This window comes from Pagrus major, chromosome 24 (assembly GCF_040436345.1).
Source record: "Pagrus major chromosome 24, Pma_NU_1.0".
In the NCBI taxonomy this organism is placed as follows: Eukaryota; Metazoa; Chordata; class Actinopteri; order Spariformes; family Sparidae; genus Pagrus; species Pagrus major.
In genome coordinates, this window is record NC_133238.1 from 11,790,384 (window position 1) to 12,017,241 (window position 226,858).

The following is a 226,858-nucleotide window of genomic DNA, read 5'->3' on the forward strand; positions in this document are numbered from 1 at the left end:
AATCTATGCATGAGATCCAATGATATTGTATTCATTCCCATGGGTCGCTTAAATATTTATTTAATTAAAAAAATCTGAGATTCTGACACTTTCTACAGAGAAAGAAACATCTTAATGTATTGTACTAAAAGCCGAATTTACAAGAAGGCACCAATGATTTAAAATTTGCTGTACCCGTTTCACAAAGTTGATAAAGTTTCTCCTCATTATGCAACAACTCTTAAAATCACGCGATTTGTAAGGGAGTCTGGGATATTGCCGTTGCCGGTGACTTCACTTCATTACTTGGTCTATATCCATGACTATTTCTGAGTGAGTGAGTGAACCACCAGATTTTCATCAACCACTGCAGCCGCAACACACTCCAGGATGTCTGGGAGTCCAGAAGATGCAGTGTAGATACACTTCAGGGAGTGTTTCACTGCAGGACAAAAGAGGTTTATACATTATATACAGTATAAATACACACACATCATCATCATCATCATCATCATCATCACACTCATCATAAATATGACGTAATGGTAACACTTTTTGTTATGGCCTGCAGTCTACAGTATGAATCCTCCCAGTCCCCTGTCCTCTATGATTTAACCCATACTTACAACATACAGCCTCCAGTAATACAGCACAGTAATACAGGCTTTAGGTTATGTTCCTGACAATAGACTTGGATCTGTGCTTGTTGTTAAGTTATTTGGGAACTATAGAGGCACATCCTTATTCATTTTCATACTATCTGAACCCTGAGCTGGGCAGACTCATTGATCGGAAATATAAAGATAGGTAGCCTACCATCTTCAGGTCACTTAGTGAACTGTTTTGTGTTTCATAAACTGCTTTCAGGAAGTAATTCAAGGAAAGTTAACTTACCTGAGAATGCAAAGTGGCACGAGAGAGGCAAGAGAATGAAGATCTTCATGGTGTGATTAAAGGGAACAGGTGTTTTCTATTTGGATGACACGCCTCCTTCCTTCCCTCACTGTGTCTTTAGCTCCCCCCAGTGGAGATGAGAGGTTTAGACAGGGGAAAAGTTCTTCAAAAAGTTGTCTGTGGTCTTGGTGCAGAGTAGGTCGTGTACAGTGGTTTTTCTGTTATTTCTCTGTGAGTTTGTCTCTACAACGGACACATTTCACATGATTTGATCCATCATTAATATAAAGTACTGAGTGGTTCAGTTTCATATACTAAACCTGAAACCAACACTGAGGAAATACTTAATACTAGTTGTTTATTGACCGAATGAGTGTGGGAACCGGAGCACCCGGGGAAAATCCACACAAAAACACAGGGAGAATGAGCAGCAGCATCTACATGAAAACATGAAGAGGGCCAAGCAACTGGAATTAGATCTGCCCTGAGAGCTGCATATTTTTTAAGTTTGGGAAAAAGTACCTTCTGCTGTGAAGTCACAGTGTTAACCCCTGAGCAACCGTGCTGCCCTCGGAAGATCGTGCTAAAAAAAACCCTACACAAAACTTCACTTTACACATCCCTAATCCTCATCAGCGCAGACAACATGGCAGCTGAAGGTCTTCATCCATGGGAAGACACGTCGGAAGCAGTTCTTCTTCTTCTTCTTCTGCCTCTTCATTTCCGTCCTGATGTCTTCTGTAAATCAAAGGACATTAAATACTTCAGCCGTGCTGCAAAATACACAACAATTCAGACACAAGTGGAGGTGACTGTTACTTACCACATTTGGCTGAGTCCTTGGTGTGACTTTCAGTCTTGCTCACTGAGGACTCTGATGTCTCGTTCATCCCAGACTGAAAACTAAACACACACAAAAAGTCAGTGTTATTGCTGGTATTGTCGTCACATCTTAAAGCTCAACTAGCTCTAGTTAGCATGTGGCTCTGATCTGATTTTCCCCTGATCTTCCGGCAGCAGTGTGTTCTCGGCTGAGGCAGGCCGAACCATGATCACACCTGATGGTAGAATTTTTGGAGATGGAGTGCAGTCGTCTGGTTGGATGTTAATGCCTTCTTCATCCTTCAGAGGAGTGGCAGGAGGCTCACATTGAAAGTCCTCATTTGAAGAAGTGAATCCTAGACCTCTTGATGTCTTGACCACATCAGTCCGGATACTAAACATGCACACAGACACAGACACACACACACAGACACAGACACAGACACACACACACACTTCAGGTAGTCTTTAGTGATGAATGGATGAGTGAGGACTTCACAAGAGTGATCCTCTCATCTCCATCAGTTTTCAGCATTGCCTTCAGGATATATTACATTGTTGGATTACTATTATCGGTGCATTAAAGTATACGCACCATTATAATGTTGTAGTTGGTTGAGGTGTTAACTACGTTATATTACAGCTGAGTAGTTTAACTCTTAATAAGGCATCAAATACTATACAGTGATTATATGTTTTGTTATATTTGATAAAAAGTAGAACATGTTGGGGTAAAATAGTTAAGATAATGTCTTATGGTTTAATTAAAGTTCTGTAAACACATACAGAGTCCTCTAGGTTTCAGTCAGAGCATGCAGATAACAACTGTGGACATTTTTCCACTTTTTCTGGAGACATAGGACGCTCTCCTCAGCCAGACAGGGGCCGAATATGAACAACAAATGTCAGGGGTGCAGCGGGAAACTTTCCTCCCCTTGACATGGGACATTGTGTACAAACTGGATATTAGGACACTATGACGCCTAAACCATGAACTACCATGAAGATGTACATTACTAAGAGACTTACTGAAATGATAACTAAATGATACAGTATGTAACCTTTTCTGTGGACTGTCATTCAGCTGTCACATGTGCTGTCAAACAGGTCTGCTCTGGAGGGCAGAATGTCAGCTGGATGCACTTAACATCTACGCATGCGCAGTCTACGTAGCGCGCATGCGCAGTCGGCCTCAGCGGTCATTCATTATAAAGCCCCAAGTTCCTCCGTCTCTTTCCACCTTCAGCCATTTTGACGATGTTGGGAGCTGTGGGACGCTGCTGCACCGGGGCTCTGCAGGCTCTCAAGCCTGGGGTCCAGCCCCTGAAGGCTCTCGTTGGATCCCCAGCCGTCCTCTCACGTAAGTCCCGCATGCCGCTGGACCGAAATCGTGGAAAGAAACGACGCATTCACGCGTCTGTCAGAGAAGGGCAGAGGCTATGCTAACGCTAGCTGCCGCTAGCAACACGCTGACTGTCCTGCCGGTGCCGGAACAGGCCTTAAAACTGAAATGTCAAAATTAAATCAGACTTGAGCCACTCCAGATTGTTAAACTGTTACACATGTGCATGTGTGCGTCTATTGACAGGTGTCGTGCAGCAGAAAGTCAGCTGGCTGTGTTGTTCTTGTGCTAGCAGCAATGACCTTTGTGTAATGACATGAGGCTGTGCAGAGGCTGCTAAGTTAGCATTACAAGTTGGGTTTTAGCAAGGTCTGGCTAGCAGATTAGCAAGGTTAAACGGTGTGCAGCGTTTATTTCAAGACGCAGTGAATTCTTACAGCATCAGAAACTGCTTTAAGATTATTATAACAAACAGTAAATATGTACTTTGAGTGTCCTGCGTCAGTCTTTTACAGCACAGCGTTAGCAATGTTAGCTTAAAGTGCATTTCATTCATCTGACAGTCTTGACACGTAACGTTGTCTAGTCGGGAAATGGCTTGTTGGAGTGTTTACTAATCAAAATCTACTTATATTTCACACACGTATGCTACTGTTTTGTAAGAGGGGGTTACTCGATCATTTCAGTTGTGTTTTGTAGCTAAGTCGTAGTGTGGCCGACGGCTGTGACTTGACATTGAGCCGGAGCCTCCAGACACGCAGTTGTCTGACCGCCCTGCACGCCAGCAGACGGGCTGTTCCACTGGAGACAAACGAGCACCAACATAACAAGGTCATGACTGCAGCGCACATGTGTGACGCTGGACTAAATGCACACACTGTCTGCGTTACTTTACAGGCAGAGATTATGTCGCACCTGCCGCCGCCGCTGCCACCGCCAATGGGCGTATTGTGGCCGTCATCGGTGCCGTCGTCGACGTCCAGTTCGATGAGGGCCTCCCTCCCATCCTGAACGCCCTGGAAGTAGCCGGCCGCGAATCCAGGCTAGTCCTGGAGGTGGCACAGCATCTTGGTGAGCATCTGGGATGACAACTTTAAGTCATGTACCCATATGAGCAAACAGAAAACATGCAGACAATAACACAAAACCATGTTTGTGTTTAGGGGAGAACACAGTGCGTACCATTGCCATGGATGGTACAGAGGGTCTGGTGCGTGGACAGAAGGTTCTGGACACTGGAGCCCCCATCAGAATCCCAGTGGGACCCGAGACCCTGGGCAGGATCATGAATGTCATCGGTGAGCCCATCGACGAGAGGGGTCCCATCTCCACCAAGCAGTGAGTTCACTTTGAAAATGACAATTGTGTTTGTCGTGACCTTCAAAATGTCAGGCAGAATGACGATAGTGACGTGACTTTGGTGTAAAAAGTAGCAATGTAGCAGGTACTGAAGAGGTAGCATATTCAAAATGTTGAGCTTAAAAATTGTAGTGGGCTGTGATAAGTCTCAATATTTTTGTTTTCTTATTTTCTACAGGACTGCACCCATCCACGCTGAAGCCCCTGAATTCACCGACATGAGTGTGGAGCAGGAGATTCTGGTGACTGGCATCAAGGTTGTGGACCTGCTGGCCCCCTACGCCAAGGGAGGAAAGATCGGTAAGTGTTAAGATGGAGGTTTGCTCAGTGTTTGTTTTACAGGCAGGATGTTTTCTTCGAAGCCCCTTGGTTATATCACAAAACTGACCTTGTGTTTCTTGTGTTCACAGGTCTGTTCGGTGGTGCTGGTGTCGGCAAGACTGTATTGATCATGGAGCTCATCAACAACGTGGCCAAGGCCCATGGTGGTTACTCCGTGTTCGCCGGTGTGGGAGAGCGTACCCGTGAGGGAAACGACTTGTACCATGAAATGATTGAGTCAGGTGTCATCAACCTGAAGGACACCACCTCCAAGGTGAGAAGTTTGGCAAAAGAAATTAAAGAAACCTGCATATTTACTTCGACATGACGACAACAACAACAACTCACCTCACCTCTTGTCCCTGCTAGGTGGCGCTGGTGTACGGACAGATGAACGAGCCCCCAGGTGCCCGTGCCAGAGTGGCTCTGACTGGTCTCACCGTAGCCGAGTACTTCCGTGACCAGGAGGGTCAGGATGTGCTGCTCTTCATTGACAACATCTTCCGCTTCACACAGGCTGGCTCTGAGGTGTGTAAAACATCATCATGTCCGTCAGTGACAAAGTCACAGGAGCAGGAAATGTGACGGGATTAATTTATTTAAAGAAAAGCTAATAGAGTTGTAATTTTCAATTCAGATGCAGTGTGTCAAAATGAATCTTGTGCTCCTCAGGTGTCTGCCCTGCTGGGTCGTATCCCCTCCGCTGTGGGTTACCAGCCCACTCTGGCCACTGACATGGGTACCATGCAGGAGAGAATCACCACCACCAAGAAGGGTTCAATCACATCTGTGCAGGTAAAAAGGACAACAGACTCGCACTGCATTTAATTTGCTAAAAGGAAGTATAAAAGATGGTTGATAAAGACTATTGATGTATAATTGGATCATTCTCTCAATCAGGCCATCTATGTGCCAGCTGATGATTTGACTGACCCTGCCCCCGCCACCACCTTCGCTCACTTGGACGCCACAACTGTGTTGTCCCGCGCCATCGCTGAGCTGGGTATCTACCCCGCTGTCGACCCCCTGGACTCCACCTCCCGTATCATGGACCCCAACATTGTCGGAGCTGAGCACTACGATGTTGCCCGTGGTGTGCAGAAAATCCTTCAGGTTTGTACTTAATCAAAATGTGTATTTTTTTTATGCAATTAACAAAACATTCATTAGGTTATAAACAGTTTATCTTCCTCTTCCTTGTAGGACTACAAATCCCTGCAGGATATCATTGCCATTCTGGGTATGGATGAGTTGTCTGAGGAGGACAGACTGACTGTGGCCCGCGCCCGTAAGATCCAGCGTTTCTTGTCCCAGCCCTTCCAGGTGGCCGAGGTCTTCACTGGCCACATGGGCAAGCTGGTGCCCCTCAAGGAGACCATCAAGGGCTTCCAGAGCATCCTTGGAGGTAGGTTCAGCAGCACTCATGAACTTTTTAAATTATGTTTCTATATTGTGCCCCTCAACTTCTTCGGCTCCATTTTTCAGTACTGATGTTGCCTTTTTGTCCCCGTTTCCCCACAGGTGAGTACGACGCTCTGCCCGAGCAGGCTTTCTACATGGTCGGCCCCATCGAGGAAGTCGTTCAGAAGGCCGAGAAGCTGGCTGAGGAGCACTCATAAACATCCAAACAATCTAAACTGTTGTGGGGAGAAGAAGAGAGGAGAGGGGTCCTGTTGGTTAAGGAGCACTTGGTTTGTAAAACATGTCAAAATACAAATGTACCTGTCTCGTCATCCTGAAAGAAAGTTCTATTTAATGTTTTCAATGGAAGATGGAATAAAACACTGTCTTTACACAAAACAGCTCGTCAACTGTATATTTCCTGAAGGCTTTAAAAGTTGTAGTTGATAAACTTGTTCCTAATAGGGGGGTTTCATGAAATTGCTGTCCTTCTCCACTTTGACCACAGGATAGCAGTCTTGAGCCATGTTAAGCTTTCTGAACTGTGTTGCAGCTTTGTCTCTTACTGAAATAAAACGGTGGACAAACAATTGGATGAGTGTTTGTTTCAACACATGGTAAGGGAAGAACTATTACAGCTGGTTTGGTACATTTCGAACATTTTTCATAACTCATATCTATATTTGCATCAAATTGATTGCCAATTTGAGGGGATTCCAGATGTTTTTTACTCAGATGGACACTTTTTAAAGGGACAGTATGTAAAATATTTGCAAACATTCAAAAATGAGGTGCAGAGGTATCTGCTGAAGTTGGCATGTCCATAATCAGCTGTCCTGTGCTGATGGTGTAAACATCAATCCTCTGGTCCCCGAGCTCCCAGACTGAACTGCTAACTAGCTACGGGCTGTGTTTACTACGAATTTGATAGGTGACTGATTCTTAGACATTGCACCTTTTTTTTTTTTTTTTTTTTTTTTTTTTTTTAATGGGTCATAAGAGAAATGAGACAAAACAATAATAAAGAAGTCTGACAGCAGGGTTTGAGTTATATTTAAGCCAATTTTAGGCCATTTTTATGGTCATACTGGGCAGATATATGAATACCTTTACCACATTTCAGTGCTTCCCAGCAATAATGATTTGACCTTGACCCATAGACTGGGATCTTGAAGCACCGAGGGAGCGTTGGTGCTCTTTATTATCGTACTATCACTTCTTGAGGTGCAATGTGGCTAGGTGCTAGCTATTTAGCATGCTTTAGTACTTGGGTCAATGTCTCTGCAACACAATATGTTGACTTAAGTCCAAACAGTTTGTTTCTTGGCATTCTTGTAATTTCAGCTATATTTGTAATGTTTTACTGACCTTTAAGGCCTACAGCAACCACGAGAAAAAATAAGACACTCGAAGAAACTGAATCCACTGGTTTTTAATAGTTTTCAAGACATGTTTCAAGCCTGTACACACCGCCACGAAATATCACTCATGTACATACAGGAAGAAGCACTTTACTTTTCAGCTCCATATGTACTTTGTAGGTGAGTCCAAACCAGGCTGTTTTTTTTTATTTTTTACTGCTCTGGGCTAAGATCAGATCATTGGCCTGAGCGAAGCCCTATCTGCCACTAGATAAGGTGGCCTTGAAAATGCCCACAGTTACACTGCATGTCAGAAAAGCCAGTCTATAGAAAATAAAGACAATGTGCTTTTTTAAATTGAATGGTTAATGTCACAGAGGTAAGGCCTTCCAGCGACAAAGATTAGACTGAAAGACTTATATTGGATAACACATGGACTTTAAAAAAGCACACTTTATTGCATCTGCCTGGCAATAGGAATGGCCTCTCTGCTCATGAGATAGTCACTGAAGCAGGTTGGCATGTAGGACAGCGGCAGCCAGAAGAGCTTGGCGTCCCAGCCTGGTGAGTAGCGGGTGCGTGGCCGGACGGCGGCTACAGCGTGCTCCATACAGTTGACCACCTTCATCAGATCTCCATCACTTATCTTGGCAACTTTGTCTGATATCATCACTTCCACTGGGAGGGGAAAAAGAAGCGGAGTAAATACATTTGTGAATTGAAACACGAATGACAGAAAAGATGAGGCAAACTTACCCTTCTTCAGAAATTCTGTTCCATAGTCATCTTTGACCTCCTGGGGCAGTCTGTCCCACAGCGTGTGGACGTTTTTGGTCAGGATAGCAGCGTCAGTCACGTTTGTTTTGAAGAAGCCTGGCTCAATGCAGAGGACTTTGACGCCAAAAGGTGCCATGTTTAACCTAAATCAAAGAGTTAATTCATTAATAATATTGTTAATCTGTACAATCAGTACTTGTGAGCAAAGTAAGTAATCTCTCTGTTGACATTCTGACAAATAATTGACTGTCTGAGTTAATGTTTCACCTGAGACTGTCATTGAAAGCCTCCACACCATACTTGGAGACACAGTACGGGCCTCCTGTAACACTGATCCTCCCAAACACACTGGCTACATTGACCACCCTCCCCTTGGCCTTCTTGATAAGCTGCAGGACGCTTAGGGTCACCGCAATCACCCCGTTCAGGTTCACGTCCAGCATGTTTTTGTAGTCATCGATGGTCAGCCAATCACACGCAGCACTGGGGACGGACACGCCTGCATTGTTCACTACAGCCCACAAACCTAGAGGAATCACACAGAGGACGTCTGGTCAATAAAGCTGTTTTTAACACTTTTAATCTAAATGTTAAAACTTCAAAACCAGCAGACAGAGTCTACTGAAGAGATGAGTCCAATACTGCAGGAGAGAGAATTCAAAGCATGCCAACAAGGTTTCAGGTGAGGGTAGTGGGTTGGGTGATGACTGGCATCAGTGTGTGCTGGTTAAATGTTTGACAGTGCAATGGTGGAACGCATGTTAACTAGCATACTACTGTTGACAGAAACTTAAAATCTCACCTCCACTTCTCACTGAAGAATAGAAAACCTGTGTTGCCCGCTCCCCCCCCACTTTTTCAGACTTGTTTTAACCATCTGCTTTTGTTTTTTTCTCACTGCAATGCATTTCTACAGCAAGTTGTTGCACTACGCTAATCTCCATTTTGTTTATGTCTGCTTCCCCAGAGCCATGAAGCCACACCATGGCTGCTGCACAGAGCGCTGTTCGCTGTTTATTCAAGATGTATTAATGTTGAATGTGTCATGTGTCCAAATTGCATAAAACTTGACACTGCACTTCCTTGGGTCCTCAGTCACGAACCTGGCAAGTGCGAAGTAGATCGGATGAACGGTTCTCGAGATATGTGAGTAACAGACAGACAGAGAGTCCTTGCTTTGTAGTTAGATGACTTCTAAGAGAGTTAATCACTCTGCCGTCCTCAGATTATGAACTAATAACTAATGATTGATGATCTACATAATCAAAGAGCACTTTTACCTTACAAAGAATTAAATCATATAATTGTATAATATATAACTTAATTGGAACCTTCTTTTGCCGCAGGCCAGACTTTGGCCATCTTGGATCTCCAGCTATGCATTGAACTATGTGGGGCTGTACTTAGGCACAGTAGTATTTATTTAGCTAAATGCTAATGTCAACATGCTCATAATGACACTCCTAACATGCTGATGCTATGCAGGTATTTTGTTTACCATGTTCACCATCTTGTTTTAGCTTGTTAGCACGCTAACATTAGCCTATAAGCACAAAAAATCATGTATTTGGTCATAAACTAAAGTACTGGACACATTTAACTTTCGCTCTGATAGTGGCACTAGATGAAAAGTCAGAGGTTCATCAAAGTTATTACAATTAGCATTCGCTAGTTAGCATGAAACACAAAGTATAATTGAGGCTGATTGGAAATGTCATTGGTTTTCCATGTATTTTGGCCTGAAGAGGGCCCAGTTGAAAGGTCAGAGGATCACCAAGGTTACTATAATTCATCCCAACGGGAACATGTAGTTTCATGCTTATCAAGCCAACAGTTGTTCACATATCTCCGCTAACAGTCAACACTCACCGTGCTCCCCCACTTTGTCCTTGATCATCGCTGCAACTTTGGCAACGCTGTCCTTGGACCGGACATCCAGGTGTGTTGTGATCAGGTTGCCTGAGCACGCCTTCCTCAGCTCCTCTTCTCCCTTCTCGCTGAAACAAGAAGCGATCACTCTGAACCCCTTCTTGTCCAGGTGGCGGGCCAGGAGGTTTCCAAAGCCAGAGTCGCAGCCTGTGATGTACACATACTTGTTGCCTTTGTCAGGGACTCTTGGAAGCTCCCTGACCCAGCGGTACAGGTAGTAGAAAACCAGCAGCCCCAGGAGGTACAGGAACATGACTGTATGGACAAAGAACAGGAAATGTGATTTCTCAGAAGAGACTTTTAGTCACACTGAGCCCATATGCTGTAATATAATGTTGTGCAAGTCAAAGTTACCTGCTGTGGCTCTTGTTTAAACTAGACCAGCATGAGCCAGTTCTGGCATGTAGATGTACATAATCTCAGTAGTGCTTGAGATACTTGCTTGCACTTGCTCCTCTGTTCTCCTACTTTACTACATTTGGGAGGAAATAATGTACTTCGTCCCTTTTACCTCTTAACATATGATTGGTTTATAAAAGTCAATGCTGTACATAAAACCAATCAGGTTAAAATTAACTCCACTTTATCCAATTACCACAGTAAAATGCTACTCATACATTATGTTGATGAAGGTTCTCAGCCATCCAGGTCATGGCAAATCTAGGTGCTGTATCGCACGCAACTGGACTTGTTTCAGTTTCTTGAAGATGTTTCACCTCTCATCATCCAAGAGGCTCAGTTCTGACCAACTGGAGGGGAGTTGCAGGCTATTAAACTGTGTGGGAGTGTCCTTACAGAGTCGTTACGGACACATGAGCTCTGAGTTTCAGAGTCGTTAGGGCTACAGAAGTGGAACAGTGAAGGAAATAAATCCGAGCACTGACCATCACAACCAGTAGTTACCACAAAACATACGCACAAAATAATCACAATCTCAGAGAGACAAAGGAAGAGAGCCACGACTTACTTAAGTGTGTAATCAGGATAATGACGTTGACACTGATCATTAGATTATAACTGCCACATTCATGTGAAACACAATTTCACTGTTGGTTTTGTAGTCCTATTTGTATAGGACTACAACTAATAATTATTTTTTTGCTATGGGCTGATTTCTAATGATTTCCTCCATTAATCACATGTTTTTAAGCTGGAACCTTCAGATCTAACTAATAAAACAGTCAAACAATTGTAATGAAGTTAAAAAGAGCATCTGTGACATTTAACAGAGATTTAAACATCTCTGTCACTACACATGGATAGTAAGCATAAACTGTCTGTCAGATGACTTTAATATTACATTTCTGGTGATTTAATGTAACTACAAAGTAAAGTCCTTCAGTGACTTCCTTAAGTTATTGATGCTAAATTGCTCAACAACAACAAGAAGGTTGAACTGATTTCAAAGTTCACTTACTCAACGTTTATCTTCCTGATGAACAGATAAAAATGTTGCTATGCTTTTCTTTCTGGGCTGGTGTGCACAACATGTAACCTCACATACAAACACAGTCGTCCCTCTGTATAACAGTCTGTGGACAGGCTGGAATAAACACTCTCCCTGCAGTTTTCTGTCTAAATGTGTAAACTACAGAACATTAGGTCTTACTTGCGGCGCAGAGGTCTCCCTTGGCTGTCTGACCACCAGTGGAGGAATGTGAAGCTCTCCGCCCTCCAGAGATTATGACGTCCCCTTCCACCAATAGGAGAGCTGCAGAGTCATAAACAGGGACAAGACAACTGGCGCCACCTGTCGGCAAGACTGGGAACAGCTGCAGCTATCTGCACATCTGTTGGGGCCCAAAGATGAAAAATAAAATAAAATAAAATAAAATAAACATACATGATTTATACACTCATTCTATATATTATATATGATATAGCCTTCTGTTCATTACATTGTGTGGCCAGTTCGTTACATTGTGTGACCAGTGATGTAATGTAAAAAAAGTACGTATACTCAAGTCCTGTACTTAAGTAAAATCTTTACTTGAGTATTTCCGTATTTCTGCTACTGTATTCTGCCACTGCACTGCATTAAGGAGGCAAATATCAGATTTATAATAAAAAAAAACAAAAAAACAAAACAAACATTGTTTCTGATATCTAGAAAAATGCTGAATATCGGCTCTAATAATCGTTCTACCCATACTAAATAGTATATAAGTACATTTCTTCTTCTTTAAGTGTTTTGTATGGTTGACTTTCACTTTTACCAAAGTAATATCTTTAATATGACTTTGGGTACTTTGTACAACACTGCCTACTACAGGCCAATCAACTGACTTTTACATTCCCTGTTTTTGACCTGAAAAGTGCAGAAATATAATGTGTTAAAACATTATTAGTTTTCACAATAGAAATATAAACATAATTAATTAATTGCTCTTGTATTTATTTATTATTTTACTTGAATTGTATTAAGTAGAGTACAGCTGTCAGTGGTCAGTCTCATAAAACCTATAAAATAATCATTATAAAAAAGTGTGACGTGTCTAAATGTTTCCATTATTTAATTACCTCTCATTATTTATTTATACTTTCTATATTTATCTGTTCTTATTTCTGTAATGTCTCCTCTGGGGATCAATAAAGGCTCATCCTATCTTATTTCAGCACTTATTTACTTATTTCCTCATTTAGTTTCCATGTTTATTTATGTATTCATCAATGTGGAGACACTCCTCTGCTTACATAGTATCATTAATATCTATAAATACATATAAATGTTTTTCTCCAACATTACATTTACATGCAGTGTATATTAAACAGCTGAAATACAAGTTAATGGCAAAGGCCTCATATTTCATCTCGTTATCTCAGTGACATCTAATCAGCTCTAACAGGGGGATACCATTAAAATCCTATTTATCTGGTGGCGATTGCTGTTTTTTCTGCTTAGTTGAACAGATTTCTAAAATACTGCAGTCTTGGTTTGTTTCGTATTGTAGGGTTTTCTGTCTCGCTGTTGTTTATATAAGAGGGCACTATGAAACAACATACAACATATTCAAAACCTCAAGGTTAAAATGTTGCTAATGTTGATGTCTTATCATCCAGAAAAAAATGCTGCTCAATAGATTTTCTGTTTCCTTTCTATGCTCGTGCACATGATTACACTTCCTGCCTCTGTCCAACAAAACAGGATGTCCTAATGATATCCTCATTATAACCACAGACGGCGAAGGCCTATATTCTCTATGCTGGTTATGGGTTAGCCTACATTTCTTGATATGAGTGAACTTCACATAAACAGCTTATTTCTTCACATTAAATAAAGTGTTCCCTCTTTCTCTTTTACAGTGTCGACCAAGGGTCATGGGAAGCTTTTTACATTTCTACCACAAGGTGGCAGCAGTGTTGTTTGGAGATTCATTTCCTGTTGTCCAGATGCTGCCTTCATGCACTCCTCGAAGATATCTTTACAGTAATTAAGCTGTGATTACAAGTGTTTGCACATGTGAATGCTCCAGGCCTGTGTTTGAAATAGAAAATAGAAATACAAAACATGCTCATACACAGCGCTGTTAAACAAAGTTGAGTAGTAAAATATCTTCTTCTAAAATACGTCTTCCAACCTCTAAATGTCAAATCAAAACTCAATCTAAAAGAATAAAAAACATGATTCAATTCTTCAGTTGTTGACCTATAATAATATCCTCTTCTCTGACACATGTTCGTAGGCTTTGTCTCTGAAGTTTCCTGACAGCATTTGAAGGCAGCGGTGAATGACCGCAGGCACACGACCCCCAGTGAGCAATCAATTGTTCTCATTTGTAAACATGAAGGAATCCAATCAGTCAAAATGACACACAAGTAGTAGGTTATCGTACGTAATTGAATCGCCTGATGAATAGATGGAAATTAAACTTTTTTTGAGACTTAAAAAAATCTAGAATCAGACCTGTTGCACCTCTGTTTATTCAAGCGTTAATGATTTAACCAAACCTACAACAAAACATTGGTTAACATTGGGTTTAATTGTCCATTACATTTTACCCTTGGCTAACAAAAGAGGATAACTCAGGACTTACTGCTGTCCAAACAAACCAGATACAGGCCGACAATGTCTCACCAAATTTTGTTATTCCCTTTGAGAATTCAGAAAAGGTTTCTCAGAACAGAAATGTATCCTACAGTTAATAAAATGCAAGAAAAGGTGAGCTGACAATTCATTTATTAGCAAGTTAAATAAATAAACCTTCACTCTACCTATTTTTATATGTCTGAAACGTATTATTTATATCACATTAGTATGTTGGTCAGCAGTATGAGGACATTGATTCCCTAGTTATTGCAGTCAAGGAAAAAAACGACAAACGTCTCCAAACGTGAAGCGGACCAGGAATTGGAGTGGAAGAGGGCAATAACCTCCGGTGCACAATGTTTGAATGTCAACACACTGCTGGTGCTCGGATGAAAAGTAAAACTGTGTTGTAGCTTTAGTGCCTGTGTGACTTTTGAGAAACAGTGTGGATATTATGGGATAATGTTAAACGCATAACCACAATTTAACAGTAGCAACAGTATGGAAGAGTGTTAGAGTGAGCAATGTCTGTTATTGTAGATATACTAGCTAATTTTGCTAATATTAGCTGACATTAGCCTCCGTAAGCTACTGGTCACACCAGACTAAGTATCAAAACTATGGAGTGTATTGAATTGAGTAAAATGTGTTGAATAACAGTTATACTTATCGTTCATAAGAAGAAGAATGTTTTATTTCTTTTTTAAAAAGTTAATAACTGCTTAAAAAGTAGCATAATTAGCTAACGTGGTGTGTTTGTAGATGCAATCCCAGCCTTTTGACACACAGTAATTCTGATGCTTAAGTGGGGAAGAGTTTTAAGAGTCTTTAACTCTTACTCTTTTAAAAAGTAAAACTTATAATGCACAAAATAAGCTACGATCACACTACATGATGTAGCACAAACGGTTGTATCTGAAAATGTCCTGAGGCCACAGCACTGGACACAAAATGGCCCTCCACTGTCAGCAATGCTGATACACTGACAGAGCACATTAGGTTAATACTGGGGCTGTCAACCATTAAAAATTAATCTAATTAATTACGAGCTTATTTGCTATAAGCATTTGAAGACATTTCAGTGCAAATTGATTTTGGTAGATGAGCGAATCAATGAATAAATGCACTTTCTGAACTTTAAAAGGAGGTTATGTTAATATTTTAATGTATAATACATGAAGCTAAATTGGGGTTTACGTCTATTAGACACATCGTCTACTTTTAGATTTCCTTGATTATTCACACTTCATTTTTTTCTTTTCTTACATTCCTTTAAGGCTTTGGACACCGTCAGGGAATAACGTTGTTAATTCTCATTAACTCGGGATGTTTGGCTTTGAAGATTTCTTTTGTAATGCAAAGGAAACACTGTATAGTAATCCCAATTGTAAGTCTTTTCAATAAATCGAGTGATCGGTCCACTGAAGCTGTTTTTAAAGGCCGGCTCTCAGAACGCTCTAAAGCCATCAGAGTAATTGAAGAATTGTCCACTAAAGCCTCTCGTCTTTGCTTAAACCCTATTAATCCCTGCACTAATCAGGACCTTTCAGTTTCAGGGTCCATCAAATCGTGTCAAGTCTTGGAGAAAGAAATCCAAACACTCCAAACACAACAGTTTGCTTCACGCTTCTTCTTGGTTATTAGTATTAGGCGCCCGACTGACAGGCAGGCTGGCGTTATAATCCAGTGTACCATGTTAGCAAACAACTGGACAAGATTTACATGTTTTAAAAACTTAAACAAACAGGTGTCTGCTCTGTAGGAGCACATTAGTATATGATTCACAAAGAATATTGTGAGAAGGATTACACAACACTCATTTAAAAGCTATTACCTGTGAGAATTCATCAGTAAGGATGCAGTAACAGGGAAATGTTTGCCCGCCGGGGTCAGTGGCCTAAACCGACAGGACACTTACCCTCAAACAAAACACTCTGACCCTGAGTGCCAACCAAGCCCAAATCTGCTCAATAAGAGCACGTGACTCGCTACCAAGGTGCACAGTGTGTCCTCCTACACACCAGTGACAAGGCACCACTACTACAACTAACTGGAGGACAAAACAGCTGCATGTCTGGATACCGTACGGCCTTTTCTCTCTGAGCCCAGGATTAGTTTCAATCGCAGATACGATTGTTTTGTTCTTAAAAAGGAAACGTGCAGGTAAGTTTCTCATTTTTAAACGGGCTCGTAATGTCTAATTTTATTTTTCCTTTAAAGTGGATGACAGCTAAATAAAATAAAAAAAAACCTACTTTCAAGTGGGATTTAAATTCTGACATGACAGTCACACAGTAATTATTCTAGTTTTGGACACCTGAAAAGCGCTTTAATTCTTGCTTTTCCCAGATGAGTCAACATGCCGACTGGATCAGTGAGACTGCAGAGCATTAAAAAACTGGGACAGGAGAACCAAAGCTATGACTTCTCAGATGAAGGTAACACACTTTCATGTTAACTTTTCGAGGCAGAAATGCTTCAAAATGATCAAATCTTATTGAGAATAAGAAATTATGTTTCAGCTAGAGATGCAAAGTGCAAAAAAGTTGAATGCTTTTTATTTTATTGTGTTGCAGAACCAGCTGGCTCCTATATGTAAGTATTCTGTGGAGTATTTTATGTATATCTTATTGTTTTAAAGGTGCACTATGTAGTTTTTATGCCTTAACTTACTAAATTATCAAACTCTCTTTGTTTTCACGACTGAATAAACTGAATAAACAAACTGACCTTAAAGGACAACACAATTTATACTGTTTTACTTTGTTTATATGTGGCGGACCCTGCCACATTTCTAGCTTCAAACAGTATTTCCTCTGAGAACAGCTTGTTTATTCAGTTATGGAAAAAATAAACACTTCTGAGTTTGTATTATTACCTCATTAATATTGTAAATATTGAGTTCAAATGTACTCACAACTTCATAGTGCCCCTTTAAGATCTAAAAAACGGAGTATTACTTACTGTTTTTGTAGAAGAGGACTGCTTTTTCTCTGGGCTTTGGTGTCAGTGTGGATGTACAGTCAGTCTGCTGGAATGTATTTTAATATTTAAGCATGATTTCACAATGTAAGTGCAAAGTGCAGCGATCAAACAGAAGCAAAAAAGAAAAAGAACAAAAGAAGCAAACAGAATGGGCAGTCTCAAATGTGCTATCAACCTGAACGGGAACAACTCGGCTACAATGTGTGGCCGTCAGCCCTTTCACAAGAAATCTAGTAGCTAGAAAGAGAGTTGTTTATGAGGAGTTCAATGACCTTGACCGTGTGTATGTATTTATGTATGAAGGCAGGGGTTTATTCAGCCTTTATATTTAGTCTTTAACAGCTTCACAAAGGAGCACAAATCCTGTTTACTGATGCATTTATATATCATACATTCTTGTTGGTTGCTATCAACAAGTCCCTTTGAGTTTACTAATGCTGGCCCTGAGCTAAACACAATGCAGCTTCAGAAAACAGAGACTGAAAACTAAAGACTGTTTAATTGTCAATTAACCTGTTGATTATTCTCAATGAATCGATAAGTTGCTTGGTTTATAATATGTCCTATCAGTGTTCAACAAATCCCAAGATGACATCACAACAACACAATTATATCCAATTTACTGTCACTGAGGAGTAAAGAAAGCAGAAAATATTCACATTTTAGAAACTGAAATCAGAGAATTTTACTTTAATTTTAAAAATTACTCAAACTAATGAATTGATTATCAAAATAGTTGACTAACTAATCGTCTAGTTGATTAATCGTTGCAGCTCTAATCTGAACTAATGTCTTTTTTATAACCAGTAAGTTTGCATTGTTTTCTTTTCTTTTCTAAATGCTGTGCATGTGTTGAGCTCTCAGGGCATCCCTACGTTAATGGTTGATTTATCAACATTTAAAGTTAACGTGATGAAGTTGTGTTATTGAGTGACGTAGTATGTTTAGTAGGTCACAGTATCCTCTGTTTTCTTCCATTCAGGTCCATGACAGCTTCAAAGGACAATGAGAAGTGAGTAAAATATTGAGGCTTTGGATAGTTTGCATATTGGGTAGGTTGCCACATTGGATAGTTTGCCACATTGGGTAGTTTGCCACATTGGGTAGTTTGCCACATTGGGTAGGTTGCCACATTGGGTAGGTTGCCACATTGGGTAGGTTGCCACATTTGGTAGGTTGCCACATTGGGTAAGTTGCCACATTGGATAGGTTGCCACATTGGGTAGGTCGCCACCTCAATAAAAAACTGATTTTGTTTTCCAAACAGAGATCAAGGAAAAGAGCAGCAACCAGCGATCAGGGTCGGCTTCTTTCAGCTGGTAAAATACCCTCCGGTTTTTCATTCTTCACTCTGAAACATTTCCCCTTTTTCTTCATCTCTTCTTGTGTATTTGTGCATTTTCTTCCCAGTTCCGGTTTGCCACGTGCCACGACGTGCTGATGATGGTGATAGGTAGCGTATGCGCCGTGCTGCACGGCTCGGCCCAGCCGCTCATGCTGCTGGTGTTCGGCATGCTCACCGACACCTTCATCGAGTACGACGTGGAGCTGAACGAGCTGATGGACGACAGGAAGGAGTGCGTGAACAACACTATCCAGTGGAAGAGGAACTACACTGCAGCGAACAGCCAGAACCAGTCAGACTGGTTCATGCACAATTCAACATGGGAGATGCTCGGACCGCTGAAAGCCAGGCCATGTGGGTAAGTGGGTTGTGTGTAATGCATGAGGTTGGCTTTTTCCAACATCGAATATAGTGTAGGATGTGACATTAAAAGTTTGAGATCTGTGTTTAAGTGTGTATGTGGTTTTGTAGTCCTCATGTGTATGATTTATTTATCTTTCAGGCTTCTCGACATTGAATATGAAATGACATTATTTGCCTTCTATTATGTTGGAATTGGAGCAGCTGTCTTCTTGCTGGGATACTTTCAGGTTGGTCTTAAAATGTCACTTTTTTCACACAAAGAGAGACATCTAAAATTAGATTAGTCTCTGACATCCTTTGCTTTCACTTAAATCCAATCAGCACGACACAATTTGATCCTATCTAGCTATGAAGTCTTGAGGAAAATTGAGCAACATCCGAAATCTTCCTCTGAAATGTTGTTAACTGCGTGGCAACAGATCAGACAGTCATCAAACTCCAAATTCATGAGTAAAATCACCGAAAAGGCTTTTTTTTTTCCTCCCAACAACCCTCTGAGCCATGAACAATAGTTTGGATGCTTTCCAGTCAAGACTTTGTCCACAACACCAACGGAGGCAGCTCTTATTAAGGTTACATGAAATTATATCCAGACGGTAGTAAAATGTCTTGGATCTCAGTGCGTTAGAGATTTAGAAGTAAACTTTCAGGAAAGAATGATCCAACTCAAATCGCGAAGAGTTGGAGATATCCTGACTTTGAGTGCCTATGGATCAAACTGCTTGATCCTACATATCCCATAAAGCACCTCGATAGCATTCCCTCGGCTGCCCTGTGTGCTTTTATATCCAGCAACAGCAACAACATTGAAGAAATCTGACTATAACCTCTGTTTTTACAACTGACAGATCTCCCTGTGGGTGACAGCCGCTGCCAGGCAGATTAAGCTCATCAGAAACATGTATTTCAGCAAAGTGATGAGGATGGAGATCGGCTGGTTTGACTGCACCTCCGTAGGGGAGCTCAACACTCGCATGTCAGAGTGAGTGGCACGATGATCGCGCGATCTCTGCTTCGTAGAGTATTTCTGGAGTTGTGGTGTGTATGTAATAAACTGGTTGTATCTGTATTACAGCGATATCAACAAGATCAACGATGCCATGGCGGATCAAGTCGCCATTTTTCTGCAGCGCTTCACCACATTTGTGTGTGGTTTCAGCATCGGCTTTGTGAAAGGATGGAAGTTAACTCTTGTCATTGTCGCAGCGAGTCCACTGATCGGTGTTGGAGCTGGTCTTATGGCTCTGGTGAGACCCAGAGTCTTGAATGTCCTGACTTGAATTGACTTTATTTGATTTCTCTTGATCTGACTTTATTTTACTTGACCTGGCCCGACTTAAACTCTCTATATCTCTATAAGTTCTCTTGACATGATTTCTCTTGACTTGACCTTGCTTGATCTCTCTTGACTTAGTACGTCTTGAAAATCTGTTCTCAGAGGAAAATAAGGTTCCCTACCCCTACTTTCTCTTGTCTTCTCAATCAACTTTGCCTCTTTCTGTTTTTCCTCCAGTTTGTGGCAAAGCTAACAGGGATGGAGCTGCAGGCCTACGCCAAGGCTGGAGCTGTAGCCGACGAGGTCCTTTCATCCATCAGGACTGTGGCTGCTTTTGGTGGAGAGTTAAAAGAAGTTCAGAGGTAATATCTGCCAGATTACTTTTTTAAATTTTCCTATATAAATGCAGCTGAGGTGAGCTCCATCCTTCTCCTGTACAGGTACGACAAGAACTTGGTCTCAGCGCAGCGCTGGGGCATCAGAAAAGGTCTGATCATGGGCTTTTTCACCGGATACATGTGGCTGATCATCTTTCTGTGCTATGGACTGGCCTTCTGGTATGGCTCCAGTCTGGTGGTGGACACTGCCGAGTACACACCAGGAACACTAATGCAGGTAAACCACTGACCACAGTGATAGAATCCATTTCCTGTCTCTTTTAACCGTTTTTTAAAGCGTTTTCTTGCTGGATCTAAACTTCTGGTTACGTTTTTTGATTGGATGTTTCTTGTAACAGGCTAAGAGTGTTTCTGCGGCCCTAATATACTGACCTCTTCATTCCAGGTGTTCTTCGGTGTTTTGGTAGCGGCCATGAATCTGGGGCAGGCCTCCCCATGTCTGGAGGCGTTCGCTGCAGGTCGCGGAGCTGCTACCATCATCTTTGAGACTATCGACAGAGTGAGAACGCTTGATGTTATAATTATTTTGCATGATTTTGATCCTTACAAGGTCAGTTATTTTCAAAGTTAACCTCTGCTTCTTGTTGACAAGTCTCATTTTTCATGTCACTGCCAGGAGCCTGAGATCGATTGTTTATCTGAGGCTGGATATAAGCTCGACAGGGTCAAAGGAGATATTGAGTTTCACAATGTGACCTTCTACTACCCCTCCAGACCTGAAGTCAAGGTACTCGCAGGCTTTACATTTGTTATCATATATAACTAGAAACTCTCTTCATCAGTGTGACTTGTAACAGGGAGTCATGTGATCTCTCCTCAGATCCTGGACCAGCTCAGTGTTGCAGTGAAGTCAGGCGAGACCACAGCCTTTGTGGGCCCGAGCGGAGCTGGGAAGAGTACCGCTATACAGCTCATCCAGCGCTTCTACGACCCGAAAGAGGGAATGGTAGGTTTGACTTTTGTCAGCATCTGACATGAAGGATTCCCTCGACACACTGAAGCTGCTGCCTTCCTTTGTCTAAGCTTTATTCCAGTGGTTTCAAAAATAACCATCCCCTCGGGTGATAGAAGTACATGATAATCTGTTTCATTATTCAGCCAATGGGTCCTAACAGCCTCATTTTTCACTTTTACTAGAATTAGAGGTCTTTGCACACCTTCTTTTCTTCCTTTCAACATCTAAAGAAGGAAATAGCCTCTTCTCCCCACTACACTAACAACCCCACCATTTGAAAGTAACATAGCAGGGGGGGGGAAATGCCACAAATCACAGCAGCACAGTACTTTAATAGCACCATCCATCAATGTGAGCAAAACCAGTTTCTCTCTGTGCCCTCCATTTCAGGTGACATTGGACGGTCATGACATCAGAGGGCTCAACATCCAATGGCTGCGCTCGCTGATTGGCATTGTGGAGCAGGAGCCTGTGCTGTTCGCCACCACCATCGCTGAGAATATACGCTACGGCCGACCCGGCGTCTCCATGGAGGACATCATCACTGCCACGAAGGAGGCCAATGCCTACAACTTCATCTTGGACCTGCCACAGGTGAAGTTGCTTATGCTCATGGGCAAAATAGTACAGATTCAAAGTAGTTTTGACAACCAACAGGCCCGATAACTTCCCCTGTCATTTTAAATCTGACAGAAATTCGACACCTTGGTCGGGGAGGGCGGAGGTCAGATGAGCGGCGGTCAGAAGCAGCGTATTGCCATCGCTCGAGCACTCGTCAGGAATCCTCGTATCCTGCTGCTGGACATGGCGACCTCTGCCCTTGACAACGAGAGCGAGGCGGTAGTTCAAGAAGCTTTAGACAAAGTAAGTCCGACTGATCTGCGTGATGAATTCGCTCCTGTTTTTTATCTCTAAATCCTCCAGTCAGGGTCCTTTCAAAATGTATTCAGCGCTCTGTTGTATTCAATGTAATTTGCTTGTTCTGCAATAAAAAAATTAATGATACAAAAAGAAGAAAATCGATGCAGCAGAGAGAGATGAACGAAAGGGTTGCACATATTAAATTTCCGAGTCAAGGAAGACAAAATATTCACATTTCACTTGTTTATTTGGCTCGCAGCACAACAGTTAAAAACTCTGGAGAAGGTTCTGTGTCGAGCCGAATGAACAAGTAAAGAGTATTTTTTCTCTTTTTTTGGAATATGCTCCCTGGCTTTTTTTTGGGTCTAGCGCTCCGCTGAGAATCCCAATTGTTGTAACTTCCTTTTCGCAATATTGACTTTTTTATTCCTTGGCAAAACCGGGGGCATTACTCATAATTCAACTCAAATGTGTGTCAAAGACTCTCGTGTGTTATCCTAGTAGCTGCTAATGTAGCCTGGAGCTGCTAGCATCTAGACTTTGAAGTGCAGAATCGGTTTTGTTTCCCTTTAAAGAAGGAAATCTCAAAGTGAGAGCTTTAAAGGAATAAAGAAATGGACACGTATTTATTACAAATACAGTTTTCGACATGAGATTAAAGCTGCTGTAAGCGTTGTTGTTGTTTCGGCTCACTTCTTGTCCATTTCGCAGTTAGAAATCTCGTCCTTCCTCTCTACATCACCACACTTGCATGACTCCTTTTCTTTCTTTGAGGCAGCTCTCTTTGCCTCTTTCTTTTCTTCTAGCGTTTTTCTTCACTTGGCTGCAAAATATTGACAAAATGTGAGGCTAAACTTAATATTTTTGGCCCAGATTTTGGGTTGGGTGGATGTGAGGTTTATTCACAATCAGATAACCACCCTCCAAAAAAGAAATCAGGATTTTTACAGATGCATTAATTAAGAATTTTGGTTTAAAACATTCAAAAATTAAATCAAATTATTAACAGAATATGAAAGAAAGTTTTCATGTTATGTCAATGCTAACTAGCTAGCCTCATGCCTGAAAACCTCTTTCTCCTAGGGGTCCAGAACTCCTGTGCTAGCAGTGTTAACACCAACACTCCCTCAGTAGCCCAGTTAGCCTAGCAGCTAGCAGGGCTAACTAGGCTAACAACTGAGAGAAACAGCAGTCATGTAAACACAATCCACTGAGCAGCAGTTAGCAGCACCTTTTAAACTACCGAGAGTGTTTTTTTTACAACATTTGATTTCATCGTAGGTACGCATGGGTCGCACCACCATCTCCATTGCCCACCGGCTGTCCACCATAAAGAACGCCGATGTGATCGTTGGCTTTGAGCACGGCCGAGCTGTGGAGAAGGGCAAACACAACGAGCTGCTGGAGAGGAAGGGAGTCTACTTCACTCTCGTCACCCTGCAGAGCCAAGGAGACAAGGCTCTGAACGAGAAGGCCCGGGAAAGTAGGTCCAGCAGCGTAAAGTTCAAATATTTGACCCAGGATCCACTGATTGTGTGCTAATTCAATCGATCTCTTGCACTAGTGGCTAATAAAGAAGAAGAGACGGAGAAGCTATCCAGGGCGGGAAGCTACCGCAGCAGTTTGAGGTATCACACGGACACATTCCCAATCACCCCCTGCCCTTTATCACTTGCTCATTTGCTTCCTTGTGTATAATATCCATCTACGTGGTCCTGGCTGTGCATCTAAATTGGATTTTACAGTCTGAAATTGAGTTGTGTCACAGCCGAAACTGATACCTTCATTTACTTAATTACCCTTTTACATTTAGCTGACACTATCATCCAGAGCCACTCGCAAACGGTACGGCAGCAGAGGAGGCTTGAGGTCCTCTATCAAAACCATTACAAGAGCCCAGTAATGAGTGCAACAAGAAGAACAGCAGCAGTCAAGGAGCGACAATATATTGTCCTTAGACCACTCGTGCATGAAGTGATGGATAAAAACAGTTGGGAAACCTTTTTTTTCTTCGACCTGGTAAATTTTCTATGTTTTGCAGGGCCTCGATCCGCCAGCGTTCCCGATCTCAGCTGTCCAAGCTGATGCCGGACTCTGTTTCCATGACGGGAGAGCTCGGCCCCAGAGCTTACTCTGTGTCACAGGCAGACAAATCTAAGGTGTGCATACATTTTTATGTGTGGGAGTGTAAGACCACTAGTGAGAAACGCTCCTGGCGTTGTATTTGTTTTTTTCTATATCAACAGCATACACAGATAATCGCTTTTACTGCCTGCTGATGTCTACGTGTCTGTGTTAACTCAGAATGCCATCCCAGAGGAGGATGAGGAAGAGGTCGTGGAGCCGGCTCCAGTCGCCAGGATCCTCAAGTACAACGTACCTGAGTGGCCCTATATGCTTTTTGGATCCTTTGGGGCCGCCATAAACGGAGGAGTCAACCCGGTCTACGCTCTGCTGTTCAGTCAGATCTTGGCGGTGAGGTTCACGTTCATTTTAAATGCCTTAAAGCCACTATATGTAGATTTTGACATGTAAGATAGTGGAAGGATGTAGCTAATTTTAAAGGAGTTGTACACTATTTCTTAGAAGGCTAACTGGTTTCACTTGTAGCCTATCACAATCAATGTATGACATAGCATAAATTGCCTGTTTAAGCTAGCTGTGTTGGTAATCCTATAAAGTTTGAGAACACATCAAAGTCAGTATAACGTTTTGTTGACATTGTGCAGCATAACATGCTAACTAGCTGGGAACCGGCTTGCACTAGGCAGTCATATACCCCTCTGAGCTGGCTAGCTTGCTAGTTGTTAGCTAGCAAGATAGTTAGCAAGTAATCTTGGTGTCATTGCGTAATTGTTGGAGGACGATGCTTCTTTGGGGCAGTTTATATGAAAACAGGGTTAAAAAAAAATTGGATGGTGCGACTGAGCTAACAAGCTACGATAGCTTCCTCCATTTTGGACTCTAACGTTCCTGTTTTAAATGCTAGTGTTTAAACTGAGCCATTTTTCCCCCTTATTTTGCAGGTATGTATACCTGTCTCGAAAAAACTAATTCTATATTTACATAAAAATCTACATATGGTGGCTTTAAACCGTCGTCGTGATCTATAAATAATCTGAATAACTGGATCAAGCTTGATGTTCTGTGTCATCAGTAAAACCTTATGTAAAAATTATAATTACCTCTATGTAAATATATATGCTAATGATTTATTATCATATATTATCACATTGATTAAGTAATAAATGCTCAAGGCCTGATTAACATTGTGTTTTGTATGTGTATGTGTGTGTGTGTGTGTGTGTGTGTAGACATTCTCAATAACAGATCCCGAGGTTCAGAGGAGGGAGATTGATAGTGTCTGCGTGTTCTTCGTCATGGTCGGCGTGGTCTCTTTCTTCACCCAGATGCTGCAGGTAGAGTAGCAGAAAGACTGATTGTGCTCCTGCCTTCACCCCCTGCTTGTGTTCAAGGTTGTGGGAAAGTCACAAGAGACCTCCTTTACTTTAACAAATTAATACCTCCCTCGGATGAAACGGATCGTCCTACGTCCTGCTGAGACGCTGCTCCAGAACTGCGTCATCAGTCCTGACCCCCTGGTGGAGGGGAAGACAAAGACATGTTAATATATTATATTAAATTATGTTGAAGATCCCGGTGGAGGTATTTTGAATTTAATAAGCACTTCCCGTGTTTGTCTCACCAGGGTTACGCCTTCTCCAAGTCTGGAGAGCTGCTGACCCGCAGGTTAAGGCGGCTCGGCTTCCATGCCATGCTGGGTCAAGAGATCGGCTGGTTTGACGATCACAGAAACAGCCCTGGAGCTCTGACCACGCGTCTGGCGACCGATGCCTCGCAAGTCCAAGGAGTGAGCTGCAGCCTTCATATAAAACGATAATGATTTTTAAAAGTGATTCAGTCCAACATTCAGCGATAAAACTGAATTTATTTAAAAAGCTGATGAGGTGAGATTTATCCAATGCAGCAGGCCATTCGTCTGGTGATAAAACATAATTTGATTTAAAACGATTTTATAATACATCGTGCTCACATCCTGCAGAGTCACACACAGTGAGAGGGCAGAGCGCTACAGAGGCAATGAAGTCAACAACAAAAGTTTTGGGGGGTTTTCGGGCTGTCTGGAAGCTTGTAATGTCTCTACTTTATGACTTTTAGGTGGATTATTTTAGCCCTCGCAAAAACATCGACATGACCTACATAACACATAAAATATGCTCTCTGTTGTTGGGTATTCATCAGGAAATGTAGAGAAACATGGAAACTTCCAACGAAATGTCTTACATGCCCATTTTTAATAGAAATAAAGTATTTAACAACATTTATAGCCTCCTTTTTGGAATTAAATGTGCCTGCAGGGCATCTGTCAGCCCATTTACTATTTATATTGAAATTAACAGAGTAAATTAATGTATAATTTCCCAGATAGCACACATATGTCTTACAGATGTCGGCCCAATGAATAAAAGTTATTGACATCTTGAGTAAAGTGACTTATTTCTTCTGTTCCTCAGGCCACAGGCTCGCAGATCGGCATGATCGTCAACTCTCTGACCAACATCGGCGTGGCCGTCCTCATGTCCTTCTACTTCAGCTGGAAGCTCACGCTGCTCATCCTGTGCTTCCTGCCGTTCATCGCCCTGTCGGGTGGCTTCCAGGCTAAGATGCTGACAGGGTTTGCGAAGGAGGACAAGGCGGCCATGGAGGCAGCCGGACAGGTCGGATATCTACTCAACTCCTTTATTTATCAGCCCCCTGTTTGAAAATACCACAGTTCTGATGATGAACGCAAAAAGCATCATCTCGATAATCCTGCTAAACTTTAAGGTAGAAGGTGACATCAGCTGACATATCTACTGACAGCAGATACAGACAGCTTAACAACAGTGTCTATTTTAGGCTCCAGGTTTCAGCTTTTTCTCTCCATCACCGAAGAAAAGCTCCACGGCCCTGCAGCTGAACTCAGATCTCGGTACAAAAGCAGTTTATTAGGCGCTCCTGTAATTTTGGCAAGTTCGGAACGGAGCTCGCGCTGTCAGGCTCGACTCCCGCCGAGGCCACCCATGCTTAAAATGCAGTGAAACACACAGTGGATAAAACCTCAGGCCAGGAAGAGCAGGAAAGTTCACAATCAAAGAAAAAGTAGTCAATTTACCATGAACTTTCTTTTACGCTATCTTAATCATCCCCATGCAGTAAACCTTACCCATCCAAATAAAGTGGATTAGATGAAAGTTTAATGATCCCTATGGGGGGAAATTGGCTTACTGCAGCAGCATAAAATAGGATATAGATAAGAGGGGAGCAAATGCTTTATCTATATCTTACCCCCCTTCACACATTAAAAACACATAGGAGTTATGTGCAGCTTCTGTTCAGCTATCAGCCTTTTTTCCCTGTTTTTAATCTGGTATTGGAATTTCAACCTGAGTCGTCTATTTACAGATCTCTGGTGAGGCACTAAACAACATCCGCACCATCGCAGGCCTGGGGAAAGAGAGGCGCTTCGTGGACACATACGCGGCCCAGCTTGAAGCTCCGTACGAAGCGGCCCTGAAGAAGGCGAATGTGTACGGAGCCTGCTACGGCTTCGCCCAGTGCATCATCTTCTTTACCAACTCCGCCTCCTACAGGTTTGGAGGCTACCTGGTGCGTCAGGAGGGGCTTCACTTCAGCCTGGTGTTCAGGTGAGAGGACGAGGCTGTCGAGTGTGGCGTTGTCCTGTGTGCTCGTTTTGTATTTTTGACTTCTCATGGCTGAAAATCACTTTCAATTCTATCTAACTACATTACAAATCAGGATATTTTCTTTGTAGGCAAGAGGGTTTGCACCAAATGCATGGGTTTAGCATTGGGTTGGCATTAGCGCTCACTCAATACAGCTCTGATACAGCTGTGAGTGAACAGTGAGGTAAAATTAAAGTAACACATGTTTGTAAAGGTAATTTGAATCCCACGTGAGAATGGCTTAAAGGACAACGTTTTTATGTGGCGGACCCCGCCACCTTTCTAGCTTTCAAACAGTGTTCTGGGGACAGAAGCAGGTTGTTTATTCAGTTAAGAAAAAATAATAATTCTGTATTGTATTATTGCCTCAATAATATTGTAAATATTAAAATTCGGAGTTTGAACAGTGCCCCTTTAAAATAAAATTAATCAGTTGCATCAGGAGAGAGTGAGAACCCGACCCTGTGGCGAGCCAGCGGAGGTAGAAAGGGATTGATAGACATGTCACATTACACTGTTTTCCCTGTCAGGGTCATCTCAGCCATCGTCACCAGCGGCACAGCCCTCGGCAGAGCCTCCTCGTACACACCAGACTACGCCAAGGCCAAGATTTCTGCAGCGCGTTTCTTCCAGCTGCTGGACCGTGTGCCTCAGATCAGCGTGTACAGCGACAAGGGAGATAAATGGGTATGAGCGCCTCTGTGATGCTACATGTTACGTGCGGTGTATAAAAAGGATCGATCCAGGAGGGAATCCAGATCTTGATTTCTTATTCCTTTATTGTTGGGCTTATTAATTTTACATCAGTCATGAAAGGAAGGGAAGGAAGGAGGAGGAAAGGAAGGAGAACATCCAAAAGACAGAAATTCCTGATAACACAAGTACACATAGTCCTTTAAGAGATGTAAATCCTTTTGAATAATGAAAGAAGTCGATTCTCAGCGTTAAATAAAACTCTTTACTATCATTGGAGAGTTTTACCTTCCTTCTGTGGACAGGAGGTGGCACCCTAACACACCACGGAAACCAACACTAACCTTTGTACTCTTCATTCTCCCTCCCTCCTCTGCTGTGTTGTCAGGATAACTTCCAAGGGAACATTGACTTCATTGACTGTAAGTTCACCTACCCCACCAGGCCAGACATCCAGGTCCTGAATGGGCTGAATGTGTCGGTGAAGCCCGGTCAGACGCTGGCCTTTGTGGGCAGCAGCGGCTGCGGGAAGAGCACCAGCGTCCAGCTGCTGGAGAGGTTTTATGATCCGGACCAGGGCAGAGTGGTGAGGAGGACTTAAAGCTGAATACTACTTGCAGCAATGTTGTGGTTTTTCCAAATGCCGACTTAAAAAAAATCAAAAGAACAACTCTATTAAAATGTCTCTGAACCATGTAGCCAGAAATACGTATAGGCGTGCTTTTATGTTGGGCTTTAGGCCTGTCTGTCAGCTGCTTATCTGGCCCTGCAGTCTCAGAGTACAGGTGGTTGGATTCAGGTGCATTCTTTGGATATTTCCACCAGGACAGCAGCAAATGAGAGGTCTGACTTTAAAAACAGCCGACCTTATATTGTCCCAGCAGTTGCTGACCTTTATCCAAATGTCAGATATCTCACTCTGACATGAATAAGTCATTTATATCGTCTGCTTTCAGCTTACACTCCCCGTAAGGATCAGCTGTACCTTGAGCGTCATTGTCCAAAGTAAAATCCGTCATTTGTCAAAGTCAAAGAATAATTGCCGGACATTTAGCGTGCTCGGTGATTGAAGCATTTCCGACTCTTCTATGACTTCACTGCATTTATCAATCGGACGTTTATGCTGACTTTGTGCTTTATTTAAAAAAAAAAGAAAAAAAGTGGGCACTCTACGCAGGATGGAGGTTTGTCTTCGTGCCAGTGATGAATCCCTGCCAAGATTCAAACGGCCTTAATTGAGTTGGAAGTGGTTTGGAAACGCGTGGTCCTGATTCTCTGTCTGAGATTTAAAAAGGACAGCATCACCTCTGCGTAGTTAGGAGAGAAATTACATGGAGATGGTGTTATGATAGCTCATTAAGTGGATTGTATTTCCAGTCTTTGATTATTATATCGCTTTCTTCTAATGGTAAAATCGATTGCTTCCCGCAGCTGATTGATGGCCATGACTCAACTCGTGTCAACGTGCCCTTCCTGCGCTCCAAGATCGGCATCGTGTCCCAGGAGCCCATCCTGTTCGACTGCAGCATCGCCGAGAACATCAAGTACGGCGACAACCTGCGGGAGATCAGCATGAACGACGTCATCTCCGCCGCCAAGAAGGCCCAGCTCCACGACTTTGTCATGGGGCTGCCTGAGGTACTGCGGACATGTTGTGTGTGGTGAGGTCACGGCGAGGTTTAGTTCGTCTGGGTTCAGAAAACAGGCAGCGATCATGAACAGAACAAGGTTGCAGGAGAGAGGCTGGTACACACACACACACACACACACACACACACACTGGGCTGGATGTGTGGATGACAGCCAGGTGTGCAAGGTGAGTGTGAGGCTTCAAAATGTATCTCATCTCACAGCTCGGGTCCAGCTAAGACGTTCCTCTTAAGAGCTTTTCCCAAATCTGCTGAGGGCGACTCTGTGGACCGTGATTGGTTCAGACAGGGGACAGGTCTGTGTCAGTGGATGTGAACTAAATAAAATATTCATCATTATAGACTAATCTGCCATCTGATGTATGTGTGTGAGCTCCGAATGCATTCACTGGTTTGACATCGGTTGTGACGGCTTTGGATGAAATACCATTTTAGTTTTTGACCAATCTACGCTCGATAGATCGTATCAGAGTTACGTTTAGTTAACAAACCCAGTGGATATTACTTCAGATTAAAGACACACTCGATTTCTTCTTCTTTCTTCTCTCTCGTGCAGAGACAGCCGGATCGCTTTCTGTTTTCCTGTATTACTGCGTAGTAAATCGACTTGTCAGCGCTCGCTTGGTATTTCTGTAGAATCTTCTTAATACCAGTCAGCCGATGTACACTGAAACTGATACATCTTGCAATAAGCTAATATCGGCTGATGTATCAGCCTGGCAGTGTGTCAGCTCCACATGTCTTCTCTCAGACAGGTCTGACACGCCTCTTATTTTTAAGACTTTCTCTTAAATTGGCCTGTTAGAAGCTACGTTTAGCCTTCAGGAGGATGTGTTGGGAGAAGTGATCGAGGCAAAGAAAGTGGCCTCATGACATTTTGTTCCTGCTGCTTATTGTTTTCTCAAAGGAAAAGGGGGAAGGATTTTTAAACATCACAACAAATAAGATGTGAATGTCCAAAATGGGGAGATTTAGGACATTTAACATAAATCTCCTTTGTTCCTGCTTCAGAAATACGACACGAACGTCGGCGCCCAGGGTTCTCAGTTGTCTCGCGGTCAGAAGCAGCGCATCGCCATCGCCAGGGCGATCATACGCGACCCCAAGATCCTGCTCCTGGACGAGGCCACCTCGGCCCTGGACACCGAGAGCGAGAAGGTAACGCTTCATTAAACTCTGAACAGCAGCGTCATCGTTTGCTGAATCCACAAACCTCACATGACAGCGCCGTGCAGCTGCTTGATATTCTCCGGGCACGGAGAGCGAGGAGAGCATGCAGTTAATTATTATTATCATTAACATCATTATCATTCATCATCTCTATTATTATCACCAGCGGCTCACAGTTCACGCCAACCCTCCAGTAGAGCCTCTTAAAGATGAATGTAGTCTGTTGGCCTGTGCTGTAGCTTTTCCAGCTCAAAAAAGGCTGAACCACGCTGAGGACAAAGAGGCCTCTGCAGCGCACTGAAGCATTCTAATGACAGTAATCAACGAATGATTGTGAAATTGCTATAATTGTGTCTGCGCCATGGGAGAACTGATGATGGCTCCCGCCTGCGCCTGTCCATGAACGCCGCTTCATGTGTGTGTTATTCGACAGACGGTGCAGGAGGCCCTGGACAAAGCCAGAGAGGGACGGACCTGCATCGTTATCGCACATCGCCTGTCCACCATCCAGAACTCCGACATTATCGCCGTCATGTCCAGGGGCTTCCTGATGGAGAAGGGATCGCACGACCAGCTCATGGCCCTGAAGGGAGCGTACTACAAGCTGGTTACCACAGGAGCACCAATCAGCTAAGCGCTCGGGGAAACAGCACAATAAGCAAGGCAGCGGAGAGAAACGAATGTATGGCAGTGTTACTGCCGTACGTCGAGAGAGGCCTGGAAGTATGCCATACTTGAACAATACTTGTTTTTTGGGTAGGCTCCTGTCATGAAGAGAGTCACACAGCCTGTTTATGGGGTATTTTAAAGTCTGTTATGATGACAGTTGTTTACATCTTGGATAGTGGGTCCGTCTCAGTATCCCAAGAGCATGTTCACACGCCACCAGGTAGCAGGAAAGTGTGTCCCAACAATCTGAAAAAGTGCTCAAAGCTAAGTGTGTCCCACTATTCACCAGAGTCTACTGCACCAAACCAGTGCTTTGGTTAGTGGTAATGTGCCTATAAGCTGGTTTTACAAGCAACAATAATCAATAGACAGAAAGGATTTCAACAAAGTTATGGCAGAACATCCACAGATGTACTGTACTCGTATTGTAACATAGGAAATCTCAGAGTGAATTATATATTAAATAATTACATTTTTTATATCATATAATTGTATCAATGGTTTTGACAAAATACTTGAGAAGATTGATACCGCTCTCACGTTTACACGCTAAATATCAAGCTAGAGCTAGCTAGCAGGTGATTAGCTTAGCATAAAGACTGCAAGCAGGGAGAAGCAGCTAGCTCTGGCTCAGTCCAGCACCTCTCAAAAACACAGTTTAACATGTTGTAGCACAAAATTTAGCCAATGAACATTTATGGAGGATGAAACATGTTAATTAGTTGAATTTAGAGGTGCTAACTTGGACAGCGCCGGGCTAGCTGTTGAAGGCTAGTTTCTGTTAAAGCTAGCTTTGGCTAACTTCTGGTTTAGCCCTCTGCTAACTTAAAATTCATCGTGCTGCGTTTCTAGACTTTCCAAATGTTATCTGAAGGAATGGCTCAAATTCTGATAGTGAAACAAGTCATTTTGTGTCTGGTCTTTATGCTAAGCTAAGCTAATCACCTTCCGGCTGTAGCTTCACATTTAGCACACGAACAGGAGCGTGGTATCAATCTTCTCATCTGTCAACAATAAAGTTAATGTCAAACGTTTCTTTTTAACATTTTATTATACAGAAGCCATTCAAAATAATCTCACATTGTGTTTTTTGTACATACTTGTTTCTGGATAATTCACTGTAATCGCTTCATGCATTGTATTCCTTGCCCCAGCTCCTGAGTGTGTGTTTGTCTATCACTGTCATTGGATTGAAACTGTAATGCTGTATGGATGGTCCTATTTTTTATGCTTTATGTGGAAGTAAAATAAAACTATCAAACTGAGTCATGTGGAGTATTTATGCGAATGCGAGGAATGAGATGAGCTCTGCCACGTAGGCTGCTACATGCTTAGAGTCCCAACGGGCACCTGGGTACTGAAATACATCACACGAACAGGCAACTTTAAAATACTGCAAGTGTGGGCGTTGATATCTGTGTTTCACCTTACTACAGTTAAGTTATTCCTGGTGATGAAAGAGTTGCATTTTTGAGATACCTATAATGAAGGTTAGATCACATATTAAGCCTACCTGTGTGGTGTTATCACAGCTCTGTCAGTCATCTACCAGCAGGCCTCCGTCAGGTGTTTTCAGTTAAGCTAATTAGACCTCTGCTCAGGTTGAAGATGGCGTCCCTCCTGAAAACACACTAATCAGCCAATTAGGGGCGACACTGAAACGCTAACTTGGCCAGTGGTGCCTTCACGGACACTTCGACAGCTGATACTTGACAGTCGACTTCCAAATCGCAGTTTGGAAAACAAAAAGCAGACACGACGGAAGTAAACGTGAGACAGCAAGTGAGCTTAAAGGATGCTCCTCGGTTTATTCATATTCATTGGAGTTTAGGGGAATGTATAAAGCATATGCCTTTTTCTATAAAGTATGATATTTATATGACTGTTTATTGATTTTTGTAGATGTATATAACCTTTACTGCCTTCTCTCAGTCTTGAGACATGATGATAAAATAACTTTGACAGAAAAACAAGGGCAAGAAAATGGTCAGTGTGATGGATTACATATATCAGGCGAGTTTCTTTCTCAGCACCCAGCAGAAATGAATACAAATCACATGCTGCCTGCGAGGTACTGTAGAAAATCCAACCTAGAAATGAAGCTCCCTGTTAAGTACGTGCGATTTGTATTTAATAGCCTATTACATGCAAAATCACTGGTGTAGCCATACAATAGTAAACCAGGCATTTGTTTTTCTAGCTGTCAATCAGCTGTTCAAATGACAACATGATATGCTTGTAATAAACACAGAGGAGTGCTGCCAGTACCAGCATAGTATAGCAGGACCGCATTAAAACCTGCTGCTCTGAAATGCCTTCTGCTGAGACACATGTTGGGATAATGCATGGCAGGGCTTCCTGCTACGTGAAGATAATACCAGATGGCAGCGTTTCAGGACTTAGTCGTTTATAGCTGAGAGCTGCTGTAGGTCTCTCCCTCTGCTTTTTCACTTACATAAACTAAACCACCAATAAGCAGTTTGATAGCGTAACACAGCTACTTAAGAACTCCGTGACTGAATGAATTCCCGACTCTGACGGGGAATATTTAATCTGACGCGGCCGCCCGATTCCCTATTCCGCGTTTAATGTGTGTTGACGTTGCGGCTCGTGACAGCCGTGGCGTCAGAGTGCAGATGTCGCAGACTCTCCATCAGTTAGTGGTAATATGTGATCACACCACACTGACCTCTGGGAAATTGAGTCTTTAATCACGGCATCTCCAGACGCAGACTCCAGGTAGATTAGCATTCCTCAGATGCAATCTAATCTCACGGCTCCTCCTGCCAATTCATTCAGCGAGAGGACACTGTTTGACTTTGTGCCATGTAATGTCAATGCAATTCTGACTGATGAAAGCAGCCGCCGGGGGCCGGCCGATGTGTCTCTGCTGGGTGTGAGTGATAAGCAGCCTCCTCTGTGTGTTTCGTATGATCTCAGTATATGGTCACATAAACACATCACAGGCAAAACATAGTGAATTATTTAATATCGCTTCTTTTCTCATCTCAAATTTCGACCGGTGTTAATTGTAAATAATAATTTCCCTGGAGTTTCCTTGCATTGTAATTCCTTCTAAAATTTTAAAAACTATGCTAATAATTAATTGGACTCAACTCAGAAAACTCAAATTAGCTTTATCTGGTGCGTTCACGCGCATTATTGTGCGCACCTTTTCATAATTACATCTCCCCTTAATTTCCCATAAGGATAATTTGTTTTACTGTCTTCCTGCCCTGCGTGTCGGACGGTGGCCCTCCAAAGGATTTAAAGTGCTGACAGTCAAGAAGCCATTACAGCTCACTGAAGGGATGGCCAGCAAATTGGTTGGCCCGCAGGAGTAGTAAATAAGATGGAGAGGAGACCCTTGTTTTTTCACCTTGTCAATAGCTGGCCTTAGGGCAGTGGTGTTTGGAGTCAGAATTCAAATGTGGTAGAGACTCAGGAGGAGAGAGGAGATTAAAATGAGACTAGGCTTCAGGTTAGAGGGAGCATAAAGAGAAAGCTCCATGTTTGATCTGAGAGAGCAGCTGCAGGTTTTACTGCAACTATGAGTGACTGAAGTGTGTTTGAATCTTTATTCAAAAGCCTGTTTGTGCAAAAAGGTTTTCATTTGTTCAGCAGGTATGTTGAAGTTAACTCAGGGTGTTAATTATATTCTGAAAATACATGCTTGATGTTAAATACATGCAAAACATCCACATCGGTGACGGTAAACAGATTTTAAAGGGGCTCTGTGAAGCATCGTGTTAGCAGACTCCATTGCTCCATGCTGGATAATGTGCGTAAAGTCACATTTTTTGGTTGGTCGTGGAAAAAAGTCCTTCACAAAGAGATCCACAGTCCAGCAGCTTTAAACAAATTGTCCACAGGCTTGTATAAGCAACCGAGAGAGACGAAGAAGGTTTAATTTTTCACGTAAACTTACAATCTGTTCACATATGGCCAATAAAAAAGTGATTAACATGTAGATTAGTTAAAATTGCTGCACATCCTGATACCTAGACTGTTGCAGCGACCAGCACGAGCGTACTGGATAGGTTAGGTTAGGTTTAGGAAAACATTGTTGCAACTGTTGGGTTAAAGTAATTACATTACTTATGAAGCTTCACCTACGTTATGTACGTACGTGACGTAACAGTGACTCAACTATTCAACCATCCATCCAAGACCCCATCCTTATGTTGCTCTTTATACTACTTCACCTGACTTCCTCCTTCACTGCTGTAATATTAACTATGGCCACTAGAGGTCGCTGCCTCACAAGAAGCTGCTTTCAAAGATGATCTATGGTCGTTTTTCTGGTGAGGACGGCCTGGTGTTTAACATAGCTGCAAAAGCAAATATTATCCTTTCGGTCTGAGATTTGTTTTCTGCATAATTCCACCATGATTGTGACATCACGTTATGTAAATGTGTCTGGGTTTGACATGATTCCTCCATCTTCCAAGAAGGCAGCAAGAGCAATAAAAAAAGCTGAGGTTTCATCTCTTTTTTTCTGGCGGGCTCAAACATGGACAATCTCATAAAACTCAAATTACGACGGTCATTGTAAAATAAATCCATACTTGAAGATGTATCATTAACCCAAGGGGAAGTGAGAAGGAGCTACAATATAACATGAGGCTAATTTCATCGTTACTGATGACAGTCATTACCATTAAAGCTTTTCATTATCATAATCATTATTACAGTACCAATAACAGAGTAACTGTGACCACAGAGAGAGCTGGGGTCCGGATTAGAAGAGGATCCTGTAATAAATGTGTTGTTATTCATTATTACGAGTGTGGGATTCAGATTTAGCGCAAACTATCAGGGACTGAACATAGATCATAGATTTCCAAAAAGAAAAAGAAATGCGGATGTGCAGCAGGAGGGTAGAAAACACACTGCCACGATGTCATTATAGCATTTATATGGACATTTTCAGCATTAAGAAATGAAGAAACTCACTGAAAGGCAATAAAATTCATTTCTCGAGGTGGATTTTAAATGTGGCAGTCTTTGCATTTCCAAAACTTTCTTCAGCTGCCTCGTGGTCATAGCAATCTGTCAGCGCTCGCTCAAGACACATAAAATCCCAATTAGAAAAATGGCAACTAAGAGTGGTAATAAGACTCTAAGTTAACAGTGCTGATGCTATCTCACACCAGCATAAAGAAGTAACACTAGCGTATATGAAATTCCTGCTGTACCAGTTAAGAGCACAGAAACTCAAACATTCTGGATATTAGCCACATTAGCAAGACCGAGCTGCAGTTTACCATCAAAAAATACATGATATACGCCATCATGTATCATCTGTAGGGAATCATGAAAAGAAACTTGCTTTATTTTCTCTCATGCTAGCCAGAAACAGTGGCTCCCCAAGCTTCTTTCTATTTCCTCTCTTTCTAAGCTAAGCTGACCATCTCATGGCTCTAGCTCCATATTTAAGAGATTAAACGAGATTAAAGATAAGAATAAATAAGAGACTTGTAAGGTAACTTATCTTTGTCTTATCTCCTGTGGTTGAGCAATAACTACAGTAATGCAATCAATTTTTAAATGAGCACCATGTGATAAGTTATTGATTTTTTTCAGCTCGCCCAGCGCTCTAACCATTTACGCTGGCTGAGAAAATCCAGCCCAGACAAAACCTCCCAGTAACACTTATTTTACATGATAATACACCTTTGAGGTCTTTGAGGTGTCACGTGGACACCAGCAGCACTTTGCTCCTCCAAGGTGACCTTTCAGACGTTCTGTATTGTGACAGACGGCATCCATTACTCTGCACGTTGCACATGTGAGAACATATGAATGAACCACATTACGCCTCTATTAAAAGCTGAATTCAATTTCCTCCTTATCCTGATTGTTACGGTTTTTCTTAACGGTGAATACGGCTGATAAAAATCACAATTATGAGGCAAGAATTAAAATATAAATTATAACCCCTGAGTTTTGTTAGGTTCTGAGCACTGTGGCGCGCCTCGGGTAATCCTATCTATTACTGAAGCATTCAAGTGGTAATTTAAGTTTCTCGCAGGCGAGTTGTGGCGGCTTTTCAAGAGGCTGTGTAAGCAGCTCAGCTTTTATTAAACACAGACCTTTGTCACCCTAAAGTCACTATTTCTAAACAACAGGGATGTGACTGTTGAAATCAAGGTGATTATTTTGGATAATGGGTTTGTGTTCTTTCATTTCAGGGCAAAGAAGTAAACCTTGCTTTCATGCCATTCAGCATCTGTGAATAAAATCTGCATTGCCTGGCTGACTCACTCACATTTGTTTGTTTAAATCAAACATATCTCAGTGGGAATGAATCGGACATCAGGCTGAGGATGAAAGCCCGGCTTTCTGTAAACATGCCGGCCAATCTGGACACCACATCATATCTGATCCACATCTCACGCTGAGCCACATCCTGCAGCTTTTTGACCTTGGATGCCGCTCAGTGGGTGAGCACACATGAAGTCGGCCATTAATCTCTGAATTCATTAGAAAAGTAGGGTGATGCTGGGTCATCTTTAAACCAGATACGGCAGGTTACGAGCTCTTTGGAGCCTTTGCTCTGCTGACCCCGCTGATAAGAAAATGTCCCCAGTGGGATGAATAAAACTGGTGTGTGGGCAGCCATATTAAACTATATCATGGCTTGCCGTTCATTGTTGATGCAGCTGTTGCTCCTGGGAACCAGAAACCACCTTCCTGTAACCTCGTGTGATTTGTTGCTGCACCCAGCCGATATTTCTCATTTCAGCATCCCTGAGAAATCCCCTTGTTCAATCCCCTTGAAATAACCCAAGATAACATTAATGTGCTGCTGTCTAAATAGGATGCTGTCTGAGTACAAATTCTCAGCCAGATACAGTCTCCGAACAGACCCATTAGCCGGATTAGCAAATAGCTTTTCGGTAAACGAGGCAATGATTGACCTTGCAGTGATACTCGGCTGAACGACCGGTGAGCTTGGCTGATGCTCACCCAGCTCACTGAGTCCTGTTGCACTACACGGCTCTGATATCGCACTGAGTGAGCCGTGAGAGCCTCATTTTAATAGTATGACTAAACTAAGACATCAGTCTGAGGCCAGGCCTTCGATAATGAAACAAGCAATTTGCACAAATACCAGCTAACAGTTGTGGTCTCCTGCAGAGCGACGACTGCACTTTTACCACCTACTAGTAAACAAGACAGCTACTTTCTTAAGAGTTAGGCATAAAAACTACTCAGTTAGGTTAAGGAACTAAGATAACTTGGTTTGGCTTAAGGTACAAACAAGGGTTTAAAAAACAAAATGTTAGAGTTCATAAGTCCCAGCCACCTGTCCCCGGCCTCCTCCCTATGCAGACTTTGCAGCTCTTAATATACTTTGCCTGACTTCCTCCTTTGCTACCTTAATAATTACTACAGCCACTGGAGGTCGCTGCCTAAATCTTGGTCGTAATAAGTTGCTTTCACAGACGACATAAATATTTTTCTGATGAGGTCAGCCTGCAAAATTCATGTATCTTATTAAAATAAGAAACGTACACCGTTATAAACTGATACGCTGACGATACGTTAGTGTGTTGTGTATACTGTACATGTTGTTGATGATTGTATACAAGAACATTTTCTGGTTATAATGAGAAACTAATTAAAATATGTCATAGCAGCTATTTGCCTCCCTACAAACGCACACGTAACATGGACTACTGATGTTGTCCTTTTAGATCTACTTTGCGTGTTGCAGGATTGTTCTTCATTTAAAACAAAACAACATGATATTTCCTGAGGAAAACAAAACCCAGTAACATTTAATTCAAACACTGACAAAGATAAACATCCGTCCCACTGCGAGATCTCTTTCGACGCTCCATTTTGCTCCGACGATCACCAATCCCACAGGGAGAGATCCATCATAGCAGAGGCAGAAATACCAATTTCTCATCCGACAGTGGTCTCAGCGGACCAGAATGCAATGCAGCTGCAATACTTATTGTGTTTTTGACTAACGGTCGATTTGCTTTCCACCTACATGTTTAAACCTGCAGCTGAAAGGAACAGAAGCACACCTGCTTTCCCCCTCCTGGGACAGATGGCTTCAACAAAGTTTCTGGAGTCATGAAAGAAAGTGTAGACTCAAGAAATGCGAAATGAAATACTGCATATACACAAGTATAACCACAGCCACGGGTATCTTTCTCATGTCTGGATTTAAATTTTAAATACTGTTACTAGACCTGTGGTTCCTAACCTTTTTGGCTTGTGAACCCTCAAAATGAAACAATATATACTTTGACCTCAGCACAGATTCTGGACTTGTGTAGGAGTTTTATTTATGGAGGCCTGGAGAGGTGGTGGAAGAAAAACCATAGAACAGTCTAAGAAATAAACATCATTTTGAATAGAAACAGAAATGTTTCTTTAATAGCAGCACAAATCAACACTTTAAAAAAATTGTTGTGGCTAACGTGTTAGCAAACAGTTGCTATTTACACAAGCAGCAGCGATAACCTGCTGTGGTCTGGACACATTGAAAATAGTGGTGTGAATGAACCAAACTCAAAGGTTTGGTGCCATAAAACTAAAAACAATGAGCTGAAAAACTCTCTGTAGCACTGAGTTGGGTCATAATTCTCTGTGGGCGACTTCTTCCACATTACACAGTCACATCATTGTTTTTATTAAATATTCAGTCGCGTTAAATGATGAATGGTCGGTCAGGTGGTTCCACTGAGCCATAATTACCTTCATTTCTTCGAGACTAAGCACTGTTATTATGTGTGAAACAGAGCTGTGGTGTTGTGTTTTAACCTTTTTATTCTGAACAATTATAGTTTATAAACAGATGACGCCGTTTTATTTTGGAAGGGTGGGCTTCACACTGGCAACATGGTGTGTGCATGTGTTTATACTGTCGGCAGGGTGTAATTACGGTGCTGTGCCTATTTGCATAAGTAATCAGTACTGACAGACACTGGTCTTCTACCGTGTTTAGTCAGCCAGCTGAATGCTAACAAGAGGAAGGACTTGTGAAAACGCTAGAAGTGAGTGTCGGCTGTTATCCCAATTTGCTTGTCGTGTCAAAACAGTAGAAATTCAATGTCAAGAGATTAAACTGCATCATATGACCGGCTCTTCCTCACCCAGAATGACACCCAACAAGCCAGAAAAGAAGAAAAGGAAAAAGATCAACCAGCCAGATTAAAGTCGTTCCTGACAAACTTTGCTCTGCTGCAGCCGCTGCGACAAAACCTCAAAGAGCGTAATGAAATAAAGCAGCCTGGTAGCATGAAAGTAAAAGCCGACGCCGGGTTCAATGATTCCATGTCGGTGAGGTGCCTCTTTCCTCATCTGAGCTGACACTGTTGTAACAACCCCCTAAGGTGGGACAGCCAGTGGAAAGTGTGATTTGTCATGATTGGGTGAGTGTACGCTCCTTACAAGCGTGTGTGTGATGGGGGGGCGGGGGACTTTGAGCTGACAGTGACATAATTCACATGTGTGAGCTCATGTCTAGTGTGAGCGAGAGGGGTGTTAGTGAGCTGATGTGTTTGCAAGTGTGTGCACACCATTAGCTTTTGTGTGCTTGTGTGTGTCCAAACAAAATGTTTGCGCCCGTGTATTTGACTTACCTTACCGCGCCAGACAAGGTTACGGTTATTATGACCATAAAGACGGCCCGGAGCGATTCTCTTGGTAACGGTTATTGTGTCCTGCGATTATCTCCCATCAGCCCTGAGCCATCACATCCTCCACAATCCCCCGTGGACACGGGCCCACCGCCACTTAATTTCATTGTCGATTATCTTGCAGGGCGCAGGGAGGAAGAACATCTCTCCTGTATTAAGTAAATTGGAAGTGATAGGAGCGAGGGAGAAGCCTCCGATGTAATGTTAAGAGTTGACCTTGCGTTTCCTCCCTTCAGCCTGCTGAGATTTTTCCCCCACTTTTCAGAGTGTTTGATTATCACTAAAAACTTTGTCTCTGTAGATGCAACATAATCTACTTCTTCACCCACACAGACACATTCATACACCGGCATAAACAACAGACGCACCACCTTGAGTCAAGTATGAATAATGGCAGCGATTAATCTCCCGGACACTTGAGGTTTGATTGAATTTTCCGTAAAGCTAGCCCCGACACCGCTCAGGATTTTTCATCTTTTCAGGCTTCATGTTGTCAGTCGCTTCCCCGCCGTAAACCCGCGTTCGGCCCGGATTTGTGTGATAAATGGGAAGGACTGCATAGAGAGCAAGGTTATCAGTCGAGGGATGGCAGAGAGAGAAACTGACAAGGGAAATGAGATGATTACAGGAGGCCAGGCAGAGCGAGGGTGACGCAACATCATGTAAGGAAAAACAAGTCGCATCATGTGGAGATTCAGTGGCAGTTAATGATTACAATAAAAAATGATCTCGGAATATATAACACTGCTAAAAAAAAGTGGTCGAACAGAGCAAGAAATACGATCAGACATGTTTAATTCAAGTCCAGGTCAGCTGAACTTGCTGGCTAATGGTAAAAATTGCTCCCAAATTGTGAGTTTACAGACGTTTGACGGCTTTTATTATGAAGTAGTCACAGGAAATGCTAATGCAATGTGTTTGTGAATGAGTTTAGCTCTTATGTCATGAATAATGCGTCCACCAGACATGACAACTTGTTCTGCAGGGAGTAATGGAAAAAGACGGAGCAGCTACACTGAGCTGTTAGATGAAGACCTGCAGGCAACTTCTCAGTGAAGTAACCAACTCCTTCCACTGTGCTCTGCCGTCCACAGACTTGTGCAGTAGGTCCACAGAACCATTGAGAGAGAACCAATTATTGCCTGAATTCTTCAATAAAATAATAATAGTTTGTTTTGCTGCCAGCAGGAACCACATTTGCTTTTACAACCAGTAACTACAGGTGTCTCCAAATCAACCAGGACTGAAATCTTTTGAGATTGTTACTTGAAGGCACAGTCAGGTTTCATAAAACATGTTCAACTAAAGTTAATCTAGAGTAAAAATGTGTCTTTTGAAGTTAACAATTGCTGTTTTGTTTATTCTTTTTCAATGTGGAAGAGTAACAAGCACAAACATCTTGGCTGTTGTCTTCCTCAGTGTGGAGGCTCATTGATTGTCACAGTCCAGCCTCTATTTAACAGGTAAGCAGCGGCAGGTGCACACAATCAGACCAAATCAAGCACTGGCATGAAAATGGAACAGATTTTACATCTTAAGGAAACAAAACACAGAAGTACACTGACTTGAGGATATTAGATTAAAGAAAACCACATTAATGAATGTAAAAAATAAATAAAAAGATGTTAGGCAACTAAAAAAGTTGGTACATGACCTGAAACGTGACTTGGGTTTTGCTCCGTCTGATTTCTTAGAAGCATCCTTGATGCATCCCAAAAGTACAATTAATGTCCAAAGATAATAACATTCTGCCTTTTTGACAGCAAAGGGGTAAAAAATGACTTTGTCTCAGTTTGTCAAGGAGTAATTGTTGTCAAGAAGTGACATTTTATGTAGCTAACACAAATTTTAAGCATAAAAGTAAGTTGGCAGGTCGTGTCTTTGACAACCTGGGAACAAGACTCAACTACCGACTATCTTTATCCAGAAAGTTACATTTTGTCGCTTTAACAACTTGTAGCAAAAGCTGAGAGCTACAACCAATTAGTAAATGTAAGACGGTAGCTGCAAGTCTCAGATCAATCAGGAACTTGTTTACTGATGCGTATCCATGTGCAGTATATGTAACGTCTCAAGACAAAAGCCCTCACCATGACAGGCACAAAATGCTCGCATTTTCCTCCATGCTGTTCTCACAAAGCATTTTGTGTTGACAAGTTCGGAGAAAAATGTCAAACAAGTCAAACAAGGAAACGTCTGTGGGATTTTTTTTCCCCCTCTCACGCTGTCTGTCTATAAATTCATGCATTCCTTCTCTGCAAAAGGCTGCTCGAAATAGCGTTGTTTTTCACATTTAAAGCTGTGTTGTCTGTCAACAGCACGGAGCCAGCCAAACAGGCTCTCAGGCATCTGCTGAGGATTTCTCGGGCATCGCAGCGAGGACGGAATCAGACGGGGAAACTGCGAGAGAGGGAGGCAGATAGAGTTGATGGAGGCTTAAGCCTGGCTTAGATTATCAGAGACACAAAGAGATGGGAAAGACGATGGGAGATAAAGAAATGGGGCCATGAAGTGAAATGCAAAAAACAATTGGAGAAAAAGAGAAAAGGCGGACTAGTGTGGAGTTAAAGAGAAATAAAATAGCCTGCCATTATTCTTCTGAGTACGATTATAAGTCTTTTTCAGCCATCGATCTCTGCTTCGTCTTTAAATTCTCCTCCTTCTCCCCATCGTCTCTTCAGCCGTGTTCCCAGTGGTTTTTGTTTTTGAAGGGCAATATTGCAAGTGAGGTGTGGGTCAGGTATGGAAAGAGATGGATGTGGTTTTAACAGAGATTAATTACAACCCAACCGAGCCAATGAACTCCCCATAGGCCCTCGTCAAAGTGTCCTGGACCGCGGTTAATGAGTGAAAAAGTCCATGTTTAGTCCACAGGCACACAACAATGGCATCTTAGACTCAATGTGTGGACAAAGGGAACTCAATTCTCTCTTGCAGATGTCATGCAAGAGTTGAAAGTGACCAAACCTGATAAATCAATGTTTAAAGTCTGAGTGCAGTGAGCTGTATGAGCTTAATCAAAGTCAGTGACACAGTAAAATAGACTAGGAGGCGTTTACAGTGGGCACTGAGGAAGTCTGGAAGTAGAAAACTTAAAATGTAGCTGTCAAATATCACATAAGAATATTTCTATATTGGAGAAACATATCGCCTCTAAAGCTCAATAATTATAGTATGGCCTTTCAAATGTTCTCATGGAAACAGAGCAATAAAACTGTTAAACTCTCCTTTTCATGTTTACAGAAAACATAACAACCTACTTAAAGTAATACTCAGAACCTTCTCTAAATATGTTATAATAAGGCTTAATATCCTGAGATTAACAGATAGTTTTGCTATCATGAGACCAATTCAGACATAGTCATAAAAATAGATCTGTTGATCTCACAGTGGAGAATTGGCTAAAAAAGAATAAACATAGATGTGAGTTAAAGTAGCTCTCTGTCCTGGGATGAAGTTAAGGATACTAAATTTGAGCTGTAAAAAACAGTATGTGTTATGAAGAGAGTTTGATTCGGTTTGAGCACATGCAACAATAACTAATTAATTTTTTTCCCAACAGTATCCTATGATGTAGCTTCAGGCCTTGACAGCTTCATTTGCTCTGCTCTAATTAAGACAACAAGGATTTAGTATCCTCGTATCACATTGGCTGAAAGATGAATGCAAAGTGGCCAAATTATGTATCTCTAGAGTTTGAGAATGAATATAAAAAGATTGCAATCACTAGTTTTTATTTTTTAACGAGGTTATGTTGCTTATGCATATTGAAGTGTAATATCTTGTTGTTGATCCAAAGATTTTCAATCACAAACCTCAGTCCGAGCCGCAGTGTAATGAGCGCAGGAGCTATATTTGTACGCCAGTCTGTTAACATACATGATTCATAATGTGACACAATTATTATTTGATTAGAAAAAATATAAATATTAGTGTTCAGAAGGGCAGCTAAAAGTAATGGTTAAACAGCCAAAGTAGTTAGCTGAAGATAAATTAACAATTTGATAAAGCGTCCAGCCTCTGGCACTTTAGTGCTAGTAGTACGAATGCGGACTTTAAGATAAATTGAAATGAACATATCTAGAAAATATTGGATGATGTGGATGAAGGGGACTTGAGCTCATAGGTCAGATGAAATGGTTAGGAGCTTGATCACTATACAACGCTGTAAACAGCTGAGCCTCAGTAGCCTTTGGACAGGCTGAGTGAGCACTGCTGCATCCCTGAATCCCATTTACATGAAACAAACCAGAGACTTTGCATAATGCCGAGGTGTCAAGACATATATGAGTCACAGACTTTCCCCAGGTATGCTAAGTGATAGAAAATAATGACATCAAATAAACATTAAGCCTGTGACGGGTACCTTGTTCCTTTACCTGCTCTCTGAATCCTATGATTTTTCTTTTTTGATTCACAAGCCCATCAGGTATTTATGAGAATCCACTCTCATGCAAATATGCATATTCCTCTGAAGCTCGCAGCTGGTCATAAATATGAGCCTGCTGCTTTCAGTAGAAGGTGACGGTGAGCCCCACGCCTCCATCAGTTCCAAGGGATCGGCATCCGTCCCAGAGCATTAAGAGTTAATTTATCGCTCGCGCAAATTCAAATTCATCGTTGCTGTCACACTTATCTCTGTCAAGCCCCTACCTCACACCCTGATGTATGCTTCCTATTTAAATCCCATCTATCTGTTATGGATGACAGAAAATAATTCATGCTGCTGAAATGCTGTCATTGACAAGGACGGATATCAATATTAATGCCGGATATCAATATTAAAGTTTTGTTTTACACATCGGAGTCGGCGCTGCAGCAGGGGTTAAATTCCTGCTGCCCGGACACACTCGGAGTGATCGCAAGACGGGAGCCATGCAGGATTTGATTGCCTATAAAGCACCAAGTGACAAGTACGTCATTTATGCAGCCATGCAAAGGCGAATGCACAAGTGCGGAGCTTATTCTGCCCCGCTGCCATTGATTTGTTTTGCCGAGAAGTAATTTCAAAACAAATTTGAATGTTCAGTCTCGGAGGCAGCCGGCGGTCCAAAAATCGACTTTTGTTTGATGTATATTTATCAAATCTTTAAAACGTGGCAGACAGGACGAAGATTAATAGCTTCTGTGCTTTTGATTGCTGAACTGCATCAAGTTTGGCCCTTTGAGTCGTGGTGAGGCGCGAGGAAATCTCAGATTCAACGACATGCTTCCTCCAGGTGGAAAAACTGCCCTGGATTTCAGCGTAGACATGCAGGGACGTGAAACTCAACGTGAACATGTTTAACCTCGTGGTGAATCAATTTTTAAGATGCAACATCTAATATTGATCCCGGTGCTGGACATGCGACATTATATATTGACTAATGCTTTTTGAATTAATCAGCTATACGAAGATTGGCAGAGTTTTATCATGGTCCTGGCTGTGTCTCCACTCCCGACATTAAGAAACACAAAGAAAAATGATATATATTAATGCTTACAGACAAAGACAATCAGTTACCAGTAAGCAGCTGCTTTGGCTGCATTCAACATGTTACAACAGTTCAACGATCAGTGACACCAATGGCTGCTACATGTAGTCCAATAAAGTAAAAATGGCCCCATTTGAAATGATTAACATCTCTGACCGTCTGTAAACGGGAGCCTCTGGAACGACTACAACCAGCGCGTGACAAGCTAATCTTGTCTGGCTGATGACTGTTATTACAGTGTTACCAGTGTGTTTGACAGCACTGTTTGAGTTTTATTAAAATAATTCGAAGGGACACATTTCAGTAGCTTCCTCCTCAGATATTTGTCTGAAAAGACGTTCTACAACTACATTGGTAAAGAGGATTTTGTGTGGTAGGGATCCTTTAATGTGGTTTTATACTTCCGTAAAAGTTGTGTTTACATAACTGAATATTAAGATCTGGATTACTGTCACATTTTGGCAAACAGTTTGCAAGTCTTTAGCACAGTCTTTGCTGTGTTTTTCCTTTGTCTGTTTTTGACAATGAACACACCATTGCAGACTACATTTAATGTACAAAAAGGCAACGCAGCGGCTCTCTCCCCTCAGGAAATTGAGGAGCTTCAGTGCCAGCAAACACCCCTTGGCCACGGTGCACAGGTTGCTCACCTATAACATCGCCTCCTGACCCAGGAAGTCAACCAGGCCAGCAGGAAAACTGGAAAATAAACAATAACAACTGAGAACGGGTCCGTAGCCATGGAGGCAAAAAAAGGTCTGTAACAATCCCACCCACCCACTTCACTCATCATTTCAGCTGGCAGGAGATTCAAGGCCCAGCTAGACAGGAAAATGTTGGTACAAGTTATTTGAAAAACTCCCCATGAGCACTGCTGAAAGTGCATTTCATGTCTTTTAGCTTTTTTTTTTTTTAACTCTCTGTTTTACTCTGTGTTGCCAGAATGCTCAGGGAAAATTACCATTTCATGTAATGTAAAAAAGTTTTCTTATCTTAGTTTTACTAACTTTTTAAGAGCAGTTGGGTCACGCTCTTCTTTGCTTTCCATCCTCTTCTACAGTTTAAGTAGAGAAGCTAACGAGGCTACAGAAGGTTCAGTATATAACTTGAGCTGGAAGGAACCAAGTGCCATCTCTAGAGAGGGGTGGTTACCAAGGAGAGTTACAGCGACCTTCCTGCCTACGTTCTCCGGCTGCAATGATCAGTCGATGGAAATTAAATTAGTCGCCAATGTCACGACTATACAGTCACCGCTCCCCAGCATGGCCAAGGTTATAAAGGCAAGGCAGAGCTGATGAGAAACACAATGGGTGGTGTCTGTTCAGGCCTGTGACAGCTGACCAATAAGAGCAGACTGGGCTTTTTCGGGTGGGGGGATCTTAAAGAGACAGGCAGAGGGTGAATGGAGGTGCTGCAGCAATGGACAGCATGAGAAGATGATGTGTTTTTTGAACATTAAAGCATGTAAACGTATGAACCTATAAGAAGCCATCTGAAGACGTCTCTTTGGGCTTTGAGAGATTGTGATGAGCAATTTTCAAATTCTTTTTGACATATTAGAAACTGAATGATTAATTGTGAAAGTAGCAGATTAATCGATGATGCTTGCACACAGAACTGCACATCCAACCATCACAGCCAGTAATCAAGCATCACTTCTGGCCACGTTCAAAGCCAAGCCACTCGCACATCGAGTGGTTATTGTCATTTCAGGGAAGCTGCGAAGCATCCCAGCATCGCTCTGATGGCACTGTTTCCTGGAGGAAGAAGGGGATTGTGCGGCGGCTCCCCAGCTGCTCTCAATGAGCCTCTTTCTCTCACCTTGGTGTAACTGTGTCTGCACAGATGGCAGATTGCACACCGCCAATTTATTCCACGGCTATTTTCCTCGTAAACATCCTCTCCGTGCCTCAAAGGACAGGTCACGAGGAGGTCACGCTCACTGAAAGGCTGAGGAGGAATGAATTTAGGGCAGGAGAATCTGCATAAGAAATGAATATGTACATGAGGATTAAAAGAATTCTGCTTTTTCCTGAGATGTTCTCTGAAGCGGATTATGCTGCTTTAGAAATTAGCCTCCAGCTTTTGCAGCATCTAACCAGACAACAATGCCAAACCAAGGTCTGCTCTGTGCCCCTAATAGTTTTTTATTCCTACCCAATGCTCCACGGGGCTGCCTTCCCATGCTTTGTTTTGAAATCTGAGTGTTCCCAATTGTCTAGCACTCCGCCTCGCTCGTTATGAGGTTCATTTACCACAAGCCCCGGAATAATCACTCGCTTTTCATTTTCCCCAAGCTTTAGCCTTTTAAATGCTCCACCACTGGGCTGTTTGGCCAATTACAAAGCAGACTTTCTATTACTCAGCATATTGTATCAAATTGCACACGCCATAGGGGGTGATCAGAGGAATGCAAAACACAGCAACGATAAGAAGCAGCGAATAACAATTATTTCACATGTACACCACTGGGCAGGCTGTGCTTGTACGTTTTAGTCATAAGAAAATAAAGTCATTAAGTGATAACATACTGTGGCTGTTCGGGGGCTGGGTTGGTTCATGCACGATAAACCTACAGAACAAACACAGTCTAAACTGATACACTGGAATAAAACTGTTTCAATTATATTTTAGTTTGCAAAACTGTTCTAGAAACTGATCAAAAAGACGTATTTGACGTAAAGCCGCCGACTGGGAATAGCTTTGTTATGAGGGAATCATAACAGCGACGGCGTGTGTTTTTTTTCTCCTGCCTACAAGCTCCCACAAGATTTTTTCCGAGCAAAACTGTTTGAGGAGAGAGCCTCGCCACAAGTGCTTCCCACATTTTTATGTTTATCTTTGCAAGTACAGAACAGAAGACATTTTTCATTTCTCCGCCAACGAATCCCGCCGGAGTGCTGCTGCTGCTGCTGCTGCTGCTCCCTCGGATGATGATGACGCCCCGGAACAAAGAGTTCACAGATCCAAACGCACACACTCGCACACCTGTGGGCATCAAGAGGCTACAGCAACCTAATTACTGTGATGTTGTTTGCTGCGGATTTGTCCGTACAGCGAGCGCACACATTTCTACACCTAAAGAAATAAACAATCATTATTGGATTTCTTTTGGAGGCATCAAAATGAGAAATGAGTGTGTGTTTGACTGTTTTTATCAGGCCAGGAAAGATTTCCGAGCAGAATTACTGTCTGGTGTGGCCGACAAACACGACAGGAGCAGACTACAACGAACAGTCAGGACTGCAGACAAAATCTCTGGTTCCTGTACCTGATGAGAGATGATCTATATGTATATAGCCTGTGTGTGATGTCTGTATGTGACATGGTGATGTTCAGTATAATCACCAGCTCACTCAGTATCCCCCACAGGCTACATTTTTGGAAATTCAGGGTTGGTCGCTTACTGTAACTCCCTCACTGCACAATAAGTCATGCAATAACGATCTTACAGTTATTAAACTACTAATGAAGCTGCTTTGACGACCACTAAATGTCCCTGTAGAGGACAAACTTGTTTTATTAATGCCAGAGGCAGCATTTCTGCCAAATTTTAATAATGCGCCTGTTTGATATTATGTTTATAAAGTAGGCTTCCGACTGTCTGTTATCACTGATCACCCAGACGGTGAAGGTTAGCATCTGTTATTAACTGTACTGCTCTGAAACCTCTCCCCACCTTAGTTTCTGTCTTGAATTGCTTCAAATTAAAAAAAAAAACCCAAACAAAAACCACAAACACTCCAAATTGAATAACCATGATCTGAAAGGGCTCTTCTCCTTCTCCCTTTGCTGAGAGATCCAGACATGTAATCATGCCATTGTTCAGTTCAAGTGGATCATCACTGAAGACTTAAAGCAACATTCATCTTTCTTTCTTCAAGGTAGTTACATTGTGCTGCTCTAAGTCTTGTTGCTTGTCCTTTGGAGGTTTGAAGTTTCCATGTCACATAATGGACCGTGATTGGCTCTGAAACAAGTTGTGATGTCAAGACGTCCTGCTGGTATATTCACGTGTGGGACAGAGATGTGAGGTGAGAAAATGAATGTAGAAAAAACTGCTTTCTGGTGTCAAACTGCACAGTGAAGCTCCAACACCTGAGTGAGGGAACAACGAGCAGAACACATTTTTTTCAGTTAATACGTTCTCTAATGGGGCTTTTCGCCACGCTGGGCTGATTTGCATTTCCATCACCAGTTTTATGGCACCAAGTTGAGCCAAATGCGCCAAAGATGGACCTTCTCTTGAGCGGGGGCGAAGCGAGCCCACACCACCTCCGAGTGGGCTACTGTGATGTCTTTTGCTGCTTCATGATAAAAGCTTTTAAATAACTGAATAATGGTGGACTTTTATAATGAAAAATACAGGAAATTAAGTTTATTTATAACCGAATTAGCAAAGCTTTGTTAGCGTCTGTTCTTCAAGAGTACAGCCAGGAGGAAGAGTGTTTACAGCCGCTCCTTTGACCACTACTCGAAACAAGTGCTGCATCAGTTATTGAATAATACTGAATGTACAGATGATACATGAAGCTATAAGGCACGCTGAAAACAAAATAAGCTTCTGCACTGTATTTCAACATAAAAATCCACCTGCCTCAGCGTTTCCTCTTGTTAAGACATTATGATGGAGAACGGCCATTCTGCTGCCAATTACACAGATGCTACATTTGATTTAATCACAGGCTGCTCGCCACTTACACACACCAACAACTGCATTGAAAAGAACTGGGCCGTGTTGTTTCCAGAAACAGATTTCAGCGGCACTCAGTGTTTGGCCGTCGCTGGGACCTGCTTCAACCTGAGCGCAGCTGCTGCTGAACGAACGTCAGTCCTAATGAGACGCTTTCATTTCTACCGCTCATGTTTTCCAACAGTCGCGCCGGAGCACCTCGGAGCCTAATCTAGTTTCTCTGGTGAGATTATGTGCATTAAATTGAGCAGAATAAAAACTCTTACATGGTTTTCTCTAACAAATACAATATCAAGTCTTATAAAAGCGCTTTATTTAATCTCAAGTAAATGAAAAGAAGAAAGCACTCAAAAATGTAATATTTGTCCTGCTCTTACAGTACATCTGTTCTCCTTCGTGTTCAAGTAATAGAAAATATAATAGTCTGCAGCCTGCTCGCAGCACTGCCTGAGACAAATAACTGCACATTACACATTAACAGAAGTGACATTCACTTGGGAATGCAAGCAGCCGATATCTTCACACTCTCCCCGATACTTCATGAAGAAATGTTTTATCATTGCACGATACAAAGACCTGTGGATCTATTGTAAGAAAATATGCTTCTGAAAAGAAAATAACACGTCCGCTCATTAATACTCTGTACTAATTCTGCTGCTTCCTGCGGTGACGTTCCAGCCTATTTAAATGAGCCATTACACTGTAAACTCACCATGGTCCTCACGATGACGACAGCTGCCGCGGTGCCAGACACTACATCCAACATTAACACCTTGTTCAGAGAGTACAACAACTGAAAATACATGAGGAACATTCATAATTAGAGCTTGTGATCAACCCAAGAGGCGAACGTCTGTGTTGGCATTTATGTAATCTGCAGTTGAGTAATTGGGGACAGTTTGTGTCTTGTATAAATGAGCATCCTAACTTCCTGTGTTGTATTTTCCTATAAAAAGCATAGTGCTGCTGGCGATGACAACCAACCGGCTGAACATTTTGCACATTTTTGGAAAACACATTTCCAGCGTGTCAATTTTGTGAGTCTGAGCTGAGGAGCTCGCATAAACTGGATGCTGAATACAGAAGAGTCTGCTTTGGCCTTGCACTATCGATACTCCGGGCAAAGCGATCAGTCATAGGTGCTTCGTCGATACGTTCCTTCCGCTCGGTGCTACGTGCTGTACAGTATTTGCCACTGATGGAGAAGCAGGACATTCACTTCCTCCCTGACTTTTTCCGATAGTCCTGCTAACATTTCAGGTGTTTCTTGCTGGTCATGTCGTTCCAGATGCGGTGCATCTCCTCGGGGGAGATCTGGTGCACGGTGACCACCCGGCGGTAGCGACAAAGACTGTAAGCCATCTTCCAGTGGTTGAAGCCGCTGTTCTGGAAGGGGTGGATGCCCAGCTTACGCAGGCACACGCCGACGTACACGTCCTCCAGGTGCAGCAGCCTGGTGTGTAAGGAGGTCTTGTATATGAGCTCGGCCACGTCTGCTGAGAAGATGTAGCCGGTGCCGGAGCAGAAGGGCGGGTACTTGCTCTCTGGGTACAGATCCCTGGGCATGTACCACTTGCTGCGCATGTCTCTGATTGGCCCACCGTTGATGACGTAGCCGGTGAAGTACCTCCTCCTGGGCTTGGTGGTGGGCTTCAGGAGGTTGTAGATGAGGTTCTCCATGTTGACAAAGATGTCACTGTCTGTCTTGAGGACATATTGAGCCTTTGCGCAAAATGTGGCCACCCAGCGCATGCCCATCAGCGTCTTGAGCGTCAGGTTGTGGTAAGAGTCGATAAAATCCTCCACTACGATGTCATGGAAGATCTGACTCTCCTGCTCCACCATCTGGTTGAGGACAGTGTCCGTGCTGCGGCCCAACAAGAAGAGCGTGACCACACGCACATCTGGAAACGTGCTCTCGTCACCCCATGTCTCTCTGATGGCCTGACGGGCGTCGAATTCCTTGTGGGTGGTGCTGATGAGGATGACGAGGAAGGGAGGCTCCGCCTCGCACTTCTTGGCCTCGTTGATGAGGTAGCCGAAGTCGTGCGGGTTGAGCGAGCGTGTGCGGATGTTACTGAAGGTGGAGTTCTTGTTCACCTTGGGTGTTTTGCGTATGGGGATATTCAGCTGGCCCACGTAGGAAGTGGAGGGGCGGGACACACTCAGGTACCACAGAGCGCTGGCCCAGCAAACCACTGTCAGCAAGTATAAGCAGGAGACCTTAGAAGGCATCGCTGGTCACTTGGCTGTCGTTACCAGTGGCAGCAGCATTGGAAACATCAAGGCCACGCCTCCATGAGTTGTCTCAGATCTGGCGGCGCAGCTTGAGGCTGCCTCCGCAACGCAGCTGACATTAATTTCAGATAATGGATGCCTCCACTGCCTACTGTTGGTGTTGTGATTGAAAAGGAGCGCAGCAGAGAGTTCTTATCATGTCCACGGCCTTACTGTGTCCCATCGCAGCTCGCAGGATGCATTCAGCTCTCTGTGACAGCATCTGAAAAACAGATGAGAAAACAGACCGTCAGTGAGGACATGAATCATAACTCCATAATGAAACCGCTGCAGTGAGATAAGCATGTTGACTGGAGGTGTAACTTCTAACATCTTTTATTTTCATGATAAAGCGTGTGACATATTTAACAATACTTTTTATTCCCCATTCATTACAGCCCATAACATCAGTCCACTGCGCCACAGCCAGTTACCCTATCGTTCTATCACTGCGTCTGATAAGAGCTCTGTGGTGTGAAGAAAGTGAATATCCCAGCAAACTCCCTCCATTTATTGGGCCTGCTCCGGCTCAGCTCTGACTACTTTCTGTTTGCAAACGCTGTTTATCTCCCTCTTATCCCCCCTGGACCAGACACAGGCTGGCAAATCAGAGCCACTCCGGCAGTCTGAGAAGAGGAGGAGGAGGAGGAGGAGGAAGAGGAGGAGGAGGGAGAAGGATCAAGGCAGAGAAGGTGAAAGCGAAAACGTTCTCATGGGGAACGATTAATATCCGTTTCCTCTCGTTCTCCCCAGCTGCTCCTTCCCTCCTCATCCTCTCCATACCTCAATGTCAAACTGAACTTGGCATGTGGATTTTACATATTTTACGCTGTAATGAGCTACTCCTTCGTTAGCTGGATAGGCACTACTGTGGAACTACGAGAGCCGCGGCTCTAATTGGACGCACTGACGGACCATCAGGGGATGAATTCAAAATCTAAATATGGGGAAAAACATATAACTACTGCCTGTATTTAAACATCGCTGTGCATTCAGAGGCATTGATGGATGACCGATTCACAGGATGCTTTTGGTGTCTGACAGCCAAACTGAACCTAATCCTTCTTCACAAACAGCCTTTTATTTGCTTCAGACGTAATCTCCTTTGATGTGGCAGCATGTCTGTTCTTCTTCTCAGGAAGTATATTTTTCCCATCATGCATAACTGATCAAAACTGAACAAAAAAAAAAAAAAGAAGTGGTATAGATCCTATTAGAGATACTGAAATGTGCAGGGATGCAGCCTGTGCTCCGTTTTAAAGATAAACCCGGCTCTTCTTTTTTATCACACTCCAGATTTTGTCTTGCGGGGCGCAACGCTTCTTTTCATCAGGACTTTTCTGTTATTTCTCACCCCCTCCCTCCTTATTTCTACTATCTCTTCCCCTCCTCGCCCTCCCTTTCTCTCTGAAGCAGAGTCATCAATCTCATGGTCCAGTAGAATCCATCTAATCATGGCTGCTTTTCCACACCTCCTCCCTCTCAATCACTCTCTCCATCTCTACTTCAGTGGGCGCTTGATCCATCTTTATATGTCTCACTACCTCCCTCGCCGTCTGCCTTCTTTGTCTCACTCTCTATCCTCATGGCTTTTTTATTGTTTTTGTCTGTGCGACTCCTCGTTTCAAGTTTCCCCACACTCCTTTGTTATATCATCCAGAGCTACCTTTACCTGTGTAATTTTTTCTTCCTGATGGGGCGTATGATTCCTCTCTTTACAGCTCGCCTTGAACTTATTGACATCTATCGCATTCAGCCTCCCTTAAGCCACTCAATCTCCTCCACTTCTCCTCCCTCTCACTCCATCAAAACCACTAAATCATCATATTCATCCTTTTTCCTTGACCTGGATTGCTCCTCGCTCTACAGATCGGCTTGTTTTCACCTCTGTCGGGGGTCTATTGGTTTCATAATCCTCCAAAAACGACTGTACGTTCGTTTTGCGCGAGCGCCGATATCCTCATTTGGAGATGCACCTCACGAAATTCCTGACTTCCCCTTGGAGCAAATTGAAAGACGGCTGTATCGTTTCATGCCGTCGTGTCACTTTGAATTACATTAGCACCCAGTAGAGGTCCTCTGCTGAATATATGTTCCACCTCCAACAGAATATCAGGCGATGAGGTCTTAGTTTGTAACTTGTGGTGATGCAGTCAGGAGTAACAGTGTTTATTTGTGGTAAGCACAAACTAATTAAGCACGGCCCAAACAGGCCTCACAGTGTAGTGATTCAACAGTCTAGTGAGAGATTCAAGTACCATTTGTTGCAGATGAAAGACCTGAGATTATTGAAGACAGTGTTAAATTCACCAAAACATATTAAGAATAGATCTATTTCTGTGTTGTTTCCTGAGTATAATTTACCTCATTATTATTGTAAATATTCAAATTCTTAAATATCTATACTAACATATTATGATGATTGACAGCAAGTAATGCCGCACTTTGTGTTTGTTTATGCTCTGTGGTGTCACAAAGAGCTCACACACACAAGAAATAAACTGGCAACCATCTAGAAACAAGACGGAGAAGAGACGTCTATGCTGTAACATTACAGGGTCAGAGGGTTACTATTTGTGTTTTAATGAAGAACTGCTCAAGTATGAGGAGCATACATGTTACCATGGCGACCAAAAGGCCCGCATTTGCATAAATATATACATCGCTTCTGGGTCGCTTATGAGATCGCACATGAGGTCGTTTCCTTGACAGCTCGCAACTGTGAGGATTTAACAGCGGTTCAGCTTTTGAATTGATGTTAAAATCACACATTAACTATCAAGTGTTCAGTCTGCTTCGACTCCGTGATCAAACATGAGAATATTACTGGGAAATAAAACAGGCAGAAATATCTCACTGGTCCCATTTGTTTGATGTGGGGTTGCGACAGTTTGAGATCAATTACAATGGGCATATTTTATTACTTTATTTGATCGAACAGCTGAAGAGTGACAGGAAACGGGATGAGTTAGAAGGAGGATGACATGCAACAAAGGTTGGACTCGAACCTTAGGCTGCTGCAGGAGGACACAGCCTCTGTATATGGGGCACACGCTCTACCAAATGAGCTACTGCCATATTTTCATTTAGCTACTTTTGATGCTGTCCACATTCATTCGGCACCCAAAATGGCTTGAATGCTGTGCCTGAGCCTTAAAACCACACAATTATGGTAGAATTCAATATTGTGACAGCAAATGTACACAGTCATTTTTCATCAATTGTCATACCAGGGTACACCCTGAAAATGAAAATGGCTGCTGCAACTCTAGTTTGAAATGTCTACAACGAAGAAAGGCTTCAATATGACCATATCATGAGGCAAAAATAACATCTGTGCAACATCTGCACTGGCTATTCAATCCCATTTGTTTAAATCCTGGCATATCTGCACCAAACTAGCAGCCCCTGTTCTCACTGCACGGACAACAATAACCTGGTTTACCTTTGATACTGAAGAGAAAAATCACAATCTGGTAACTAATTTGTTTGTTGCATCTTTAGCTGCTTGTGATGTCAATGTACAGTAACGTCTAAGAATAGGATTTAAGTGCCACATCTACATTGCCGGTAGATCACAACAATGACTACCCTGCTGACAAAAGGGCAGCAAATCATGTCAACAAAGGAATAACTGCAAAATACCACATTGCAGTAAAAACAGGCATTAAGGTGTGAAAAGCAAGGAGAAAGAAGAAAAAAAAACATGCGAGCATTATAATTACAGTCATTATTAACATTCATTCACAGGGCTTATTGCTAATGATCTGCTAATCTCAACTGGTTGTCGTGACAGCGCAGTGACAGGAGGAGAGAGACGCAGAGTGTGAGAGACTTAGAAGACAGAAATACAGTCAGTCTGCAGCATTAAGTGCTAAAGAGTTTTGAACGTAACCCCCCACAGGAAGTCAATTTAGCAACCTCATACTGAGCTCTGCTGCACTGGTTGCTGCTCCATTAGGCCTCACGCTGATCCAAGACAGTATGATCACCTTTGTGTGGAGAAGGAGGAGGAGGAGGTGACGGCTCTTAAAGTACTTCTGCACAGTGATCAAACATTCATCCAGTGCTTGAAAGGAGGCTTTTTTTCCCCATTCTACACCTCACTACTACTCTACTGTCAAGTGCTGAGACAACTCATCGATTCATTGACAGAGAATGAATAGAAAATTAAACAGTTATGATAAATGGTTCATCACATCAGTCATTTTTCAAGTCAAATGCTAAAAACTGCGTCTTTTCTTCATTTTATAACATTAGCAAGCTGCTATCTCCCTAGAACAGTGTAAACCGGGATTCATCCCTGAAGAGAGCGCTCCTCCAAAGCGCCAGATGCCATCAAAGGTGAGCATTTGCCCCAAAAAGGTTGGTTGCGACCATGAACTGTAGGCGGGTCAACACCCTGGTGAGGAAGACGAGCACGCACATGAGCTTCCCTGAGACAGAAAGTAAAGGAGCTGGATGTGGAGGTCAGGTTCATTGTATTGCCAAATTCTCAGAAACAACACTGGAGACAGCTTATAGTAGTGAAACAAGCATTCAGTTCAGGAGTAATAGGTCTGGTGGACATTCATGCCGTCAGCATGCCGCCTGCACGCTCCCTGTTGTTGATAATACTGCTCATTTTCAAGTGGCCTTTAATTGTGACCAGTCCAAAGCACACCTGTGCACTAATCATGCTGTTTAATCAGCATCCTGAATTGCCACACCTGTCAGGTGTCTTTTAATTAGATTTCTTGACATTTTGAAAACAATTATAAACAGGAATAAAGGTGCAGGTAAATGTTTTTCTCTATTTAAATCACAGCACACGCAACAAGAAATTGCAATAACCTCGGTTGTTTAATAAACTGTATGAATGTGGAAGAAATGGTTTTGTCTCTGTCGGGTTTGGAGGAAGAAGTGTTTGTTAAAAAATACATTTTTCAATCTGACCTGCTGAATATCAGGCCAACCAATGAAAATGTTAAATCGCACTTGATAGATTTTGTGTGAGCAAAACAGTCGCACCCTGGAGCATTGTTTAATCCATAGTACTCCAGAAATGCTAGATCCTACAATTCCCACAATGCAACTTGCCCCTCATGCCTGCCTTGCAAATGCCAATGTCCTTGAAGCGCTTTACTCCTGTTTGTAATGCAGGTTTTCTGTTAAAAACCTAAAAAAAAGTCTCCAAGCCCAAGCTGTGATAACACTGATGACATCACTATGACATCATCAGGGTTTCGTCAATGAAATAATAATGAGCTGCAGGCCTAGTATTGTCTAAACAGTTTATATTCATTATTCTGTCTAAAAATAATCGATTCTGTACTTTGCTTCAGGAGCTGGAGTTACAGCAGCGCCTACATTATCACACATTAAAGAAATCAATCACAGATTTTACTATTATACAGTATTCCTGCGTAAGGGTCGCAGAAACTTTGAATCATCTGCTCTGTTGTCTTTACAATCATGTGACCTCTACAAGTCAGAGCAAAATGCTGCAAGGCTACAGAGATGTGGGAGTTTCAGTCTCGTTTATTGTTGCACCAGATAATTGATTGCAGTCATTAGTGCAGCCGAGAGTGACCTTGCTCGGGGGGGTGAGGAGGGAGGAGGATGACTGTGCGTGTGTGAGTCAGAGAGGGAAAAAGGCTACACAGATCTGGTTTATTACTCTGTAATGTCTGCTGTCTTTGTTGCATTAGAGGTACATGTATGTGGGAAATGGAGGTAAATAAATCAGGGCCGACATCTAACCTTCACGCTGCCTGCTTCCATATTACAGATTTTTTAATGATTGGCGGAGGAAAACAAGAAGGCAGCCTGCATCTCTTGCGGTTTTCACGACTGCTGATTTAAGCAAAGCTGTCAGAACGTTTTGCGTTTTGGAGGTTCTTTACATTGCAGCGTGATGATAGCATTTGAAAGCGAGGCATGACCTGTAAATACCATTCAACAACAACAACAACAACAACAAAAAGAATCAAGTGGATGATGGAAGCAAAAAATAATGCCTGGTGGAAAACTGGTCCACAGGAACAAATTATATTCATCAAACACACCTGCCACTTAGACTCTCGGGTGTGTGACATTGTCTTGGAGTGGCTGCGTATGCTTTATGATTACAGAGCAAACAACAGCCTCTGCGAAGGGAGAGATGCAGATACTCTTTGCCCTCAGCCACCAAAACAAAAATAGACTTGAAGGCCAATGAGAGCTGCCCATGAATATTTCAAGAATTTTAACTACATTTCGGCTTTTCCTTGTGAGCAATAAATTTAAAGTTATATAAAACACTCGTCAGATGCTGACACGCGCCGCCCAAAGCCCATAACTCAACACCTTATCTCGAGCTCCTGCTGTTGCATGTGTGATAAGCTCAACAGGAGGTTTATAATTGTCAGTCACAAAAAGAGGCAAAAAAAACACAAACTGTCTTCTGTCTGATGTTTGATCCTCTTTTCCTCCAATCTTCTGCCAAGTCTAAAACCCATTATGTCGCCTTCTAAACATTCAAAAGAGGAATTAATGCGTGAGGAATTTAACGGCAATGGCCAAATTGGTTCGTATCCCACCTAATATGACAGAAGCACAATTAAAATGTCAGGGCTGGAAGGCTCCCAGTGTGGTGCTCGCTTTGCTTTTGTTTCCTGGATAATAAAAGACTCAATGATTGTTGTGCAGCGGCACAGCCGGCCGTATAGTCAGTATTACAGGCCACAGGCTGGACACTCTGGGCTTAGTGCAAAGCCTCTGAATGCAAAGCAGCTTAGGAGTGACAGAGGAAATGGGATATCAATAGCGGCCAACAGATTTGGCCGCTGTACAGAAGCCTGATGCTCCGTCCCCACTTCAGTGCAGACTTGAGCCCAAACTGTGCTGGGGCATATCAGTCAGCGGCCAAGCAAATTCTCAGTGTTTTTGTTTTACCGCTCGCCTCAAAGGACACTAGAATGATTGCTGAAAGTTAAAACTTGCTTAAAGTCAACTTGAGAACTTATTGAGCAATTCTTCAATTTCTGGCGAGCTGTGACTCCGACCTATTCGGTGCTTCACGCAGGTTAAAGAAAAGCTGAGAATTATAAGCAAAGGCTACTGTGCTGTGCTGGTGGATGAGTAAGCAGGAGGAAAAGGCATGGGGGTTTGGTGCAGCTGCATTTCACGGTCAATGTTTTGTCTAAAAAAATGAGTAACCAGATGAGCACAGGTGCATTCGATTTGTTTTGCGGTGTCAAGGAGGGCATTGCTGAGGGGATCCGAGGAGCTCCGGCACCCCCAAGCCGGCCAGGCCTGTGCTCTGAATGCTAAGCGCCCTCATAAATTGAAAATGACAACTTGATTCATGCAGGTAATACATTTCACTGTCTGACTGGGTGACATTGGCGTTATATAATATTCAAGCTGGGTGCTGCGTCGAGATGAGCGGGGACGACGCTCCGAGAAGACATTACGTGATAAGAGCCGGTGAGGACATTATATGACAAACAAGGAGACTGGGAGGGTTAAGGTGCTGCTATGTGAGAGTAAGGTGGTAATAACCTTCATAGATCTGGCTATAGAAGTCAGAGTTTTACTGTATTGATGAAATGTATCAGCGGAAGTCACCAGAGAGCACAGCCGCCCGGAGCAAGGAACTGCTCGCTTTTTTAAACTTCTACATTATCCAGGGCGCAGTTTTGCTGAGCACACACTCTCAGCACCTCAGCAGTGGCCTGCCTCACAGTTGTACACTCACACCTAAGAGCTGCTCTGCTGCTCAGTACAAGCACCGTTTTTCCTCTGTCAAGCCTCTACAATGGAACAATTCAGTCACACGAGCCTTGCGTAAGGGAATAGTGACAAAATGTCCTGTGGAAAGTTATGTTATGTTGCAGGATGCGAGCACTCTGTAAACATTCTTCTGTCATGCCTTTCCAACTTGCTTCTTCTGCAAAACAATGACTGAAATACATATGCATCCCCGCATTTAGGCATTTTCCCCAAGGTAAGGAAACATTAAGCCCCTCTTAAAATGAGTGGGTGGATCCATATGTGACTTAACTAAACAGTCAATAATTTGAGCGTGACACACCATGAAAAACATAAACAAACAAACCAAAAAAAAACAGAAAGGCATTTAAATAACATGTGCATAAGCTAAGCTAATAAGCAAATTTCAGTGTAAAAATGGTGAAGGTGTCAATCCAACTACCAAGCCCTCAAACAAACATCATCTGGCTGCTTTGATAAATTAAATCAACCACAAAATGGTGTCAACAAAGCAAGAACAATATTATCATGGTTCAGAAGCTGACATCTTCTCTTGGGGCTGCTGTTCACAGCAAGTCATTTTCCAAATGCAATAAAGCACATCCATCAGCCCCACCGGACTTGATCAACACAAATCAACTAGAGCCGACATGAAATGGTATTAACAGGATAATGAAGTTTAAAGCTGAACAGGCAGCATCACAAGTTAGCCCTGTAAATTGGTAGATGGTTTTATACCACAGAGACAAGAGAGCCAGAAGATCTGTAGAGCTCACTCTCTACTGTTCAGTATTAATTCTCACTTCTAAGACTCGAGTCTTGCTTTCTGTACTCGACAGCAGGATTCAATTTCTTTATCTCAATCCACTTTTGTGATTTAAGGTGATAAGTTCATTGTCAATCTCACAATCCTTCCTTGTAAAGATTTCACGCTCAGTCAGATAATCTGTAAATCAGCCGTCTCAACACTCGAGTCCCACAGATGCAGAGGAACCTTTGTGTAAGGCTGAAAAACAAACCCGAGAGGGCGATCGATACAGCGGCAGCCTGCAGCGGACGTGTAGACACATCATGTAGCGCCGGCTCCTCATACACTTCTCTACCATCTACTGTTCTCATTCAAGCACTTTCCCCCTCATTTTGCCCTTTTGTGTTCAATCCCTTCACTCGAGCATTGACCTTAAACCTATGAAAGTGTCTACAAGCACCTTCATCACTAAAAGCAGTAGCAGCGGTCTCTGATGAGCTTGTAAATTCTCTGCTATTGATCGGGCCTCTCAGGGTGGTTCTCTAATGCTATTTCCTTTTTGTTACAACCGTCAGCAAAGCAATGAATCAGACTTTCATATTATTGTGAGCATAACATCCTGAGGACAATGACTTCCATCAACAGCACCGAATCTAAACACAGGAAGTAAAGAAGAGGTAATAATAACATTACAGAAGCCTGAATTCAAAGAAAGCTGAAAATATTCAAATCTCCACTAACATTATCATTCTGAGTGATCGCATTTCTCCCATCATGCTCCTCTCTCTCCATATGGCAGCAGTTTCTATGGGGACAAAAAACGCCCCGATCCACCAGACACTTGGCGATGTGGATTGCATGCATATAACGTTATTCATATGAAGTGTTTCTCTCCAAAAGTGAGGCAACCAGCAATCGAAAAAAGTGGCACTTCAGATCACGACGGACAGGACAAAAATTTAGATAAGTGATGTTCTGTTCTCTACACAAATGGGTACTCTCAGCACTTAGTTGATAAAATTAGATCACTTTAAAGTACACTGTCCTCTCTGCTTTGAGGATAATGAAGCATGATTTGCAGCTTTTTTTCCTCCCTGTAATGAGCCAAAACTGTATTGTAGTGTTTTGGATTTTTTTTAACAAATTCCAAATCATACCTTCCCTTAGAGGTGTGGAGCCATTCAGTTTTTCTCTGCATAGCAAAATTGTACCAGACATGTTCATCCAGCCTCCATACTGCGTGGAATGATGGCACTTGAGCGATCCACTCCTGATTGCCAGATTGGCGCCACAAGCAGGCCATAGCATGGCCACGTGTCAGCCATGAGCAAACCGAATAATCCAGAACAGAAAGCCAGTTCTGGTTTATTCGGCTCGCTCTTGGCTGACGGCTCAGATCTGGCAAACAGACCGCCCAAGTGCCTTGTGGGCAGCATGTGGGCTAGATGAACATGTCTGGTGTGTGCCAGATCTGGGCTACAACAATTTTGCTATCTTGATTGACAGCGAGGACTATGAACCAGAACAAAAAAATCTCATCCCCCAGGTTGATAGCTATACCTCTTATTTAATTATTAACAAAACATCATCCGAAAACAGCCACGTGAAATAATTCATCCAGTCAGCACAGTCATCTGGTTGGCGACATCACTCTATTGGTTTGTCCACATACTGTAGCACGGATCTGCTAATCAATGAGATCAGGTGAAGTTTGGAACAGACGTACAGTAAAAGGAGATTAAAACACATTTCATTCATGAAGTCAGATTTTTTCTTGTATATGTATAAATATATTTATTTTATTTTTCCTTGTATTCATTCTTTATGGATTTCTATTTTTTTTATTAGATATTGTCTATTGATTGGTTATTTTTTCTGATTATTGTGTGTGTTTTTTGTAGTTATTCTTGTATTTTATGCACACACACAAAACACTAACACCAGAAGTAAAACATGTCTACAGGTCATCAAATACTATAGGCGCACAAGTCTCCCGTGACTTCATGATGTGACGCCCCCTGGCACCTCAGCACCCTGTTCCCAGCAGATCACAGTGAGGCTCTGCAACATTAAACAGCCATATGCTCACCAGAGGGACTGATGCACTTCAGGCATCAATTAGCACCACACACACACACACACACACACACACACAATCTACCAACACAATTTTCAGTGGAAAACCTCCCAAGTCAAGCTCTAATATAAGACAGCTAATTAACTCATGCACTTCTGAACAGACAAATGCATTTCTAAGCACAGACACATTATTCACATTAACTAATTTACTTATGAAAACACCTGGAGGGAGCTGATGGAGACAGAAGACCAGCACCACTCCAAACATATGTGCACTGCTCCACCGTGCTTCACCCTGCTGCAGAGCTCCAGCCTCTATCGAGGGGGCGAAGGAGTTTATCGGGAACACCATCTCAGTGCTGGCAGACGGCTGGAGCGTGGAACAGGCTGAACACATCCCATTATATCGCAGGGCGCAGACAACTGCACCTGTCGAGATAACACGGGGCGATGCTGGGGGGAGAACGCACATGATGCAGAGGCGGACACACTCGCAGCTTTTTTATCTCACATGCTCACGGGCAGATGTCCTCCACTGTCTCTCCAGGTTTAAAGAATAAAATGCAAGGCCGACGTGCACACACAGGTGCTCACACGGACACACACTCACACACACCTGCTTAGTGTCGTCGCTCTGAGCTTTTAGTTGCTATGTTGAACCTGAGAGCTGAGAGGATGCCAGATGAAGGGTCCTGTGGTAATTACCTTGTCCCCTGGCCTGTCCACGCACACACACTGGAACACACACACACACACACACACATATACACAAACCTCCTCACACACACATCTCTGCCACTGCTGATGGCAGCAGAGGCCGAGGACATGCAGCTTCAGCACTCCTTCCGGTAAATAACACTCCTCCTACTGAGGGGCAGTACACCCACACACACACACACACACACCCACACACACACACCCACACATACCCACCCACACACACCCACACATCTACAGTGCAGTATCTCCAGAGCTTCTTCACTCTGTCCAGGTATGACTATCATACGTGCAAACACAGGTAAGAGTTCATGTTGTTTTACGTGTAGACATTTACTTATATGAGTGTGTTTAGTGTGTAAAAATGGACTGATTTAAATGCAGTGCCAATCAAAACTGACACCATACAAAATTTCTTATACTCCCTTATCCCATATGGAAATAAAACTAACATCATGAAAAAATAGCTGAATTCTACACACGATTAGGCACAACAGACGATAGAAAATATGAAAACACTCCCCTGTTCTGTATCTGGTTATGACTCATATTGTTGGAATTTGATTACATTCTATCAAATCTGAATCCTTGTCAAATCCCATATGGCATCTTAATTATGTTCAGTTTTCAGCATTTAAATAGCTCAAGTTATAAACAGCTAAATCCGAGATCTGTAATCAGCCTTATTTGTGCGATAAGAAAGGTTTTAGCTGCAGCCTGATGAATGTTGACAACCTGCAGACACATTTAAGTAGCAGCTGTACACCTGATTTTTTGGTGACCTTGTTGATTCAGAATTTTCAAGTTGATGAGCTTAAAATATTTATGAAACTTTAACTTCTATTCTTCTGAAATTGACAAGACACAGTTCACTCGAGTTTGATTTGATTATGAATTCATTGGCATTTTTCATGCAAAGATGCCAAACATTCTCGAGATCAAGCTTCTCAACTATGAGGGTATAAAAAACTTTTATATGCTGATACTGATATATCTGCGATGAGCCAATATTGGCCAATAATATCAGCCAGACGATTTATTGGTCGGGCTCTAATTGTGACGTTCAGCACCAGTGCATTCTTAAACCTTCTGTTGCTCTTCACTAATAAAGCTAAGAAAACATAAAACGCTTGCCAACAGGGAAAGTTTCCAAAAAGCTTTTCGGCTTTTTAAGTTCGTGTGTCCTCTTTTTAGTTATATATGTGATCTTTTGTTAAGGAGTGATGGACTTGTTGGATTATAATGATTTTGTGGTTGTGAATGTACTCCTCACATCTCCAGAAAATCACGTTGAAGTCTTTTATTTTTCATGACAGACTTGTTAAGTGTATGTGAGTCTTAATATACTCTTGTATTTATCTTTTGGCAGACATAAATTGTGGCTGAAAAACCTTTTGGAGTCGGTCCCGCACATTATCTTGCTCACATAACTGATTGCATCTCCTTTCACATTACTGCCACTGTGAATATAGCCAGACTTGATGTGATTTTCACCTTTCTGTGCAGAGATGAGGGCCTCGTTGGTGTTGGTGACATATATTGTGTGAGACAATGAAAACTAAATGATATACTGCTATTTTGACAACAAACTGCGATTTTCTTGTCATGTTGGCATCTGTTATTACCCTTGACAGACTTGTTAAAATGTATGAATCTAAATATCTTTTAGATTTTGGCAGGCATGAATAGTAGCTGAAAGGTGGGTTATTATATTTTCATTAGAGAATCACTTCTCTTGTTTTCAGTCAATTTCTGCTACTTTAATATAATTTATGTTCCTTATTTAAATGTTTGGCTCATAAATCCTTGGCAACCAGTTGAATTGACTATAAAGTAAACCCTGCTGGTATCAAATATAACAAGTATTTACATTGAAATGGTACATTTGCATAAATGTGAGCTCCACGCAAATGGCAGCCAGTGGATGTCAAGGGAGGCGGATAAAACATTAATGGACATTCTCCTCTCTCCACACAGTGGCACACACATGCACCAACTCCACTATCCTGCAGAAATCACAGCAGGCACTTCAGACTTCATGATGTGTGTGTTTGTTTGTGTGTGTGTGTGTGTGTGTGTGTGTGTGGATGGCGTGATAACCTGCGGTGTGGCTGCCCACAGTTGCCTCGGGGCCCTCGGAGGTGAGGCGGCTATCTCCAGCCAGCATGAGGTCCGGTCAGAAGCCATGCTGCTCAGTATGCCCTCGGTAAATAAATGATTCCCACCTGTCAGACCCGCTAAGCTTCAGCTTCACAGAGGTGAGACGCTGCAGAGAGCATGTCTTTGAGTCAATTTTTCTATTTATGTGCCATATATATGTGTGTGTGTATGTGTGTGTGTGTGAGGAAAGTGTGGAGCGGCGTTTGCCTTCGACCTAAACCCTGATGGAAAATACACACTCTAGTTTTCATTGTTCTGTCAGCCTGTCAGATGCAGTTTAGCTTAAAAAACACACACATACCCTATCAGCATACACACACACACACACACACACTTACACGTAAACAGAGCAGAATGCAATTCTATGAACTTTTTACCTCTGGCAAACACATCAGTATTGGGTGGAAGAGTATTCAAAGGAGTGGTATTAACCTTAAACTTTGCTTTGTTTGTGTCGTAGCAGCCCCGAGGACACACTATGAGATCAGAGGGAATGTGTATGTATGTAATGTGTGTGTGTGCGTGCGTGTGTGTGTGTGTGGGTGTGTGCGTGTGTGGGTAAGTGTGTGAAGTGAGTCAAGGAATGAGGAGGGGAAACACTAGAGCGTGGGCGAGATATGGGCAAGCTGCATATGTTTATTTATGTGCATTTTTTACAATATGTTAGAGCCGTTTACTTAGCTGTGATGCCATGCTGCAGCTATGATGCCACACTGCAGCTGTGATGCCATGCTGCGGCTATGATGCCATGCTGCAGCTACGATACTACACTGCAGCTATGATGCCATGCTGCAGCTACGATGCTACACTGCAGCAATGATGCCATGCTGCAGCTATGATACCATGCTGCAGCAATGATGCCAGGCTGCAGCAATGATGCCAGGCTGCAGCTATGATACCATGCTGCAGCTATGATGCTACACTGCAGCTATGATGCCATACTGCAGCTACGATGCTACACTTCAGCTATGATGCCACACTGCAGCTATGGTGCCACACTGAAGCTAAGATGCCACACTGCAGCTATGATGTCATGCTGCAGATATGATGCCACACTGCAGCTACGATGCCACACTGAAGCTAAGATGCCACACTGCAGCTATCGTGCCACACTGCAGCTACGATGCCACGCTGCACCCTGTGACAGTGTTACCACGGTGACTGTACCATGGAAAGTGGAAGTTCAAATGTGCCTTTTTGAAAGAATGGAAACTGGAAGAATAAATGATATTCATCTCCTCCAGCAGCAGGGAGATGAATATTTAAATCTTCCGAGGACTGGACAAGGTTAACTGGTGTGGATACTAGCTGACTGTACCTCCAGCTGAATGTCTGCATCTCTGAGCGCCACATTAATGAGAGCTATTTAAACATTTTCACCTTCAGGCCGAGCTTTGACAGAGGAGCCATTGTTACAGAGAGGAAGGGAAAGAAAGATAAAGAGAGAAAAGGAGGGAGGAGAGTGAAGAGGTGAATGGGAGACGTGGGCCAGAGTAATGCTTCAACCCCAAACCTCATAAGTATAATTCTAACTGTCCCAGTGCACCGAATGACCATAATATATCTGCAGAGGGTTTAATAGGGTTGTTGATCAATACCAGTGACTCAACGATTATCCTGCCAAGTGCTGAGGCTTCAAGTTTCAAACCTTGTAAATAAAACACCCATTAGATGACTTAACACCACTTTAAAGTGTTTCTCTAATTAGGATTAAGGAGACATGCAGTGAAGAGGTTTAAAGTGAGGCTTTGGGGGAAAGTGAATCTAGGAGGTTAGAGGCAAGCTGCACAGAAATGATTGGGGTGGAGAGGGGGACTGAGTCTTACATTTCATTTGATAAAAAAAAGCATGACCCTCCCTGGCAATAACTCTGAATTATATATCAGTGACAAGCATAATGAAATGGTTTTTAAAAAATCCAGCTGCTTCCTAATTTTAAATAGCTAAATGAACGGTCATTACTGTCACTAAATGAATAAGCGGGTTGTCTTTTGATGGCATCATCTGGTATGAAACTAGCCATTACATTTCGTGAATCCAATGAAAAACAGACTCAATGGGTATCACACAGATACAAATCCTTGGTGTTAACACAGAACAAATATCTGCCTATGAAATACAAGCACGGAATATCTTGGATGTTCAGGACAAATTTAAATTGTTGAGGCTTAAACTACACATACCAAGAATCACAGAAATGATGAAATTTGACTCTGAGGGCCAAACTTCAGAAATCCACAACAGGTATTTGTTAAAAACATCTTAAAAGCATTTGTTAACAGTGATGCTTGAAGTTTATTCCATTTTACATGAAAAAACGTTAAAATGTTATATAATCTGATGAAGTTGAGGTGTATAACCTAAGCTCCATGTGTCTTGGTGACAGTTTGGTTTGGGTGATGTAAGGTGGGAGCTGCTGTGGGCGGACAGAAAGTGAATTGAAATTGAACGAATTAATAACTACAATGATCTGTGGCACATTGGTCGGGTTTGAATTGATTCTGCTGGAAAATAGAGCACACGGCTATCTTTTTAATGTCGCCTACTGTAACTATTCAGTCAGCTGACAGTCACTGTCTTTCTAAATTTCAAATGTTCAGTGTCAACACAATATATTTGGGAAGTAAAGTTTTCAATTTGTTTTTTCTTGTAAAAAATCCAACCAAAAATGAAAGAACCAATATATAAATCCGAGATAAGACACCACACTAACCTTCAGCAAACGAACAAAATAAACAGTCACACAGTCCTTAACAGAAATGTGTGTGTGTCTTTCCGTTAGAGTGTGTCGGTGATGACAGGAAGTGATCCAGCAGCCGTCTCACTGCTTATGACGGCTGTCAGATGGGAGATCCATCTCTGTGATTAGCTGCTGGACCAGCTTTCTTTCCTCTGGGACGGATCGATTTGAGCTGGACGCTGAGATGACGCCTTCCCTCCCCCCCGTCAAAGATGACTGTGCATATGTGTCAGTGTATATAAGTGTGTGTAGTGATATACAATAGGTTCAATTCTAGTATCTTCTTCCTACAATATAAGCTCAGACTGCACTTATTTTGATATTAAGATGTACTAAAATCAAAGCACATTTGAGAACAAATGAACAAAAAATCCTTCACTGACGGAGCCTTCAGTGCATACAAAATGCAGAAAATGAAAAAAGTCTGATCCCCCTGACACCTTCCTCTCATCTGCCAGCCTGCCCTTGACCAACTACAAAATGGCCTCCATCAAAGCAGGAGCATTCAGCTTCTTCAAGAAGTGGCTGGGATTCAGTCTAAAAAAGTGTTTTAAAAAAAAACACCCAGTGGACGTGGCTTCACTGGAGGGGCATCTTGAGATGAAACCAAAGTTACTTCTCACAGCATCTCTGATTAGACCTTCTCTTTCTGTAGTCTATTCAGCACAGCTAATGTCTAATCCTTTCTGATCAATGGGAGAGCACGGCTGGAAACACTACTTGCACTGATTTGACTAAATATCCCAAAAAGAGATAATCAACAACTCATCTCTCAGTTTCTTTATCTGATGTGACTCAGACTCATTCCTAACGCTTGCCGCCTCTCTGTGGGGACTCTGAGCTTCTGATGAGAAACACCAACACCTCTTTCGAACTGAGAGAGTCCCTGCAGTGGCGGCCATCTTGACCTCGACAGGAGTCAGATCTTATGATTTACTCATGAGCCAAAAAGGCGTGATAAGCCTCTAGCTTCAATCCTGTGATACTGTACATCAAGAGAAAAATGGCAAACATCATTAACCCTTTAATGGTCATCTCTACTGTTTGGTAGCACACATAACATGTCATATAAGTGTAGCTACATGCGGCTTGGGAGGCTTTTTTCTCTGACCAACCTTTTTTTTCTTTGGTTGTTGTTTTTGTTAAATACTCAGTGTTCTAGTGCATGTAAGAAAAGAGGATCTTATGGTGGCGTTACACCAACTAACAGATGACCAAGTCTGATCGGTTTCTACAAAGTTGTGCTGTCACGATACTCGAATTTCTAACTTTGAAACAATAGATTATTCGCAGTTTTTTTTCTCGTTCGTGGCCCAAGGGAACCAAGAGGTGCCAAAACATTTTTGCAGTGTGTTTTTCTCAGTCGGACCTAAGCCAATTGTGGTGAACACATTCTGTCTAACAAAGACAAACCTTTCTGGAGTCCACAGCCAATTCTTTCAAACCATTCTGTTTCCCAGCATCCCCAAGTCCTACAACTGTGTCGCTGTCCGGTCAGTGTGCTTCTCCCTGTGGCACCTTTATCTTGTTCCGATAAACCAATGAGAAAGGCAGGAGTCAGGATGTGCACAGAGGGAGAGGGCAAAGACTTTCCTCGCTGCACTGACAATCACACTTCCATTTCAGTGAAGCTTCTCTTTCAATTTTTTTCTCAAAACATTTTCTGCAATTCAAAAATGTTTTTAGTAAAACAGTTACCCTGACAACAAACTCTTCACCCACTTGACAGTGTGAATAAGAATAGTTTAGTGTGTACTTGGAAAAGAAAGTGTCAGTAGTGAAAGTGAATGTGCTATCACCTTTTCACTCATTCTTAAGTATATCTTTATGTCTGTCCTTGGCAGGAGGCGGGGGGGCAGGAGAAGATTGTGTGCAGCACCTGAAATGGCTGCAACGCTTCCCTCCCGAAAAAGTCTCCACCTGCTCACAGCGTAAACACAGTTGTTCACTGACTCCCCTCTCTTGCCGCAAATTCATTTTTCTGTCTCCGCCCTTGAAAGGAGGATGTCTGAGAGCTGTCAGGATCAGAACTTCAGGGTTGCATAACAGCAGCCGTACTGAGGGGCCCGAATGTTGAAACTCGGCAGGTCCACCTCAATGAGGTACTTTGTCTGATTGATTTTTTTCTGCTCTGTTTTTGATGGAATAACTGGCCGAAAAGCGCAAAAAGCACAAGTTAGACGGACAAGTCAATGCTTAGTCTGAATATGTAGTGGGACTCACACAAAAATACAAAAACTGTCCAAAAACAGTTCTTGTGATGCAATAAAATCAATAAAGCACAAACACTGACATGAAATGAAGAAGTAAAGAGGTGGACTCTCAATGAATACATCATGAAAACAGGTCGATGTTTCTGTCTTTTGGGGCTCGACTGATATTAAATGACAATACGACTGGTTTTGTTCGTTCTGTCTGATAAATCCAATGTGCTTACAAGAGATCTGCACTGGTTTATGTCAGTTATTCAATTTTAGACTTTAAACAGTGCTGGAGTGATCTGTGAATCCTTCATTAGGGTGCTTTCAAGTGCTTAAGGGAAGGTTTGATTACGGAGCCTTGAGCACTGCATTCATAAGCTGTGATGTTTGGAAACTCACCTGGGAAAACAAGTAATTATCAGATATGGAGGCAGTTGTTGCTACACAACAGCACATAAAGGCACCATTCCCCTACGCCCGAAGTGAACAAACATGGCATGATCAGGGTTGGAAAACCCCATTAGGAATAGCACATTCATGTGGTGGTGGGAGAATTTACATGAATGCCCCCTCAAGTCTGAAGAACAACCTCAGAAACTTAGCGAAATAATTTTTAGTACACAGCTTGCCGACTTCGATGTCATATACACAGAAATGGACGGACAAAAGTACATTTTTGGTCAATGGTTAGGGAGTTTTTAGTAATTCATGTATTGCATATGAGGGCTCCAGCTGCCACTATTTAGTCTCATTTTGCAACCATTTTTTGAGATTTTTTGAGTATGAATTGCAGATTGTTGCATGATGATATAACAGGTACTCCAAAATCTTGAGCTGGTTTTCAGTACTCCAGTGGAAAAGTCAGTCTGGAGCCCTGTGTGTGCTGAATATTACATCGTTACAGCATCGAAATCACAATGTCAAGAGGCAAATTAGTTGACTCAAAAATGTCATGCTACAAATGAAAATCTCACAAAATTCTTATTCTCATGACTAATCTGAGTGCTCTGTCTAATATTACATGATTTAGTCCCATTAAAGGGTTCTTGGATAGATGAGAGTTTGCTGCCTGTGAATGATACGCATTCCCTGCATGCACAGCAAATATTCATTGATCATCATCTCAGACAGGGCAGATGGCTTTGGTTGTTTGATAATATGCACTCCTACAAAACACTACAATTGTACTAATTATTAATTATACTGATTATACGAGAATTATTTATTTTGTTCCAAACAGAGGTATTCAAGTTATTTGCGGAAAATTCCTGTATTTTTTCATATCACAATTAAGCAGAAAAACAAAAAATATCGCAAAGTCAGTTTTTTTTTTTACAACATTTTTTGCTAACGTGTCATTTATAATTTTGGCATTGGGTTGTTACCGTTACTTGCTGTTCATGTAGATTGATGTTATATTTCCCAGCGTTGACATAGATTAAAAGTCAGGTAGAGCAATATTTTAGTGGTTTTAGGGACAAAATTCTCAAGACAATTCCACATTGTACAGCATCAGTTTGATCATAATTCATGTGATTTATAAATGTGAATTAGGACCAACAGAACTTTGAGGTGGTTGAATCACTTGCACATTTCATTTTGAAAATGTAAACAATTCAACAAGACTTTAAAAAAGCTAAAAATGTGGCTGCATGCTTTGGGAAATGACTGAAGGTTTAAGCAGCTAATAGTTAATGTCTTAAACACTCCATCAAATCAAAAGCCTTTACTAGAGACAGTTTACCTGAATACAAGGAAGCCTGGAGTACAAGGTTACACATAGTGTTGACACAGTGGATAACGCAGGAGCTGCTGCATACACATTATGCAAACTTAAAGTCTATATACATAACACAGATGAACTCATCTGTTACAGTCATGAAATATGTAAGATTTAATTATCTTGTGCTATCTAATTGTGTGCTTTAATTATGTCCCTTCTGAGTGCCGCACTCCAGCCATAAAGACAACAGTGACGAACACTTCATACAGTGGGCTTCACTTGTCACCATTCAATAACCAGAACTTCATTGTGGCTTTTATTAAATCACTAATTAAAACACCCATAGTCAATGCTAAGAGTTTACAGATCATCTTTCTATCTGTTTAATTAGGCTAATTGTTATTTGCTACAGTGCTCGTCGTAATGTTATTTAATTAAGTGCTGAATTAATAGATGAGCTCGTGGTGAGAATCTCAAAGGTTGTGAAAAGTGAATTTGTGCTCTGTATTCAAGCGGGATGGATTCTTGATTAAAAGGGAGCAGAATGTGACTGAGGTTTTATTTCATTTCAGCCATAGTGAGAGTGAATATGAAATGACTGCTTATATATTTAATGAGCTGAGACTACAATGAAAATATAAGAGGGCTAGTTCTGATCATGTTAATTATCGTATTTGCATTCTTGCCAAGGGTTAGAAAAGTAAATCGATACAACTTTAATGACTGTATGCTAAATGTGAAGCAAAAGCTAGCAGCTGCTTAGCTTAGCTTAGCATAACATAACTCTTGCAAAACCACAACTTCTCGATTTTACATTTAGTTAGCAGCCCAGCCACCAGGATAAAATGTTGGCAGTTAACGTTTCCGCAAACCACTGACACATTTACATGTGTACGCGTCATAGGCCGCGTAACATATTGGCAATTCTACAAAACATGTCATTTAACATTCACATTACATGTTTATGACCTCACTTTCATATCAGTAGGTGGATTGGACGGTGGTGAAGTTACAGGTGAGAAGGCTGCCTCAGTTCGACACTGCATTTCAACATTTGTAAGTGTGACGCCACTGGGTATTTTCAATTTCCAGCCGTATTTATAGCTGCACTACTGTATATCCTCCTCTAGATAAATCTGCAATACATCTGTCATTTAACTTTGGACAACATAAGACTAAATGTAAATCATGAAGGTGTAAATGTGACTGCAGAGTGAAATCTCCACCAGCTGAATGTGGCTGCAAGCACTTTACCGTATCACTCTCATGATTCATGAGAGCGGCGGTGTTGGAGGACGAGGCGGACTGTTTGCATGTGTTCACTGTCAGCTTTTACAGCTGGGAGTTAAGGACCTGCTATCTGTTTAAAGCCACGGCGATGTACATTTGTATCACGCCCCCTCTTGTTGTTTTAGTGCCTTCGAAAGAGTTTATGGGCCGTACATCAGCTGTATCAGGTGATGCATCTGAAACAGCTTCCTGGAGTTATACGTCTTCCAACTGCTGGGAGGAAAGGTTAAGCTTGAGTAACACTACGACTGAGAAACAGAGAGAAAGACGCACTGCTGTTCTGTTAATTATTCAGAAACATCTGACTTTACAGAATAATGTTATCCAAGTGTATTACAGTATAAACTGCAGGGTGGAATCTCAAAGCTCATTCTTCTCAATCTGATGAGTAAGTGAGCAACAGCAGCAGACACTCAATATCTCCCAGCGCATGTAATCCAATAACTTCTTGTACGGACAGGATCAGCTCTCACAAGGGAGGGAGCTGCTGTGGGTGTCTCTGATTGCTTAGCTACACCATACACTGTATGAGAACACACACACACACACACACACACACACACATATATCTAAGGCTTAGGAAGGATTGGGATTCGTTTGAATGCAAAATAACCATAAAAACAACAAATAATGTGATTAAAAACACGGACGAGGTGACTTATAGTTTTGGATCTGCACTTCAGCCTGTAAATTAAGTTTTTGTTTCCTCTTAAGAGAGCTGTGGAGTTGTTTTATAGTGTGTGTGCACAAAATTTATTTACATCTCGCGCTTGATTCTTGCCACAAAACATTATGTTCATTTGTTCAGATTGGGCTTCTGAAATAAATCAAGAAATAATTGCATCTTTAAATAGCTCATCAGGATTATTTGCATTATAAATTTGATAACATTAAGTTAAATTATGTTTTGGACAGTCATTACATGCAAGTAAATAAACTTTTTAATCCAAAATGTAGCAAAATGAGATTGTTTTATTCAAGCCTGCTTACATAATGCTGCTGACATTTGGTTTAAAAACACTCGACATGACATTATATTTCATCTCTGACTCTCGTTCTCAATTACCTCTTGTGGGCAGCACAATATAAACAGAGATATTAGCATAGATTAAGTGCTGGAAGTGGATTCTCTGGACTAATGGCATTAAATAAAATGGAAAATAAAGTGCTGGAAAGCAAAAAAAAAAAAAAGGATCCATTAAGGCGAAGTATTGACCCAAGTTAGTGAAAATGATTTTTTTATTACATGAGTTCTTTTTTCCTGTGACTTTTCAATCAGCTCTTCAAAATATGTGTTTTTAATAGAGTCAGGGCCCCAGTGTGCCTGAGATTTAGAGGTTTATTTTTTAAACAATTGAGATTATCACGAATTCTTGTTGCATGTGATTTAAATGAAGAAAAACATCTTTTTTTTACATAATATTTTAAGAAATTAAGTGGTGCATCTAAATTATGTGCACCTAAATGAAATCATTAGGTGCACCAGCACAACCAGTGTGTAAGATGAATCTGGAGCCCTGAGATTGGAGATTTATTCCCCTAAAGGTCTGCATTTCGATCATGGTGGCCTCATTTTACTCTCCACAAAGTGTCCACATGCTTAAGTTTCACTCGACATGAAGTGCTTAAGTTGGCCCGTCGTGTCAGATGGCTCACGCAGGGACAACAGGATGAGATGTAGGGTGCGATTAACACCTTTGATATCCGCCACCAGTTCTCTCTTCTGTTGTCTTTGGTTTCTCTTTCTCTCCTTCTTGGCTTTGAGATTTAAGATAAGATGAAACTTTAATGATCGCCATGTGGAAATTGGGTCGATGGAGCCGCGAAGAGTAACAAGGCACAGCGAAGGAACAGAGCAAAAGCAGGTCTCATAAACATATGCAAACAATATGTTAAATATTGGTACTGGATATGGGTGCGTGGAAGAAACTTCAGTCGAGAATATCCAGCCTACAGCAGGTAGCTACTTTGAATGTACTGAAATCAAAACAAGCAGAAAAATAGCTGCTTCACTGAATTAAACACTCAAACTAAACAGCAGCTCTTGAAATGTTATTCCATGAAATGTTTTAAGTCTGTGTTAGTTTGAAGTATTCATGAGCTGACAGAGCCTTAGTGCCCCAGGCAGGATGTTTCCATTGAATGCTAACACCTTTATTTTTCATCCAAGTGTCATCACCAGGGGGTTGGACTGCAGACCCCAAGGTTTGAGTTTGAAAAAATAGTCAAAATATAGCTCTGTTTAGCTGCTGCTTGGAAAGAAGTAAAAAAAAAAAACACATTAACCACAGAGATGGAGACAGACTAGGTTAATTTCATGACATTTTAAAGATATAATATGTAAAAATTCTGCATTAAAATGTTTTATATTTGGTTGAGTTGTGTACTTGTTTCCTAAAATGTTTCCGACAATGTTAAAACCAGAGGAAATCCACAACCCTGAAAATATTACATTGTCAATGAACATTTCTGCCTGATTCTCTTCATATAGATTTAATCAGCAAGTGTTTTTGCCCCAAACAGCTGGATTACCTTTGCGAATATTAGGCATAACCTAGAAAACAAGGACACAGCAGCGGGTGTGTGCCTGTGTGTTTGCGTTCAGGTCAACCACTAAACTCATCACTCACCAGAGCCTCAGGGTCTGTCTGGTATTTTTAAGGTTATACTCATGAAGTAAAGTATATTTAACCTCCTGCTCCAGTCGGCAGTCAACACGATAGAACATAAACAATAGAAATAACCTCTGTGGATTGCTGCAGCAGTCCGGTTGATAAACAGGAGCTAAGATAATTCCACTTTTAAATCCCAAAACTTTCAAAGTAATCTCTGAGCTCAACTTCTGTCGATAAATGGCAACAGATAAAAGCAGAATCCAATGTGACAAGGGGTGTTTCTTCCTCCCGAAGGTCTGGCTCTGTGCCAGAACTAGCAGAAATTACATATTGGGTATTTAACTGTGGTGTGCATACATAGGGTTTGGGTATTAATCTTTATTACAGCCTTATTCAGCACAAACCTAATGAGCCCCTTTGTTGTTGTGAACCAGCTCTTTCTTGTAAATCATATGCCTCAGGTGAGTGGCCAAGTTTATTTTCCATCTTAGTCATCAGACACTTTATAATAACTCCAATAAATCTGGGAAAAAAATCTGATGAGTTGTTTTCCAGTCCCACAGCAGTGTTTAGCAGGAGGTCAAACTGGGTATTGTGCCAACAGCAGAGGCTAATCAATGTGTCAGAGGTAGGATTTTAGCAGCGAATGTTTTGGTAGGAACCAGAGGAGAGCTAAATGAACTTCAGTTTGGCCTTTGGTGTTCAACTCGGTGGTGACACCGGAGAAACCTTACATGGAGCTGAACGATGCGTTAGACCTTTGAACTACGAATTATATTGATTGCCAGATTCTGCAGCATGACCAAGTTGCTCGGCATTCAAAATTTTCCGAACTTTAAGAAATTGAATCGAATGAGCTTTAACAAAAGGCCACCGAGGTCTGCTTTAAAAGATGTTCGGGGCCTGTATTTATAAATCATCTCAGAGGAGCAAATCAGTCCGAGGTGACACAAAATTCTCTTACAGCTAAAGGACAAATGCAGCTTTGACACAGCTGATTTCATCTGTCACAACCAACATTTTTAGCAGTAACAGAGCAAACTTTGATTAGTTGTATGGCTCCTCGGATAATGTGCACATTCATTCATTTCTACATGCTGCTTCATGCAAATCATGAGTTAATTATTTACTCATTTAAATAAGAGCTGGAATCATCACTTGATTATTGGAGTAGTAAATCATAGCATAAAATAATCTGCAACTTTTGTAGAATTGACCTCTCATTTTGGTTATTTTTCATTAGTTCCACCTTTTAAGATGCTTTTCTTTGTCATACATTTTGCAAAAGTGAATATTTTTGGGTTCTAAAGTTGCCATTCAATCAACATCCAAATCAGTATTTGAAGAAAGGGGACGTTATGTTGGCTACACTGAAAAAGAGGCCAGAGACTGATAAGGAGCGAGCAATGGAGCTCCACAGGGGCTCATATCTCCCCTTCTGTCCTCGTCGCGCATTAGACCCGTCACGTTTTTTGTCATGTGCCATGTTTTGCTCTGCACTTCCTGTCTTTGTCTTTTTCCTGCCTTTTACCTGACTGTGTTCACCCATGTTCCATTAGTTAATTCATCCTTGTGTCCATGTGTGTTCCCTCTTTCAGTCGTCAGGTCGTCCACGTCTGTTCCCCAGTCCTGCATTTGCTCCTTGTGTTTCATCAGTATTCCTGCTTTTGTTCCCCCTTTGTTCTCAGTTAAGTTTTCGTGTTTCTCTTTGTTTTTTCTTTGGATTTGCCCCAGACAACCTGCTTTTGTGTATGCATTTGGGTCCTTTTTGCTAAACCAAACACATAATTAAGAATAATAGCTTTTAATAGCTGTGCCTAATTCTCAATGAAGCTTCAAAGCTCCAAAAACAGCACTATTTGAATATATTACCATTTATTTACATTTCATGGGCAAAATAAAGAGCTGATTGATAATAATCGTTATTGCAGCCCTGATTTAAAACAGTGGTGTTATAATATTTAAGAAATATGTTCATATTGTCATATAGTTCCTCCTCCTCTAAAGACATCTAGGGGATAACGTGTTTTACTGAAGGGGGGTTTTGGTTTCCAGTATTTACTTACCATCTATGCAAAAGTCTAGTTGGTAAATAGCAATGTAAAATTTTGTGCTGCGTTTTAATTTTTACATAATATTTGTTCCGTGTATTACCTCGACAGCTTATTCACCAATATTTACCTTTATAAATAAATCAAAACCAAAATAGTCAACTGTCGAATTCATACTCAAAACAAATAGGGTGCAGAATCACCAGAGTTACTGCTAACGGCTGCTAACTTTAGTTGCCATTAGCTAGTTAGCCCAGTTAGCCATGCAACTAGCAGTCTGAATGGTGAACTTGGAGCACCGGGGGAGTGTTGGTGCTTACACTGCTAGCATGGGAGCTTTGGATCAGCCGGGCTAGCTGGTTAGCATGCTAACTTCAGTAAATATCTCTTCAACATCCTACATAAACTACTTTCACAACGTCAGCACTGTTGTTTCTTCACACTCTATTGATAATATATATATATTGTTTTATGTTTTCAACAAGAATTCGTATATATTGCACCTTTAAGTTTCAGTAACTGTCCAAAAACAACAATATGTCATCATACTTTCAACACCCACTTGCAGAAAGTCAGTGTAAGAAGTCCTGCTCTGCTTTTCGTCACGGTTAAACTTTAAGCTCCTGTCTGTGAGGGATTTCAGGATGCTTAGTAAATACAGGCCCTGAAGTGCTGTTTGTTTTCAGGTCTCCCTATACAGTTCACTTAAACTTTAACAAATTGAAGCCGTTGTACTGCCTACACCAGTGCATTTACTCCTTAACTGTGACAAGAGCAATGAGGAAGAAAGTAGCAGCCAAAACAGTCGCTGTGTAACTCCTGATTTGCTTCGTGTTGAGTTTTAAGTTGAACAACTTCTTTTATTTTGTAGGTTTTATCCTCATGTGTCATGCTTTGTTTCCTGTCTTTGTCTCCTTTCCTCCCTCTTGATTTGATCCTCTGTCCCTGATTATCGTCCCTCAGTACGTTTCCCTCATGTCTCTTTTTTGGTTGCTTCCTGTGTTCGGTTCATAGTTTAGTTTTTTGTATTTTTGTATTTCCTTAGCTCTTGGATGCGCTTCTGTCTGTTTTCTTAGTTTTTCTCACCTGCCAGTTTTTGTTTGGATACAGATTTATTAAAGCTCGCTTCATGCTTCTCTCTGCCTGCATTGACTCTTGCTTTTGTGTCCTTTTGAGAAAAACCTGACAGCATGTAAATATAAACAATTTCTTTATCTCCAACTCATGAATACATCTAGAGTACTTGTAGAAAGTGTCCATGTGCGTTGAACTGTACACATCCACTTATCAGCTTCCTACTGTTGATAACAAGGCCAGTGTGTGCAGACGTGGATATGTGCTTTACTGTTCACCTTATCACAAACTCCAGGCGGAGAGAGTCTTCACACTGTGACAAAGTGCTGGATGCCTGAGCTTTGTGGCGTCTCCTTGTTATCACTTTCATCGTCCGGATGTCATTTATGGGTTGAAGTAGAGTACATTCAAGACAACATGTTCAGAGATACAAAGTGATTCATTCAGTCACTGATTCATTCATTCATGAAAGATATCACTGTGAAAGATTTTCCCCTTATAAACCCAGATCTCCTCCTCTTCTTGTAGAAAATGAAAGGAGACCTATTATACTTATTCAATCTTTTCCTTTCCTTCAGTGTGTTCTATAGGTTATTGTGCATGTAAAAGGTCTTGAAAGTTAAAAAGTCTACGCCAACAGGAGCTCCTCTCTCCCACAGAGAACACTGCTTCTGAAATGCCTCGTCAGTAATTCCACCTTTAATTCAGTGACTTTGTGACATCACTACGTCACCGTGTCACACGTTTGCATAATTCGTAACACGTTTGGGGGGAACAGGAAACAGGAGGTAAAACAGAGCGTTTCAGAGGGGAAATACATGCTGCTATCATATAACTGATGTATTTTTTGAGCGCTGATGCATGTAAACCTATTATAGCAGACTATAACCTGAATTAAAATTATGAACCTGACAATAATAATATGTCTCCTTTAATGCTGCATATGGTTGGATTCGCGCAGTAGACCACAGTAGGTGTTGATGATGGACACTTTCGTTGCCCAGAATGCCTGACAATGACGATGCAAAACACATTATCCTTCGGCCGGAGTGGTAATTATAGTTTCTAATGCGGGACCAATTACTAAGTGCCATCAAGCTGCACTGCTCCGAATGTGCAATTAGATTTAATTACATGATAGAAGTATGGCTGATAGCAAGAGAGAATGATGAGGAAGAAAAATAGATGCTCTCATCTCTCCCATCTCTCAAAACCTGTCTTGTCTTTCAAATGCTCCATATTGGCACGCTGGTAAATGTGGGCAATGTATTCCAGAAGGCACACTGTCAGGCCAGCACTCCAAATTTAGCTACATGTGGTGCTTTTTCAGAGGTAAAATGCATGGGGGGGATTGTGACCAAAATGGAAAGTGTCATTTGGCTCAGAGTGCTGCAGTGTGTGTAGGCTGGCCAGCCAGACTTGTTAAATTTTTGGACAACAGTTCTTTTCTCCATCTACTGCCTCTACTCAATATGACTCCCGAGTGCCTTCCTCTGAAACAGGCATCATTAAATAAAAAGGCACAGTCAATAGCAGTTCACCAGCCTTTAAGAAAAAGTCAAATTTAAAAACAAAATTTAAACATATTGTCCACATGTGACAGGAACCGAACCTTTTACACTGTTTTTTAGCAGTAGGATATGTGTGATCCATTAAAAACACAACCTGTCTTCCTTGTCACCGGCAATGGTAGCTGAAAAAATACAGTCTAAAACCTCAAGGGAGGATATTTTTTACAGCTGATCCACGTGAGACACACCCTGAGGTCAGAGCTCACTTTTGGTTTGACGGGCCAGTTAGTGAAAGCTGTCAGCTCTGCTTTATTGTTGCTACTGCAGCAGCCGTGATGTAGTGGGGAATAAAACAGTTGCTCTACCTCAACTCACTCAACAATACTATTTACTTTCTTCAGCTGTCTTTAAATGTATTTTATCCTCTTGACTGACAGTACTGAACAACAATGTTTCACAAAGCTTTGAATATTTTTTATAGTAAACTAAAAAGCCAAAAACCATAACTAGGCTCAGCAATCCTATCAGGCTTTGGGTTTCAATTCAAATCAAATTTCAACATACCTTTAGTTACATTTTTCTCATTAGTAGTGTGGTGTCATAATACTAGGGTTTGGTAATTCAACACAACATTTTTTTTTCTTTATTTCCATGTCTTACAACATGAATCATCAACTTGTGAGAATGATGCATTTCTTATCCAGAACTAGTTGGCTTTAGCCGTCTGTTAGCACGATATCATGTATGCAGCTGTATATTTGAGACCCTTAGCATTTGCCGTTTTAGACAGCTTAGCTGGCAACATTAGAGAGAATTTTCAACCAACTCATGGAGTTAGCTTCAATTAGCCAGCTGGCTGTTTTGACATAGCAACACTAACTGAGGGAGGTGTGGCTTAGTGAAGGGTCAGTTCATCCCCAAAAGGCTTTGGGGAATTTGGGAACATACAGTATTATTATTGTTATATAGTTACCTAGTAGACAAAAAGATGATTAATCCAAACTATGTCTTTACCACAATTTTACCATCCACATATTGATGGGTTTTATCTGCACTCAGATTATACAGAACAGTAAAACAGTGCAGCCCTTCTGAGCAGTGTTCAGCATTGATGCAGTAAGTCAAATCTAAATGTACAAGAACAAAGACAAACTGCTGGTCACAAAGAAACGTATCAGCAGTGCTGTGTTTGACCTGCCTTTCTTTGTCAATATTTACCACTTTTAGTTTGATCTCAGCTCCTATTTTAAGTTCGTCTTTCCCTTTAATGAGATTTGTTCTGCCTATTCTTCGTCCGCTGCACTCGATGATAACCAAGAGCCATGCAAAGGCGAGCCAATCAGGCCTGGATCTGAAGTGAAACGCCATAATGAGCACAATTTCGCAGGCCCCACTCCAGGAGAGCCTAATGCCCTGCCAGTAACCTGCTGTGTAGTAATGACTGTGCACGTCACTCTCCAATGCTACTCCCTCAAACATACACGCAAACACAGACATAAAGAGATGTACACCCATGTGCAGACAAACACAACACTGTTGTTTAAAAAAAGGTTTCATTATTTTCTTTTACCCTGAATACACTAATGGCCAATTATTTCTGATATTTTTCCAGCAGTAAAGCTAGCAAGTGTTTTAGCTGCAAATACCCAGCTGACTTTGTCCTGTGAACTATGTTGCTTTACGCTTTATGACGGCTTTGTGTATGGAAGTGAATTCACCCTCAGCCAGTGACAGGGGAGATGGGGTTCAGCCAAAAACAGGCCAGGCTTCTCTGCAGCACTGGAGTTTGTAGGACCTAATAAAGTATAAAGCTGTATTTCTTTTCCTCTCTAAATAAGAGTTAGCCTTAACTCTGGTTCTTAGCTGATAGCTTTTTAGTAGCTGCAGTGCATTGTTTCCCCCAGAGATTTATTATGGCACTGAACAGACAAGGGAAACTGTAGTTAGACCTCATACCATTAAGACTCTCCACTAAATCCAACACTAGTGAGATTGTTCAGTGTTCAGTGCAGGTCAGCTCCAGAGCAGGTTGAACTCCTTTGACTATTCAGACAACATACTGGATACTAGATATGAGATATAATACAGAGAACAGAAACAGCACTGAGCTGGAACTATTTTACTATTAAAGCTACAAACACTCCATGACATAGCCTTGGAACCTGCCACGCTTTTAAAGTGCACAGACTACCACTAGATTAAAGGAGCATTTCTTTACAGGTGCAAGTAAGCGAATCTAGAGAAAGAAAGATGATTGTTGAGTCTCATTCCCAGGTCGTCAAATACTGGTTACTACTACTACTGGTTAATACTAGCTCTGGCCGGTCACCAACCCAATGCGTCAGCATTTGACAACCTGGGAATGACACTCAACAATTTACTATCTTACAAACTTACGATAATATTGTACAGAAGAGGGCGACACTCTAACAGGGTAAGAAACTCTTGGTGACCACAACTACAGCCAGTAAAACACATCATACTTAAAACAGGGACATGAACCAGATTTGTCTTAAACCAAATGGTCCAATCAGAGCTTCAAAGCCACCCAGTGATCATTAAAATTGCTCATGTTTTATTCCACATGTTGGATCAGGGTTTTTGTTCATTTGACCTATTTGCTGGGGCAGAATACAAGTCGAAAGACAAATGAATGAAGGATTTGAAAGACTTTTAGTATAACCTTTGGTGCATCTCCAAGCCTTATTGATAATGTAACATTCATTGTTATGTAGACAGATTGAACAGCTTTTCCAAGGATTTTATCACAGTTTATTTGCCCAGTTGTTGCCAAAAACTGAAAAGAAATGTCATTCGGTTTTGTTGATCATATGTTATCAGTCATTACGTGTCAAGCCTACAGAACTCAGTGACATCAACCTCCATCATGATTTTAGAGGTGGAAACAACCCAAATGATCCCAAATGCTGCCCAAGCTGCCCAAATCCTTTTGTCCTGCCCAATCAGATAAAGAAGAAGCCCAATCGGCCAGAAAACAAGCTAACCTGGCAACACTGAAGATGGTCTATAAACTGTGATGGTGTTTAAACAAGACAGTTGGGTAATAATTGCAACATTCACATGTTTTCTCTTGCAATTAAGTTTGAATAACCAGAAGGTTTGTTTACTACCTGTCTGATCGTGTCAACTTTAAGCCCACTTTTGAGACGTACATTCATACATCTCAGCAATAACGTTGGTTGTTATTATAATGCTCTTACTAACTGTAAGCACAGTTGTAATTTATACTGGGGACGCTGGGGAGATGTTCCCGCCACTTTTTGAAATGGCCACTTTTGTCCACATCTTTTTAAAACAAATGACGTTGCTATCCATCAGCACCTAACCTCCAGTTCAATTCATGTTCTTAAAAATAGATATTCAAACCTTTAGTCATGCTTGGTTGAACTGGACTAAAGAACTCTTGTGAACTTTGTTTCTCTGACATTAAAAAAAGTATAAAGCATTGAACCAACAAGGCAGTTAAACTGGAAATTAGTAGCGCCAGACTGATGCACTGGTGCTTTCTAAAGTACATGTGATATTGGCTTTGGTTGATGTTTTTCCCATTTTAATTATCTACTTTAATCTCATACAATAACCCCATTACATTGACAAAAATTGCACATATTGAAGACCATTTAAAAATCATCAGAGCCCTCATGGCCCCACCACTTTTCAACACAAAGTGATGCCCTTGTCTGTGAAATCAAAATGAAACCCAAGCTGTAAAAAGGCCAGAATTATTCTTTCAGTTTTTATTTCACTCACATATTTCTCCAAATGTGTTTTTGTCAGCGCTCTTCTAAATAGTTTAGCAATAGTTGTAGTCATTATGTTGTTGACATTAGAAGTGGTTTAGGGTTACTGAAGCTGTTTTTTAAAGGGGCACATGAAGGTTTAGAAATTGGACATAAAAGGGGCACTATTTAGTTTTGGAGAAGAAATTCAAACACAGAATTTTAATATTTACAATATTAATGAGAACTCAAATATCAATTTTTTCCATAATTGAATAAACAAGCTGTTCTCAGAGGAAAACGAGGTCCTCAAAACACTGTTTGAAGCTAGAAAGGTGGCAGGGTCTGCCACATATAAACAAAGTAAAACAGTATGAAATTGTGTAGTCCTTTAAGGTCAGTTTGTTTGTTCAGCCACATAGGAATAATTACAATAAGCTAAACTGGATGAAACTGTGCACATTATGCAATCGACTGGGCTCATTAGCTGCTGGGGTGTCGCGCAGGATGTTAGGCTGCTCTTTGAACATGTGGCTTCATCGAGGTTGGGACTAACGTCGACATATTGGTGACATCAAAGAGAATATGTGAGAGGCTGAGAGGTACGGTGCCACATACTGGGCTGACACACGCGCACACACACACACACACACACACACACACACACACACACACACACACACACACACACACACACACACACACACACACACACACACACACACACACATTGCCATCAAAGTGTTTGTGTGTGTCAGGGAAAGAAATTAATGAAATAAGAAGAGAGATAAAAGAGGATTTCTGACATTTTGCATATGTTGTGTTTGTTTTTTCCGTATTTTTACTCTTATGATATGGATGCTCCCTTGTGTAAAATGGTTTAAATGTTACTGCTTAAACAAGGAATTTCAACAAGTTTCGACTTTACTCTCAAGCTTTAAAACACACATTCATGCACCAGTAATAATTTCCCACTTTCATGCAGCAAAAACCACAACATTACAGTTGATTGCAGCTGCTGCTCTGCAACTAGTTTCCACTTTTTCTTGCTTTTTAATAGCGGGGATGAACATTTTTAGAACATACACAATGCACTACAATTGCCACGCTGCCAAAGCTGTTATCCCGATATGAAAAGACAACGAAGCAGCAGTTCCAACTTTATCAGAGCGACGGCAACAGTCACTGATTCATGGGAGATGTATCATTTGCATAATGGAAATTATATGTTGAACTATAACGTGAACGGCAAGGAAACAAGAGAGAGAAAAGTTGTGCAGAAATGACAGAGGAGGAGACAAAAGTGGAGACGAAAATATCACACTGGTGGAACAAGCTTTGCAGGAACATCAAGTACAGGATTTCTTTATGCCGGTGTCACAGGGGATTGGGAGCAGTGGGAACTAAAAATACACGAGTTTGTGACCTAAGCCAATAAAAATGTCTTTTGTAAACCTAAAAGTCCCCTGTGTCACCCATCCTGGGGTTTTATGATCTCCTGGTGCAGCGTGCCAGCCTCTGTATTCCCCGTGTGGATGTCACTGCTATCTGTTTACCCGCGCATAAAGACGGAAACAAAATCATGTAGAGGAGGAGGCCTCCCGTTGAGACGCAGCACTGGGTTAGAGTGACGGCTGCACTATTGAACTCGGCTTCTGATTCACCATCTTACTCAGACAACAGGCATTATCTCACGCTTGCTCTTGTGCATTACAGGCACGTGGGCACATCTGCTTTTTTTTGTTTTTACTGTCTGTTTATGTGCATATATGTAAATAAGATGCAAAAACGATTGCTCCTTGTAGCCATAGATGTGAGTATATTTTTACAGCCAACTTGCAGCACAGTCTGGGAGAACAAAGAGGTGGTGCGTAGGTGTGCGCGCGTGGGTGTAGTTGCACTCGTTGCGTCCAACTGTTCCTAACAATGCATCAGTGTGCGTGAGAGAGTGTCTCAGCAATTAGTGGGCCACTACTCGACTCCAATACTCTTGTGTTCTGTTCAGCTCAGAACAATTTGCACCACTGATGGATTCAACATTGTTCCTTCTAACTTATAAATTAGTTAAATATTTAAAGCTAGCGAGCGTGACCTACAGTGCCTCGTTACAGCACTTGAATGACAATGTCGACCCTGTGCTTTGAGTGAAATGAAACGGAAAATGAACAAAGCTCTCACGGAAAACGTCTTAATGACTCTTAATTATCTTTGCCATGGTGCCAAGTGATACAACAGTCATGTTGGACACGTTAATCCACTTTACGCTAACGACATACATTAAGTGAATGTCTTACATCCACAGTTGGGTGCAGACAATTAGAATTCTTCTGCAGGTATGTCAAAAAAGAGTTAAAGACAATAACTCCCACACACTGATCTGCTGATTTTAAAAGGCCCTTAATCCGTTGTCTTTTCGTGAAGCTGTTGTTTTGCATTCCTAAAGTATTATAGTGTATTTGCATGTGGATATTCAAAATCTGACCTTTGTATTTTTCAGTCAGTAGTTTCAGTGGTATGCACAAAATTCCATTCTTTGGGGCGATAAACACTCCCATAGCATAAATTATGAAATTCTATCACTGGTTATAACACTTGCGGCACTAGCCTGGGTCATACATGGATTTTTATTCAGATTTAAGTATCTCTAATCAGCAGCCGCTGTCTCTGAATCTAAAAGCGCAAACATATATCTCCGCTTTTTCCTCTTCCAACTCAACCTCCAGTGTCTATTTTCTATCCTCTGTCCTGTCAGCGTTTGAAGTTAGAAACCAATTTCCTCCAGATGATAATTCATGCCTGACCGATCTGCTCAACTATAACCACAGTTTAAAAGGCCCTGAATATTGATTTTCTCAATCTGCTTCTTACTCAGAGCGTGTACACACATTTACTGCCAAGCTGTTTCGGTTATTACACATTTGTGCTTTTTATCTGTGCTCTTTGATTGTTGTATGTTGTCATGTTTAAAGCTATATCAAGATCAGCTCTGTATAACACATGTCCTGCTTTCTCCTTTCAGATATAAATCTTTAATAAAAACAGAGATTTGACAAGGGGCACTATGTAGTTCTGGAGAAGAAATTCAAACACGTAATTTTAATATTTATAATATTAATGAGGTAATAATACAAACTCACATATAATTTATTACCATAACTGTGAAACAAGCTGTTCTCAGAGGAAAACAAGGTCCTCAAAACACTGTTTGAAGCTAGAAAGGTGGCAGGGTCCGCCACATATAAACAAAGTAAAACAGTATGAAACAGTGTTGTCCTTAAAGATCAGTTTGTTTGTCATGAAAACAAAGAGAGTTTATTTATTTTGTTTGTTTAGGCATAAAACAAGTAAATGAATCTTTCTCTTCTGATTAAAATGACTTCACCAAAACTACATAGTGCCCCTTTAACTGGTAAATGGACTTTTTCTTTATCCAGTCTACTGACCACTCAAAGCGCTTTACACTTCACTTCCATGCAATCAGACACTCACATTCTCACACTGATGGCTGAGGCTGCAATGCATCAGGAGCAATTTCGGGTCCAGTATCTTGCCCAAGGATGCTTTGAAATGCAGCCAGGGAATCCAGGGATCAAACCACCTTCTGATTAGTGGACGACCCATCATGGGTGCCATCATTGGCATCCGTTATTCATCTATTAATTTATCAGAATAATGTTACTTTCCATACAGCCAATCAAATGGCTTCATTTTAAACCAACACCCCAGTATAGAATGTGGAATTAGCTTTATAGAGACCAAAACCATTTTTCTACCAGGCTGTGAATATGTTTACTTCTGTTGTAATGTTGCATTACACTGAAGTTTTGGCTTCATTTTTCAGCCCCGGAGGTTGTAGCTTGGTTCTATTGTAAACAGATGGTTTCTATCCACAGTTTCACTGACCAGAGAGCAGCCTGCTACACAACACAAGAGCCACAGAGTGCTACCAACCCACATTAGCTTTCCTGCTAAAGTATCATTATGTAACTTACAAGCACTTCTTGTTTTGCACCACGTTGAATGAGCCATTCAATTGTGGAAAAGTGCACTGCTAACTCAAGTTTTTAGGCAAGATAGCTAATTAGCTGCTCCTGATAATTAGCTGCTAATTAGCTGGCCACTTGGTTGAGGTAAGATGCTGGTGTGGCTTACTATTCAATACTACTGCTAATAAAACACTGACAACGATGGTTTGAAAGCTGCAGCTTGTTCCCCTGCTGGAGCTCAGCCTGCAACATGCTGGCTCACTGTCACGGCTTACTGGGACACTTGAATACAACAGAGACATTATTAATGTGATAAGTAATATCTGTGCTTTTCCTACAATGAACAGTCAAAAGTGTCTGCTGTGAAAAAGGTACACACCCACACAGTACAGAGGAGAGGACTAATCAGACCGAACAAGTGATATCACCTATCTGGATCCACTTTCTAAACTAATTCGTATGTGGGAGTTAATCATCCGACCCAAAGAGGTGAAAGAAAAGTCATGCAATCACGCACGCATCAGCATCAAAGATGGCCATGTTCCTCTGACAGCGAATGCTCCTTCTAAGGAAAATTAATTACTTTTCAAATCCTCATCAGTGCTTCTCTCATGACCCAACATGTAAAGCAATATACGTTACACGACCACAGAGTGTGTCCTGCAGAGCCAGCGGTAAATTACACAGGCGTAGGAGGGCAGGTCTTTACACTGTATGGCAGATAATTTTCTGTGCTATTCACCCAGGCTTGTTTTACTCACTCCTCTCATTTCATGCACAATAACCTTCTTAGATGAAGGGCTTATAGTTGCAGCGATACAACGCATGAACTATTACTGAATATCTTATAACATTTCTATATTAAATTTTTAATTACATTCTAAATGGGCTGATATTCAAAGAATCCTTTTAACCACTTACATCAGAAGACTCTAGTATGATCACTAGGTTGATTGTTTTTGTGCAAATATCTTAAATGTCTTAAATATACCAAAAGCCTTTCGGCAGATTTGTTCATAACGCTGGATTTAAACCCGTTTGCACTGCTGTGGGCTTTTGTTTGAGTTCAAAGATGTGTCAGAGGATTTTAGAATTATGGAGAAATAATAATTGAGTGTGTGTTAATTATGCTTTAGTAGCTAATGGCTTTCTTAGCATGACTTTGATGAGTGTATAGCTTTAAAATAAGCTAATTTCTACCAATTGTACCATCAAGACCCATCATGAAACATTTATAGTGTTTGAGGTGAAAGTTTGTCTTTATCACCCTCCTTCCCACACTTGCCTGTGTCTTCTGATTGCTATCAGGTCCTCTGCAAACATTTCATGTCCAGACCACTGCTGGCAGTATCAGCATCCCTCCCAGACGTTTTCTGTCCAGATACACATCACACATGCGCAGCCACAGTCTACAAGAGAATCTATTTATTTTCCCAGTGTGCCGTGTACTTTTTCATTACAAGTGTTATCATTTTAGTCATGGCATTAAGTTGCCTTGGAACGAAGCGGCCGCTTGTTTGGAGACCATCTATTTTCTCATGAAATAGTGTGTCATTACATTCGCTTCGTCCAATTAACGGGAGGATAGAGGAGAGGGAGTGAGCAAATATATGCAGAGAAGGAGGGGGGAAGAAAATGAATGAATGTATAGGTTTATTTTCATGTCTGTTCATTTACATGAACCATTAATCAACAACAAAGCATACAAACACTATGATACTGTACGTCCACCAGCATCTAATGACACAATATATTAACCTATGAGTATGAACAGCCTACATATTAACTTCCCAGGAGATGTTTAGAAAGAAATATATGCACACAGTGCCACAAATGCAGACATAAAAGGGATGTCACATTCGGTTCAATTTGCTTTCTTCAAAAAACACAAACAAAAACAGAAGAAACAACCAAATACAGAAAACACAAGCAGTTGTGTCAGCTGCAAACTTCTGTTGTCCTGTAACTCATTTCCACTGTGTTCTGTGAAACTTTCTGCACTGTATGTGTTTTCTGCTTTTGGTTGTTTCTTCTGTTTTTGCAGCTTGTTTCTGCATCTGGCTACGGCAGGTGGTAGACAGAGTTGGCTGACTGTCACGCATGCACACATTGATCACACCAGGAAAAGCGCGCGGGTGTTACTTGTCTTGATATCCTGGCGATGTCGGCCCCTGTTGAACCAAACCGGCAACGCTCTTTGAGTTGAACTGAGCGGTGTGTGAGTCAGAACAAAAATCAAGAAGAGAAGAAAGGGCGGAGAGAGGTAGGGGATCGCGCGCACCTCTCCTGTTTGCTTTGACGACGAGCTCTGTCCTTGAGCGTGCCGCTAGCGGAGGGTCCCATGGTCCCCACCTGGCGCGGGGAACGAGGAGGCTAGATCACTGAAGCATCCGTCAGCCATGGGGTAGTAGAGCAAGCAGCATCACAAAAGGGGAAAACTAGCCATATCCTTGAATTGACTCAACTGTTACTGTACTGCACACGCCCACCTACTGCAAGACATGCTGCTGGCACACATCACAACCACCCACGCACACGCACACACACTGATATGCACCATCTTTTGGCGATTCAGTCTCTCTGATCTCTCTAATCTCTGTATGTACAACATCACTCTTCTCCTGGTGGATTTAAATCAAATCTGATGCGGGGATAGCGAAAATAATATAAAGGATAACATTTGTGAACACACAGTGAAAAAGTTTTGACATGTCTTGTTGGTTCACAGTTATCTGTCACAACTATCTGTCCACCTGCTGCTTTGAGACATGGCACAAAATTAATTGCACACAACCCTTTATGGAATATGTCGCCTATGAGGATGCAAATGGCAGCAAATCTCAGTTCACACCCGCCTGCATTACCAACAGCGAGCATTTGACACCATGCTGATGAGTGGTGTATTGTTTTAACACATTGTGCGTGTGTGCGCAGTGAAAAAGCTGTTAAACCGAACAGGCTCCTAAAAGAAAATCTGCCAACGCATACAAGGCCGTTCTCTTTTGTGCACCCTGTCAGGTGGAAATTTCTAAAATGTCAACTATTTCACAGAGGCAGCCTTGTTTCCAGCCTTGAGCTCCATGTACTTTTCACTCAGCCAGTGGGTTTTTGAAAGAGGTTTTGAAAAGACCAAAGTTACATACATTGTCAAGCAAGAACACTGTGTAGTCATTAAGTTAAGGTTACAGCTTTACGTCCCATCTTGATATGGAAATCATGATATAGCGGGCTCACCTCTCCCTCAGGTTCATCCTTATGCTTTTGCTATATTGTGCTGAGGTGAATGAGCGCGGCAAGGTGAGAAAAACTCAGCTGCATCATAGTCCTTCCTCCTCCTCTCGTCTAACTTCTCTCCAGGCTCTCAGTCCTTTCTGGCAGCTCGGACTCCAGAGTCCCTTTTGTCATTTCCACTTCAATTACAACCGCCTTTGCGACAGGAGGCCCCCACAGCACTGCGCATTTCCAGGTGTCCCTTGAAAGACGAACCTCTTCGCCCGGCGAGAGCGTATACGTTTGGTTTACAAAGTGATCAAACAGTCCAACACGTCTCTCTCGCTCCCTGCCTGAGTCCTCCCCTATCTTCCTGGACTAGCAGTGAGTAATGAGAGAGGGGTCTGAGCCAAGCTGTTTGGCTGTGTAATCTCTTTCATAATGCCCTTCATTGGAGGGCCAGGGGTCATAAATAAACAACGCAGCGGACGGCGGCGTGGCGTCACAGGCAGGCAGATTGTAAATTGGTCTTGCCTGGGATTGAGGGGTGGGGGTTACACCTCTGATGACTGAAAGGGTCGCACAGTGCCGTGGTGTAACTGCTGCAGACACTTATTATGCTGAAGGTGTGATGGGCGGGGAGCAGGAGGAGGAGGAGGAGGAGGAGGTGGAGGAGGAGAGGAAGCGCTGAATGGCAGAGCTGTCTAGGGGTTATGTTGACTGCTGGACCTTGTGATGATAGGGAGCTCCCATCGGGAGATAGGGGACCTAGAAACAGAGTCCCTCTGCAGATGTACTCTTTGTTTGTGTGTGTGTGTTCGTGTGAGTGAATGTGCACGTGAGGCTGTGTCCGTGCATGTCCCGGTGTTGGTTCGTCAGCTGCAGGCGTTTCTCCTCCGCTACCTGGGTGCGCATTTGCAAGTCGCTCCAAGGTCAAAGCGGGCCTCGTTGCTCAGTGTCAAAATGGAGGGCAGGAAGGAGGCAGGTAGGTGGGTGTGTGTGTGAGGGGGTGTGGGGGTGGGAGGAGAGTCATCATTGTCTCTGTGGGGGGGCCCCCGGGGACCTGAGTCCTTGCTGAGTCCTTGAACTCCTCTCTTTCCTGGCTGCTCACAAACACAAAATAAATTCTATGTGAAACGCAGTCGCACACAAGAGAGCAGAGGAGGAGGACACAGTGTTTTTATGAATGATATGTTATGTGCTATAACAGGTTGAGCTATTGTGCAGGGGCCGGCTATAACTGTGACAAGTGAATTTCACTGCCGGGTGAATTAAGCACCTATCCATCTATCAAGTGCTGGTTATACTCTCCCAGACAGCCACAGTGACTCAGCCCAGCAGCATGCCTGGTTACTAGACTCTCCAGAATCAGATTTAACAAACACACACAGTTTATAGACCAAGTTGTGCAAACAAACATGTACAACTTGTAGTAGATTTAAATCCAGTCAGCATGTTTATTTGTATCTTCATATACTCAACATAATCCACTGTTTGCACATAGTTATTACATTACCTTTACCATTGTATAGTAGCAGTACCTAATATTGGATTTTTATTTAAAGTGTTGATATGGGACGTAAAAGAAAGGAAGAGTAATGGGGGTTTTGCAGCATCACCCAATGTTCTTGATGTTGTGTGGCAGTTGGTTTACAAAGTTGGACTGAGTTCTAACTGGCAAAAAATTAACACAGGTTCACATCCAAAAAGCTCGGCCAAACCTCTCAGCTACACATGGGCCGGAGCCGGCTCCTATTTGGTCCTCAGTTGCCAGAACACAACTAAGTGTGCCGACACTCTGCGCCACTTGACTGGCTTCTTGTTTCTTACTTACCCAGTTATTATTAAATACTTTTTTTGTAATGATGTAACCAGAGCTAAAACGATTAACTGATGGACACAAAATTACTAGGGTTTGACTATTGGTTGATCAAAACAAGCCTTCTGTGATTTTTCACAATTTTCTTAGATGTTATAGCCAGGCTTGGGGAGTAACGGAATACACATAACAGGATTACGTAATTAGGATCCAAAAAAAGGTTATTGTTTTCCGGTAAAGTTGCAGGAAAAAAAATTAATTAGACTACAAATACATTCAGTAAAAAGGGGATTAACTAAGCACATGCGCATCTCACACATCACTGTTCTTGAGCGATATTGAATACACATTATTAAGGCTAAGACTATTAAGACGGTCTCAGTGGCTGTGTACAATGAGCGCAGCACATCGTTGTCATTGTTAACCGTATCCAACTAGCTCACATCTCACTCACATGTAAATTGTACATTGCTAATATTGGCTAATCTATCATCTGTTTTTTCCTTCGTTCTTGTGTCAATCTATTTCCAGTTTCATTGAACTCATGGCATGAAAAGTGACACTTCAACTAAAAGCTACCACAGCCCACAGCCATGCCACAGCATTGCCCCTTTTAACTGGAATTAGCCCTGGAAATACTTTTACATAACATCCCACCGACACACAGTACTTAGCATGCTATGCAACCCACTTTGAGCCAACAGAGACAGCTACAAAGCATGTACTCCCACAGATAGGAGTGGAGTGCAGAGTGCTTACGTCCAGAGAAATAGTTTTGGGCAGAACTTTGAAAGTTTAGGCCGTCTTTTCCAGTTCAGTTAAAGCAGCAGAAGAGAAGCGTTCCGAAATTTGAAAAGTGAATGTCAACATGTTTACCGAGACGCAGCGCTGAGTGTGAAACTCTTAGATGAGCATCGTGGGGAGGTGTTGACGAGGAGACAAACACGCACACTAAATCGACTAAATCCTTCAATTTTCCTTTTATTTGTCATTCTCTTTATCCTTTACCGCACCTTCTTTCTCACTCCGTTCTATTCTCTTGCTTCGTTTTGACTTTCTCGCTTCTCCTCTCCCTCAAAAAAACGAGGAAAAAAATGAAAAATGACCTAGTTGATCAAGTTGGAAGTGATAAATGGCCAAAGAGAATTCTGCCTTTTGAGCCTACTTCTAATTTTATGCGGCATCAAAACACCATTGTGCCAAAGTCCGAGCCCCCTCGTCGGAGTAAAGGCATTGCAGTGCATAAAAGCCCCCTTATGAAGTGTGCTGCCAGTGTGCGGAGGGAGGGCCTATTCATCTACACAGAGTTTAGCTTTATCAAAGTCATGCATGGTTAAGAGTATGCAATCGCTCACTGAATATACAAAAGACTACAGGATTTGGGCAAGGAGAAAGCAGCCTCACAGTGCACACATCCTGGCTCATTTCTAACATCAAACACAACTGTTCAAAGAGAGAGTGTGTGTGTGTGTGTGTGCAAGTGTGTGTGTTAGTGTGAGTGTGTGGAAACACCTCGAAGAAATAGTAGGGAGTGTGAGAGAGAAGCAGGGGGTAAATGGTCAAAGCAGGAGTGGGCAAGGGAGATTTACCATGGAAGAGGAGCAGAGAATGAAAAATGTACTGAAGGCAGCGGCGCCTGCATGTCTCTCTTTGGAACAACATTCTCATTTTCAAGCACTTTCACCTTGATACCATCGATTGCCATCAACAGTGGACCTCAAAAATCATCCTCCAATCCGCATAAATCACTTTATTTCATGCTCAACAAGTAGTAGAAAGCTGAACGAGTGGCCCCTTGATGTGTCAAGGTTCGTTTAAACCCACAATACGACAGCCCTCAACATAACAAACACCATGCTAGAGCCACAACAGGCCTGGTAAGCACTCAAAGAGAGGCCATGAGGTCTTTCAAATCAACATGGTTTATTTCTTTCGGAGATCAGATTATTAAAAGCGTTAGAAAATACACCAAAAATATGAGGGTTGATCGACCAGCGAGTATCGTGAACATCTGCCCGTTAGTAGAGGATTTTAACTCTGGAACAAAGTGATTGTTAAGGGGATAATTTGACTTGACAGGCGAGTTAGAGGAAAGGTCAAGTGATCAACAAAATCATTAGGAATGATCCTCTAGGGACCGAAGCAACCAGTAACCAATTTAATGGCAATTTGTCAAGTCGTTGTTGAGGGACTGGACCAAACCAGTGGAGCTTTGGACCTGCAATGTTGCGTAACGCTTTAAACAAAGTAGTTTGCATGGCCACGTCTAAAGGGCCACCACTCCCAAAGGCTGTGCATTTGCATGTACAATGGATGTGTTTTTCAGAGTCTGAAATTGACATCCGCAAATCGCCAAATGCAGGTAGATTTTTCCGTTTAGCGAGTAAGCTTTCCACCACGCATGCAATAAAAAGCTATACTGAGAGCCTTCTGCTTTTTGAGTGTGTTATTAAAGGACACATCGCTCCCCCTCCTCTGTCTGTGTTGGCGATTCACACACGGCGCAGAAGGACACAGACAAGGACTTTGTGGTTCATTCAAGTGCACCTTCTAAACTAATAAATCTATCCTATCCTAAAATCTTCCTTCAGTGAAATACACAGGCCTTCATCCGTCATTCTTTGACCACAGCATTTTTAATAATTATATTCTAAAATCACAACAATATCCCATTAAATTCTACATAGGAACATTTTAACCACAAATCTCTGAAAACCTTGTAATGAAATTATTTTTGTCGATCCTTGTATAACTCCTTGTATAATTCACAGCATACACCAGAACCTCTTTCATATCCAAGCAAACTCGGTGTCACAATTTACACAAAACACACAAAAAGGATTCAAAAACCTCCTGCAGAAGAATCTATTACAGCAACTGCACTTTGTAAAGGCTTATAGGTGAGTAACACCTTCCGACAGCCCACAATCACAAACAAAATTTTATATTTTCATTTTTTATTTTATAACCAACATTACCGCCTATTGCAAGCAAGAGAAAATACTGAAGACTTTAGTAAACTAAATGTACGATTTTGTAATCCCTTTGAGGAAACTGATTGACTCTTTTTTAAGACTTCTCAAGGCCTGCAGATACCCTGTCAAAAAAAGGATAAAACCCTGCTGTCTTCGAAAGAGGCAGGACGCTATTATCCTTGAAATGGTGTCGGACTGTCAGACAATCTTTCCTTGAAGGCAACTATTGTGTTGAATTGAATTGTATATTTGAACGGTACCAGAATATGTTGTGTAAAGAATAAACAAAGAGAGCTTGAGAGATCAGTTCAAATCCTTCCGTCTTCATCATCTCCTCACACCAGGTCAATTGCTGCATGAAGTTAGTTAAGAGGAACTGTTGGATAAAAGTGTGAGGAGGGTGGAGGGGGGGTTCACAAGCTGTTCAACCATCCAAGAGCACTTCTGCTAAAGGGAGGATTTCGAGGGAGAAAACAAACAAACAAAACCTCCACTCGACTTTATTCCAGAGCTGTTATGTTCCAACAAAGACTGACTGCTTATGGACTCCTCACAAGGATGTGTCAGCCGAAAACTTTAAATTAGCTGCAAAGTGAAATACGACTCAGAGGGGGGGGGGGGGGATTCGCTCGGGCGATTTCAAAACAAAAGCGGCTCGCGACCTTCACTTTAAATGAAACCTTCATTTGTCAGGAGATGCTCTGACTGGCAAGGACCGGTGGAGCTCTCTGCTCAAGTGGATATGTGTTACCACTAGATGAAAAACAAAGCAGCGCTCTTACTCTACACTGCTCTATACAATTTCAAAGGCTGCTGTAAACACCAGTCTGTGTGCTTCTCTCACAGTCCTCTTTAACCTTGCAAACAGGAAGTGACCATTGTTTGACATCTAGGGGCATCAGAAGGCTCATCAGGCCCACTTCACAGTCCTGACTTTGTTGTAAAAGGTTAAAGGCTGCAGCAACACGACCTGTGAGCTGAGGTAGATAACGCCTCCGTCAGTGCAGACTTATTGATTGATCTCATTGATATCTGTAAGGACTGCTGTTGATTTGTTTAACCTGCTCAGTGAGAGATGAGTGGAAAAAGAAAAGATACTGTCACGCTGGCATGTGCAAAACTCGCCAGTCCTGCCAGAAAGGAGAACACAATCCTCCTCTTTACATGAGTAAATATTTCATGGTATCCAAAGAGAATTGTTGAAATTAAAAGACTAAGAAATTAAGATTTGAAAGCGCATGTGCATTATAGCCAGAGGCTGAGGTCTGTTTTTATGTTCTGTATTTTTGCTCTTGTATGCACCTCTTCAAAATCATGAAAAAATGTGTTTGACATTCAACCAAAAATACCAGCTTCGCCTCCACCTCCACAGAACACAACGAGCTGGACCAATGTGCAGCGTCACCACTAAAAGAAGAAAGCAGAATAGTACACACCGAAGAGAAATTACAAATAGATCAATGAAATTATGGGAGTGTTCTATGTTTTTTTCTTTCTGGAAAGAGATAATGGCTTTAAAACCTGTAACAGAATCTCCCCAACTTTGTCTATTGGGACACAGATCAGATTTACCGCCAGGAATATCTAAAACATCAGACCTTACCATAATTTACTGAAATTAAGATGATGAGTGATAGTGCTTCCTTTGAACTGATGATAGCGAGGTTAAATGGGAACAACAATTTTGGCAGGGCTGGGATCATTTTTTCATCATCTTTTGATTTATAGAAGAGATGGAACTAGATGCCAATAACATGCGAGGAGACTATTCATAGTTGAGGAAACCGGGAATACAGTATTTAGAATCAAATGATGTGCTGAATTATTTTCCATTTATGTGCTGATATAAATATTTTGGTAACACTTTGTACGAAGCCCATGTTTACGATGCATCATAACGCATTCTGAAGACACCTATAATGCCATAGTTATAAGAAATATAAGAGTATTCATAATGCTTTATAACAATAATCATAAGTCATTATCACAACAATATCTCTTATAATGCATTATAATCATTACTATAATAAATGTTAGTGCCTGTGAAAAAAACGAGCTAGAAAAGAGTGAACAGACAGGTATTCACTGAATGGAGAGCGCTCCAGCGTTGTCAAAGTCTGCTCCCTTGCTGATATGTGTTTCCCCTCACCCGCATGACTCCAAAACCTGCCTTCTTATCAATACAACCAGGTGTTTTATTCTGCCCTGTCATAGCACTGAGATCTGAGTTACGAGGTCAAATTGGGATTTTAACAGTTGTTTTTTTGCTTTGGACAGTAGCCAGCGGTAGCTAACGCTATTTTTGCAAAATTGGCAAAACAACAGGAAAACACTAGGAGGGGGGAAAGTTGAAATGTTGTCTTTTTAGCTGGATATACAGCCTTGGTGTTGTTTGGACTTATTTGTTTGGAGTTTTTTTGGTCCACTTATAATTACCAAAGAAACACACAACAGCTTCAGTATCATTATATTCCTGACACAAAAAGTCAGTTCCATTTTTCCTGATAGGGCATAGCTGCATATAATCTGGCTACAAAGTTTACGTGGGTCCTGACCTGTTTCCCCTAATGACATCAGGCTATTGATGGAAATGTATGTATGTATGCAGTGACCCTACACTGAGGTCACACTGGGTGACTGGCAGTTCAGCCGATGCTATCAGAGCTGTCCTGACGCAGCAGCGGCCTCCACCCTTCAACAGGCTAAACAAAACCCTAATCTGCATTTAGTACTCGACCCTGGCGCGATCTCCAGTCTGCTTAATCCCAGATATGATTTGAAATCTTGTATCAGCAGAGAGAGAGAGTGCAGCAGGTCCTGTGGGGAGGCCGCTGTGTTCAAGTGTCAGCCAAAACAAATAACCTTTCATCCCACGGAGCACTCATTTGAACCCAGCCACACATTACAAATCAGCTCACACACGGCCGAGGAGAACCTGCGAGGTGCATCCACACTCCTCTGGCTTCTGTTTTCAAAGTGCTGAGATGTTATTCTTCTCGTGCCGCTCGCCAATTGAAACACCACCACAGTTTCATTTAATCTGACAAGTATAATCTTCTGAGATTGCCCTTTCCCGCTGTGATGTTTGGAAAGCTTATAAAAGACTCACTTCATTGATCTGAAGACACTTTAAGAGGCCTTACTGTTGTTCCCATGCCATAATCACAAATAGAGCCTTTCAAATGGAATAACGCCAAACAAAGCCAGTCAGTGAGGGAGTCAACCGTGCAATAAAGGCTTAATAGTTTTATCGTTGCTTTGAAATTGACCGTCTGTGTGTCTGTAAATCTGCCAGCACTTCAAGCCCATCCCCTTTAATGTAACCACAGAAACTTGTTGAGGTCGTATAGGAAGAAATAACGGATGTTTCATATGTTAAATACGATAAACTCCTCTCTAAATTACTATTTTCATTGACAATCAAAGTCATTACGAAGAGTTCAGACAGTCTGAAGGATGCACACACACACTCTTTCCCACTCATCAAGCCCTTCGCCTCCCGCTGCGCCAAAACAGATTCCCCCCGGGGCCAGCATTCAAGGTTTACGTTCCTAATGACCAGCAATAATTCACCCGTGATTGATCAGCAAAATCGACTAATGGGATACAACCGCCATGCCAGGACAGAGGCTTTAATCTCTGAGCCTTCTTCACCACTGTATTAAGCATTGTGTTGCCTGATATCTCACAGTGCAGTCGAATAACTCAATGCCACTGGCCGGGGCCCAGGCCGATATCTCACTGTGGTTGGCTGCCGTTTAGCGCGGGAGGGAGGGGGGGCAGGATTGGTGCGTGACAAACAGCGCCCTGCGTTCGCACTTCACCCGCGAAGGGGGGTGACCGCTCGCCGCAAGGACAGCCGGGGGAAGATGTATGAGTCGTTGGCGTAATGTATTCATAGGGAAAAAGATGGAGAAATTGGTCTTGAGACATGATGAAGCGCCCGCTGAGGTGTCTTTGATAAATTATGATGAAGCTATGCAAATAAGGCCTGCAGCTGGATCTCTACCGTTCAATTAGCCCGTCGCTGTGGTGGTAGACTAATACTTGGACTGGGTGAGCAATGAATCCATCTAATACTGAAATTCATACGAGTTTGATATCCAGCGTAATGATGAAACCTAACGCAATATCATGAGTTTGGTATGAAGAAGAATAAATTCAGACGCTAACATTGGCTGTAATCTAAAATCAACACTTTATGCATGGGAGTCTTGTTAAGAGGCCAGTTAACAAGCCAAGCAGTGGGACAGAGACACTCAAAAATAAAGGAATGTTGTTGGCACATCTGTGTCAAAGAACTGCTTCTACATCTGCTACAATGTTTTTACTATAATTCATCATTGTGCCTTTCTACTTCTCTGACCAAATAACAGAGAAAGAAATGAAGTACTCCCGACTCGTCTGAGAAACATTATCTCAAGGGTTGATTGAATATTTAAAGGAAGTGGGTTTAATAATGAAAAGGCGAGATAAAGTGCAGCAGAATGGACGTCCTCCTTCAACTGTTTGTATATATGCATATAGAATTCATGGCAACTAATCTGGGCAGCAGTTCAAAGAAGCCTGAACTGCCTTTAAGATACTGGCTGTTCCGCCCCAGGGCCCATCAACATCACTAAAAGGTTATGCATGAATCATCCATGTATTCAGTTTTTACATTCATGTAACACAGAGGTTACATCCGCCCGTTTGTAGTGAGTGATGAGACGCAGCTTTGAAGTCAAAATTGTTTTTTTCCCATTGCAAAAGATTACTATCATCCACTGAAACCAGATGGGTTTTCATCCTCGCTGAACATCTCTTGTATTTCAATTAGGCTTCTGCTACTCAATGAAGCTCTCCTCTTTGATGAGTTTAGAAATTTCTGCGTGATTGGTGCTTTGAATATCATAATACAGCTGGAAAACACAATGTGCCCGGCTGCAATTAACAATGACATCATGTTAAAATACTCTTCAAGGCTGCAAAATGCAAATTGTATGCAGATTAGTAACATGATTCATGTATTAATTTGGCATGCTGAGTGGTGATTAGATGAGTGGGAGTAAGCAGCAGTCACTAATGCTCAGCAATGGCTAAAAACAGTATGGTGAGAGGAAGCGAAAGGCGGCGATTTCCTTATTTTACTCAGTGTGAGAGATGACCTTTCCACACAGTCCCTGCCTGTGGCGCCAAGGAAGCGCACATGAAGGGGATTTGAACTTTAGCTTGCATGGAGTGAGACATATGTATGCTAACTGTTTGTGTCTCTGCAGGCAAGGGAAGACACTGACAGGGCAGTGAGACGGAAAGACGCAGAGGGAAGAAAGAGCGGACAAAATGTCGACTTTTCTAAATGTCTTATTTAAAGAAACATCATCCTGATGGTACTACAGTGCCCAATATCGACCTCAAAGTGCGAGATATCCTCCCACCTTTGTGGGCGAACTGAAGCTGAAACTATGTTCCACCAAACGTATACATAATTACTCCTCCTCAGCCTGTGGAAACAGTTTCTGTCTGCCTCATGTGGCTCTGGAGGAGCTTTGGCAGAAGTGAAAAAACAGCCCTGATGATGTCACAGTGACATCATCAGGTTTGTCTCAGCTTTGGCTGCAATTTTTTCACACAAATTGAGGACAAGGGGTTTGAAAGAAGTTTTAACAGGCAGAGGACTAAAGATGCTTGATGGGAAATGTAGGATCCAGTGTTTTTGGAGCTTTGCCCAAACTAGGGACTAAAATGTCAGAATATTTCAGTCTCTGGTGCATTAATCTAGAACATTAGCATCTCTTGTGAGCCTCTTTGGTGTGCCAACAGCTGTTGTACCATGTCTTTTCTATATATATATGCACAGAGCTTAACAATATGGATTGCCTCTTCAGGCTACATGTAGATTCATTGTTGAGAGTTGCACATCATCCATCAGCACTCGCAAGAAAATTGTCAAGGGTAAAGACGTTTATGAAGTGAAGCACAAGTTCGAATATCTTGGAAACAGGAGTTTAGTTGGGTAGAGTTCGAGGATGTGGGCGAAACTCCAAGTATTTGTGTACAACAGGGTTAAGTAAAAATTGACTTCAGGCAAGTATTTCTGACACAAGGACAAGTGACAAACTGGAATTAATGTAATGTAATGTAAACGTGAAACGATTGTACACAATACTATCACAAAAAACACAAAATTGTGTAGCTGCCTCAGTATCAAGCATTAGTACACTGTATCCCTCTGATCATGTTCACATTAGAGGTTATGAAGACCTCTGACACAAGCTGTGGAAAACTGACCCGTAATCGATGTGGATATTTTGAGGCCTGATCTGAAAGCGACCTGAGGACAGTCAGACCTGACACAAACAGACCCAAGCACCAAGACTAACTGCAGCATAATGCACCATCAATCACCGAGCAGCCACGGTCGTAAAGAGCAACAGCACGTTGCATCTCCCTGTACTTTACACTTCATATCATATTCTCCGTCGTGCCTCGAAAAACACAGTTTTCTCCTCTGATGATTATGATGCTCAACGCTATCATAGCTCATAGTGAGTCTGCTCACGTATTTGAAATGTTGACACACAGACTAAAACCCACAGCAAAACAACACGACTCTACTTGACTGAATTCGACTGAATGTCATTTTTCTTCTCAACCTGACTTAAAGTCCAAATTTGGGTCAAACATCAAGACCCTTAGCTTAAATCTCAGCTATGTTATTAACATGTATAACAGGAGCAACCTGTGACGACTACATGAAAGCATTGGAGAATAAACAATTAAAATTATTTTGAGTAAATAGGCTTAATTAAGGTTGTGAGTACAAAAAAAGTTCAACCCCGAACCGTATTAAACTCTTGCGAACCACCGAGTGACCACCAGAGACAAAATGGTAAAAAACCTGCGATTACGAATGCTCTTTCATGCCTTACCTGTAAAAAAAACACTTATTTTACAGTAGATGCCATTAACCTTCTGCACCGGAGATCCTGAGATGGCAGCCGTTTAATTGACAGCTCATTTTAAGCCGATATGAGCTTCTATGCCTGCCCTAGAGCCTAAAACAGCCAACGAGTGAAACTTAACCTTTGAGATTCAGGATTGAAAGCAAATGCAAAAAGACATCCTTTATCAAGACAAGACATAGACTACAAAACCACATCTTTAATAACCTCCACCTCTCATTGAAGTCGCATATACAACTGTATGTATAATACACTGACTGTGATTACTGTTTCGCTCAGACAGGAAGCACTCCAGAAAGGAACTGACATGAAGCACTGGTTCCCCAAACACCATATTTCCTCTTCAATTATTAATTTAGTAAATCCCTTTGACGACAAAGGGAACCCAGACGACCTAAATGCATGCAGGGGTGATAAAGCCTCTGCTTCATTAAACAGCAAGATTGAAGCAGTGAACCTCAGAGGCAACAATAACTTTTTATTCTTCTGTTTCACTTCCCAATCTCCTCTGGAAAGAGAAAGCTCCGTGAAATACAGGACCGCTGTGTCTGCCTATTATGAAAGGCCTCTTAAAACCAGAAATAGGCTACATCCCTGACTGAGCAGCTATTTGACAAACGGACAGGAAGCTGTGGTCAGTGTAGCATACCGCACCTGACACAGCTGGCTCTCGTCCAAGGCAATATGGGCTCCGTCTCTTCACACCATGTCTGTAAAGAAAAAAAAAAGAGAGAGGCAGGTCAGGAGAACTGATATGAGACTTCAAGAAAAAGAGGATATTAGAAAAGAAGAAAGGGAGATGCTGTGAAGATTTCATTTTGAAACCTACAAGATGATTTTCCACAAAAGCACATATTTTGACTGAGGCTAAAACATCACTGTGAGTCTGTAAAAAAAGCATCTTTTTAACATGAATACATTCTAATTCATTTCAGTTAAAAGTTGAGCCCATTCTGTCAGAAAATTAAACAATGAATCAGCATTGTACATCATCAAGCAGCAGCTACACATGTGCTTTGCTTCATACAAACTGCATGAAGGCTCAGCTCGACTCAAATCGATCTTGACACGAACCATGAGGTAAGTTTTAAGTGTAATCAGCCGATGGTTCATCAGTATGCTGCGCCCGCCGCCGCTGTTTCCTAACTATGGCAACAAAACAAGCGGAGACGGTGCAGGGATCTATTGATGTATGCTCTTTTATGAGAACTTATCATTCAAGGCCCGCTTACGCCCAGAAAAGGTCAAATGAAATTCTCTCATATCAAATTGAGTTTTTCGCTTGATTAATAAGTGTCTATGGCAGATGCTGCACCCACACACGTCGAATTTCTAAACATTTTTCAGGTTTTCATTTACCTGGGAGGGTGGCACTGAGCCTCTGTAAATAACACAAGTTTAATTAAAATATTCCATAAGAATATATTTCAGTATGGCACTTGGGATTTGATAGACGTGAGGTCTCACTGTTGCTCAGGTAAGAGTGCTGTCTGAAATCACTACCTTATTTACTCATTTACTCCTCCATAGAAAACTCAGCGGTCTTCTGAGTTTCTTTTGAGTTTCACATCATTGTAAACAGAATATCTTTTAATTTTAGTTTGTGAGTCCAAGAATACCGCCTTCAGCTCAAGGAAAGAGACAATAAATCAATCATCAGTTGCATCCCTAATTATGAGATGGATTACCAAGAAAGTTTGTTCAGACATTCATGTTCCCTGGAGGATGAAGCCTTGAAATGATAATAATAACAGCTGTCTTTAGTGATTCCATGCACCACATTTCATGGTAATCCTTTAGCAGTTATTTCAATCTGAGCCACAGATGGGAATATGCTGGTGACACCAGATGAAAAGCCAGGGATCACTACCTTCACTAGGATTCACATAAGTCTGTACAAAATCTGTCCCAATCAATATTGCAGATGTTGAGATATTCCACTGGATCTGCGAGAAATTACTAGAGGAAGAGTCAGGGACTCACCAAAGTCAGTAGGCTTCATCCTCTGGAGAACATGAATGTCCAAACAAAATGTGGTCGTGAAAACTGGCTCCTTTCTTGAACACAAGTTGGCCTTTTTGAAAGTCTTGTGTTGCCAGACTTACAACCCAAAACCCAAAAATATTCTATTTACAAAGATTTGAAACTCAAAAGATTTATCAATTAGCAAAAGACGAAGAAGAATCTTTCTTGGTCGCATACTGATACCCTGCACTTAACCCATGCCTGAGCAGCTGCGGGCAGCACTGTACTGCACCTGGGGATATGCCAGTGCCTTGTTCAAGGGCACTGACAGGATAATTAACCTAAAATACATGTTTTGATGGTAGGGGAAACTGGAGCACCCGGAAGAAAGCCACACAAGCACGAGCCTTAAAACTCGAATGGAAAGAGAGAAGGCAAATAAAACCATCGTGGTGTGGCTATCTAACTGCCATCAAGGTCATGAGAAAGAGGCAGGAAACACCCCATCAGGTCAGGATGGAGCCCTGTCACCGCTCCCGCTAACAGGCAAACAGCAATGCACTCTTGGTAATTGGGAAAAACTTCCTGGCCTCGGACTTGAGCGGCTTGTCTCCCGCGTTGGCGTTGAGTCAGTTACCTGATCTGCGCTTAAGATACACGGAGCTGTCAGGAGTAATCACAGCCCTCCATTAACATGCCGCTCACGCGCTAAAATGGCTCTCAGAGAGGGGACCAAAAACATGACCACATATGTGAGCCCACACACAAACACACGGAGGAGAAAGCTTATGAGCAATCATCCAGCAAATTGGCTTACTATACAGATGTAGAGAAATACTTATTAGTGCATTACGAACATGCTTTGGTGGCCTTGGCACCATTCTGCCTCACCATGGAAGCTAATTCAGACATTTTTCTCATACGTTTACCCCGTTGTGGAAACATGCCTCTGTTTTCCATTAACATAATTTTTCTGACGCTGGAAAAAACTGTGCCATTTGGAAAGCATTACGCCCCCCCTGTCACCCTGCTAATCAGCATAATATGAATTATTGCCATCATTACAGTGGGTGGCCGAGAAATAACAATAGGTCTTAATTATTCAACAACGAGGAATAATAAAGGGAAAGCAAATGCACCTTTAGTTTCTACTGCCAACAATCATTACAGTGTGTATCTCTCTCTACCCTTTGGGAACAGAACCAGGTTTCGTTCCTCTGTTGTGGAAATCATTTCTAAGATCATGATGAGTGATGAGACTGCTTTCCCCCCCGAATATACTCTTTGTGTTGTTGTGTGCGAGTGCTCAGTGCGGAAATTACCATAAGAGCCCAATAAAAATGTGCTTTGGAATAGTTTTTTCGTGTTATAATTTCTAGTGTGTAATTGTTATTGTTTTCTGTGTGCTATTAAAGTGATGATTGGGAGGGTAGTTTTGCTGAAGCTCCTTTTCAAGCCGAGATTTGGTCCCAGATTTGAAGTTTATGTAGGTTGCATCATTAAAAAACGATTATTTTATTTGGATAAACTAGCATAATGAAAATATTACTTCTCAGTGAAGCTAGTATGTGTATGTATTGCACTGTGCATTGTTGATGTTCTTCAAATATGGTTATCCCCCACTGATGAATCAACAGAAGAAATTATGTCCTGAATTTAATGTTCGGCTCATAATATCTTGTCTCATTATGCACTTAGAAGGTACAGGAACCTTGGCCTAGAAAGAGTTTCTTTCATATCCAGAAAAAGAATAGAAGCATTTGAAGTTAAAGCTAACGAGAGGAGGCTGTACTGCTAATGTAGGTCTAATGTTTACCATGTCCACCATCTTAGTTTAGCTTGTTAGCATGCTAATTAGGACAAAACACAAAGTACAGTGGAGGCTGATGGGACTTTCATTAGTGTTGCAGGTATTTGGTCATAAATCAAAGGACTAACAAATTGAGATTGTGACCTGACTACAAAGCCATCCCCAGAGACATGCTGCTAGCATAACGATGATCTCACCTGTTGCTAACTTCACAAAATTCAAATAACAGAGCCACTATGTTGCCTCCTGCGCTACATTGTTAAATACACAGTATGTAATTTCTGCAGTTAGGGGTCCCTCAATCAAACAGTAAAGCAAAAGGTATGGTTTGATGATGTTGCGCTGTCGTGAGGGATCATGGGAGTTGTTGTCTAAAGCCCTTAACTGGAAATTGACAACTTTTTGGTTCTCACTTATTATATTGAAGGAAATACTGATTGCACAGTGTAATGGCTGTAGAAAATTGACTATAAACCTCGCTTTCAGTATGTTATTAAGTCTGCCACCAAGTTTAATTTTTCCCAGAAGAACTAAGGTCAAATTACAGCAAAAAAAAGGAAGCACATTTGTCATTGTGCAACCAAAACAGGAAGAGACATTGTTTTCCCTGGTCGCAATCCCCAGGTAACGGTATAACAAGCGGAATAAATGTGGGAACTCTACACTCAAAGTGAGTGGACTGGAGAGCGTTGGTATTGTTCCAGCTGTATCAACTGTTCTCGCTGACATGTGTTTCCTCTTACCGCTGGGACTTGAGATGGTTCAAAGCTGGTAATCCTTCTACCAGATCACTAAGTAACAAAACCTGTCTACTTATCATACAATCTGGTGCTTTACTCTGCGGTTTCATACAACAGATACCAGGATTTCTAGGTCAAATTGGGATTCTAAGGGTTGTTTTTTTGCTTTGGACGGTAGCCAGCCTGCTAGCGGTAGCCGTGTTGCAAAGGGGGTAAAGTTGAAAAGTGCTCTATTTCAGCTTTAACTGGTTATGAAACAATCTCAAAGACCATCAGCGAGAAGATTAGCTATTTCTTCATAGTCATTATAGTTATTCTTAATGCCTGTCACTGGGTCAGATTCCTACTTATCTCAATTGGATAAGCCATAAAATTAAAACTTCTTTTCATGGCAGAGTGCTAACAATGAATTTAGGGGTGTCACAGCCTGAGGAAAGAAGTTGCTCTGTAGTCTGGTTTTATGGCACTAAAACAGTTTACTTTGTAAGTTTAGTCGCGTTTGCCGACATCCTTCCTCACTCTTTGATGCAACATCTTCTGTTTTTGCTGAAGTTATATCGATAGGCAACCAAATAACATGCGCCGTTATCTAAAATTACTAATATCTCTGGTTTAAACATTGTTGGAAACATTTGGGATAATGTTAGTAGATAACTCAACAAAATATTTCACAAAGGTGTATTCATTCTTTTACCATTCCAGTTTCTCCTGTACCAAGTTGTGCTGAAATTCCTACCGCACACAAATACTTTTTTCTTTGTCACACAGAGCTACGTGAGATATATATGGCATCAGCTGAATATGTTTCATCTGTAAGACTAATTAGGCTGATGCGTGACGATCACACATAAGAGGGGACGCCAAGGTGTTGTTCCCTATTTGCACCACTGCGCCACAAAACCTTGCTTAACTCTTTTCAAACCCTGCGTCAAAGGAAGACAAAAACAACATAGGGACAGTAAGCAACTGGTGACCTTTCCAGAGCTGATGGCAAGATCACAAACATAATTAACACCTATTTATTATTTATTTTCACAAGCCCTGTACTTTTAATATCACTGTGGGCGGCTGGGTTTGATCACATGTAGCGAACTCTGATCCGTCCTGTAAGCCAGCTTCGATTTGTCTGTCTATCTCTTATTTCAAAAGGATTGAAAAATATCTAATATACATTTTTTGTTAACTTGAAACACCTGGGTATCATTATTCCAGGTTGGCGAGGTCAAACTCATTACAGTAGACTTTCCTTGAGGGATAAAGGCTTTAGCTGAATCCACAAATCCGCCAGTACTGCAGGGTGCCTGTGACCTTTCAGAATGAGTTGCCAATCAAATTTCAGTCTGTCTTAATGGAGACACGGTGATTACAGCCGACATGATTCAGAGCTATAAACTGCTGCCCTTCAAAAGGATACGAAGTAACTAAATGAGTGAATATGGCTGAAAAGAGATGACTTTCACATAATAGAGAAAATACTGTAGTGATTTCATTGAGGTTTTCATGGATCACTGTCTCTCTCTAGTAATGATCTCATGGTTAATTGACACATCTGTCACCATTGGCATTCGTCACAACATCCTATTGACAATCCAACAATCCTGATTGTCGATCAGTGCTGCTAACTTGAGGAGGGGGGAGGTTGTAACAAATCATAGCGTGTCTCTGTGTGGTCTGAAAGTTGAAACAGATATCGTCAGATCCTAAGATACCCGCCGGGCAGAAAGAGATAATTAACTTTCAGCTTGAAGGCCTCCTGAAGACTTCCTGTCAACTGCTGTTAGCGTTGTTGACAAAGTCCCCGACGACATGTAACGGATATGGAAATGACGTTCGATTTCTCTTTTTTTCTTCTTTTGTTTTTGTGGCTTATTTCAATCATGTTGCAATTGATTCAGACTCCTCAACACTGCTGCTCAGTGTAGATATGAAACTCAAGGTCACATTTCACTCCCCCTGTCCACTGAATTGAGTCTGAATTGAAATTCTCCCACGTATCCCGATCACATGGGTCTCTGCCGAACAGAGGCACAACTCTTGCTTTTTAAAAACTACAGCCAGCTTTACATTAATGCCTGCTTTCTTCCTTGCAGGAAAAAAATATTGGCTTTTAGGTTGAGCACGCTTGAGTTCCTCTGTCTCTATGGCTGTCTAACCAATGTATTATAGCCATTTTCAGACATTCTGATGACTACAGATTACATCAATAACTCATAGAACCGCAGTAACGTATGTATTTTTTCTTTTTCTGGCCAGTAACTGCTTGCATGACCCTAAACATCTTTCCTACTGGCCAGTGACAGTTCAGCTTTACAGCAGTACTGAAGGTTCTGTTTAAAAAGTCTAGTGACCTTAACTGATGGCTAAGACAGTGGTCAGAGCTGTCTGAACTGCTAATGTTGGTTTAACAAGGCTTCAGCAGGTAGATGGTTTGTATGTGGAGGTGGAGAGTTAAAGAGAGAGATAAAATATGGGATGTGAATGAGTGGTAGTGAAAATGGATCGACTGATGTGTTTCTTTCCAGGCCGATACGAGGAGACTGATACCGATATACATTTAGTGTTACCAGTGATGGAATGTAACTAACTTTAATTTACTCAAATACTTAATTTAGTTCTAGTTCTACTTACTTCTGATTATTTAGCGTCCATGGGCTATTACTTGTTACGTGTAACCAATCAGATAGTGTAGTCGGGAACTGAGGGGGACCACAGGGCGGTGACTACAGACAGAGAAATAATTTATTTTATCTGCAATCAGACACAAAAAATGCCAATACCGATAATCAGAAAATTGGCCCCCTATGATCGGCAGCTAGTACTAACAGCTAACACCACTGTACATGTGATTTACTAACTCAAAGAAGTGGACTTTGTATTAAGTTGCTCTTTAAACTGATTTAGTCTGAGCAACATTTCATGTTAAGAGACTGTGCCTGGCTGAGCATCGCATTATGAATGGTGCTTTAAGAGATGCCTGTGACTTTTTACTTTAATGGAAATGACCCAGATCTAATTGGATATGGCCTAGATCTTGATTACTCTAATTATGCACCTGGAGCAGACAACACACGATATACTTGTCTCATAGCGAGGCCCGCCTAGGTGTTTTTAACATAACTATAGGCTTAATTGGTTGACCTTTTCGACGCAAACGGCGTTATTATTAAAGCCCTAATTGAGGCTCCCATTAGAATCTGAGATCCCGTCAATTAAGTCCTTAAACACAAGGATTTCGGCAGTTATCATCGAAGGCAAATGTCAGCTTGAGACGGTAAAAGTCTACCTGTCAGTGCTCTAAGGAATGAAAGAACGTCTCACAGAGAAAGTGGTCGAAACGGCCTCACTTGTGTTAAATTCTAAGGCAATTACATTTCTAGAAATTGAATTAAAATGCTAAAACACAGGTTTCTACAATCTTTTGACTGACAGAGTACATTCATTCTTCAGGACTCCTTGGAGTCATGTCACTTAGTGACTCACGTTAAGATGTTAAAAACATCCCTGTACTGTAGCACCTGGAGAGAGAAGTGAAAACAGCAAAGGAACATTTTCTCTCTTCCTTATATTCCCCACTGAATATAGTCATGGAACGGAGATTTACACAAGAGACAAGCCAACATCCATAAAACATCCACTTTATGCTCACATTTACATCTTATATCCAGTGGACAGTAAAGACAACCCTCTTTAGTCTCTGCCTATTTTTCAAGCTGCTGATGCATGGTAAATCAAGTAAATTACACATCCTGTGTATCAAACTACAGCACATCCTCCTCTTCCTCTCCTTCCTCCTTCTGCCTTCAGTGCTGAGAGAGCAGCTGCACTCAGGAGGGAGAAATGGGTCATATCTCCATAGATCGCCTCTGTAACCTCTCAGTTCATTATGATCATGCTTAATGAGTGGGACGCTCTCCAGGCATTCTTCGGCATGGAAGTGTGTCACCGTCATTGTGCTGCACGCAATGTCTTTCAGCAGGTAAGTGATGCCCCTCTCCCTCTCCCCATGCAACAGGATGATTAACTAATATTTCCAGTCTGTGTCGAAAAAAATAACAAATAGGACACATTGATTTGTACCTGGGGCCAATCAGTGTAATTTTGACGGCTCGGTGCAGCTGTGAGAAGCATCTTTACCTCGGGTTTAGTCAAAACAAGATCGCTGGAGTCTGACATATTGCATGTGACACATGAGCGAGCAAACAAATTATGTACCCCCCTTCAAACCTAGGCTGATTGGTGGAGGAATTTAGAGAAAGCTGCATGGTAATGAAGAGGTGAGACACTCCTTCAAGTTTCAGACAAACTAAAAGGCAAATTAGAACAATTAGTGATTTTTTTTAGAAATAGAAGATGAAGTGATTCTTGGTATTTGCGTCAGCTAAAAAAGTAATTAACTTTGGAAAAAAAGAGAGCCATGGTAAAGAGAGTAATGGAAAGAGCTGTTGTGAATAAATTGGTGGTATGGTGTTACCTTGGCTACCTAAAGCCACGTTTGGCCACAGATTGGAAGTGACAGTCCCAAATGAATAAGAACGAATGGACAGGCACGGAACAGATTAGTGATTTATCTTTTCAGCACTGCCAACAGAGACGTAATTCAACATAAAAAGGGTCATAGTTTGGGTTTCCGCTTTTATCGTTGCCTTTTTATTTTGGTATTTATCCTCGTGTTTTACTTTACACTTCCTGTCTTTGTGTTTTTCCCACCTTTTGTGATTGCCCTATTAGTTTCACCTGTCCCTTATTATTCTTCCCTTCCTTGTGTATTCAAGTCTGTGTCTTTACCTCTCTCTTCGTTCCTCTGTTTTTGTCCTTCGTCAGTCCTGTGTTTCTGGTCTGTTCCCTGATCCTGTTCTCTCCTCTTGTATTTCCTGCATTTGCTGCCTGTGTTCTGGTGTTATCCTTGTCAGTACTTTGTTTAGTTTTTTGTGCTCTTGAATTCCTGCTTTTGTTGCCTACCTTGCTTGCTTTTTGTTACGTCTTCCTTCCGTGGTGTTTTACATTTGGGTTCTTTATTGATACAGATAACAAAACGTAACATTAGATTAATTTAGCTGATACTAAAGGGACTTGCAATAAGTGCATTCAACCAAGAAGAGGCAACTGAAAAACTGCAAGAATCATGCAAGTGCATAAAATTGATTTAATTTAAAGAAGCAAACAGGCTACATTTTAGCAACAAGAGAAAGAGAAACTTTCTCTTCTTTTTTCATCCCCTCACTATATAAGATACAGTCCGATCAGCTGAGTTTTCAGCCTACAACGGAAGATATGTAGGTCTAATACAGCCTCAAACACCAGCAATTAGACCAATCCCGTGGGACGAGCAGCCAGGCACTCAAGAAAAACATCTTTGCAACAAATTTTAACTGCTTACTATTGCACGGTCAAAAATGAAGGATTTTAACTGATTAATGTGAAATGACATTAAGCTCTAAGCACTAAGCTCCTTGGCTGAAAATTTTTGTGTAGTTCATTCATTTTAATTGTGTTTCCCACACATACACTTTACTTGGGTTGGCCATCGAGGTATATAAACACCACCCAAGTGGAGCTGACAACCCCTTTTTGTGTTTTATTTCTTTAATCTTTTTTTCAACGTAAAGAGTAAAAATGCTCTTATGCTATTTAAATAAATACTTTTCATAATATGAGCACGGCAGGCAGGGTTAGACTTTGCGCAGGAAAATCAGTAAAGGGAATTTGAGATCCTTGTACCATTTTGCATCTTAAAAATAAAATATAATATAAAAATATTGAGTTTCAGCTTTGGCCCTCGAAGAGAAAAAGTCTGGGCACCCCTGGGCTATATGATTAACTACAAGCCTCCTCCACAAAGGGTGCATCTGCTGATATGAAAACGGAATTGAGCATGAAAAGATCAGTGTTGATGAGGAGACTTTCTAAAGTCAACACAGCGGCAGGTAATTTACAGAGAGAGAAACAGAAAGAGCGAGGCATGCCAGTGTGTGTGTGCGGATCTATTTTTGTCTTCTGTTTTCATTGTGGTTTAACAAGCTGAAAATTAAGAAAATGTCAATATCGAACTTCTGTATAGAATGCATGGAAAAACATTTCTTGCACTACCTTTCAGCCAAGGGCTCAATGTGTGTGTACTTTACATATTCCTGTTACATTACAAATGCATGAAGCTTTCAGTGAGAGTGCATTCAAAATAAATGATATGGAGAATGTTGTAGCTACGACAAGCTTACTGTCGAGAGGAATATACAGAGAGCTACAGGTAAAAGGATTACTCTCCTCTTCAGACTTGGCCTATAGTTGGCATCGCCATCGAGTTTTCATTGAAGCCCCCCCCCCTCCCCACCTCTTTGCCCCTGTCAAAGGAAAGAAGAGACAAGCCCTTGATGAGAGCACCTTTGATCTCACTGAGGCGCCTCTGCTTCTCCTCCTTTCTTTCACCCATCATCCTCCCTCTCCTCTCGGCCGGGGAGCTGTCAAGAGTTCTGAGACCTCGCTCCCTGATCGTGCCCGACCACGTCTCCGGGCTCTTTCATCCTCACGCCCGATGCTTCTCGAAGGCGGCTAGAGCCCCAGGAGGACATCGCCGCCACCCAAAGTCTAGCCTCAACCAAGTAGCCGCCACCTCCTCTCCTCTCAGCCCCTCTGGTTAATCAGAGTTGGCTTTTTCTTTCAGTCACAGCGCAGCCATTAGTCAGCACTGAGGGCTCATTTCTCACTGTTAACAGCTAATTGTTGCAGCACAGACATTGGGGCATATGAATGCTAAGAACAACAAGGTGCCATGCCTGCATTGATCAGGTTCACACATTAAATGTGCATAGCAAATAGGTCAACACTTAATTTCTCTCCTTTATTCTGTTTATTTATCAAACTGGGCGCTGAAATAGCCAATCAATTCGAGCCCAGAGGGAGGTGTTTCACACATAGTTCGCCTCTGATTTAATCTTGTTATTTACACTATGTGCTCCGACCTCCTTGTTTATCATCACTGCACAGATCTCCGAGCAATAATTCACTTTAGAAGAACAGTTGGACTTGTGGATCCCGTTGTGGGATTTGTGTGTGTCATCTCTGCAGCCCGGCATTTGTTATCTTCCCATGAAGAGATCCAGAGACTGGCCCATGCTTCAACAACGCAATGAGCCGAGCCCGACTTCAATCCCTCGTGCTATTACATATTCAATTAAATTCGTAGTCTCCTCGCTGGTAATAGTGATGAATATGCAGGGCGTTAATTTCTTTGTGTCACAGTCTCAGACGATGGAGAAGACATCGGGGGTTGACAAAGCGTGCGATTTGATTGGATTCCTCGTTGCCGCAGGGCAAACTGGTGGAGGTTAATGTTGCAAGCAAGGACGAAAGTGTTCCGAATGAGACGTGTAACTGACACACTATGTGTCACTGATATGGGTCATGGAGAAATCACACATACGAAGGGGAGATACCTTCCAAGAAAGATGCCTTTATGCAACAGTTTGGGCATGCCATAACATATGTGAGAGTGAGTCTGAAGCATCAGTACAGTCATTTCTAAAGAAGCAAAACAACTTTTTCTTTTTCATTTTGGTATGTTTCCACTATTTGCAGTTTGAAAAGAAAACTAAATATTCGCCGAGATGAAGTGAGCCTCATTAATAACATTTTTCTTTTCTTTTAATAAATCTCCTCCTTTTTTCTGTGAGTTTTGCTAATATGAGTCAGATTAATCAAAGTCTCTTAAATGCACAACCTTGCCATAAAACTGCTTATTTCATTTTGATAAATGCCACCAGTTTATGAGGTGCGCATTCAAAAGGTTTAATTAATGCTGCCTATTTCTATCCATTTGTGGGCAAGTTCCATTTTCAAAAATGTCACCAGAAGACATACATTTAACACCAAGGAGCTTGAAGTCCTGTTTCTGAACATCAGCGGGTGAAAACTTGAGATGTGGCAGTGTGAGTAGTCGTATGAGGGGAGCAGAAATACTGTGACAGAAATAATGAAGAAATTATTTTTAAGATGCTATTCTTCAGTCAAACAGGTGAATAAAAAAGCGAATTTTGTTCAAATCTAAGAGAACATTTTAAATCTGCAACAAATTGGTGGTGAAAAGACAACCCAGGTGGGAAGGAGAAAAAGACTTTGACACAACACCAGAGCGCTCTACATTGAGTGAATGCAATACCGACGCCCTCCATTGAGTGAATGCCCGTCCGTTCACTCTTGTTTAACTTGGTTTCTATCACTCCCCCTCCTCATCTTCTTTGCCTCCTCCCTCAGCCGGATTCTTGGGCATAGTGACCATGGAAAACTCTTATTTGATAGTACACTAAATATATTTGGGTTTCGTATTTTGCATTTGCAAGGATGACCCTGTTTGTTAACAAGTTTCAATGGCAGCACATATATATTTGAGCGCCCCTTTCAAATGGACAAAGAAAAATGAAAAATTCAAACTAAGGAGTTATGTGCAGAAAGATGCCATCAAAATTGAGTAATCCCATCTCGTAATGTGAAATGAGTTCAAAGATGTCTAATTTGTTCAGTAGTTGCTTGAAATAGCTGGCCGACCATGACTCACACCTTGCCAAACAAAAGAATGCAACAGTTGCCTTAGGAACCCTCAGAGCGGTGACAACAGCTTGCACTACACATGAAAGGGATTTGTTCAGTCCTATTCCAAAGTTATCGCTTCTCTTCCAGCAAAGCCATTAAAAGTTCTGAGGAATCGATGATTCAAATATGTGTTAAAACTCAAGTTGCGAGCAACTAACAAACTCCAGCGAGCCTAAATTGCTTTTCTCTAAAATAGTGAAAGATAAAGCGCTGACCTGATAATAGATTGTTTTTAATGTTGTAGCTTTAGTAAGAATGTGCTATGCCATTGATAAGTTGGTATATTTGCTCAGCTTGAATAGATAATATGTTCACAGAATCATCATCCTGACATCTGTGAAAAGGCACTTCAGACCAACACCGGCTGTGAAAGAAATCAGCGGATGACACCGGTTCTCTATTGATTCATAGTGTGATTCCAGGTGTAGAAGGTGCAGCTGAGGTCAGGCTTCATTACTGTAGTCATTTCAGTGACAAAAGCTACAGTTATATATATATATATATATTAAGATTCTTTTAAGTAATGTTGCTTACAAATCCTTGTATTTAATCTATTAATCTGTGGTGTAGGGTTATATGAGGCTGATATATATATTGAGGTTAGGCCATTTTTGCCGATACCCCAGAAAATCTTTCTCTTTCACAGCCCAATGTTGCCAAAAATCGAGTATTGGTCACGCTCTGCTGCAAGTCATTCTGTAAACAAACTCAGTGTTGGGGTGACAGCTGAAACAGCAGTAAGCACACTTCCAAGACAGTTTTTCTCCTCAGACATTTCTTCCTTCCTTCTTTCATGCCTACTTTGACTGCACTGCAGGCATAACCAGTTTATCTCCCAAATTTCTTAATCCTCCATCTCCCTCTCTCTGTCTTGCAGCATACACTGTGAAAATCGATAATAGTGACAGAGCGTGGGAGGCAGAGGCTGCCAGAGCGGTGTCATCCAGAGTCGCTGATGTCACCTCCACTGTAACCCCACGTCGGGAGCGCTGCCAAAGTGCGACGTTCTACCGCTGATTCAGCCAGCACTCAGCCTGGCAACCATGGTGATGTGCACCGTGGGATGCTTCGAAGTGTCATTAACTGGCATGGAGGAGTGTTGGTCATGGCAGGGCTCTGTTGCATGCTTTTTGCCATCACACACACACACACACAGCTGTACCTGGCACAGGTCTCCAGGGAGAGACAGGAGGAAGAGGCACAGATAGAGATACAAAGAGGAGGGATGGAGATATTATGGTGGGTTTTAAAGGAGGAATAAGTGCGAGGGCATACCAGGAGCAGAACTCGAGAGAGTCGGAGAGTAAGAACCAACAATGCAAGGTGAGAAAGTGAGAAGCAGAGTGGGAAGCAGAAAGAAAGGCAATCGAGTGAAGTCAGGCTGACTCATTCCCCGAGGCTCATCTGAAAATGCTCTTTCGTCTTCTGTTCTCTGTCTGCCGAGTCCACATGAACAGCAGCGTTGAAAAGACGTGCCATCCTCCACAGGAGAAACAAATAATGGATGCATAAAGAACTGCCTCGTCTTAGTCGAGGTACAGTCCGGGACTGTCTCTGAAGCAGCTTTGACGGCGGGCTCATGTTGTTGGATAGAAATTTATAAAGCCGCGCTACCGGCGCTGTACTGTACTGTGCTGCACATCACAATGCCCAACTTTCATGTTACAGGATTAGGAGGGATCAGTTTTTCTGGATCAATAGGATTATAGCTGTCGTTAACCCCTCTGAGATGAAAGAATCACAACCTACAAGGAAAACAAGGGGATGTACAAATAAAAAGTCTGTCGCGGGGTGGAAGGAGGACAGCTCTCCTTCTACTTTGCACACCAAAACAAACAGTTATTCCAAGCAGGAATAATCCGTACTTGGAAGCAGACAGAACGCCAAACTGCCCACGGCGCACAACATTACCAAAAGCACTCTGGAAAAGAAAGAAAAGAAAGCTCTGACTGTGTCGAAGAGCCCAAATAGAAAAATCACTCACTGTAATTGGCCTGCCTTTCTTCCCTTTCTACCTCTAGAGAGGAAGAGAAACATAGAGAGCTGCGTCTTCAGGACTCGCACAATAATTGGCTTGCTTTGCAGTTCACATACAGGAGTCAATACCTACCATCAAATCCACTTTGAGCTGCTTTCAGCCCATTTCGTCCACTGAGGCTGAGGCTGCTTAAAACTTACAGCTTGCAGGTAAATTACAGAGAAGGCTGCAGCCCGCAACAACCTTCATTGGTTCTCTGCTTACAGAAGAAGAGAGCAAAGAGGAATGTGGCTTATGTGTGGTTTGTATGCAAAGGCACATGCTTTTTACTTATTGATTTAGTGTTGGAGGAGTGCGTTGGCTATTATTTTCCTACATATGATTATTTAATGCTTCCTGCTTCAACACAGCATCATTGGCTCACGTGGGAGGTAAATGTAACCCACGATTACAGTTTGCACAAACTTTCCTAGGAGCACTTGACCAGGTGTGTTTGCAAGTATGATTTGTGTGTGTGTGTGAGAGTATGTGTGTGTGCATCTGACTGGCTGAGCACTGCTCCCACATCAGGCCCTCACTCTCAGCAGCGCCAGATGGATCCCGGGAAATAGCCAGGGAGAAAATTAAGAACAACAGCTGTCAAACCAGTGAGGGAAGTGAGTGCGAGGAAGACGAACAAGACGAAGAAGAAGAAAAGGGAGAAAGGGGGGAAAAAAAGAAGAAGAGAAATCCCTGTGAATTCATACAGTCGCACCTCGCCAAGGTAAAGCCGGATTGGCATTCAGTGAATGGCTTATTAGGAAATTTCATGGGAGTCGTGAAGTGATTATCCCGAACCTGTCAGCTGCAAACAGCATGTCAAAATGCCACCCAGGCATTTCCCCCTCCAGGTGGCTGATGCGCTCCTGCAATGAAAACTAACCATGTGTTCATGAGACTGATGGCTGATGAGGGAGTGTGGGGTTGGGGGATGTATGTGGAGAGCAGATGGGGGCCAAATACTACGCACATAAACACATATCAAACATTGACTCTTACTCTAATGCAAAAATGAGCGCACGAGAACACACTGCAGCACTCGAGTGTGAGCGATTCCTCTCTTTCTCCTCATGTTTATCTGTCTGTAAACTGATTTGATGCGTACGGAGCAGATAATGAGGGGTGTGAATGAATGAAAGTGTGCCACTCCGTCTCCTCCTCCCCCCTTTATACTGTCACTCTGAGCTGTTTGATCAACACAAATCATCTATTATGTATTTCTATCTACATGCGTAAGGGAAGGCAGAGCAGGTTTTTTTACATCTGTCAAACACAGAAGCCATTTATAATGCTTTACATACGTGGTCATTTGTCCTACTGATTGGTTGGTCACACAAAAGGTAGATTTCAGTCGCCCCTTCTACACAGCCTACTGGTACTTTCAAGGCTTTAGAAGTGTTAGCTAAATGGGCTAAGCAGTAATAATAGTGTAAGTAGTACTAACTCTATAAAGTCGCTAACCTAGATATTCATAAATGAGTGACACACCGTATCAAATGCTCTCACAGAGATGATTAGCATCCTGTTGCCATGGAAAAAGCCAGTTCGAGTATCACTGGCGCTAAGAATAAGGTGGATAAAAAGTTTAAACATGAAATGCTATGTTCTGACCAAAGATCTGTGATGAGACAAGTTAAATGCATCTACTCCACCCAGCACCAAGCTCCGAGCACTCCGCCTTTTTTGTGCACCCCGCTCTGAATCTTTTGTCTCCTATGGATAAAAAAAGAAACCAAAAACTGAGCTATATGGACACGGACCCGTATGCCACCCTTGTTTAGTTCAGTGTAAAAAAAGCAAAGGGTATTTATTGCAGCAGAATTGCACGACCTCTAAAGAGCTTGTAAGTAACTGGTATAGTAAACCCACAAGACTTATTGGTAATTACTTATCCTCATTCTAACAACAAACCATTTATCCAGTGTAACTGCTACTGTGACACGTGTAAAATGATTTTTGAAACAGTTTCTCTCTCGCACATAAATGCGCCTCCAGCGTCTGTCAAACCTCCAGCACACATTCTCAAACACTAGCAATTAGACCGATCCCTGGAACGAGCAGACACCCAGAGAAACACTTCTTTTTTACCTTTTGTTATAGACAGATGTCACATGCTCTTGACTTTAAATAGACAAACACTCATGGATGCAAGCGACTGAAGATTTTTGTTTATTTTGGGTCAGTTTATTGATTAAAGTAGATTTTCTGCCTGTAGAATCTACAACCATGAAATAGCAATAGAAAATGTAAGCTCAACAGAAACAGTGACGTTAGGAATTAATAACAATTCATTTATATTTTCATTTTCACCCATCCTAATCTACACGATATGGCCACCCCTGGCTCTCCACATACTTTGAGTCATTTTAGTTTTACCTTTCAAGTTGTTTTTCATCTTTTAGACCAGGCCCCTTATTTTAAATTAATGGAAATTTTGATGCTACAGCGTACAGTGTTATGATCAGGCTTTGAAGCTTTGAGAATAAGCTTATTAGACATAGGCGCTGATTGTGGTATGCATTTTTTCTTGTAAGTCTGACTCACTGACAGAATTGCATCTGGAACAATACAGAGAGCTAATAAAAACTGGGTAAACATTTGTTTGAGTTGGCATGTGCATAATGACTACACAGTTATTTGATGCAAGCAGCAGAGAAAGTTGAGCTACAGAAGGATGCGGAGGTAATGAAGTATCTTCAGGCTGTTGTTTTGAACTTTGCTATTCAAAACTAGCAACTTTAACGACATTATTCCATATTCATAACACAATACTTCAAAAGTAGCCTTCACCTTCTCTTCTATTCACTTTTGAGCTTGCGTGAGAAGAATTACTCTCTCGCTGCAAGCTAATTTGGAAATGCAACGCAGTCCAAAATACATAAATCAAACCCGAGTTCTGAGGTAAGTCTACTGCCCAGAACAGAACAGGCTGGAGTTGAAGATCATTAATAAAAACATGCTTTGTTGTGCTTTGTGTCTGACATCATTGATAAAACAGACAAGCTCTTATTTATGCAAGGCCTTTCACAGCTTTTCTGAATGAACAACTCCATGTTGCTATGATCATATATGCCACAACCTCAAATTTGTATTTGGTATGTGATTAGGTATTCTGTTAGGGTGCTGTTTATTTCTGTAAGCAAGATAACCTTGAAGTTTCCGTTGGGATTACTTGTGCAAACTTTTAAAGACACTAAGTGAAGTCATTAAGATTGCCGATCAAACTCTGTGTATGTATTTCTGGTTACAAATTCTATTTCAAGATTATTCACCTCATCAGCTAATTCAGATAGGTCGTCCAAGGATGGGATATTTGATTTTCTCCTATCACACTGGATTCCAGCATATTTTTTCTGGTATTTTTAATTCAGCAGCGTCAGAATTAAAGAGTGACTTCACAGGAGGCTGAAAAGGAGCATTTCATTGCCATCTCTGAATGACAGTTTCAGGGCCATAAGATAAATCTGAGGGGTCGAGAAATGAATCATTTGTCATCATCACATGTTTATTTTGTTGTGAGTATTAGATTATTGAACAGTTAGTAAAATTAAACCATGTGAAATGTTTATTTGACATGTGTCTTTGGTGGAACTGCTAAAATCTAATCAAGATCTGTCATATAGATAAATGGCAATGCCAATGCTGATGTTTGGTAGATATAATGGTTACCATGTTGCCATACCATTTCTAATGTGTTAGCATGCTACCATTTGGCGTCTAACATTGGGTGTCAATAGTTAATTACAAAGTATTGGACAAATTATTATTGTTGGTCACAAAGGTCAATACAATTAATTTTAACGTCAGTGCCCACACCAATTTCATGGAAATCCAAAAAATAGTGTTGTCAAAAGTCAGTAGATCACCATTCACCGTCAGGAGACAATGAATGCCTCTACCGTCATGGCAATCCATCCAATGGTTGTTGCAATTTCAATCTGAATCAAAGCGGTGGAACAATCCAATGACTGTCATTTCCATAACTAGAGCCACACCAACAGCATGGCTTAAAACTGGTATTAAGTTGGTCAAACCATAGTCCTTCTAGGCAAGTCTTGCCACTCTCCAGCCATCAACACCAACTGGTAGTTATTTCTGGCTAACAAGACCAGGCCTCTATCTATATGAAAGGGGAAGGAGCCATAACTTCACTTTTGATGGTCAATTGGACTTAAAAAATGCACGTATAGAATCAGCAGTCAGATCTGATTAAAAAAATGCCTAAAAAGTTTGGTGACTTTGCCTCAAAATAAGCTTTAAAATGCTTTTTTCCCCACTGGTTATACTTCTTCTATGCATGTGCACGTTTTAATAACACCAGCTTCTTTTATGGCTCAATAGGGTGCCATAATCCCATCAGAGCACTTATACAAATTACCGTTTAATGTCTAATGTTTGAATAACCTCACCTACCATGGTGATCATGTGTATTATTATCTGTTGAAACTGTCAGTGCAACAACACAATTGGTTGCTACGTTTCCCGGACCGACTGTTATAAAGCAGACGATTGGCTTTTGGGAGGAAGGGGGCGGAAAATGTGTCACACAAAAACCATTATCAGGCATTACGACTTTTCTATTCAAAAGGCTTTAAGTGTTTGTCTCCTCTCTCATAACATCTCTGGTTAAATGTAGGAGTGAAAGGTTAACGGTGCTGGCATTTTTGTTGCACATACAGTATAATGACAGATTTAAAGGCCTACAGTTCAGTACAGAAGAGGGCAGAACAGAGTACAGATGAGGCCAATCAATTTATGAAACAACTAAAAAGAAAAAGCTTGAACTCCATTAATCTGAAAAGGCGTATTTGTCATCCACGCCTGATTTAAAGTGGATTTTAAAGAGTGTGTGGGATTTTAGTTCATGTTTGCATTTGTTGCGGTCCTCGACTCTGTAGGGCACCTTTGTTGTTGACTTTTTAAATCACTCTTTGTCAAAACTACTTTTACTTGAGTGGAAACACAAACATACACTTTATTCTGTCTTTGGTATGCAAAGCCAGATGTGCAGCGCTGCTCAAAAACGACAACCACAGAGGTCTTTTCCCCCTCTGCGTAGTTTGAAATGCAGGTTTTTTTGCGTGTCATCACGCTTAACGGTGAGTCGAGCTCCGCTCAACCATTGACAACACGCAGCAAGTGACAGGACAGACTTGGGGAAAAAGTGAATGGGAAGTATTTCTTCATAGATCAAGTCTGAGGTCTGTGTGTCAGCACTTTGGATTTCCAATTAAGGACGAAAATGACAAGATGGCTGACAAAGTGGATTGTTTTTACATTTTAAACATCAGCCTGGAATAGATTTTTCATAGAGAATGTCTCCTTGTATTCAAAGGAGCACTAAAATGGCTTTAAAAAGTTTGTTTAGTCCATATATCTGCATTTATGATGTTACAAAGCCTTTTTTATGCACCAATACATTCCTAATCCTGCTTCTTTCGATGGTAGCATTATAATTTATGAACTAGAAAATACAGCGTTATCCTCGGGAAAATCCTCCTGGGTGCTCTCCGTCACCTTTATTATCCTCCCTAATGTATTCTCTCAGGAGCCACCACACATTTCTCATTTTGACGTAATGACAGGTTCAACTCTTTTCTTATCGTTTCCACCTTTCTAACACTTAAAAGATTCAGGAAAAAATACCTGAAATACAGCACTGAGCGCGTTAAATCTGGAAGTAGGTGATTGAATGACGACACATGCCATGAAAGAATAATACCAAGCGAACATTGTCAATATGCAAAACAACATTCAGTATCTGTGTAATAAGCTGCAGAGCACATTCTACTGGAAATGTATGGGCGATGAATAGAAGGAGAAATGTGAAAGGAAATATCAGGCAAAGTGATTGTTTAGCTGGTGTGTGTGAGTGTGTGAGGTGGTGGTTTTTTGTATGCACGGTCGTACGGCTGCTGAGGGGACTGATTAGCGGCAACATCTTGTGCCAAGCTACTTCTTAGCTGTACTGATTTCACCAAGCTATCTGTATTCATTTATGCATGGAGCGACCGTGGAGGATGAGTGGTGTGCAAAACAGAATATTTTTCTTCATAGGCTCTCTCTCAGTATTCACTCCTGCTATCTCATCTGTCTCCTAAGTCCTATTCTCTTTGCCGTTTCGCTTCAATATTGGCAGAAATTACGTTTCATGACTCTCGTTTTGTCGTTCTTTTGTGTAGGATTCTGAACTAAAGGGGTACATTGTTGTTTTTGGATTCTTAATGCCACTATGCAGCCACCCTGCTGTTCAGGAACAGTCTTACTGTGACTAACAGCTAAATGACTGAGAGGGAGCAAAGCAAACGGCTGTGTGTATTACACATGATCATCAGGCTTTCAGTCCAATTCGCTCAATTATGGGTCTCCTCTTTGAGGCTGGTTTGAAAAAAGAAAAAAAGAAAACAAGGAAATGTGTGAACATGGCTTCAGAGCTGCTTTGTTGGATTAACAGATCAGTTATTTTGATTTCACAATATTAATATTTGAATTGTGATTATTTTCTATAAATCAAACTAGCTTTTCTTCTTCTCCCTCTACTTCTTTTTCTTCATGAAAGAAAGAAAGAAAAAAAATGCAGTTGCTTGATGTAGAGATCATGCCGGGGTGTTCACCAGTGGTCCAGACAAAAGTTAACTTCCAAGCAGACTTGCCTGCTGCTCTCCAAAAAAGTTCACCAGTATATCTGGGAATTCTTATAATAAAGTGTAGTATACTATGAAACTATTAGTATACAATATTAATATATTGTTAAACCCTATGAAAATGGACCTCCAGCGGACGGCGCCCTGCTGGCAGCAGAAGATTGTCGTTTACATGATCTTGTTGTAATCGATCTAAAACCAAAAAGGTAATAGCTAGAGCAGTCGATCTTTTTGGAGCAGGAAGCTTAGACTTTTGTCTTCCACCTAATCACGTTGTACATTCATTTCATTTCAAGAAATATAATGTAGGATTATTATTATTATTAGGAGGTTATTTCTACTGCAGAATTGAAATGAAGAGAGATGAAAACATATAATATATTTAAAGTATAAGAACTGTTAGTAAGTTGTGTCTAACAATGATTGACAACCCTTAATAATACTGTTGACAGCTGTGTAGCTGCTTAAGCTAATATTAATGTTAGCTTCACAAACTGACAGGACTGAATCCTGGACATCTCAGTTTAAAGCTCTTAATGATTATATGATGCGCTAACAAGTTAAACTTGGAGTTTCTCACAACACCATCTGCCAGTTGTCTGTCCTTACGCTCGACAAATAACAAGCTACCTGCTAGCTAATTGCCTGAAGTCAATGTGTAAATGGAATTCAGCCATTGTTCATTTATTTATCTACACCTGTGCTTTTCCCTGTTCAGGCTTGTCAAGACGTGCTCTGTGAAAAAGGCCTGTGAGTATATTAACAAGACAATGGTTGAATTTCTTTTGTGTTGTCTCTGCCAACTCACAGAGTTTAAGAAGTTAATAAGCTACAGCTGAGTTAATTTGTTGGAGACGGTGTTAGTATAGCGGGTGAAATCCACACTCACTAGCTCAAACTCTCTCTGTTGATTCTTGAATCTGAAAATTGATATTAGTAGAATACTAATCATTTATCATCCAATGTGCAGCTGTGAGACATTTTCTTTTCATTTTTTCTTTTTCTGAGGAGAGCTTTGTGTCTCCAATTAGAGATGACCGGGCTTAGCGTGCTGCGGAGCTCACAAATGGAAAACCCCATGAAGTCAGTCAAGAAGATTAGTGATTACTGCAGAGCTGTTGTGCTGCTGCCCATATATCCTGCACTAACACAGTAATAACGGCCATAGCACAAACCTTAATGCTTGCTCACTGCCACATTTGTTAACACAGGAACCTTAGCTGCTGAATCTGTCACTGGTTTGAAAAATGAACCAGCAAAGTTATGCATACTCAGCGAAACAGAAGAGAAAAGCAGCAGTCGCTGTAGGCACAGTGGCAACACCTTGGTGGCTTTTCAAACTCCCAGCGACAAATATATTGCAAAGATATTAACATGATAATTAGCATTTCACCTCTGGTGGTTCCAATATTTAATAAAATAAGATTTGATCAAAACACCTGCAGGCGAGAAAAAGACTCACGCATAATAAGAATTTACCTGATCAATATTCATCATACTGTGGACGCTGGTTATCTGGCACTCAAATTAACACACATTTGTCTCTCAAAAGGAAAATCAAAATCCTTCCAGTCCACACCAACATATAACACGCAGTTCACAGTGCACTCCTGGCTCCACAATGCTAATGCTGCAGTAGTTAATTCACTATCCTGCCTCAGCGGAGCAGCAGCAGCTTAGAAAAATGTGTCTAGTTCAGAGAGGTAAGCCAAGTGTCCCATTGCTCTCATTAACCAACTAAATAATGATGACAGTAATGACAGTAACTGTAAAACCAAACCAAATGGACACACAGGTGACCAATTAAAGGAAACACCTGGATAAATGAGCAGAGAAACAACTCATGCAGATGCTTCTATTAAATTAATCAAGTGCCTTCACATTTTATGGACTGAATTCATGAATTAACTAGAATAGTACTCAGTATTTGTAATACTTAAAAATTTTTGTTTCAAACATTCAAAAGTGACTTCAATTATTAACAGAATATGAATAAATATCAAGTTTGACATTATGTTATGGAGCCACTCCCTGCCAGCACTTCCCGCCAGGTCCCCCTAGTTCTGGGCCTGAAAACCTCCTCCAAGAAGTTCGTATCTCCTGTGCGAGCTTTGTAAACAGCAACAACACTCCCGTGGTGGTCAGAGCTCCCAGTTCGGACCGCTAGCTGCACCGCTAACTGAGCTAACTAGCTAACTGTGGCTATAGTTAGAGTTAACTCTCAATTCTTATCTATTGCACCTGCCCCAGAAGTTAATGGTGTCTATTCTGAGCCCATGGTGACGTCTTAACATGTGTTGTTTTGTCCGACAAACAGTCTGAAACCAAAGAGATTCAGTTTGCTGTCATAGAGGACAGAAAACCATTTGATAAGCACTTAATTCTTGCCATTTTTTGCTTTGAAAATTGAATTCAACTACTGATAGATTATAAAAACAGTTGCCAATCAATGTTATGCTGATCAACTAAATTAATAAATCACTTACGGCTTCAACTGAAAATTGGTCCCTTGCAGCCTGCTATCTGATTAATAACCCTGAAATGCAACATTAATACTAACTACAGATGGAGATGGAGGCGATTTACACTAAAAAGCCAATTTACTCGACACAACTCCCCTCGCTGACATGGTGCATCAGTTAAAGGTGTGTGCAGTATGGATGACAGTGGATGTCACACATGCATGGTCTGAGTGTGCACTAGTGGGTCCATCAGCAGAAAAATCATTAAATTGTATTACAGCTTGTCCTCAGGCTTAACAAAAGGCTCATGTAGCATAATGGAAGCTGGAATCCACATAATTGTGCTGTATTGATAACTTTCTGTTATTGACGAGCATCAAGCAGTATGCCTATACTGTTGTAAAGTCCCAGGCTTTGCTGTTGTTTTGTTCATCTGGAAAATGTGATGTTTAGAATACAATAGCTAAATGATGCACTGCTGGATCTCTGCACACCCAGAGGGAGGTATCAGAAGCAACAGTGTTAACAGCCGCCAGCTTTGTATTCATAACTGAATACAAAAAGACGCTGGCTTCAAACTCTGCATCCAAATGGAGCTACAAACGGCACATGGGCCATTAAGGAGCGAGCTGTAATACAACCCCTCCCTGGCACACCAGCATCTTTTGATTTATTATTGGGCTAAACTCCTCACTGTACGATGTCGCAGCCATGCTGATGTATCCCTGGAGACGCATTGCAATAAAATGAACTGCCATTGTTTTCTTGCAGAACTGTACAAATTGCCTCATCAAAGCCACAACATGGGTCCTCCACCTCTAGCCATTAATCAGTGAAAGAGACGTAGGCGCCACAAACTGCCTTTGCATTTTCCTGAGCTGAGAAGCGCATCGGGCTGACAAGTGTTGTTGTTTCCATGTTGTACTCGGGGAGTCAGAAAATGAAGACCAAGTAGCGCTGTCAAGGCCAGATGTTTTAAAGCCGGGATATCTGAATTTAGTCTTCACACTATGTTTTATTCAAATGATATGGATTCAGTTTCAGGTTCTGAGTGACAGCGATGGGCTCTGCCAGTGTTAAGCCCTGACCTGCGAGTCAAAGACAAAGACACCGAGCTAAGTGTCTCCTATTAGACACGCCGTTGTTTCAAATGACATTCTACGATGGAAATCTCGCCACCGCCTTCACCCTAAATATGGAACGGATCCATAACTGAACGACACCACTTTGGGAATAAATTATATGTGCTGCGGGCTGAATCCTAATGACTGTGTTAACCTTTGCTAACAAAGTTCCGTTGACATTCACTTTTCAAAGAGGAGCAAGGGAACGGGCCTTCTGTAATTTCCACTTCCACCCCAACTGTTCTTTTAATAATTTCCCATCCTTGTGATCACAGTTTTTCATTTTCTAATTGGGATGAGAGTTGTGAGGACGAGACACTTGAATTTCATTAAATTACCAAAGATGGATTTAATTCCACACGCTCATGTGCAGCATGATTGTGCTATTTTTTGCCCAGGCATGTGTGAGATCTTGAACTCTAATTGTGTGTGTGTGCATGAGGAGGGGGAGGGGGAACCTTTCTATGATTGGATCATACAGTTCTTCAGTGCGCTGAGGAGCTTTTGGTAACATGTATGCAGCAAAAGCTACCTCGGATAACCAGGCTTGTGTTTCCACTGCAGCACAGAGGGTTTATATGAAGTGTGAGTTATGCAAAAAGCCTGTGACACAACAGGATTTGAGCTCCACTGCTCTTATACAACAAGAGAAAAACAAACAAGCTATCCCCCTGAGTCCCAGCCTGCGTGGCCAGTTAACCTGAAAACACAACGTTCAGACGGGCAACAAATGAAACTTTCTGTATGGCTGAGTCCTCGCACACACTGCAGAGTTTGTCTTTTAGCTTCACACTGATAGAAGTATCATTATATCTGATAATGAGGCATTTGAGATTTGTCTAATTTCTGTGGTTAATGTTGTGCTGTACTATTGTAGTGGCAAAGGATGCACACACTGTTAGGGACTGGAAATGCAGATCGGTCTTGAACCGGCCCACTATTCCTATTGTCAATACGTCACTCATTTTTTTGTTTAACATTCTGCATTTTCAGTTTGCCTACTCTTGAATTATTGTATCCCAATGTGTAGCTGTCCATTATGACTATTTGTGCAAACAGGTTAAAAAGCTCTGAAGAGTGGGCTTCCTGTGGCAAAGCAAAAAAAAAAAACACAGCTGACCCTAATTGGTGACCAAATGGGATGATACACCTTATATTTGCAGGTTACACGGTGGTTTGGATTGTTTACCACCTGCACCGCCAGTGGCTCGAGTTGGCAATAGGTTCAGATGTCTGAATAGCCCAGACCTTATAGGCTGACTGTGAAAGCAGCTTATTAGGACTGATATTTTCGTTTGGCCGTAGTAACTGCTATGGCAGAAAAGGAGAAAGTCAGGTGTAGTAGTATGAAGAATGACAAAGCTCACTTAAGGAGGTGAACGGGGATGGATAGTCGGGTGAAAGAAGCACAAGGCTTTCACCAAGGAGAGTGCTGCTCATGTCCAGTGTGAAACCAAAAGTCAAAGGGATTACAACCAAGCATGACAAGATCTACTGATGTGTCAAGCCTCACTTAATCCAACTCTCTGGTCTTAAATGTTTACCATTCATGTGCTTACTTATCTGATGTGTTACCCATTTTTGAAGCTACCACTAAGTCACTGATCTTAACAAAGTAAAATGTGGATAAATATATGAAATTCAAAAGGGAATGAAATGATGTGGATCAGTTTTATTTTGGGACATTTTCTCCCCATCAGTATGCTCTGGCAGAAGAGTAAGAGTTTATTTTAGAATCCTCAAACGCTCCCTTTGATTAAACCAAGGAGGGCACAGCTGAGTCAAACTATGTTTTCAAACTGGCTTCATCCATTTCCCAAAAATCCCTAAAAGATTCTTTCTGTGAACCTCAGCCTCTAAATCCTGGCTGCCAATCCAGCTACAATCCCTCTCACACTGAGAGCTTTTCACATAAAAGAGCCGCTTCCCACAAATTCACTAAATATAAACTGTGATGTCACAGTGTGGGCTTTGAAGAGTTATGTCCGGGCTTGATTGCCGTCCGTTTCTCATAATTACCGTGTCGCACTTGTTGCCCACAGAGTGCGGCTCGTCTTCCATTGGGGCTGTCGGTGGCTCACCTCTATCAGCCGAGCTGGCTGGAAAATCAGCCAGGGAGAGGGAGAAAAATGCGCTTGCATGCAAGTGTCTCACCTCAATAAACACGAAGAAATGTAAATGGAGAGGGCACTGCTCTGGTGTGCGTACCACAGATGGTGACATCTGCCTTGCAAAACTTGTGGTGAGATTGAGGCGAGGCATTGCATTATACAGGTCTTGAAGAAAAGGAGTTAAACTGACATTTGAATTTACTTTCCTTGAGCCTCAAGTTTCCCATAGCGACACAGCTTTGCCAGTTATTTGAGAACTCGGCTGTCAAATAATCCTTTTTATCAATTTGATCAAAATGTCATGTTCGTCCAAAAATGTCACTTCAATAGTAACCTCTAATGAAACCTTCAAAGAAAGCAATTCTGACAGCGAGGGGTTGAAAATGATCTCAACAATGCCGTTCGATGGAAACCAATATAGTGACAAACATTAGCCACAGCTGCATTAATCTAGGGCTTTTTAAGGCTTCTGATAGATACAGTGTAAAGAGTATTATGAAGGAATATACACTGGAGATTATGCCACTAATCTGTTCTGACAACCACACTGTCATTGATTTTTAAAGGCCCAATCTATAATCCAAAAGCTCACAGAGGGGATGCCTCGCTGCTGAGAGGCTTCTGTAAGCATTCATTCATTCATTGTCAGGAGTCTTAATACAAATAATGACAGCTGGGATTGTTGATAACAAGTTTCTGATGTATAATAGAATACAAACGTGCACACTAGGAGAATATAGCTCAGACTTTTGTATTAATAAAGAGCAAAAAGCAAATTCTTCTGCCTCTAATCCATCTTTGAATAAAGGCAATATCTACAGTGTAAGTGACATTTTAAAACATGCTCTGGGGCTTATGGGATCTTCAGATGGAGAGGACTGTTATGGTTGAACTTTGGCCTTCACAATCTGTATTGATTAGAATGAAAAATAATATCTGTATATGGTCAATAAATAGAATCAAATGTCAACCCTGTGACAATTAAGTTTAATTTGGTATCGATCCCATGAAAGCTGACTCTACCAGAGCCCGAGAAATACATCAGCTGGCCAGTATTATTGGCCGTTATTGGTCTATCACAGATATATCGTGTTTGGCAACATGCGAGATATGTAATTTTAATTTTTAAATTCCCAAGAAAGATTATTGTTATTGTTATTTTGGACAACAGAGTTTATGTAAAAAAAAAAAAAATGTGCTTGCAAGAATTTGCTGCTTTTCTTTGCCATTGAAGATAGTAAATGGTGAAATTGTCGCGAGCATTTTCAAAAAATTTTTCCACAGAATGGCTGTGTGGGAAGAGCGAGGGCAGACTGTCCACTCGTTAACAGAATTTGGATGGCGTTGTTCTCGCGGATGGATTAATAAAAATAAAAGTAGCTGATAAAATGCTTAAATGGGTCGCAAAATATACTTGGCCGGCCATTAATAAACCAGTAAACTGTACGTGTGGGAAACACTGTTTTATAGACTAAATGGTTCATCGCTTCATCATGAAAATAATGGGCCGATTAAGTGAAAATAAAAATAATCGTAACATGCAGCCCTAGTCTCAAGTGTTTGATAACTACATTTGAGGGACCATTACATAAAAATTGTTGTGTTCATTGGCCAATTGCTCCCTTATATCGGTATCAGCCCTAGAAATCCAGTATCGGTCAGGCTCTACTTTTCACTGGCCTGATTGGAAACTAAAAGGCCAAAGAAGTAAGCAATTTAATTATATCTTTGGGTTAATACAGTAAAATGAAGTTAATAAAGCTAAAAAAAGATGATTCAATAGCAGCCAATCACTCTCTGTCTTCTGTCGGAAAAAGCACAATGCTTCTCTTTTCTAGCTTTAGCAGATACAGTATGTATTCATGCGACAATGACAGCAAAACTCTTTTTGGAATGATTCTCTTTGTTAGGAAGACATGCTTTCACTGGTTGCAGATGAAGGAGGAGGAGATGCCTGTCGCAATTAATATCACGCTACTTTTCAGCAGCCTGTTTTATTATGACACAGGCCTATCATTTGCTGGAACACGAGGAACCTCTGGGTGCCAAAGACTGAAGCCTGGCATCCGTCTTTGCTCCCGAGACACCTGTAACACTGGCGTCTCCGTAAGGTCCAATCCATCCGTTTTCATTTTTCTCCATTAATCTCCAGGCCTAGTAATTCAGTTTTCATTTGTTCCTCATCTTGCAGGCTGCTGAATGCCAAGCCGACGTAGCGAGGCTCGTGCCAGATGACTGCTTAGCTCTCTGCAGGTTTTCTTTTTTTTTTTCCACAGACAGGAAGCCGGGGGACAGATTAGGCTAACCGCAATTACAGGAGAACAGTGAAGGGGAGGATTCTCTTCGTTTGTTGTGGACCTCGACTGACCCTGACTAGTATCTGTGCACCTGGCCTGTCCCTCCTGGGCTCCTGTACTTCACTCAATTAGTGAAGATCCTTTATTGCACCTGTGCCTCCCATTCACCACTCTGTGCCTGCCCTTTCTCTTACTCAAGATGGCAAACATCCAAAAGCCCCTTTATCATTGTCTCTCTTTTTATCTCTCTCTTTCTCCTTATGTCGCTGATATTTAGACTGCAAACGGTTATCAAAAATAGATACTTTGAATTATTCCTGCAGCACCTGGGAAAACACGAGATCTCTGTGCGCTGCTGACGACAGGTGGGTTGAAAGCTGTGGAGACGATAAGGAGAAAACCGACTTCAATCGAGTGCGACTGCCAATCTTATTTTTCAAGAAGTTCCATCCTAAAAATAATCCCAGTTGACCTCTGAAATCAGTTTATGAGAGGCAGCCTCTTTTGCATTACAGATGACTGCCGGGAGCTGAGAAACGAGCCAGTCTCCACTATGATTCACACATTATAACCACACCGTGCTTTGGCCTATCACGTTTAGTTGGCCGTGAGGAAGTGACTCCCACCGACTCTTTATCATGAAACACAAGCCCCCGTGAAATTGAAGAAAACACAAACTACAGATAACACGAGCAGAGCACGTAAATTCACAGCACGCCCTGCAGCAGAGAGCTGGAGGGGATTTATGGACTTGCAGTTACACTATAGGGTGTTTTAGTCCCTTTGTGTCCGCCGTAAAAAGAAAATACACCCCCCTAGTTTGTTTTGTGCTGAGTTTGTGTTTGTGCAGTGTTTTGTTGGAGGCTTGATAACAGAAGCAGGTATAATAAAGTAACGGAGAAGCTGGGATAGCTGGGGCTGTGGAGCTTAAGATAACCACACCACTGTTTACATATTATATGACTCTTGCTCACAAAATCGCCACCTTTTTCTGCATAAAAGATAAAGATAAAAAAAACTGCAGAGATTGTGTAAGTAAGGGGTTAACATGGCCCTTATTTTCTCTATTTCAAGTTCAAGACGGGTTATTTTCAAAATCACATTGAAGACACTTCTACAAGTGTTCTTACAGTACACCCATGGGCTATTAAAATGAACAACAAAACAACACAATAAAAAATGTTGCCCAGCGCCATAAAACCGCAGGTGACAGTTAACTACTGAGCCGTAGAGTGAGTTACAAAAGCATAAGCAAGACACAATGAACTAAGCATAAAAGAATATAAAAGTTCAACCAATAAAGCATAAGTCAATAAAAGGAAAAACAGAGTGTAAATGGGCTCATAAAAAGACTTTGCATAAAATTTGATTTGCAGCTAGGTTTAAAGGAGAAGACAAACTTAACTCATCCCAGGGGTTCGGTAGGGAGTTCTAAAGCTGAGCTAAAGGTTACTGCAAATAGCAGTGTGAGGTTAAAGGCACTGGTTTTATTGGGTTTTAGACGGATGTACAGATGGGTATCACCACGTCATCAGAATATTGTGGTGGAAAATAATTTGATCAGGAGTATCTTGTAGATGAGAAATGTACTGGGCCAAGAACTGACCCTTGAGGAACACCACAAGAAAATAAAGCATGAGGAGAAGGTATTTAGCCTGACCAACGACAATCGACAAAACAACTATGGGTGTAAATCACCAGTTTCATCACGTTAAAATATTGATTGATTCTTTGGACAACTGCACATGATATCACAAAGTCTGCCACGATACAGTTTCGATTTCATTCAATTTAGGGGCCTGTGATTGATGATTGATGATCAAAGCCAACATCATATGTCTGTTTAATGCAATCAGTTACACAAGAACCTGCCTCCCTCTATTTTGTGCTTTTGGCAAAAAAAAAAACCCAACAACACATAAATAAATATAATCCATTTAAAATCCAATTCATTCAATCCATTCATTTTTTTTAAGCCTGCATGCATGTTTTTTCAGCCTACCATTGTTGAAACAGAACAGCTTATATTGCCATAGTGATAGCAACAAGTTAGCAGACTGCTGAGTCAGATGCCCAGGTTTGTCATGTTTTATGAATATTTTATCTCAAAATGACCCATCTGTTCTATTTTCTCTGAAGTATTTCCAAACTGCTGATTTATTCCTGAAAGCAAAGTAAATATCCTCATCACCTTGTTCTTCACTGCTTGCCATTGTCACACTGTCTAGTGTTGGCACTATTTGAATGACTTGGAAGGAGCGGCACTCAGACCAAACAGTGACACAGGAAATTTCAAAATAAAGATGGCAATATGGATCTATGTTTTCACTTTACATCGTTTATAATTGAGCATTGATTACCAAATCTATATATCATATATATTTATAGATAGTTAGATATAGATATACATATATATATCCACACTGATGGATTGTTACATCCACTGACAACATTTCAGATCTAGATCGACCCAAAGTGAAAGGTGCAGTCTTTGTTGATTTTGTGTGTATCAGTCCATTCACAGCCTTTTTGCTTTAAATTCAAATGTAGGAATCAATCTTAATATCAGAGAAAACATCTTTGATGAGAGCCTGGTTTGCATCATATAAGCAGTCAGAGGATTTCCCATGTGAGAAAAAGCTTTGATTATCCCACAGGCTGGGTGTCATTGGTCTTACATTTAATTTGTTTGATTGTCACTAATTCACATCATAATGGAAGTGCGTGTTAATCGGTAATTATCAAGCAATTACTTTACTGACATAATGTGCATTCAAATCCCAACTGAAAGATTTAACCACAGCAAAAATTCCAACCTAGTTAAATTATTTCACTATCTAAATGGAAAACATTTCACTACATTTTTCTTCAGCATGTTAAAAATACTTGTTAGCTATTTTAATTGGGTTCACCAATGGGACACAACACACACAATTTCAACAAAGAGATAGAAAAACATGGAGAATGACACTGAAACCTGCTGTAACTTAACAACAAGTTAGGATTACCAGCAGGTCGAGGCTTCTGGGAGACCGCTCGCTGTTAGCAAATACTGCCTGGCCTGTTATTATAGAGTCCTGGCTGTTCTCATCAGCATTCACTCTGGGGAGCACCTGCTGCTGAGGTGGATGCTCCACGAGTTATTGGATTGCTAATCTCTTCCTGGGAGGCCTTTTCAGCCAGGCGGACAGATGAGGGTGGAAAAGGCAATAAGCCATCTACGGGGAGCAGCTGATGATAAACTTGAGTGAGACGGCGGCAACAGAGGGCGGCTGAGGCGGGGGGGCGGGGATGAGGAACGTATGTCCATATACATGGCTGAGTTGGGGAGGGTGACTGTCTGGCTAGCTAGGACACGCCTGCCTACTGATTTCCTTCTGCACCGCCACAGAGTTATTGCTTTTATTTGACAAGGCCTCCGCTTTCTCCTTCAATAGATCATAGCACTCGATAAAGTGATGGGGGGGGGGGGGGGGGGGGGGGTTTCGGGCGATTGGGGAGGAGGAGGGGGCTTGAATCTGGATCTGCCATCTACATTGCATGCTTCCTATAGCCCGAGATGATCTCCTGCAGCACTGATTGCTCTCTTAATGGTGATGAATGCACAGGAAATGGCAGGCCTACTGCCACAGATTCAGTGATGGAAAGGAGTAATAACGCTACATCATGGGACCCAGAAAGCACACTGTCATCATGGAAACACTAAAATAAGTAATAACAGTCAGATGAAAGGGGATGCGCTCACAGTTAAACCAGATAAGACGAAAGGTGGAGCATACACATAAACTTTACGGCTTCTTTCTTTTAGCCTGGGTGTTTGTCAAGTCAAACTTCTAGATGCCAACCATGCTTGATATTAACCGCTGTCCCAGATAACAAAGATGCCCAAAAGGCTTCGACTCAACTGATTCGGAGCTGTCCCAGATGAAAGTTGACAAAAACATGATGAAATCTTGGGTCGTCAATCAGAAACAATGCCTCTGCGCAGTGAGACACTGACGGCCGATTTAGAGCTTTGGCAGCCACAGACAGGCTGAGTCAGAGTCGCTCTCCTCCTCATCCCTTGTTGCATAGAAGTGCCAGTTCTGCGGCCAAAGCTTGTTTACTGTGTCGCCACATTTTCACCACAGTGCTGCAGTCACCAGACACTCATCACACAGTCTGACATACCTCTAGACTTTATTAGAGCAATCTCATTCCCCGTACAATGGACCTACTGCTGAGATGAGGTAGTTTCTTCTTTATTTTGGTTAGCTTATGAACATGGGAACATGGCATGACTGGCACAATAACAATGAAACAGAAACCCCAGAAGACAAGTGCTAGCAGCATAGCTCCAGGAACAGCAATGTCAGTCTGTCAGCCTGTCATTCGGTCGGTCCATCACTTTGGTTGGGACTGAAAATGTCTTGAATAGGGCTGGGCAATATGGGCAAAATCAAATATCACAATATTTTTGACCAAATACCTCAATATTGATATTGTGACAATATTGTGCACTATTGGTACTTTCACAAAACATTAACACAATGAGATTTTTTTGATAAGGAATCATCAGGAATGTGGAAATAATGACTGAGTGGGTATGTATTATTATTATTATATCATTTAGACGGCAGCTGTAGTTGACGTATCTTTATTGAACATGATGGATTAACAGCCAAGCTTTTCATCATCAGCGCTGGACAAAATGGCCAGTAAACTGTAGCTCACTGCCATACATTTCTACTATGTGTCCTATTTGGCATGCATGGGGACAGCTGCGTGCTCTGCTTTGAACCTGCAGGACTATTGTGGCATCTTTAGGCGTCACAGCACATCAAACACATCTCGGAGGCTGTAGGGAGTCCGAGCTGCAATCCTACAAACTGCAAAGCAGGACTATCATCCCCTGGTTCATTACACAGGGGCTGTTTATATTCAATGTGAATAGGAGAGCTGTCAGGGCAGCAGCAAACAGATGATGGTGAGCCAGGCTGTCCTGGTTTCGCTCTGTATAATAACAGGTGAATGTGTCCGTCATTATGAGTTTTGTGTTGTTGCTCTCTATGACATGATAGAGCAGGGATGACACAGCAACAACGCAACAGCGATGACTCTGCTGAATGAAACGACTCTGCGACAACGTTTTCCCCACGGCAGAGTCTTGCCAGAAAGGTCACCAGGTGTCCGCGATCGAGCCAGCGCTGCTTTTCCCTTCAGGCAAGACGGATGATGACAGTGATGAATGAATGAAAAATGATCCGAGTAGCAAGATCACCTGCTGAGCTGTGGAGCGGGACAACATCCAATCAGTATGAATCAACATGAAGGAAATGGAGTTTATTCCGAATTATTGCAGTATCATTGTTTTTTTGCTTTCATGTGCAATTATGATCCTCGTTGTTGTTGCAGTATTCACTGTTTTTCTGGGAATTTTCTTTATAAAGTGTTATCTGAAGATGAAACCCAAAGAAGATAAGAGAAGGAAATGATCAACGCAATTATTGTCAATATCAGTGACAAAAAAACTACTGTATCTTCTCACAAGCAAACAAAGTACATGCATGTCTGTAATGTAGATTCACTGCATATTAATGGCCACTCTTGTGCAACTAAAAACCCATGGCGCCTGAAGCTGATTAAATATGAAGAATCATCCAGAGAATGTAATCAACCGCATTGTGAAAAATGCATGGGGTTCACATATTAGAGAGGACGCAGTGTGCAGAACACACATCAGCGTGGCCCTGTCCCATTATTTTTTCCTGTGAAGGCGACCAGATAAGACAGAGATTCCTGAAGTAATCTGAGCAGATAAAAGGATCTTTAGGGCTCCAGCTCCACACAAGTCATTTATCATTTTTCTCAACCTCGCATTCATGTTGCAAAGCATGTCTGCAGTCAAAACTCAGCGGCTAATGGAGCGCTACATATGGTATTCAAATCTTTCCGCAACATATTTACAGGCTTTTCTGGGAGAGATAAGTGTGTGCATCGCTTGCCTAGAGTACAAAAATAACAAAGCATTGCCCTGAATGCCTGAGAATAAACACGCTCCAAGAAATGATTACACCAAACAAACCTCGAATGTGTTTTGCCTCTATCCCCATGTCTTCCTTGGTGCTCAGGGGGAAGAATTGTTTTTATTTTCTCTGCGCCACTTTGAGAGTACAGTCAAACAACAAATAAACTACGCCTGGTGCAATAAATAAGAAAAGAGAAATTGACTGTGCACACTTGTTCAGATATACTCCCAATACTGCTTTTCATTTGTCAGGGTTTCAGCCACATGGGCTTTTGTGGTGATCATAACACACATCTACTCGCTGCTGTTTTGTTGTTTCATGTGCCAAAAGGGCTGCAGATTAATTTTCAATTAATCTTTTTGTCTAGAAAATGTCAGAAGATGGTGAAAATTGGCTGTCACAATATCCCAGGGCCCAAGCTGATGACTTCAAATGTCTTCTTTCATATTTATATATTTGATTTGTTATCAAAGAGCTGCAAGAAAACCAGCAAACATTAAAATTTTGAGAACAGGAGGAAGGGATTTTTTTAGCGTTTTTGCTTGAAAAATTACTTCAATGTAGGGCTGACCCGAATGTTTTGAAGCTTCAACCGTTGCCATGGTAATCTACATCCAAATCTATATTGGAGTGCTTCTTCATTCTTTTTCTTTTTTGAAAAGGAAGTGGCCATTGTGTTTGCTGCATTGAGAATGAAGAAAAAAGTGATAATCTATAAACTCAGACAATGAATGATCCTATATCAAAATCTTTACCTTATTGTTTCACCTTTATTTCCCACGCATATTTACTTTCTTCACAAAGTCCAAACTGGTCAAATATACACACAAATGTATAAATATAAGATGATTGGTTGCATCTGAACAAGTGCATGTACTCCACTTTTCTTCAACTCCAAGGTAGGGATAATAAAAGTTAGAAAATGGAACAAGAGCAAGACTGTGCGGAATAAAAGTCTTCTCTTATTATCATTTCAGACAGCTTAACTCATTGTTATTTGACCTCTGAAGGCCTCCCTCACAGCTGTTCCCGGGAAAGAAAAGAATAAATAAGACAAACCACTTTGAAAACACAGTACGGACATTACAGACACTATTACACATTACACACTCCACTCCTGTATGTGTTGTATCTTTCCGCATGAACACTTTAAGAGCATACAGGGGTCCAAAAATGACAAATATAATAGATTTTATTCTTGCAGTTTATTGTTAAGATTATACTGTGAACATAACTTTGTTTATATTAACCAGACCCTGGTTATTTTCCTCTGAGAACAGCTTGTTTATTCAGTTATGGAAAAAACAAACATTTCTGAGTTTGTATTATTACCTCATTATTAATACTGTAATTATTGAAAATTCTGAGTTTGAATTTCTTCTCCAAAATTACAGAGTGCCCCTTTAAGATATCAGACCAAGATTATTTTAATTGTTATGGCTAAAAGAACTTTGAATCTTTCATGTACAATCTGTTTTAGACAGCCCGCCAGTGATTCATCGCTCTGACACTACAGGCATCTGCAATAAAAATGTTAGCTGGTGACGCGCTAACTCAGCAACTCAGCAACACAGCAGCTAACAAAACTGAACATGGCTGACCACTTTAAAATGAAATGTTCCATTGTGTGGATAGACTTCACCAAAGTTAAACAAACAACTGCCACATGCACTATTTGTGGAAGGGTACTTGCAACGGAGAGCGAATAACAAGGATGTTGCTTGAAACAGTATTTCACAGCTGAAATGGTGGTCCAAAGGGACACAAATACTTTTGAAATTGGTGCTGCACAACCAGAGAAAACAGAGAAAAGGGCTGTGGTAGTCCGTTTTGCTCAAAAGGTAGAAAACCTATGACAACCACAATGCACTGCGCGACAGAGAACGGATAAACTCTCCCCCGATGCGGTTCTGTGAGTTGGGCGTTGCTTGGTTTTGGCTTAGAGACCATTTTGAAACAGGAAGTAGAAAGGCGGCCAGATTGAGGTTAACGCACTTTCTTGTTGCGTGTAATTTAAATGAAGAAAAACATATAATCATTCACATAATGTTTTTATATAAAGAATTCAATGAAAACGTATTGTTGGGTGCACCTAAATTACAGCCTGGGGGCACCTACATGAAAAAGTACGGTGCACCAGTGCAAGCAGGGTGAAAAACTAGTCTGGAGCCCTGATTAAAAAAAAAAAATCTTTCCGAAAACATTTTAGCCGAGTTCTTTTAGCCTACATTTTCACAATACAGTAATAATATGGCAGCCACTGTACTACGGCTAAATTGTATGCTTTAAAATATGTTTCTGAAAGCGTTTTAGGTGACAAATAGGCAGTGTAGTAACAGAATCCTGGTTTAAAGATTTTAAGCACAGCCTAGTTTTGACAGTTTGATCGGAGATTGGAGAAACGCCCCTTACTGCAGAAATACAATCTGTAGTTGATTCAACGGTCCTAAAGCACATTTGCAAATACTACCAAAGTTGTAGTGATACAAAGCTGAGTCCTGATATTTTTTACACCTTGAAGGACGAGTGCTCAGCTTCAGCCTACAGTCTGTGTTGCACTGTACTCTGTGACCCGTCAGATTCTGTGGCCTGTAGAAGTGCACAAACAATTTCACCTTCAGGTAATGTTTAGTGCATCCTGCATGCAGAATCTTCTCCGAGCTGACATTTGCTGAATGAAAAAGTAGAATGAATATTATTCCCAGTGTGTTGTTTTTACCTCTGCTGCTGCAGCACAGCACAGGTTAATGAATGTCACAGACAAAATATGTGGTGAAAGCCTTACATATTGCCAGTGTTACACAAATAGTTTTCAGAGACGAGATGTCTCCGATCCTCCCCAAAAAAAACACTGCATGACATTTGATAAGAAATTTAAAATTATTCCAATTTGATGAGCAGATTCAGATTCCTTAAAATGCTTTTGAACAACTCATCAAACACACAAACCGAGGAGAAAGTTGGAGTTCACATGATTAGCTGATTAAGCTATGATTTGATCAACAGGAAATTGATTTTAAACTGTTTTGATGATCCATTTATCATTTCCAGCTTCTCACTTGTAAAGACTTGCTGCTTTTCTCTGACTTATGTGATAGTGAACTGGATGTCTTCGGGTTTTGGACTGTAGGGTCAAACAAAACTTAACTTTTATGGCTACTTTTATAGCACAAACAAAAATAACTGGCAGATTTATTGATGCAGTTGCAGCCCCACAAAATATGAAACTCTCTTGGCGGAAGTAATAAAGAAAATTCAACCGAATATAAAGCTGTTTTCCAACTTTCCTGGGAATAATGCCGCCTTTTTGCAATCATGTTTCAATAGCATGAAGCGCACAAAATAGCACAAAACCTTCACGTTCACATAAAGTGGAATATAGACATGAATTCGACCTTTACAGCCTCGGCAGGGATATAAGCATATCATCCCACTGTGTGCATACGTTAAACTGCAGCTTCACTTCATTAACAGGAGCGCATCACCATCAACTGTTTGATAGGAAACATCTGCTCGGTCCAAGTTTATTCTCTGGGTCTGTCAGTTTCATGTAAATATAGTTTTCCTCTTACTGATGAGAGCCGAGCCGGTTAACAAGACCAACTGGGATAAGACGGGGATCAGATTTGCTCCACATTAAAGCTGCCTGCCCTCGAAATCAATCACATTGGCATCATTTTGAGAGGCAAATGTCAGATTTACATACAGGCCTCGAAGGATAAAAATACTTAAACATGCATCAAGTGTGTCAAACATACCTGAAATAATTGGTCCTGCATTGAGTTAGTTTAAGATTATTGATCTCTTGTCGGATGTGCACAGTAGTTACATTCTTTATAATGAGGCCTCGGAGTTAAACACACCATTATTCAATTGGGTGCGTACAGCAAGATATGAATACCACCTACAGAATGACAGCGATAGCACAAAATGTACATACAGCCTCCACAAATGAAATAATCTTCTGTGGTGACTGAGGGGTGAGCTGCTCCGTATATAATTAATTTAGCCCAAGAACTTGAAACAGCATGACTTTGACTCCTCATCCCAAGAACCCTGCTGCATATGAATATCAGTATGGAACCACGTTGGGCTTCCATAAAGAGGATTAGAGAGAGGAGGGGGGGATCAGACAAAAAAAAGAAAAATTATAATGCTTTTTCTTTAGCATCTGCCGGCAAAACGAAAAGAAACAGCAGTTGCACAATGCTATTGTCCAAAATGTCTTCCAAAAGTCTTTTCTCTAATGGTGAAATACAGCATTCTTATTGGAGCCTGAATTTTAAAACGGGTGGTTTTTGAATGTGCTTCGTAAGCCACAGGGTTTCCAAAGACGCTCAACATAATGGACTGCGTAAACTTTCAATTCACAACCTCAAAATTAGAGTGACAAGGTATCCATGCGGCGGCAGAGATAAGGCAGCGAACACAAAGCTTCCTCGTATCCTGTCTGTAAATTCGGTGCTCACCCAGGCCAAACAGCCTGTAGAGTTACACAGGGAGACGGCTGATAGGGTCCTCACCCCTCCCTCCATCCCCAAGCTCTTTGACCACTCCAATGAAAACCAAATCATCTACTTGACCGGAGGAGGGGGGACTGCGAGGCATGAGTAGACGCAGCAGGCCAGCTTGGCAAACCCGCGTCATCAGAACCCAATTAAAAAAAAAAAAAAAAAAAACAGGGCTAGGAGATTCAGCTCTGCACTCATCCCATGCCAAGTGTGGTGGCGGAGGGGAGCTCAGCAGGCTTTTGCAGCAGAGCCTCGCGTGTGGAAATGGGAAAGGCGATGGCAGCCAACATGTAGCCACAGCTGGTAGAGTATGAGATAACAAGATGCGGGGGAGCGGCATGAAGCTAGCACAGCCTAGTTGTGCCTGCCCCCTGACCAGCTATGTGATACGACAACCCTACCCTATCACACGAATGAGCTGTCGTGACTCTTTGAGCTGCACACAAAGGAAAAAAAGGTAATTCAGCCTCCAACAAGGGCTGTCCTGAATATCATTTTTGGTGCCTCTAAGCCTTAGTGAGAATTACGCGGGAATATTCAAAGCTTTGACAGTGCAGGTGACACAACGGTAGCATTCACATCAAACCTCATATTCCTCTGATAATCAGAACAGAAATGCCTCATGTAACCACTTCAATCGGGTGAGACTGATATGATCTGGCCCAATCTGAGTGAATTTTCAATCAGATCATGAGGGGTAGTGTAAACCTTTGATAATCTGTTCAATAGGAAAGTAACCTGATAACCATTCCGATCATGTTTCTCTGGTCAGAATACATTATTGAATGTGGGCGTAACATTAGGTGACATTGCCTGTTTGTTTGTTTTTTATTATGAAGCGTATAAAAGTACTGTGAAAGTATCAAAACACTCAATCCACGTAGAAATGTACACAGCCCGCATACAGAAAGAGTGCCTTTAAACAAGCCGTCAGGACTACCGTAAGTACAGTACAGTCACGAGCTGATGTGCAAACACAGTGGGCCATGCCTGATCAGGCCTTTGAGAGCTGCAGCAGTGGACAGTATGACGAAAAAATGTGTTTTTTGTACATTAAAGCATGTAAATGTTTTCTCATAGACAGACAAATAAAAGTACAAACCTGAAAATGAGCATATAATATGTAACCCTTCCATATTAGGAAAAGACAATGCTATCCAAAATCTATCATCTCAGTTACCCACCTCATCAACCCTGAAATGCACCGGAGGAGATGGGGTTTTGTTCTGTTCACATTGTTCTGTTTTGTTCTCTTCAGTAAAACAAGAGAAGACGTGTGCCTGCTGAGCATTTTGGATAATAACAGCTTATTACTTTTTCATGCCTCATCGTTTGTCATTTTTGTAAACACAGGCAGGAAAATGGATGACAACACATGGTATTTGGTTTCTCCTTGGCTATTACTTTAACTGTGACATGTGGCAAATCCAGTATATACCACCAGACATTATAACAAACAACCAGGCTGTTTCTGTTGCTGAAGGGACTGATCACAGTATGGTGTCGCTGGACAAGAATCTATCATCTGTGCCTATGAAGTCGTATGCAGAATTGGGGACACGTGTGGCTAAGCTGCAGCCAACGAGATTATCAAATGATCCAATAAACTTTGGACAGCACTCACAGACATGATCACAACGCGGTAGCTCAGCTCAATGATGAAACACAAGGATGCCTGTGTAGCTTTCCCAACCCTTCTCCACAGAGAGAGGGCAAGAGAGGGAGGCGGTGTGGAGGAACAGCATAGGTCAGAGCACATCAATGTGAAACCATGAATACCCTCGGAGAAAGAGAAGAAGCAGAGAGAAATCCTACAGCCGCAGCGGCACAGAACACAAGACCTTATAAAAGATGACAGCCCTCTAAGTTACAGCCTCCTCCTATCAGTAATTACAGTGTAGCCAGACACTCATAAAATCTAATGCGTTGTAAATTATGAGTTGTTACACAGAAACCATTAATTCTGCATGAAAACGGGCAACTGGGCAGTTCTCCCCTCCGCTGAGTTGCCTTCTTAAGTTGTCATTAAATTGAACAATTTGGTTTATTAATTATTCAGGAAAAGGGGAAAGTGAATAACAATGAACCCGCTGAGGGAATTGATCTTTCTGTAAGCCCCGCCTCAAGAAGAAGGTCAGGGTCAACAATTCCAGCGCCCCCTGGAGAGATGTTCAAAAAGCTTTTGAACAGCTGTAAACTCACTTTTTATTTAGAAAGTCCTTTAAAAATCATACTATACCGGTCTACAATATTAAAAGCTGTCCTTTCAATACCAGTATCTGTGTGACCCACAAAACAAAACTGATATTATTACATTTTAGCCATCTGATAGCCTCAGTATGGGTTGGATTTTGTTGGGCCACTTTGTAGAATAGCGACAGACGGGAGCTCCGCAATTAAAATGAGCCAACTCTGATTTTGCACCAAACACAGATATGTCAGTGGTTCCAACATAATTTACATAATACTAATGATTAACTGATAATCAATTATAAAGGCAGCCGACTATCAGTACAAAATATTGCTACAATTTGCATCCCTGCTTAACAACTTTATTGTCTAGCCAAGTCTGGAAAATCAACAATCATAGGCTGCAAACTTCTGATTATGCTCTGTCATTCCATGATGCAGAATCTTCCATGTATGCAATTTCCACACCTCTGCTCGCAAAATGTGACTAAAGAGACATTTTCTTAAATTAAATTTTCAAGATTGTTACTTTAAGCTAACATTAACGTTAGTTTAACAGACTGACAGGATGAGTTATTCCAAATCTTTGAATCCCAGACGTTCAGAGCCTTTGCAAGTCGTCACCTACATTGTTTAAGGAGCAAAAACACTCACCACTTTCAAAAATCAAGAACGATATAGAGTGGTGTGTCTTTTTTCACAAAACCATATTTGGCTCGCAATGGGATTCGACAGCAGTTTATCAAATTCAAATCCAGTATTCAATCTAAATCCTTTACCCTTCAGCAAATCTACCAACAAATGATCCCTTCTTTTCATTTACATATCATCACTGTGACATATAAATCAAAGCATGCTGTATAAAGACATGTACATGTGCATATACTGTACATATCCACCTACTTCATGTATTTAGAGTCACCTTAATACATGAATAATTCAGTATGTATGCACTCTTTGTACTGTGCAATCATTGCACTATTGCATTCATGTTTACAATTTAAACGGACTGACTTATATATAGAATGCCACTGTATGTTGTTCATGATTCATTCATTCTTTATGATCCATCTTTATGATTTTCTCCTACATATTGTATGTACACAACAGGTAAATGTTTGTTATTTGTTCAGTTCTGTTGACCTTGTTCTTTGCTATGTTTATTTCTGTGCAAGTACATTAAAAGCAACAAAAAACCTGATTCTGATGTCAACATTTGTAAGTAACAAAATACTAAAACAACAACGAGTCAAAGATGTCTAAATCGCCTCTTAATGGCTGAGAAGGCAGCTTAATTAATGCTCACAGCCGGTACCTACAACCTAAATGATCAGTTAGATCATTTCTCAGAGTCGCCACACTGTTGGTCCCCGATTGAGCTACAAAAACAGTCCACAGGCGGTCGTACAGTGCTGTTACAGACTAATGTGTCTTTCCACAGCTTAAACGTATAGACACTAGCATGGAGAGAGCTCATTAACTGGACAACAGCCAGCAGTTTCTTTTTTGTTGTGTCTTCAGCTCGCAGAATTAACATTAGCTTTAGAGCCGGAGAAATCCACAGCTGCCATCTTACACCTTGATTTGATACAGCTTGTCTGAAACACTGTTAATTATGTGAGTTAGAATTAAATCATTGTTTCTGTGATTTGAAAATTGCACTTTTTAAAATTTGAAATAAAAATGATTGTACAGCCCATCGTTAGTGAACACATTAAAAGGATAAAAAAAACTGCAAGAGTGAAGCCTCAATACGAAACACTGAGAGCAAAGTACAGTCAGTGTCTGGTTCAGGAATATACACTGCTTTTCTTGCAAGACTCCTTGGTTGCCCTTGTTGGTTGAGTTCTCTACGCTTGACTCAAACCTCGAACTCATAATGTAGCTCTGGTTATGTCTGTTTTTCTTACAGATCTGATACAGTCGTTTATGAACTGTAGTTGCCCAGGTAAACAGACCAACCTTGCCCGCCTCCTTCCCAGTCTGCTGCTGTTCCTGTCGGGGTCACTCATCCTCTGGAGCCACTCTTCACTGCAAGAGTGTCTCTGGATTATGCCGACTATGCCCTGTCGCTAACTAGCCCAGAGACACTACAGCTGCGACAGCCTCTGCCACTGGCAGTATGTTTTACAAACCAGCCATAAGAAAAACACTGACGCAACCCATTAACACCAGACCACCTCTGAACATACAGTTAAGAAATGTCTCATTTGTGGTGTGATTATACAGTAAATTCATCGTGACCCACTAACACCTTCCTTCTCTCGCAGGAAAACATGATGGATGCAGCACAGAGTACCAGGACCACAAAGCTGTCGAGGGTTTTGTCATACAAAAACAGTAGATGCAAGACATTCAGAGGCAGAGTACGGCAAGTCTTGGAAGAAACCCAGTGGGTTCCATAATAGCGCATTACTGACATGATGAATCGATGACTATTTAGCATTTTGTCAGTCATTCAGTCACATAGCCACCTGGTGGCAAACACTGAAAAACTGAGAATTTACATGGAGGCCACGGTGCTGAGTATTGTACAGGTGCATGCTTCCAGAAGGGAAAAACCCAGCCTTGAATATTTGAAAGTCATCCATCATCCTGTCATGCTCAGCGCAAAGAGGAAGCATTGTAATTTATTTTTCTTTTCTTGTTAAGACTTCTTATGTTTCCCACCTGATGATGTCAATCACAGTTGGTCCTATCGGCCTCACATATCTGTCTTGCCAACCAGTCCATGAACATCTGGGCCAAACTATGATTGCGGCCGTGCCCCTTACTCGGCAGAGAAATTGATATCTCTTCCCTCCTCTATGATGGATTCCTCGCTGCATGATGGTTGAATGTTGATGCCAAAAGATTTTGAGTGACTGACATTAAATCCTGATGATGAACAGCGTGGCGGTGACAAGCTAAATTCAACTAAAAGTAAAGCAGCAGCTTGTAAAAGAGACTCAGCATATTCCTCGAGGGCACAGAAATGTTACTCGATGGTAACAAACAGCAAACTAACTGACAGATTTTCCCTTTAACTTGTGTTGACAAGAAACGCAGCGGAAAAAGCCTAAGTGCGGCAAGTTAATAAGCTGGTTTGTAATACACTTTTTCTATTGCGCTCTTTACAAATGCCATTCATCACTGTCACATACAGTTTATCTCATCCGCCGGCGCGGTGTTGCACCGTAAATCGAATTCCAATCACTTCCAGGACAAAAATATGATGTAATTAAGAGAATCTGCTCTGGCCTGAGGGCCTCTCGCAGATTCATTTCAGCCCTAAAAAAAGCGTTCAATTTCCTATTCTGCGCCTCGCCATCAAATTACTTAATGTAGACTATTTCAAAAGATCAATTCTGTGTGTCACACTATCGCCGAATAACTCTGACAGGCAGGATGCCTTCACATATAAACCCCCCCTCACACACACACAAGGGTTAAATGAATTAAAACCATCTTATTGGATGCACACCCAAGGGCTTGCTTCCTCTCGCAGGATGTCAATAAAATGTAGTTCACAAGACAGCACACATAAACAGCCTATTTATAGATATAAGGGTTGTGATTCACAGGTGTTTACCAGTGATTTACTACCACAATGGCCTTTTTTTTTTTGAAAAAAAAAAGTGGGTTTCTTTGGAGCTTAAAGGCATCTTAAGGAGGAACATTCTGCAGGGCTCTTTACAGTGATGCAGCAGGGACTTATTGACCCACAATCATTATCATAATCATATTTTAAAAGACTAGCAGCTGCGGTGTGATGAGGAGCATATTAGCTGTGATCTAAAGAATGTTAACTCTGGAAATAGCTTCTAAATCAGAACACTTGTCAGCGCTTTAGTGACAGAAAATGACTTCTTATCAAACTGAGGTTTTGCACATGTGTAGCGTGCCAAGAGAAAAATTGGAAGAGAAGAGAAATCAAGCAAGCTGAAATCAATTAACATCTTCTTTGTGCTTTTTTCTTCCAAATACAGTTCCTTTATCACCTCAAACTAGACCTCCAAACCCATGTTCATATCTGTCATCTCAAATCATTCGCGTGTGAGGTACCCAGTCTGATATGCCATTACCTAATTGAGATTAAACCACTGTATTTCACGTCACAGGAGAGATGAATGGAGGGGACTCTGGGACATTTCTGAAATTAAATGGAACATTTTTCCCTCCCCTACGCTCACAATATCAGTATCTGGTCACGGGCCAGCACACAGGCTTAAATGAGAGAATTTGGCAGGGCTGCAGGTATTAACGACCTAGGCGCCGTTGTAAGGTTGAAAGCCAAGGTGGGCACAAAAGAGACGGTATTACTCTCCCGACAAGAAACAGTGTGGAGAAGTATTGATGTATTCACATAGAGGGGAGGTGTAATTCCCAAAAAAAAAGAGAAGAGGATCAGTCCTGCAGGAGGGAGATGCGTTTAAGATCTTTTCAAAGCAACTGTCAAGATAAATCTCTGGGATGGATTTGGAGGCTTAGGCGCTCTGTTCACAGTGAGCGCAGACACTGGCCATGAATTGTTGTTATGACCCCTTGACAACAAGACAAAATCCCATTGAGCAGCTTTCCACAGAGGGTTATATCCACCCCGCTTTCCATTTTTACTGTCCCCTCCTTGGTGTAGTGTAAGTGATAAAGCACAGCATGGTGACACTCATCCCTTTATGCGATGAAACAGAGGGCTGATGGATTTTACCAGTTCATATTAAGTGACAGGGATTAGCAGCCAGATAAATCATTGTGCTTGATATTAGGCTATAAAGTGCACAGCATTATGAAAATGCACGATGCTCTCATGTACTTATCTGGATTTATCCTTGCCCTCCTCCTCTCCCACACACATATAAATGCCAATAAGGCAGACACGAGCGAGCCAACTTCTGATTTCGGTGACGGCGCGCACTTAAAACGACAAATTAAGTCTATGAACGAGAGGCGGCAGCTCGGGCACCTCGCGGTTCGCGTCCAGAAAAGACGAGTAAAAACCTTAAATAGCAAGTTTAAAACGTCACCGCAACATTTTTTCAGACGCAGCTTCCTTCACCACGGAGGAGCAGAGAGCCAAATGAACTGAGGGTCAAACAGCGCATCACCACTCGAGGGACTTAGCAAAGCCTTTAACTCAATTTCACTTCAGAAGCAGCGTCCGTCCGGTGGCGAGAAAGCGCCTGAAGCGAGCGGTCAGCGAGGAGAAACAAAGCAGACGCTCCACTCATCACATAAACTCGCTATTTTCAGCATTTCCGAGCACCTACCGGTGTCGTGGTCCGCGTCCCGTCGTTAAAACTTGTCCTGGACGCCGGGCTCCGTCCGCTCCACGCCGCGCGGGTTCCTCCTCTGCCTGCTCGCCGTCTCGTGGAGGTGGGAGGCGGCAGCCCCGCCGGAGGAGAGGAGCCGTCCAATCAGCGGCCGCCTGCCGGGGAGGGACACAGCCAATCAGCGGGCAGACAGGAGCGAGGATGCTGCTGCTTTGTTTAACGGAGATTGACTTTCAGGCAACGGAGCGGCCGCTGGACGCGCCTGAGTGATCTGATGGCATCCATCCGGGCGAAAACAAACCCACGTCCCGGTTTAACTGCAGGGGAGATATCATAGACCGACTCCTTCTGTTGAGGACGTCCTCGTCTGATAGAAATCACACTACGAGGGGAAAGTTTCACAGTTTTGTCTTCATTTAATAGTCCATATGTCACCAGTGGGAGGAAGTAACTAAGTGTATTTACTTTTTTAAAGGGTAACTCAACCAGTTTTACACATTAAGGTGTGTTTACAGGTCTTGTGGAGTGCTACTGCATATGTGGGGGGAAAAAAGAAAAGTATTATAAAGCATTTTTTGGCTCCAGATGAAGCTGCATGTAGTCTAATAATTGCCTCCAGTGATGTCAGTCTAAGTTGCACTGTGGGTAATGTAGGCACCAGGTTTTTGAGATGCAGCTAAGTGCCGTTTTGGCGCCCGCGTGTCTGTGCACTCACTGATTAAAAAGTCGGATATTGTGGAGTTCAAGAAGCTTTAATTCAATAGAAATGGAGAAAAAATGGGGAAACCTCCTTTGGTCAGATACAAAACAAAGCTGGCAGCCATTTAATTCAAGAAAACATTTCATTAAAGATGCACTATGTAGTTTTTTAATGTCTAAACAAACTAAATAAACAAACTGTCTTTGTTTTCATGACTGATTAAAAAGAAAAAACTATATTTCTGAGTTTGCCTCCAGTGATGTCACTCAGTGGCGAAGTTGCATTGTGGGTAATGTAGGCACCGGGGTTTAAGAAGGAAGAAGAATACAAGAAGGATCATAGGATCATTCTCCTGTTTCTATTTTGATCGTTTGTCTTTAACAGTGTTATAGTGCAGCATGCAGTTTCAAATCCGCTGCCTACATTACCCACAATGCATCTAAGCAAGTATTGTAAAGGTGTCCCTAAGGACAATTATGACAGCTTTTTAATCACTGTTGATCAACGGAGATAATAATAAGCAGATTAATCCTTGAAATGAATTCAAATAAATCATGAAAATATTCATTAGTTACAGTCCTATACAAAAGAGTTCAAAGAGAGCTCCACCTCAACAACTACAACAGTAAAATCCTGCATTTATATCAATGCATGACTGATAATAGTCTAATGATAAAAGTATAATAGTCACAGGGGACATTTTTTGCATGGAGTTCTTTTACTTTCAGTACTTAAAGTACATTTTCCTGTATTTATTTACACACTTTTACCTGAGTAACATTTTCAATGCTTGACTTTTACTTGTAGTGGAGTGTTTTCACAGTGTGGTATGTGAATATTTCCTCCACCACTGGTATTTCTCAAATTTTGCTGGCTTCTTTAGTCTTTTACAACAGCAAACTAATTATCTTTGTTCTTTTATCATTTGGTCGCACTAATCAATCACTTTGACGATGTCACCTTCAACTATGGGAAAGTGAGAGTAGAATTTTAAATACTCTTTTCATATCTTCATAACTGATGAATCTGTTAATTGGAAACATAATTGGCAGATTAATTGATAGTGAAACTAATCATTAGTTGCAGTATTAAATCCCTCCTCCTCTCCACACCTGCTGTGAAAAGATCCCTTCATATATAGTGTATGCTGCATGTCTAAACAAGTGCTTATCTTCCATAGATACTACATGTCTCCCGAAACAGTGTGTCCTTGCTCCGGTGCAATGTTGTCATAGTAACACAAACATGAAAAGTCTTAATTTTGAGTATTTTTTGCCTGTATCAGAGAGTTCAGAGAAAATGAGTGGCCAGTGAGAGGGGCTGTGATATGCAGCAGAGGTCCTGGCTCAGATTGAACCCAGGAGCATTGCTTTGAATCAGGGATTAGTCCAAACTATCATGGTAACCGCTGTTATCACACAATTGCCTCAAACCTTCCTGACTTTGCCACTATTTGAGCTGAATTATAATGACATTACTTCCCACGATGCATTGGATTTATCAAACCAAAAGAGCAGTGAACCGCAAACGATGCATTCTTCCTCCTCGTAAAAAACCTGGTACCTACATTACCCACAATGCAACGCAACTGCTGAAAGGTCAGATAGAGATTCTGGTATGCTATGCTAGTAGCGGCTTGTGTAGCCTTGAGCTGCTAGCCTCAAGTAGAGGTGAGGGGGTGGCTTCAGAGGTCTGGTAATCCAGATTTGTTTCATTTTCAAACTTGTAGTCTTGAGACCCAACTGACGCTGACTCAAGTGACATCACTCGAGGCAATTTATCACACAGCTACCTCTGGAGACACCGTGGACTATAAAATATGGACGTAGCTTCTGGGTCTGAAAGGTGAAGCCGATGATTACATGTTCTCACCCTGCATTCTTTCTAATGGCCAGCAGGGGGCTACTCCACTGGTCTCAGAAGAAGAAGAAGTCAGATTGTATGGAAGCTTATGAGAAAATGACCTGATGAGTTCATGGTCTCAATCTCTGGTTTAAAGTCTTCTTAACCACAGCATGATGTTCATTTAGAAAATTATGGTCCAAATTTAGGGTAAAATAGACAATAAAACACTGTATGCTTCAGGGCATGGCTACCTTTTGATTGACAGGATGCTACCAGTCAGATTCAATCATGATATAACCTCCCCAGCTCCACCCTCTTGTTCAAATATGGTCACTTCTGGCTCCAAAAAATCCAAGATGGCGATTGTCGTAATGCCAAACTCGAGGCTTTAAAACGGTAGTCCACAAACCAATGAGTGAGACCACATTGGGTGACCTCCAAGCTTTGGTGACCAATCAGGCAGCAGGCCACATAGAGCCCCATAACAATCTAGTTGGCTTATAGATAAATGTGCAGCTTCATTGCAAAACATATCTCCATTCTGGGTATCATAAACTGGGCTGTTTTATCATCTGTTGCCTATCCTGACTGGATGGGGCAGTTGTTTGGGTGTATAATTGCTTGGCAGGAGGGTGAAGCAATTAAAAATGTACAAAATTGCATCTACTTTGGATTGTCAATGAAAAGTTAGAGGAGAAAAAAAACGGCCCAATTAAAAAGGTGCCAAACAGCATTTCAGAAACGGATTCTGAATTAGTGAACCAGCAACATTGTTCCCCAAACTTAAAGGAAGTGTCAGCACAATGTAGCATGACCCGCGCTGAATTTGTACAGCCATCACTTTTCTGACACTAGAGTACAGTTTTTCGCCGGTGTAATTAACATCACAGAATATTCTCTTTGCAGCCGATTACCCGAGCTGTAAGTGAGAAAAGGGAGGGAAAAAAAATCTGTCAAGAGGTGACAAAAACGACCTAATGGAAAAATCTGTAGCTCCTACAGCAGGCCTGCTCTATCAGTGGAAATCAATACGCCTTTCGCCAAAGAGATCTCAGCCGGACTGTGTTATCGAGGTAGGCCATAGATCAAACCAGCCAGCCGCACAAAGGAGATTCAGCTGAGTGCCATTACTGCTCCCGCGTGTCTGTGCGCTCACTGATTAAAAAGTCATATATCGTTGCGTTCATGAAGCTTTATTTAAACCGGAAGACATAATAGAAATGAAATTAAAGGAAAAAACTTCTTTTATTCAGACACAAAAGAAAGCTGGCAGCCATTTAATTAAAGAAAAACAGTTCATTAAAGATGCACTATGTAGTTTTGGGAAAGAAACTTTAATTAGAGGAGAAAACTTTGCTTATATTTGGCGGACCCCGCCACCTTTCTAGCTTCAAACAGAGTTCTGGGGATTTTCCTCTGAGAAGAGCTTGTTTATTCAGTTACGGAAAAAATACATTTTTCTGAGTTTGTATTATTACCTCATTAATATTGCAAATACTACATAGTGCCACTTTAAATAATACAGCCCTGTGTAGATCAGTCAGATATGCATACTAAGTAACATACAAGAACAAATATCCATCTCTCTGCACACCAGGTGCATTCAATCAGCATCAAACACAGAAAGCTAGATATTGAATAAAAGAGCAGATTTTTTTAAAACTCAGTACAAAAACACTAGATTAAATCAGAGCAGTTCATCTCTCCATGGACATAGATATGAAATTACATTGCTTATTAGCTGATTGGGCTGAATTCAAGAGTCGCTGTCGTCATCATCGTAGTATCTGTTCCTCTTGATCTGCTCCTCCACTGTCAGGGCATCGTCGCCGTCGTCCGCCCACAGAGAAGTGCCTTCCTTTCCTGTCATATCTCCCGCCTGTTCCTTCGCCTCCATCCCAAAATCCAAAAGGTCATCCAGCGTCGACCCCAGAGGCGTCTCCTCGGCAGATCGACTGAAGATGTCGGATTTGAAATCAGATAGCAGGCTGGAGCTGCTGGTGCTCAGGCCGGCGAAAATGTCCTCCAGGAAGCTCGATGCGCTAATCTTTGGCTCGGTGGCCTCGTTTTTGAAAGTTCCCTCGGCTGTCTCCGTGAAGAAATTTGTGTCTGAGAAGCAGTCTGTGGCTTCAGCGCATTTGGCACCCGCTGGCACGAAAGCATCCTCACTCTGTGCCAATTGCAGCACTTCACTTGGCATCCATTTTGATTCTTCACAGTGATCGGCTTGGAAGGAATCTGTTGCTGGAGTTGTATCTATCAGAAAGAGTGACTGACTTCCCTCTTCCCCTTGGAACCAGCCGTCATTATTGTTATTATTGTTGGAGTTAGCATTCAGTGCCTGTCCTGCTGTCGCCTCCTCATCTATTAATGTGACCTTTACCGCCTCCCCATTGTTCAAGCCTTCATTATTTCCTTTATCTATCTCCTCCTGGCTTCCCTTCTCTCCTGCTGCACTTTCTGTCTGCCCGTCATGTCCATTTACTTTCACTTCCTCCGCCCTTTCTGCACTTTTCTCTGCATCCTTCATGCTTTCATTCCTCTCGCTCTGTTCTGCCTCTTCCACTCCAGGGTGCACTTCAGAGTCCATTTCAGGACCCACTTGTGCCACAGCCTCAGAGCCACTGTTTGACTCCTCTCGAGAGGGGGTACCACTCATCTGCTCCTCGGCGGCTGCTACAGGGGAGGCCGGAGCTTCAGTCTCTTCAGGCTTTCTCACACTATCACTTTCTTCCACCTTATCATTTTCTTCTGGCCCATTTTGCACTTTCGCTGCGGGGGTATCAGTCTCTTTTAATGAAGGCTTCACAGGCTGATTTAGGTGTTCATTTTCCTGAGCTGAGTCCTCCTTCGGTGGCCACGATGGCTTAACCAACTTCAACTCCTCCTCGATGGCAAAGGATTTCTTTGGAGAATCTGATTGAGGAGGCCACACCACAGAAATCTTACTGGAGGCTTTTTTGTTTTCATCTTTGTTTATGTCGTTCTCCTGAGTAACTAACGTGCTCTGGGCAGTGGAATATCTGGAATCCATGACTTTCTTTTCAGGTGTTGGTGATTTGACTTTTGTCTTTTCAGCTGGGGTCTTACTACTCCAGAGTTCTTTGTGTGGTTTCTGTCCAAATCCTTCATCGTAATTTCCTTTGGACTTGAACAGTTGCTTGTAGTGTGGCGTGCAGTACATTCGTCCATGGAGAGAGGCGTAGTTGCCAAGGCTATTTGAAAAAAAAGAAAGAAAAGATAGGTTAAAGTAGGGCGAAGGGAAATCACGAGGATGCTTTTGCTCTGTGTAGCAGCTTCACCTTAATTTGCCTTTGCAGTGTTCACAGCGAAAGCAGCTTTTATGGAAGTTTTGTTTGTCTGCAATCAGCGACTCCATGGGGTACACCCGCTTCCGACACACCCGGCACAGTTCGGACTCTGGAACTCGAATTTTCTGCAAAAAAGATGAGATGATTTTAACATACAGATTTGCAAATTCCTTTACACTTTTGAGGAAATTTCCTGGAAAGAGCTATGTAAATTGGTTCGGTTGGTACTTTCCAAATGAATTAATTTCAATTATCTTGACGGCTGTTTGCCAAATGACACCTTGCCACAAGCTAACATCTTTGTGTGGACATGAGAGACATGAGTTCCCCCTCATACGTTATATTATTTGAAAGATTTTTATGGGCTTGAAGAAGTCGAGGTATCAATTATTTCACAATACAAATAAAACAAATAATTCCGGAAAAGCTAATGAAATTATTATCGGTCAGATTTAAAGGGAAATGTTACACATTAAAGTGTGTATACAGGTCTTTAGGAGTACTACTGCATATGTGAAAAAAGTAGTATAAAGCCTTTTGTGGCTCCAGAGGAAGCTGCATGTAATCTGATAAATGGCCTCTGGTGCTGTCACGCAGTGGCTACGTTGCATTGTGGGTAATGTAAGCACCAGGTTTTGAAAGGCAGTCAACTGGTCTCTACTCATTATAGACAAACACATGATCAGAATCAAAACAGCAGAACAAAAGATATTTCATTTTTTTGATAAACGCTTTCTTCTTTCTTTTCAAAACCTGCTGCCCACATTACCCACAATGCAACTGAATATCCTTTCATTTCTCAAGATTCTTCAAGGGGCCAGTGGCTTTAAGTACTTCTTCATGTTTATCTGTGACATGCTTAGCGTGTGGAACTGAGTTAGTCTGCTCACAGGAGGATTGTGACATTTATTCTTTCACAAAGAGGACATGGTGTCACTTTAAATCTGAATATAGAAACAAAAAATCTAACTGTTGATGTAAATTATCGCAAATTACAATTTAACACAGAGAGATAAGAAAGTGCCACACAATAAAAGAAGAATGAATTAAAATCTACTTGGGTTTAAACAGAGCAATACTTTGTCTATCTATAATTGCTATCAAATTATACGTCTCTTTCCAGGAAATTGTGAGGTGATTAGGAGATTACCAAAGAGGACAAAGCAAACTTTAATTTAACTGTGTTATAAGACAGCAAACAAAATGTGGATCCTGCACAGTAGAAAAATGCACTGTTAGTATCTCCATTAGAATTGCAGTTATTCGTCTAAAATGGCTCGTTAATAAAGGATTAAGATTGATCTTCAAAAGCTTTTGAAATGTCACAACATTTTCAAAAGGGACTTTATTTTAGAATTTACTGAATAAACGTGGAACCAAAGGAGAAACCTTATCTTCAAGTGCAGCATATAAATGAATTTTAAGTATTGTTTTCTTCTCGGCGAAGACATTTCAAAGCAGTTCACTGCCGTCTCTCGCAGTGAGAACAGTATTGCGCACCCAGAAATATTAGTTCAATATGTTGGCGTCATTCCCAGCCTCGCACATCAGAGGTATGAATAAACAGGACAAAGTGTAGCTCGTGAATATTAAAACGTGTGAAAGTGACAGGACGTAAACAGCAAGCCGCTCTGAGCTTTGGTGCGAATGTCCCGAATCAAAGAACAACACATCAAAACACGTCACGTGACATAAACAACACTGTCAAACAAATGTTAATGTGTCTTTTGCTTTCCACACAATGCAGATGGTGCCTCAGAATTCTCACACTGAAAACATGTTAAACACACCGTCACTCCTGTTTAGTATCCTCATGCTGCACAGCTCGGTTTACCCGTCACGACAGTCTCCTGCTGGCGTGTTACAATCTGCGACGTCCTCTGCTCCGTGACACTGAACCCCAGGTTCTGGAAAACTCCTTGGCTCTCGGCCCACGACTGCTGGAAGTTTCTCAGCAGCTCCTCGGTGGAGGCCTCGGGGGGCACGTCAACAGTTGGAACGCTGCCTCTCACCACGTCAGCGTAGGATGGAGGGCTGCCACGGGTCAGCGTGCTCCCAGAATGCATCTCACTCCTCGTCTCCCTTGTCATGTTTCCAAAGTCGTCAACGCTGCAGAATTGCTCAGTGACTGCTGTCATTTCAGAGTGACCGACTGGCTCGGAATAGGTCGATTCAGGTTCCCTTCTCTCTATTTGCTCTCTGAGCTCTCGGGCTGCCTGAGAGCTGTGCTCTCCTGTCTCAAACACATCCTTTATAGCCTTCACGTTGAACGTTGGGATTTCTTCAGTTTTTGGGGTGTGTGGGTCAGCCTCTGGGTCCTCGGTATCACTCCCCAGCCTCTCAGTGATCACAATGGGATCTTTTCTGGCGTAGTGTTTTGGTTTTGGAGATTCGAATCTGTTAACCAGCTTAGACAGATCAACTCTCGGGAGATCGTCTTTCAGGAGGTCAATAGCCACACCCTCGCCGCCCTCCTCAGCGTCAGGTCCCAAACGTTCAGGGATATCGATTGGATCCTTCCGCATGTACACCTTGCTCACCTCGGCCTTCTGCGCCTCCTCAAAGAACGACTTTTTGTCCCTCACAGTCATCATGGAGTCCCCCATTTCTCCCACGTCCATCGATCCTTGCTCACTCCTCTCTACGGGAGTCTCCCTGTCGCCAAACGGGGATGATTGTTCCCTTTCAGCAGCAAAGAACTCCGGTACCGGCATGGGAGGTGGTGGGGTGATGCCGCGAGAAAGCTTCGAGGTGGTGTCCCTCAGTTTCATCAGCTTCTCCGAGCGGCTCATGGTGGGAGACGGCGTGGCCCTGCTGAAGGTAGTTGTGGGCGTGTATGACTTGCGAGGAGGAGGCGGAGGAGTCCCGACTGATTTGTAGGGTGGAGGAGAGGGAGTCGGTCTGAGCGGCGAGTCCACTCTTCTGGACTCGATGCTGATAAAAGTAGGTGATGGGGTGCGGATGCTCGCTAACGGGGACGACACTCTCCTCTGATCAACCGCCTCACTCCGCTCATGATAGATTTTGCTGCCTTGAAGCGACTTTTTCTCCTCCACTACCTTCTTTTCAGTCTTGGACGACCCGATGCTAATCTTTGATATCTTCGCAGTTGCTCCACTTAAAACTTTCTTCTCTGGTTTCGGAGGCACCGGCGGTGGCGCCGGGGGTTCCTGTTTCTCTTTTTCCTGCTTGTCCACGGCTGTCAAGTTTTCCATGAAAAAAGTGAGCTTTGCCTGAACAATATTCCTCACATAGACCACCATCTCTTTCAACTTTTTCTTACTTTGCTGTTTAGCGATCTCGCTTAAATTCCTCTTCTCATCCGAGCCCATCACCCAGTCAGGGAATTCACTTATAATCATCCTGACAGCGTTGGAGTCTATTTTGCTCTGTGAGCCCTCAAGGTCTTTTATCTGTGCGAGCAGCTTCTGCATGACATTAGATTTCTCTGAATCTGTGATTTCTTCTGAATTAGCCCCGTCTTTATGCGCTGTTTTCCCCGTCCCTTTCACAGACACATCCTTGGGCTCACCTTTGTATTTTGCTGCCTTTATCTGCGCTTTATTTGTTTCTGCGGCTCGTAGCGTCGTTTGCATCTGAACAGCCTCTTGCTTGTGAAGGCTCTGCTGCACACTCTCAGTCACTACCACCTCCTCGTGCCTTTGAATGTGCTCCGTCTTCATGCTCTGCTTACTGTGAGAGACAGATATATGGCCTTGTCCTTGATGACTCCCTGCAGATGTTATTTTAGCCATCTTCGGCATTAAAGCAGTAACCGATGGTGACACATTCACTTCAGTCTCATTCTTGAGCACCTGCTTTCCCTTTTTCATGTGAACCTCCGTTTCAGCTTCTTTTATAGGTAAGGTCATCTGGCTTTTCTTCTCCTTTACTTTCATTTCTGTTTTCATCTCAGTCCTCGCTGACATCAGCTGGCTGCTCTCCTGATTCACTCTTGTTTCACATGTCTGTGACACGTCACATTTCTCTTGCTGCAAATGCATTTCACTTTTCGTCGACTCCTTCTGTCCAACACTCTCACATTTATCCTCTTTCTTCTCCGCGGGCATCTTAAAGGTTTTCACCTTGAAAGTTGGTGCTACCTTTGGAATTTTAGTGGGTTGAAAGGGACTCATCTTTCCCTCCTGTGTCAGAGGCGCATTAATATTCTTTACATCCTCGGCTCTCAATGTGACCGCGGCCTGGCTTTGAAGATTTACATTTTCCTGGACAGCACTCTGTGTGGCAGCGATAGACTTGGTGCTGGATTTCTTAATAAACTGCTGCTGCTCCGTGACGGAAGAGGTGACCACATTCGTGCTTGAGTGGACGTCGATATTTGAGGCCTCGCGATGAGACTGAGAAACAGAAACAGGCTGATTCTTGGGTGCAGTTTGACTCTTTTTAACGTCAGCTGAGGTGAGTATTTTTTCTGAGGAGGACACGTTTGAGGCCGATTTCTTATTCACCACTGAGATCGAGGGCTTGCTCAAAGGGATCTGGGAAGGGGCTTTCTTGGCAGGTGGTTCTTGTGCTGATACTGCTTCTTTGGACACGATCTTAGCGTCTTCAGTCTTTGCTTTTGTCACTTCTGTGGTCACTTCTTTCTGAGCGCTCTGTGTTTCAGAAAACTCAGCAGAAGAGAAACTATTAAATGGCGGAGAAGTGGGAGTTGTGACGTTACTCCTCTGCATTTCCTCTTTCTCCACCCTTTGTTGCCGGAACCTTTCCTCGGCTAGCATGAGAGGGGTTTTAAATTTGCGAGCGTAAGGTCTCGGCTTTGGCGCCGGAGCGGGTTCAGGAGTTGGAGGCAGTTTAATCGGAGGGACAAATACTTTTTTAGGAGGCTGTGGGCTTTCTTTTTGGATTGGCTTCACGGACGGGATGCTTGTCGGTATTCTCGTCACCGATTCAGTCTGAATCTTGGTGTTTGTTTCGATCTGTTGGGTTGTTTCCTTTTTCACTTCCTGAACTTCAGCTTCTTCTTTACGGCCTTTTGTTTCTTGATCAGTTGGGAGCTGAGTTGGAGGTGGAGGTGGAGGTGGAGGCGGTGGAGGAGTTGGTTGTTTTTTCTGCCATTTTGGTTTAACTTTTATGGGCTGCTTTGGTGTCTCGGGCTGCTTGGGCACTTTGAATAAAGGCTTGCCGGTGGGTTTCACCAGCTTTGCAGAGGGAGGCTGAGGCATTGCATTAAGCTCATGCTGTGAGGGAGGCGGTGGGAGAAAGTCTTGACCTCCCGCAGAGGCTGGAGGCGGAGGAGGAGGAGGAGGAGGGAAAAAATCTTGCTCTGACTTCACGCATTCCATGGGAGGCGGAGGTGGAGGAGGTGGAAGGTCGCTGTCCTGCCTCATGATAGAAGGCCGGGATGATGCCGGGCTCTCGAGCACCGGGGATGGCGGCGGAGGGAGGGAGAGCTCGGACTCTGAGGGAGGAGGCGGTGAAGAGGGAGGAGGGGGGAAGTGAATCTCCGGCTTCGCCTTTTTGATCACACCTTTCCTTGCTGTGTCAAGGTTACGGCAATCACTCTTCATGTTTTTGATGTTCTGCCTCTGTGTGAGAGCCTTATTCTCTGTTTGCTTCTGAGACGTCTGCTCTGATACACTCTGCTTATGCATGACAGTCTTCTCCGTCACTGTCGTCTGTACCTGTTTGATTGTCTTCGTCTCACATATTTGCTTGTTTGAAATATTCGTCTGTGATGTGTTTTGCACCGCTTTCATCACGCTCACATCAGCTGTTTTAGTCTCTGTTTGATCATTATTCGCAGTTTGTTTATTCTTTACCATAATAGGCTTAGGAGCTGGTATTTTCTGTGGGGGCAGCGCTTTCTGTTTCTGCTCTTTCATGCTCTTCTGTTGAGAGGCCCCTGTAGTATTGTCTGTTTTGGCTACAGTAACAGAGTGGTCCTCTTGGGTTATTACCTGTGTTTTCACCGATTTGCTTTCGCTGTGCCTCTGTGTGTGCTTCTGTGACTCACCGCTCTGAGAGAGGTTTTTCACAGCGGGGGCTGGATTTCCTGCTACACTCTCACTCTTGGCTTCATGTAAGCATTCATGCTCCACTTGCTTCACACTTAATGGATTTTTTGCGGACACCTTTGCTTTCTTGTGGGCATACATACGTTTTGGATTTGAATACTGTTTTCTTTCCATTAAACACTTTATCGCCCCTTGAACGTCCCCTTTTAAGACCTCCTCTTTTTCCGTCTGCGTTGTCTCTTGCCCTTCATAAAGAGATTTTATGGATGTTTTCACGTCTCCTTCGATGCTCCCCCTGCGCTGCATGCTCGGGGAAGTCGTTGGCTCTAGAAAAAGCTGGATGGTTCCTTTAACGTCCCCCTGTTCGCTCACTTGGTGCTGGTACATTTTCTTCTCGCTTGATGCCTCGTGTAAACTTTGCATGGCCGTGTGGATGTCTCCTTTGACAATCTCCTCTTTTTCGACCTCTTTCACAGCTTGCTTGGCCTCCTCCAGAGACTTCAGGGTCCCTTTGATATCACCTGGCACTAAATCCTCAACAGTTGCCTCTGCAGCGGTGGTTGCAGATTTCTCCAGTGACTCGAGAGCACCTCTTATGTCTCCCCTGACGATTTCAGGCTTTTCCATTTCTTTGGCTTGATGCTGGGCCTCCACCAGAGACTTCAAAGTTGTGGGTATGTCTCCCTTCACCACTTCCTCTTTCTCTATCACCACTTTCTGATTGATGGCTTGGGTCAGTGAATCCAGGGCGGCGCTGAGGTCACCTTTCACAATGTCCTTTTTCTCTAGGTTTCTGAAGGTAACACTAGGCTCCGTCATGAAGACTTGAACGTTGCTGTGGACATCTCCAGGAACTATATCGTCCTCTGCGACTGTGCGACCTATCTGCTGCTGATTCTTCCGCAGCAATATTTTAGTCTCCTCAATGTCACCACCGATGATACGCTCCTTTTCCACCTTCTCCTCGCCTTCATCTTGCTCAAACTGGAGCTGCTTCAGGTAATCCAAGGCTCCTGATTCAATACACGTGGAGTAAAAGCTGACGTTACCCCTTTCCATTTCTCCGATCTTTATCCTTTTAGAGTCTTCGTCTCCCGAGTTTGACAGAAGACGGTGAAGGGTTCTGCTTACGTTGCCTTGAATGATATCCTCCTTCTCCATGCTGGCTCTCTCGTCTTTATTCAAGAGGGAGTAGATAGTCATCCTAACGTCTCCTTTCTCATCCTCTTGGATCAGAATGCCACGCTTGGAGGAGCCCTCGTTCTTGAGCAGATTGTTGATGGCCTCTTGAATGTCACCACGGATAATTTCCTCTTTCTCCACGTTGACTCCCTTTTCCTGATTGAACAGCTGCTTCACGGTGGTGTTGATGTTCCCCCGCTCCTCTCTATCAATAGTTATCCCCCTTTCAGTGATCTCCCTGCGGTTTAGAAGGTTCATCATTATGTTGCTCAGATCTCCTCTGATAATCTCTTCTTTTTGGATTTCTGGAGCCTCCTGGCTCATGAGTTTATACTTTGCCATGCGGACGTCGCCGATCTCATCCGCCTCGATGAGGATACCTTGTGAGTCCACCATTTTCTGACAGTAAAGTTCCTCAAGTGTCTCTTTGATGCTTTTTCCAATTATTTCCGTCCTTTCCGTCCTGCTCTCGTTGAAATCAGCAAATGGAGTTGTTTCAAATAGCCATTTTGTTGTCTTCACATCAGCCTGTGGGATTTCCTCCTTTGTGACAACAAGCTCTGTGCCATCAGTCTCTTTGATACTGTCAAGGGGCTGCTTCTCAAACAGCCACACAGACTGTTTGACATCCCCTTTCATTACTTCCTCTTTTGTCACTCTCTCCATGTCGTCGTACTCGGCGCCTTCACCGCGGATATCGTCAATTGTGCGCGTTTCAAACATCCATGTGGCAGATCTGACATCGCCTTTTTGGATTTCGCTCACGCTAACAGTTCGGATGTACTTTTGAGACATCTCATCGGTCTCAAATCGCTGCTTATTTGTTTTCACATCACCACCTTGGATGTCTGCAACTGTTTTCGACCTGACTTTGATTTCTTCTGTAATTTCATCCAGAGGCTGCGTTTCAAACTTCCATCTTGCAGAGTTAACGTCTCCCTTGTTGATGCCTTCCTCAGTGACAGCTTTAATGACATAGACTTCCTCTGAATCTCTGATTGAATCCAGTGGCTTAGTCTCAAACAGCCATCGGGCCCCCACCACATCTCCTCTCATGATTTCTTCCTTAGTAACTGTAGTTACTTCATGGTAATGGCCTTCTTTGTCACGGATGGCGTACAGCGGCTGACTTTCAAACATCATGGTGTAATTTTTCACATCTCCCCTCTCCACTTCATCCCTAAAGATACTTGTGAGTTTAGAAATCTCAGTCTCAGTGGACTCCTCTTTAATTTGATCCAGAGAGTACGTCTCGAAAGTGAAGCGGCCTTTGTTGACGTCGCCCCCCTGCACGTCAGTCACAGTGCGAACTTCCCTCACTTCCTCACAGATGGCATCGATCGGCTGATTCTCGAACTTCCAGGTGCAGTTCACCACGTTTCCCTTCTGGATGTCATCCGCCTGCTGCGTCTTCAACCTGTGCATTGTCTCCTCCGAGGTGGAGCTCATGATGTCAGAGGAGCGATTCTCGAAGATGTACTTCATCCTGGAAACATCTCCTGACTGGATGTCGATTTCCGTAACCCTCCTGAAAGAACCGCTGTCCTCGCCTGTGATGTTTTCGAGGTTCTCGGTTTCGAAGAGGAAGCGGGCCAGGCGCACATCCTTTCCTTGGACGTCCTCTTGCTGTACGGTGCAGGTTTTCAGAATGGTCTCGGACTCAGATTCTGTATGATCGCGAATGTTGTCGAGTGTTTGGGTCTCAAAGAGCCAAGTGCACGTTTTGACATCACCTTTTTGCACTTCCTCGACATCAGCCTCGCTCTTTGCCACCTTTTCATACAGAACATCCATTGGTTGAGTCTCAAATAGCCACCTACAAGTCTTGACATCTCCTTTCTCAATTTCAACATCTTCCTTAGTTTTCTGTTCTTCTTCCTCACTGAAACATTTAATGGCGTCAAGCTGTTGAGTTTCAAACAACCACTTTGCTGTTTTGACGTCCCCAGACTCGATCTCCTGCTTGGATATACCTTTGATGATCTGAAACTTATTGATGCTTTCGTCAAACTCATCAATAGGACGAGTTTCAAACATCCATCTGCAGCTGCGCACGTCTCCCTTCACAATCTCCTCACGCCTCACAGTCTTCACCTCGTGGTAATGGCCGGAGCTGTCTTGCATGGCATACATCGGGGTGGATTCAAAGAGATTTCTGTTAGATTTGACAGATCCACTGGTGACGCCTTCAACTTGAATTTTCTGTGTTCCCTCACACTTGCTTAAATCCATGCTTTCAAACCTTTCTTTATAGTTCGTCACATCTCCTTTGGCGAGAGCTTCAACATTCACAGTTCTTGTAATCTCCTTCTTCTCCTCCCTTATATTCTCCAGTGGCTGGCTTTCAAAGACCCACTTTTGATGCCTCACGTCGCCCTTTTCTTCCTCAGATGCAGCCATTTTCTGAAGTTTTCCCACTTCCAGCAGTTCTTTCAGGTTTTCCATGGGTACTGTTTCAAACAGATGTTTTGCTGTCTGAACATCACCACCTACGATCTCCTCTGAGGGTAAAGGTCTAGCGTTGGTGTTGTCTTTCAGAGTGTCCATCGGCTGGGTCTCAAACACCAGACAGTGCTTCCTCACATCAGCACCAATTATTTCTTCCCTTTGCTTCCTTGAACTCTCCCACTCTTCATCCTTTATGGTGTCAAGAGTCTTTGTCTCAAACAGCCACCTACCTTTGTTCACGCCACCTTGAGCGTTGTCCTCCATGGAAATACCACATATGAGCTTTACCTGAGCAGGGTCTTTGTTTATAAGATCCAGAGGCTGGGTTTCAAACATCCAGCGTGATGTCTTGACATCTCCTTTCTCAGTCTCCTCCCTGCGGATGGTGGTGATCTCCAGCATCTCACCTGAATCCCCCCTGATGACACACATGGGCTGGGTCTCAAACATGCGAGTGGTTGTCGTCACGTCTCCTTTGATCTCTTCCAGCTCAGACTTCAGGTTCAGGAAGTGGCTCTCCTCAATGGTTTCTGTTTTACCCAGAGAATCCAGATGCTGGGTCTCGAAGAGGTACCTTGCGGTTTTCACATCTCCCCCTGCGATGTCTTTGGTGACGACAACTTCTGTCTCCTGCTCGTCTTCTTGGTAGATCTTATTCAGATAATCCAGTGGCTGCGTCTCAAACAGCCACGTAGCGGTGCGGACGTCTCCTTTCGCCAGTTCAGTTGATTTTTCTGACTGCTCAGCTGAATCAGAATTCTCCGTCCCCAGAGCGTCCATTGGCTGAGTCTCAAACATCCAAGCTGTGTATCTGACATCTTTCCCAGCGATGATTTCCTGCTGAGCGATATTCCTCACCTCGTCCTCATCTGGGGTTTCATCTTTGATCGTATCCAGTGGCTTGTTTTCGAACATCCAGCGCACGGATTGAACCTCACCTCTGAGGATCTCCTCCCATTCCACGGACTCTCTGTCCGGGCTTGATCCCCTACTCTGGCCGTCATTTTCAAACATATAACACGCCTGCTGGACCTCTCCCACCTCCTCAGTTTCCAAATCCTTCAGTTCTGATTCGGTTAGCTGACTCAAGAAGTCCGCTTCAAGGTTCTTGCGGACCTCGGGGTGAATGTGCTTGTAGAGGCGCTTCAGTTCAGCCATACTCTTGTGTTTGAAGTACTGCTCCTTGTGAGCAGTCTGCTTATGTTGGGACGTAGACTCCTGAAGCTCAGAAGAGACGTACTCAGGGATTTCCTGAGGCAGGTTTGAGGGCGGAGGAGGGAAATGCTCTGTCATCTCGTAAGCTACTGATGAGGCAGACGCCACTGATGAGGCAGATGCCACTGATGAGGCAGTGACCTTCTTTTGAGTGGAGGAGGAAGTGTTGTAGCTTGTCATGGCTGAAGCTTTAGAGGACTGGTTTACTGGTGTCCATTGAAACTGGTTGAAATCCACATCAACCTGTAGTTGTAAGTGGTTTTGGTTAAGGAAAGAAGAACATTTAGGGTTCAACTTGCAACCCAAAATAATGATGAATGATATTTCTATGATTTTTACTTCCAAAGCTGGAAGCAATAGCACCAAATAACAAACCTAATTTGAATGTAAATGCACAAATACACATCTTGAGTCTGTCAAACTTGGACATTTCCAGTTACGAATGTGACTGATTTGATTAAAATATTCATTGAAGTTCACTTTAGCCGTTGACAGTAATGTAAACCCTATTTTTTTGTCTGCATTTTCAGACTTCACTTTCAGGCTTGTTTAATGACATGACGTCTTTTATTCAGTCCAATTTATTCTCCATCAACTTGTGGCATGCGTAATTTCCTTTTGATGATTTCATGATGTGGCCTCATCTTCATGCTGATCCCTCATAAAACACCCCACCTAACATCTATTTAGATAAACAGACAGCATCATTACCTTAATTTCCTTGGCTGGTGCAGCCTCCTCAATCGTTTTTTCATACTGCTGCTTCAAAGCCTGAGTGGATACCTTTGGTAGGTCCTCTCCTCCAACGAGCATAACTGAATTAGACACAAGAAGAAGGCTGCCTCATTAAGTCATTCTCAGTGAGGGAGCTCAGGGGGATTGGAAAGAGAAATAAATCATTTCATTAAAAACCTGAGTAGTTTTCATTTTCTGAAACCATGCAGCGGTGATTGCCCAATTTCCACTTTCCAATATTTTACCTTCCTGACTTCGCCCTGATTAGATTTGCTGCTATGCACTGAATAGAAAATCATCTGCAGTCATTTTCCAAGCTCATCCCTTATTCAGCAGCGGTAGGAACAATCATTAATATACAGGACACAAGAATGCTGTGATAAAAACGTGCAAATTACAATATAAAAAGCATGAGCGGAATAACCTGTTTCATTGAAATGGTTTCCATAACTGGCTGCCACATTGTTATGGTGGACTGTTTCATCATGGATCACCTGTGAAAAGATGATGGGAAATCATTAGTATACTGGCAACTGCACTGCAGCTTCCAACTGTTTTTAATCAGTGGGAAGTTTAAGGCTTAGCATGAGGCTAATTTTCTATATAGGGCACATAAAGTGCAACAGAAAGTTCTGAGATAACAAGACTGGGTTATTAGCAACCTGTCAGAGTTGAGATGCTACGATACAGCAGGGTGGTTAGGGTAAAGGGCTGTTCACACCAAGAACGACTGCTATAATAAGACGTGAGCATTCACACTGATGAACAGTGACGCTCTGTAAACGGTGGGGCTCCAGCTGTGTTGGCAGCTTAGAGAAAATGGATAATGATTGACAAGTCAGGTTGCTGTTCTCGAGTTATGGCGTTGAATAATGGCCAGAACATTTGGGTGAGATCATATTGACAATTGACCTTTGGTCACCAAATTATTATCAGTTCATCCTTGAGTCCAAGTGGACATTTATGCCAAATTTGAAGAAATGATCTTAAGTTGTTTCTGAGATATCGCATTCACAAGAATGGGGTAACATAACAGAACATAGTGTCATAATGTGGAGGCATAAAAACCCCAGAAGGATATGGTCTCGAAGATGTTTTTCAAAGATGAGAGGAGTTAGAAGAATCCAATTCTCTTTTGAAGACACATTTTATTTAAACCTTTGTCTGATTCTACATCAATTTTAATGGCGGTCATCAAAGAGGACATCACAAGGACAAGAAGACCTTCAGAGACCAATCAGCACCAGAGACCATTTGGCAGGATTCTCAGATAAAATGATTTTTTTTATGTGTAATTTCAGCCCAATATACCTCATATAATTATCTAATAAGTTAGTATAAATAACCAAGACTGGGTTATTAGAGTAGACCATCTAAAAAGTGTTTCCTAAATGCCCTCAAAAAGGTTACATAAAAGAGGTATTACTTGTATAAAAATGTCCCAAAAATCAAGCTAAATATTAGCCCTGGTTGCTTGGTCGGTTGGTTAGTTGGTTGGGTGGTTGGATTACATAAAAACTGCTTAACTTATTTCCAGGAAACTTGGATAAAGGATGGGTCTTGGCCAAGAATGGATCTTATTAACTTTTGGTGCGGATCCGGACATTGCAAGAGCTTTTTTTCATGGGCAGAGGTATGTATCTACTGAGTGCAATTCTAGCTGTCTATCTTTATCATTCTTGGCGTAAGCGGCCCTGAACAGCCAGTACCTCTTGCTGATTATGAAAGAGGGTTGTAGTGGGGACGACCTCTCTGGCACTGCTTCTCACTGTCACCTCTGAGGAGCTGGACATCTCCTGTCAAAACACAGAGAAATAGGACAACCTGAACCCCTCTCACATTGAAAACACCTGCGCAGACACACACATACCATGTTCCTGACTGTGAGCTCTAAGAAACAGCAGGAGAATAAGTAATTTTATACGGTGAAACATTAAAACCCAGAAACACGTTTTCCCATCACAGCGCTGCTTCCTTGGGAGCTACTATGTTTAAATTCGACTGAAAGAGAATTTTAGTGTTGGAGGGGGAAAAAAAAGCAATGTACAAATCTACATCAGCCATTTCCTCCAGTGAGATTCATGAAATTTGAACGAGATGAAAGAGAAATATAATATTTGAGCTCGTATCATCTGCTGTTAACATGAAAGATACATGGAGGATGGGGATGCTCTGTATTTCCGAAACCACTTATGTCAGAATGATAACATCTTTCCTCATGTACAACCAGATCAGATATTACACCTGTGAAGAAAAACTTCAGGGGAAAGTAGTCCGATCAAACACGCACTTCCCCTCACGAACCCTGATGTAAAATTTAGCATTCAGCGAGGTCTGTGCGCGCTCGACGAATCCACTCTGCCTCCCGCCTGAATGAGCAGATGGGGAGAATCATAGAGGGGGTGGCATTGACCTTACTTCACGGAGAGATCCAGCCCCGTCCCAGGCTGCTAACACGTTCTGGCATTTTGCTCACGCACTGGATGATAGCGTCACACAGGCGTGCAAAGTTCAAGGTGCCCTCTTTGATTTGACCTACAAGAACGCCTCGGAGTCGCAGCCGCAGCAGCCAAGTTTTTCCAATAAAAGCTACAGTAGAATGTAAATCACATCAGTGGCATTCATATATTTCTCACTTTACGGGAGCTTGTGAACAGAAAGGACAGCAGCACTCTGTCTTCCCTGTTCTGATGGATTTGAAAAGGTGGAAGACAAAATGCGTTTTCCGTTGAACCTTCATTCTTTCCATTCTCAGACGCATTCACATTAATGTTTTCTCGCTAGCAGCCTTCTTCGACCATCGGCAAAAAACTTTTAAGCGTTTGCAATTAGCTTTAGCTATTACTTAGCTCGATACTTTGCTTTGCTCCTGCAGAATTATGTGTTGGGTTACGATTCTGTTTATGATCAAATAATCAGCTGATTATTTTGACGATTAATCAAACATTTATTAATACATTTTGGCAATAATATTCTTTATCACCTCATGCTCTCTGCAGAATAATTTAGAATCCGTGAGCACATTCTCACCTGGACAGATCTCTGCTCAAAGTGAAACTGAGTGACCGTAGACTGAGAGGACGATGAGGCAAACTCCTGGTTCTCAAACTGCCTCTTCACACTGGCCAGACCACCGGGCAGCGAACACGCCTCCGACTCATCCATCATCTGCGGGCAGAAAACAGATAACGTGAAACACACCTGGGACTCCATCTGTGTACGTAACATACATTAAACACACTGTAAACCTGCAGTTTATATGAGATTTAAGAGATTGAATGTGACCTTGGTGAACTAACTGGCTCTTATCGATCGTGAATATGTTATGCAAATATAAAAGTGAATGAAAAGGCATTATGCTAATGCTGTTAAAAGCATCAGTCAGCAGGGTTGGCGTTCTTTTGAACGTGGCGTGAATGCTGTGATTTTTAAATTAGATGGTTCCTTTACAATTCTTCAGGCAGAAAGTTATACCTCCATAGCTGAAAAGAAATAAAAACCTAAATTAAATCCCATTCTTGTGTTTATATGTGACAGAAATTTCAAACATGGCACAGATGGCAGCCGCCCAATTTTAATGGATTTACTCTTTCCACATTCATCCTCCAACAGAGAGCGAAACATCAATATAAAATGTAGTCTTTCAGATTAGCCCGTTTAATGGAACAAAAAAGCTTTTCAATACTTTTTATCGAGCTACTGTACGGAAAGAATTATTTCTCAGAACAGGAAAACACAAAAGCCTGGTTTCCTTTGCCAAGAGGAGGAGGAGGAGGAGGAGGAGGAGGAGGAGTGTTTAAAGCTCATCAGTATGGAGGATGCAGTTCTTCAGCCTACGAGATCTGGGCAAGAATGCACACCGACTACTTGATACAATAATCTCCTTTAGAGATTGTCAATTACTTCCCTAATAAAACATTTATATGTAGCCTTCTGCATATATAGCTCCTCCAACACTGCAATATATATGAGACGCTTCTTGCTGCTTTGTGTGTGTGTGTGTGTGTGTTTGAGCTTGTTGAACACACGCGCCCCGTCACCTTCCCTTTTTAATGCAAATGAGGGCTACGATGTAATTTGCAAGTTATTGCAGAGGAGTTGGGGCCAGTGACATTTTCTGGCAGGGCAGCGTGTTATCAATATTTTACCACTTGAGGACACAAAGGCTCCGTTGATATGACATGGAATATCTCATTTAAAATGGCCGCTGTGGACATAATTTACACCTGAGAGAGCATTAGGTAGGTTCAACTGTGGTGTCTCCTTTAATCTGTGTACCGATCTCTTCGTCATCGTTGAGAATCAGGTGAATAATCGTGCATTTGATTTGTCGATAACATAACAGCGAGACAAAAACTTTGCACTTTGATGAAGGATGAAAGTCAACAGCACTCTCATGTCTTACAGGGACAGTTAGCTTAGATTGAACTGAGCAAAATGTTAATAAAATAACTATTAAGACTTCTGTCAGTTGTTAAGTAAAGGTGCAATATGTTTTGTTCATACTCAGAACATATAGGGAGCAGCATATCATCAGCTAACTGCTGCTAACGGCAGCTGCCATTAGCTAGGTAGCTCAGTTAGCCAAGCAGGTAGAAGTGTGGTTTGGAAAAGTGTCGTTACCATTAGCTGGTTAGCATACTACATGTGCTTTCGTCATTTGTTCAAATTCGTTGACAGTTTTGAATGTTTTCAACCATAATTCCTACATACTGCACCTTTAAGTACACATGTCCTGTCCTACCCTGTGCAGCGAGCGCCTAAACATAACCATAGTAACAGTATCACATTTTGTGAGTTTCATTAACATCAGCATATTGGTAATAATCAGGGCAGCATTACATATTGTACCAAACATAGCTGGGCCAATGAAGTGATGTCCAATGCCCTTCATGAAGTAAAAATAAGATACATGTTTATATAAAAAAGGGCATTTATTTAATCTATTATTCTCTATTTAAATTATTATTAATCATATGAGAATGTATTGAGGGTATTACAAATTAAATAATAATCAGACTTTAATCACAAAATGTCCAGATCCTCTGAATATTGGCAAATCTCCCAAACTGATATATTTATTAACTAGTATTTACTAGCAACTATTTAAAGGAATGTTTTTTCTGTGAACCATCTTTTGGGTTTTCTTGGATGATCAGTTCAAATCTCAATCCAGTGAAAAATAAGCGATTGCTGAGGCTTACAAAGAATCACAAAAATGATGAAACTTAGCTCCGAAGGCCAAAACAAACTTCAAAACTCAACTACAACCATCAGATCTGGGAAAAGTCATTTTGTGCATTTTCGTTTCGATGCCCTCCACATTGATTTTACGTTCGTTGTGTAGTAGATGGTGCCCAACGCGGCTTGTGTGCTGCGCCTCAGCCTTGTACTGGTAGAAAAAACCTTGATATGTACAATAACTTGCAGTAGACGGTGTTGAGGGATGACAGACTCGGCTATCTTTAAACACCTTGTCACTTGTGCGTGGACGAGCAGACAACAGCTGCAAAGGTATAGACGATAAACAAGATTCCTGTGCTGATTCCCTCTAGCAACTACACCCCCCCTCCCAACACACACACACACACACACACACACACACACACTCAGCTGTCAGTAGTGACCACATGAGGCTTGCCAGTGACTGTCGAGGGCTGTTGCGGTGGAGTGCAGGAGGGTCATTCAGTGAAATCATAAAGCTTTCCTATTGCTGTTATTAAACTATCAGTAAAAATAAAAGATTTATTGAATTCGTCCCATGGTTGTTATTTAAAGGATAATTACGTGTTGTAGCCATTTATGAATAGGCAACAAGCCGCTTGAGGCTGCGCTTTCCCGCGGTGTTACCGCAGCTTGAAAAGCACTCTGCATTATGTTAACAACACCTCTCATCTGGTCTGAATCGGCCGTAAAACTCGGCCTCAAGTGGCTTGTTACCATGCAGACCTGCGACCGGCTAACATTAATGCACTCACTGAAAATCACCATTTATACTGAGGAAATTAAGAAGCGCTGCGCGGTGGAGAACAACACCATTACTATAAATTAGTTTTTGAATGTTTTAATTCTGTTTCTTTATTTTTAGTTCTATTCTCTGTTTTTATTACCGCTGTTTTATTATTATTGTTAAATAAAGCCTATTCGGCCTTATTACACACTGTAAACATGCATCTGTTCTGCCTCGTCGTGTCCAAAGACTCCAGAAGGTGGCAGGTCGCCCTGTGTAAACCTCCCACTGTGTGGCCTGATGGATTACATGCTGGACATTGATTATTTATCACCTAACAGACCAGCAGATTCAAGGATTGGACATGAGGCAGACCTACACTGCACCAAAATCACTGTGTAACAATGTTAGTGGTTACAAAATGTATAATGACATTCAAAACGGCAAAGAAAACACAAATAGGGCCTTTTTTAAAGCGTTAGAGAAGATTACAAGCATACTGTATTTTAATAACATTAAAGCTAACAATGAAACTTGATCAAACCGACCCAATGGACCTGATTCCATCTGATACTGATGTTAAACATGAAGCTGTTGCAGTCACATATTGTTGTGAGTGCTGATTAGAGGGAAAAAAATGGATGCCGCTTCTTTTACACATTTAGGATGATAAACGTCTGAGAAGCAGTGGAGTGCAAAGCAGCTGAACTTTAAATGTTAGCTGAAGTGAAAAAAGACTTTTAAAGCTGCGAGAGGAGAGCTGCGGAAATATGAGTTAAACAGCCCGATGATGTCAGCACAACAACACACCTGTGATTCAATCGGGTGTGAAAAATCTGATTTGTAGTAAAAAAAAAACGTTTGAACTCCTTTGATGAGATTATTTATGTAAACAGATGATTTATCGGCCTACTTAAGGAGTATCTAATAGTGACTTCTTCAATCATATCACACCAGGCTGGAGCTGCTGCGAGCCATTAAAGTATAGAGAAATACTTATTCATGCAGAGGCCACAGTGAGAAAAAGAAAGGTGAAGTTATGAAAAAGAGCAGGTTATTGCTGCTCTTTAGCGTTGATGTGCAGCTGAGTGCGGGACTACAGTCACTTTATAATTCAGCTTTTGTTCGGTGCTTCTCTCTGTTACAGTCAGCAGTGATAAATCAGGCACAGCAGATATTTGTACAAATGTCCTCCGAACAGGAGATCCAACAGAGCAAAACCTCTGCGTGGTCCTTCAGTAAATCAGGACAACAAAGTGTTGTGGGTCTGTAGAAAGGCCACAAATACTAATAACGCCCCTGGTGACGACAGAAGAGGACCCAGCAGTACTGTGGTTGAACATTTCACACCAACAAATGAATTCCAACATCTAAGTGATATTAAAAACTGACTGTATAAAAATGACATGGCAATTTGTGTGAAATGTAATCTAATTACTTTTGTAAAATATTGCATCTAACGCTAAAAAATGGACGCAAAAGTTTAACTTCCACAAAGAGCATGGATACTCTGGTTAGGTGGCGACCTCTAGTGGCCAGAGTAATTATTACGGCTGCAAAGGAGGAAGTCGGGTGAAGGAGTATAATTAGCGGCAAAGCCCACATAAGGAGGAGTAAAAACTGGGATTTCATAAAAACAGCATATACCTGTGACATCATCAGCCTCACTGATGCAGCTGACCAATCAGCTGACACACTCGGTATCATCAGCTGTTGTTTCCTGACACCTCTACCTGCTCCCGTTGATGATTTGCGATTTTTATAAGTTTGATCAGTTTGTCATTACGAGGCCTTGTCAAACTCCTCTTTAACTCTCAATCAGATAACAATAGTATCTGCATACTTGTAAGCGAAACTTCCTTCAAGTTGCTCTCTAGTCGTAGCCCACAGTTAACAGCCATTTTCCAGTAGTTTGATTTTAAGATAGTGAGCTGACTCAGTGTATTGGCCTTGGCTGACTAACTGCTCACACAGTTGAATTATTGGGTTTATAAAGTGCGCACAGGCTCTTCAAAGCCGCTGAGGCTTTTTGGTCCTTGGTAATGACTAATGACTCAGGGATATTCATGAATGTTTTTTTTTTCTGTTTAATCAAAGGAGGAATAAAGTGTGAAGGGCCTGGTGATGTGCTGCCTGTGTGGGTTTGTCTGACTTTGCTGCAAAGTACACATTTCTTTCTCATTCTCTGCAGATAAAATTACTCTGACATGGTTATTAGCAGTTTTGTGCTCTGTTTCTCTGGAACAAGATGTGTGTGTGTGTGTGTGTGTGTGTGTGTGTGTGTGTGTGTGTGTGTGTCTGCCTGTGTGTGTGTGCCAGTGTACATTCACATGATCACTGTGACTGTGAAGATATCAGCGTGTACGATATAATTAACAGTCTAAATAGTAATTCATATGTAGGTCATCTTATAAAAACACTGCCCAAATAACTACTTTTTACATTCAATTGTGATGTAACATTAATCAAAAGTATATTGCTGTAGTTAAAGTCATATTATAATGATGAATACCTTCATCTCTGTTGCATTTTCTTTTATAGTAATATGTTTGAAGACCAGTACTAGAGCAAATACTCAGATACTTTAAGTACCAGTTAAATAATGTAAAACAAAAAGGTCCGCACTCAAAATACTGCTGAAGTAAAAACTGCAGAAGATTTATCAGCAAAATTAAAGTATCAAAAGCAAAAGTACTGGTTCTGGAGAATGGTACTGTGTTAAAGGTGCAATATGTAAGAATTGGCCTGTTTAAATTCTTCTCCCAACAACTAGGGGGCAGCATATCACCATCACAGTAACTGCTGCTAACTGTATTCTTTTAATACATCCATGACTGTAGCTACTGTTAGCTTGTTAGCTTTGTTAGCCACGCAGCTAGCCAGACCACCAGGGGACTGTTGGTGTTTACAGGAGCTGTGGACCGCTGGGAGAAGGAGGAGGTCAGCATGCTAACTTTAGAAGATACCTCTTCAACATGATACAGAAACATCGTTGACATTTCGTCAAAACTCTTATTTCTTCACATTTTGTTGATAATGTCAGTTGTGAATGTTTTAAACTAAAATTCTTACATATTGCACCTTTAAAGAAGGACAGTAGTTGGAGTGAATGCCAACCAAAAAGTACGAGAGTGAAAGTCCTGATTAATAAGTCTGATGTTAAATGTAATGATGTATTAAAAGTGATTTTATGGCAATAAATGTACTTAAATATTTAGTAATGTAAAAGGAAAGTATACACATAAATACTGATTAACAAACACTGGTTGCCAATAAAATAAATATATTTAAAAATGTGCTACTTTGGCTCTGATGCAGCGTGCAATCGGACTCCAGTGAAGAGGACCCACCTCTTCAATTCTTTGTTTCAGGGTTTTGTATGCTAATTAAAACATGAATATTATACTTCTATTTCTGTCAGTAGACCCTCTAAAACCCCCTAATTCCTACACACTGCACCTTTAAGTGGTAAAATATGAGTATCAGTATGAAGTAGCATGAAATACTTATATTCTTAAACTTACTCACACACTCTCTCCCACTGATAGAAGCTTCAGCCTTGAACTCATCTAATAATTTAATACATTTATGTTGGAAGTTGAATAATAAGTCGCTGGAGCAGCCCTATATGACTGTTAGATGATTTCTTCTGACTCTTATTCACACTCTATAGGTTTTCTTTTCCTGTAAAGCGCTGAGCCTCATGACACTTACGATGAATAATCCCACAGTCCCACCAGAGACATGTGCCAGCCAAGCTCCCTTTATCCTGCCTACAAGCAGGATGGTGCTCGGTGACAGCAGACTTATACATTGGGGACAATTAAGTAAGGGAAAATCTGGTCATAAACATCAGCGTCACATTGTTAATCCAGCAAATTTGATCCAAACACTTCTTCACTCTCCTCTCTGCCGCCTCCCTGGCTGCCTGCATATCCTCCCTGCCGTCTCCCGTTACATCCGTGTGGAAGTATCGTCTTACCGCAGCAGAGGAGGAGCTGCTGGTGTCTTTCTTCGTCACGGCTGCCTGATACATCGCCAGCCGCTCTTTCACCGACACCGACTCGGTCTCCTGGTCCTCGGCGCTCGGGGCCCAGTCCTGGGGGGGTCCTGACCTGGATCTACCTGGGCTGCCTGCAGCTGCACAAACACAAAGAAGTCGCCCTCTAAGATGTGAGCAAACCAACATCAACTCAGACAGAGCTTGCCATTTGTAATTGGACTTAAAGGCAGCATATTGGTAGTGTAACTGCTGCTAAATGTAGCTGCTGTTAGCTAGTTAGCTCAGTTAGCCGTGCAGCTAGCGGTCTCAAATATGACCTCAGACAGGTAGTGGCTAGCTGGTTAGCATGCTAACTTCGGTATACATCTCTGCAACACAGTACACAGACATCAGAACGTTAGCAATGTTATTTCTTCACATTCAGATGGTGATTTCAGTGAATTTTTGTATGTTTTCAACTAAAATCTTACAGATTGCACCTTTAAGGACAGTATAAATAAGGTTTATGTCAATGTAGGTGACTGTTTCAACCTGAATCAATAGAATGGATTTTCTGTTTCAGAGAGAAACCCACTGATACTAAAATATTACATAACCACAGTTTCCTTAAATAAAAAAATAAGTCAATAAAAGGAAATAAACAACACTAAATGTATCCAGATGGTGTCTTTAAAGTCTGAAATATTGAAGTGGAAGTTTTTTGCATTTCTCTCATCAGAGATGCTGAAAATCCCACCCTGATTTTGTTAAATATATCTGCATACCTCCAGAAAACCGCAGATACTTTAACCAAGAAATGGCCAGAGGCAAGCCATGCTTTACAAGTATCGACATGAAACCGAGGCTGAAAACTCATCAATCACAAAGCACTACTTTATGATACTTCATATTTCTCTGCACGTCCCTGCGGATAGCCAATTAGAGCAGACCACTGATTTTACATTTGACTTTTCTGTGCTACAAAGCATCATTAGGAAAGCGAGAAGCCTCCATTAAGGCTCGGCACACACCCACACTGGACCTTTTAGCTCTTGGCATGTTCTCTCTCTCTGGGCAACAACACCGTGGGATGAAAGAGGACCCTAAATAGAAATCATTCTCTCTCATTACGTGCTCATGCTGTAACCTTTTGACATTTTTGAAAACCTCCTCCTTGTTGTGTTTTCGCACTTGGCACTTACATATTTTCTCCACATGTATGTGTGCCAGTATAACTTTGTCTGAAAGTAGAGGTCGGCCTGAGTGCTTCTTCAGCACGGACTGATGTTTGTTCGAAAAGTCTTGTAGCAGCTGCTTTTTTAAATGCATATGGACCCAGTGAAGGTGTCCTTGTGCTTTAGTAGTATAGAGATTAGTGGTATAGTACATACCGTTCATGCTTGACCGTGCAAAGCAAGCTATCTACTTATAATCTCTGACGACACTGGCTTGTTTTAGCTCTCTCTGGTATCCATATCATCAAATTGATGAAATCACACACCCACTTGTTTAACCTCTGTATCTGGCGGGTAAAACCACATCGTTTCCCTCATAAATCCATTCAAAAATCTGGATCTGTGATAAAATGTGCAACAGTATTAAAAATTGGAGGAGCTGTTGGAGTTATTGGAAATCCCATTAAAATTTTAATTAAACAAAATAGAAAATTTGGATTTGGATCACAGCTAGCTAAGTGGGCTAAACGGTGATAATAGTGTTAATAGTATTCATTCAACAAAGATGCTAACCTAGATCTTCATGAATGAATTACACATCATACAAACCGCTCTGAAACAGAAGAGGATTAGCGTCCTGTTGCCATGGAAAAGGCCGATTCAGGTAAAGTGACAGGACACGGCATAATTTCTGCTCTAAATACTACAATACCCATGAGCCCCAGCTTTCATAGCTATGGAAGAAAGTGTAAAATGGAACTGTAGCATATTAAGAAAAAAGGTTGTAACATTTTTGTTAATGTTACTGTTGGCGAATAAATCCAACAACAGATTCGTATTTCCGTATCTGTATTTTCCTCTGACAGTTGCTGAATATTTAAGAATGGCAGGAACCTTACCCTGTAGTTTTTGTCCCTAAACCTAACCAAGTGGTGTCTAAACATAACCAACCTGCGACTGTTTCATCAGTATTAACTACAACGTATTCATGCTACGTACACAGTCTCTGTTTCTTATCGTGTCAGCAACCGAGAAACCTCCCATTTTGGAAATGAAGAGCTGCAGAGTCCAAAATGGAGGACGCTAACGTAGCTTATTCGCTGTGTTGAATCACATACATTTTATTCAACCTACTCTGTCGTAGTATTTGCTCCAAAAAAGAGGAATGGATAGAAAGATGTATTTTGAATTAACTGTGGGAATTTATAGCTCCTTTAGCGACCGAGCTAATGATCTTGTTAACTGCCAGTAAGCAAGCTCATTAGCTTCCTGTGAGAGCTTTTTTTCTCTTTCTTCATTAAGTCTTTATTGAATTAAATGATGTACAAGCTTGAGAAATAAATACCATACCAGGGTGGTAAATGACACGAGTGCAGAGAAAATTAAAAGAGTGATTAGCATCAGCATGTTCCCTGGGTGGATGGTGTGTTAGCTGTTAGCTCCGCAGCTCTGGTTGTTTACCAGCTAGCCCTGTGAATATGTCACCAGGCCTCTTTAACCGAAATATTTTGCAACAATGCACGGATATATTTGTGTGTGAGCAGGTCTTAACACAGACGCCGTGTGACGAGAACACCTCATCCCACCGGTTTTAGCTTTCTGCTACGTCCGGCATGTTAGCGGTAACCCGTCAGGGGGGGAAATAGGCCGCGGCTAACCTGAGGCTTGATGACAGAAACACAAGGATAATGCTCTCATTTATCACCCGTGATAAATGTTGAAGTCATGCTCCGGAGCTGTCACCGAGGCGGAGACGTGCGGTGACAACAACGCTTCGGATATCTCTGGTTTCTGAGAAGGGTATGCAAGGCTGCCATAACATGGAGGTGAGGTAAGCAGGGCTCCGTGGAGGAGAAAATACACCCGGCCTTTTTATAAACCGTCTCTGTCTGCAGCGTCATGTTCCCCCGTGACAGGGAGATTTATGGCGTGGAAGCGTGTGTGCGAGGGAGAGAGAGGAATAAAAGGAAACAAAGACGAGGCAAGATTGAAGAAGTTCTAATGAGACTGAAGCCTTTCAAAGATTTGAAAGTTGTTTCACCATCTCCCTTTGCTGCTGCTAATTAGTACCAGATGTTTAATAAGCATTAATAACAGCTTTCAAACATCTCATTGCTTAAGATGCCTGTACGTAATGGGGGCCAGGTCTCTGTTTACCGTGTGGTATTGATATCAGGACTTTTTCACAGCCTTACACTTATAACCTGTGTCATTTTCGGCTTGTGATGGATTGCTTCGAGGCATATTTGCCACCACACTCACTGTTATTTTCTTCCCGGGGTATTTGCTCCTTATCTCTTCAATGCCACAAGTGACGGCACCAGGCTTGGGGAGGGGGGGGGGAGTTAATGGAAGTGGGAGAGGCTGGGGAAAGTCAACAGGGAAGGCCGGTATGCGCGACTCAGTGGCTATATCGAGCCCGGCCGAGGGGCATTGACCTCCCTGTCACTGCCTCCTCGCCGCTGCCTGCGCTAGAGCGATCAGAGGTGAGGCGCCAGGCACAGAAGCGGGGAGGGGAAGGCCGGCACGGGGAGTTGGGGTAAGAGACAAGGGAGGAGAGTGTGTCCAGGAAAGAGAGAGAAAAAGAAGGAGAGTCATTTTGGAGTTTGAAGGCAGCGTGGATTTGTGTAGCTCAGAGCTGAATCAAAGCCCATAGATCTGTGTCAAGCAGAGGCCGTGCGCTAATCACAGAGGTGTCGCCCCCTTCTCTGCCCTCTCCTCACAAGAGAAGCCTTAAGCAACCCAATTTTCTGTTCATTACTTACTGGCCAAAGCTTCTGGCGGGCGAGGTTTGACAAGGAGAGCCAAAATCGAGCTACACTAATTGAAATGTCAGCCGTGGAGGCCGATTTCTTCCTTACCGACGAAAGCAAAACAGGCACAATAATTGAGCTGTCAAATCTATCAAAATAACTTCTTTACATGGAGACTGGATTGCCCTCCGGTGCTTCCTCATGCTAGGCTAAGCACTTTGTCTCCGATTTGCTACGCTTTCAGAATATTCCAGATCAGATGGCTGCTGGTTATGTCTGGCGGAAGGGAAACAGGAAGAGGCTCATGCATGTTTTATGGCGAAAGCACAAATCCTGGTGGAATCACAGAAACGTACTCCTGATATCACGTCTCGTTCTTTATGGAGCTCCAGCACCTCCAACACAATACTGCGGCTGCACTTCATCTTATTTTTTCGATTTTACACCAAAGATTCATCATGTCTGCGCAGCCCGGGCACATCAGACCAATTCATTATCGGCTGAAATGTCATCTACTGCTTCCAATCTGGCTGCTTCCACTTGGAAAATCACTTTAACAGAGCTGTGCTGACATGTTAATAAAAGAGTCAGCCTTGAAATGCTGATAGTCGTACAACTCTTACCTTCTGAAGGTGTGTGGGTTGCGCTGTACGTCAAAGGACAATAGAATCCAACAGAATAGAAAAGGGCCTCGGTTCTCCAGAAAAATGGGCTCAGTTGCCCGACACAGAGAGCAGATTCTGGGCAGAGACTGACAGTGAGGCTCGGAGACCAGCTCCAGCAGTGTGAGATCCAGGCATCCAGTGACAGCTGACTTTATTTTAGAAGTCCCCCTCGGTAAAAAATAGGATGGACTCGGGTAAGAGGGTAGGTGGATGTGGGTTGGCTTTTTTTAGTCTCGAGGTACCCAACATGCCCTTAACCTTATGTCACAGTGGGCTTATGGACACAGACGTCCCACACCGCGAGCCAGAAAGCAGATACATCCTTCATTTAAGCAGCAGAGAGCAGGGAGACACTTGGCATTTGAAATCACTGCTTGTTAGCATGGTAAATATCATGGCCTTTCATGATTCAGCACACACTGGAGATAGATTTCATACACGCTGCTTCATGGACATCAGACCAAACTAAATAAAAAGTGAGAGGGCTTAGATAATTGGAGGAAAAGTTAACAACAAAGCGAAAAAGATGACGTCACGAGAAACAGTTTCAAGAGCTTGTTCATTGTTCATGTTTCATTCAGAGAGTTAGATGAGAAGATCAATACCGCTCTCATGTCTGGATGCTAAAAATAGAAATAGAGTCAGGGATTAGTCCAGTTTACCATAAAGACTGGAAGCAAAGTCTGGCTTTAACGTGCAAAAATACACCTGACAACACGTCCAAAATAAAACTTTTAGATAACAGCCATCATTCATAAATGATGGGATAATAAATGGGATTAGCCTAGCTTAGCATAAAGACAGGAAGCAAGTCTGTCTTTGTCTAATGTGCAAAAATACACCTAAGTACACATTGAAAGCCCACGAAATATGACTATTCAGTAAACTTTATATAACCATCATTAATAAAAGGTTTCCCCCTGCTGCTGCTAGTTTTTATGCTAAGCTAAGCTAATCATCTGCAGGTTTTAGCTCCATGTTTAGCATACACTCATGAGAGTGGTATCCATCTTCTCATGTAACTGTCAGGAGGAAAATAAATATGCATATTTAACAAAATATCAAACCATACATTAAAAATAGATGGCTAGGAATGAAATTGACTCACCCATGTCAATATATATATTTATACCATTTCCCTACATAGTTATTGATTACAGGTTCATGTGCTCGGCATCATTTATAGCGTCAGGGAACGGTTATGATACCACTTCTAGATCAATGCTTCCTCTCAGACGTGAATAGCATCGCCGCTAAACCAAGTACAATGTGTTGCCGCCGCACAGGTCTGAGATACATCCTCCTGGTGCCCGTCTTGACTCAAATATTGCCGGTAAAAGCTGCTCAACTTTGGTTTTTTTTTTCAATGTGGTGAATGATTTACAGCACTCTGCTGAGAGGACTGGAGAGTACCTTTCTCTGTGAACCCTTGCTCCGCCTAAAAAGCCATCTTGTACACTTAAAGCCTGCCATCAAGATGCCTTTGAACTTTTTTCAAAGACAGCTCCTCAGATGGACAGCGAGGTACTATAGACGACTCAAAGTGAGGGAATTCAGTGTAGTACTGAATTGAGCTTGAAACTTTTAACGATCGAGACACACTCGAGCAGGGCAATTGGAGATCTAATTCCTATCCTTCCTATCCCTTATTTCTGTCTGTTTCTCTGTTTCCCTTCCCTCTTGAACACACGTTGCCCTGAAGCGGTAGCAAAGGTCCTCTTTCAAACCTGTGACCTTGTGTTTGTGTCTGATCAGCCCGAGGCCTTTCATTCACTCTTTTACAACCTACATCCTTCTTGACAACAAGAGAATCTAGCCTACATAACCCTGGAATCATTTATGTCTTTCCTCTCCATATTATTTGCCGCGATTGCGACTGTTTGCCGACCTCATATATGAAACACTAGGTGTTCACGGGGAGCCCACCCCATGAGGCGCCGTTGGCAGCACATCGACCAGAGAAAAGCGTGGTTATCAGGCTTGTGGAGAAGCTGCACTCTGCTGATAATCCCGCTGAAATTGCACATGGATTTCCTGTTCCTAAAGTGGAAAATAAACATACTCCTGTAGAATACATAATGAAGGGGGCTTGAGAATATCGCCAAGCTGAAGTCCAGAGTGAGTCTACATTCAGGTGAGTTTCATAACTTTAACAAAATAAAGTTATGAATGTGATTAGCCTCTTTAATTTGATAAAAATGACTTGCCAATTCCACATTATATAACAGCGAGTCTCATTTATCAGGATGGATCGGGATGTGCTAATCAATGCTAATGATTCAAGGAGTATTTCACCTGCTGTTTTTCTCTGTGAGAACGCAGTGTCAAGATGTTCCCAATGCCTGAGTCAAGGTTGGAGAGTGAATTACTATCTCTTCACATGTTTCTCTTCCTGATCCTACAAACCAGCTTCATTTTCTGTGTTATTATAGTGTAACAGAATTAGCGTACTGGCCCAAATATGAGTATGAGTATGTTTTTATAGGTATTATGATTGAAAGAAGTGGGGTTACGTTATAATCAGGGACTTTACATTTATGTATTTGTACCAGCCCCTTTGGAAGCAGCTGCCGTTAGCTAGTTAGCTCAGTTAGCAGTGCAGCCAGTGGTTCGGACTGGGTGCTCAGGGACCAGGGGGTGTCAGTGTTTACACCGCTAGCACAGGAGCTTTTGAATCTTTAATGGGAGGTGGTTTGGCCGTGGATGGCTAAAGTCATTTAATCATTCACACGGGCTACTTTGTAAACAATAACTGACACGCAAACTTTAAACTTTAAAGGAGAACAAGGAAACATAAAGGGGAAAAATACAAACAAGGAAATGATCTTTCACAGGTCCTCACAGAAAGGGACTCCCCCCTCAGTTAGTTGGATGAGCAATGGGGAGATTAGACGAAAACATTTTTACAGATTAAACTAGGAGACAAAATGTGTAAATGATTGGACTTTTTAAAAAAAAACTTTGAATAGAGCAACACTAGACATTTCCCCTTGCTTTCAGTCTTTGTGCTAAGCTAAGCTAATTGGCTGCTGGCTCTAACTTCATATTTAGCATACAGACCTGAGATGGGTATCAATCAACTCATCTGATCATCAGCAAGAACGCCAATAAGCTCATTTCCAAAAAATTAAAACTATTGCTTTTAAGCTAGAGTATATAGTTTTGGCTGAACAGCGGCCACTGTGGCCACAAGTAGCAATTATATCAATTATAGCAAGATTAACTTGATTTATTTGCTTTAAAGGGGCAAGAATTGGCCACAGTTATACTCCAAACAATAGGGGGCAGCATATCACAAACTACTGCTAACTGTAGCTGCCGCTAGTCAGTTAGCTTGGTCAGCTGTGAAGCCCACTTCTGGAAGCCTGAGCTACTACTAAACTATTACCTCTTAAGTTAGAAAGTGGTGCTATGAGACAATACAGGCTGGGGCTAGGTGGTTAGCATTCTTACGTCAGTGGATAGTAACGCCAAATCTGTTACTTCTGTTTCAAACTAGGATTCTTACATACTGCACCTTTAAAAACAACACTTTGACTGCATTGAAAAATATCATTAAACAAACTATCTGAAGTGTGCCAGCAAAACCCCTGAGTGTATTAAGTTGAGTAGGTGTGTTTTATTGCTCATGATTTCAATTTGTGAGGGGGTGACTGTCTTTTTTCTTCCTTTAAAATTTGCATAGCTTCGCTTTAAAGATTAAATATAGGTTACATAAAAGAGCAGACTCAGTAAACAGAAGAAATATCATTTAAAAATGCTTGCATAAACATCCGCCATATGTCAAGGTGAAACCAAAGATATTTATACTGTAATCATGATAAAACACACTCAGATTAAAATAACTATTTGTTCTGCAAGGTCACAAAACACGTTTAAATGCCAAGGATTTCAGAAAACAGCCGCTCTACACATTTCCACATATACTGAGACGATATGGTGTGTAGACATTGTATTGATTCACCTAGAGGACCCAGCCTCACGTCAATACACAATACAGTCGAACCTCAATTTTCAATTTCCAAACATCAGTCATGTCTTAGGGGCTAATTTGTGTCCCACAATAGTCACTAAGGGGATCCCATTTGAAACTGACAGGAGGAAAATCTTTGTTTTTCCTGAGGATAACATTATGAAGACATCATCATTTGGCATGCAAATCTGGGAGGAGATTAATTAAAACAAAAACAGTCTTTTGGCAAATCCAGTTCCAATTGGCAGCGTTCGCACACTTTGAAAAATTCTCTTGGGCTGAGTGTGTCTGACAAGTGTAATCAGCCACAGACTAATATAAATATACACACACACAACTTTTAAATATATAATAAAAAGCATCCCTGTGTAACTGTTGTGTGTGACGTGAAGCCAGCCACAGTGTCATGGTGGTGATTCAGGTGTAATACGAGAGGAAACAAGTAAACAAGGGTGCCTGTTTAGAAAGAGCAGCCTGCATGGAGGTTTAGAGTTGAGCTTTGCATCTGTTTAAAGCGCCGTTACACCGCCGCCGCAGCTTTATTTAAACATTGTGGCTTTGCGGGGAACAGCTCCCCATAGCCTCCCCCCCACCCTAACCCCCGTTACCACCGTTAGTCATTTGACCTGGCAGATTATGCAGCTTTCGCGTGTCAACCTGTCAGCAAACACAAAAGCCGTCGCTCAGTCAGGACAACAGGAACACGCAGGATCGACGAGGAGCTCCAGTTTTAGACATGGCGCGGAGATTTAGGGCGACACCAAAGCCAGACTGATCTCAGGTAGAGATGGAGAGGTGTGTGAGCGTGTATGGTGGAGTTCATGTATGTGTGTGCGTGTCACCTTGACACCACTTTGAGGCCTGTCAGCACTTCCATCACGTAAGATTCTCACTCTCTACATTGTTGCGACATGTAACACTAAAGCAGCAATATTTCTTATTAAAGCAATGGATCACATGACTACTTGTATGTGAAGTGATGAACCCCTCGGCTCTATGGAGCTTTTTAGTGTGGATGACACGGTGCACTCAGAATGAGCGGGACAGCCTGGAAGTGATGAGGGCTGATCAGAAGTTGATATATTTAGTATTCATAAGAAAACTATTTACAAAAATAGCCTCAATTGAGCTACGTGTGAATGTTTTTGATGAGTGAATGAAAACCTTTAGTGACTGAAGAGCCAGATATTTTTCCTAGATGTTGGTGGAGACCAAAAACTGAGCTAAAAGAGAGCGAATACTGACATTCATCAGAAATAAGACATCAGCATGTTAGCATTGTCACTGTAGGAGTATTTTGACACTATTAATATACTTTTACTGAAATCAGGTTCTACTTTCTATGAGGGTTTTTTATTCCATTTTATTTTCTCACTTTCACAAAAGTAAAACTGATTGTATAACTAACATACTGTGGTACCTGTAGTGTCGGGGAAGCTGCTTTGTAAGCACAGCTTTGCAAACTATCAACTACTTAAACTACAGCAGAGCTCGGGAGAAATCTAATTTGGTTAATTAAAGCTTTTTAGAAAAAGGTCAAACAGCTGTGTAAAAAAAAAAAAAAAACATTAAATTGACAACACATTTGTGAAATTATGACAAAATGTAGTAAGCCACAGTAAGCCACTCTGTACTAAGTTAGGAGTTAGCCAAGAAACTTATTAAACAGCATGCAACTACTGTTTTAATACAGCAATAACCAATAATTATGACTACCTGACACCTAGGCCTAATATTTTCAAGTTTTACTTTCCTTTTATGGCCAAATTCTGTAGTTTTAGTCATTACCCACACCAAATAAGGCAAAAAATCTTGAATCACTATGTAAATATGAGCTACCAGCAACAAATGTGGTTAGTTTGATTACAGCAACATTATGTAGAAATTGATATTTTGTGAGATTTGGCGCCCCCCACAGTTTCTGACCGCAACACTACTGTCATAAATACAATCCCAGGTCTGTAACAATTTATTAGAGGTGCTAACTACAAACAAAACTCATCACGTCATAACAATGTTATGTGTTGATAACTTGTACGTTGAAGTAAACATGTATGTAACGCTGTGCTCCTACCCTCTCGAGGGCAGAAACAAGTGACAGAGACACTATTCACCCTGTTACATATGATTTTAAAGCTGTCATTTTAAGGTGAAAAACTTTCATAATGCTGCTTTAAATGTAGTTCTCTCCAACACTGGGGGGGAGCCACTGTGTTAGAAGTTTCTCCTTGTTGTTTATTTCTGATCTGCAGAGTTAAAAAAGAAAAATGAAAAAAGACTGTACCTCGCACTGTAAGCTCCATCTGTGTGTACACCTCTATCAGCGTCAGTGGAAAACAAACTGGAGGTAGCCACCATAGCGTTGCTATCACAGTAATGGAAGCACAGTATCTAGCGAGCCTCCAGCTTCCCATTAAAAAAGCTGCCAGGGAGGCAGCCTTATCTGGCCGTGAACAATCTAGTTTTCAGAACCTGCTTTCTGCCAAATGTTTATCTTCTAGAACAAATGGAACACAACACTGCATTAACTAGTGTACCCATAATGAAATGTCATACAACACATCGGATGTTGCATCTGGAAAGTCCCATTTTAAAACTTAGAAAAAACAAGACTCACAAAGAGCGGTGTCCGTAGGTGAGGCCATAGTCTGATGTGTTGATGGGTCAGCCGGTGTGAGACTGCTGGACGTCACTCTTTTGGACGGGGAGCTGCGCACGGTTGTCACTTCCTGGTTGAGAGAAAGAGAGAGAGAGAGAGAGCTATCAGAGAAAACACCTGTGCTTTTTTCAACAGGGAGACGGAGAGGTGACGCTACGGGTCATCAAAACCAGCTGGCTGTGGCCAAATACACATGTGCACACACAGAAACACAGAAGATTCTACCGCACATACCTTAAAGAGGCACCGTGTAAGAAGATATTTCTCTTCTGATTAAAATATCTCCCCCAAAACTACAGACTGCTCCTTTAAGTGTGAAAAATGATACAGTCAAGCGTCATTTTGATTCCAGTGAAACTTCACTGCTGTTGTCTGGTCTGCACACACATGTACACACACACACACACACACACACACACACACACACACACACACTGTGAGTGTAAAGAGACACGACCTTGAACACAATGTGAACAGTAAGCAATGACTGGAAAGTAAGTGCAAACAGCACTTGGTTGAATTTTAATAGAGTGGCTCTCGCTGTAACTGAAGGTGTTTTCATAGGCGACTATTGATAAAAAGGTGCAACACTGGTAAATGGCATGTCCTTGGTGCATACACGCTTGTTTTCCTCCTTGAAGCGTTTTGTAAAGAACTTAGAGAGTCGGTCGACAACACGTCTATTCAGTTGCAAATCATCCCCGCGAGACACAAACACACCTGTGTCTGTCTGTGTGTAGTGTAGGTGTGTGTGTATCTTTGCAAATGTGTGGGTGTGTTTCCTTTTTTTTTTTTTTTTTCATTTGCAAATCAAATGTATTCCCAATAGCGGGTTTTCGACAGCGTCTTCGCCGGGCATCAACGGAGATTGACAACAAACATGCTCTGCACACGTGGAACACACACACACACACAAACACACACACACACACACACACTAACACAGAAACCTGCATCTGTTTGGCTTGGTCTCTGCTGAAGGTGTCGACCGTAATTTGAGAAATGCACCACAGGAGAAAACATTGTCTCCAAAAATTCCCATTTAGCAAAGCCCCAACAGACAGGTATGGTAATTTGCATACTTTCCTACAGTATTACACACACACACACACACACACACACACACACACACACACACACTAGGGCAACACAGGGTTGTAAACATAATCTCTCTCTTTCTGTCACTGTCATTCGCTCTCTTGCCGGAGCAGCACTCACATCGAATGAAGCTCAAAATCGGCGAGCTGCGAGGAGCTTAAGCACGCGGTCCAAACAGACTGCTAACCACAGCTCCCCAGTGCTGTGTCTGACTGCTGTTATTAAACTGAGTATTTTGTCCACTTTCTGCTCAAGGGATGATTAAGTGCACGAGCGGTAAGGACGTTGTGTGTTCGTGAGCTTGTGCAGAAGTGAGTCACTGAACGAGAGCCATTAAGGGGATTCAAACATTTATCTCTCTTTGGTGGTCTGTTTACACTTCGATTAAAGCCCGCGTCTGCAGTAAATTATGCATCCAGTACATGTGGTGTGTGGGTGTGGTAAAAAAACAAGTTCAGAAAGGTTTTTCTCTGTACATTAATACACGGTTTTTGGTTTCATCACAGCAGATGGAACGACGCTGACTCTCATTGAAGAATTGGCCGTGTGTACATACGTTATAGTAAGTTCTGCATATCTTAACTGAGCTGAGCCAACGTCTCGAAAACTTTCCAACATTGGAGCCTCTAAACTTTTAGTGAAGTTTTGAATGTTTCAACCAAAATTATTACATATTGCACCTTTAATAATAATAAATAGTAAATAAATGTCATTATCTTAAATCTTGATATAATAATTGGCAAGTTTTTGGTTGGTAAATGTCAGAAAATAATAAAAACAACAAGTTCTATAAACTAGTTTCTAGCATCCGTTAGCCTTAAAGGCAGCATAAACAATAAACAAGAGAGGACCCAGGACGCTCCCCTGTGGCACACCACAAAAATATTTAATCCTAATGAACAGAACTCCCCAAGTAGTCTTGACCTTTTCTGTATCCTACCCAACCTGCAATTATCACCTCACAATAAGGAGATTGTAATTGACCATATTAAATGCATTATTGAGTTTAAAACATACCAACATAGATATTTTCTGGCATCTAAGTTGAAAATCATCTACATCTTTAAGCAGAGCCTCCTCAGTGCTTCATTGGCAGTGAAATACGATTTGAAGCCAGTAAAATTTGAGCTTAAACAAATTATTCATGTTATTGGCGTAACGAATGTGTGTGTGTGTGTGTGTGTGTGTGTGTGTGTTTTTAGGAGCGGCCACACAAAAGCAATTTTCAAAAGCCCAATAAAAACAGCCAGCCTGCAAGGAGAGCTTGATAATGTGCAGCAATTCTGCTGACAAAACCCAATGAACCTCTTTGTTGGTCAAGGGCACAGAGAGCTTCAGAGAACACAGCACTCAGTTCAGAAAAACAACCTCAGCTGCACTTCGTTAAAACAGCGTATTCTCTAATGAGTATTATAGAGAAATACAGTTATTTCATGATCAATACCACATCAGTCAGCTCTAAAGACATAACAATGCTGCTCCTGAAAAGAAAAAAGCTCTGCATGTATTTTGTGCTGCGATTCCACCAATTAGATGTGACGACCGCATTTATCCATTTTATGAAATACAATAACTGGATGAACAGCAGCAGTGTCACAGCTCAGCCGTCACCAAGTGCTATCTAGCTTTGAGTCCCTGCCATATGTTCTCTTTGGAGCAGGCTGCCAAAGAGGAAGGAGGAAGAGGAAAAGGAAGGGGGGGGTGATGGTGGTGGTGGTGGTGGTGGTGTTGGGGGATGTCTCTGCACATCTCCGACAGACTGACTGAGTTAATAAGGGACACTGCTCGGTGAAATCTGTCTAAACGTTGCTGGCCTGTCGCGAGAGATAATCCCTGTGAAAGAGAAAAAAAGAGAAAAAAATCACTAGATCCTCAGCTAATGAAATCAATGCTGGCCATCTGGGAACTTTTCATGTGTGACAGACGCCTACAAAGAGGCCAGTTGGACCTGCGATGGTGAAACCATGGTTACATGAAAAAGCAGCACATTGGTTGCTAGCCCGGGGAGGCGACACTGTGACACCCTCCACCTTCGCAATGGTGCCTATTAGAGGGAGACATCACCAGAGCGTAGACCGATCCAGGAAACTGAGAGCTCGCCGTCACATGTGCCGGTACTTTGCCATTTTGCGCTGATTGTCTCGTGTCAGCTGTTGACATTTCCATCCTCTAACAAGCGACGCTCCTTCTGGTAGGCCTTTAATGGCATGCCATGGTACCATGGAGGGTCTCTGAGGAGGGCTGTCTGCCCCTCTCTCCTCAAACTGTCCTCCCCCTCTCCCCCCAACCGTGTCATCCTCCGTTTTAAAAAATGTCACTCTTAATAAGTCAATTAGCCAAGAATTGAAACTAAAGGTTTTATGTTTTCTCGACTGAGGGAATGTGCTAGTCGGCTGAGATAATGTCAGCTTTAAGGATGTAACAGCCTCTTACACGGAGCGATATACAGTCTTAACCTGAATCAAGTGGGTTTACCTCAATCCACTATAGAATTTTTCACAAGGGGAAGAAATAGAAGTCAGTCCTGCAGTTTTTTTCTCTCCCCGAATCACCTTTTTCATTTCAACTACAGATTGACTGGGGAGCATTTAGTGCTCAGTGAACCGGGGATTGAACTAAAGGCCTTCGATGCTGCTCAAAAATAAGTGCTTGTTGAATCATCAAGCAGTATCCGACCCCCCACCCGTCCACCCTCCCAAGACCTCTACAAAAAAGTCTTGTCGTTACCAGGCAGAAAGATTAACCAAATGAAATATGAGGTTTGAGCCATGCCTGCACAGAATTAATCCCAGACAATGCACGCCTATTTGACTTGTGTCCAGACTTGAGCTCTGACGTCATGCTCTCATCGGCAACAGTAATCTCACGAGTCCAGAGGGACTAAATTATAAACTGTGTACAAAAATAGTTGTCCTGGATGTTAACATTTGACCGGTTAAATTATTGAAATTTATTGAAATAATTAGCAAAATCTTGTAAGTGGGATGTGAGGATTGAGAGGAGCCTTTGCTATTGTCTTCTATTAATTTTCTCTGTGTTTGACTGTTAAAGGAGACATATAATGCTCATTTTCACATGCATAATTTAGGTTTACATGCTTTAATGCTCCAAAAACACATCCGTTTTCTCATACTGTCCAGCGCAGCAGCACTTTATTCCCCTTCCGTCTGAAACGCTCTGTTTTAGCTCCTGTCTCTTTAAGGCCCCCCCTCTCCCGAATACCCAGTCCGCTCTGATTGGTCAGCTCACACACGCCTGAGCGAACAGAGCAGCTGTGCTAAATCAGTTCTTACCTGCCAAACTAACTACTGGGCATAACTTATGCGTATGTGTTACACGGTGACATAGTGTGATGTCACAAAGTTATGAAATTAAAAGCGGGACTACTGACAGTCTCCTTTAATGTTTTCTTAATTGATTCATGGCGTCTGAGAGGAACAGCGAATAATGTATGAATGAACCACCTGACATGGATTATAATCAATATAATGTGGCAAACGAATATAATATGAGCTACTATATCGCCAAGAGTACGAGTTGTATATCCATCTCTCCCACTTCTGACTACTCTGGACTCAAATAGCTCTGAAATTGCTCCGAGTGCTGTTTGGAAGGAGATGGTGAAGCTGGTGAAGCATTTCAAATCAATAAGGTCCGCTGGTTCGATATCAGATGTGACATTTTGGAGGAGAGAGGGCACCCACCTCCACAGGATGTATTTCTTAAACACTTTTACAATCTTATTTTTGGACTACTTTCTTTTCCTTTTCCCGTCCGTATCTTTATCCACCTCTTTGCCTAACCTGTTTCTCCCAATCCTTCTCCATCCGTCAATCGTTCTGCTCTTGTGTTGAGACACCTCCCTGCTCTGTTTGAGTGTGTCTGCAGGTGAATGCTGGTGCCGTCGGCGAAACAGCGAGCGCCTGAGACCGACGCTTCCGAGATCTGTAAACGCTTCCAATCCAACAAGACTCCCTCCGTTCGTTTTCTCCTGTTTGTGTCTTTGCTCTGCTGTGTTTGAAACCTCCTCACAAATCCACTCGGAGGCTTCACTGATTAGCGCGCCACATGTCCTCTTGGCGTTTTGCAAACAGTTCAACTAATGCCTATGACAGTGTCTTTCGAGTAACGCTGCAGCTCTGGCTGGTGCACGACTGTAGGGGCCTGCCAAGAAGAGAAGTCACTCACACATGACTCACTGTTTGGGTACTTCATTTAAAATTACAGTATTCCTTTGTTGGCAAATGGTGCATACATGAGTGAGTCCGCGCATGTGGACACACACACACTTTATTTACACATCCAGTTGAGCCACATGCACACACTCCCTCTGACAGCTCTTGGACTGAGTGCTTCTGGCTGTGAGAGCTGCCTTATGGGTTTTCTGGCATAACGTACAAGTGGCTGCTCTCAAAAATGACTCATGAGACTGTACAACAGTAAACAAATCACTGGGCTGACAGAGGCAACCAGTTGCCTTGGACTTGTTTCTCTGAACATGTCTGACCTTCTCCAACAATTCGGAGCAGTGAGCCAAAGGTCCTAGCAGTCATTGAACTGATACTATGCCAGGAGGAGCATCCCAGAATTATTCCTGTCAGTTTGTTCCCCAGTTACTGATCCCTGCCACTAAAGAACTGACATTTAATTGGGCCTTCTTAGTAAAGCTTTGTAACTCAAGCAAAGTCAACAGGACCACGAGTGAAGTGTTTTAACATGCGTGATCTTTTTGGAAAACGTGAAAGAGGCGTGAAAATCACAATTCCACATGTGAATATTGAATATTTTAACATGTGAAGAAAATAATGTCACATGTGAACTCAGCTGGTAACTTCTCACTGTTAATGATTGATATAAATTGATTAGTGGAGGGCATAAACTTCTTTGGACCTTGTAGGGGGGCACGACAGAAAAAGTGCAGGTCAGTTGCAGGACAGACAAGGAAAATATATGGCACTAATATAGATATTCTTTATGTTTACATGTGATGACTTTTCAATGCCAGAACTGTGAAAATAGAGGAGCCATACTCGGAGCAGGAGGTTCACACGACAGGAGAACGACACCAAGCAGCTCTCCTGTGTCGGGTGCATTCATGCAGGTTGCCCCACAGGACGCACTGTCAGCTCCAGGTCCAACTCTTATGTTAGGAGTTGTTAAGTTCCTGTTGTGGGAAAAGGCCTTAAAGAGGGCTCAAAGAGGAGTCGGGCTGTTTCTGCTGCCAAAGCAGGAAGGAAAACAAGCCAGTCTGTGTAAAAAAAAAAGGCCTGAAGAAAAGAAATGAATCACTGATTTGGGTGGATTTTGATCCCTGGTGATGTCATTAGGGTTAGTTTGGCTTGGAGACTTTCAATTTGTAACTGCATCAGTGAATGTGGCAGGAATAATAAGTGTTAAGCCTCCTTAATTAATGTGTTATTTTCAAATCTAAATCAATATTTAGAAGCAGGAAGCCACATTTTTCCGAGCTTTATCGATGCCAAACAATACATTTTATATATTAAAGCGAAAAATTTAAGACCGCTTTTCCAAGACTGAAATTTCATGCTCATGCCATTGGTTGCAATTTGGGAAATGTAGCAGGGAAAATGGAGCCAAACTAGGGTCTAAAAGTCAAGATATCTGTAATTCAGCCTGAGATTTTCTTTGCTTTTTAGAGGAACTGCATCCTCAGGCACTTCTGCTTTGGCTTCAACGTTCAGCTGTGGAGGTTGCAGCTGGCTTCAGACCCTGCGATGCCTCAACCTCTGGGGCGAAATCTTCCAGGCTGTGTGAATAAATAGATGGGTGAGTGAATGCACGAGCGACCTAGTTGAAAGGCATTTGTTAATTACACGAGGTAACTGTCGTCTTGAAAGAGGCAGCCATTGTGAGAGAAGAGATTGATTTGCACAGAGATGTAATGGTTCCATTTACTTCCATCTAAATTAAGTTCACGTTAACCTGAATCTTTTTGACACGGTTGCCGATGTTAATTAATTTTTCAAACATTTACTGATCTTTGTCACATTGATGTTTTAATCCACATGTTGCAATGTGAGGCTTAAAATCAGCTGCGACAGTGAACCAGAAGACAGATATGAAAATAAATTCTTTTAGGCAGCATTTTCCACAAGGATTATCTCCTGTGTGACTTCATTTCCTCAGATGGGTGTCAGGTGATTGATAGTCGGCATAATGAAAAGACAAATTAACCCAAAAGTTTATCTTTTAAGATCAGTATTTTATAAGATGGATCATTGTGAAAGTTATGTGCTGTGCAGAAGTACAAGAAACCAAAGCTTTACCACCAACTTCACCTGACTGTGGCATGTTTATCATGTCTACTATCTACCTTAGCATTTAGCATATTAGCTTGCTAACATTTGCTAATTAGCACTAAACACAAAGTACAGCTGAGGACGATCGAAATGTCTTTGGTTTTGCATTCTTTGTAATGGCATGCAAAAGGCGACCCCACTGGTTTCAAAAAGAAGACAGATTGTATGTAAGCTTATGAGAAAATGACCCTACTTCTCAGTTGATCTCAGTAAACAGTTTCCTCATGAGTTTTTGGTCTCATTTGCTAGTTTCAAGTCTTCTTCAACACAACATGATGCTCAGTTTGTAAATCAAGGTCACATTTAGAGTCAAATAGACGATACAGGAGGGTATTCCAGCTCCATCTCCATCTACCAAAGTATTGGATAAAATAATATTTTGAACTGATGGCTGTGGTAAAGAGAAAGTAAGCATTCATCCTCTTGGAACAAGTAATGGTTGTACCAAATTGTGTGCCAATGCATCAAGTGGATGCTGATATATTTCACTGGATGTGTGGTAACGTTGATCTGCCGGTTGCCCTCCAGGAAAAGTCAGATCACCAAAGTAGGTAGGATTCCTCCTCTAGAAACCATAAATGTCTGTACAAAAATCTCCAGGCAATCCATCCAGCATTTATCAGGTATTTCAGTCTGGATCAAAGTGGTCGTCTGGCGAACCAACAGACCGTCACCGCTATCCCTTGAGCCACGCTGCCAGCACGACTAAAAATAAACCATAAAGTCTGCAGCAGCACACATGTTGTATATATTCTTGTCCTTGTGGTCTGGTTTAAACAAAAATGCCTTTACGCTGCTTTATTGTTTTGCATTCCATTATTCTTTAAAGGTATTTTCTGAGGTATGTTACCATAAAATATATTTGCATTCTCTTGATTGTGTGTGGTTATACTATGTGGCCTTGGTGCATTAGCTCTTGCAATTCATTGCAAACATCTAGGTAGACAAAGACTCTAATCCCATGCGCTCCAGTCCTTTCTTTTCCTCTCTACCATCCTTGGCTCATGAGGCACTTCAATCAAATGCATATTGTTGGAAGATGCTTGAAAAATCCCTTTTCATCAGAGTAATGTGAACATAACAGTCTGAACTATTCAAACATTTAAAAGCCAACCATATTTACATTTGTAGGCTGAATGGCACCAGCGAGGTATTATAGACTATGTAGAGCACTTGGAGATACTGTATCATATTTCAGTGCTAAGAGGCAGCTCAGACCCACACAGAGAGTTAAAACACTATTAAAGCATTAGAGTCGAGTCTTATAATGCCTGAATTTGGATCTCAAGGCTAATTGGTTGACGTCTTCTATCACTCCTCCTTGTTTGCGTTATGTAACTGAGTGCATTGTTCATTTGAAGGTCATCACGGCTTTCATGCCATCCTCTGTTCCACTCCTTCCACTCCCTCCCGTCTGTCTCCGTCTCCTCTTTGGCAGCCGCATTCTTTTTCGCAATGTTTTTGTTTGCGCCGGGTGCCATAAGCGTTCCCTTTTTGCAATCCAGTCGGAGTATGAAAAACAAATTTTCAATCCTCCATCGACTGTCCTCATTATGACTAAACAGAGGCACATCAATATTTCAGGCACTCATGGGCAAACATGGGCACAAAAGAGACACAGTCCAGAAACAGAGAGGGAGAGGAGAGCGATGAGCCACGGGCCAAAAAAGAAGTGAGAAAAATAAATTAGTCTGAGTAAGAAGTGCAGGGACAGACAGAGAATGGCAGTGTACAGGGCATGAAGAAGTCAGACGGGAAAAACAAACTTGATAAATACAGAAAGTCTGTGATATAGGGGTAGTGAGGGCAGCTGTGGGAGTTGGGAGTCTGATTTGTAATAGTGATTTGAGTTTTTCTACCGAGGCCAGCTGGGACAGAAAGGATTAACTTAAGGCCAAACAACCAAACAGAGTCACAGAGCAACAGCAAAATAGGGAGTTTGACAGACAGGCGGAGAAAATGAACAAACAATAAAAAAAGAAGGGACACACAGATATACTGTATAGTAGGCCGGAATAAATCCCACAGGGATGTATGATTGACATTTATGGCGAACAAAGCTGCAGCAGATGGGGGTATGTTCATACTTGAAGCTCTCCAGTGCAAAAACCTGTCGTGATATTTGCGCAAAGGGCACATATATTGCTGCTCTGGTCAAAGGTTTCGCTTTATTTTCGTCCCTGGCAGTTTTTCAGGCTTAAAAACTTGGGTGATGTGTTTTTATCCCATGCCGTGTCGGTGCAAAAAGCAGTTTTTTTGGGGGGAAAGCACATGATGCAACATTTAGTCAGAGTTTTCCCTCAGCTGTTTTTGTGGTTCTGTCCTGTCAAAATCCTCCTGCCGTGTCTGCTTGATGAACAGTGCAGTGGTTTATGCTATTTTTCACTCATTTAAACCTTTCATTCATGGAGCGAGGGTAAAACACAGGGCAAATATTTTTTTAATGAATATTTTGACTCAGGGCTGTTTAGATTGTGACCGGTGTTGCGTGGAGGCCTGGTCACAGCAGAAAGCGGCACAGCAAAATGAATCCTAGCAGCCTGGTGACATGACAAGCTAATATGCTAACTGCTAACTCACTAGCTAGCTGGGCTATCTCTGGTCAGTCACAATAGATTTTCTCTATTCTCACTCTACTGTTCTCTTCACTCCTGAAGCTAATGAGCAAATTCGGTAGCTCGGAAGCTTAGCACAGGTGCTAACGGTCAATAAAGACGTATTTCTAGTATCCCGACTCCTGCCTCATAACTGTCTACAAACCATTTGTCTTTAAGAGAAAAAAATCAAAGTGGATGGCACAACGCAGCTAAAATACAACGATAGCTACCCACAAGTTCGAAGTTCATCTAGATCTATTGTAACAAGCGCTAACGTGTTCTGTTTTGCCAGCGTGTAAGCTAAGCTAGCCACAGTAGCTCAGCAGCTCATCCTGGCAGTAGTCACTGTATCAACGAACCCTCCTGAACCAAATATTTTGTGAAAACGTGCATTTGGATTTTGCTCTGCAACTCTCACAGTGAAAGATAATATCTGTCCTACTTCCTCACCTGCCACACAAGACAAGACATTCTCTGCAATATTAATTTGGTGCCAAACTCCCAGCAGATTCCTAGCCAGGGTTTGTGCGCTTGACACTGCCTTCCTACAGGGTTAAGTGCCTTGCTCAGGGACGCTCCGGGGTGGAAGCTGTTAACGGAGAGGAGAGTAATTTAGTTCGCCCAAATGGGTCCATTTGCAAATGACAAATTTGACCCAGATCTAGTGAGCAGCAGATAAATTAAAGCTTGACAGACGTCCAATGATTTTGAGTTTCAAAGCTTGGCTGCCGAAACTCCCTGTGTGTATTGACTGCTGAAAACCAACGGGGACATTAGCAGGCCACTAATGCAGACTGAAGGTGTGCTTGGCCTTTAAAATAAAATAAAAAAAAATGTACATTTAAGTCACAAATGTATTAAAAAAGAAACAAATAACACATGATCACTGAATATATGAACACGCTGACACGTGATCCGATTTTTGTTGTGTACGTAGCTTCAAATGTACTAATATATTTAGCTTCTGTGGCCTGTGGCAGACACCTCATTCTGTATTCAGGGCGTCTCTCCCCTGATTATCAGTGCTCTTAACCAGGCATGAGCCCTGACAGACATGCACTCGTCTCCAGGGAAAGAAAGTTTGGGGAAAAGAGGGATAAAAAGGCGGTCAGTGTCAGAGATAGTGCAGCCCTGAAGCGGGGCGTGATGAAGCTTATCATTATTGAAACATGACCATAATTTGTTAATCAGCGGCAGACCTGCTTTACCTGCTAAAATATGAACTCGCCCTCCCTCTTAACACCCCCGCTGATCCACTCTGAATCTCTATCACCCCCCATCAATCTCCATCTTCCTCGCTCTCCAACTTCCCCTCCCGTCCACTCTCCCTGCCCGCTCTCTTTCACAATATGGCCCTATGCTCCCTGAATGTAAATCATATTTCAGTCTCTTTCATCAGGCTCCTTGCTCTCTTAATGTTCAGTGAGCTTTGCCAACATCACCAGGCACTACTATTTATACACGACGACTCTGAAGTGGCTCGGGATCCGGCTCTGTTTTCAGCCACTCCAAATATACACCGAACCGTGGAACTGACATCGGCTGACACACCGCATGCCTAGTTGATATTCTGGGGGTTTAAATCTATAATTGTGCAAATGTGTAATACGAGCTCATGCATGGGGATGGATGAACTTCGCATCACCTCAGCATACATATTGAGTCAAATGTGACCTGGAAAGTCAATCGCTTTGAACCACACTGAAATGTCTCAGAAAGCACCGGACGGATGGCCACGAAATTCTAGTTCCTACTGACTTTGAAAATCCACAGATGTTTCTTCTACCACCAACATAAGGTCGAGGTTTGTGGTTTTAGGAGTCGGAGGAGACTGGGGTATTCCTAAAAATGTAATATCGACTGCATAAAATTTGGACTTCAAGTGCAATGAGTGACCGAACCTGCTGTGAGAAACCGAGATGATTTTCATCCTGTTTGATGTATTAAAACCTCATCAGGCTTTAAGATCCTTCCTCCTTCAGAAGCTTCTGTTTGCTCCTTCAATTTATTAAAGCTAACAAGGTGCCACAATATGACATCCTGACTTTCTTCCCCCCGGTCATTCCGGCACCTGTAACAGGTAGCCCTAATGAAACAACTGGGACCAATTTCCTCCCAACAATGCCGAGCTAATGAGTACTGACTGCCAAATTGTTACTATTTAATGTGCTGAATAATTAGCTGAAGGTCAACACAGGAACACAGCCCCTCAGTGAGCCACTTGCTAAAATATCTGCAAAGAGATAAGGGCTGGAGAGAGAGCGCTTCATAGTAAGTATTCTAGAAAAGTCATTTAGATAGAGCCTTTATACCAATTTGAAGTGCGTTTTAGCAAGCGTGCTGGCCATGTTGTTGTGAGCGTGTTAGCAGCCTGGCAGAGCTGTTAGCATGCCTGCAGACTGGTTGTAAAACTGTAACTGTAAAGGGTTTAATGATTGAGCTTTCGTTTATGATACGCAGCCAAGAGCATTTGCATAGGAAGCCTTTGTCTGAAGAGCGCTTCCTCTTTTTCCGCCGTTTCGAGGATGAATAGCAGAGATGAGCGATGGCATGGCGCTGCCCTTGCGGTGACATGGCATCGTGATGAATGATTGAAAAAGAAAGCCTGGAGGTCTTTGGCTAATTGTTGCACACATATGCTCTTGTGAGGCTGTGGGTGTCAAACAGTGTTAGCGGAAAAGACAATCTGAGTCACACAACAATCTGTACGGGAAAAGGCCCTGGAGACATGCATTCATTACCCGGCTAAAGGAATGGATTATCATACGTTGGAGTAAATACTGTAAGCACATGGCGCCACAATACCTCAAGCGAAAAAACAACAGTACAAAGCAGACTTTTGTGTATCTTTAAATCCGTACACATAACCAACAGCAGGTAGGCAAATGAGTCTGAGCCCTCTGTGTGATGAAGTAGGGAGTTTCAAAGCTGTGTTTGGCACACGGCGTAACAGTGCAACTATTCTCGGAGCCAAGGCGGCGAGCAACAAGTCATCATCTCACAACAGACTAGCAATGCGTCACACGCGGCTCCGCTGCCAGCTCCATTAAAAGATTTGAATCTGTGAAACTGAGACGAAAGAGATGCCTGGTAAAAGTTAATGGAATTTTTACGAGCTCAATGGACTCGATAAGGACGCCGGTGTCCTCATCAAGTCTGGATCAATTTCTTGCAGACACATTGTGGCTTTTAGTTTATTTAACGTTTAATTAAGCGCGTTTAGGAACGGCGGTGCATATTGATTGATTTTTTTTTCTGTATTTGGGGTAAATGGTCCGCCATTAGCCAAAAGGCGGCCTCGTTCTCATCCTTCAGCGTGGCGTTTGACACTTAAAGTGCCATATTTCAGCGTGGCAGAGTGACAAAATTCACTCTTTGCTTAAAAGCTGGGCAGAGGTGAATTAAGAAACAAAGTATGAAATGAAAAGCCTAATGCACTGCTCCATTTAAATCAAAAACAGGCCACTTGTTGAGAGGAAATATGACAGCTGAGGTGCACTATGTAGTTTTGAGGAAGAAGATCTTTATTAACTGATTTTTTTATGCCTGAACAAACTTTTTGTATATAATTGGCGGACCCTGCCACCTTTCCAGCTTCAAACAATGTTCTGGGAAACTTATTTTCCTCTGAGAACAGCTTATTTATTCAGTTATGGGGGGGGAAAACAAATCAGAAATTGTATTATTACCTCATTAATATTGTAAATATAAAAAATCTGTGTGTGAATTTCTTTTCCAAAACTCCATAGTGCCCCTTTAATAGAGAGAATATGCCTGACAAATACTGGAGTCTGCCCAGCCAGACTCATGAAAAAACATGAGAGCGAGTTAGTGACAGTGACGATACAAGTTATGAAAATAAACCGAGGCTGCATTCCAGACCTCTAGTGCCACTGTCTGAATTTATGTAGACAGCTCATTCACAGGCCAGAGAGCACATGAGTCCTCCACCTTAAAAAAGTTCCCCTCTCCCTGCTTAGCCCATGTTATCCTGTTAGCCAGGTGTGACTCGCTTCATCCCGTGCTATGAAATCCTTTTACGTTCCTTTATGTTGTGGTAAATTTGCCCAACACATCTGACTTAGATGTTCCCCCAAATTATGCAAATCCTGATAATCTGACAGCCTCAGACACAAGAGAAAAGCCATTTTAAGACACCTTCAAGCATTAGGTATTACCTCCAATCAACACCAGGTGATTAGCTATTGTCTCACCGAGATGAACTCCTGATTAAGAGTGCATCATTTATCCGCCTTCTCGTGGACTTTGGTTTAAACTGTCTGTTTTTAGCATCTGAGTCTCACAGAGGCTACACTGCCACCCACTGACCAACAGTGGCTGTTACAACATGAATGAGTGCCAACTCAGGTCATTGAGTACTAGAAACATTTAAGTTATGTAACTGTTAATTTATGCCCGGACATTTTTAATGAGCCAGCACAGAATAATGGAAAGCTTTGCTAAGTGCAAATGTACAGCACTCGTGATCGGTGGCCTATTTTTGTGCACATTTACATGCATTGTAATGACTGAACCGTGTTCAGTGTTGTGCTTCTGAGATTTCTATCACCTCACCACACCAGACTCATGTGTGTGAATCAGTATGTGTGTGTTGTTCCCGGTGTGCACAGTCATGACCAGAAGGTCAGACAGATGCTGTGAACACGAGCCAGTGTCCCTGGAGGACGGGCCGGCCACACAAGCGGAAAAACACGCTCTTTGCACTCAAGATAAACCGTTGCATCACTTCACATCTGCGGCCGTTGGAAGCGACGACTGTCCTCTCCCCCCCCCGCTGAGGATTTTGGCCACAGCTGAGCGACCACCTGGGAATGCATCCGTCATTGTTACGGCCTTCCGTCCAATGACATCGCACCGTTTAAATAAATGAAATGGGCCACAGAAAGAAAAATACAGTGCATCATCAAATATTAAGCTCAGCATTACAGATGAGTTTGGAGACAAGGTCATGTTTTATAACCGCCCGGCTGCAGAGCTCTAGTCCTCTCCTCTCTCTGGGAATCTGGGAACACTGCCCATACGCTCCATTAACGCCGGCTGCAGGCTGGGGTTTTTTTTTTTAAAGAAAAGATAGGGACACAATCTGAGCACTCATGATACAATGCCAAGATACAGCATGTGTTGCAGTGCCAGCATGTGATATACAGACACTCTGACCAGCAGTACAGCTTGCTGTTTAACAAAGAATATAAATAAATGATCCCTGGGTGAAAAGGCGAGGGCTCAGTTTGGAAGTTGAAGGGAAAGAAATGCAAAACTTGAATCTGATAAAAATGGTTGTAAAGTAACAAGCTGATGAGCTATTATCTGTCAGGATAATGTGTATTATTCCCGCAGAATTCATGCTGGGATAAAGAGACATAGACACCAGCTGGCTAAATACACCTGATTTTCTTCATCAGGATCCATTCATTATTCCCCGATGGTTGAAATGTCAAAAAATGCGATGCAAATCCTGGATCCATCCCTGCACCAAAAGTCAATGGAGTCTATTCTGGACCGAGACCCATCCTCCATCCAAGTTTCGTGGAAATCCACTTAGCTCAGTTTTTGGTCTCCACCAACTCCTTGGAGGAATATCTTGCTCTTTAGCTGCTAAACGCTCCACTGTGTTTGCCAGCTCACTGTTAATGGTTACAGTGTGTTTTTAGACCCTTTCACTTTCCAACTTAAAGATGCTAAATCACTCTGAGCCTGCGGATGATTAAGTAAGTTTGTCACTATGAGTGGCTCCTTTCTCTTCCACGCAGTCATTTGAGCCATTGTTGATAGAATAATATGTACTACAGCAGCTTTAACGAGTCAAACACTAAACAAAGAGAGACTAATGACACTGAGGCACACAAATGGCTCAGTTAGCCTTTTGTTTATCAAAAGGCTGAGAAAGTTCTCCTAATGGTGAGCCAAAGATAAGACTTTTACATATTGCTAATGGTCAGTGAGATACTGGAATGTTAAACAGCCATAATAAGACCAAAGCACAGCTCTTATCTCTTGAGACTGTTACGGCTCATAACCCAAACATGTGTCTGATGACAAAAATAAGGACACATTAGCCTCAAAAGCTGGACTGAAAAGCAACAGAAAAACCTCAGAAGATGCTGACTTTGACTCCTGGCCTTTGGTGATGTGGCTCATTAACCACAGTAATCTGTAAAATGTTTTCATCTCAGGAGCCAGATGTGATTTGATTCTAATAGATCCACATCTCCCTCCACTCCGTCTCTGGCCTGATGGAGAAGCTTCGCGCTGCTTCCAGCAGCAGCCGACATGCCAATTACAGGGTTATTTTTAAAACCTTGCTTAACCATAAAGCTCCCCGAAATAGGACTTAAATAACAGGGTGTCGAATATCAGCAAACCCAGTGGCACTGCACAGATGCAGCTGGTGTGTATCTGTGCCACCAGGCCGCACTGGCACCCCCTTTCGACCAAAGCGAACCAAGTGCTGGTTCTGGTCTGGTGCTAGTGCTGGTTCAGAGTTGGTTCAACCCGCAAACCCTTGAGGGACCTGTTTGCTTTTCCACAGGCATGAGAGCCACCGTAGAGTCACATCATTCAGTCACTGTATGCGTCTCCAATTACAACTATGGTGGACTGTATTGGCTTTTTAACAAGTGTTGCTCCAAACAAGGCTGGTCCTCGGACTTGGTGCCACTCTGGAACCAGTTTTCCTGGTCGGGAACCAGTTCTTTGGCTGTTGGCACTAGCTCCAAACCAGCACCTGAGCCGCCTCCCCATAATACATTTGCTCTTTTGGATTTTAAGAGTTTGGATCCGTGCATCGTTGAGCTCACTGTCTTTGTAACCTTTTAAGGGGTTAGACTTGATGTCACTACCACATAAGGAGCGAAAAGTAGGTCATCTGGGCCTTTTTTGTCTCGTCATCAGACATTTGGTAAATGGGAGGTTTGCTCATAATGACCCGCTTCATTTCCAACAGAGTTAGATTTTCCTCTCAGAGAAGCCAGCTGAGATGGAAAAACGAAGCGGGAGAGAGAAGGCCGCCCTCCTCTCTGGTGAAAAAACGCTTACAGTACACACTCTCCTGCCAGAGTCAACGAAATGATGGAAAACCCCAAGTTACCAGTGCATGAATCATATCGCGATGAAGAGATAAGCAACATCCCGTTCTGGCTGCATACTTTCCCCAAAATAAGCCACCAGTTGGGCCAACCAAAACCGTCCTCTGTCATTACATAAAGAGAAAAAACTACGCCTTGTAACAGTGAAACTACAAAGTGTAACGTTTCACCGCTCGGAAACCCGATCTGTGTTGCCTGAGGCGTGACCTCACACTCATGTCACCACTTTACATTTCCAAGTTTCTTTGAAGGTTTGAAAAGCTTTTTCAATTTGTTTGAAATGCAGGCTGCATAAAAGCCATCCATCTATCTGGCACATTCAGCACAAAGTGCAAGGCATGGCTGTTATGTAACACCCAATTTACCTGGAGAAAAGTGGAATTTCATGGCATAAAAAAAATGAAATGGAAAAATCAAAATCCACAGCGGTTGTACTTACTGTGTTTGCCCCAGCAGGCTTCTCAAACATCCTCTTCAGGCTATCAAGTGGGATGTCAAACCTCTCAATCCTCTTAGCAGCCTGCAGGTCCTCTCTGCGAGCCGGATCGTCTGATGCCTCTACCTGCGACCCAGAGGGACTGCGGGAAACGAAGCCCGAGGTCGTCGACACTGCGCTCGCCACCTCCTCTCCATTTCCTGATTGAATTTCCATTGTTGCACAGAAACTGTATCCCCCCAGTCTTTTCCTTTCAGGCTGGTGCTTGGAGGGGGAAGTCTATTGTGCGAGGGTGAATCAGGAGGGGTGAGGAAGCCAGGGAGAGACGCAGGGTGAGGAGTGGAGATGGAGATGCTGGAGTTGTTGGGGTTCCTCTCAGTCTGCGAGGCTCTCTGGGTTGTGCAGGCAGAGGCTGGAGGAAAGAGGAGGAGAAAAGGAAAAGTTCACAGGGGGAAGTTTTCCCTTCTCCGCTGCCCTGTAATTACTCATACATACACAGAAGCCCATGTAAACTCACATGTGGGCTCAGAGAGGCAAACTGAGATATGAGCTGTGAGAGCAGGCCAAAGGATGACGACAAAGGAAAGCAGAAAGATTGATTAGCTGCCAGAGAAACAAGCAGGGAAGAGGAGAGAGTTTTATCAACTCTGTAAGGTCAACCCTGATGCGTTTACTTGCTTATAATTGTTTATACACATTTATTCTCCATGATTTTTCCTCATTCTACGATATCCGCTTTTCCAAACATTAGTTTGAACTAATGACACTTTCAGAGGTCTTGTTTCAGGATTGTAAACACAATGGATTTGCATTTTCACACCCTCTGTGATTGACTTTTCCACAACAGCATCATTGTTGTTACACAAACAAGTGTGGGGAAGTCATTTAGTTGTTGAATACTTTATTTTTACCTGTCCTTTACTTGCCTACTTCCATTTTATACTATGTTATCATCTGCTACGACACAACACGAAGAAAATATTTAACTTTTTGACGCCACCACATTAGCATGACAGCTATACTAAAGAGATTTTGGACACAACGTGTGTTCACATATAAAATATGAAGAGTTACAATAGGTTAAACCACCTGATACCTAGTAGGCTGTTAAACTCACATGTTTTATATGCCTGCACGTTAAATATTTTCTTTCTGTGTTACCTCACAGGAGGAGGCATTCATCTACTCATAGATAGGAGGCTAGCCAACTGAGCTAGCTAACGTTATAGCTCAGCCAAGGAGGACGTCGACAAAATTATATTTTTGATGCACTGAGCACCGAAAGGTGATTATATTCAAGGAAAGGATATATGTATTCTTTATTTGGGCGTGAACTGCCCCTTTAAAGTACCATGGTCAACACTGCATAGGCCTCTAAAAATGAAATATTCTCTTATTTGGTGTCATAACAGTGTGTTATGCTAATTTATGTGTTTTTCACCTTCGTTTAACGTTGCAAATTTAATTTGTGGCAGATGATAGGATTACCATTTCAATGGTTTTCTACATATTGGATTTAAATAAGGAGAGGAATTTTTACGCATACAGCATTACAGAGTGTGGCAGAGCTAAAACTGAAGAACTAAAGCCAGCACCAGAAAACTAAAGCTGGCAATAATCAAATCTGCTTCACTTTTTAATCCACCGGTCATGAGGGAACCTCTGCCGGCTTTCAGGAAACAGATTAACAGCTTTTTGCCTCACCCATCCTGCCTTTAACACCAGGTCTGGGGCGGGTGGGAGAGCTCATTATTCCTGAACAAATCAAGGAAGGCACATAACAACTAACCCTGCTGGCCTGCCCTGCAGTCACGATGTTGCATGTATTGTTAATTTTTCACCAGCCACACCAGCACATCCTGGGGAGTGTTTTCCTTCACGCAGACCTGGCATGAAGAAGGAAATTAACATGTTATCTCGGCTTCCTCTGTGGCCCACAGTTCAGCTATGGTTCCCCTCATCCTGTCATGTTTATATAAAAAAAAATAAAAAGTTTGATTCTCATTATATCTGATTGTTTCATCCTGGAGGGAGTCAAAATGTTCACCTTGTTATATTCACGTGAGCTGACAAAGAGAAGGTCAACTGATGGATGGGAGAGTAAGAGGGTCTGACAGAGGAGGCCATGACAGATTGACAGCTTAGTTACAGGATCAGGTAGAAACAAAGGCAGCGGGGAGTTACGAGCCTGAAACAGTCAGTCAGAGCCACAATAGAAGCTTTAATACAGAGCGAGGGGGAGAAAGGAGTGGAGAGGCAATCCAGATAATCCAATCTTAATGAATGAACGGTCATGATATATGCATCTGATAGTACGTTGGAGGACACACTATCACTCCATTTATACCAGCGGCAGATACATTATTCAGAGAGGGCCAGAGGTATGTGTGTCACTTTCAGCTGGATCCTGTGTCCACTGAGGCCGCTCAGCTTACAGCGCTTACTTTGCACATGCAAGGAGGAATAAAAAATGCAGTTCCATGTCTGGATTATGCAGTTTTGAGTGTCTATTAACTTTTTGTCTTATGATATGTCATTTCAGTCACTGGAAAAGGTCAACTTTTATAGGATGTTGAGGACATGTTTTGAACTAATGGTGTCAGTGGCGGACTCAGGATGTTTGAGGGGCAGGGGTGGAAAAATAAAAAGGGGCACCAGCTGTATGCTGTGGGGCACCAGAGCACAGGAAGTAGTGATATAGTTATAGCAAAAATGGGGCACTTGACCACGTTTTCTCCACTGGAACAGCACCCTAAAGCACTTTATCAGGTTTTCTCCAATGGAAGGGTACCTTAGAGGGCACTTTATCAGGTTTTCTCCAGTGGAAGGGTGCCTTCAAGGGAACTTTATCATGTTTTCTCCAATGGAGGGGCACCCTAGAAAGCTATTTATCATGTATTATCTACTGTACGTCAATACAAGGAGGCACTTTCGCAGGGTTTTTATTGGACATGGTTTCCACCAGTGAATGGTGTAATGATTTCCCGTGCGATGCATCTTGATTTGTTGCATAGTGAAAGCAGACACACACACGTGCACACACACACACACACTCTGTTTCAATCGCAGGACTGAGTGGAATTCAGCGTGAGAGCAAACATAATGCCCCGAACACAAAGCTCTCGAGCAGCTTTTCTTTAATACAACAAGACAATATTTCAGCCCTTGTGGGGCTTCAGAGAGACTTTCTGGTGAAGATTCGCGAGGGTAAAAACACTGTCTGCTTCTATTAAATAAAATATGTTGCAGGTTCTGTGTTTGGGCTCACGGCCACTGGCTTGAGACAACTTTATTTTGAGGACACACTGAAATATGATCCCTCTGATAAGATAAGAAGAAGTAACTATTTATTTTGTCTACAGTCTCTGAAAGAAGTATGCATACACCATTAAAAGATGCTGTCAGTAAAAAAAAAAGCCCACTTAACATGGTATCTACTTACAGTACAGAGCCAAAAGGTCCCTCTGGTTCCCAAGACAAAGTCTGGAAATGCGGAAAACATAAACATCTCACAGTGATGACATAGATTCGACTAGAAAAGCTGTTCAAGACTTCAGCCAGGAAAATCTGTCACAGCTCAACACACATTTTTCATTTTTGTTGGTCTGTTGATATTTTAGGGAATGTCAGAAGATATTATCTGATTCCAACACTGCCTTTCAGCCAAAGATGACATTTAGGCTTTTGGAAGTTTAGTTTTTCTTAGCTGATCTTTATACTCACAAAATAAGAAGCTGCCCATTTTGAGCTATAAACCATAACTTCCATCGAAACTGCACTCATTAATAGTTTTACATAAATGTATCATCATCTGTCGTAGGCCTATTTAGCATCTTTTAGCTCACTGACAAAGTTAGCTACTAGCTGCTGAACATAGCAGAGCATTTAGCTAAATATACCCCCTGTTTATTTCTCACAGGTTTTTATTTTCAGACGACCAGGATTCCAAGTTAATGCTGTCGTTGCTCTTCGTCTGCTGGATGTGAAAATAGGAACCTGCTAACATGTTAGCCGCGGCGTTAAATGTGCGAGTGGTTGTGGAGGTCTGTCCCCAAGCAGCAAAAAAACTTTACTTTTAATCTGACTACAATTAAATACTTATGAGAACATTTTAGACAAATTAACTCTCTATTTTTCTTTTCTACAGCCTTGCTTGTTCTTTTATGACTGGAAACGTTAGCTTATGTCTGCTAAATTTAGACAGGCGGTCTTATGTATTGCACCTTTAAAGTGTCTTTATTGGTGGTTTTCTGACTTACATGTGTGTGAGTTCTGGTGTAAGTAGAGTACACTGCACAGATGCCTTCGAGGCAGATAGTTGTGAGGAACAGGAGTGCAGTATAAACCCATTTAAACTGAGTCGTCCATCATGTTCATGAAATAGTGCAACTTATTAAAATGCATGTTACCAGAATCTTTGTGTCACCCTCTAAGGAGGTCAGAGGTCGGCTGCAAACACTGGACATGAACCTGATTCCTCCAGAAAATATATACTAAGACAGTGTTTTAAAAAAACATCTGTGTTTTATTTCTATTCTTTGAGCCCATTTGGGTGTTTGGTGTCTAATCTTAAACCTCTGGATAACTGGGGGGTCAGAGTTCAAAGTTCAAGTTTTTGCTTCAGTTCATGATTCATCAGTCTATCCTGCATACACCTTCATTTGGGTGCTTATGCCATACTGACACGGAGGAGTGAGAAACAAACTCGACCAGCTACACACTTACGAGAGTTGTTGAAAGATCTCGGCAGAATGTAAATGGAGGATATAAGAGCCTTAAGTTGAACGAGACGGGGTGGGCTGAGGATAAATGATTATGCCAGAAAAGCAAATTGCAGCTGCTCATAATAAACTCTGTAAGTGTGTCTGTGGGGAGATTTTTCATTTAAGATGAGATAATAAGACGAAACTTCATTGATCCTCCTCTGAAAGATTAGGTTACTGAAGCATCAGACTAATGAGGGAAAGGCAAGACGAATAGAGTAATATATAAAAACCAAACAAAAAAATCATTAACCATTAAAATACTGAACAATGAGACAATAAAATACAATGTTAACAATCAGAGGTTGCTGCTAATCAGTGCTTTTGTCAATCGTTTCGTAGGAATCACATCACTCTGAAGTCTACGTGTGGAAACATCCTGTGAGCAGCTAACCTATAAAACTTCACAAAAATGTTACCGAATGTCCCTTTTGGAAATATTTTTCACCGGGTCTCTCGTGTACTGAAACGGAAAGCAAAACATGCATTTTGAAATGGATTTTGAGCTCTGGAGGCCGGACAGATGATGGATGACCTCATTCATTCAGCTAAATAATCTAAATTGAGGCCAGTTTGCAGTTTATCAATTTAAAAAGGTGCACCTGAAACTAGATCCCCCAAGACTGCTGCTGCTGCGTACGTAGGGGAAATCTAAAGTTAGATTATGTAAGTAATTGCCGAATATGTAGTTTAAAGATGAATATCAGGAGATGGTCTATCTGGTGGAGGGTGTTAAAAGTTTGATTTACTTTGAAAAAGTCAGGAAACCAATTACCTCAGCACTACCAAGTTAGGTAGACTATTAAATTTAAGTTGTACAAGCTAAAAAGTTTTAACGACTTTAAATTATTGGTGTACTTTACTTGGTAATTCCGAGGTAATTGGTTTCCTTGATTTTTTATTTTAAGTAAACTTACTCTGTCAGATTTTACAGTTTGCCAAATGATTTGTCAATTAATCGAGAAAATAATGGGGATAATAAATGTTAGTTGCAGCCTAATGTAAAAACTAACGGACCGATAACAGACCCCTGTGGCACATCACTACTTCTAGCGACAGGGATTGTGTTTAATCAAACCGTATTGCTATCAATGATTAGTGATAATCTAATAAACTGATCAATCAGGCCATAGCTGAACATTTACCTACACAACAAATATCCCAGCATGTAGATTGATCATAGTTCACCGACTCCAGAACAAACAAACTCTCCTCCAGACAGGATTTACTACCGTGTACTTCCCCCTACACACACTCTGTGATACTTCCTGCTCACTTTCTAGGCACAGGTTGACACAGCAGTCAATAAGGATCAGATGACGGCTACTCGACTCCAGTTACTGAGGTTTTACTTCCTCCCTCACCTTCAATATGAGGCAGCAGGTCATCTGATAGGGCCACAGGATCATTGTGCAGAGTAGTAACAGTCTCATCCACCAACAGTGAAAACAGAGGTTTGCAGACACAGGAGTCTTTTGAGGTGAAGCTGAGGTACGCATGGAAATAAAATGTAATGTCTTTGTTAATAGCAGTGTTGTAAAAAGTACTCAAAAAGTATCTGATATTAAATGTACTAAAGTATCAAGAGTAAAAGTAAATTATACATACTATCTGATAGTAAATGTACTCAGTTACATTCCATCAGTGGAAACAGCGAACTGGAAACACTTCCCCTGTATTTAAGTACATTTACTCGAGTACTGTACAGGTACAAATTCAAGGTGCTTCACTTGTACTTTCCATTTTGTGGAACTTATTACTTTTACTCCACTACATCCCAGGGATACATATTGTACTTTTTACTCCACTACATTTGTCTGACAGCTTTAGTTACTAGTTACTTTTCAGATTACCTTCCTGCTCAGTGAAAACCACGTAGAATTGAACTGACAGTGTTGTAAAAAGTACCTAAAAGTCATCCTCGAGTAAAAGTCTTGAAGTATCTGATGTTAAATGTATCAAAGTAAAAGTAAAGGATACATACATATACATGCGTGCATATACTGTATACAATGAGTCGACTGACTTTTTATCTGATTGTTGATAAAAATAAAAACATTTAAAAAAAATTCTTCTTTGGCTCTGATACAACATGTAATCTGCAAAGTAACTAGTAACTAAAGTAATTAAATAAATGCAGTAGAGCAAAAAATACAATTTTTGCCTTCAAACTGTAGTGGAAAGTATAAAATAGGAGAAATGGAAATACTTAAGTAAAGTACAAGCACCACAAAACTGTACTTAAGTGCAGTACTTGAGTAAATGTACTCAGTTACATTCCATTCCTGGTTAACAGCTCTCTGCGGTGAGGAAGCTCCTGACAACATATCAGTAAACTCAGGTTACACGGCTCTGTGCAGCGATTTGGAGCTCAGAGAAGGTATTAAATGTTGATGTCTTCAGGGTGGAAAGCAGCAGTGGAAGCTCTGAGATCATCCCGGGCCGTGTAGTTGGCTTGTCTGACTTGGGGCCTCGCCTGCAGTGTTCTTTAAACAGACCAGACAGACGGGGATGCCATCTGCTCCGCCGACCGGGTCACAGCCACCCTCCTCCTCCTCCTCCTCCTCCTCCTTCTTCAGAGTAGGAAAAAAAATGACTGTCCCCCTCTTTTTCACATTCATCACAGCTGGCTGTACGCTGGATTACAGGCAGCAATAAAACATGGTCCAAGATGAAAGGAAAGGTAGAGCCTGGTGAGAAACTTGCAGGTAGGTGTTTCAGTGGGCCAGTAGGTTTGACATGCTTACAAAATCTCATTACTTTGTGGTTTTACAGTGAAAAAGTCCCAGGAAAGCCACGAATACACACCAGGGTTATATGTGGTTTCCAAAGCAAGGTGTGGGGAACCAAAACAAAGCTAGAGAAACAGAAAAAATGGGTCTTACTGCCCTAATTCCACACGCTGTGCACAGTAAAATGAATCATTTGATACGCTTTCTAATAATATATATTTAATGTGGCTGTAAGGGCATTAATCTTCAATGAGAGTAATCTCTACTGGAAGGGCCCTCGGGTTCCCCTGCTTTTTTTCCCACCGGCACATCCCTGTAAATCTGTTTCGAATGCCGAGTCTGCCCTCTGGTGTTCAATCCTCGGAAACACAACGAAAGTTAATTAAAGTAAAGGTGATGTCATTCTCTCAGAAAAACCTTGATTCATGTGAGTTTTTGTTGAAGGTAGAAATGATGGAAACGTCTCAAATCATTTAAAAAAAAGTGCCATGAAAACCTGAAAAGGCTGTCGGAAGATGAAACTCACTTTGAATCTAAACCAGCTGCTGCTTGCCAATTAGTTTGATTATTTAGATATTTTCATTTAATTAATTGAATCAGGATGCTGATAAGTGATAATGGATAGAGATTTGTTAATCAAGTTGTTATTCACGACAACAATTATCAAGGCATTTTGGACTGACAGCAGCGCTGCAAGTCATTATTGTTGGTAATAAAGAAATTAGGAGTTAATTGGCTTGAGTGTTGGCCACTGTTATTCAATGGAGAAATCAATGTTCTGCTAATTTTAGCCATTTAAGGAGGATCTGATTTACTCCTGCGACACCTGTGGATGCAGTCGTACTTAAAAAGTGAACCAGCAGGAAAAACTCGAGGGGCTGAAACTGAACTGGCTTCATTTAATTAAGCAATCGTTACAATTAAATATATAATATGGAACATTTCTGCATTAAACTAGACACTAGAAAACTAGATCTTTGTTATACATGTTGTATAGTTGTGTTCTTACATTATCCAAAAAGTTTCCAACAATGTTCAAACAGAGAAATCTTTATTTTTATTCAAGCTAACGGTGCATTTTGTTTTGTCGCCAATCAATAAAACTTTGGGAAGAGAGTCGAAGAGTAAAAGAAGGAAGTTGGCGAACGCGACGACGTAACGTGATCAAAACTTTACATTAAGAAGTGGCACAGTTGTGAAAATGCTAGAAGTGGTGAACTGTAGCTGCCGAGCTAACGCGCTAGTCACAGCGGAATATGCTAGTTCTAGTTATTCTCAATGATAGTCACAAGCTCTCCAAGCTAGCTAGCTTGCTAACTGTTAATTAGCTTTCTTCATTTAGGAGACTAGTTGAATTGTGTCAAGCAGTTTATAAAACTAGGACAGAGGATGTTCAATAAATGTGGATAGTACAACGCTGCTAATGAGCTACAACTGCTTCCACCATTTTGGGCTCTGACTCTTCGTTCCCTCAGGGGTTTGCTATTGGTCAGCAACTGAAATTTGTGTGACTTTGTTTAGTCAACCAAACCTTGGTGATCCCACAATTTTCTTTTTACACCTGGATAAAGCGTCACCGCGCAACCTTGTTTCCAGTTTTGCCCAGTGGTCAATCGCGGTATTGCAGGAAAATATTCCCTGCAGGCCCAAAAAACACGTTTTCCCCAAAGACCACCATTATAAAAGAGACCGTTGACAGGACACCCATCCACAAACAGGGAAACATAAACTGTATATATTTTACTCAGGTGCAAAAGCCATATTTCAACAGCAATTCTTCATAGCAAATATACAATGCTTCCCAGATATGATCCTCTCATTTAAAGATCATGTTTCCATCCTTTAAAATACACTACATGAAACACAACAAAGCAAAAATGTGTGTCATTCAACCCCACAAATATCCCCAAAACAGTTTTGTTCCGCTTTGTTTGCTTTCACATCCAGCTTTGTGTCAAAATGCTCCCAACAGGAGGACGAATGAATCATTGATGTGTTAATCACAGCTGAATGGAATAAGATCAGTGGAAACATCTAAGTGAGACACACAGGTGGGAACTAAACCCGCCGAGTAAGTCGTCTGATTTATGTTTGTGGAAGAATAAACTGAGTTTTACAGATGTACGGTTCAAATGAAATGAAATTTGTGACTCCCAAGAAGATGACACTGCATGTTAGGCATCACACAAACCTCTATATTTATGCAAGCTATCATTTATTTTAATTTTTTTATGTCCTTTGGTCAAAATGGAAATACAACAAACAGCTTATCTCAAAATGATGTAATTCACGCCATTTATTTGTTCCCCTGAGGTAAAGAAACTCCCTCGCCCTTATCCTTTTCTCTCTCTCTATGTCTTCCCCACACACACACACACACACACACACACACGTACAGGTCTGCGGGTCACGGCGCAGCGAGACAGCTGAGCCATTTATCAGGATCCCTGGGGAAACAATTACACCCCACCAGGCAGCAGAACCAGGACAGGGGCTGGGAATTAATGATGGGCTTATGACTCAAGTTGAGGCAAAACTTGCAGTGAAGGGATGGTGTCGCTGACCAACAACCCCTCCCCGCTGCTGCTCACTGACACCACGGTTAATCACTTCATTTCAGTCTCTTGCGAAACAATCAGCATGGTATTCTCGTGGTTAATGTATTCAAAGACAAATAATAAACTATATATAACTTCCTAAAGGGCTACTGGGCATGTTTGTGTGGCTATCAGTGGATAAAAATGTAATAAGACACAAAAATGTATTTTTTAAGTCATTTTTTGGTGCAGCACAACAACTTGAAAATTCAAAATTAGCAGAACATCGCCTTACAAAGTCGGTGAGGCTAACGTGTTAGCAAACAGTTATATGTTTACACACATCCAGCAGCTAAAGACTAACATTAGCATTCATTTGGAGTCAAATTTCTGGACATTTGCTGAATCTAAGTCTCCTTTTCGTCTTGTTTCTGGTCATCAAACACCCTTGAGAAAACAAAATTGGCTCGTCAGCAGCTAAATGTTCCACTATGCTCGCTTGCTAGATGCCAACTGTCTGTGTACCATTTGGTGCGGGACAGTTAGTTTACAGTGGGTTTATCAGAGCTTTTCTCTGGAAACTGTCGCCTGTTGTGTGTGGAAATGATGCTGATTAGAGCTGCAACAGTGAACAGTTGACTGTATATTGAAGTAGCCAGACATGTTGATCGCCCCCTGGTGGCTGCCTGCAGTATAGCACATAAACCCTGCCCTTAGATATTATCAGGTGGGACATGGGCCAAACTAAAAAACTTAAGTACACGTTAAATATTTCTTTTCCAAAGATGGTTTCATTACTCCAACGCCTGATGAGCGCTGTGCAGAAAGTGTCTCCAAATGAAATCACCAACGCAAGATGGCGGCTTCCCAAAATGCATATACATTTATAATTTGGCTTCATTTTCGTACAGTGGGAGGACGTGGAGGTGCGTGGTCTGTCTTCATATACAGTCAGTGGAATGAACTAAACAGTAAAGCCAGAAAAGGAGGAGAAAAAATTGATTTGTGCAGCTAAAGTAAAAGTTTAAAGAACTGTTGATTAAATCTTTTCCTTCTCCTTCATAAAAAAATAAAAAAATCCAGATTATATGAATACACAACTATTTTCAATTCCACAAGTTTAAATGCTGGACACAAGATGTCTCCTCCTTCCCTGTAAAGTCCATTCTCAGTGTGTTGTGATGTCACAAATCATGCTCATAGCCCCGCCTCTTAAAATCAGATATTCAATGAGCACAGAGAAAATGTACACTTTCAGCAAATGAATGTGAAAACACGCTTCTAGTGTTGAAATCTGCACATACATCATTCTACACAATGAAGCTCAAACATTCAACTGCAGGAACAAGATTAAATCATATTCATGACTGGAGGAGGGCTTTAAGTATCTGTGGGCTGTTGTAATATTGTCGGAAAGTTGTCACCATGCAGCAGACGGTCAGTAAGGTCACAATACGCTTGTTTAACAGCTACATATGACATGCTGCAGGTCCCTTTAAAGGAACATTACAACATAATTACAGTGATTACTTTGTCTGGTACTATTTAGGCATTTTTCTCCTGCTGACATGAAACACAATAACAGCGATATCAGTATGTGTTTATTATTTATCGCAGGATCCTGTCTTAATAGCTCTAACTACATCCACATGTACAGATGGTTGCCGTGTCCTCTGGTGACCTTAGGAGCCACATCAGCACAGACAGGATGTAAACAGGAGAGAGCCTCCCGTTATAGAGCACGGCCATTAGGGTGTCATGTAGTCCATCTGAAAATAATGAAGACATTAGGTGTATCTCATAAAAAAAGAAAGATAGAGTTATATTAATGTCTAATTTTCCTCCACTGTACCTTTTGTTCACACACACCGTGCTCTCTCCTCTCGCCGTGAAAAAAAAAAACCCTCTCCCAGCTTTTCCCCTCATGCTTCAGCGTTAGGAGCTGCTGCCACATCCCAGCCCCCACCTCCCCACAACCCCTCTAGCTGCTTCCTCCTCCGACTCAAACTAACCCGCCTCCCCTCCACCATCTCCCCCTTCCTCCCTCCCTCTCGTGGCCCGTTGCCATGGAAGCTGATTGGAAGGATCACTCCGTCTCTCCTGCACGTTGCCACTCCATCTTTGCCAGGAGGAAACAAGGCGATTCAGAGCAGAGCACACAAAACCAAAAAAAAAAAAAAACCCCAACAGCTACTGACTATAATCACAAAACTGATCATTCTCTTAAAATCACGTTGATTTTTGTTGATTTTCTTTTTAAAAACGCGGCAACTTTTCATTTCACTCCTTCAAATTGTTTCACCTATCGTCACATGTTGTGCAGGAATAATAATAATAAAAAAAAAAAAGCTTTATCTTGTCGTGTCTTGTTTGCCCTCACGGTCAAGGACATTTTCCTCCACGCACCAGAAGTTTCATCCAACATCCATCCAAAGAGCAGCGAGACAGAACACAAGCCTCACCACTTTTTAATTACCCTTTAAAACTAATAGTTGAGGCTCCTCGCTGCAGAGAGAAAGAGGCTCTGCAGACCTTCATGCAGTTTAATTCCACCCGACAGATCTGTTTATTTAGATTAATTATATTAAATATGACCACAGTATAATAACTAGGTTGATTAACACTATTTATTTATAAGTAATATCAACCATAAATTAACTTTATATTCAATTTTATTGCTTCTTGTGAGTCTATTTTTTTTCCCCACTTCCTCTGTGCTGCATCGAAAAAAACAAAAAAGGAAAAATGTCTGACGGATGAAGCCAAATCACACACACACACACACACACACACACACACACACACACACACACACACACTTCTCTCTATATTCCATACAACTCAAGGTTCTCTGTAGCTTTTTTCAGACATTTTTCAACCAAGCACGACTATAATGGGAAGATACTGTAGAAACATTCAGGGTCTGGCATTGCTATAGAAACCATGTTTAGGAGTCCGTGGGTGGGGGTTGGGTGGTTAATCACATTTTTTCTTTTCAGGAAATGTCTCTATATTTCTATACCGTCACATTTCTGTAATTATCCTCCAAAACACTCTGTAATATATGATCTCGGCTACAAGAGATGGTTTGAATTTACACGTCAGACTGAGAAAGGCACAGGTGTACATAAGAAAATAACTGATGGCTGTGTTCCATTTAGCTGCTTCAGTTTCAAGGTGCTGGCTCCCTGTCACATACTCATGCTTTACTGGGACACCTGAATATAACAGAGCACATCCATTGTTGTCGTCATTGTGCTTTTTCTTCCATGACGAGTAAAAATGTCTGCTGTGAACGAGGATTTTTTAAATGTTGGTATGAGTCTACTCTGGGCGCTGGCTACAGTATGACATGGACGTCGTGAATCTGCACATTTACATTCAGCTTTGCTAGCATTAGCGCTAAAATCCCTAAATTCAGGAAGGGTTCCCTCAGGTTTCTCTAACCTTAAGACCACCACCATTTGCTACTATGTTCACCATCTTAGTTTATATTTACATTTTATAAGTAGCACTAAATGTAAAGTACAGCTGAACTGTATAAGTTTAAGGCAAATACAAATTTTGAATCAGTTTGGTTTGTGCCTCGTCAAAACTTTTCGCTGAATGAATTTCAATCATGACCTCAGTTTGTTTAAAACTCTCAGCCCTGGATGTCCTTCAGAGGTGAGTCTAGACGAGGCTACAACGCTCCACAGTCTGATGGCTTTTTCTGTTTGGTGGAGAAACACAACCGATTCATGTCGCACATCATTTCCCGCACAGCAGACCTGAGCGATTTCATTCGGCTTGAAAATCAGTGCGAGTTAATGAATTTTCGCTCATCCGGCTCTCATTGAAGGAAAATGTTAATTAAATCACCTGAAAACAGCTTTTTCCCCTAATTTAGTCAATTGCATGTCTCAGTCTGCCTTGAAATTGACTGAGATGTTTCAGCTGAAAGTAACATTGCTTCACAAAATCACATTAACAAAACAATGAACTCCTTTTCTACAGGCGGCACTTTGTAGTCTGTGCATACAAAGGTTATTAAGTGTATATATATATATGTATATATATACATATATATATATATATATATATATATAGATATATATATATGTATATACAACTGCCTTCAAACAGAGAAGAGGACAAAACACAGACAATCAAACAAAAGTGACCAACAACAAATAAAGACTTTGCCACGAGCAACATTGAGCTACAGAAATGAAATAACCTGCTGTTTCATAAATCACCACCGAGGCGGACGACACAGAGATGTATACACAATATAAACAGCCACAAATACACACATTAAAGCAAAGAGCTGCACAGTTTATACACACACATGTCCTACACACACTAATACACACTGCGCTACGTTGCCTGGCAACATTGACTCTGCACAGAAATGTACAATAATCAGCGAGTGTGTTGTTGTGCTCACCTGGTCTGAATGACACTCTCGCCACAAAGTCCTCCACTATCTGCTCCAGGTTCAACTGCTCTGCTTGTTTTTAATTAAAGCTTAATATAACTAATCCACTCTGCCTCTCTGTCCCACTGCCCTCCTCACTCCCCCTGAGCCCAGTGAGGCTCCACAGTCGCAGCTGTGACCGAGGTTATTGTCAAAAACAGCAGAAAGGCCCGACACACCTCACAGACGAACACAGGAGTCACTGCTCGAGATCCACCATGAGGATTTTAGCATTTAGCTGAATCTAGCATGCACCTGTTGGTCAGGCGACACGACTGTGTTTGATTTGGGTCAATATTCCTAGGTACAATCATGTTAACTGTGCGACGCTGCAATTCTTTATCATATTGCACTGCGGTACTGTTCACAACAGGCCCGGCACAGGTCAGACCGCACTTACACTACACAGTATGTCTTCAGCCACCAGACTCAAACAGTAATGGCTGCTTTTAAAAGCACAAGAGGCAAACAGTGCTAGGCTAGCTGTCAGTCTTCATAAAATATTTATTCAAGTGGAATATTTAGGGTTGTATTTATCCATTTACATCAGTTTGGAGTGACTATTCACAAATGCACCATTAACCTACTGCATACATATATTTAAATATCATGTTATAAAATCATATTTTTGTTGTAGCCTGAGTCCAGACGTGATGGAGAATAAAAAATGCACCCAAACTCCTGCTGAAGGTAGCGTTAGCCAGCGTTAGCCTAGCTGAGTAGCAGTAAAAGCCATCTTAGCCTTTGATTTTTGTGGGATTAATGGGAATTAGTGAGGTTAAGCTACTTTAAAGTGTGTAATTGTAAATTGATATATTATATTGAAGTTTTTTAGTATACCCAGCATATATTATAAGTGACAGACATACAAATATGGTTTATTTCCCTAAGCTAAAATGGGCAAGAAAGCTAAGAGGATGAGCCTAATGATATTATCTGTAACATAATTAGCCTAAAAAAAGCATAAAACGAAGGATCAAACTTTCTATCTGTTTACAGGCCCTTTTATCTCAACTTCCTGTAGTTGGTTGTACACAACAGCCAACAATAGATGCCCGGTCCTGTTGTGTACACATTATTCTCCCCTGGATGAATGTCACGGACCCGTACAAAACACTCAGAATATTTTTCTGCATAAAAGCACAGTGAGAATGATTGATTCCCGAGTCATTGTCTCCGTTTCCTCTTGTTTTCCTCTGATCTATTTGTCTGTGCCGTCAATTTAAATTTCAAATCAGCTTTATGGAGACAAAAAGAAGGAACGCCACAAAGCAAAAGCATAAATGTGAGGAATAAAAATATTGGAGGAAACTCATTTGTGTTGGAATAATGCTGAAGTGTGAAATAATTCTCCGTAAGACTGTAAAATAGATATTCCACATAGCTGAATCTACACTTTCCACCCCCACCCCATCACATCCACCACCACATCCACTACCACCCCCCCTTTTTCCTCTGTGATCTCGAAGGGCTTGCTTCACCTCAGTCAAGCTCCAGCGCTCCAGCCGGCAGCAGCATCCAGCTAACAAGTCTTTGTGAGGAGAGAGAGAGAGAGAGAGAGAGAGTGAGAGGGAGGGAGGGAGGAAGAGGGAGAGAGAGGAAAGGGGGGGTGCAGAGCAGGAGAGAATCAGACAGTGAGAGAGAGTTGACAGTGTGAGCAGAGGATGAGGGTGCAGAGGGAGAGCGCATAAGACAGTGACAGAGGCAGAGGTGCTCAGTGCTGCACAATAGTGCCAGAGGCTGCTGGGGAGTGAGTGAGCGAGCGAGAGAGAGAGAGAGAGAGAGAAAGCAGGCATCATGGCAGCTCTCACTGCATCATCACGACACATGGGGATGTTTGGCCGCTGCTGGTGAACACTGTGTGATGCAGAGGAGAGAGTCGAGGACTTCCTGGAAACCAAAGGCGAGCCAAAGGAAACAGGTCAGTGGCGGTCAGAGAGCCTCACGCAGAGCCTTTGTGCATGCAGCGAGCCACACTGAGAGGTTTTAATCACGTCACGGGATGATGCCGATTTACATTTGTCAATAAGAATTCCCCTGTTAGAGCCGCTGGACATGCAAAGGGGAGTGGGAGGTTGCGCATGCATGCAGACACGTGAGCTGGCTTGTGTGTGTGTGTGGGGGGGGGGAGTGTGTGTGTCTGTTCCAAATGGCACCGGTTAAGAGAGCTCGAGCAGGGACGTTTAGGTTAAAGAGGCAACAGGAAACCCTCCTGGATCCAAATAAAACTGCAACACCTTCTGTGACATCACATACATAGAGAGATGTTACGTAGTATGATGTGTTCAGGGTCTTCTTCTGCTAAAGATCTGTATGCTTTTACAGATTATTCCAGAAAAGCAGTAAGCATATAGAGCTGAATATCAGGGAGGCTGGAGGTTGAGGAAGGAGAATAATAATTAAAAAAAAAAAAGGAGGGTAAGAAATTAAAAATACAGAATGAAAATGAGGATAAGAAGATAATTGTGGTGCAGTAGGTAGTAAGAGAAGGGAGACAAAGCCTGAGAGAGAGGAAAAAGCTCGGGCCAGCATTCAGCTCTGCTGCATATGATGTAATCCTCCACCAGTCCAAGCAGTCAGCTCAACAGTTTTATAAATTTGAAATTTAAAGGTGCACTATGTAGTTTTGGGGAAGACATTTCAAACAGAAAAGAAAAATCTTAATCATGCCTAAACAAACTAAATAAACAAACTCTCTTTGTTTTCATGACTGAATAAACAAACTGACCTTAAAGGACAACACAATTTCATACTGTTTTACTTTGTTTATATGTGGCGG

General features: G+C 41.9%; 5 protein-coding genes across 6 annotated transcripts; 2 read left to right on the forward strand and 3 right to left on the reverse strand.

Moving 5' to 3' along the window:
• Positions 1-2,918: 2,918 nt before the first annotated feature.
• On the forward strand, positions 2,919-6,708 carry LOC140991992 (ATP synthase subunit beta, mitochondrial). The gene is made up of 10 exons (XM_073462178.1): positions 2,919-3,055; positions 3,935-4,108; positions 4,201-4,375; positions 4,575-4,696; positions 4,807-4,991; positions 5,087-5,245; positions 5,390-5,512; positions 5,618-5,830; positions 5,921-6,122; positions 6,239-6,708. Exons 1-10 carry the CDS (start codon positions 2,953-2,955, stop codon positions 6,334-6,336), a joined length of 1,554 nt encoding a protein of 517 aa, XP_073318279.1. The 5' UTR covers positions 2,919-2,952; the 3' UTR covers positions 6,337-6,708.
• Positions 6,709-7,534: 826 nt separating this feature from the next.
• Positions 7,535-11,845, reverse strand: LOC141020448 (retinol dehydrogenase 7-like). 2 transcript variants are annotated; one of them, XM_073495522.1, is made up of 5 exons: positions 11,795-11,845; positions 10,126-10,440; positions 8,524-8,782; positions 8,236-8,399; positions 7,535-8,157 (listed from the first exon to the last, which is right to left on the reverse strand). In XM_073495522.1, the coding sequence occupies exons 2-5, from the start codon at positions 10,436-10,438 to the stop codon at positions 7,934-7,936; spliced, it is 960 nt and encodes a 319-aa protein (XP_073351623.1). In that variant the 5' UTR covers positions 10,439-10,440; positions 11,795-11,845; the 3' UTR covers positions 7,535-7,933. The 2 variants fall into 2 exon arrangements, with proteins under 2 accessions (XP_073351623.1, XP_073351624.1); XM_073495523.1 differs by lacking the exon at positions 11,795-11,845 and adding an exon at positions 11,603-11,750.
• A 4,392-nt stretch (positions 11,846-16,237) lies between these two features.
• On the forward strand, positions 16,238-33,588 carry LOC141020447 (bile salt export pump-like). Its single transcript, XM_073495521.1, has 29 exons — positions 16,238-16,375; positions 16,562-16,650; positions 16,789-16,807; positions 18,180-18,209; positions 18,465-18,516; positions 18,608-18,900; positions 19,045-19,132; positions 19,754-19,887; positions 19,981-20,152; positions 20,419-20,543; positions 20,622-20,796; positions 20,965-21,078; positions 21,196-21,306; positions 21,400-21,525; positions 21,925-22,128; positions 22,228-22,398; positions 23,677-23,878; positions 23,960-24,023; positions 24,437-24,554; positions 24,700-24,870; positions 25,710-25,814; positions 26,105-26,266; positions 26,931-27,134; positions 27,862-28,103; positions 28,673-28,829; positions 29,224-29,421; positions 30,267-30,473; positions 31,496-31,642; positions 32,088-33,588. Exons 2-29 carry the CDS (start codon positions 16,572-16,574, stop codon positions 32,286-32,288), a joined length of 4,071 nt encoding a protein of 1,356 aa, XP_073351622.1. The 5' UTR covers positions 16,238-16,375; positions 16,562-16,571; the 3' UTR covers positions 32,289-33,588.
• An 18,863-nt stretch (positions 33,589-52,451) lies between these two features.
• LOC140992214 (beta-1,3-galactosyltransferase 1-like) lies at positions 52,452-153,521 on the reverse strand. The gene is made up of 3 exons (XM_073462501.1): positions 153,458-153,521; positions 106,404-106,459; positions 52,452-54,655 (listed from the first exon to the last, which is right to left on the reverse strand). Exon 3 carries the CDS (start codon positions 54,388-54,390, stop codon positions 53,404-53,406), a length of 987 nt encoding a protein of 328 aa, XP_073318602.1. The 5' UTR covers positions 54,391-54,655; positions 106,404-106,459; positions 153,458-153,521; the 3' UTR covers positions 52,452-53,403.
• Positions 153,522-159,131: 5,610 nt separating this feature from the next.
• xirp2a (xin actin binding repeat containing 2a) lies at positions 159,132-209,998 on the reverse strand. Its single transcript, XM_073495414.1, has 10 exons — positions 209,592-209,998; positions 191,990-192,101; positions 180,807-180,964; positions 173,905-174,042; positions 172,584-172,670; positions 171,299-171,368; positions 170,851-170,954; positions 161,151-170,382; positions 159,308-159,441; positions 159,132-159,220 (listed from the first exon to the last, which is right to left on the reverse strand). The coding sequence occupies exons 1-9, from the start codon at positions 209,802-209,804 to the stop codon at positions 159,347-159,349; spliced, it is 10,209 nt and encodes a 3,402-aa protein (XP_073351515.1). The 5' UTR covers positions 209,805-209,998; the 3' UTR covers positions 159,132-159,220; positions 159,308-159,346.
• Between the last annotated feature and the right edge of the window lie 16,860 nt (positions 209,999-226,858).

Coding starts and splice junctions, on each gene's coding strand:
- LOC140991992 (XM_073462178.1), top strand. CDS start 2,953: ATGTTGGGAGCTGTGGGACGCTGCTGCACCGGGGCTCTGCAGGCTCTC. Junction 3,056..3,934: donor ATCCCCAGCCGTCCTCTCAC/GTAAGTCCCGCA, acceptor GTTACTTTACAG/GCAGAGATTATGTCGCACCT. Junction 5,831..5,920: donor GTGTGCAGAAAATCCTTCAG/GTTTGTACTTAA, acceptor TCTTCCTTGTAG/GACTACAAATCCCTGCAGGA.
- LOC141020448 (XM_073495522.1), bottom strand. CDS start 10,438: ATGTTCCTGTACCTCCTGGGGCTGCTGGTTTTCTACTACCTGTACCGC. Junction 8,783..10,125: donor GGACAAAGTGGGGGAGCACG/GTGAGTGTTGAC, acceptor TGATTCCTCTAG/GTTTGTGGGCTGTAGTGAAC. Junction 8,400..8,523: donor GCTTTCAATGACAGTCTCAG/GTGAAACATTAA, acceptor TCTTTGATTTAG/GTTAAACATGGCACCTTTTG.
- LOC141020447 (XM_073495521.1), top strand. CDS start 16,572: ATGCCGACTGGATCAGTGAGACTGCAGAGCATTAAAAAACTGGGACAG. Junction 19,133..19,753: donor TCTTGCTGGGATACTTTCAG/GTTGGTCTTAAA, acceptor TACAACTGACAG/ATCTCCCTGTGGGTGACAGC. Junction 24,871..25,709: donor TGTTCAGTCAGATCTTGGCG/GTGAGGTTCACG, acceptor GTGTGTGTGTAG/ACATTCTCAATAACAGATCC.
- LOC140992214 (XM_073462501.1), bottom strand. CDS start 54,390: ATGCCTTCTAAGGTCTCCTGCTTATACTTGCTGACAGTGGTTTGCTGG.
- xirp2a (XM_073495414.1), bottom strand. CDS start 209,804: ATGGAAATTCAATCAGGAAATGGAGAGGAGGTGGCGAGCGCAGTGTCG. Junction 174,043..180,806: donor GCAGCTCCTCCTCTGCTGCG/GTAAGACGATAC, acceptor TTCTGCCCGCAG/ATGATGGATGAGTCGGAGGC. Junction 172,671..173,904: donor TTGAGCAGAGATCTGTCCAG/GTGAGAATGTGC, acceptor GTGTTTTGACAG/GAGATGTCCAGCTCCTCAGA.